Source organism: Perissodus microlepis, chromosome 18 (genome assembly GCF_051167445.1).
Source record: "Perissodus microlepis isolate ML-2025 ecotype Zambia chromosome 18, ASM5116744v1, whole genome shotgun sequence".
In the NCBI taxonomy this organism is placed as follows: Eukaryota; Metazoa; Chordata; class Actinopteri; order Cichliformes; family Cichlidae; genus Perissodus; species Perissodus microlepis.
Window position 1 is genome coordinate 27145256 of NC_140478.1, and position 267921 is coordinate 27413176.

General features: G+C 39.5%; 1 protein-coding gene across 1 annotated transcript; it reads right to left on the bottom strand.

The window, feature by feature from the left end:
* Positions 1-57295: 57295 nt before the first annotated feature.
* On the bottom strand, positions 57296-179352 carry LOC146368057 (contactin-associated protein-like 4). Its single transcript, XM_084911841.1, has 24 exons — positions 179117-179352; positions 139761-139871; positions 124205-124398; positions 119145-119292; positions 117333-117539; positions 111803-111978; positions 111520-111666; positions 106055-106322; positions 104585-104734; positions 104121-104292; positions 92973-93079; positions 90612-90731; positions 88880-89080; positions 87377-87539; positions 85876-86003; positions 85005-85175; positions 81682-81900; positions 76604-76843; positions 74486-74710; positions 72871-73004; positions 68786-68873; positions 62263-62481; positions 61008-61079; positions 57296-59974 (listed from the first exon to the last, which is right to left on the bottom strand). The coding sequence occupies exons 1-24, from the start codon at positions 179199-179201 to the stop codon at positions 59778-59780; spliced, it is 3942 nt and encodes a 1313-aa protein (XP_084767967.1). The 5' UTR covers positions 179202-179352; the 3' UTR covers positions 57296-59777.
* Between the last annotated feature and the right edge of the window lie 88569 nt (positions 179353-267921).

Consider the following 267921-nt stretch of genomic DNA (forward strand, 5'->3'; position numbering starts at 1 on the left):
CATATAAGCAGCTGTTATTAGACAAACCTCCCCCAGTATCCAGGTTATTACGAAAATAAACACTAATAATAGACTTTTACTCCAAGTGTGCACTTTTAGTTATAAATGGAGTTAATCAAGCTTTTATAAATATTCGTGACACAGCCAATTGTTGCTCTTACTGTAGTTCAGTTGCTGTGTGCATCATGAGGGGAGTCAAAACTCAGCAGCAGTTGTTCTATATTCAGAGTCCATTTTTTGTAGGAACTAGTGATTTCACATCAGACATGACATAACAACAGAGAGAGGAGATGCAAGATGGAAGTTGATATGGTGAAGCAACCTTGTGATTAAATCTGATGCTTGCTTTTTGCTTTGTGTTTTTTTGTAAGCTTGTTTGCAAATGGAAACATAATCAGCCTGACATATAGACGAGTTTCCTGGGTTTGGGTTGTTGTCAGGATTTGGAAACACAAACAGTGTATTAATACCTTATTATTACCAAGGATTTCAGCAGTTTAGTGAACCAGAGGTTTGATTTGGTACCCTATACCAGGGGTGTCTAATCCAGGCCTCAAAGGCCAGTGTCCTGCAGGTTTTAGACGTGTCCTCGATCCAACACAGCTGATTTAAATGGCTAAATTACCTCCTCAAAATGTTTTGCAGTTCTTCAGAGGCCTGGTAATGAACTAATTATTTGATTCAGGTGTGTTGACCCAGGGTGATATCTAACACCTGCAGGACACCGGCCCTTGAGGCGGACACCCCTGTCCTATACTGTTGTGTTATAGGCACTGTGTGTTGTCATATTTCTCTTTCTTTGTGCTCATTAATGCCACTTTAATGCATGTCTGATTTAGTTTAATTAATTTTTATTAAGACTTTGCCTTTTTTGTTGTTGTTTCTTCTTCTTCTTCTTTTTCTTTTAAAATCATTTTGTATCTCTGGTTGTTTTTATTCATTTCCAACAGTTAGCATGAAGCATTTCAGATCTCTCTGAAGCCGTTTTTCATCCTTTTGTGGTTATTTTCCTCAGTTTTTTGTTGATTCACACCTTTTCTTTTTTAGGTTGTTTGTGCATTAGCATCACTTTTTTAGCATGTGTGTGTTTCTCTCTTTGGTTAAGTCCATCACTCTTTGTCTTTGTAGTTTTGCATCTTGTTGTGGTTATTTTATGTCACGTTTGGTTGCTTGCTGCAATTTTATAAACATTTTGAAATGTCTTTACAAGCCCAAATTCAGATAAGCTGCACACATCCATCCACCAATAAATCATCAGGTACACAGAAGGCATTTTGTATTTGTCAGAGGTAACAGCTGCCGTTACATTAAATTACAACCAGTGGGTGGCAGTAGAGGACTTGCCTGCCGTGGTTGGTTTATAGTTCTGGTTTGTTAAAAATCAGTGAGGGCAATAGTGGAACAAAAGCTAAAATGTTTTTCATCTTAAGGGAAAATTTCTGCCTTAGAGGTCAATGAGGTAAGCCTGATACTTGTATATGTTTAATCTCATGTCAGACTGAGCCTTTTAGCTCCTATTAGGATAGATGAGTATTAAATCTTGAGGGCTAAAAATTATTTCAATTTTTTTGTGCAACAATCTGCTTCTTCCTCACTCTACTTCCACCAGGCTGTTTATTTTAAAACCAAACAAAATGTTTACTGATATCTTTTTTCATGTGTGCACACTTTTCTTTCTTCAGTGTTGCTTTGTCACATGCAGACAGATATTTTTGTTTTTTTCCAATTTTTATCCACAAGCACTGAAAATAACGAGAATCCTATTTAAAACTCCCGAGTCACTCCTCATTTCTTTGGATTTTGCTCTAAAAACAGACTTTAAGTTATCATGGGCTATAGTTTAATTGAATGATGAATGTTTATTAAGCTGCTTAACAATTTTACTTTTAGCAAACCATAAAAGAGCCACTTAAGAGATGACCCAGTGTTGTGTCCACAGATAATGCAACACTGTTAACATACAACTTAGCAAAAAAAACAAAAAAAACAATTTTAATTGTGTCTTTAGGCGCTGCTACTTGCAGCCTGCCACCAAAACATCCAATATATTCCCATTTCTTTGGCTGAACCTGCAACAAATGCCAAAGATAACACAGTTTGACAGGCATGAAATAATATATTTGCACAAACAAGGTGATTCCCAGCTATTAGCTGAAAATGTGTCATCTCTCAGAATGATGTACAGTGTATTCTTCTAAAAAAAAAAAAGAGGAAACAAAACAAGTGAAGGAAAAAGGAAGAAATGGTGGCTCTAAAAATTCCCTACAACAGATGAAGATTACCTGAGAGTCATGTCCCAAAGTAACAAGACGAAATAAAAGCAAATTCCTGACAAATCCATCTCCAGTTTATCCATCTGCTGTTCACTGAAGCTTCTTCAGAAATGTCTCAGTGGAAGAGTGGCTGTCAAAAAGCCACTCTTCAGGAAGGGAAACTGGGGAGAAAAGGCTGAGATTACACAAGAACTGGACTGATTTTCAGTAATTAATCCAAATTTAAAATGTTTGATCAGATTCTCATCAATGTTTATGTAGGAGATCAGGAGAGAGGTACAACAGTGAGGGTCTACAGTCACTGGTAAAACACAGTAGAGTCTCAAAGTCATGGTTTGGAGCGGTGTTGCCTGTGATGTTGGGGAAAAATTATGTGATTCTGAAAGTAGAAAAGCTTTGTCAGATTTTGATCAACCATGCAATACCATCTGAAAAACGTCTGACTGATAACTGCTTTATTTTTAAGCATGCCGATGATCTCAGACACACTGTGAAAAGGCATAGTTAGATACAAAAACACACAATGGAACACTATCAGTCATGGATTGGCCTCCCCAAAGCCCAGATTTCGACATAATTGAAGCAGTGTGGGATCATCTTGACAGAGAACAGAACAAAAGAAGGCCAACTTCCAAAGAAGAGCTTTGAATATCCTTCAACAAGCCTAATGCACTATTCTTGAAGACTACTTGGATAAATTGCAAAAAGCTTGCCTGAGAGAGCTCAGGCTGAGTTGAAGAATAAAGGCGGTCATACCAAATACTCACTTTCATCCTTTTACAAATTGTTTTTGTCTTATATGTATTGTATTTCCATGAATGTTTCCATATGTTTTAAATAAATTGCTGCACATCTGCACATATTTTCAATTTTCCTAGCAAAATATTAGGTAATTAATGACTTTAGCACAGTATTGTAGCTACATATATATATATGTTACCTTTTGAGATGCGTCTTTGCCATCACCTTCTTACTCAGGAGGTCTGACTTTAGGTCCCGAGTGATTAAATGCCAGCAGTTTTTATGCTGGCTTAATGTTAGAGAATACCAAATGAAGCCAGTTCTGGTTAATATCACATAAAGGTAAAACATTTGGGGTTGTTATTGCGGTATATGTTGTTAGTAGCTTTTATGGTTACCATCAGCATAATGTTTACTTGCATGAAAACATACAACCACTGAACTAAGTATAGACACAGTTTTAGCATTTGTAACAAGCTGCTTGAAAGTCAAATGAAAATTCATAAAGTTTTGATGGTTTTGTGCACAGACCTCTGCTGCCAGAGACATGTTGCCCCTGAGCAATATGGTAGTGATATCATTGCAGTGACGAGCATTGACCAATGTGCTATCTACGTGTTTATCACTGAGGGAAGAAGATCAAAATGCACTCACGGCCCAAAAACTAATGTTCCCTGCTGCACGTCTACACTGCAAATGAAATTTCTGAATGTCTTGACCCTGTAAGGTATTCTGTAAAATTTCAATTTTTATTCATAGAAAATGTAGTTGGCAGGCAAAAAGTAAAAGTTAAGTTTAGAAAAAAAAAAAAAAAGAGTCATGTACAAAAGCTCTGAGCTGAGAGTGCAGTGCTTCGGCACACATGCGCGATCCCTAATAGTTTTTAATTAGCTCTCCTTCAACTTTGTGCTCTTAGAACTGAATTATGCTTGTGTATTGGACGCTGCTGTGCAGGTCCACCACACTGTAATAAATAATCAGATATTTTAATGGGATAATGGTCACTTACTCAGCGCTAGGTTACTCAGCGCTTTAAGCATCGTTGAATATCGATAATCTATGAAGTAAGAGTCATTTGTCTTCGGGCATTTTTTGTGCAGTAAGTAACACATCTCTTCTCACACAGATGTTCAGCAGCAACAACATATTCAGCTCATCTACAAACCAAACGAGTCGGTGGCTGCCGGAGCGCAACAAAGCCCAAACAACGTCAGAGCTGTAATAACCGGTAGTAATTAAAGCTCATTTCACGCCGCTGCAGTTTGTGATGCTGCGCACACCGGGCTATTTGTCAAAATTAGCTCAAAAGCAGAGAAGCACATCACACCTGTCAATCAATGAGCAACCTTTCTGGCTGCCCTGATGCTGGCGAAGGCTGTGGTACTGAAATAAGTTGATGACTGATGGAGCTGTTTTTTAATGACAAACCTGACGCACTCCACTTTAAAAACACTCCACCTTGAGAATTAAATCCACGAAGAATACAGGAACTATTGAAAGATTAAAGGAAAAATACAAGTGCAGGCGCGCTTCCAGCATTTCCAATCTCTTCTTCAGTAACTTTCTCAAAAAAAGATCAGTAGCATGTGCTGAATACAGGAACTTCATTTAGCTGACTGCATGCTCAGTGCTTTCATGATAGAACAGCTGGGAAAGTTTTTTGTTTTTTGTTTGGGGGGGGGGGGTTACTTTAAGCTTAATGTTTTAGTCTTTGAGTTGGTCATGATTGGTACTCTAAACAACTGTTAAATGTGTAAAAATGAATGGGATCAAGCAATTTCCTGCACTGATGCGAATAAAACCATAGCTTATAGCTGTTCTATAGAAATTAAAACTCTTATTTTGTCCTTGAGTTTTCATTTCAATACAAAACCATAATAATTGCTCCAACCAAACCATAAAAATGGAAAATTGGAATTTTAACAGAACGACAGTGAAGCGATCGTGCATTCCAGAGCAGCTGCTTTTCGTTTCTGTCATTCTTTTCATTTAACAAAAAATGAAAAGGAAGATACTATATTTTTGTCACCATCAGAAATCCTGTTATTCAGCTTTTAACTCTTGTTATAATACAAACTGCAATAAAGGCTTGATGGATGATTGATGAAGTGAAATATGACTAATTGCTGCATGGCTTTCAAATGAAAGTCTTTAAATTGGTGAAATTATTCACGGTGATGAATGCAGATGCGGTTTCAGTCTCGGGAGGTGACGGCAGACAGATGGAGGAGAATCCATCAGAAGTAAATGAAAGCTATTCATGTGGCAAGCTCATATGAGTGGGAGATCTGCAACCTTTATGTTTCTTACAATATAATACATAACGGGGGGAGGCGTAAAAAAGGCGAAAGCTTGAAATTCGCACAGTACATACTCTACATCTCATCATTTTGCGTTCATTTATGTTCAGAGCAGTCTCTCACCCACAGCTCAGTGTTGGAAATGTGTCATTTTCTTTTCAGCTTTTGAGGGCGTCATTGGAACTGTGAAGATTTGCAGCCATTTGAATTGGATTAGATTATATGCAGCACAGAATAACAAAAATGTCCTTTTTTGCAGTGTATTGGCGCATCAATGGTGGTAACAGTGGTCATTTGTAGTTTGTTTTAAATTCACAAATAAATAAGTGTACATTGAACAACATTTTGAATATTAATGTCAACCGGTCCATATTCACCCTGTGCTTGCGTGGGTTCTTTAGGTACAGTAGAAAAACCTCCTTGTTAGGTTAACTGGTGAGTCTAACTTGGTAGTAGGCGTGTTAGCCCTGTGACAGACTGGTAACAAATCAAGAACCCACCTCTTGTCCTATTACAGCTTGGATGGGCTCCAGGATGAGTTTAGAATTTTTAAAGAAGCGGTTCTTGTGCCTTCTATCGTACATTTATCAGCGTTAACGTCTAAAAAGGCAAGTTCAAAATGCAGTTTTGATCCAAATTTCCAATAAAACCAGAGATTCATTGCCTTTTAAACCTGCAATCTTTCAGCTTAACCCCACATGCTTCTTTTAACCAGCTGACATACCTGGGGTTTTGAAGCAATATCATCTCTCACCTAGCATAAATCATTAAATCAAGCTCTGGTGGGTTTTTTCAGGCTTATAATTAATTTATTTGAGACTTCTTGACACCACAATAAAAAAAAAGGGACAAAGAGTCTGTATGTGAGAACCCCATGTTATCAGTAGAGCTTGTTACGGATTCAAATATTGGGGATGGATACAAGAGGAAAAACCAAAATAACAACACTGGTCCGGCCGGGTTGAGTCAAACGATGATTTTAATGATCACACGCGTGGGAGATGGACACCGTACGCAGACAGCATCAGATCTCAAAATGGTGGAGCATTGATCAAACTCTTATAGCCTCTAGTGGCCCCCACCTAATCATAAAAGCCTAAACATTCACATTCTTTCTCTCACACGGCGCCTAAGCTACGACCTTGGCTCCCTGTTTATCTGCTCCTGCTGAGATGGGGCAGAAAACCTCTCCAGTATGTTCTGTTCTCTTCTAATCAGACAAATAAGGCGATGACTTTCTGCGAACAGTATTTCTTATAACTCAGCAGTATAATGCATCATAAAACAATATCATTCATTCACAATCAATCAGCAGTCTAATGTAATGCAAATCAGTTTAACAAATGCAAGAGTTATCACCTTCTTCTAATTCAGGAGAATAATGCAAACTAAAACTACATAATAATTCACAATCTTTAATTAAGGGTCTAACATGGCATAAAATAATATTATAATCTCACAGTCCCCCTGTTGAGGTCTTTAGAATAAAGAGCTCACCTACACCCTGTAATCCAGTGTGGCCGGGTTCACTTCTCCTTACCCCTGAGGCCCTTTGTCCCCCTGTTGGGCGAACCATATGTGAGATGACCTCTGAGTTTGCGCAGTCCAGATGCAAGAGAAACTATTATTACAACCGTAGCAGGTACAGATGACACTCCCCAGTTCTCCCACAGCTTTATTTGGTGCTACCTTATACCCTTCAGACGTACTCAGACTAGAACCTCTGTCCGAGGAGCTTTTAGCCTTTATTTTATTGCTGCAGCCACCAGTGTCTTCCAGTTGGGTGATCCTCTGCTCTGCTTTCTTCAACCTCAGGGGTTAGACAACCCTTCAGTCGTTGCACAGATCATTCTGGGGATTATTCTGCCCCGATTTCAAACAACGATCTGTGTATCCTCGGGTCACAACTGTGTCCCCCAGAAAAAGGAACAGGAACGTGTCCCCCTTTTGCCCAAGAGCCTCTCGAACTTCGTTGGTCTGGTGTTCCTGGATTTCCGCCAACCCCTTCATGGTTATTGCTGTGTTTATGGGATCCATCCTTTTGAGGTGACTAGCTGGAGCCCAAAATGCCATGACACTTGAACCCAGTGGGTGTCTCGGCAGTCACTGTGTCTGTCTCTGCTGCGAAGGATCCTCGTATATCTGTGACCTCGTCTGGTGTCTGTTCCTTTCTCTGTAAGAGACAGAAAACCAAAACACCTCTCTTCCTAGCTCTAATAATCTAATGTTGTTATCTACTGACCTTCTAGTGATTCAGAATTGGTTTAGAATATTCAGAATGTCCCAGGGACTTATTCTAATCATATAATCAAACACCCCCTTTTTATCCCGTTTATAAACTTCACACATAAACGTTTATAAATGCCTCTTTTAAATTTTATTTCCCCCTGTTTTTCCCTCACTGACCACAGCAGGGGAAACTATGTTTTGATTCAGCCATGAATGCAGCTCACCTGATTCATCACTGAGCCCCACCGTCACTGCCATCTGACAGGTTGGCGCTGCATATTCTTCCTTTAATGTCACTATTTTCAATCTGTTAATTAGAGTGCTTCAACATGAAGTAGACTACGTCCACAACAAGTCAATACAGCTGTAAATGTGGCCAATTATCAATCTATTACCAATCAATAACAGAAAATAGCTTTTATTTTATGCATGCTTTTAGTCAACCACTCACCCAGAGGATCTTCAATCCCAGGAAATTCCTTCTCCTCATTTAATGAGTCTGTCCTCCTTCCATGCCCTGGTAACTGGTCCATCCAGAGCCATATCATCTTGAAATATACATACAAGCCAAACCACACCTTGGTCACACCAACCCTTTTCCGCCCTGAAGATGTCCAACGCCATCCTAGTCTGGACCAGGGTTTTAATCGTTTTGCAATTTTCATTAGTTTTTATTTAGCTTCGACTTCAGATTTTCAATTTTATATCAGTTGTAATTAGTTTTTACCAATTGTTTGCTAGTTTAGTCTAGTTTTTATTGTTTTTTTTAAAATCCTTAGTTTCAGTTTAGTTTTGGTTGTGTTTGCAATAATTAAGTGTAACAAAATCCCAGTTTCATCATATCAGTCATGCTCTTGTGCTTATCCTTGGGTATTGAGACTATTAACTCTTGCAGCACCAGGTGTTCGTAATTTTGGTTCAAGTGAATTGATAAACTCTTTGAAGGCCATTGACTCACACAGTTATGTAGATATCCCCGTCCTGTTGTCTCGGGATGCATCACGCTGCCTTGCCTGGGGTTAGCTCCTTCTGTTTTCTGGGGATGAGGGTTGAGTGTGCTCCCTTACCTTCTCAAGGTAAGCTAGGTTAGCCTTCTTGTGTGAGCTTTTCAAGTGCACTTTAAGGTTTGTGGGATTTTTCCCTTTAGAAATGTCCCTCATAATTTGTCTCTTTCCACTACAAGACACTTGCTTTATACTAAACACAGTCATATTCAAAGTAATCCCAAATTGGACTCTGGCGCTTTCTCCCGACTTTTCCTGACATGATTCTGCGCGTGGACGGAGCAGCAACACAGACGACTCGACTAACGTACTGCCACCTGCTGGCATAATGAGACACAGCAAGAAAAAATCTGGAAACTAAACTTCATTTTCACCCTTGACTATCGTAGGACACGCACACATCAATGAAAACTAAACACATTTTTGCTATAAATTCAGTTAATTTTAGTTAGTTTTGTGAACACTCATTACAGTTTTAGTTAGTTTTCCTTTTTTTGTCTCTATTTTTATTTCCGTTAACGAAAATGTTTTTTCACTTCTAGTTTTCGTTAACGATAATAACCTTGCTCTGCACACTGGAATAAACATAATCAACATGATCAACATTTTACTGCGTGTTATTTCACCATCTTATCGATTCCAACTCTCCATCCGCATGTGGTCTGGCACATTATATTTATCTAGCACTCCACTCTGTCTCTAAATGTTTGAAGAATTTTTCATCTTTGGGGTCAAATTTTAAGAATTCGACCATAAGTGAAAGTTATGGTGTTATCACCCCCTTCGGGGCTTACCTTTCCCAGTTTTGATAATATTCCTCCCTATTCTTTGCAAGTACCCCCTTTTGGTGGCGAGAAACTGTTGGTGTGGTCAAGTGGGTGCTGTAAAAACAAAAGCTCAGGACAGAACAGCCATCAGTCATGTACTTACATACAAAATTAGCATATATTTGATTTCATATTGATCCTCTGAGTGTAATGGTACATTTTAATTTGAATTTATCAAAGCTAAACACAATAATTTTTCTTCATTTTGCTCTTGTTCTTGTGCAGCACCACCTCCCAGCACATGCCCCTGTCGGTTCTATCTTACTTTTAAATTGCTGACTATTTCCATGAAAGGACCTAAATGACGGGGACCAGTGTTTATTGTTACATATCTCCATTTTGAGTGTGACAAGTCTATCATTCCCCTGTTATCCATAGACCTCAATAGAGGGTTTTTTGGCTTTTTTTTTTTTTTTTTTCCCTCTATAAAAGTTAATTGACTCTTTACAGCGGCCTGCTATGGTTAATAATAACATGTTCAGTCATGAGGGAAATCAAACCTTTTCTTCACTTTAGCATTTAACATTCCCAACAATATAATGTGATACATTAATCGAAACACAGCTACTAAAACACAATTTTCTTAATGCAAACATCAGTAACTCAAAATTAGCAACCAAAGGGTTAAGTCTGCAGTTCACACTCATGTGAAGCTACAGTCTCCCCCTTTAGTCTCTGTCATCCTTCTGTTCCTGTAAAAACAAAACAAAGCAAGACAAAACATCCACCCTTCTTTTACAGGCTGGGTGAATTGTTTGTGGACATTTACTAATCCTAAAGTCGGCACCGTTTTTGTCTCAGTATCAAGTCAGTTAAACTTTTAGTCGTCAGTCCATCACAGTCCAGTCACATGCATACATCCACACACATTCATACTAGATATTGCTGATAATGGAGTCTCACGCGCAACCTATTCGAGCCTCCCTCACCAGCAAGATGACGTCATCATTTTAAAGGAAAACAGTTCCTTGTTTTTTGGACTGGATTGACTCGCTGCAATCCTTTTAGGCTCAGGACTTCTCATGTGATCAATGTCCCATATAAGTGAATTTCTCCCAAGCCCATTATAATCATGGAGAAAAATACTTTGCGACTGTTTTCAGTAAGAATATTTTATAGCGCTTTAAAGTTCAATCTCTCAGGCCTGGATTAAAGAGCTGATTTGTTAAATCAGGAACTCACAAAATACCAAAATATCACCACCGGTGGATCACACCTCTCAGATGTTCTTATTTCAGTGCACTGTAACAAAAGCAAAAACAAACGTAACCAATAAAATACTCATATAATAACAAATACTGGGGCCCATTGCAAACATGTCCAAGCATAAAACCATCTTTCTCTCTCTTAGAGAAAGAAAACAATCCAAACCTTACTGATAAAATCAACCTAGTGTTAAGCAAAACCCAAAAATCAACCAAAACTTCGCCAGAAAGTTTTTCTCCCTCCCGGGACAATATTGTGTAGGAATACTGGTACCGTAACTCCTTTTTGCACTGAAAGAACATGTTGGATTTACTTGATTCAATAGTGGACACTGGTTGCACACAAATGTTTTGCTTTGGCAGAAACTTAAACAACTGAGTTAAATCAACACAACCTTTTCATATTCAGTAAACCTGCATTTTGTGTTCATAAAACACGATTGAAACATGTTCAGATGGAGTAAGTTGAGCTCCTGGAATATTTTAATCCTTCACAATTCTGTCAGTTTATTTCAACACTATTCAATAACTTTTATCCAAATACTACTTGGTCACTTAAATACTACATGTTGTCTTCATATTGCATACGGTTCAACAAAGTCTAGATCCTGGTTACCATAAAAATTGAATGGGTCTACAACAACTACCATCCTCCTATCTTTATCCTGGTTACAGCAGGGCCGGGAAATAACCCTGAAGTGATAGGTTATCAGGCAGGGTACACCCCGGACAGCCGACCAGTCTATCAGATAGAAACAAACAGCCGTTTACACTTACATTCATGGATAATTTAGAATCATCAATTAACCTAGCTCTAATAACTGCATGACTTTTTCTCTCACACTGGAAACCAGAATTTCGTACAGATCTTTAAAGCCTGAGGCAATTGTGTTAAATACACGCGAGATACTTACGTAAATCCAAGGGCTGGCCCCTTTTTTCTTCAGTGTGTTCCTCCTTCAATTAAATCTCACTCACAACAATGTGGCGCTCCGAAATAAAACTCACACCGTTAATTCATCATTTTCACTCTGTACCACTGCTCCTTATCAGGCTGTGTGAAGCACAGTAAACAATTCAGTCGAGGCCTTGAGCCATAAACAGACATCACGCACAGACATTGTTTTCATAACCAAACTGCCTTAGACCCTGTCCCCTAAATCTACACAAATGCCCTCTGGGTGACATGAAATGCATTTAACCAATAAACAATCAATGGCTTCTTGTTGTTGTAACAGATTCTGTATTTGGATGTTTGTGTGCAGCATTTTGCGTATCAGCATAAGCATTTGTTAGTAAAGCATTCTTCATTGCATCAGCGTGTGTGTGTATCACTCTTCATTGCACAAGCGTGTGCATGTGTGTGTGTGTGGATCACTTCTCAGTGAATTGAATCAGCATTTCGATTTGTGTGCGTGTGTCAGTTCTCACTCAATCAACGAGTGCATATGTGTTCATATGTGTGTTTCTCTTCATTCTGAGTCAGTGCATGTAGATGTGTGTGTTTGTGTGTGTTTGTGTTCATCACTTTCCTGTTCTGGTGTTCTGGGTAAACCACGGCCTGAGGCGTGCCCTGGGGTCCTGCCCTCCTCCATTTCAGTCTGTTTGCATCCATTGGTGCTGCTGCTCAAAGTTCTGTCCATACTGGTTCTGGCCCCAATTGAGGCAGTCCTTTTCTCCAGTGTCCTGCATCTTCTCCTTGTCCAGCTCCTCCTTAACTTGACCCTTTTGCTTCTGTAGCTCCTTCAGGGCTTGCTCCTGCTGTTGGAGCTTCTGGTCAGGTTTGGCGACCTCCTGCTCCAGCAAGCTCCGGCCTGATTTCAAGTCCTGTGTCTGGGACTCCAAGCCTGACTGATGGGTTCGATTATCAGCCAGCTCCTCCTGAGCCATGCTCAGTTTCTGCTCTGATGCCTTGAGCTCTTACTGAGGGCAGAAACCTCAGAGTCTTTTCCGTACACGTCAGATTGAAGTTTATTGACGTTTTCCTTGCTTTGCTCCACGGCCTTCTGCAGCTCTGCTGTTCGGCTCTTCTCAGAGGTCAGCTCCTGGCCGAGCCCCGACGCCTGTGCCTTCAGCTTATTTTCTTCTGGTGCTTTTGTCCATTCTGAGGTGCCTCCTGACCTCAGTTACTCCTCCTGCCTCTGGCACGCCCTTTTTGCTGCCCAATCATCCATGTTGGTCCGTCACTGTCCTGCACAGTTTTAATGCAGAGTTGTTAAGGTCAGCATTCTTTTGCTCGCCCTCACTTTTCCTCCGGGCTTAATGGGCATCTCGTCACAGCTCTGTCAGCTGAAGCTGTCTGGAAATCTCCCCCGTGTAGTGAAACGGGCCTTGGATTTAACGCTCTCCGTCTCCGCTGCATGAGATCGTTTTCCTGCAGCAGTGTTGACATTTTCAGGTTGTTGTTGTGGGTCCAGCTGCTGTAGCATTTGGTCAGGGTCACATCAAAGATGGTAGAGGAGAGAGCAAAGATGGTAGAGGGGAGAGCAGGAGTCCAGGTCAGCCTCGGCTTTCCGGGCCGACAAAGCAGCCTGTAATCAAGCATAAAGAGAAAAAACAAAACAAAAACAGACGAACAGGAAAATGATGTTGTGTTGGCTGTGTTATTCAGAAAGGGGAGAAACAACGGGGCCAGGCCCTGTGTCAGCCTTCTCTCCCCCCTTTTTTTGTTTTTTCTCACCATATAATCAACTCATAACCCACCAAGCTGACAGGACAACACAGGTACATGTTAAAATTCTTAAGATCATGCTTAAAAGCCCAAAAAAGGAATTTTCTTTCATTCAGTAATCACTTGTATTAATCAATCAGCAGAAAACATGTCACAATTTGAATCTTCTAACCACTAAATTTGTCGTGTCATCACTGGTTGGTCAGACCAGTGTCTTTTTTTTTTTAAGTTAAGTTGTTGTCCTGCAACCCAGAGAGTTTATTTGTTAGTTGTGGATAAACTTTATCATTCAACAACAGGTGTATGTTAAGTTTCGCTGCTTTAACCTTGCTGAAAAATCTTCACGTGTTCATGAATGTAAGCTGTTTCTTCATTGCGTGCGTGTGCGTTTGTAGGTGGGTTAATTTAACTTTTTTCTCAAACGAGGCATTTCTCTAACACGTGCCTTTCTTATACATTTCTTTGGTTGTGTGTGTGTTTTTATTTTGTTTCCCAAATTTTGATTTCCCACCTTAAATAACAGCATTCCATGTCTTCAGCCAGGAGTCAGAGCTTGCTTGTGAGATTTCAGGGACACATGGTGCCAATAACAATTCAGCCAAAAACTTGCCTGAAAATTTCCAGTGATGGTAACCGATAACTGGAGGAGAAGATGTCCTTTAAGCTTCTTTTCAGGGTGGGGACAAAGTGAGGCCAAGCTGTAAACTTTTGAGCCAAAGCTTGGCCTGTCTGTCGTCCCAATTCTGTTTATGCTTTTGCCGCTGTACTCAGGTTTCCAGGTTGAGAGAAATCCACCTGTATTAACACACTAAAACATTCACTTACTATTTCTTTTCTGACAAGAAAATTCACTGTATTTAGTCATTTATTCGTACTCACTGTGACCACTGCAATTCATGTAAAGAAGATCCCCTATATGTAAAATTTTAATTTGGCACGACCCCAAAATAAGCATGCCTTTTATCTAAGTAAAATGAAATTACTACACCACCTCTAGTGCTGAAATTCGTGCTTGATCACACCCTATATTATGATAAAACTAAAAGTAAATCAAATGTAACTGCCTATATTATTGAGCTGAACCAAGAGTCACTTAAAAGTCTTATAAATCCTGCTTCACACCACAAAATGAAACAAATCACGGCTGTATTTATCACTCAATCTTACTCTGCCGACTGAAGTGCCGGTCTAAATCATGCACGATTTGTCTCTTCTATATCAAAACCCAGCCAAACATCAAACATTCACCCTAGTCATTCAAAAATTTATTTGTAATATTATAATCAGCAAAATCAGCGTTTTAATTACAGGCATGTATCATTGTTTGCAAATCATAATTATAAAACTCAAAAACACGCTAAACAGGAAGTGAACGTCCTCTGTGCGCTTCACAGCAGCCACCTCATTTGCATGTTCACACACCGTCTAAAAATAGCTCGCAGCGCTGCAGCGCGCTGTCGTCACACACAGTCTCATTTCACACACAGCTCTATTATTTTATATTACAAAGACGTCTTATATTTACAATCACTCTCAGGCCTGACAGCTTTAGCGCCTACACAATTTCAACAAATTTAAGTTAACGGGTCCAACCGAAGAAAGTCCAACTTTTTTGTAATCAATTAACCAGTATCAGACTCTAACTGTATCTGGCCTAATCTCTAAAATCCCTAACTCAATTTAACAGTGTCCAAAAAAGCGCAGATACCGTTCCAAACGGTAAAGTGGTGCAACCACTAGTTATTCTGGAGTGCCCCAAGCTCCACAGTGACCAACTGACTATCCCTCAAAGAGGACAAGGCCTAGGCGTTCCCGGCCTTGGCAAGCATTACCTCTGAGCACTGCGCTTCTTAGCAGACTCTAACTGCCGTCCTATAATAATTTATAACACTTTTAAACAACAGTCAACCCCCCAAAACAAGGGTATGACTGAGGCAGGTGCAACCTAGTGGTCAATGGAGACTCTAACTCACAAAATGACCACTCAGGTCCACTCTTATGATCAATTGGGACTTTAACCCACAAAATGACCAATTCCCTACCAAACTACTTGAGACTCTAACTCAATTTCTTAGCAGACTCTAACTGCTTTAGCAGACTCTAACTGCTTTAACTTCTTCTTAGCAGACTCTAACTGCTTTAGCAGACTCTAACTGCTTTAACTTCTTCTTAGCAGACTCTAACTGCTTTAACTTCTTCTTAGCAGACTCTAACTGCTTTAGCAGACTCTAACTGCTTTAACTTTTTCTTAGCAGACTCTAACTGCTTTAGCAGACTCTAACTGCTTTAACTTCTTCTTAGCAGACTCTAACTGCTTTAACTTCTTCTTAGCAGACTCTAACTGCTTTAGCAGACTCTAACTGCTGTAACTTCTTCTTAGCAGACTCTAACTGCTTTAACTCATGAGATTTTTCATCAAAATCAAAACAGGCCATCTACCAGTAATTTCAGTGAGTAGACTTTAATTTTATCATGTCCAATTTGGCACACTTTGGAAATAGATTCAACAGGTAGTGCCTTACCTTTGTATAAGCCGGCTTATGCCCACTCACGTCAGACCACTGGCTTGTGCCTGTCCGTTCGACAACCTTGGACCGTCCAAACCTCCAACTTCCACCCCAATACCACAGGACGAGCCCCCAAACTGTTACGGATTCAAATATTGGGGATGGATACAAGAGGAAAAACCAAAATAACAACACTGGTCCGGCCGGGTTGAGTCAAACGATGATTTTAATGATCACACGCGTGGGAGATGGACACCGTACGCAGACAGCATCAGATCTCAAAATGGTGGAGCATTGATCAAGCTCTTATAGCCTCTAGTGGCCCCCACCTAATCATAAAAGCCTAAACATTCACATTCTTTCTCTCACACGGTGCCTAAGCTACGACCTTGGCTCCCTGTTTATCTGCTCCTGCTGAGATGGGGCAGAAAACCTCTCCAGTATGTTCTGTTCTCTTCTAATCAGACAAATAAGGCGATGACTTTCTGCGAACAGTATTTCTTATAACTCAGCAGTATAATGCATCATAAAACAATATCATTCATTCACAATAAATCAGCAGTCTAATGTAATGCAAATCAGTTTAACAAATGCAATAGTTATCACCTTCTTCTAATTCAGGAGAATGATGCAAACTAAAACTACATAATAATTCACAGTCTTCAATTAGGGGTCTAACATGGCATAAAATAATATTATAAATCCCACAAGCTGACTATCATTCCTGATATGGAACTTTATTTTGATTTGCTGGTCAAAACCATATGCCGTTCAATAAACCATAAAAGCTGAATTTCATCACTGAGTGGGAAAACTGAAACAGCCACAAAGTGGATGGACATTTGGCTTATCTTTATATTCTCCTGTGGATTTGTCTTTTTCTTTATGGGTTTTTATTAAAAACGTTTTCTGCACAAATGAACCACCCTGTGCAGTTTCATTTCTAATAAAGACCCCAGAAGAGTAACAGGTTTTCGAGCAGGGAGCAGTGTTGGTAGTTGTTCGTGCGCGATGGCAGATGCCTGCAGAGCTCTGTCTTGTTGAATGACTTTGTTCCCGGCCATAAAAGCAACCAAGCAAGGAGAATCTGTGTCTGCCACGAGCCCCTTTGCAGCTGCACTGTGTCTAGCTTTTTCCCAGCTTTCTTTCTCTCCAATTGAATCTCTTTGTGCTGCAGACACCACCTCTACTTTTAACTGTAGGTGTCTAATCGATGCCCACGCACTAAGCAACACACTCAGGTGGGACGGTACAACAGAAGATCTTAAATCTTGAAAGCAACAAGCAGACAACGGTGCATGGAGAGCAAACAACAAATAGAAAAATATTATTCTCTATTCTGCAAGAACACAGGGGCAGAGGAAGACTTTGTGGTTTCTGTCTACAGTACAAACAAAATGTACTTCTCAGCAAGATTATAAGCATAAAAAATGTAGAGACTTACAATAAATGTTCCATAAGATTCGTGAAAGTTTGTGACCACAGGTACTTCAGGTTGATTAAAAATAGCTGAGGAAGACTGGATTCATTCAAAACTGTACCACAAATCTGAAATACAAGTACTCACAGGGCTGATATGGGAGACTAGGATCAGTAATCTTCACGGATGAAGACTCCAAAACATTGCACAGAGCTTTGGAAAATCTGAAATTCTAATGTTCTTCTGTTCAAATATGTCGCTCATGAAAATAATCTGACAGGGTGTACCCCGCCTCTCGCCCTATGACAGCTGGGATAGGCTCCAGCGCCCCCCGCAACCCTAAGGATAAGCAGAAGCAAATGGATGGAGATATATATATATATATATATATATATATATATATATATATATATATAGACAAATAGCCTTTCTCTGAGCATCACAGCTTCGGGCATTTCTTTTACACTCTATATGGATCATAGACAGATTCATCTACTTTAAATGTGTTTATTCCAGCCAGCTCTCTGAATAATCTCAGCTTCAGACGTGAATATCGGCTTTTCTTTGGTACATTTTTAAATGAATAAGATTAGATGTTAAAGTCAGTCTACTGAGGTATAAGGAAACCATAAATTTGCAACTAGATTGCATTTTGCCTCTTTTAGTTCACCATGTTGGTTTCGCGTCATATTCTTTAATGGTCTGCTCTGTACTTAGTGTCTCCTCTGTCCCCATGTCTCTCCCCATGTTTCTTTTCAGTATCTTTGTTCTAGCTAATGTCTTGTGTTTGTTGTAGTCACTCCTCGTTTTAATTGGTAATTGTTTTTCCTTATATGTAGTTTGTGTCATTGTATTTTGTCTTTGGGCATTTTTGAATTATCCCTTTTTCCAGAGACTCATTCGTCCACTGTATAGTGTTTGTTACTGTGCCAAGACATAATTTGTGAACGGTCCCTTCATAATTTGTCTGTGTGTAGAACACAATAAACATTACATTATGGTTCAAACATGAAAGCCTTTCTTGAAATGTGAGGGTCTGGCAAAAGATGTTAATTGATTGAGGATTAAAACAACCATGAGCTAATACTACAAATGAATGCTAATTGAAAGATGCATTGTCAAGAATTTAATGTTTTGCATGAAATTCTAGGTCACAAAAAAAAGTTAAGTCAGGAATCTGTCCATATGTAGTTGAAACAGGAAAGAACGATGAGGGGACGAACAGACTTAGCAGATATTTACTGTGACTTTCTGAGTGTCATCCTGTGTGTGATCCTTTGAAAGCAAAAACGCTGCTTTTAGCACCAAGAGGAAAGTGAGCCACCAACTCAAGTCCAGTATCTGATAACGGCACACTTGTCAGCGATCAGAATAGGATTATTGATCCCGTAACATTTGACAACTTTACTTCTGTCAGAGAGAGACAGAAATACAGGCTGATAAAGACTCAGCGGCTTCAACTACGATACATTTAGCCAAATAAAAGGCAGGAGAATGAGACAGAAATCCACATACACCTGAAAGTCAGCTGGATGACCTCCTCAGCCTTTTATTTAATGTGCATTATGCACACACAGTACAACCAAGAACAGAAAAATATAACCACTAAGAGAGACAAGTGTAGAAATCCAATTAAAGACTGCATTTTTCACATAGGCTTTTGTCCAGCTGAAACAGGACTGGGGCAGTTTAACATCTCAGGTCATTACACACAGTTACAGCATGTCCTCGGGGAAGAAGGTGCACACCGCCCTATTTCAGCTTCCTCTCATTCCACGATGGACATAGAACTCAGAGTTTACATTAAATTAAGACAAGCCGAGAACAGGTAATAAACATTGCTTTACGTCTAAAGTATACACAAATTTAAGTGTATAAAGACTATTAAAAAACATCCATAGGGATTCTACTCAGGTACAAAACCCAATTGCAATAAAGCATCTTGTCCTGTCCCTGTTGCTAATTAGCATACGCTAATTATGGTTCATTTCCAAAAATAGCAGTTTTTTAAAATAGTTGTCTTACTGCATTGTGTTTTATTAGCGCTCTCAACACTTAATCAGACACTTCTGAAATTAAATTTTTAATATGCAGTATATGCATGTTCATGTTCAAAGCAAAGTAATACCTCTATCATCAGTTATGACACTGTGCAGCCCCATGCAGCTCCACAGCCAATAACAATATGCAGGGTGTGAGGGCAGGGCTCCATGAAAACCTATCTGCCAGACTGCTTTATTGTCTTCATCCCTTTTCTCTGCTCTGTGTCATGAATGTATGAACAGCTGCAGATCTCTCTACCTCAAACAAACACACACAGTAAACAATATCTCCATTTGCACAAAATCCAATGATGTGGCAACAATCTTTAAGATTCTGGAGGCATGTTTGTCATTTCTGCAAGTAACTGCGGTGAAACAGTCAGAAACAGTGTTTTGCATCTTTATTTTTTTGAATTTGTTCATGCTGAAGCTGATCCTTGTGAACATTAACTGCCTGGTTCATTCAAACATTACTGCTCTGGAAACAAAAAAGAGGTGTCCAGTTTTGTGTTTGGTAACCCCAGTAATTAAAGAGATTTTAATTTTAATTGCTAATGAAAACAGTGTTTAAAAAATCTATTCACCAACCACTTCCCTAGGTTTATATTTTCAGTTGCTCAGATATCTAATGAGCCGACCACATGGCAGCAAATGCTGAAGTTCAAACGGAGCGTCAGAATGAGGAATAAAGGTGATTTTGAACATTGCATGGTTGCTGGTGCCAGGCTGGTCTGAGTATTTCAGAAATTGCTGATCAACTTGGGCCCACACAACCATTTCCGGTTTACAGAGAATGGTCCAAAAAAGAGAAAATATCCAGTGAAAATGCTTTGTTGATGCCAGAGGCCATAGGAGAATGACCAAAATGCTTCAAGCTGATATGAGGCAACAGTAACTGAGGCTAAAATTCATATAATTGGGCAATAAAAGGTTGGAAAAGCCTTGCCTGCTCTGATGAGTCTGCTGTGACATTTCGATGGTCGGGTCAGAATTTGGTGTAAACAACACGAAAACGTGTATCCATCTTACCTTTTGTCATAGTCCTGGACGGGTCAGGTTTTTACTGTTTAGTTCTTTTCTACTGACCTGTTGATTCCTGAAGTGATGGGCAGGTCCTGTTGGGCCCCACACATTAGTCCATTCATCTGTTACTCAATTGCATGTCAGCCTGACAGTGTTTCAGGAGCAGCTCGAGCCATTTCTCTACACTAGATTGTCATCACTGGTTGCAGAGCCAGTCTAGGTTATCTGAAGCTGTTGGTCCCTCCCTTTGGAAACCTTCCTTGTTGTCTCCAAGCTGGTCTGCATTTCTTCTGTTAAATTTACTTTCTTGTCAACTGTGATGGAATCAGCCACACATGAGTAAAATCAGTCTATTCATTCACTTCATTAGTTTGGTTTGCAGTTATTTCAGTAATGTAATTCATTAATGACTTTACTTAAACCTAACAGTGATATTATGAATCACACACATAGTAGCATTGTGTGGTTTTCAAAAAAATGTTTTCTGTTATAGTATTTATGTTTCTCTTTCTTTGAGTTACCTGCAGGTGGATGTTTCCTGTCTGGGCAAAAGACGTGCCCAAGAGCTGAGGACTTTGCAAACACAATGCCGGCTCAGCAGGACCAACCAAGTGTGTTTTATGTTTACTTATGTTATGTTGTGCTTAGTTAGTATTGGTGTTTGTTTTTGTTCCCCCCTATTGTGTGTAAATGGTTTGGCCAAACCACTATAAAGGTTACCCTCCTATGTCTTTGTTTTTAGGTCAGTTTGTGAGTTAAGTTGTGTCTGCTTTGTTTGGTTAAGTTTCTGGAAGTTACTGTTTGAGTAGAGTTATATTTAGTTGACCTCTTTTATGGGCCCGCTAGCTAGATCAATTAAAATATATTTTTAAAACTTTGTCCTTTTGAACTTTTTAGGGGATTAAAATAAAAAAAAAAAGCTAATTTTTGAAGACATTTTTCCTGTGTCCTCTATGCCTTTGCTGCTTGGTCCCTCACATTCACCCTTCAGTTCAGTTTTATGTATATAGTGCCAGATCACACCAACAGTTCCCTCAAGGCACTTTATATTGTAAGGTACAACCTGATTGGTCTCCCTCCCATTCTACTTTTAAATATGGGAAGCACAAGTATGCCTGCAGTGTGACAGTAAAATGCTTTGTTGGGTTGATATGATACAATGAGGTCTTTAAGATAACATGGGTCCTTATTATGCAACACCTTTTGAGGAGAAGAATTTTTAATGTGATTCTGAATTTAAAAGGGTGCCACTAAAGAGAAGCCAGTACAGGAGAAATATGCTCTCTTTTTAGTCCCTGTCAGTACTTTTGTGGCAGGGTTTTGGATCAATTGAAGGCTTTTCAGGGAGTTTTTAGGACATCCTGATAATAATGAATTACAAAAGTCCAACCTAGCAGTATTAAATGCATGAACTAATTTTTGCAGCATCACTCTGACACATGATGTTTCTAATTTTAAATATATTGCTCAAATACAAGAAAGAAATATTTTATTATTATGTGCACTCAAGGCCTTAAATGACTCCAAGATTCCTCACTGTGTTATTGCAGTCCAAGGTGGTTCCATCCAGAGTAAGCATCTGGTTAGATACCATATTTCTAAGATTTTGGGGGCCAAGCACAATAACCTCAGTTTTATCTAAATTTAGAGCTCTCTGCCCAAGGAGCCTTATTGGATCTCAACTGTCTGTCTCAAAGTGGTTTCTTGAATATGACAGTGAGTTCACTGTTCTCAAATGGCCTGCACAGTCATCAGATCTCAGTCCAGTAGAGCACCTTTGGAACGTGGTGGAATGTGGGATTGCCATCATGGATTTGCAGATAACAAATCTGCAGAAGCTGTGTGAGACTATCATACGAATAAGGAACAAAATCTCTGAGGAATCTTTGAATCTATGCCACATATAAAGTTCTGAGGACAGGGAGTCAACCTGGTACTAGCAAGTTTTATCTAAAAGTGTCCAGTGAGTGTATATATCAGAGCTAAACAGCACTTTGCAGTTCTTTCAAACAATCATTAATATGTGTGAGAGTCATTAATGGAAACCTTTTTGGAAGTTGTAGTCTCTAAAACATTTTAGTCTTTAAGTCATTAGAGTAGAATATACAGGTCTTTTCCTGCTGACGCGCCACCTCATTAGTCCTCACTTTTCTCCTTCAGTTCTTTCCTTTAATATTTTCATTTGACCACCAACTCTTTGCTGTCACAGTTCATCTTATACTCGGAGGGAAAGTCCAGTCCTTGGAGGAAGGTGGAGTTAAGTGTTTTGTGTCTCAATCTGTCCTGTAAATGGAGTTAAGGTCAGGACAGGAAGTAATAAATTTCAGTTGTGAAAGTTGAGAGAAATGCTGTCACTCGGGAAAAGTTTGAAATTAAACTGAAATTTACTGAAATCAATCCATAGACTAGTAATGAAGTGAAATGCATTTAAGTGAATAAATGCTTACGTCTGAAAGTCATTAAATAAATTTAACCTTGTGTGATAATGGTTTTTGAGCAGTTTTATCCATTTTTTAGCACAGATTTGGTTTAGATTTTTCTCCTAAGCAGAATTACAAACTGTATTAATAAGTATACTTCATGTTTCCAGCACCCTTTGCACAGTGAGCTACTTATGGATTGGATAAAAAACGGATAAGAGAAGCAGAAAAGTATGACTGAAATTTACCAAATAGACTCATCTTTTACTTTTCTTTTTTTTTTCTGTAGGACCCAGAATGAGTGAATGACAACATAAAATCATGAAAACCTTCTTCCTGTAGACTTTTACAAAACCTTTTTGCAGCCACAGCGATTGTCATCATACAACCTTCTGATAGAATGCAGGTTTAACCCTTTAAAACCTGAACCATGAAATAACTGGCAGAAATCTTTAATATTTTGATAATTCAGTGTTTGTTGAACCTTTAGACAAAATATTTAAAAATATATCAAATTTTAATCTGCATATATGAGTATGAGTCATTAAAAATGTGTCATGCAATTTATATCGTTTTTTGAAGGGTAAAAAAGTCACACTGATGATGTAGAAGTCTCAAAAACTCACAAAATACATGTACGAAATACGATACGCTTATTTTTAAAGGGTTAAAGCACCTTCGCATTATTTCATTTTTCCAACCAAGAGAAGCTACGTCCATCTTTTATACTGATTTATTAATCTCACTGAAACACTAAAGTCTTCAGAGGAGTGGACCACAGCACTAATTTCCCATTCAGTCTACTACCAATACCTTGACTGTGGGTTTGTGCTGATAATGCTGATACCAGCTTTAAATTAATAAGCTTTAATCCTCACTAAGAAGAAGAAAATTTTAATTATTTTCTGTGCAAGAAAACATCAGGCTCACTTTAAACAGCTTTTAGATCCACGATAAATCCAATAAAAATCTGAGTCATTTATGTAATTTATTTGCACTAGTCTCATTTTGGTTAAAAGTAATAAACAGTTACTTTAGTTTTATTGCTTTACAATTTTTCTTCCTCACACACATCATGTTTGGCGGTCCAACAGAGTGTTTGTAATTGTGTTACTAAAAGTATAATAAATCTTCCCAACATTCCTCTAACTTCTGCCTTATGTAACACCTCTGTGTTGAGTGAGGGAGAAGGCGTCTTTTCACTTCTGTCAGTTCACTCTGTCCTTAGTTAAGTTAAAAAAAATGTGAAAAAAAAACTTTTGCAAAACTCTACACAGAAGCTGATGTTGTAACAGACATGAAATATCTCTAAACTATCGCTGCTTTGCTTAGGCTAGCTTCCTCCGTGCTATCTAGGTCTGCTGTTGGCTGCTGCTGTCGCATGGCAAAGTAAACACAGCACAACAGAACTGAATGTATCGGACCGAGGTTCGATTCATATTCCTCGAGGTCCAGCGAACCTCTTTGGGTTCATATCAGGGTGTTATCGAATCCAAACATCGATCTCTAATCCACAGACATCTGCATTTACACACACACAGGATGAAAATAAAGCTTCTTTGTCGCAGCTGCTAATAAGCCACTTCTCATGTAAAGTAATGGGGCTTGTGTGTCTGACCCCCTCTGTACATGTTATCAGCATGTCTGAATCCACCATGCTGCCTTTCTGAGATGCATAAACCCTTCAACCAGTGAGAAGAAATGAGCGAAGGTGCTGAAGCATGAAGTGCCCGCAGAGCTGACAGCACTGCAGACTCCTCTACATTTTAAACAGGAAGATGACAAAGTCCTTACGCAGGCTAAACATGCTGGAAAAGGTAAAGTTCTCGTACCAGCTGAAAGTCATTCTAATATCTTGTTGAGAGTCCCATCAAGTGGAGAGTGTTTCTTAAGGCTCTATCAAACAGCTCTCAACCTTGGGCTATATTTGTCTTCTGACCTTGTCCTCTGCCCAGCTCCAGGCTAGATTCTCTGTCCAGTCCCTCTTCACTGAATGTCATCATCCCAACTTCAGAGAGCAGCTCTCAGTGGGACAGAAAAATCTGTAGTGGAAAATGAAGTTTTAGGATATTCAAAATATCTCAAATTATGAACATGACGTGGCCGTCTCTTTTCAGAGACTTCTCTTCTTTCTCTAAGAGCTCTTGTGTGTGATTTATGAGAGCCTGTGACAGAGACAATATTTTCTTTGCAATATAGGCATGAAAAATGGGAGACTGAGGTTTGTTGCTGCTTTAGGCTGCACATATATCTGTTTTCACCAGACCATTTACTGTGATTTAAAAAAAAACAAAAACAAAGAAATGACCAAAAAGAGAAAAATGAAAATAACTTTGGTAGGGAAAATTGTGCTGTTGGGCCCACAAAATTGTTTTCTATGTTGCCAATTAGTTACATTTAAAATACAACTTTACAACAGCCCATATTAAAAATTAGTCATCTAGGTCCACCAATACTCCTTTTATGAGCTCATACTCACAGCTAATAAAGAGTTCACAACCACTGTTTTCTGATGGGAATGCAGTGATCCTGGTCATCAAACCAACCTTACAGTCATTCCAGGATCCTGCTTCGGTCTCATCACCATCTCTTACCCTGTAAAACTGTCAGTCAGCTTCATCTGCAAGCGTGGATAAAGCTCGTCAGTAGTTACGTTTTCCATCTCAGGGAACAAAACCAATTAGTGTGACAGTTGGGCGCAGAGCTATGCCTCAAGTTTCAAAACTCTTTGTTTTGCGGTCATGTTAAGAAAAATGTAATCTCACCCACTGACCCATGTCAGCTCAGGTCAGACGGAGAGGAATCTTTACAGGACACCACACAGTTGTTCAGATTAATTTCTCCCCAGGCTCTACAAATCAGAACGTGCACCGCCTTGATTGTGTTTCCAGAAGTGATGTTTGCTGGTTTATCTCAGTGCTTAAAGCATGATTTTTTTTAGGTTTTACTGGCAATTGTCAAACAGAAAGAGTAAAAAATCACAGCAGAATGACCGGCAGAGAGACCAGACACAAATGACTCTTGTGAAACTGTTAATTTCCTTTAGCAGCACGTGTCTGCTATTTGAATATGAAATTAGTTGTATTGTTCTCTGATGAGGTATTTAGCTCTGCAGCATTTAGAAAGCACACGTTTCCACTTTTGATTCCATTTGGCAAATACGGGTACCTAGTGTGATTTGTTTTTTTAAACTGGCAAAGCAGTGCAAACACGCAGATCAGAAAACTGAAGTATGGCAGCCACTGTCTTTGAATCATTTCATCAGCGCTTATTGTCAAACAAAAACAAATAATAAAATCTTTCCAATTACAAAATTCCAAGAGCCCTCAAAGGATATCCAGCATTCGAAACAGCGGATGGTTAATGGAGCGTGAAGCCTTTATACGTTTACCGTTTAACACACGGCAACGTTTTTGAGATCAGCAACTTACCTAACTTTAAACTACCTGAGAGATTTTTGCATTTCTGCTGTAGGTGCTATCGTTACATTGTAACATCACTGAATGAAAGGACAAGTGTCATGATTAGGCTGTGTGCAGGCAGGATGAGGACCCAAACTCACGGGAAAACAGGAATAAACTCAAAATACAGCTTTATTGCTGACAGAAGATAAAGGCGATACAAAATAATATGAAACTAAACTGGGAAGTTCCAAAGGAACTGACTCACGAGGAAACACACGGAGGGGCACACAGTCACGAGGGAGAACGCGACACAGAACTGAGGGAGACGCGGACATAAATACACAGAGGGTTAACAAGGGAAGTGGGAGCACACAGGGAACACAGCTGACACAGATAATCGTAACGAGACAGGGCACGACGCATACTGACGAGAGACTGTCAAAGTAAAACAGGAAGTACGCACACAGAGAGAGAGAGAGAGAGAGAGAGAGAGAGAGAGAGAGAGAGATAACGGGGTCTGGGGAAAACATTGAATGAAACACAAGGAGGGGAGACGAGGGCTCACAGAGGGGCACACAGGGGGTAAAAGTCACAAGGGGAAATCAAATAAGGAACAACTTAACAGAGCAACCCAGGAACCATGACCTAAATAAAGAACAAAATACAAAAATACATGGAAACTAAGAATGCTGGGCCAACATGGCCCAGGATCATGACAACAAGAGAACAAAAAAAAAAAAAAAAAAAAAAAAAAAAAAGAAGTGGCCAGATGAAAAAGATAGCAGAACAAAAAGATAAATGCAGACACAAACTTCTGAAGAGATCCTTGGGTATAAAACAAAAGTTCGCCAATTGGAGAAAAATTAAAGAAGAGACATAGCTGGAGAGAAAAAAAAAGATTATTTCACCTTGAGTGCCTTTCAAAGGCTTTCTCAGCACATAATGCTTTCTTCTCCTCATCTCAACATCCAGAAATTTTTCACCCATGTTTTCACTTTACTTTTGTCGCTGTAGAAGTGCCATTAAATGGATGAGATTGCTTCTTGATTTATTGTCTCCATTGCTTACAAAATGACAGCGTTTCAAATTCTTCACTGTAACACTGCCATTTGGAGCACACTTTTGACAAAGCATATTTATTAAACAACAGTAAATTAATATATTGTCTATGCTTTTCAGGGTTAAAATAAATACTCGTTGATCTCATGTATTTATTCACACCATCTTTGTCAGGCTAATTACTTTTATTGTAAAAACATAATGGCTTTATAAATGTCAAGGTTTGGCACAAGCAGGACACAAATGCAGTACTTTATGGACAAGACAGTGCATTTATTTACAGCAAGAATAACAACAAAGATGACAGTAACCCATAGTTCCCTCTTTGGTGTCTATGTACATTTCTGCCCAGCTCTCTCCACATGTTTCCACAATACTCCTGGAAACAAGAGACACTACAGGAAGTACATTCCTAAGACAATCGGCCAACAGAAACACTTTCACTTCAGGAGCAGGGGAACGGAGTGTGTTCATCATATAATGTTCCCACACCAACAACCGCTCAGCTACTCTCTTAAGTAGTGCTCGTTTGATGAGGCTCACTTGATGAGGCTGATCAGCATCAGGTGACTGTGATTACTCCAGGTGTGGCTGGCTCCAAGGTGGGAAAATCTCCAGGCCTGGTGTAGCAGCCTCCCCGCCCACACACACACACACATACCAACATGTACAACCTGTACACAGGGAAACGAGGGACCAGAAGCAGACAACACCAAACAATCAACGCCAGAAAATCCCAAGAATCTAATTGAACTGAGAATATCCTCTAAACCGAAAACACATTCTAAAACCTAAACACCCAGGGCCCTGACAATAAATTAATCTAAGGAAGGTTTCCTCATTGTTCAGATATGAGGTTGCTGAGTTTGTCTGTTAATAATAAATAAATAAATATATCACATGCCTGCTTCGGAGCTCCTTTGACAACATAACATTTGCAGACTGAAATGAAGACTGAACACACATGTGTGTGTAGAGAACAGAAAAGCAGACTAACACTTAAATGCAGCCAGATGAGTGATTAGAGATCTTGGTTACTGAACTTACACATAAGCTTTGTTTTAATAATAAAAAAAGATGTAGGCTTGTTTTCCCATAAAAAACACAACTGTGTTTTAATCTGATCCATTTCTTCTTGGAGGGACTGCCTGCACTTGCCTGTTTGTAACAATCACTGCACAGCCCTGCTGAAAAATTAGTCTGCAGTAGATTAAATAAGGAGGATAAAGTATGGTATGTTTTCAGGGCAGGCCTACCTCCATCCATGGGAGCATACTAAGCATTTTTCATGTTTGAATATCAATTTTTAATATCTGTAATAGCTGTTATCTTTATTGTGTACGCTGCAGTCTGGACAGTGTGAAACTTTATATTGACATGTGTTTTAAATGAGTTGATATTGGGAAACCAAAACAGGGTGTAGACCCCCTCCCCTCCAGTAGCAAAGACACTTTGTCTAACGATCGTGAACCAGCCTCTTCACATACCAGTGACATGGTAGGGATTGTTTTTTTTTAAGCACATAATGCAAAGTCATGTGGCGCGTTGTTTGATGGGAGGATATCCCAGCTTAGGGACACTGCTGCACTGTTAATTATGTTGTCTTATTTGTATGTTAACAGTAGCTGCTCTTACTTTAGCTTCATCAGGGGAGTGGGCTACACCTCTACAGAGCTTTATTTTCTGGTGTTACCATAAAGAACCAAAGCAGGAATATTAGTGTTTACTCTTTATAGAGCATGCTTCATCTTAATTTCCAGGAAGGGAAGGAAATTTGATTTGGCTCAAGAAAAAGGGCTCAAGATGGCTGAGGTCATGTGGTTCTTTGACTGAATGACATCATATTTGTTTATTTTTAAAATGTGCTATATAAATTAATTGAATTAGGATTTGCTTTATACATGCGCAAATTCTTGAAAGACAACCAACAGGCCTCAGGCTACCCGTTACATATCAGAGACTACAAGACTACCAAGTGATTTGATTAGACCCTCAAAAGATTAAATTACAAAGTTGCCAAGCTTTGTTTAAATAGTTTTTTGGGGAAGTTTGATCAGAGAAATAAACACAAAGCAAACTAGTCTGTGAGCCTGATGAAATTTGCAAGTTAATGTTTTCTGAGAAATATAAAGTCAAATATTTATCCTTATCAGATTTGGATGTGGTATGCAGAGCACCTCTGAATGAGAGCAGCTTGATCACTGACAGAGTGCGTTCATAGCTGCATTTACTGCATATGACCATCTCAAATTATTAAGCAATCTAGATTAGGGTCAGGATAGTGTTCTATTATGCTACAGATGGCTTGATCTATGTCACTAGAGGGGAAGATAGCAACATATCTAGGGGATGTTACAAATGAGTTCACCATGACAGTATAACCGTGGATCCCACTCCAGAATCAGGCCTTCCCGGACCACAAGCCCCTGTTTATCCCAGACCCATAATACCCAGTCAGCACAACTCTGATTGTTCTGAAGATAACAGCTGGCTCATGAGGGTGCCACAGGAACACTGATGGTATGGGGAGATGCTTGGGATCCAGCAGTTCAATATTTCATGCACCTCTCTGCGGACATAAGGCTGAGATAACAACGCTACCTCATGGTTGGGCCCGTATGCTGAGAAAGAGGAGAAAATTATAAAACCCAATGCCAACGTGCCCGCAGGAGCCATGCAAATGAGCAGCGTGCCAACCACATCTTGAGGCAGAGTACCGCGTGGGAGCATGGCAAGAGAGTTGGGCAAAATGAAAGCCCTGAATCCCCGTCACTCAGAAATGCTGCTCTACTTTGTGAATTGGCTCAATTGCAAGACCAGGTGAAGGAGATTGACAGTAACAGAGAATTTGTTAGCCGCAAGGTTGCTAAAAACATGTCAACTAAGGGGACAAAAAGCTCAACTAAACGAGGTTCAGAGGCTCACTGCAGAGAATGTCAGGCTTAAAGTCAACGATGAGAATCTTATGGTGAAAAACAGGATTGGTTGAGAAAGTGGAAGCTGCTGCTGAGTGGCACCTGGACAAGCTGTAGTAACATGGTCTGCCTTACACCATTTTTAATTCACTTATATACTGTGTGGTTTTTACACACACACACACACACACACACACACACACACACACACACACACACACACACACAGTCTCATTTTTGATAACTATGAATAATGGAGGTCATGCTAGTGTGTGATTAAAAGGGCTAGTTTTGATGCTCATGAAATTTATGGTTGGTCTAAAATTGCATCTTGCACAGCAACTCCTTGTGAGCTTTATAGGCCATTAAGTGGTGTTCAGAGCTTGTTGAGCATATGTTTGTGAAAAAAACAGCCTACAGATCAACTGAGGTTTTCACCATTTTTATCTATGGTAATTCTATTAATTAGATTTTCTATAACTAGTAAAAAAATTTGCTAAGAATATTCAAAACTACAACACAAAACTCAAAAACCTGTGATCAAGACTGACGATACTAGAAATGACATGTAATCTGTATTTAGTTTGTGGCTAAAAGCATCAAATCTCAATAAATCACTTTAAGGGGAGAGAGGAGAGCTGTTCAAACTGAAGTGATAGTGAGACCATCAATATAGAGCCTGGCAACTGATGTCACCGTGGCCTCACCATGCAATTTGGAGTGGAGGCCTCAAGCTAAAATGTCATTCTTTGCCACTTCATTTGATCGTGTGTGCTACTTGTGTCAGAATTATACTTGTAACTTTGATAATGGCCTGCACAATGATGGACTGCAGGCTGCAGCATCTATCGATATGCATTTCACACAGAAAAACACATTTACTTTAGGAGTGAAAACATTCATTTACCAGTTATCACTGCCTCCAATTTAAAGTTCATTAAGTCTCAGTGGAAGTAATTTGGGAACAAGGTTGTATCCAACGATAGATTAAGGAACATGTTTTAGACTGGTTCAGGATTTATACCTGGGATGGACTCCTGTCCCCCTTGACCATGAAGTGAATGGATGTTTATTTGAATACTGAGTGACAAATTATTTATGAGCTCCTGGGGCCAGGCCAAGGCACACAGACAGCTGTGGGTGGTCACTGAGTGGACACGGTAACAAGCTGTAAGTCAATGGTTTTCTGGGAAGAGGCAGCGATGACCTAACAGCTGAATGCGAAACCAATTGCTTGAACATTTAAAGTCATGATTAATAGCTGCACTAAAAACACCAGTAATCAGGAAATGGTTCTCTATTTCTTATGCTGCCTTCTTGATTCTGATGAATCAAAGACTGTTATACAATAGAAAAACAGAACTATATAAATAAGAGGTACAAAATCATGTGTTGATCCATGTTTTGATATTGGGGCTGCAGACTAATGAGAAGGTCTGGGATTTGGAACAGAAATATACCAACAAACAGCAAACTTGATGTAAGGTTCCTGGGAAATGAGCAAATTATCACCTGAAAACAAACTACTGCTATACAGACTGGTTGTGTTTCATTGGCAAAGGTGGAGCAGATGGGAAAAAAGAAGTGGAAAAACAGAAGTGCCAGTGGTGTTACAGTCTAAATGACTTCATTGCTTGACAGAGCAAACACATTTGGCCATATGTTGGGTGACGCAAAAAGCACAGTGAAGAGAGCAAACTTACAAGTAACATTCAGTGGAGCATGTAAGGGTCTGGCCATACACCGTCAGCAGCACACCGGCTGATCGAGCAGCAAATTGTGCATGCAGTAATATTTAAGGATAAAAAAGTGTTTTAATAGTTGTTTTAAACACAAAAATCAGCTTCCAAAGAATTAAAGTATTGATACTCAAACATTAGCCATTAACCAAAAGCAAAAGACTGAGTCATATGTTTACTTATTCCCAGGATCCTTTAATGATAACTGTATCTGCATTTGATGTGCGTTTTTGTAATGCTGGAGACTGAGATATTTTTGTTTTTTAAATTCAGTTACTCTAACATGGCAGTTAGTGGTCACATGAAGCTAGTTAAATGTGGTTACTTGGTAAATCAGGGTTTCACCAAACCCGCAGCCACATGAAAGAGGGGGCAATGGTAGAATCTGACCAGTCAGACATGGGTAAAGGTCAGCACTGTGTTAAATCACTGCAAACTGCAAAAAATGCTTTAAAAAGCATTGCAGCTACAATCTGTATCTGTATTAGCCATATATGGAAGGAACAATTTATTGATTGCCTCATTTATTGATTGCTAATTGGAACCCACACCTGTAGTTGGTGCTCTGGTCTACAAAGTGTGTCATTTATGTGCCCTTCCAAAGTTAGTTGAAGCTTTAGTGCGGGTTGGCAAACTCATGTAATGAGTAGGTTGTGACAAATCACCGTGTTCAGACTGTTCAGCTGCCTGTACACAAAAAGGCTTGTGCAACAAGTTGTTTCTGTGAACGTATCAAACATTTGCTATTAAAGCACAACAGATACAGGCAGTGAACATTTTATTTTAAGTAAATAATGCAAAGAGGGGCATACAAAGTGTGTGCACTGTTTTACAACTGCTGACCTCATCTAATTGTATCACATGTCTGCAGGGGTGTGCAAATCCAAATATCAGTGGTAATGATGCAAAGTAATTATCAAAACCATTATGGCTAACAGAGCTTTTATTTTCCGGTAACCTAGTACACTGTAAGAAGTCATCTATAGAATTTACCCAATAAATCTGAGGTAACAATTTGCATAGACTTTTTTGTGGTAGATTTAGTTCAATATATTGTGTATAAAATAGCTTCAATAAAAAGCTATGAAATACTTAATTAAATTGGGTAAAATTTACCCCATATTTATGTATACATTCAACAGCTACTTACTCATTGAAATTAGGTAAAATTATCTCTTGTTTGCTCGTTGGTAATACCCGATAATTACTAATAACATTTAATTATTATCAGTTGATAAACATTACCTATTCATATAAGGTAAAATGTACCCCCCCAAAAAAGATATTCAAATGGTTCATCATCTCAATGTTTTTATTCCATAAAAACACAGAATAAAGTGCAACACAGCAGCTAATGCAGACAACACTTTCAAAGGCCACTTAGTCCATTTTAAAAGCCAAAAGCACATACAGAAACTCTACGAGGTTGTTTCTGTGCATGTACGTTATCAAACATATGTATAGATAGTACAGAACACTAACACCAACATTCAATAGTTTCTGTGCTTGCTGTCAGCTCCATCAAGCTATGTCTGGACAAAATATCCTCTGGGAACAAGAGGGGAAATGTGTGTGCATTGCATAAGCTTATTTTTGAGGCCGTGGACCCTTTTCAGTAGTTTCGTACCGTCAAGTTCCAAAAAAAGTTTTTGAAAAGTGTCAGATGTGTTCTTCATCTCCTTCGGATATTCGAGGTTGAGGGCATATATCAGTCCCATCAGCAGTACACATGCCTTTGTTCGGCTTCCACATCCCTCCATCACTTGGTTTCCCTCAATCACAATGAACACATCTGATGGATCCTCCTCAGCCATGATGTTGTGGATCACAATCACCTTCATCATATTGTCTGTGTAATCCTCACATTCCTACATGTTAAAAAGAAAGAAAGAAAAAGCATACACATGTTTTATTTTATTTAAGATGCTTTTTCAATATATTTCAGTTTATCTAAAGAGGGGAGCGGACAGAAGATGAATGGAGAAGGGGAGAACAGGGGATAGGAGAGGACAGGAGAGAAGAACATTAGGATCCCTTGAGTTAATAAGTAATCTGTTATCAATATGACAAACCTGGCAGTCATGAAAAAGATCTTCTTGTCTTTCCCCGAGGTAGCTAATGAGGCAGCAGATAAGTAGATCCCTTTTCTTCTCAATGCTCTGTGTCTGTAGGGAGATACAATTTAGTGAAAAGACTAAGTGGAGTGATTTACATACATTAAGACTGAATTACTTAAAAACAAAAACATGGCTGATGCCTCTCTCCAGCTTTCAACAGGTGAGAGGCTGGGTACACCCTGGACAGTCAATCACAAGGAAACATAGAGACAGACAGGATAAACAACCATGCACGCACACACTCAAACCTAAGGACAATTTGGAGAGACCAATTAACCTAACAGCCATGTTTTCTGACTGTGGGAGGAAGCCGGAGTACCTGGGGGGAACCCACACATGCACAGGGAGAACATGCAAACTCCATGCATAAAGACCCTGGGCCAGGATTTGAACCCAGGACCTTCTTGCTACCCACTGCCCTCCATAATTACATATTTGTGAAAAAAGTCAAATAACATACGTCATTCAAAGTGTCCAGCAGAGGTTTCATCTTGCAACCAGCAGCTCCTCCTTTGGCACGCATAAGCTGCAAAAGATAATCACAATCCTCAAAAACACATGGCACAGTTTCAAACTTTTTTAGATGGCCACCAAGATGTTCAAAAAACTGCCTCTCATTGTCAAAAGAGCATGAATTACAGACAATGGATGTGAACGAAAGGATGTTGCCTGGCTGGGATGACTGTGAATGATGCCTTGACAAATGTGTCCTCAATGCACCCCATGTGCAAGGGCAATCGGCATGAAGGCAGGGTATGGAGTGGACTCGACCAAAATGCCCATGTATTAGCCTGATGTGTTTCAGCAGGTCTAATCTTTTTGTGGTTGTGAAGTTGCACAACTTGCATTTCCAATTCATTTTCACATAACTGAGGACTTTGGTTAAGATTAACCACATTTTCAAGGTCAATGTGATTTATTTCATTTAGAAACTTGCATACCTGTAAAGGATACACCGGGGGTGGGGACGTGGGTGGGTGCGTCAGCCCTAGAACTGGTAACAGAGTCGTCTATCAGTGAGTCTCTGCTTTTAAAGGACACACGTGAGGACCTGAAAAAGAGGGCAAATAGTGAGTGTCCACATACACAGATTCTTCATGCAACAAAAATAAGAAAATACATTACACAAAAGAAATTTTCAGACATGTACCTGGTTACAAGTTATTTATCAACCTGAGTCTCTTTAATGAAGGTAGAAATTAAACATAAGGTGAATATTGTTCTTCAGTTTTTCTTTGCTCCTCTTATCTGAGAAGTCTGTCTGTCTGTTATACTTAACAAGGGTCTGTTATGCAGAAATTACAGATTGTGTACTTACCTCACTAAAATAAAGGCATTGCAATTGCATAGATTAATATTCATGCTTCATAGATCATATTCAGAGATGTAATATGCTTCACAGAACATGCCGTATTTCTCCAAATTATAGCCCAGACATATAATATTCAAAATTAATTTGGACCCCAGGTGTTTAAAAGAACCAGGTTGCTATATGTGGCCCGCTGAATAATTGGGGACGTATGATTATGAAAACAATTATTAAGCACTGACGTTCTAACACTACCCAATATAATATGAAATAAATTTTAAAATATTTTACTTGATCCCAAAATTCCAAAAAAAAAAACTTAGGTGCAGCAACAGTGGGTATTTTCACACATACTAGTGGGATACAGTAGTACTTTGTTTTATTTTTTTAACATCTGCCATTTCAATATTTTAGAAAAAGCTAGCATTGACTAATTTTTAAACTTAAAACAAGCAGTCAGACAGTCATGCACAGGCCTGGACTGGGACAACATTTCAGGCTGGGAGCTTTACCCCCCTGCTTTTATTTTGGTGTGACACCCTGGGGCAACTTCAGCTACTTTCTGTCAGAGACCGTTGGCAACACTGATGGTCTCGTGAGTAGTGATGTGCGGATCGATCCTGAAATATCGATTCCTCCGATACCAGTCATTTATGTTCTAGAATCGATTCTCACATTAAAATATCGATATTTTAGTAATTTAGGGTAAATTTGTAGTTTATCATTAACAGGAACACAGTGGAAAGAAACTATAACATTCGGATTGTCTACATACAAAGGAACTACTTCCTCTTCCGCCTTTCATAGTCATGTGCGAAATACGGCTGTGTAAATGTCTCGCAGCCCCTTGGCTGAGCGTAATTGGAGTCATGTGCGGACTTATTTTACCTCCACAAACAGCTGAGACCTGGTTTGTGGCAAAAAAGTGCTCCAAGAGTGAGGTGTTGTGGCCATACTAGGGAGACATTCAAAAGGGCTGTTGGGGGGAATACATTTTACAGGGTTTATTTATCGGATAAAATACATTAAATGTCACGGTTATTATTGGCCGGCCCGGAAACAGCGGGGGTGTCCAAATTCAGAGGCTGCTTCCACCTGAGGACCCGGCCTTCGCGGTCTAATGAAAGCCGGGTAGTACGTCACAAGCTCCCTCGGTGGAGTGAAACTCTGCTGTCTGCTCCTTGCTATCTAAAATATAACCGGGCGCTGGCGTAAACTCTCGACCGTCTCACACTTTGTTTAGTTAGTTTTCTGTTTGACGTTTATTCAGCTGTGTGAAAACCCCGGAGGAACCCTCCTGAGGGATTAATAAAGTTAAATTTAATTTAATCTTATTTAATAACTTTAATCTCAGCCATGTTGTGGCAACATCACGAACCTTGTCAAACACCTCAAAGTAAATCATATCACAGAATATGATGAGTGTATGTTGAGGCGAACTGAAGAGGAGGACAGGGACAGGTGCTGCTAGGGCGAGACAGACGTCTCTCACAGAGTCCTTTAGTGCTGCAGGCAGGCAACGAGTTCAAATAGGCACAACTTCAGTTTTTTTTATTTCTATATGATGAACTCTGCATTATTAAGTGATAAGAACAAGTAATCTGATGTCGTGTAATCATTATGACGCTATAATTTGAGATACAATAAATAAAATACGTTTTTGTACAAAGTATCGGTATCGGATCAGTATCGTCGATACCACCCTGAATATTACTTGGTATCGGATCGGAAAGGAAATCAGTGGTATCGCACATCACTAGTCAATACCACTGTCAGGGACCAAGCAGTAAAGCATAAAGGACACAGGTGGTTTTAATTCAAAAAAGGGGTTTTATTGACCCAAAAATATAAAAATATATTTAACAAAAGCCAAAACTTAAACAGGCAGACCAATAAAATAGGTCAACTCAATAAACTAAACTTAAGATAATAATTAACAAAACCTCACACAAACATGACAAACTGACCTGCTGAAATGACACACAGGGGAACTTAAATACTGGTTTAGCTAAACCAAATGACACACACGGGGGAAAACAAGATGGCTGCCATATAACCAACTAATACAAAACAATTAAACAAACATGAAACACCCCCCAGGCAATGAAGCATGTGGTGCAATCCAATTAGGCTGTTAGTGGTACTTCAGGTCTCCCAGCCCTCTGCCACACCTTTTGCCAGACAGGAGGAGAAGCCAACCCAGGTAACTCAAACAAAGAAAGATGTATTAATATAACATAAAACAGAACTTTGACCTTGCAAGGTTAATATGTGTGCACGCCATATAAACATTGGAAGGTGTGATGGAAAAATAAATACATTTAATAAAGAAACAATATTGAACAATAAGTAGAATATTTTAAAGTAGTGACTGTGTAGCCGTCGCATTGAAATGTAATTATTATGTGATTGCAATGTTCAAAATTTGGTGTTTAATCTGGATTCATGTTGTGTTGTCGCCACCTACTGGTGGGCCTGAGTGTGGCGCTCTGTGGTGCGCATGCTTTGGGGTGATGCTCAATTAAGCGCACATGTCACCAGAGACTGAAGGCTCGAGCCAGAAAGAGAATGCTGGCTTGTGTAAAAGGTGGAAATATAGAAGATATGGACTACAATTGCTCATGAATGTTCAGTAGAAAGGCGCACACGGTATGTTGGTGCATTTACTTTGTGTGTATGTTTTATTTGAGTTGTAATTTTTCTTCTGCTGATGTAATATCCGTATTTTCATTGATCATTTCACCATAGTTTTTCACGGTGTTTGCTGGTGAAAAGAAGATTAAAATACTGGCTGAACATCAGTTGGAGCATGGCCCTTTATTCTACTTCGAACATGAAAAACCTTCAGGAGCAGTTACAGTGAAAAACGTGGCCTGTTATGGAGCGAGCAGCCAGAGCCCTGCACGCCATTCTTCCAAGACGGCAGCCCACGTGGAAGAGTAGACTGTGAGTTCTTACATCAGCGAAACGTTTGAACTGCATAAAGAGATCTAAGAAAAAGCCAAAAAGAAAATTGTATGGTGTAGATATTGTACATTTGTTCATTTATTGAAAGTTTATTACTGTGCTGTTTGATATTTAAGGTAGTGTACTCTGGGTAAGTTTCCTTTTATTGTTCTAAGTTGTTGGTTCAAAACATTGTAATGGAGCAGAGTACACAAGAAACTCATATCCTTGAGCAAATACTTATAGCCTTAGAAGATGAAAAGGCACAGTTAGAAAAGAAATTAGAAACTGAACTTAAAGATGCAGAAAGAGAAGAAGTTGAAGCACGCATAGGAGAAATTCATGGAGACCTTGAAATACACAAAATAGGGCTGCCTCAGCCATCATCTAAACCTGATGCAGAGGTGAGACGGACAGACCGTCAAAGGCAACTAACAGAAAAAATGCGTGAGTTTAAACAGACAGAGATAACAAGCAAAGAAAGAAAGTTTATGTCAACATATTTAAACTTTAAGGCAGAAATTCAGCTCACTAGGTCCAAACTTAAAGAAGAATGTTCTAAAGCAGAATTAGCTGAAATGATCAAGTCAGTAGAAAAATGTGAGTTAGGCCTACAGCAAGATTATGTGGCTTTACGTGCACTGACTACACCATCTCAAGATATGAGAAGAAAGATGGATAGCTGTACTTCAGTTTCTGCTGAGATGATGATACTTCTGAAAAGACGTTACGCAGATGTTGACAAAGAGTTTGATGCAGGAGCTGTAAAAGAATCACTCCTTCAGTTACTCCAAAGAGAAGGTGCAGAATCAATTTATGGCTCAACTGTGTCTAGAGCTGGAAGAAATAGCCAGCACAGCCATAGTCAGCAAGGAAGTCATGTATCTGCAAGGAAAGCAGAGGCAGCAGCACGACTGGCATCGAAGCAAGCTGAAATAAACAGAGAAATGGAAATATCTGCCCGGAGAAAGGAGATATTAGCTCAACAAGAGCAATTGAAAATGTTGGAAAATCAAAGAGATCTTGAGGTCATTCAGGCAGAATACAATGTATATGCTGAAGAGGAATCAAAAATGAATGCTGAAATAAGAAATTGTGAAGTAAGGAGTACTTTGTCTTTCAGTCAGCTTCCTAAACCACTTAGCAGTCCCCCAGGCACCCAAGTTCCTCAGAGCACTGCACCTCCTCACTCTGAAGGTAAATTCATACGGACCTCACAAAGTGTTCACGCCCCTCACTATGATACTCAAGTGGTGCCAAAAGAAAGTGAGCTCTCTCTGGTGCAGGCATTAAAAGAGTCCTTAGTAATGTCTAGACTTCCAGTACCAGAGCCGTTTACATTTACAGGAGACCCACTGAAATTTGTTGAGTGGAGCACTTGCTTTAAGGCGCTTATCGAGACTAGCTGCGCAGATTCAGCGCATAAGCTGTTCTACTTGAAGAAGTACATTGGTGGAGAAGCTCTCTGTGTTTTAGAAGGGACATTTTATCGAAGTGACGAAGAAGCTTACAAGCAAGCTTGGGATGCTCTGAACAAACGCTATGGACACCCATTTGTAGTTCAAAGAGCCTTTAGGGGAAAACTAAGCAGTTGGCCAAAGATTGGTCCAAAGGAGTCACTTAAATTAAGAGAGTTTAGTGATTTCCTCATTTCTTGTAAGAATGCAATGCCCCACGTCCAAGGCCTCAAGGTTTTAGATGATTGTGAAGAAAATCAAAAAATATTGCTGAAACTTCCTGACTGGGCCACAACCCGCTGGAATCGTTTTGTCACAAAATTACTGGATGAAGAAAGGGCATATCCAGGGTTTGCAGAATTTGCAGACTTTGTGGCTGAAGAGGCGCGTATAGCATGTAATCCAGTTTCTTCTCTGTTTGCCTTAAAAAACACATTTGAAAAACCTGAGAAAGAACAAAAACGTCTGAAGGCCAGTGTCCTGGTGACATCAGCAAATGGGTCTAAAGATGTGAAGAACACAACTACAGTTCAGAGCAACAGAAAATCAAAACCCAACCCTTCCTCAAATCAGAACAAACGGCAACTTCAATGTATCTGCTGCAAGCAAAATCATTTTATCTATAAATGTGCAAAGTTTACAGCAATGCCGCTTGAAGAAAAGAAACAGTTTATTAGGGACAACAATATGTGCTTTGCTTGTCTGCGAGTCGGCCACATTTCCAAAAACTGTCGACAGAGAGCAACATGTAATGTCTGCAGACGAAGCCATCCTTCTCCTCTCCATGAAGATCCTCCACTGGGAGACGAACCTGAACCACCATCAGAAGAGGAGAATGCAGCCACCGTATCGTGCAGTGTGAGAGTAGGCAACAGTGATTGCACTTCAATGATCGTTCCAGTGTGGCTTTCTTCATCAGCGAAGAATCAAGAGACATTGGTTTATGCTCTGCTAGACACCCAAAGCAGCAACACATTTATTGACCAAGATATTTGTGAAAAGATACAGGCAAGCAGGGAACCAGTGAAGCTAAAGCTGACAACAATGACTGACAGGTGTTCGATTGTACCTAGTCAAAGAGTGGATGGACTGAGGGTAAGAGGGTACAACTCAGAAAAGTACATTGACTTGCCACCAACTTACACTCAAGAGTACATTCCATTGGAGAAACACAGTATTCCAACTCGAGAGACAGCAAAAAAGTGGCCCCATCTACTCAGCATTGCAAATGAAATGCCAGATCTCTTGGACTGTCCTATAGCTCTTCTCATTGGTTACGACTGTGCAAGAGCTTTAAAACCAAGGGAAGTCATACCAGGAAACGATTATGATCCCTATGCAATAAAAACAGACTTAGGGTGGAGTATCGTGGGAGCCATTAAGCCATGGAAAAGTTCGATGGAAGCTGCAGGGATCTGTCATCGTGTCACAGTAAAGGAGCTGCCATCTGTCACACCTGCTTCTGTGATTAAAGCACTTGAAAATGACTTTCTGGACACAAACCATAAAGAAGGGAGTGTATCTCAAGAGGACATTCAGTTTCTAGAGATGCTGAATGAGAACATTCACTACAATGAGGAAGGCCATTTAGAAATGCCTCTGCCTTTTAGAGAACGCCCACAGCTTCCAAATAACAAGCAGCTTGCAATGTTTCGCTTGAAACGTTTAAAAGGAAAAATGGATAAGAACCCAAAGTACAAGGAAGACTACATCAAGTTCATGATTAATGTCTTTAAAGATGGTGATGCAGAGGAAGCAGATGGCACATCAGGTAGTAACACATGGTACATTCCGCACCATGGCGTGTATCATCCCAGGAAGCCAGAGAAAATTCGAGTTGTTTTCGACTGCTCTGCTAAACACGAAGGCATCTCTTTAAATGACCACCTACTCACAGGCCCAGACTTGATTAATGCTCTGGCAGGGGTTTTGTGCAGATTTCGAGAGCATCAAATAGCAATTATGTGTGATGTGGAAAAAATGTTTCATCGCTTCCATGTCAACCCAGAGGATCGAGACTTCTTAAGGTTTCTGTGGTGGAAGGACGGGAATACAGATACTGAGCCTAAGGAGTATCGCATGCGAGTGCACATTTTTGGAGCGGCATCATCACCGGGATGTGCTAACTATGGCATGAAGTATCTCGCCAGGGAACAAGAAAAGGACTACCCACTGGCAGCCAGATTCATTCACAAAAACTTTTATGTGGATGACGGGCTAATCAGCATTGATTCAGTCAGGGAAGCCAAGCAGCTGGTCTGTGAAGCACAAGAGGTCTGTGCAAAAGGGAAACTGCGCTTGCACAAATTTGCATGCAACAACAAGGAGGTCATGAGCATTATCCCAGAAACAGAACGAGCCAGCAATACCAAAGATGTAAACCTGAACTACTCTGTAATTCAAATGCAAAGTGTGCTGGGAGTAAAGTGGAACATAGAGGCTGACGTGTTCTCATTCAGTGTAGCCCTCAAAGAAAGGCCAGCCACACGCCGAGGAATTCTAGCAACAGTTGCTAGTGTGTATGATCCGTTAGGATTTCTCTCACCCTACATTTTGACAGGAAAACAAGTACTCCAGGAAATGTGCAAACGCGGAGTGGGATGGGATGAACCTATTCCCCCGGCACTAGAGACCAAATGGAAAGCATGGCTCAGTGACTTGGAGAATCTAAAAAGGATTGAAATACCAAGATGCCTTGTTCCTGAGAACTTCGGCAAGGTCAAGAAAATTGAGCTGCATCATTTTTCGGATGCCAGCAGCAGTGGCTATGGACAATGTTCATACATCAGGATTGTTGCTGATAAGAACGTACATTGTGCACTGGTCATGGGTAAAGCCAGAGTGGCACCCACAAGAATAATCACTATCCCACGCCTTGAGCTCACTGCAGCTGCAGTTTCTGCAGCTGTAAGTAACTTCCTCAGGTCAGAGCTCGAGCAGAAAATTGACGAGGAGTTTTTCTGGACAGATTCTAAAGTGACGCTTGGATACATAAAAAATGATGCTCGTCGCTTTCATGTCTTTGTGGCAAATAGAGTTCAGAAAATAAGAGACTCTACTGATCCGAAGCAATGGTTTTACATTGAATCTGATCAAAATCCAGCTGATCATGCGTCTAGGGGCCTCAAGGTGGCAGATCTGCTAAGCTCGAATTGGCTCACTGGACCTAAATTCCTATGGGAAAGGGAAATTGTCACAAACCAACATTCCCCTGATCTTCTTGTTGGGGACCCAGAAGTAAAGGTCCTGAAGACAAATGCCCTTGAAGAAAACAGGTTTCTTGAGAGGTTCTCAAGATTTTCCAATTGGGATACAGCTCTTAACGTTGTGGCAAGAATTAAAAGACTTGCAAGGAGAGATAACTCAGGACCCATTAGTGTAGAAGAAAGACAAATGGCTGCTTTTGTACTCTTCCAGGCAGCACAGAGGGAAGCCTTTAAAGAAGAGCTCAAATGGTTCAGTCAAAACTCAGCTGGACTACCAAAAACTCATAAAATGTATCAGCTTGATCCTATTTTGGTAGACAACTTGCTTAGGGTTGGAGGAAGGTTGAGAAAGTCCTCAGCATCATTTGCATTGAATCATCCAGTAATCCTTCCAAAGGAAGGCATTGTCACACAACTCATTCTTGACCACTGTCACAAGAAAACGCAACACCAAGGCCGAGGCCAAACTCTAAACAAACTCAGGGAAAGTGGCTATTGGATCATAGGTGGCAGTAGGGTAGTGGCCAAATACATTAAAGGGTGTGTCAATTGTAGAAAAGTGCGTGGGCCAGCTGAAGAACAACGCATGGCTGACTTGCCATTTGACAGAGTGGATCCTTCGCCCCCATTCACCTACACTGGAGTTGATGTTTTCGGCCCCTTCTATACGAAACAAGGTCGAAAGGAATGGAAGAGGTATGGCCTATTGTTTACGTGTTTAAGCTCGAGAGCCGCGCACATTGAGATGTTGGAGGATCTCTCCACTGACGCATTTATAAACGCTTTAAGATGCTTCATAGCAATCAGAGGCACAGTCAGACAGATTCGTTCTGACCAAGGGACAAATTTTGTCGGAGCTAAGAACGAGTTCAAGAAGGGTCTATTGGAATTAGACAAGGAGATGATTTCTACTTACCTAGCTAAAAACCAGTGTGACTTTCAAATGAATGTTCCTGAAGCTAGTCACAGAGGAGGCATTTGGGAACGACAGATCCGCACTGTTAGGAATGTCATGAGTTCTGTCCTAGCCCAAGCCACAGGGAGGTTAGATGACACCTCATTGAGAACTTTCTTCTACGAGGCCATGTCAATTTTGAACCATCGTCCACTCACTACTGATACAATCAACGACCCCAACAGTGCTGAGCCTTTGACGCCTAATCATTTGCTTACAATGAAAGAGTCTGTGCCACTTCCGCCTCCTGGTAGATTTGTAAGAGAAGATTTGTACGCCAGGAAGAGGTGGCGGAGGGTGCAATATTTAACAGAGTTGTTCTGGAGCAGGTGGCGCAAGGAATACCTAACCAGCATTAGTTTAAGACAACGATGGCATACTCCTAAACAAAATGTACAGGTTGGAGATGTAGTGATTTTAAAGGAGGACAATATTCCAAGAAATGAGTGGAAATTGGCAAGGGTGGTTGAAGCCAATGAAGATGATGATGGTTTAGTGCGGAAGGTTAAGATCCAAATAGGGCAAAAGGATCTGGGAAAGAAAGGTGAACGTTTGAAACAAGTCTCTTTTCTTGAGAGACCAGTTCAGAAACTAGTGGTACTAGTTAAAGGGTCTAAACTACAGTGAAGTAGTACAAGGATTAAGAACACAAACATAATATGTGATCTATAAGTTTATTTAAGAAGTGTTTTTTTTGTAACATAAGTTGATGTTTGATTGTCAATTTATTAAAAATTACAGGATTTAATTTTGTTTAACACATGTAAATAGAAATCCTTTGTAATTTTGGTGGCAGTGTAGCCGTCGCATTGAAATGTAATTATTATGTGATTGCAATGTTCAAAATTTGGTGTTTAATCTGGATTCATGTTGTGTTGTCGCCACCTACTGGTGGGCCTGAGTGTGGCGCTCTGTGGTGCGCATGCTTTGGGGTGATGCTCAATTAAGCGCACATGTCACCAGAGACTGAAGGCTCGAGCCAGAAAGAGAATGCTGGCTTGTGTAAAAGGTGGAAATATAGAAGATATGGACTACAATTGCTCATGAATGTTCAGTAGAAAGGCGCACACGGTATGTTGGTGCATTTACTTTGTGTGTATGTTTTATTTGAGTTGTAATTTTTCTTCTGCTGATGTAATATCCGTATTTTCATTGATCATTTCACCATAGTTTTTCACGGTGTTTGCTGGTGAAAAGAAGATTAAAATACTGGCTGAACATCAGTTGGAGCATGGCCCTTTATTCTACTTCGAACATGAAAAACCTTCAGGAGCAGTTACAGACTGTAAATTAAACTAAAGTGAATCAACGGGTGGTGAGGTGTGGAGCTTACCATGTGTGGCATGCCATCACAACCACCCTGAATATTACTTGGTATCGGATCGGAAAGGAAATCAGTGGTATCGCACATCACTAGTGCAGGGGTTTTCTTCTTCTTCTATTCGTTTAATGGCAGTTTACTCCCCAGTGTACGAGGATACCGCCACCTGCTGACCGTGCGAATGAACCCTAATGTAAACTGAATTAGCGTCGTTACAAACGTGTGTTAAATTTGATTTAGTGATAGTCGAGTGTGTTTATGCTTGTCTGTGTGGAGGGGATTGATTGGAATACTGATGATGATGTCCACTCCTCACTGTCAATTGTCAGTAAACACTTAATCTGGATGATGAATCTTCATGTGACATATTACAAAGTCTGTATTATTAACTCTGTAATTAGGCGCCATTCTTCTTATTTTACGGTGCTGTTGTTCAATCGGGGAACGCTCTCTGTTGAGGAGAAAAGCATGAATTTGTTTGTATACAGATTATCCATTGCTTAAATGTCCCGGTAGTCGAAAAGGAGGCAGAGCTGTTGAGAAATGCTAGGAGCTAACTGGGCGCTAACCGTATCATTCAAATATATTGAATGTCGCGATGTTGGCAAAGAGAGGAAGTGACATAAGATTTGCACATGCGGGGTACCAATCGGGTTACCAGGTACGGATCGGGTAGCAACAGATGGGTCGGGTGTGTCCTTCGTGGCCCACCATATCCCAGAATTCATAGCGCGGCCCAGCCAAACTCCAGTTTCCGGCAATGGCGGCCGCTACTAAGTTTTAAAATTACTCTTATTATTCTTTCTGGGTCACATAATAAACTTTTAACATATTTTCAGGCGAGAATGTGGGTGTGTAAACTTCAAATATCTGCTCGGTTTATCAAAATATCGCATATTTGCAAAAGTGCTTCAACGTTTTCGGAGACGTCTGTTACCCACCAGCTCGATAGCTAGCCGAGAGCTCGAGGGTTACTAGAGCCGCCGAGAACGGCACAACTCCCGGCACATCATTTTCAGATCACCGCTGTCTTTCGCTACTCAGGTTAAACGTAGGTTTACATCCGGCCTACCCGACCTTCTGAGGACCCGGCCCACATAGCCCGCGAAGGCCGGGTCCTCAGGAGGATTCGGCCCATGAATTTGGACACGACCTCAGTGTTCCGATTACCAGTCCGGGACTAGTCATGCATGCTGACTGATAAAAAGCGCACCACGAACACATTTCATTGCAACTTACTGGCAGTTGTCTAGACGGTTAACAGACAGCAACAGATTCAAAGTTTCATTTCAAGTAATGGTGCATTACACAGATGTAAGCAATACAAGTAAAGTGTAATAGCTCATCACTTCAAAAATTACCATTTGCATGCGCTATTATATATTATTCACCCTATGTAAATAGCTTACCTTCACTTCTGTGGTTCGATCGGGTTCGATGGAAGCTGAAGAAAGGACCCAGAATTTTCTTGCTGTCCCGCTCAGTCAAAAAGCGCGGTCTGGCGCATGAGCAATTAACCTCTTAAGCCCCAAGCCTAACTGAGCTCCTGCCTTTTGCCCCCGTATCAGGAGGCGTTGGGGCTTAAGAGGTTAAGAACATAAGACTCACGGTTTGGGGGTATATTTTACTGCATTTTTTAATGTAATGTTATTACTCTTAAGAAAAGGGTATAATTATATACCTCTCTCCAAAATAGCTTTTATCAGTGTAATACTCCAATAGTCTGTCAGTCCATGACAGCATTGTAAATACTCTTCAAAAGCCTCCACCCTGCTGCTTATTGCTTCTGCACTTGTTTACCATGGAAACATTGCACAAAGAATCTATGCTAAAATCTTTTTCTTTTTTTTTGGGGGGGGGGGGGAATGCAAGACACCTGATCTGACATGTCATTCACTTAGCTCAACATTTTAATGCATGCAATACTATCCTGCAGATATGGGTGTGTTTTCTAAAAACTAATTTCAACAGTTACCAGTGGGGAAATTAAACTGTAGCCGTCAGCTCATTCTTACCTATGCGGCTTCCTATGTGAGCACACAAATGAGCAGGGAGGGGAGCCCTCAGTTTAAATGGTTCGGTTTGCAAATACATTATTCATGTTCATCCAGCAAACACTAATATATTTTACCTGTCGCTATTTTTAATTCATTATATTGAGACTTTTTTCCCCACTTGCCTTAAACTTGGTGAACGAATTCTGAGATATGTTGTGATATTTCTTAGAGGCAGTTGTCTCCTCACACTACAAGCCCTGAATGGCACTAATGATTCCTCAAGAAATAAAATCATCCTCACTTTAGCAGAGAATATTCCCCGAGGGGTTACCAAACAGGGGAAAATTGCAAATGTCAGTTTGTGGCAAAACTGTTTGACAGGTGAAAAGGCATTCACAGTAATGAGCAGCTTACATCACCCACAGCGCACTTTTTCCCCCCATTCAATTTCTGATGGCCAGTATGGTTGCTCTTATAAAATTTTAAGATGACTGAATTTTATAATTCAAAATGTTACTTGTTCTGAAAGGATTACTGAAGTCTCCAAACTTGCAGAGCTTCTTAACGATGTCTTGGCTGCCAACAAATTGGTGCTGTAACACTCATGAACTGGCATGTGAATTCCATCACTTCAACCAAATAGGTGAGGTGTCAAGATCAGTATCCAGCTTATTGGAAGTGATTAAGAACAACTAAAATTTTTTAAATGGGATGCTGCCAGAAAGCGTAAATTGCTGATGGAAAAGCAGAGGGAATGGGAGGGAGCCTGCTAAGCTGTAAATGGCCTTCTCATTGTGAGGTAACAACAAAATAGGATGTCAGGATGTAGGTGTAAACATCCAACACCTTCTGACATTGGTCCCAATACTTTGTGTCTAAAAAAATGCAATAAAATGTAATAAACTGTGTATTTAACCAAACAGTTTAACTAAAACAGTTTTCATTGTGTATTCTAAGTTGTTGGAGCATCAGATGTTGTTGTGTTTTTGTTGTTTTTTTTTTTTTTGGGGGGGGTCGTCTTGTCTCCAGGTAAGAGGAAGTGATTCACAGTGGATCATTTAAAGGGAGACAAATGTCACTAATGCAAATGATGTGACTCAGCGAGAAAAAAAAAATGGTAAAAGCAACAAGCCCTCATTTTAATGTTCGAAACGTAGATTACGAACAAGGTATTTTACAGGTGTGATGGGGTTAAAAATTGTGGCCCATGTTCTCAAACTGATCTCCCTGTTGGAGCTCAGTCTGGGGGGAGTTATTTTTTTCTCCTTATCTTTCCTCATGTGGTGCATTTTTCCATTGTTATACCTCTCTGACCTGTCTTCCCCATGTGATGTTTTGTGTAATGTATGTATGGTCGGAGGGTAAGATGGCACCGCCATTGCGTGCAATAGGTCGGCAGCCTTATGAAATTTCCCCTTGTGGGACTAATAAAGGTATATCAAATCAAATCAAACTGGGAGAGCTGGCTCCATGGCTGATCATTAAGTGGGAAGCTAGGGTGAACGCTAATAATGTTAATTCTCTACAGCCTGTCAGCACACATATTTACTTTAAACTATAAATAGCCTCTTTGATACTACTGAAAGTTTGAGACTGGGGGATCCATGACAGGGATGGACAAATATGTCTCACACGTCGAAAGGGATTGTTCAATGAAAATTTGTCCAGAGCTTAAATACATGAGCAATATCTTTAAAAAACAAAAAGAAAAAGAAAAAAAAATCTAATCAGTAATAACACTAGCTATTTGGCCAGATGGTCACATGCTAGCTTTGTTTTGCTCTTGCGATCAAATTTTTAACAGACAAGTGCAAATACATTCAGAGCACTGAGTTAGCATAGATGATTAACTAGCTAGCTAATCGACAAACAGGAAGAAAAGAAGCTTTGCTTTCAAAACATCCCTCAAAGTTCAAAGTGAGCTTTCTGCCAATTAGGAAAGTAACAGAAAGACGCCTGAAATCATAAAATACTCATTCTATCAGGGTTTCTAACAATTGGGACACAGACTTGAGGCCACGCCCTCCCTGCTGCTCTCCGGGGAGGGCGTGGCCAGAGAATGCTTCAAATAAATGGCGCCCATTTCTATGAACCACTCTCAATCCTTCCTGTTTGACCCACTCCTGCCGCTTGCCAGAATTTTATTTCTTTTTTTTGGGGGTAGGTACTAGTATCAAATTATATCTTACACCTCACTTTGTAAACTGTCATTCTTTTATTATAATAAACATGCTACCCACAGCTTACCATTGGACCTCTAATGGTTGTGTGAAGTGAATGTAAAATTTCCAGGGGTGAAATGTAACAAATAATCTGGGGATCTGAGTACCACAGAATACAACAACCAGCCTTCTGAGCCTGCCTGGAACTAACAACTGATATGTCCACTCAGTAGAATATAAACATTGAAACTGGGTATCCCAAAGCTGCTTTTTTCGACTAGGACCCAGGAAATAAAGTACTCATTTAAATGCACATACACTAAATTGTCTAAATGATATAGAGCTATTCACACGAGGGTCCAAATTTTACAGATGCTAACAAGGAGGTGTTTGAATGAAATAAAGTTTCCCTTATTTGTTGGGTATGAGAAATCAGAGTGATGCTGCTTCATGCTCTGGGTGGGCTGATAATGAGAAGGACAAACTCTGCCATCTAATTGCTCACCTGATTGAATTCAAACTCCAGAGCGAGGAACTTTCACACAGAGTCTCAGATTATAAACTGTAGGTGGGCTGGATAATTAACTGTAGAGAGGAGCTCCTTTTCCTCCAGCAGAGCATTATGACAAAACACTAGGGGCTCTACTACTTCTGACTACTGTTTAATGAGACAGCCTCCTCTAAGGTAATGGTCCTGAAGTTTCTAGGGGAAACATTTAAGCAAATAACTAACTAGAGGTCCACATACTATCTTTTTATGGAGTTTAAGTGGCTCTTACAGCTTCCATGTGTGGCTATAGTTTGCTCTGAGAAGACTGTAAAAATCAGCTAAGTGGATCATCATTGGAACCTCTATCTTTCTGTCTGAAAACACAAAGAACTAAACTGTCCCAGGCCATCAAAAGGACTAAGTGTGCAAAGAAACTCCACAGACTGAAACCTAAAGCACATGTGGCAAGAAATGCAATGCATTACAGAGTACAAACCAGTACTCCAAGACTGCAGCAGTGATGCCTCATTAGAAGATGTGCTAACCAGCTTCTGCAACTGACAGTGGTGATATTAAGAACATTTTGAAGTTAGCTTAAGAAAACAGCTAGACCAGACAACATGCCTGGCCAGGTGCTCAGATGTTAACTGGCACATGTTTTGACATTTTCAAAACATCCCTTAGCACAACGGTTCGTGTTTGCCTCAAGATCATCCCAGTGTCCGAGAAACCAACTATGTCCTGTCTCAACAACACTGGCACCTGCCCAGGGCTGTGTGCTCGACCCATTGTTCACATCCTTAAGGCGATGAAAATAATTAACTTCAGGAGGAACTCTGCCACCCTACTTTACTCCATATCAACTGTTCTGCTGTCGAGATCGTCAGCAGTGCAAAATTTCTCGGAGTACACCTGGTAGTGACACAGGGGGACATTACATTACATTACAATACGTTACATTACATTACAATACATATGTGGACATAAAATTGAGGATGTAAAGGGGTGTATGAGGCCACTTCACCAACCCCTACCCTCCAACCTCTGGATAACCCACATGCCCCATGGCCCTATGTGTATAGTGATGTATCATGAGCCATTAGGATTGTAGTGATAATAAAAAGGAAGGGTGGGTCACTGCACAGCAAGCAACAACCCTACCCACTGTTGCCTATGTGACCACCTGCTTGGCATACAGAGAGTAAAGAATACAGCCGACCACCTCCACTAAATAATTGAATTGATCACTGGGGAGCAGTGATTGTACTAAGATAAATCTGAGTGCCTGTAATATCCATCATAATGGAGCTGCTAACTAAAAAGTAGTCTAATGTGAGTGGTGTACTGTTGAATAGGTGTGATCCCTGAGAGTAGAGTGATATGAACACCAATTATCACTGAGACAAACAATACAGCAGTACTTTTGAAGAATGTCTAGACTGCCAGTTCCTTTGACTCACTGCTGTACTGAGCCTGTCAATTTCTGGATTAAATACCAGGTTAAAGTCACCTGTTAGAGTGTTAGAGAGATCCCAAAGTGAGGTAGTGAAAGCATGAAAGGAGGGAGGGTCATTTATATATACAAGCAATATATAATTTATCTATTCAAAATATGAATCCAAGTATCATAAATATATCTTCTGTATCTGTTACATTGTTGCTACAGTGAAGTTTATATTTCTGTGAATGTGGCTGCACCTGTTTTGTTTTGAGTTGTAGCAGGCTGAGTAAGAGGGATGTGTGGGGAGTTGAGTGTGCGTGCAAATGTTTTGGACAAACTAAGTTTCCTGTAGAAAGAAAATGTGCCTGTAAGTCATTTAACCCATTAACAAGTGTTAGCCTATTTTCTTGGAACCGGCCCCTCGTACATTCCGTGTGGCAAACCTCAATTCGTTCACTTTTCCTAAATTAACTTGAGTGTGAATGTTCACTAATGGGGTGTGTGTGTCTTGTATAGCTGCGTATGTGTCTGTAAATCACAGCACTGAAGGCAAAGCAAACATAACGCTGAGTGCTGAAAGGTGAAAAGAGATGACAAGTGAAATGAAACCTAGGAACCATTCCAGAGTGACCTAAAATAAAACAAGAAGAGGGAAAAAAACCACACTATACTATTTGAACGGGACTAATTCATCCGTGAGAAAATCAGGAAAAAAGGTACTAGTGTGGATACAGATCACCTGACTTGGGACAGCCATATTGTGTTGATGTAAAGCTTACTGATCGGGGTTACAGCTCAGGAGGCTCCTTGTGAGACAGTTTTGCAGATCAGGAACAGGATCTAACATCTCTAAGATTTCAATGGGAAACTGGTAGTTGGCATTAAAGTCTGTTTCTCTCAGCTTCTTTTTTTTTTTTTTACCAGGTTTTTGTGGCCAAATTTTTAAACATTTTAAACAATCGGTCTGGATCTGTCTTTGCCATGTCAGTTTCTTACCAGACCATGGAAGGTGATGGTTTTTATAAACTGTCTCACTGTTGTTTCCAGGTCTTATGCATTTTCAGCAGTTCCTGAAAACACTCATGTTGCACCCCTCATTCCATTGTCTTAGCAGCTCCTCACACCTGGAATCTCTCCTGCTAGACAGCAGCTACATCCCACAAAGTGAAATTCATCAAAATGCAAATTGCAGATGGAAAAAAATATGAAAAATAATGGTAATATCTGAGTCCTTGATCTTGCAGGGTTTAGATTTCCATTTGTACTATATTGTTGTCAGAATATGGATCATTTTACAATAAATAATACTTATATAAGCAAATGACATAGACAACAATTTTCAGTTCATATTCAGACTAAGAGGGTTTGTTTTTTTTTATTTTTTAATAAAATGTTTAAGCTGTAGCCAGATGTTCCATCTAGTCATGACTAACAATTTAAATTCATCTTATGGAAAGGGGAAAAATGTAACTGTAAGACTTGCAAGACATTTGATAGTTAAAACAATATTACGAAGCAAGGAGGTTCTGTTCTTCAGCGTGCATTTCTGGGCCATTATCACAGGTGTGGATTTGAGCATGTGAAAGATCAAACTTGTCATCCAATCATCTAAATCCACCTCAGCCTTATAGTTGCCTTCTAGCGTTTGAATACATTTATGTGAAGTATAAAAAGATTATTTTCAGTTTCCTTGTGGCAGACTCCTGCTCCTGAACAAATCCTGCTCCGGGCCATGTTCAGTTATAGTCTAGTAAATGTCTTTACTATTCATTTCATCAGACATCTTTTTGGTGTCTGGTTTAGGTTCATTTCCCCCCATTTCCACCATTGGTAACTCCCCAGCTACTTGTCAACTCAGCCCACTTGCCAACCACCAATAATACTTACAAGAAGAAGAAGAAGGAGAACTCAGCCCACTGGATCCTAGTCTTGCACGGTGATTTAGAGGCTTGTATATTAGCTGGCGCTTGTAGAATGTTATCTGACTTTTGTTTAAGGTCCTTGTGTTTGCAACATTCCTGGTTTCTTGTGTTCTGCATCTGTATCTTGTTCAGTTGTGATTTTAGGTTTAGCTTTCCTTAAAGGTTCAGAATTCAGAAAATAAGTGTATTACCTGACGTTCAATACCTGTTTTCCAGTGACCTATTGCTGTTGCAGAGCCAGTCCTGCTTTGATACCTTTTCAAGATACAGACTACAACTCAACCTGTGTCAAAATGTGGCCATTATATATACTGCACCACTAAAGATGAGAGAATATTTATCATTTAAATTCCAATTAGGTTTTTTTTATATACCTGTTGAATTTTATTTTCCTTCACTATATCTTTGATGTCAAAACTAGTGCTAAATATTTCAGTTATTAGCTTCACATCTGGTCTCTTATTACAACCACTGATGGTAAATGGGGATTACTGATCTGAGGCAGCAGAATCATCATGTAACTTCAGATGTCTGAGACCTTTAAACAGGCAGAAAGAAGATATGGCTTCTCACAGAGAATCACTTTGGCATGCTCTGCTCCTCGATGCTTCACAGCTTTACATATTTCCCTAAACTCTGGGCTCTAAAACTGCTCATGTTAACAGGAATCAGCCATCAGAGGGATTCTCAAACTACTGAAAGCTAGCCGACGGTTAAAGGTTAAGTGCAGTTTAAATGTATTCAGTGCTAAAGAATAAAATAATCTCTGGAAACCGTCAAGGACTGTTTTACAATGTAATTTTTAATTAACCTTATTAAATATATGTTAAATAAATTCTAATATCACACTCCTGCAATACTACATAAAATAAGATTTTGTTTTCAGGACTTTGTATTTACTGTATTCCATATATTGCCTAATATAATTTTGGGAAATGCATGCAAAATAAATTTGTAATTCTAATTTACATGCTACATCCTAGGAAAACTAGTGAAAATAATAAAAAAATAACAGGTAAACTTTGGATATGGGTTGCACACTAACACCTTTACTACAACAAACTGACAGATTTGGTGGAGCCATGTTTGCAGTGAGTGTGGACTCTAAACCAATCTTCTGCTCACCTCACTTATGCACCGAGATTTAACCTTCTCCACTTGGGGCAACAACTCGTCACTGACCTGTAGTGAGCACTCCATCATGGTCTCAGACTTCTGACTTTTGCATTCTCATTGTAGCCTCTTCACACTCTGTAAACTGCCTAAGTGCTTGGAGGGCACTGCAGGACCCATATTATCTGCAAAAAGCAGAGATGTGATCCTGAGGCCACACTCCAGTACGCCACAATTTACCATGAACTACAGCACATAAATGTATTTCCTTGTTACACCGAATTCAATAAATCTTAAATTAACATTGTAACACCTTGTGCAACTTTAGGTATAATTAATGACAATAGTAATCATACCTATTGTCCAAAAAAGTGCAAGAAAAAACAGTTTAAACTCAGAGGAAGTGTTAACCATACGATATCTTTTTGGCCAATATTTTGTTTTCATTGAACCAAAGTCCTTCTTTTGTTCTGTGAATTTTTCTTTTAGACTTTGAAAAATTAAAAAAAATAAAAACCTGAAGAAAAATTTAATTCTCATAATATTAAATTTTCCTTTCTGTGTGCAGTTTGCATGTTCTGCCCGTTCTTCGTAGGTTATCTGTGGAAACTCCATCTTCCTTCCAGAGTTTAAAGACATGCAATTGGTGCAGTTAGGTTAATTGATGTTTCTAAATTGCCCATAGGTGTGAATGTGAGTGTGAATTGTTGTATGTCTCCCAGTGTTGGCTCTGCAACAGATTGGCAACCTTTCCAAAGTGATATTGATACATCTCCTGTGTAACCCTGATAAAATTTACAGCAGTAAAGTTTCTTTGAATGCATTGTAGTTTCTCGTCTGGTAGTTTAATTTCTGAGCTTGGCCTGGAGGCATCACCTGCAGCTCGGTTCGCGTGAAGGTGTGGCGCAGAGGAAAAAGGACGGCAAGGAAAAACTCCATGCTGCCAGGAAGCACGGTTTTCCAGTTAAAAGGGGAAAAAGAGTTCCATTAACATTTGTGAGAGAGCACATGTGTGTCGAGTGAGGAACTGGTATCGTGGATCTAAGACGCTGTTGCTGCTGTGGAGGCCTTCTGTGTGTCAGGAGGACGCAGGCCTCAGTGCAGGCCTGTGGTCACCACTCCCTATAGTTTTTCAAACTGGAGGTAAACACAATGGTCTCTTTGATGCGTTCCATCAACCCAAAGTGTTCGGTTTTTGCTGTGTGTTTACTTGTGTAAACATTTGGTTTACTTTTATCAGCTTACACACCAGTTGATTGGAAATGGTCATTTAAGCTGCATCTGCATTAAAATAAAGCTTAGGAGTCACACACCTGTCTGCCTTCCAGGTGTTGGGGGATAATCTAAGCTTGACATCACTTCCACTTTCCCACGCTGTCAAGCTTATTGTGACATCACTGGTGTAGTCCAATTATCTTCTGCCGGGCCTCTTCTGGCCAACCAGCCTTCGCTCCTCTGACTTTAGAACTTACTGCATATCTGTCATTCTTTCTCCACCATCAGCGTCTAGACTCAAGGATTTGTGCAGGACACCCCAATCACTGCTGGGATGGGCTATCGGAGTCTAACCACTTTACTAGACTTTGTTGGCCTGAACACATCTCACTTGTACTCCTATGTGTTAAAAGTGAGTGCAGCAGAAATGATCTGCAGCATGGGGACCACTTATCGACTCCAGCATAAAGTTCATAGTGAGAAGACTGCAATACAGGAGAACGCAGTGTCTGTCATTAGTGTTGACAAAAGTACATTTTAAGACAAAATACACAAGGAGAGTGAGTTTAAAGTTTGAGCAACTTCTGTCATTAAAATCTCATCTGAGGTTTTGGATCTCACAGAGACTGTGGTGTGTATTTGGGAAGCAGCTGCTGTTGAGCTTCCCTCTGTTTCTCATCCTTCTATCAGCAGTCCTCTTTCCACATGAGCTGGATTAACACATGGAAGGATTGGCTTCATTTTCAAGTGTTAATATCAGAATGAGTTTTCATTATAGCCATGGATGCTTGGCAGTGTCTCCCAGATTATCTTTGTCTGATTCTTCTCATCTCCCTCTGCTTTATATCGAATCACAATCCACCTGTCAGCTCAAAGCAGATTAGCATTTCCAAAACACATTAACTGCCTCTGCGTGTACGGAGCGAGGTGACAGACAGACACGCTGTTAGAGAGTCGGTGTCGCTGTCGGTGTTAAAAGCTTCACTGTTCAAAGACATTAAGGAAGCTGAGTGAGGAAGCTCCCAGCAGGCAGTATGCAGCAGGGAGGAGAAAACTTTTAAGTGGAGGCAGCAAAGTGAGGATGCAGCAAAGACTTTTTAAGTAAACTGCACATGTGATAGCAGTCTAGCAATGATCAAGGTTTTTATTTGTGTTTCCTCTTAGTGCTGTCTTTTTATGATTAAAGGGGCCCTATTATACAAATTTGCAGCTCCTTTTTTAAAATTCTTGGACCTACTAAAGCTTTGCATGATTAACAGTTTGAAATAATTTACCTTTATAAAGACATCCTGTCTGAAATGAGGTGTTTTAACTACTTTAAACTGACTTTCTTTTGATTTCCTCAATCCATCTTATACTACTCCTCCAATTCAAGATCCCAGAGCCTATTTCAGCTGCCATAGTGACCTCACCTCATGACTGTGGGAGGAAGCCAGAGTACCTGAAAAGAATATAAAAGCTGCACACAGAAAAGCCCCAGTCGGGACTCAAACCCAGGGCTTGTGAGGACACAGTGCTAACCACTACACCACCATGCTGCCCACATTTTTGGATTTCTGTTGCTCATAAACAAAAAATTTGATGAGCAGGGCATCTATGCTCATCACTACTGTATGTGATGACCATATAAGGGATTTCCCCCATCTTTGTTGTTACACAGAGCACAGAGTAGAAAACTGCCTCAAACCGACTCTTTGCAGAAGTCTTAACTGTGAGTTTTTGTCTCTCAGAGACAGATATTTCAATCTTTGGCAGCCGTGTTTAATATGAGAATCCATCAAAATAACACCATGTATATGATCATATATGTGAAAATAACTATAAGCCTAAAAAGATGTTCTTTAAAGAATAGGCTGAAAGTCTAATTGTGGCTTACATCTGTCACACCTTTACTATAACAGATACAAACATATATAAAGGTTTGTATAAATCAATCCAGAAAATTTACAGGGATGAAGTCATAGTATTATGAAGTATCCAGTGAAGTTAGTAAGGCTTCTATTAATGATTTTTTTTTTTTTCATGAGGAATTTCTTGAGCTACACTGAACAAAAGAACTGATTTCCATCCCATCGTAGAAGGTCAGCTGACTCAGCACATCCGTTTTAAAATTTCTGAATTAAAGTGTCAGACTGAAATTATATAAAAAAAATCATCTGACTTTGATAACTGTTCACATGATATGAACTTACATATCAATTAGAGAATGTATTTTTAGGGTCATAATATTAAGACTTGAAAAAAAACCCCACATTTTGGATACCATTGCGCACAGCCTTTCCCAGAGAAAAATGTACTACTGTACTTTAGCTACTGTATTGAGAGTTCGTCATTCCAGCTCTGGTTATATAACCAACCACATCCCAGGACTGCAGCCCTGACACACGGCTGCTCCCCTATCTGTCTCTCTCTTTCGGTGAACGGACGTTATAAATAAACAAACGAGACAGCCAATAGATGACAGCCATACAAACCATGACTGTTTTGCTGAACAAAAGATTTAAAAAATATAATAAAATAAAAAGAGTGGCTGTGTTTTGGACCTTCATATTTCTCAGAATTAATTAGAACCATATTCTGTACCAAGATGTGGATACTGGAGTGGAAAAAATCAAAGCTACTGATCGTACAGTTGGAAAAACTCAGCAAACTAATCAGACACACTGCCATGTATAACATAGCAAATAGTCAGTGTCACAATGTAATTAAATTAATCTTTAGACTAGCAAACTAGTCAATTTTTATCTCTTGCTTAAATGATAATTGCAAATTGGTGACCAGGCACGTCTGTAGTACACATCCTGTACTGACGGTGTAACAAGTTGGGAAATCTTTTTAGTTCTGGTTTGGTCTCATAAAAATATATTTGGCTCTTTTGCTGCTCAATGCTCCATTACATTACACACTGAGCCTGATGTTTGAGCCGGTGTCCTGGCAAAACACCCTACCTATCAAGCTGTCCTACTTGTTGTTACTGCGCATGCGCACAACTCAAAACGGCCATATTTTAGGTGTTAATACTACACGCCTATTCTTTGATCCTACCCTGATCTCGTGCATGTGAAAAAAGGTTAGTATTATATATTTTACTTCTTTATTACAGTGGATACTTGTTTTCCTTAAGCTGTTGTCAATTTGTTAACTTTTCAAGCTAACATGCGTTTTGTTTTTTTGTGCAAAAATACTCCAATTTGGAGTCTCAATTAAAGTCATATTTCAAGTCTTGATTTAGTACTTCTAAACTTCTGTAAACTGGCGTACAGCTTAAACCTTGTCCTACCTAAACAAATAACAGCAGTGTGATTTGGCCATCAGAACGTCCTACCGTCCTATGTACGATGGAGGTATAAACCACGTAAGATAGCATATTCTGATAAGGTAGCACAGACTGATAGACATGACTATAATTTACGTTACAGTAGGATGTCTTGACAAAGTAGGACGTTTTGTCAGAACACCGGTACCACAGTGGGCCTTTTTTGTGAATACAGCTGTCTACTGACACCAAAGATGATGCTTTGAGTGGTGAGCGTGAACACAAAGCTTTGGGCCTAATGGCTGAACAGCGAGTGAAAAAACCTACAACGGACCATCACCTGAATCACTAAGACAATAACAACCTTTGTGGTAACATTGCTTTCTTATTGTCAGGATACACATTTTCCATCAACAGTGATCAAACTCATAACTTTGGAATGTGTTTGTGTGATGAGGAATAATTTCTACGGATGTAATTCGCATATACTGTATATTTAGACCACTGACCTCACAAACGTTAATGAAAACTCGAGAAGGGGTTAAAAACAGCCAGTTACTGGGAAGAATAGCTGGAAACATGAAAAAGGTAAATATAAAATATCCATGGATGGCTTTTGTTGGATCATTTGAAATGCAGGCAAATGTCTCGCAGGCAGTTTGGAGTTTATCCCCATCTTTCTCCAGGTGAAATCCAAACAGAAGACAGCTTCACACTCTCCCTGCCCATGCACAATAAAAATACTGTTACCTCCATTATTTCCAACATTTCAACATTAGCCAGATTGTTACAAAGACATTATTCAGTGTTTCACATTGCTGAATATTTACAGTTGCTTGAACAAGTATATCAACACCCTTAAAGTCCAACGCTGTTGCATCAGTGTATTCACATTTTACATTAAGCAACAGAAAGACAACACTGTGAAAATTGTTCTTCTTTGCTTTTCACATGCTGCAGAGCCACTTCTGTCATAGAAGTGTCTGAGTGGCTCTCGAGTGCACTGCAAAGTCCCAAGGCGTGTCAAGATGCGTCTGTCTGCAGCTTCGGGTCCAAAAGCCCAGCAGTGCATCAGGTCATCAGGCCTCCAGCTAAATGAAATACTCCTTTGGGTTTTCAGTGGAGAGATTTTGGGAGTCAGCCTGGTTGTTAAAAGGAAAGTCTTGGCTGTCCTCCTGTTTGACTCCCTTCACTTCCTTGTTACGATATGTATCCTTCCTCCGGTAGAGGAATCTGGCCGTTATCGCCAGTGCAGTCACAATCACAAAGATGACAACTGCAATGACACCTGTAAGGTAAAAGGAGTTTGTAGCATATCAGATATCACCTTTCAGATTTCAATGTGGTTGAATGTTCTGACGTTATTGTAGCTGATGTATGGATTGGAAGAAAACTCTTCCCCTCGTAGTACCATCTCTAAATGTTTTGATTATCTTGCTAATCGCACTTTAGAGAACATTAAACACCAGTTTAAATCTTTTGAAGCCATCACGCTCTTCTGCTCTGTTCAGCACATTTGGGAATACGAGAGCAGGTTCCATTTAATTGGCATTCCAGAATCCATCTGAAATCAATTTCATACTACGTTACATTATAAAGTGACCAGAGGTTTTAAGATAAGAGCAGAAAAAGTTTTCCGATCAGCAAATCATCCCTACATTGGTTTAATTAGATGGGCTGCCCTTTGTGTACTGGATGGTTTAATGGACAGTTTTAAATGACTTTTCTCTGAGTCTCACCTTTTCTATCTGCACAATTATAGATTGAACCTTTTCAGTCTTCACTTTGAATCAATCCGTGCTGGCAGAGCAGCAAAGTTTTAAATGAGTTTTAAATGGACTCCTGCCTGGCAGACCACTCTACTCTTTCTTGGAGTTCAACCTCTCCCAACAACTTGATTCGCTTGAACTCATCACTTTTTTAAATAAAAAGGCACCAGAAAAGCACATGAAATATCATTATTTTTAGTCAAGGGCAATACGATTGACATGATAAAACAACTATTTTCCACTGAAGCAGTGCTGGTGTCCAATTTTCCACCACAAATAACACGGACACCGATGTCAGGAGTTCTATCTTTAAGCCAAGCAATTTTGTTGTTGCTTAAAAAAAATCACCAACAAATCACAGATGCAGGCCAGTTTTTGTTTGCTGTCATTCTCCTCACACAAAAATAACCAAACCTCTGCTGAAAATGTTGCAGAAATCTCTTGAAATGTAGGTAACGAGGTGTAACTGCCTGCACACCAGCACTGCACGGGTGGAAAATGGCTATAAGTAAAGTCCAGTGAAGAAGATACAAAGGTAAAGCAGTTTAGTACCTCCAATTAGGGCCGAGTCAATCCTGATGGAATTGACTAAGGGTACACCTGAACCCACTGAACCAGACTCGTCTACAGGAGAGAGAGAGGGAAAGAAAAAGGTGGAGAAAGCTAAGGACAAGAATGTGAAAAACCAAAGGACTCCAAGAATAAAAACAAGGAAGAACAGCCAAAATCATTCACACCAGAAGAAAGAAGCACAACAAGAGGCAAAATTAGAATAAAGAAAGAAGTGAGATCAAATCAGAGTCAAAAATGAAAAGCAGAGACTCAAAAAGCCCCCAACCCATCAGATCAGGGAAGATTACTTCAGCTCTACAAGTGACTGCTGTAAAGCATTGCAAACTGGATTAGAAAGAACCCAAAGGATGGAAATCCCAAACGAATCTCCTGCGTCTCAAACTCATTAAATCATCAGTCATACAGTCGTTAGACTCCCAAAACAAGGAGCATACTTCACGTAATTAACAAGCCGTTTCTGAGCTGGAAGAGCAGCTTTCATTCAGTTTCAGTGCAAAAATGAAAGACAGCAGGAAATATATGCCACCCTAATCACAGAATCAACTCCAAATCCCATTGGCCAGATTGGTTTTTGCATTACGTGGCATCATAGTTTTTGTAATAAATTTGCCTGTGTACTGTTGTAGTGCAATCAATTACACTGGCCTTCAACGTTTGTCCTGAGAAATAAATATTTTGATATTATGATTATGAAATGCATTGTTGACGTAGCTCCTGTGGAGTTGAAGTGCTAGCATAAGCAAAAAAGATGGTACGTTTTCATTTAAAGGCTTTATATTTGACACGCTAACTCAGAGATGCATGAAAGTGTCTCAGTTACGACACTGCACAGTCACTGCTATCAGCTGTACTGGGTGCAGCTTATATTCTGCCAAACTGGCCGGCTCAGTTTAGATGTCTACTTAAGATGCAAACTGGAACAAATCCCTTCTTCTAAAACTGTATCTATTGATAAAATATTAAAATAAATATAAAAATGCACATCAGGAGAAAGGGTGGAGAAAAATAACTGTAAAAAAATGGAATAAAGTACAAGGTGCTACTGTTATTCCAGTGTGTTCCAGTGATTTTCCACACAGTGGTTCTAGTTTTGAAACTAAGATGTGACATTTTTATTTAATTTTTTGCAAGAAAACATGTAGATGTTCAGCCAAAACTTTTAATAAATGTTACATATTTATATTTTCAAAGATTATAACATAATAACAAGTCAGATGTCTCCTCCTTTTCTCACCTGACAGGTGGTGTGTGTTCTCAGCTGAATAGGAATTGGCAGAAGCTGCGGAGCCGCAGTTGGACTGAGCTAAAGGTCCAGTGATGATGACGGGGCTGGAGTTGGGGTGGAGCAGAGCTTCTTTCAGAGGGCTGATGGTGTTAAAGTGGACAACTGACAGGCAGCCTGTAAAACCGAGGGAAGCCAACCTGGATAGGTCTGCATCCAGGTCATCAGACTCTGGAGAGAGAAAATGAGCAAGATAGAAAATGTGTAGTGAGCAGTGAGGATCCAAAGGCAGGGCACAGGAGTTGGCCTCAAAGAGCAAATAACAAAATGGATAAAGTTAAAAAAAGTAAGTAAATAACCCGCTATTTGTGAAGGAAGAAACACTGTCAATATACACAGTGACTGAACAGAGGTTTGTAGATGGGTATGAAAACAGACTAATGACTTGCATGGGAGAAACAGGATGTAAATAAAACATAAACATAATAAATTACTGACAAGACACAAGAGGAGAAAAAAGGGAGGGGTAAAGAGTTCAGATGTAAAACAAAAGAAGAAAAACCGGAAGAAACTGAGACACAATAAAAATGAAGAGAAGGAAATAAGGAAGAAACAATACAACTTATCGAAGGCAAACAAAACGTTATGTACAACAAAACACTGCATATATCAAAACGAACACCAACATTCATGCACAAACTACAGTAGCTGAGTGGGCCATTAGTAATAATTATATTTATAAAGAAAAAGTAACATTCAGGATGCAGATTTTATAATGAAGTACATTATTTGCTGTATAATCTTCCAATTAAATATTATGAATGCATGTACCATTGTTCATTAGTAATAGCGAAGCCAGTTTTCTGAGGGTTAACAGGGACACATTTATTAGTTAAATCCGTGTCTATGGAAACTGCCACACACTGAATAATTTCAGCATGCAGAAGTGCAGATGCAATGTGATCTGATTATACGTCCAGGCTTGGCTTTTCCAGTCTGGGCAATCACAAGGTGACAGGCGGTGTACAACCTGGACAGGTTGCTAGTGTGTTGCTACGATCATCTGATTATCATCCACACACCATTTTAAAGGTACAGAAATCTTCCATTTATATACTGGCAGCATGCAGACAGAAGGGCAGATTGCACTTTTCTCCCTGGTTCATTTTAGCAATATGTTAACTTGAACTCTGTTAAGCGAATCAGTTTTGTTGATTGCATTACTGATTATCTGTTGGTGAATTGTATGCTCACTTGGGTGATGGCACCAGCAAGACACAAATTGCTGCTCAATCCTGAAAGTCCCAATTTCCAGGGCTCAACATAAAGTTCCATTCATGTTATAGTGACCGCCTTGTAAAAATGCTCATATTTACATTAACATCTATTTAAAAGGCATGTCTACAACAACAATTTTGGTTGTTACAGCTAGTTGCTCCCTTAGTCAAACCATAGGATGGATCTTTTTGTTGACCAACACTAGCACTTTTGACAGGTGGATAAGTGGTTGCCTCCTGCATCACTTCCACTTATTCGGGTCACAAAACTGGACTTTAAAAAAAAAAAAACCTTTAGAGCATTTTTAATGCAAGTATCTGATGAATAATATGCTTTGCAATGTGGTTAGCTTAGCTATGGCCTATTTGTAACTTCAACCTCTCTCAGTCTGTTATGGCTCTGACAAAGATGGGGATAGTGTGACATGATCCATTGGATTGATCATGTTAGATTAGATGTTAGATTTTTGTATTAGTGTCTTCTTTCTTGTGTTCCCTTTTGTATCAAGTTTCTAGTGAGTTTCCTTGTCGGTGTTAATTTGGGTTCTTTTGTCATTTCCTGTCTTATTTGGATAATTTTCTTGCATCTTGTTTTGTGTTTCACTATCTCCTCTGACTCGCTGTCTTGACTGTCTTCACCTGTTGCTCGTTACCCTCCTGTATCACATCCTTAGTCAGTTTCCTGTGATTAATTCTGTCTTTGTCATTGTATTTATTGTGCCATTCTGCTTAGTGTAACTTTCTCTGTTACAGTCCTGTCTAATCATTATGGCTTAATGGTTTGCTATCCCTTCCATCTTGCCCTGTTTGATTGGATATTTATTTGCGACTTGTAATTTGTGGACCTGATCATCAGTATTAAAAGCCTGCTTTTTTGTTGTGTACGATGTACACAAACTGCAGTTTATGATGCTGTGAATCTGAAGTTAAAGCACCAAAACTGATTGCGACAAATCAATGGGTGGCATGTCCATCTTTCATATACAATCATATGATCATCAGCATACACTCAGTCACCTCTGTTATAGCAGACAGTCAGTTATTCTGCTTTCAGTCTGCAACCATCACATTATGAGAGACTCTCCAGCATTATCTCTTGATTTTATTGACTTAAATCCCTCCATCATTCACCTCTGCTCCTTCACAGCAGTGTAAACAGCAGCTGTGGAAGCCCACATTAATGCTGGAAGCAGCTGCATCACTATCTGTTCAGATGACTGAGAGGTGACTGTGGTTTTTACCAGCATACATCTGCATGTTGATGAGAGCAGCAGGAGACACTGCCGCAGCCTGTAAGCTCCTCTCAGCTGATACACCCGCCCCCCCCCCTCTACTTCCAGGTCCATTAGTTAGGCTGATGGATGACAGGGTTGAAGGCGAGTGACAGAGAATCTACTTTCCTGATGTTTTCCTGATCTGACTCTCTGCCTCCTCTAGTTCGACTGCAGGGTAACATGCTGACATGACAGTTTGAAAACTTGGTGTGCTGTACTAAGGTCTATTGCAATATACAGTAGTGGTGCTTTACCTCTTGTTCTTATATGTAGTTGCTGTAATTGACCGAGATTTTCCTATACACCAACATTAGCTAGATAAATGAAGAAATGAAGTTCACACTCACTACTTACATCCTACTAAAGTGGTTCCTTTGAAAACCAGTTTATTTATATTTTTAAAATTCATTTTCTTTCATGATATATCTTAAGAGTACTTATGGAAATCTCTGATACATGGAAGGAAAATGTGTATTTTTCTATTTTTGTTCCACTGTTAGTTGTTCTTTTTATGAAAGAGCTGTGACTGCAGCCTGTGGTCTCCCAGACTCTTATTCACAGTTTATATCTTAGTCCATCTTTCATGGAGGCACCGAGGGAAAAAATTACTGGCTTTTTAAAAATTTTAAAAACTGTAATCACACCAACACTGTTTCAAGTGTCTGCCCATGACTGGACTGGAAGTGGAAAAAGCAACACACTACAGAAACAGTTGATTCCCATTTAAAAGTTTAAAACTTATGTGGAAGAAGCACATTCAAGTAGTCAGAATGAGACCTCCAGGGATGAGCAGTGCTGGAGCAGTCCAAAGGTACACAAGATCTGCACTAGATAGAGATGATATAATTATTACATTATATAATAATTACTATTATTTTTATTTTTCAGTTTATCTAGAAAAACAGCTGGCTCATTTGGGAGGGACTCAGAGTAGAGCTGCTACTCCTCCACACTGAAAGAGGCCAGCTCTTGATTAGGAGTCCTCTTGGGGGTGAGGTGTTCCAGGTATGTCCTACAGGAAGGAGGAGGAGGAGGACATGCCAGAGAGATAACTTCTCTCAGCCTGGGAACACTTACGTTGTGTCGTGTGATGCGTATATGTAAGAGACATAAAGACACACAGAGGAAGATGTTACATCTGTTTGAAAACGTGAGTTTGTGTAAAGAAATTTGCAAAAAAAAAGGCTGCTGCCCCGGCAACATAGCCCCAGATACACAGCAGAAAACGGATGGATGGATGGATGGATGGATGGATTTATCAACACTAGGAACTTAAATCTTAAATTAAGGCAGAAATGTGCCAGTTCCATTTATGATACAGTTCAGATCAATCCAGCTCGATTAAATCACAGGAAGCTAAAAACAAAAACTTGCAATTATTTCTTTGTTTCTGCTCTATACATCTGGAAAGACTGTTCCTCTTAGATGATAGCACAGTTTTAAGGAAAATGCATTTATGGGTTGTGCAGCTGAGTTGAGTACGTGGTGATGGCACGGTAAACTTGCCTTTACTGTTGTGAACAGCAAAGAAAGATTTTCATTGCACAGGCAAACGTCTCTTGCAGGGAAACATGTACTGTGTATAATACAACTTTGAAACTTGAAATGTATTGTGCCAAGCTTGTTTTTTGTATACACAGCAGTATATTTGCAGAAAAGTTTCTTTCTTCCTGTTAAAAATGAACTTTAAAGGTTCTACAGGTGGGGTGTCAAACGTACGGCCAATTTCGTATTTCAGTTATTAATGGCTTGTCAGTATGTGGGAGTCGAATCCTCAACCTAGCTGAGAATCCATACAGGCAGGGGTGGGGCTTTATTTTGATGGGCACACCATGCAGCCACTCACACGCAAAGATAGACTGGAACCATAGCGTGGGGGAAAAGGAAGGGGGCAGACGTTCCGAAGACAGCCAGTGTACAGGTCGGATTTAAACACGAGCATGTTGGGAAAAAGTGAAGAAACAAGCGGAAACTTAAAATAAAAAGCATCTGGCTGCATTTCAATGATATTGAGTATCTGAGTGTCTAAATGAGTGTCACAGGCCTGAATGTGTGCTTGAAGTCATTTATAATTCTTGTTTGATGTGCTGCTCACCACAAAGGAACACAACAAAAAAGAAATTCTGGACGTTTAACTGTATTTTCAGTTTTAAGTTTTACAGTTTTTCCCAGTGATAAAAAAAACCTCCCTTTTTCATACTACACAAAGTAATTGAGCAATAAACAGTTAACTTGTTGAAACCCAATGCTCACAGTATTGGGGGACAAGAGGGAGAACATCTGGTTTAATGGGATGTACTGCCAGATCTGTTATTTAAATATAGACATGTGTGGGATCCACAGAAACATCAGAATCTCAGCTAAAAGCTCATGTATAGGAATAATCACATTATTTTATTGTATAATGCATTGGTGCCACTAGATTTAAACATGTTCCACACTCATACATTAAGACAAATGGTGGGGGTGTAGTAAGGAAGTTGGGGGAAGCAGACAACTCCACAGGAAGAATCTTTTGTCTCTTCGAGGACTCTGGGAGGTAGCAAGGGAGTGTGAACCTTAAGGCGTGAAACAGCTGTGTACTGCCTTTTGTTCCTGAAGAAGGTATTTAACTGAGAGTCATGCTAGGCTCAGAGAGACTCTGCTGACCATCTGCCCCGCGGTCATGTAGGCTCTCCACAAGCTTGGTTTTCTGTTCTTTGTGTGTTTGGATTAAAGAATGTTAGCTACCGCTCACCGCTCGTCTGCAGGCTTTATTTAAATGGAAAAACTTCCACAACACTCACAAAATCATTTGAGCGACCACCAAACAGCTAAAATAGCAAATGATTAAAAAGCAGGTAAACAGATTTCCCCCCAGCAAACAAACAAACAAACAAACAAAACCTGGACAATGCAGGCAATGAGTTACCAGAACATTTTCTGCCATTTTACACTTTTCTTTTTCAATTTAAGTCCAAAGAGTCATGCTAACAAGTTTCTTTCTTTGTCACAGCAGCGTTTTCTTTATCATGCACACAAACAGTTAAATATGTAACCTTTTTACACTGACAGAAAGGGGAGCTTCAGACGCGGACTACACCTTTCTTGGCTGCTGCCTCAAAGCACATTCTGTCTATCTTGCGTGCTGCACAATAGCGTTTAATATTTAGTATCTACTGTTATCTACTGCTAGCTAGTTTATTGTGATGGTGCTGTATTTATTATGTTGCTTTTTTTTGTTTGCTTTCTCTTCTGTTTTTTTTTCTCCATACAGGTGATCCAGGTGTTTTGTTTGTTTTTCTTTCTTTCTTCCCCCCTTTCTCGCCGTCTCTTCTCCCCTCTGTTTTTCTTTCTCTCCCTCTCTTTCTTTCTTTCATTCTTTCTCCCTGTCCTATCCCCCCGTCATGTCTGTCCCGTTTGCAACCGAAAATAAAATAAATACATAATTATAATAAAGGTCAATCAAATGGACCAATATGGCAAGGCCATGATGATCCACTTGGTAAAATAAATCCGCTTGGCATCTTTCTTGGCCTTAAGACAACAATTCTGATGGCTAAAGATCCAAACGGGACAAAAAAAAAAAAAAGAAAGGGGAGCTTCACTGGCCTGCTTAAGATCAAAGTGGGCTATATGTGGCCTGTGGTGTAAAATGAGTTTGACACCCCTGCTCTAGAGTAATCTGCAACTCCATCCGAATATCAGAAAAAAGTTGTTGCTAAGGTCCAAGATTGTAGAGTGCCTCCCCAAAACCCAGAAACTACTTAAAATATCTTTTGTTTACTTCTTGACTCAACATTTCTGAGCACTCAGTACTAAGATGAAAATATCCCTTTGTCCAGCTAACAGCTCTGGTTCCATTTATTACAGTCAGTTTTTCTAAGAAAGCTCACAATGAGAGTCAGGCACCAAACTTCTCAGAGCTGTTATCAAATGCATGTGAGTCTGAGTGCTCCCTAACTAAAAGGACGTTCTCTCTTCTTTTACTGTGTCCTCACTCACCGTGCACTCTGCCCAACACCAGCGACTTGATTGCATTAAATTCCCCGTCAGATGTCAGGTTGAAGTCTTCTCTGGCATTTTGGTCAATCTGAAAAAAATAAATAAATAAATTGGCTTTTGTTCAACCTTTAATTTGTAAAGTAGAATACGACACAGGATAATTTCAGACAAATAAAAGCACAGAAAATTAAAAGATCTGAATACAAATTAATGATTAAAAAAACAAAAGGAAAGTTTTTGAAATATTAGAACCATTAAGAAAAATGAAAACTGAAAGCTGAAAGTGCATCAACTAGGACATGAACAGCTGGAAGTGGAATAAGATCAAATTAAAATTTTAAAATGCCCTAGGCATAAAAACGAGCAAAGTATTACATTGTTCTGTGAGCTATTCTAGTTATTAGACGCAGTGAGTTTTACTTTCGTGCCAGTCATTACTTTTCAGTCAGCGGTGACGTGAATCTGGCGCTCCATCCTTTTTAAATTTGATTTTTTTTTTTTTTTTTTTTTTGATGTTCAGCTTTCCCTTTATCTCAACAGCTCAAAGGGAGGAATGAGCAACAGAGTCCAAACTTGCAGTTAAAAACATTCAGTCATCCAGAATGAAATTCACCACTGGAGATTATTTTAATTAGAGCAGCTCCACAGAGAGTATCTTGCCGTGAAGAAGAAAACCTAGTCAAAATCATACCTGAAGTTTCCATCAAAGGGAAAAAAAGAAAAACTTTTGTAAGTCATTATAAATGCTGATTACTTCAACAAGACATCTACTGTTTGAAGTAACATTTACTTGAGGTCATAGTTACACTTCTTTATCGTAAAGCTCCAGAATGGTGTATTTACAAGACCTATTAGGAGAAATGGAAAAAGCATTCATAATGATCTTTGGTTCAGGCCCAGAACAGCTTCATGAGTGAGGGGAGGATTAACAGATGGCTGTTATTATGGAGGAGAGGTGAACGTGAAGCAAATCTGTAAGATTTACCGGTTGATCTACGTTGCTACCCAGACCACGGCCACAAGTTGTCACCAAAAGAATGAGGTCATGGATACAAGTGGTGGAAATTAGCTTTTTCTCATGGGTGACAAGGTTCTTCCTTAGAGATGAGCTAAAGAGCTCAGTTATTGAGAAAGGGCTTAGATTAGAGCTGCTACTCCTGCACATCGACAAAGGAGCCAGCTGAGGTGGACCAGGGATTTCTTACTGGGAGGAGGCTTGAGGACAGACCCAAGACACCTACCCAGATGTTCCCCCAGAGAATGGGACGACAGGGCATCTTTGCTTAAACTGCAGATGACCCAGATGCAGACGTGGATAAGCGACTGAAAATAGAGCGCTGAACAGACCAAAAACAAATAAAATACTAGCTCTGTCCTTTCACATTTTTATATTGAAATTAGGGCACATACAAGGCTAAAGAAGAGGGGTGATTTATTGCAATGAATCACATATCTTATGCATTTACACCATTCTGCTTGCTTCTTTCTGCTGCTCTCTTATCTGTAAGAGGTCACCACAGCAGGATATTATTTATTTATTTGCTTTTACACTCAATGCCCTTCCTAATGCAAACCTCCAAGGTGTTTTTTAAAGGTGTGTGGAAATATGATGAGCTGTAGCTGAAACTGTAATTGGGTACTTATGTTAAAGTGTACATAGAAGGTTTTGCCAATCCATTACACACATTGTATAAAAAAATAAGTTGGTGTGAATGAAAGTGAGTGTACTAGGAATCCAAAATTGCCATTAATAGATTAACTAGAAAAATAAGAACTGCATTTAACCTTGATATTAATCAACTTAATGAATAGATTGAGTAATGAGGATAATTTACAGGGTCTAAAATACAACAGATGTGCAGTTCCCTCAAACCATATTTTTAATTCAGTAGACATTCACACAGAATAAAGAAACATACTACGTCCCTGTAGTCAAATTTTAGTGAAAAATAGACACAAATAAACTTTACACCGACTCAAACACCGTCTCTCCAACCCAACCTGAAAATTGCTTGCAACAATTGCTGACATTAAATTGTGGAGGCAAGTGAAAAAAATGGCTGAAGTTGCTATTAAACATGCTTTGAATTAAATAATGAAAACTCAAAGACAAGCAGGAAGTCAGGGAGTTTGTCCACTTTAACTACCTGCTTTGGATACCTATGCCGGGAGAGGCTGATAAAACAATTACTGGTTAAGAAAGCGCCCCCAATTGGGTTTGCAGTTTGCAGTTTTACTGATATGAAATAAGCTCTAGGTACATTTTTATAGCCTTAAGCTGATATGATATCACTGAAATTACAGTAGGTTTCCACATATTATAACCTAGATTGGTTCTATTGAACAGGAAGTACCTTTTGCAGTTAGGTCCCTTGTGTTTACACACGGCACCCAAGTCCAGAACTTTATCTTGCTGTCTTTGACAAACTTTGATATACTATTTTAAGTATCTAATGGAGTGTGTCAGTAAACCTAAAGGAAACTAAACACTGGGCCATCTGATAAGAGCGCAGAAAGAGAGGGCATGATGTATTAGCAGCCCAGGGTGATTTAGTTTTTCATTTTTCATTCGCTTAGGGGGAGAGGATATGACGGTGTCCAATTGTGAGACCACTTTAGAGAGTCTATGCTGCTGGCCATCAAGATGCAGCTGGGTGACAATCGATGAAGGTCACCTGATGTTCCCGAAGCATGTTGTAACAATATAATGACTCAAGGTGATGGAAACCGGTAAGATGAGATGCAACTCATATTTCACTGGAGTCTTGACAAACTGCATCAAGACGAGGTCACCTTATATTTCATCTCAGGGTGTTGATAATTATAGAGACGTCCAGGCTGTTGGCTCCCAGTTAGATTAAGTTTACCTCATATATCATCTGAGGCTGTTGTTAACAAGATGTTAACGCTGTTCATGAGATTTAGATATTTTGAAGTTGATATTTCACCCAGAGCTGTTTTAATGTGTAGTTTATCCCTGCTATCCTTCCATAGCTCTGCAGTAATAACTGGAGGTTCCTCGAACTAAATTAACACAGGGATTATTGAGCCTTCCTGAAGTGACATGATGCGACTGGATCAAATGGAAAATAATTTCGGTTAAAAAGTAAAAAAACTTTTTAACAAATGGCAACTCGTTTCAGACAAATCATTTTTAAACTGCCAAATCTGCCACATGTTTGTGGGAAACACCTGGGCTATACATTTTATGTCAGTGGTTTCAGGATTATTTTCCATGTTATGACTGATGGTGAAGGAAGTAAAGAAGGAGCCTATGCACAGCTGTGAAGTTATCGTATCTGTGACAAATAGAATCTGTGTGCGTGGCATGTTTGAACAATAATATACAGATAGAAAATATTAAATACAGAAGATGACATTTACATATTTATATTTTTTTATTTTGGGGTCTTTATCTTGAAACTGAATGGAAACGACTTAATTACAGGGGCTGGAAAAGGGAGCACATTAACTTTTCTGTGGAAGTCTATGGACCATAAACGAAACAACATCCACTGCTCTTTAGTGTATAAGTGTCGGGGTTAATAGACTCAGGTTAATAAAAGCAAAAATAAGTCAGCGTTGCCCGATACTGACGGGTAAGTTGTAATAGGACCTATTCACACTGGGCTAATGGAGTTTGTTTTAAAACAGTGAGAGCACAGTGGCATATCTGGGAATAAATGCTCACGCAGGAACTGCAAAACATTCAATCATTCTTTAAAATAATTTGATTGATCAGAGCATAGTGCTTTTTGTCCCCATCTGGTGGTGAAAAAAACATTGTAACCTTTTATTTTAAAGTGGAAGTCTTAAAAAAACAGTTGAAACGGCAGAAATTACACTCTTCTGTCACTTCAAAGCTGTTAAAATTGAACAGTGTTGTTATTTTGTGTGTAAGGTGAGTTGCTCCTCACTGTTTTCTACTCACTCGTGCAGTCCCTGCTTTTGTAGTCTCTTGAAGATTTAAGGAAGCACATATCACCTTGTCGTATACTGTATGCATGTATTGTATAGTGTATATTGCACACAACCTAAGTAAAACCATAAATGTGGTTATACAGTATTTGTGTTCTTTTCCTCACCTGCACAGACACAGAGTCTGTCAGCCTCCTGATGGAGACGGTGTGCAGCTGTCCGTTGGCGAGGCTCCTCACTTTGCTCCTCAGCACTTCGGTGTCTCTGCTGCTGTCCAGCTTGTATCTCACCTCCAGCTTATCTTAATCACACAAACACACATAGTTTTTCCACGTTAAACTTCTTTCTTTCTCTTGACGAAAACATCCGTGTGTTCTATAACCTTTACGAAAAAAACATCCTTAAGAAAAATAACCTTAGATTCGCATCTTTCGGATTCATCACTGAGTTAATAAAGCTTTCCATTTTAAGAGGATTAAGAGGTAAGTCCCTATCAATAACAAAACTCTAAATCTAATTAATTTTCCTAATATACAGAGCATTAGGAGCGGATTTATATAAAGCAACGTTATTTCTTTGGGGCTTTTAAGATTAAAACCAAGGATATGAAATTATACATTGTCCTTCAAATGCATCCATGTTATCAGGATAATATTTTTCAATTATAAATAATCCCATAAGAAACACTTCATAATCATGATTCACTGTGTTCATCTTTTAATTAGGTGTATTTACCAAAAAGGAATAATTACTTGATGTATTAAAGCTCATTCCCGTAGCTGCCTATTCTGATAACGTGGTTTATGCGTAAGTTCTTGAAAGCAAGACTTAAGTGATTAACAATGAATATCTCTCATTTTGGCTGAAGAATGTTTAAGTGCAGCAAAGGAAATAAGCAGAACAAGAGAGAGCTCTTAAGGATTTCACTGGACACGTTTAAGCACATTTACCGGTCAACTCCCCGGTCAGCATGAAGCCTTAATAACTCAGAGAAAGCCGACAGACAACAGGGCATTAACAGCAGAAAAAAAACAAACATTTATAGCTAACCAAGCAACATAGTGCCAATTTTATTGCTGGATGCTGAAAATGCCATTCCAAATTCAAAGTGCCTCTGTTGCAACTTTTATAGGATTCATCACCCAAACTCTTATTCCTGCAGCACTTTTTCAAAGACAAAACAGCTGGGCATGTTAAAAGGCAGTAGAGTAGACAGTAGTAGAGTAGACAGGGATCCAGAGAGAGGATAGATCTGACAGATTCTTATAGATCTTCTGAAGCTGCTAAGTAGAAGAGGAGGAGAAGACAGAGTAGCAGGAGAGGGCAGAGCCTGATATGTGGAAAAGATGACGGGAAAGGGGAAAGACTGAGAGGTGAGGAGAACTTTGATATATATATATATATATATATATATATATATATATATATATAAAAATAAAAAAAACAGGGTGAAAGTCTCTGTTTTTTTTACTTTCCCCCACAAAATATTTTGGCTTAGGTTTGAAAATGTGTTGCGTTTAAAAGAAGTGACATCCATAACGAAGGAAAAGATGGATCATTAACAGGAAAGAATTACAGAAAGATATTTAGAGGGTGAAACAGTTGGTTCATAAATAACAGAAGACATTCAACCTCAAGTCTGAAGGACGAAGAGGAGAGAGACCAAACTGAACATGGAGAAGAAGAAATGCAAACAGAAGCCCTCTTAAATTTGTCATCAGGTATAAAAACTTTTGAAAAATTAAAAGTTTTGTCTTACTGTAAGACAGGTGTTCTCCTCACCATGTTTATTGATGAGCACAGCCAGGTATTCTCTGTAGTAGGAGCTGACGTAGAGCAGCAGAGCTGGACTCTGGTTCATCCTGAAGCTCAGGGAGACGTTTTCTCCTCTGAGCGTCATGTCAGAGTAGATGGAGGATGGCAGAGCGCTGCTGTTCCTGCTCATCTCGTAGGGCTCCTTGAAGGTGTAGCTGACAGATGTTCCTGACTTGAAGCTGGCTGACACCTCTGGAAGAAAGCGGCCACAGAAAGGTTATAGCACCTACCTACCTCTATTATTATTGTTATTATCTTTTTTTTAGCCATGTTATCGCTGATATTTTTCATAGATTCAACTAAAAAAGTGGGAACAAATTTTACAAGATACAATTTAAAATAGGTTCTCTGCTAAGCTGCTATGTTTAGACACAGCACTGATTAAGCTCTTGAGCTAGCTGCCTTTTATTTATGCCTGTATGATTCGTAGGTTAGTGTGAAGTACCTAAAGAAACAAACAAACAAAAAAATCTTTTGAAAATGGTGGGTATAAGGACTGGACTAAAAAAAAGTTAAAAAGCAGCCAATGTCCAAAGAAGAACTTTGAAAGATTTTTAGAAAGTCTGGAGAACCTCTGATCATGACCACTTAAAAAAACTACAAAAATGTCTGGCTCATTGCAAGCGAGAAGTGAGGGATGGCTCAAGACGTTTGCACACATTTGCATGTACATGAGCAGATCATTGGATTAAATAGATCCTGTGTTGTTTTTCCTCTGATAGAAATGACAAAATGTACAATTCACATATCTAAGGTTGCCTCTCAGTTTCAATATTCAGTTGCTACTGGTTATTCAAAAACTCTTTAAGTTAACAATTTCACATAGCCTAAATAGTTTTTAACACCACAAGAATGTTCTGAAAAAATATTGGAGCAGGAAGAAAAACAAATACTAAAGTTTGGCTTCAACTTTAAATACAGTTGTATCTGTTCTCTATTCAACTAATGAATCAAAGCAATTAAACACACTTGTGGTACGTCAGCAGGCTGAAGAGAGTAGGTGCCAGCAGCGGGAATGAAAGAGGGGTGGAGAGTCCTCTTAACCAGCTGAACTCAGTGAAATGTTTGTACCCAGACATAGAGTTCAATGTGAAGATGCATAATTAATGCAATGAATTTACATCAAACCAAAATACTTTTTAACGAGTGTCAACTGCAGAAAAACGATTCTGTGAAACAATATAGATGAATACCTTAACCTTAACATCCACTCTGAATATTCGTATTTATTTTTATTACCATATCCATTTATTTTGAGTTTCATTATTATGATAATTCGTCCTATTATAGTTCACTTTACAAAAATAGAAAACTTTGAATGTCTGTATGTTCTACCTGACTTCATAGGGATGTAAACACAGAGTTGATTCTCGGGCTCGAGGACTCCTCCAGCAGCAACCACAAGCTGACACATAACCACAGCTTTAACCTTGGCTTGTGGGATATAAGAGCTTATGAAATTAAATGTAAAGCCGAGGAAAGATGTCAGACACATTAAGTGGTTCTGTGCAGCATGTTGTAAAGTGTTTATAACAGGTCTCCTATAGAAACGTCAAGACAGGTGGAAACATTAATGTTGCTCAGTTCAGAAGAAAACACGACCTTTTAATGGCTTCAGCTTTTGAGAATTTTGTCAACAGAATGTAAACGCTTCCTGTCACTTCCTGTTGTCTGACTTGTTGATGTTACTTTTATTTATTTATTTATTTTGAAAACTTCCCTGTTGAGTTTTGCTGAGAAGATGAACTTTTTAACAGAACTTCTGTAAAAACTTCCAAGATGTGCCAGTTTTCTAGTTTACACCATGTAACTCAGCAACCAATCGTTGGCAGATCTCCCTACAGTACTGCTTCTTTTGTATTTTTGCATCATCTGTGAGACATACTCGCTCTCTTCCACTCCACTACACTAAGAACTTCAAGGATTTCTACCACGTACTTCTTTATAGGTATTTGACAACGTTGCAAGTGAAATAATTTGAGGATATTTGTTGGCGCCTGTGACAATGAGCTCCTTCAGCTAAACGACATCTTTACAGCATCCAGACATTTTTAAAGTATGACTCTCGCTACACTGTGTGTGTACCTGTTTGGCAGAAGACTCCGGTGTACGCTGACAGGTTACAGTCACAGTGGAAGCCATTAGCTCTCTCCACACAGCGGCCATGGTTCTGGCAGAGCGAGCCGTAGCTGCTGCAGTGACCCGGGCAGCCGGGTTGAACGCCTGGTGTTATCTTCGCCCTCTCCTCCAGGTCCAGAGTGACGCCGTTGAGCTGCAGAGAGCGGATACAGCCGCGGAAGCCCTTCTGCCTGGATGCTGTGCCTCCTGAAATCAAAAAAGTTAAGCGCCATTATCTTTACTTTCCACCCTTCTGTGTAGAGATCTTCCCGAGGGGTTGAAATGGTTATATTGCTGATATCACAAGCAATCAAGGCCAAAACGTGCTCCCCGAGAACAATGATGCAACATCGATTTCTGTGTCTGTCTTCTTTCAGACTCAGGCTTTGTTTTATTCTAAGTGTGCTGACAAGCCTGTATGTTTTTATTTCTCCTCCTCCTGTCATCTGTAGCAGATCCACATGTCGCCTCTGCTTCCCCAGAGGCTTCAAACTGTCAACAATATTTCTATGAAATGACACAATGATGAAAACACAATGAGGCAACAAGCTGTAGGTGGAAGGCTGATTTAAAGGTATAACTTTCATCAGTCTGTCTATATAACATCCTTCCAGCTGCTGACTGTGTGTTTGGCAGCCTTGATGAATTACTGTCTGAACCAGTGTCTGGTTGTATGTCTGAATTTGTAGGGGGGGAGCAGGAAGGCAGATTTTCTTCCCTATACTAGACTTTGCATTGCTCATTCTTTCCACACTTACCTTACTTGCACACAAACAGTGGAGAAAAATCAAAAATGCATGTCCACTTTTGCAAACACGCATCCCATCCTTTCAAATGTGATTGCACAGCCAGAGTTCAAACTCGACAAACTCCCACTTCTGCAAAGATCGGGGCTCAATCGTTATTGTCCTCAGAGCACAGACGAGGCAAAGCTTTGCTCTGCGTGTTCAAAGCTGACAGCTTCCTATTGTTTAGCAGCAGGAGCTTTTCACACCAATAAATCAGAGCTCTGCTAGACTCCTCTCTCTCCTCTGATGTAAGCCAACAAACTGTATATGGTTGAAACAGGCAGTTTAGCCAAAGCAACATGAGTGCAGAGGTAAATATCCCCTAAAAGCTTTTCAAAATGACAGTTACTCTAAATGATTTACTAAAATACTTAATCTCTGTGTTGACAGTGAGACATTATACTGATACTAGTATAACGGGCTGGATATATTTCCTGGCGAACATCAGAGATAAAGCAATGATTTGGAGAGAAAATTTTACAGAATGAGAAAAAACTTTTTTTTTTAATGAGAAATGTAAGAGCATGTAATTAAAATTATGAATGTTGTTTCAAGCATGTTTTGGGTAACTCAAAGGTAACAAGAAACTACACATGATAATGAAAACGCGTGTCTGAAAAGCAAAACCATCAGAATTTGGACACTAACAGAAACTGAAGGCGATGCTTGGTGAGATCATTCCTCAATGATGATTAGTGAATGACTTGTGGAGCTAAAAAAGACAGATGGAGATAAACGCAAGCATCATCAGTGAGAATATAAAATAACGATTGTGCTCTTTTCACAAGATCATAGTGGCGAGTACATGCTGCAGCTGAAGCAAACAGTATGTGACCACTGGGGAGTAAGTGGGAAAGAATTAGTGGGATCAAAGCAATCATCAAAGGTTGTGTAGGTGGCTCAAAATACAAAGATCCCTCAAGCTGCTGGCTCAGGAAATGTAGTGAGGATGAATTCAAACGCTGTAGCACAGTAAGCTCTATGTGAATGATGTCAGGCTTATAAAATAAATACACTGATGCAATACAGACAGGCCAGAGACACACGCCATACATTTGCAAGGCTCTAAATATTTATTACAGTGCACTTTTTTTGGACTTAATCATTGGACTTTGGCTTCATATCACATTAGCAGTGATGCTAAATGAATGTCAGTCTTCTACGCAGTTCAAACACTTAACAAAGCTTTCATTTTTGCATCATATCAACTGGATCCATATAGAATGCATGACTTTTTTTGATTAATGTAATAACTGTAACAATTCATAAATTGAGCATCACGGTAGTGGAATAAAGTACTTGATGGATCTTTATTCCAACCCATATCAGCTGATATGATTCTTCATATTGTACTGGCAAATCTCATACAGTATGAAGCATTTTATTGAAGCTGCTTCAACTTGCATACACGTGTTGCTTTTCCACTGTTTTTGCTTCTGCACAAATTTGTGTTTAAGGGCAGGAAGGTCCCAAATTCATACTGTCAGGTTAACAAATATAAAGATGATTTAATTGTGGGGTAATATTTCAGCAAATCAAACTGAGATACACTCATTTTTCTATTAAGCAAAACAGATATACAGATCCTGGTCACGGCACCACTCGCAGAAAGCAAAACACAAATTTACGGACACAGCGCACCAATAAACTATAGCTTATCTAGTCAAAGCAGGCAATACAACAAGTGATGTGACATGTTCTTTGGAATGAATGGAAAAATCTTTCACTTGAAACTGCTGTGCGCAACTATTTTACACCAACAAACGGCAATAAAGAAAAATGGAAAAGCAATCCTATGGCTGACAGGAGGCAATAACATGGGCTATTAATCGAAACAATGTAATTTGCTGCCTTATAAAGCAGTGCAAGGAATAATTAAGGCTCATAAATACACTGTTCATGGAATTACGGGTTATGAATTTAAAGAAGACAACTCTGTGTCTTATTAAATCATAGCTAAGTAGATGGGCTAATACATCTGTGCGGTGCACCTGATGAGACTTGATTTATTCAAAAGGCACAAAAGCATTCTAAATCCAAACTATAGGGACCTGGCAGGATTATGATTTATTAAAAAGCTGTATACAGGAGTGAGTACAGCATCGTTGTGGCTAATGCTTACACAATTTCTGAGCTGATACGAATAGTTATTATATAGTCGTTTACAGATTTTGAAGAATATGGGTGGAAATTCCTCATGCCTGTTCATCAAATATAAAAAATAAATAAAGAAATAAAATCACCTTGTGAAATGACACCAACACGTTTTCATTCAAACACTCCTTCATACTTAGTGCAGTGTACTTTCCTGATAATTTGGAGGTAAACATACACGGCTTTAGGCTGCCGGTGGCGACCTGCTGGCTATTCAGAGTGGATTATCGGCCAAGCACACTGAGCAAATCAATATTCACCTCAATCTCCCTGCTGCTGCAGCTGCCGCCTTCATCCAATCTCATCAGTGTTTGGTAGTTTGTTTTCCTTCCAGTGTGCGTTTACTGATATGAAGTGACATGCATAATATTTACACAATGATAAAACCCGATAATACACAATGGATTTTCATTTTTTTTGTTGGATTTTTTGTCCCTGCAGAGCTACAAACAGACTCTGAGGTCAAACAAATAATTTCAATGGAATGAAGAGATGAAGTTGAGATAACGAGGGCTGAAGTATTGATAAAGTTTGAAGTTAAAGAATTTTAGTGAGCTGGTTGTTGATTTGCACGCACTTCTCACAAATAACTTCAGATTCATTTGTTTATTAAGAATTTGTGCACCACACTCTTTATTATGCCACTGCTCCCTGATGAATGCATATTCAGTGGTCAAAACCCTCGCCTCAGCAGACTGATACTCGGTAGAGCTGGCACTTAGTCAATAACAGTTTAGCACTTACATAGCTATAGAATATTTCTCTTCCTTTTCCAGCACGTTTCAGGAGACAGGACCTCCTAATTGTATTGTCTTTTAGATGTCACTGGTTTATGCTGTAGCGCTGTGAGTGACGATGTAGTAGAAGACCCAAAGAATAAATGTGCAGATGCTGCACCTTTTATATCCATTACAGCTGAACAAACACAGGGTTCAGCAGCAACAGCAGCAGCAGATTAAGTTACTGCTGCACAATGTTTGACATCCTACATAAAACCACTTTAAGAAAACTGCTTTATACCATCTATAACATCTACACACAAATCAGACTCATGCATTGTGTCTGCAGATGCTGAAAATAAGCACCTGGATTGATTGCTGAGAAAATATTGTTTTTGTTTATTTTTTATTCTGAGACGATACAGCAGTATGACTCCAATCTTTCCAGCAAGATTATCAGTGTCAAATCTAACACTACTCATGTTTCCCGACTTCTGTTAAGACACATGACTTCTCTTTCATACTCAGATTTTTGTTGGTGTTGCTGAACAACTTCCTTCCCACAGTTATGGGTTTCTAGACAAATAATATTTAAAGCTTACTGTCCGGCATATTGATTTTGTTTAATATTGGTTGCTCTGCTCCCCCTTTTTTTTGTTTACCCTTCTCCCAGTTTCTGATCACTAGCAATATGAAGCTTTTTTTAAGGATGGATCCAGCCCAAGCATTATGTGTCTTTAATAAAGACTTTTGCAGTAATGTGCTATGGCAGTGAAGTATAAAACTGCAAGGAAACAATGTTGACTTCAGGTTTTCACAAAAATGTAACACTTTTTGTAATTTCATTCAACATATTCAGGGTTTTCTGTGCATTTGAGTGAGAAATCACAGAAATCACTGCAAACGTAGCAGTTTTTACCTTTTAATTAGGGTGCTCTTTAATTAATTTTCTTTTTCTTTTCTTTGACTCATCTGTGATACGTGGTAAATAAACATGACCTGAGACATCTGATAGCAGTCTACTCCCAAATGACTGAATCCAGATGGCTCCTGAATTTATTAACTGTTCAGTTCCGAAAGCCTCAATAAACAAGCACTGAACTTGTCAATGTTTCATAGAATCCTGTCTAATGGGAACCTTTTTCTTTAACCCCTGAAAGGCACAAAAAAGACTAATTTGACTAAAATTTCTATAATTATGAAGCTGACAGTTACAGAGAACACTGAGATCCTGAAAGAAATGGCCTTGAATCATCCAGAACTAAGACTAATGAGGTGAAAATTTACACAAAGAAAGAGTCATGTTTATACTTCAAACATAAATCTACAAGTTACATGAAATATTCTTACTTCTTGAGGATCTGAATATTGGATCTCTACTCACCTATGAACAGCTGGCTGTTGAGCTGCAGGTGGAAGTGTCCGTCAGCTGGCGCCTCCTGTGTGGCGACAGGAAGTTCATCCAGTCGAAGCGACGCTTCCTTGACGTTCCGCTCGGCTCGGACTCGATGCCACCGGTTGTCATTCAGTGGGAAGCTCGACTCGACACGAACCTCCAACGGGCCGTTACCAACATCAAAGGAGAAAACCACCTGAGTGGAGGCTTGACAAAGGAGAATGGATAGCATGTGAGGCAAAGGGGTAGTATAAAAATTATATTGTTTCATAGGAAATAGTTTAATTAGACATCATATTAAATTATTCTGCTCTCTGGCTAAGCACTGTCAATAAATTGATAATAATCATGACCAAAGTAATCATTAAGATCATGCAGTTTCTTAGCTGTAGCAGTGAAACAATTTCTTATGCTTAAAGTAACCCATTTCTAGTTTGTAATCTTAAAAAAAAAAAAAAGTCTGAAAATAATGAGCTCAACTTTTGTTTGAGGCAATGTCTCTTCATTGCTGTTGCTGCTGTCGAGAAAAGACTGAAGATTTCAGTCATCGCTTCTTGTAAAGACACAACGTGGCAGACCCAACATCAGCATTTAAGTTATGCAAACAATGAACATTCACTGCGACTCAATTAATGGGAATTCTACATCTCTGTTGAAACCTCTATTTATTTTGACAACACAGGTGTTCCCTTGCCAAGTGCAGCTATAATCAATCCTTACACGTAGCTGCATGTTTCCACAGAGCTCCAACAGTCAGTCTAAAACCTGCCAATGGCAAGAGTGGGAATAGAGATGGGAGTTTTAACAAGCAGGTTTGACTCGAGTGTCTGGAGACAAAACAAGAAGACATCAGGGATGCAGAGCTCTACGGAATGAAGTTTAATTACTCCCCCACAACAAAAACAACAAACACCAAAGCCAACAAAGCTCCTAAAGAAGCAAACTGGGAACAGTTCTCACAGGATAACAAACAAGAGAAAGCTAATTCAGGTTGTGTACTGAATACCTGGAAGAAATAGACCACCATCTGATTGTTGAGAGCACCATGAAAAGAAACAAACAGAGTTAAACAACAGGATTGTTACGGCAAGTCAGGCTCTTTCAGATTTCCTGCTGTGCTTCTTAAACTTAAGTTCAGCCAGTGATACTTTTAAATAATGATCTGAACAGGTGTCAAATACCAGGACATGGTGTCCCAGCAGGATGTCGTATTAATCACGCTGATCAGAAGTAATTCACTTCACCTGTCAATGGTTTGTGGCTGATTATGCAAGTAAGCTTTAAAACGTCTTTTACGTATTACGATTTATAGTCCTGCTGTATTTTCCACATCAGGCTCCTCATTATGTGTTACTGCTTTTTTGTTTTGTTTTAGGACTGACCAGAGGTGGGTGTCTTGCTGCAGCACACTCTGGAGTGCTTGTTACGGCAAAAGCACTGAAGCAAAGGACATTTTGGGGGGCAGAAACCTGAGGCACGCTGCAAGAAACTTGAGCTGTACAGCAAGACAACAACAATATTCACTTTGGGATTTTGGGAGCTGCCATGAATAATGAATGAAGCAGTTTAAGGTGTTAAGACCTCCGTGATTATTGCAAATTACCAAAGTAAAAAAAAAAAAAATCCTTCTATAAAATAAGTCCAGTAAATCAGTTTCATTGCATTTTACTGTGAATTACAAAATCCCAAACATAACACAGCACTTACAGCATGCAGAGAGATATTGTTCATTTTAAACCAGAATTAAATGTAGAAAAATGAAACCTTCAAGTGCAAACGTTGTAGCATTTGCAGTGCTTGACCTGTACTAGTAAGGTGTTTTTTTGTGATACTGCTGCTTTTAAGGAGGATCTGAGTTTTCCTCAGAGATCCGGAGTCATGACTCAGGACCAGAGCCAGCACCAGCACCAACACCATGAGGTTCAGCCCTTCTTCAGCACCACAGACAGCGACTCTGTGCTCAACTGGCTGAATACAATTCTGCAGATACTCTGCTCTGTTCTTTTTGTCCTCTCTAACAAAGGGTAATGATTTAGGAGACCACAGATGAAGCAAGCTACCATTCTTCATGTTTTACTGGTGGAAGGTGAGGATGTATCACTATGGGAGCACAAGAGCAAGATGAAGCAGTGTCCCAGCATCCTGCAGTAACCTCATTTAGAAATTGTTCTCTATCTCCAGCTACAGTGTAACCAGGCGATCTGAGGCAGCTGGAAACAGAGCAGCAGTATTCAGAGCTGGAACAACCACACTGACTATGATTTCCCCGAGGAGAGATGCTGTTGGTTAGCTACCCCGTATTAGATTTCTACGTGTGTCTCTTAAATCCCATTTCTTATACAACTTCCTTTAAAATGCATACACAACATGAGGTCGGCAACAAGCTCTACACGTGAGGTTAAAGAAACCCCAAAAGTACCTACAGATTAGTCTAACAGCTGATTCAAGCCTGTCCAAATGACACACGCATTGACTGCCATAATCGTATAAAGAAAAGGAGACCTTGTTGAGTAATACAGCTATTCTAAACTGCACAATCTGTGGTAGGCGGTAAGCATACATCCAACACTAAGGAACAATTCCATGGCACCCATAAACTAAATCATACTGTGCTGGTTATTACTGTCATAATATAAATGGCCAACAGTGGTGACCATAAATGTGTGCATTGCATAAGAGACAAGAATTAATGGAGGGTGAGGGTGAAAATGCCCCCGAGAGTTCATAAAACAACTGTAAAATTAAAAGCAATGGTGCACAAAAAAACAAAAAAGAATTGCAGGGGTAATTATGAGTTCCCTTTTACGGGTTTAGTCTAATTCACATTTATGTTGTGTGGTGAATGCAGTGCCATGGGTCGGCATTTATCATCAGTGTAGGTGTACGACTGTGAAATGCATTCAACTGCGGCCTGTGGGGGAAGAAAATTTGATCATAAAATAACAAATAATGCAGCTTAAAGCATAATAAAATACTGGAAACACAAAAGCAGCACTGAAAGAAAATGCTAAAGAAATCAGTCTTTTGATGAAAAAACTAAACGAGAATGAAGAGTTCAATGTTGTCACCCTCTTGTGTAGGACCCACAGACTATTTCAAACACTTTACTCCTAACACAGAAAAATAACAAGGACACGAGCATTTGGTAAGATCCACAAATAGAAATAAAAGATTTAGAACTATGGCACGCAAATATTTTGATACATAAAAATAAAAACTTGTGCTTTCATACTGTAAAAAAAAAAGAAAACTCCACTCCTTTTATCTGTGTTTGATTTGGACTCTGTGTTTAGCCTCCAGCTCTTACTCACAGCTCAGTTCAATCCGGATGAAGTCTTTGATGCCCAGGTTTTCCAGAAATACACCGGAGGAGGCCATGGTTTTAAACAGGAAGGAGATATCTGCGCTCAGCTCTCCGTGGAAAGTAGGAAAGTGGAGGTATGATGTCTCCTTGTCGAAAAACGCAGCATTCCAAAAATTCCCTAAAACAATATATAGATAAACAAAAGTCACCTTCAGCATTCAAAAGTCACATCAAAAGAAACAAACCAACCTGTTAAACTATCTTAAGCTAATTGTAAATCTCACATTTGAACTGGAACATGTAATTTAAGAACACCAGAGAATATTTTAATAGTGCAAAGAGAGAATGAGGTTCAATTTCACTGCACTGTTATTGAAACAATACTTAAATTGAGTTTGACATCATATAAAGGTAAAAGAATGTGAGTTAACACAATTATCACTAAGCTTTTCGGTAACATGCTCCAGCTTAATCCTAAACCATGGACAGTATCTCCCATCTAGACTAGCTTTGCATGATTCATGATTAAAAATAAGCTCTGTAGAATGCAGCCCCTCAGTACATCCTCCTTATTTACCCGAAACAGGCTGATTAGCTCCCTACCTTTAAGCCATCTTTCTTCAGACTGGCTGGCCCTCATAAAAAGACCTTATCTTTTGAAATGTTGGCCATGTTTAATTTAAGTATCCGCCAAGTAAGCGGTGCTTAACAAATTTATCAGATCACCTGATAAGGTTTATGGCACAGCTGCCCTAAATTAAACAATCTCTTCAATCGAAATGATTGATGATAAAATGAGAGAATAAAGACAAAGTAATACGAGTTTTCATAAATTAAATGTAGGTAAATGGGTAACCGAAACCCATAGGGGGTCTTACGATCGCCGTGACACTGCAGTGGTCCCACCCTGTACACAGCCTCTGATCCTGGCCTCTGTATGTCACCCAACACCAGAGACCTGACAGGTAGGCTCTCCTTATGGGTGAGCAGGCCTGAGTCTTCAGTCCTGGAGAAAAAAAATGCATATGAACAAAACATGAGGGGCAAAGTAGAAAAATCAGGATTAATGTAATAGAAAAGGTGTGAAGACAATAAACAAATACAGGATGACAAACCGTAATCTACATTCACTTAGTATTTATTTATAGATTTACTGGTTTGTGTGTTTTAATGTTACATCTCTCTTGCAATAAGATTACATGATGTGACGGTCTGACGCAAACATTGCAGAGTGTAGGTGCAATCTCTTGGGGACCTATTTATTTCAAAAGCAATTTATAGCCCTCCTGCCAGTCAAAACTTTATCCTTGGCAGTTATCCTAACAGCTAGCCCCAAATGAAGAAATCCCCTGTCCATTTATGCTCACAGTTTGCTTCCTGCACTTTGGATAATCTGCTGGTTATCCTGCTTCCTCTAGAAATTTGAGTAAAGAAATACATCTGGGACTCAGAGTGAAGAGCAAAGACAGCACTTTGGGAATCTGATGAAATATTGAGGGGCAGAAGTAACAGCTCCAGTCGGTAAAAATAGAGTTAGATTTGCACAAACAGCTTGGACTGGGAAATGATGGAAGGAAGTGAAGCATGGCAGGATTGGTTACAACAGGAGGAAAGGTTAGAGCTGTTTTTGTTTCTTCCTCTGCTCCATTTATCCCAGCTGATTTAGTGTTTGCTAAACCACCAAAGTTACAAGTCAGGCGGGGCAAGTCAATCATGTTTCATATCCTGAATAAGAGGTTAAAGTTGGAGAGATGCACTGTGTGTGTATTTCCTGTAATTACTTACTTCAGCCAAGCTGACTTTGACTTTTTTCATTTTCACCACTCATCTTGTTGCAGACAGAATGCTTTCTGGCTGCTTTTCAGTTGTCAATGGACCTTTTTTTCCTCCACTAATTTTTAACCACATATATTCACCAGGAGCAGAAACAGATGTTTCTTTTTGGCGAATAAAGAGTTGTTACTTTTTTAAATCAGTTTTCTATTTTCTAATAAAATAATTTCTGTAAATTTTTTACTGTCATTTAAAATAAATGAACAATTTTTGCTGCATTTGACAGATCTAAGCACACTCAACTGCTTTACCCATTAAAAAGGAAGTAGACTGATATGAGCTATTATTTGATGTAGAAGAGCACTCTAAGGGAAGAGGGTGACCTCTGTATTTTTTGTAAACAAATGCATATACAGTATCATGGTCTTTTGTTATTCTCTTGGATTTATTTGTGTTTTTCATTTTTCCTGTGTAATTATTACACAGTGCTTACTGGACCGTGGAATAAGGCCTGGCATTACTGATATTCACTTCACATTAGCTAAAAATGACGGCTCATAGCAGATGCATATGTAGAGAAAAATGTGTATTCATTAAGGTCAGTACCACTCCATGCGGTCAGCATCACAGTTGCAGTAGTGTTGTAGATCGACACAGTCGCCCTGCAGACCGCAGGCACACTGCTGGCTGCCCGGTTGAGCTCCACCCCAATAAGTCTGAACTCGACCTGTACCGGATCCGCCGAACCACCAGCTGAGTGGAGAGCCCTCTGAAACACAAATGTACACCAAAACCAACGTGAACAACTTCTGATAAGTCAGCTTCATAAATCCGAGTTTTATCTTGAGGGGATATTGTGCTATGAAAAGCTGAAGCTGAAAATATTTAAATTTCCTAAATGTGTGCAACCTAAATTACAGTCAGACGTGCAGTAACCTATACATTAGTAGTAGAAACCTGCCAAGTAAAGTCTAAAATGAGCAAAAAATACAGCAAAAGTGAAACCACCTAATCTAAATTGTGTGTTTTCTGTGTGCTTAAGGTCATTAAAATTGTCTAATATGCGTGTAATACAAACAAACTGTATTCATTTCTTTTTTAAAAATACATCTTATTAAGACTTCTCTCCACTATACCGTGTACATAAATACTAGCTAGATAAGCTTGCTCACTGTCGCTCTCACATCACGTACTGCTCTTATCTTGCGATGCTGATGTAGAGAGTGACCTTTTTATTGTAAGTCACTTACAACAAAACTTTTAACTAAATGCCAGAGGGACATAACACAACACTGCCACTCACTTAATTCTTGCAGTTCTCTTTCCTCATTTCATGCCCCGTTTTTCCTGAACAGTGTTTTCTAGCTAGATGTCTTCCCTGCCCCCAGACAGGCGATGGACAGAGGATTATAAATGCATAATGAGTACCAAAGGAGCTAATACTAAGCACGCAGTGCTCCGCTGCACTTTTTCTCTGTATGCTGCTTGGTTACCAAAAGGATTAAAGATAAATGTTGGCTGACAAACATGAATGGTTTCCAGTTAGATATAAAGGCTGTTCTTTGTAGTTTAGCTCAGTCTAACTGGCTGTGTTTGGGTCAATTAAAGAGTTGCGGGACCGTGAAAAAACATCGAAAAGAAAAACGCAGACAAAATAATTGGGCTTAATTCTCGAATGTAAAAGAAGGAGACATGTAAACACAATCCATTAGTCTGACTCACTGGTAAACAGGAAGAAAATCCTGATGCTGATTAAGTTTGCAGCAATGAGCATAGCAATCATTTTGTTTTCTCTAGTGGAGCGGGGAAGACGTGTGGAGCCGCGGGGTGTTTGATTGCTTTCTTGAGAGCTTTGTTTTTGTACAAAATGATATATGCCTCTTATAACTCTTAAAAAATTTGATTCAGTGAGTCACTGCTTGAATATTTTACTATCCTAAAGATGATTATTTGCTTTGCTGTCATTTTCTGTGAGTAAATCATTTTTTGCTCTTGGTGGTAAACAAATCTAAAAAGGCAAAGTCAGCACACGTTCACATTTTTGTACTTCTTGTTTCATCAGCTGAGCAGTTGCATTGCTTTTGTTTTTTTTTTAAACAGGGGTCTCACCTGGGGTGTTGAGGAGACGGGACATTTTGCAGTGATAAGACAGTTCCTGTTCACAGTGCTCCGATTGCTTAATAACGGCCAACAGCTGCTCTTCCTCAGACGAGTAGTCAAAGTGGATTGAATACTGGTTTACGCCTGTAAATGGTCGGAGTCTGGTCAGTTCTGTGTTGTTGTGCTGGATCACCATCCATGTGTTCTCCTCTGCAGACAGAGATATACAGGCATGATTGATGCCAATTACACCACAAGGTGAAAGAGAATTAAAATAAAGGAAACTTTTTCCTCCATTTCTTCTCCTCTTTTAGGTTCAAAGAGTGGCTTTTTTAAAACAAGCTTTATTTAACCAAGGTAATCCAAACGACATAAACAACAGGGACACAGTATGAATCAAAAAAGAACAAGCTGAGGTCGGGCACAGTGGAAACACCAGGTTAACAAGGCGTAGCTTAAAATAATTAAGTTGATAACAAATAAATGTAAAACTAGCAGCAAGGCACCAGAAACAGGAGACTAAGAAAAAATAAGGAAGTAACTAAATGGAGAATCACAGAGACGAGATGAAAAAAGGCACTAGACTAAAGCACAAAGAAACTTTCTCACAGAAAAAGTAACAAAAGTCTAGAAACAGTACAAAAACCAAAACCATCCTTCTTCCGCTTTATCCGGGGCCAGGTCGTGGGGGCAGCAGCCTAAGCAGAGAAGCCCAGACCTCCCTCTCCCCAGCCACCTCCTCCAGCTTATCCGGGGGAACACCAAGGCGTTCCCAGGCCAGCCAAGAGATATAATCTCTCCAGCGTGTCCTGGGTCTGCCCCGGGGCCTCCTCCCGGTGGGACATGCCCGGAACACCTCACCCAATAGGCGCCCAGGAGGCATCCTTGTCAGATGCCCGAACCACCTCAGCTGGCTCCTTTTGATGTGGAGGAGCAGCGGCTCTACTCTGAGCCCCTCCCGGATGGCTAAACTTCTCACCCTATCTCTAAGGGAGAGGCCAGCCACCATTCGGAGGAAGCTCATTTCCGCCGCTTGTATCCGCGATCTCGTTCTTTCGGTCACTGCCCACAGCTCGTGGCCATAGGTGAGGGTAGGGACGTAGATTGACCGGTAAATTAAGAGCTTCGCTTTTACACTCAGCTCTCTCTTCACCATATATGTATATATCTATCTATATATATATATATATATATATATATATATATATATATATATATATATATCTCACACTAGGAACTGCAGTCAGTGTCTGTTACGAGGAATCCCAGCCCCACTGAAAGCCAAAGCCCCACTCATGGCACTTGAGTCTGACTCAAATGCTAGTATAGATGAATGTGAACATCTATTCTAGCTTGGCTGTTTGCCGTATATGTTTGTAATGTTCAGTTTCCACCTTCTTCTACACTAAAAATCACTAATTAAGTTTTTCTGTAGTTAAATAAAAAGCATGGAATTGAAAAAGTTATTTAAACCATATCAATAGATGGATAGAGACTAGGAGTCTAGACAGAAAAAGTGCTGATAGAGACTGACTGGAATATCTATATAATAATGAACAAGAAAAACAAGTTCTGTAGTATCATAACAGAAATAATACAAACATCAGAAAAAAGGCAAGGTGTATAAGGTGCATTAAAAACAGTTGAGTGTCATTATTTATGTGCAATTATGTAAATGTTAATACAAGCAAATGTTGAATGATGATGGTAGTAAAGGGGGCTGTAAGTGTGGTTGTGTCACCTGTCATGTTGCAGTAGACCAGCTGCGGTTTGATTGGTCCGCTGCCGTCCACGTCGATATAAAAATGTCCCGATGTGTTGCCATTGTGTTTGTATGCCTCACAGGACTGTTCGTACACAGCTGGAAGGAAAATAATGAGATCAACAACGTCAACATGCTGGCCCATGGGAGCTGCCAGGGGATGGAGATCAAATCTATGGAGGATTAGGGTTCTGCTTCGTACGTACGTATCGCCACTGAATCAATGTCATATGATCAGAGTGAAGAAAATAATCAGAGGTTCTCATGAACTAAAGTTATATCCAGCCGGAGACGATGGTAATGACTAGTGGGAAAACACAGTGAATAAATAAACTTCTGCTCCGTCTCCTTCTTTTTATGCTTGAGCCCATAAAGTGGCACCCATATCCAAACACTTCACCTGTTTATCTCTTTTCCTCAACTCAAAGAAAATACTTTTATTTATCAGGATTAAAAAAGGCTTACACAAAAATCTCTTTACAAGTCTAGAGGATCTAACTTGAGATAACTGGCACAGAACTAGAAGCAGGGATCACCTTATGTACATAAATGTATGTATTGATTCAGTATTTGGCAGTGTAGCATCATCGCCCTCTTTCCTTTTAATCATGCACCATCAAAAAGTGAGAAGTTTCCTGGACAGGCATCCCAGGAAGCTCTTAAATCTAAAACGCCACTTAGTTGTCCAAAGAAAAACTCTTTGTTCTGTCACAAGTACCAATTTGCATCACCACCACCAACAAAGGGAAAAATCCATGTCACTGTAATTGTAGCGGCCTCAGAATCACGAGTTTTGTAAACACTGGAGCTGGAGCTTCCAGCTCGACAGGTCATTTGATGCTGCTTTAAAACCCCTCATGTGAACGATGGGGAGCAAGATGAGACTATTATGTAGATGAAAGCAGCACAACACACTATTAAGGGTGATCTGTCTTTTAATAAATAATAATGTCATAAAACAATAAAAAGGGAAGAAAAATGAACTGTCTGCAAGTTTTCAGTTATTATACTGTAAGTCATCCCGTTACATTATGTACAAGGTAATTAATTATCGGAATTAAATGTTCTTTTTCTCTTACAATTTTTCTTCCAGTTTAATTTAATTAAAGCAAAGTTTCATCTGTCAAAACTATCGCACTGTCTTTTCATTAATATGAAAAATGCTTTTGGTTTTGACGAAATGGGAGACTAATTATGCCACATCAAGGCGGCGTTAACGGGGTTGTCACATTTGTGATTTGTGACAACTTGACTTTTTTTTACTTTGTCTTCTGTTTGTTGTTTTTTTGTTTTATTTCAAACATGTAAATATATAATAATAAATCACCTGCCATATTTTACACAATCAAAGAGTCCAAAACATTAGGACATTTTGCTTAATAACTAGTTTAACACTAGGCTAAAAGGATGTGCTTCACGTCTCAGACTGAAAGTTTGGACCTTGTTTTTCACCTTTGGCCAAGACTCCCACAAATTGTATTACATGATAAGGTATAGGTAATGCAACAAGATGAAAGGAAACTAAAACAGTGTCGGATTAGGAACAGGTAAAAAAAAAAGTGGTTATGATGGATAAAAGCATTAATCACATTTGTTCAACCTCAAGGATGCACACACTCACGTCTTCTGATGAGTAACATGTATTTTTGAATAACTCTATTTAGAAAAGCAAAAGATTCTCATTTTAGAAGGTGAAAACTATGCATCAAGTCAGAAGTTCACAGTGCGATTAAAAACTAAAAGGATATGTACAGTAGGGAAGCATAAATATGATGACTAAATCCTGAAGCCAGGTTTATTGGTTTCTTACGGTTATTATCTGTTGAGGTGAATTAAACACAAAGAAAGCAGGGGAGCTAGTTAAATTCCTCAGCAGGGGAGTACTGGATGGCACCGGGTAGAGTGGTTACTATTGTCAAAGGTCCCACGTGTCCTTTTTCTTGTGTGTCCATGTTCTCCTTGTGCCTGTGAGTTCTCTGATTGTATTCCTTCCACAGCATACAAAACATGCTCATTAGGTTAACTGGTGAGTCTAAGTTGACTGCAGGCATGAATGTATGCATTTTTATGTATTTTTCATGCAACAGACTAGCAGCCTGTTGCTGGGACAGGATCCTGGATGGGTTTTCCCAATCCATCTATACATGGATGACATACTGGAGTATGGTTTTCAGGACGAGCTATAAGTGAGACCTTTGTATCATACATAGATTTACCTGAGATACAGTTTTGAATCAAAAATGAATGCTGTAAAATAAAGATTTATACAGCTATTCTTTTAAACTTTACAAATTCTATTTGTGGCTGTTATGACTTAAATCTGCTTGAAAGGTGACTCACAGCTGTGGCAGGTCGCTCCACTGTAGCCACTGTCAGAGCAGTTGCAGTGAAAGACAGTCCAGGACTGACTGCAGGGACCGCCGTGTTCACAAGGACTGGGAGAACACCTGAAACACACCGAGGGAGAGAAAAGTCGAGAAGATTATGAAATGGCACCCTGCTGGATGTTTGTGTGGGAGACAGTTGAACGTCTCAAAGGTCACAAAGCAAAAAGAAAAATGTACACATTGTTATATATACATACATACTGTGACAGCAGATTTGAAAACATCCATTTGTTTTTTGGCAGCTTGAACACTAGGAACCAATTTTAACTGCTAAAAACCTTTCAAATGGGACAAAAGCAGTTGATGCCAAAACATACCTTTCATCTGTTATTGTCAAGAGCATCCAACTTTGTTTTGTTTGAAACAGCTGCTGAAGCATCTTTTATGTTTTAGCCGAGTCACTTATCGTACAATGAGCGAGCAGACTCGAGCTATTTATGAACACTTTGACGGGAAAACCGACTGCCAGGATCAACTCTTTGACTTTTTGGAATTACTTAATGGTGCAGATGATACTAGATAATTATGATTGGCCGAAATGCTTTCAAACTCTCAGTATACTCAGTGCACTCTCAAAGCACTTGAAATTATTTTCACAATGACTCTGTTATATAAAGCTCTTTTGTTAAATGGACAGAAAGCATTTCAAATGTTTACTCAAGCATGTCACTCACTTCATGGTCAAATGTGTGTAGGAGGGTCAGGAAAAAAAATGCAGAAAATATTTCACTTCGAATATTTGCAGGAGGTTCTATTTTCCATTTGGGTAACTTATTGTGGGAGGCTGATGAAGTGGGGGAAAAATAATCCGGTGTACAACATCTTTTGTAACATTGCGAAACAATTCAGCTGAAAGCTCATTTAGTAAAAGACAAAATATCATTTCTTTGCTTTTCACATACTTTCCTTCTGAGAGAAAGCATCCGCAACTGAGTTTTATATTTCTTTCCAAAGGTTACAACTGGTTTTATATGAACTGACAGTTATGTAGACCTTTTCTAGTAACATATAACATTCAAAGCACTTTACCCTTCAAGCTATATTCACTAATTAACACACCCTTGTATGCATCAGTGCAATTTGGGGTGCAGTGTTTTGACTGAGGATAGTATGCATGCAGGATGGATGAGCCAGGAGTCAACTCTCTGACCTTCCAATTAGAAGAAAACAAGCTCTATCTCTTGAGCCATAACTGCCAAAAATCCTTTAATTCAATCTGCATCCTTAATTTTGCAAAAATAAGTCAAGGCTGGGAAAACATTTCCTCCCAAAAAGTCGAAAAGCAGATACTTTTCTTTCAGACAGATTTTTGTGATTTGGTTACTAAACATGTGTTGACAAGACTATAGTAAGTCCAGCGATGCAGACACTATACTGCTATACTGTGGTAAAGAGGTAATCATTAAGGCATAGCTGGTCCATACACATTCCTTCCCTTACCTACAGTATGGCCACAACTTTGGGTGGAACAAATAAGCTCACAGTGTCAGGGGTTCATGTAGTCGGATCCTTAGGATCCGAATACATGCTGCATTACATTAAATGGAGCCAAATGAGGTGGTTTGAGCATTTAACTAGGATCCCTTTTGGATGCATCTTTGATGAATAGTTTCACAGCTGGCTTGAGAAACACCTTAGTGTTCTTCTGGAGGAAATGTAGGTGGTAGCTGGAGAGAGGTGAGTGCTGCCCACAGAAATGACTTTGGACAGAGGGTGATTGTACAAGTGTGTGCATACATACATGCACACACTTGCTATTTTTTTTTTTTTACAGAAATAATAAAAATAAATATTGTAACTATATAAAGTCTCAATTGTCCCAAGGGATTCAACTCCACCATCTTGAACTGCAGCTGTTAATGTGCATATGTGAGCTCAGCACCATGTGAGGCAGCTTCTGGTTGGAGGGGCCCTCCAGGTTGCAGCAGATCTACAGAGCAGAGCAAGCATTACTGTCGCCAGCTGCAGTTCAAGACAATGGATTTAAGATTTGGAATAGCTGAAAAACATGAAGAACTGCCAAAGCAGCATATTTGTCACACTTACATATTTCAGATCATCAAAGAAATTTTAATTTTAGACAACGATAACCCAAGTAAATAAAAAATCCTATTTTTAATGAATATTTCATTGATTAAAGGAGAAAAGCCTACCTGGTACTGTGTGAAAAAGTAATTGTCCCTGTTGTGAAATCATGAATTATATGTGAATAACCACATTTTTTGGAAAGCTGAGTTCAGTTTCACTTAACACACTCAGGCCTGATTATTGGCAGACCTGTTGAATCAAGAAATCATTTGAATAAAACCGGTCTGACAAAGTGAAGCAGGCTAAAACAGCTCAAAAAGCAACACATCATGCTACAATCTGAAGGAGCTGTTGGGAAACAAAGTCACTGACATCTATCAGTCTGGAAAGGGTTACAGAGCCATTTCTAAGGTTTTGGGACTCCAGTGAACCAGGGTGAGAGCCATTATCCACAATTTAATTTTGGTAGGCCAATCACTCCTGGGAAGGTTTATCACTGTTCCAAGAGTACATCGCCAACTCATCAAGGAGGTCACAAAAGACTCTAGAACAACATTCAAGAACCACAGGCTTCGCATGTGTCAGTTGAGGTCTGAGTTCATGACTCAGCAATAAGAAAGAGACTGGGAAAAAATGGCATCCACAGGAGAGTTCAGGGAGAAAACCACTGCTGACCAAAAAGGCTTGTGGAGGCTCGTGGCTACTGACTGACGATAAAAAAGTTTAACTTTTTGGAAGGTGCGTTTCCCATTACATCAGATGTAAAAGTAGCACGGCATTTCAGAAAAGGAACATCGTACAGGAATATAAGAGTAAAATATGGTGATGGTAGTGTAATGGTCTGGGGCTGCTTTGCTGCCTCAGGACCAGGAAGACTTGCTGTAGTAAATGAAACTATGAATTGTGCTATCTACCAAAATATCCTGAAGGAGAATGTCCGGCCATCTATTCGTGACCTCAAGCTGAAGCACACTTGGGTTCTGCTGCAGAACAATGATCCAAAACACACCAGCAAGTCCACCTCGGAAGGCTTAAGAAAAACCAAATGAGGACCTAGTCAAAGACCTTACCTGAATCCTATTGAGATGCTGTGGCACGAACTTAAAAAGGCCGTTCATACTCGAAAACCCTCCGATGTGGCTGAATTACAACAAATCTGCAAAGCGCTGTAAAAGACTCATTGCCAGTTATCACAAACACTGGATTGCAGTTGTTGCTGCTAAGGATGGTCCAACCAGTTATTAGGTCAAGGGGGCAGTCACTTTTTCACACAGAACCATCCAGGTTTGGATTTTTTCCCCCCTTAATAACAAGCACCATGATAAGGTGGGGCCAGGTTTCACAATGAACACACCCGAAACTCTGGCTGATTGGGACCCACACCCAGTTTCACACCTTGGCTCAGGCGATTAGAGGATCATCAGGGGGTCCTTTTGTCCCTCTGTGGGGGGATACTCCCACTAGGTTTATATCTGGGACTCTCCACCATTTGACCTTAGAACTGAAGAAGCTTCTCGGATGAGAGGTGAAACGTCTTCAAGTAAACTTAAAGAAGTCCAGACGCTTTTCTTTGCAAGCTCCTTTGACTACGATGACCTGGATGACTGAGAACCTTCACAGACAACAAGCACCTTCATTTAGAAACTGCATATTGTGTTTACTTGTGTTATCTTTGTCTAATATTTATGTTTCTGATTATCTGAAACATTTAAGTATGATAAATACAAAAAATGGTAAATCAAGAAGGTGGAAAACACTTTTTCATGCCACTGTATATGCCCCCATAGGGAAACACCAGATGACAAGGGCCAGACCGAGCTGGTTATTAGCAACTGAACTTTCAAATGAGAGTAAGTTTAAAAATACATATATATGGGTGGCAGTCAATATACCTGTGTGAGGTGGGTGTGAGAAATGCTAACAAATTTTGTTTAAAAAAAATGTAAGCATAAAAACAACAAAATGAAAAAGAAAAAAATTAGGTGTTCAGCCTTTAAAAGAAAGATAAATAACCAGGCCTGGTCAGGTCTTTACTGTTTTGCTTTATCGTGCTTTTGCTGTAGCTGCTCCAAAGTTGTGGAATGATCTGCGCTTGCACGTTAGACAGGCCTCTTCTCTTTCTGAGTTTAAAACTCTTCTTAAAACATATTTATTCACTGAAGCCTTTGTTTGAGGGGGTTGACTCAATTTTGTTTTAACATGTTTTATTTTATTTTAGTTTTTTATTTTATTTTATCTTATTTTTACTTTGCTTATGCTATTTGCATATGTACAGCACTTGTGAACTCTGGTTTTATGTTAAAGTGCTTTATAAATAACGATGGTATGGTATGGTGTGGTATGGTATGTGGATTTGCACAATTATAATAATTGCACAAATCACTCAAAAGGAAAAATATTCTCTCAGTTGTGTTAGTTTTTTCTTTTTTTTCTAATAAACACTCAGCTCCACTCTGACTGGGATAATAAATAAAGACATCACATGCACAACTTTAGGTAGAACAAATAAGCTCTCAGGGGTCAGGGGTCCATGTATGCAACAATATAGATAGAATGACAGAAATGTTGGAACAAGGGGCGGATTTTTCATATAACTAAAGACATCTAGATGCAGATTGCTGCATACTGCCATTTTGTCTTGGAGGTGGTGACAGAGATGAAGACTTAGATGAAATGGAAAAAGTACAGGAAGAAAGAAAGCACAATTTAACTTCTACCCTTCCTAACTGAAATATCCCAAGCATCATTTGGCACTCTTCAAAGAACAGAAAAAGAATGCAGACACAAAACATCCTCTACTCCCCCAGTGCACACAGGCACATGCCTGCCCTGCACATATATTATGACATAACAGCCTCTGGCAAACACTTTCTACTGGGGAAATGCACTGTCACAGACAGATAATTGCAGATAGATGACCAACAAAGTTGTCTACAGACTGCAAACAACCTCATATAAAACACTTCCATCCTCTGCATTCATACTTAGCCCTAAGGCATTCAGGGATTGTCTTTACTCAGTAAATCAGGGTCCAGGAGCCCACTACCTCACAGAGCCTCGTGAGCCACATGACCATTTTAACATACCAAAACCAAACTCCACAGAGATTCCCATCTTTTCTCAGACTGTGTTTTTATTGGCGGTCAATAAAAACTTTAAAATGTGTTTCAACCAATTCTTGTTTTTAGTCTGGCCCAAAATATGTTTTGCCAGTACTCAGTAAAATGCCTATTTACTAAAGACAGGGATTATTTTTCACTCAATCCAAGTATTTTCAATTATAATGAGAAAAAGAAGAATTTACTGAAAACCCTTTGTCTTTTGTGGCCTCAGAATCTCATCTCTGCTTTTTGTGGATGATGTGATTCTGTTGGTTTCATCAGTTGGTGACCTCTAGTATGCACTGAAGCAGATCACAGCTGAGTGTGAAGCGGCAGGTATAAGAGGTATCTCCAAGTATCTCTGAGTCTGAGGCCATGGTTCTCAGCCAGAAAAGGGTGGAGTGCCCACTCTGGGACAGGGATGAGTTGCCCTCATTGAAGAAAGATATTGGGAGCAGGACATTTACAGACAGATTGGGCTGCATGTCCAGTGATGCCAATGCTGTACTGGTCTGTTGTGGTGAACAGAAGGCTGAGCATAAAAGCAAAGCTGTCATTTTACCAGTCCATCTATGTCCTTACCCTCACCTCACCTGGTCATGACGTCTGTGTAGTGACTGAAAAAATAAGACTGTGGAAACAAGAAATTAGTTTTCTCTAAAGGCCTCTCCCTTAGAGATTGGGTGAGAAGTTCAGTCACACATGAGGGACTTGGAGTAGAGCCACTACTCCTCCACATTCAAACGGAGCCAGCTGAGCTGATTCTGGCACCTGGCTAGAATGCCTCCTGGATGCCTCCTGGGTGAGGTGCTCCAGGCATGTCCCACCGGGAGGAGGCCCCAGGGTAGACCCAGGACACATGGCAGAGATTACTTCTTCTGGCTGGCCTGAGAACGCTTTGGTGTTCTCCCGGATGAGCTAGAGTGGGAGGTTTGGGCTGCTGCCACCATGTAAGAAAACGATTAAATGTATACACAGCAAATCACTCCAATATACAATATTTTCCACAATATTAAAAATACTTAGAGGAGAAGTTTACAGTATATTGATCATTTCATTGCAGTGCTAACACTCCCTGGTTTCACTATAACTATCATCACTATGATAATGAAACACACAAGTGCCCTGAAGAAGCACACCATATCCCCTTTCTTATGTGTTAAGCTGAAATTAGCTGGCAGGTCTTCAGTTGATGTTGAGCTCTTTATGGGCTTTCGTTCCTTTGTACTATTAATAAAGCACTTCCTCACACCTTCCTTAAAATAGTAGCAAACAGCTTTGCTGCTGGCAGAGCTGTTTGCTTTTGACACCAAAACACACACACATACAATAACACATAGAGTATACAGTAATAACCTGCTCTGAAGTATGACCACCACATTAAAGCCGTGTTGCTGAGTCCATTTTCCCCCTGACTTTACAGTACGATATATCCCACGAGGCCAAAATTCAATCAGCAGGATTACAGTGAGGGAACATATGGTTGATTATTTTTTCCTGTCTTTATTGGAAAACAGATTTTGTTTATAGTTTTGTTCCAGTGAGCAGTCAGATCTGTGGAAGAACTGTATTCTACTGAATAATAATAATAATAATAATAACAATAATACAGGAACAGCACAACATTTAATTAAAATCATCCAAGCAGATGCTCCTTATCTGGCAAGGGTGTGTGGTTTGTACAATATTTGTGGGTATGCTTTACATTCAGTTCACTGTATTTGCAGGAGGAGTGTTTGTGCTACTGTGTGTGTGAGCGTGTGTGTGTTTGTTCCTGTTCCCTAGAGGCTTTTATAATTGTTGTAATTGTCTCATTAATTGTACTGCTATTTGGTGTGCCAACAAAACAATAAATGAGTGGTTCTGCTTTCCCTCCTTCCCTCCCTCATCTGTGTCTCTCCTCCTCCGAGGCCCCAACTCTGAATCTAAACTGTCACTGATGACATAAAGCACATGCTTGCACGTAATTGTATCATCTTTCCATCAATTATTGAAAATATGTATCATGAGGTGCAAAATAGCTCTCGGTTCAGTTCTTTTCAGTTTAACTCAAAGTTGCATTAGCCTCGTAATAGGTAATAAATATTCTGATTCTGGTAGTTCATCTCAGCGCTGCAGAAATTTATGGCATCTTTTAGCTCATTATTCTTCCTTAATGTTAGTTCATTCTCAGTGTTCTCATCAGCATTGTTTTAATTACAAGCAGCTTAAACTGAATGGAAATGATCTGTTTTTATTGCTCCCATTCATATTGAACTCAAAGGAAAATTTCAACATATTGATATTAGGAAATCAAAGGATATCTTATTGTGGTGTACCCACAATCAGATATCCTAGATAGCATGTGAAACTGGTTGACTGGTAATGTTAACATGCAAATTATTTGCTAATTTCAATTTTGGGGCCATTTGCTTGGAGTCAGTGTCAGTGGGAGAAGCTTTCACATCTTCCCTGAGATGATGCAAATGACATGTAGTTCATGTAACTCGACATTTTTACCCGCGCTGCATTAATTGCATGGCTCAAGCAAGGATCAAAAAACTAAAAGTGGGAAGAAAGCCAGAAACAACCTATTCTGGACAGAAGAACAATAATGCATTCCATTACCGATGGCGTTAACAGCATCCTAACTTCAAATGTAAAAATTCACTTATAGGTACACTACTGAATTTTAATCTCTAAACAGTTTTATATGTAATATAGTTCACTAAAAAAAAAAACACCTTTAGGAGTGACCTTGATTAAAAAAGAACATTTTCACACGAGGAGTTTCTGTAAAGTAGATATTATCACTGGGGTGTTGTAATTGACTGGTTAGATTGATCTAATAATGGATGTGTACTGGATGTGCTATCAGCAAGCTGTTGGTCATATATTGAACTTGATTGGTCCACTGCCTAAATTAGTTTAAAGCTCAAGAAAAAAACTATATTGGCAAGGAAAAAAATGTCACAGCACCTATTTTACATCACTGGTTTCCACCGATCATTTCCTCTTAATAACTGTGTGAGTGTGAGTGCTTGCTTGGGATTGCTTGTATAACTCCTGAATGGAGAAATGTCTCCTTCTAAGCAATAAAAAAAACAATAAAAGTATTAAAAATATATCTAAAAAACAGTCTTCCACACCATTGTGTTTCTTATTTGACACAACATGACTGGAAGCTTTTTTTTTTTAGCTTTCTGTCTACGTAATCTATATAAATCTATAATTATAATATAAATATATGATTTCAGCAAGCCCCCTTTTTTTAATAAGAAATTGCTTATTATATTTCTTGACAACAGCTGCAACCCTGCTAAATGCCATCACATTCTTATTATGCTGTATGAGGTAAATGCCTTAAATTTTCTTTTATATACTGCATTACTTGCACTAAACTATTATAACTGTTTGCTTTTTCAGCAGATAACACCTGTTGTCACTAGGATGGCCAAGTGATTTAGGTATCGCACTGTTATTAGCGCTTCTTCTTGTGGCTCTCGGTCTCACGCCTGGTACAGTAAAGGCCATAAACTAAAGTTCCACTTGATAAATGGTCCTGTCACGTTACTGTAATACAGAGTTCTGCTTGACAAAGCATGTATGAAGTTCAGTGGGGGCTTTTTTTCAATTAAATTATAAAGAGATGAAACAAGTGGTCTTACAACCTCTGGCAAAATTACAGAATCACCACATGTGGAAGATGTTCATTTAGATTTTTTACTTTGAAGCAAATAAACTAATGACATAGCTGATCAGCTATGTATGTATGTATGTATGTATGTATGTATGTATGTATGTATGTATGTACGTATGTATGTATGTATGTGTGTGTAGATGCATGCAAGGCACCTCAGTTTACTCATTTGACCACATTTTACCTATTTACCTATTGTGCGAAAAATGAAATTTGCAGATGGTGTGAAACAAATGTTTCTTATCTAATTCAGGGTCACTGGAGTCTGTCCCAGCTGTCATGGAGATAGCCCCAATACCCAGATATAGAGAGACCCATATAGACTTTAGGGGCCTGGCCATACAGTGGATTCAAACCCAGGACCTTACTGTGAGACAACAGTGCTATCCATTCTACCACCATGCTGCTTTTTACCAATTGCAAACATGAAAAGGTCTACAAGAAGAAGAATGAACAAATAATCTGGGACATAATCACATAATCACATAATCTGCAAAACAGCAGTGTCTATGTTGATGTGCCTTGTGCGATGTACTGTGCTTTGTCTGGTCAGGAACAAACAAAAGACACTATAGACTGTAAATGCAGTCTCTAAACAGTCGGGTTTGACTTTCTTGACTTAATTGAAATTAAAGTGTTGTTAAGACAGGCGGATTTAATGATTAGCGGATTTAATTCTTAAATTCTCATAAAGATATGCCCTAAAAGCTACGAGGACACCCGAGTGGTTAAGGTCTTAGACTTAAGATCCAATAGACACCAACCCTCGTGGGTTCACACACAACTTCTGGTAAGCAAGTCTCTTTGGCCAATCTAATAGATACTTACATAGCTGACGCTAGTAATTGCACATATTTTAATTCAATAATGGAAAACAAGTAATTCTTGTTCTGACTCAGAACAAAAAGTGGTTAGAATAAAAACAAGTGGTGGGAATAAATGAAAGAATGAACGATCTTTTTTCATATATTAATCTTTATATAATGTCAGTTCTGATAAGACAAGCGTGGTACCCTCATTAAGTTTGGCATTTAAAATGAGAGACCTGAGTGATTAAGGTGCAATAGCCTCGTGGGTTCAAACCCCAGTTCTGTGTGTTCTCATTATCAAATGTACCGTGTGATGCATAGTCCTCATGGGTTTAAATGCTATATTGGCATAGATGCTTTTTGGGGGCAGATATAAATCAAATCAACATGCAGTCAATTAGGCCTTGTTTACATAGCACTTCTCAGACAAATCAGATGCTATTGAAAGAGCTTTTCAAGTGATTAGGATGCCCTCCTACAACAGTCATGTTTCTGATTCATGTTTTAGATTACATCAGGCTTATAACTGTCCACTTTTCTTCTTAGTGAAGTGAACATATCATGCATTAACAAAACACACAATTCTTTGTGCAATCTGTCTTGGCATATTTAATCTCAGTGTTGCTCAGTTGCTCCTAAATTCCAACCAAACACTGGCCCAGTCCCATCTCCACCTAAAGTCTAATCATTAAGGCCTAATCACTTAATCCTCACAGACTTAACTGACTCAAGAAGCAATTGACATAAGACCTTGAGGGTTCAAATCACACCTCTGGTATAAGTACAAAATCTCATGCAGTTATACTTATATGTGGTATAGAAAACATAATGTGTTCCTAAGATTTAAATAGGCCAGTGGTACCCATATTATAGTAATACAGATTCCAATTCTTTGAGCCTATCTCAGCTAAACAAACTGCTAAGGAAAAGGTTTGAGTCAAACATGCAGTCTTGGTATTTTTTCTTCTAATCATGCAAGTATGTAAGTACATAATACCTTGAAGTGGAATTTAAAGAACAATGTGTCATGCCACATTGGTTGTAAAAAAAAAAAAAAAAGAGACAGTATTATGTTTTTAAAATACATTTTTACCAAACTACTAAAACTTTCCATGGTTGGCTTTTACCTGATATTCTTGCCAGGAAAGTGGTTATGAAGGCAACACAGTTAAGATGCAATGGACAACAATCTTTGTGGGGTAAAATCAGACAGAATTATTTTGAAATAGAACATTTTGGTCCATATTCCTACCAGAAAATGTCACTGTCAGCACTGCAATTTTGGACAGCTTGTAATTTGTACACCAAAGCTTCACGATGATTTATTCTATGAATAACTGCTGTACTTGTAACAGACTGCATTCTGACAGAAATATTTCCAGATTATCATTTTTCATAACTCTACTAAATATCAGAGGGCTGCGTCAGAGCTAAGAGAAAACACTAATGTGCCTTAACAAACAGCAGAGTTTTTGAAAACTGACCTGTCAATGATTCCACAAATGTCAATCTGCAGGTTGCTGTAGTTTCCAAGTTGCTTTTCCTGCACCTTAATCAGGTCCAGGTTTTGATTGTCCACAGTAAACAAACGCATGCAGCCCTGGAAGACACTAAACAGGTTTCTGCACTTCTGACTGCCATCTTCAACAGGACAACCTGAACAGAAGAGAATCACAGCAGATGGCAAGAGTTAATAAAATAAAAGTGCACCAAAAATCAAAAACAACAGATTTGTAGAGATGAACTGAGATGTGTATTGTATGTGGAAAACCCCCCTAAAACATTGATGTATTGTGACGCAAACTGTGACTGTAACTGACTAACTAATGCACTGTGGACAGATAATTCCATATATTTTTTGGTTTATTACAAAGTTTCTACATTTTATGCTCACTGATGCTTGAGTGGGTATAATTGCATGGAATGACACAGCTGAGCTGTGTCTTACCCCCGAAGAAGAGGTGACTTTCTATAGTGACAGGAAACGATGGGCTGGCTTGAGAGCTGTCTCTTTCCTCTTTATCCACTGTGATGGTTAGACGACCTCGTCTGGAATTCAGCTCCACTGAATGCCACTGACCGTCATTCAGAGAAGCACCTGGAAAGCAAACATCCATTAACACACCGCTGAAAATAAAATCTTTCCCGTGTGCCATGGTTGCACATCGAGCCATTAAAACCTGCGACAGATGTTGGGAACACTTTTTTTCCCCACATGGAAACCAAGCATGGGTAGCAATGACCAAATTATATATCCTATCATACACTGTCTACTACACAAATACACCTAATTTACTTATATACCACTTTTCTTCTTCGAAACAGCTTGTAAATAATTTCTTTTTATAAAACATAATGTTATAAACTGATTGTTTCCTCGCTCATCACTTCACATGTGCCACAGAGGGGAAGGGTCGTATCTAACACATTGATTGCAGCAAGTGAGCTTCCCACTTCCTACATCCTCTGAGTGATCGACTTGTATCAAGTACAGACGGCACTGTGCCAGCCCTGTGGATCTGTATGTTATTAGGAGTTAAGGGAATAAATCAATATCTCATTATCTCCACTGTTTTCCTTACTTGCACTTCTTTGCTCAAGAAGACATCCTAATCATCCTACAATGCCATTTGCTGTTTGTAACATTGCTGAGTGACCAGAGGTTTAAAAATTAGGACAATGCAGAGCATAAATATTACATCTAAACATTTCAAAGCATGAAATGCAAAAATATTTGCCAGAAAAAGATTGGCTTATGTTTCTACATGAACTGAGATGATCTTTTTTCTCCATGTGCCATTAATAGGTCAGGCTGTTGAAGGATACTTTTGTCTGTCTTAATTGCTTTTCCAAAACCTAAATTAAAACAGCAAACATTTGTATATCAACACTGACGTCTGATCAATGCGACTCACCTTCTGTTCACATTGTTTCCTTTTTCCCTGTAACTTGTTTTGTGTGACTAGTAATGAACAAGATAAATACAGCTAAGTAGTGTCTGGAGACGTTCTGCTACAGTTGTGTCCTTGTGTTGGTCACACTGCACATTTGTCACTGTAACCCTAGAAACTACATGCCAGCCATGCATCGCCCACTGATCACAATTACCTACCATTATTACAGGATATAACAAAATAAATAAATAAATCAGTGTGAAAAACAATGATTGTTAAATTTATTGTGCTAGAACTGGGTAGGGATTATTATTGTTCAAGGTATCTGGTCATTTCATGTCTTTTTACTGATATGAAGTTTAAGTCTAAATACTTGAAATTAGATGGACAGAAGTCATAGCTCACTGCTCTTCAAAGTGCAGTGAGTGTGGAAAAATAATGATTTGACATTCGTGTGAGCTGTTCTAGTAACTTTACTGTTGATCTGTGGATCTGAAGGTGCTTGGGATTTGCTTTAGACTGACCTGCACTGAGCTCCAGCAGCGCCCTGCCGCTTTTATGGATCTGTAGTTGGAGTCTGGCCTCACTCAGGTACAACCAGGCCACGCCTCCTTGTTGAGGGAGTTCAAAACTAAGCAGAAGCCCCTTCTTATTCCAAGTCCTGAACTGAAAGCCTATAGATACGCCCCCTGATGAAGACATTGTAGTCCCCGGTAACTGAAGGAAGCTCTCAGGCCCAGTGAACGTCACCGCAACAGAAACTGGCTCAGCACACGAAAAGGTGACATTGCCCTGAGAGGAAAACATGCAGAGTGGAGAGAAAGAGGAGGTGTGACAGAAAAAAAGATATTATAGAGATAAAACAACATAAAACATGAATATTAATCAGCTACAGAGGGCGTGCTGATCTGACCTCATGTCTCCGTGATCTCATCAGCAAGTCTCCTTAAAGAGGACATTGGTATTACCATAATGATAACAGCAGAGCTTAGGATAAGATTAGAAAAGCAAACTCTAAAATGCCAAAGTCACCTAGTGTGGAGGTAAAAGAGATAAAAAAATGGAAATAAAATGAAGAGAGCATAGAGCATGGCCAGTACTGCAATATCTGACATCTCTGTTACAGTCCATTGTTTTGAGTAGTGGTAATGACGCGGGGTTCACCGCTAAAGCTGCGGCAGTAATTTATTATAGTCCCGACTCTCTGCTGGGAATTTCAGTCTGCTATCTTTACAATGCTCTGGAAACACAGATGACATCTAAAAGCCCTTTGTGGTGCAGTTAAAGTGATGTACAATTATTCATGTTGGAGTGGGCTTTGCTGCTGCACAACACAAAGTAAAGTTACCTTAAAAACCCTCAAAAGCCTTCAGCATCGGCACACCATTCTTCCTCCATTTACACTCTTATTTTCTTCTTATTATTGTCTCCTCAAAGAGCTGTAAGCAGACCCATTTAGTGCCTATAGCAGATTAGACCACAGCTTTGCAGTTAGTACCTTAAGAGCTGCAGGACCACTCAAATCTTCAGCCATGCGTGTAAATCTTTGAACCTGTTTACCAAGAATTCATGTTTCTTTCTGCTGTTTGGCCCTATACTGTAATGAGAGAGCACATATTACTTCATCACAAGCGCTTCACAGCTCCCAGATGAGCTTGATCCACTCATTGCAAATGCAAAAAACTCTAAAGGCCATAACTCCCACAATGACAAGGCATAAGTGAGTCTAACCACACAACACTGCTTTGTCTTGGCTTCATTAACCAGCTCAGTAGGTCCTTAAGAGCTGCACAAGCATGTAGTTCAACCAGCACAGCTTACAAAGCTTGAAAATTTAAGGATAACCTATATTTACAGTTATGGAAAAAAAAAAAGTAAACCCTTTTTAATTCTAAAGGTTTACATATCAGGACATAATTTTAAAAATCTGCTAAACTACTAATCCTTTGTAAGTCTCAAAATCACGTGAAGACAACCTCAGATGAACAGTGCCCCGCATATTGCAACATGTCAGTATTTATTTAACAAAAATTCAAAATGCAGGAATATGTCGTTAGAAGTTCCATAACCATAGATTGCAGCCAGGTCCTAATCAAATTAATGAATTAATTAATCATCATCAAAGGGGACCAAAGGGGAGATGTGTGGCCATAATGCACATTTTGCAAAGACACAACAAAGCATATCAGCACAAACACTTCATACCACCTGTCAAGCATGGTGGTGGAAGGTGATGATTTGGGCTTGTTGGATCATAAAGTCAACCATGAACTCTGCTTTCTGGTCATGCACCAAGAAAATGAACCTGAGAACACAATGACCTCAACCTGACTAAAATGTTGTGGTACGACCTTAAGAGAGCTGTGTATAAAGCCTTTCATCATTTTAACAGCAGAAATGAATCTGCTGAACACACTCCTCCTATTAACGACCTCCTATCATCCATTATTAAATTAGAGAAGGTGGTAATGTTGGGAGATTTTAACCTTCATATTGATGATGCATCCTGTAATATGGCTGCTGACTTCATGACTATCACAGAGTCTTTTAATTTTATGCAGCATGTTTCTGGCCCTACACATGTAAAGGGTCACACATTGGACCTTGTTTTCTCCTTGGGTTTAAATATAAATGACATTCGTGTGGAAAATGTCCATGTGAGTGACCATAGCTGCATATATTTTAACTTGTCGTTTTATTTGGATCCCCTGGCTCCCAAAATAACGATTGAAAGGCGAATCATAAACCAGAACGCCGGCAAAAGGTTCTCTGCCATGTTCGACGCTGAAATGACTTACAATGATTTGGACTCTCTTGTCTCATCCTTTAATAACCAGTGTAATTCTATTTTAGACATAGTGGCACCTCTGAAAAAAAGTACTGTCCTACGTTTGAAATCTCATCCTTGGTTAAATGAAAACATTCGTAATTTCAGGAGATACTGTCGCAAGCTAGAACGTTTGTGGAAGGCTTCCAAGCTTGAGGTTTATAAGTTACACCTTAAAGAATCTATCCTCTTGCTAAATGACATGTGGAAAAATGCCAGAACAGAGTATTTTTCACACCTCATAGCTTCAAAAAAGAAAGATCCTAAATTCTTGTTTAAAACAATTAAGAGTATTGTTTCTCCTGATGCTCCTTGTGCACCAGTTCACTCAACATCCGAATGCAATGAGTTTATGAACTATTTCAGAAATAAGGTCATTGCCATCAGGTCTAATATCTCTCCATCATCTTCTCAATATCAAACTTTTAACTTGCTCTCCTCTGATACTTGGTCCTCTTTTACTCCTGTTACATTACAAGACATCAGAGGCCTGCTTTGTCATATAAAACAGACTTCAAGCCCCCTTGATGTCCTTCCATCTTCATTTTTCACTAGTGTGTTTGATTCAATTGGCCCCTGTATTGTGGAAATGATAAATACTTCTCTTCATACTGGCTCAGTCCCCAGCTTCTTTAAACAAGCTATTGTTGAGCCAATATTAAAGAAACCCCAGCTGGATCCATCTCTTCCTAACAGTTATAGGCCAATATCCAAATTGCCTTTTATATCGAAAATTTTAGAAAAAGTAGTACTAGAACAACTTAACTATTTCCTGGATAAAAATGCTGTTATGGACACTTTCCAGTCTGGTTTTCGTAAATTGCATTCCACTGAAACGGCCTTACTTAGAGTATCTAGTGATATCTTGATGGCAGCAGACTCTGGAGAATATACAGTGCTGGTCCTGTTGGATCTCAGCTCTTCTTTTGACACTGTAGATCACAGTATCATGATAAACAGACTCGAGAACTTGTTTGGGATTACTGGCGTTGTTTTAAAATGGTTTATATCATATCTGTCTGAGAGATCTTTTACTGTTTGCATGAATCATGTCACATCAGAATCAACAGTTTTGCCGTGTGGGGTACCTCAGGGATCTGTCCTAGGTCCAATTCTCTTTTTACTTTATGTATTTCCCCTAGGCCAAATTATTAAGCGCTATAAATATATCTCCTATCATCTCTATGCTGACGACATCCAACTATACTGTTCCTTCAAAATGTCTGAGTTTTATAAATTGTCTAATTTAAGTAATTGCCTGACAGAAATCAACAAATGGTTATATGACAATTTTCTCCAACTAAACTCTGATAAAACAGAAACTCTAATTATTGCTCCAGACCACATGGTCCCAGAAATTAGACAGCATATCAGCTTCTTAGACCCTTATGTAAAATCAAGCCTTAGAAATCTCGGTGTCATATTTGACAGCTCGATGTCGCTCGAGCAGCATTCTAAGCAGCTGGTCCGAAACTGTTTTTATCATTTACGGAATATTTCTAAACTCAGACTAATGGTATCAAAGCTTGAACTTGAGATGATTATTCATGCTTTTATTTCTTCTCGTTTAGACTATTGTAATGGCCTTTTTACTTGTTTTAACAAATCAGCCTTAAATCGTCTTCAGACTGTGCAGAATGCTGCAGCACGTCTCTTAACAGGCACCAAGAGAAGATCGCATATCACTCCAGTCTTGGCCTCCCTTCACTGGTTGCCTGTAAATTTTAGGTTTCATTTTAAAATTTTAGTTCTAACCTTTAGGGCCCTACATGGTCAGGCTCCTCAATATTTATCTGACCTGCTGAAACCACATACATCTTCTCGGGCTTTAAGGTCATTAGATCAGAGACTGCTGGTGGTACCGCGCACTCGTTTTAAAACTCGTGGTGATCGGGCCTTTCAGACTGTGGCACCACGGTTGTGGAATTCTCTCCCACTGTCTCTTCGCTGCACGGACTCCATTGATTCTTTTAAGAAACAGCTGAAGACATTTTTATTTAGAAAAGCATTTGATTAATTTCTTCTTATGCTGTTTTTATAGTTTTATAGTTTTACATTGTTTTATTTACTGTTATATTGTTTTTATATTCCCATTTCCTGTGTTGTAAAGCACTTTGTGATTTTTATCTGTGAAAAGCGCTATATAAATAAATTTTACTTACTTACTTACTTTTTTGAGGTGTAGTTTGAAAATAAACAGTAAAATGGTATTTGGATGGTCATAATGACATGATAGCAGACACATCGCAACTGACACTTTTCACCTTAGTTTCAATGAAATGTGATTATATCAATGTATTAAAAAGATAATAAAACAATTCTATTTCTTTAAACATTTCAGCAGGTTTAAATTATTCATAGTTTAAAGAAAGACAAAATTAGGTCAAGGGTAGCTTTTTTCAGGTGTGCTCTGATTCTTACTTGGCTGGCAGAAGCAACACTAGTGGGCTGAACCTATGTGAAAGCCACAGCTGCTGGGAAGGGAGCTGTCATGCAGGGTCCATAGTTCTATGCATAGCTCACTGTTAAAGACTTGGACTAACGTCAGCTGGTTATGGTGCAGACTGATGCAAATGCTCTTAACACTAAGTCTTCAGTTTGAAGCCCTGTTGGTTGGTAGAACTGTTGACGTAATGTCCTTACTTTTATCTTTGATATTTGTCTCTACAGTTGAATAAAGCCACTAAAATGGCCCCAAAAACAGAAACCTGGTGTTCACCACATGATGTATAAACACAAACACTGCAGTGCCTTAAAGGATCATTTAACATACATGCAAATTTTGCAGGCCCCAGTCTGCAGTGTGCCTGTATGAAATTGGTGAAAAACAACAGCCCGAAATGTTTTTTGGGGGACAACATTTTTTACATTTCCTTTTCTTTCATTACAGTTTTTCTGCAGGTGAGCACCTTTTTTGATTTACTACACACTCTACCATGGGCTCTTCAAATGTTTTTATTGTAAAAACCTATTCCTTGCTTTTATGGGGAGAAGCCAACATGCATGTTTTCAGTTTTTTCCCCCTTTCTTAAAGTCCTTTTCTTAAAAACAAAATACAGTTTTCACTGAACCATCTACTGTAATGAAGGAGAAAAAGCCCCCCAAATCATTAAAAAAGTCAGGTTGTGTTTAAATTGTGTTACACAGGTTAAAATTACTTACCGAAATAGTAACTTGTTGTTTTTTGTTTTTAGCTAGTTCTATCAGGTTGTGGCCATTATACAGCAGATTTTCCAGGCACCCGTTGAAGTTCTTCTTGGAGGTTACTGGTTTCTGAGAGACTTCACTCTGAACTGCCCCCAAACTCAGCTGTATGAAAACAATGATACACAAATAAACTGATTATTTTAAAAGAAGGAAACATAATATCTGCAACTCATCTTCTGCACTTTTGTTTGCACAAAAGGTAAAAGCTAAATTTATCCCTTTCTGTATTTGAAAATACCTGTTCAATGCTCCAGTGGCTGAAGTCTGCAGGGATTTGAACCCTCTCTGTGTGTTTGTCCACAGTGAGGTTTAGGTGAGAGCCACGCCGCTCCACTGCTACATGATGCCAGTGCTGATCATCCAACAGGCTGCCAAGGGAAACAAGGCGCTGGGGTTCAGTGGATGAAGTCCTGCCTGTAAAAGGGGTCAAGGAAAACAAAACAGCACTTAGGAGGACAAGGGTTATTTCTGATTTGACCGTTTTACTCAGGATCCCACTGAGAGGTTCATACAAAGGTCTGTATGAACCTCTATTCTCCATGATGTCTACTGAATATATCTGCATACTAGCATCTAATGCCAAACTCATAATAATGCCTAATCTGAAAAACCACAGTGGAAACATGGTGAGAAATAAATTAATCATAGAAGAGCACCACCAGGTCTTAATTAGTGGATAGATTTTTGCATCCCCCAAAGAACTGCGAGAGAAACTTTCTGCTGAGAGGAGAAACGTTAGAAAGAGCTGAACACGGTCAGTCATTAAAAATGTATAAGAAACCGTTTAGAGACAGACAATTCCAACTTCAGAGAGAGAAACACAAAGTTTGGAGAATGACGGACAAACGTGTCTTTGAGCCAACAGAAAAAAAGAAGACAAGCTCTGATGCTTTGTCTGTCCTGTTAATGCAACTATTGGAATGAGTCTTTTTATTACAGTCTGGACAAATAGAAAGAGACAGCTCAATCAATATAAGAGGAAGGATGGCACGGCTTAAAGACAAATAGGTTCTGTTTATAGGCATTGATTAATGCAGCCCTTATTATGTTGTGAGCAGCAGGAAAGAGAGGAAGAGGACCTTATGATAGAGTGTAAACAGATGATTTGATTGAAGCTTGAATAACAAGAGAAAACTGGCATCGCTATGAAAGACGAAAGGGCAAACAAAGAGAAAATAAAGGAATTTTAATAAATACAGTCTTGCCCTCTCTTCCATTATTTGTTACCTTTTCTTCCCTTTTCACTGTGACTCCCACCCCATCCTTATCTCCTCTCCCTTTTTTAGCAGTACAGAGCTCATGAGGGGGAACAAAATAAGATATATTTTTTCTAAAGCAGCAAAAAGAATGCACAAGTAGATGATGACTACCAATGCGTTGAATTTTTGAAGAAAGTAAGAAAAATCATGCTGCAAAATTCTATGCTATTCTTAAATGTTTTGAGCTCCATTTTTATTTAAATTGTGATGCAGGGGTCATCAGAAATCAATAGGTTACTTCCTCATGGGAGCAAGAATGCACACAGCAAATATTAACAAGGACCAGGTCACCAGATATAAAAAATTCAAAGGGTAGGGTGATGAGGCAAAGAAGAAAGGTCATGGAGTCTTAAAAAAAAGTAAACGTCACTATACGCATTATTTTTTATTGTGTGACATATCAACATGAAGCCCAGAAAATCAGGCTGTGGTGATGAATAAGAGCAAGGAAAATCTTTGGATAAATAACTGAAAAAAATGACAATGACTATGGCATATTTTATTAATGACTAAGAGGGTCAGACAGGATGTGTTTACCTCTTTTTCACAGCATTTGCTGAACACTTGCTGCAGACTAAGTCTATATGATGTGTTGTTGACTGTACCTTATTATGCAGGAAGATGTTTTTCTTCAGGAGCAGCTGTCAATGTATTCGACTCGAAACATATTTTGCAAACTTTGGGATACCAAATAGTTATCAGCCTGGTAAGGTATTAGGAAACTCTCATGGGGTTTAAAAGTGAGTCGAGAGGACTTGGCCAGTCATTACAGGGTGCAAATGGTCCATACATATTCTAACGTCACCTGCTGGCAGTATTTTGGAGTTTCTGCGAATCTGTCCTTCTGCGTTAAAGGGGTAAACAAGTATCCAAACATGTTAAAAAGATGTCTTACGGCTCACATCGTGTACTGGAGCTTGAAAAAAGAACAATCACTATGTTTGTTTTCCTAAACTGACAAAAGTAAGAGACAAAGACTGAACTGAGTTCAGTCAAAGACACACCTTTATATGGTATTTACAGGTTTATAGTAGATAAATATAAAGCAGCAGTAATAATAAATCTAAATGTTAAAATAATCTTTCAAATGCCTGTAAACTGACTACTAGACTGAATTTATAACTAGAGGCTGATAACATCTCCGTATATCGCTATGGTATTTATAGATGAAAATTAAAACTGTGAAGAAGAGACAAGGGAAACACCGTTCAACCTTGTTATCAGTGTTGCAGTTGCATCGCTGGCCTGCCAGAGAGTACTTCCCATTTGGCAAATGTTTGGACTGTCACAAACACAACAACAAGCTGATCTGAGTAAAGTGGGAAAGAATCTGGGGAAATCTGTTTCTTTAGTATTTTTTAGGTAAATATGGCCTAATATCTAGAATAATAGTAGTATTTTGATTAAATGTTTTTAAGTCTGTTTAAGAGATACAAAGTCTGTTTTTTAAAAACAAACTTTTTCATTAATTCAATTTGATATCATATCATATCATTTTAAATCATGAAAAAAATAGCATGAGGTGAAGGATCTATTGCTTTATTAAGTATTCAGGTTGTGTATCATGTTTTTAAAAAGTAACTAAGTCAAAGTAATTACTTTTGAAAATAAGTAATCAGTAAAGTAACAGGATTACTTTCTTGGAGAAGTAATCAGTAATTAGTAACTAATTACTATTTTCAAGTAACTGACCAACACTGGTTATGACACAAATTTCCCTTCTGTTTTCCAGAACAGTGTTGCCGTTTGCCTCATAAAGTAAAACTGCCTCTGCTCCAGGAGGGGGTCCTGGACTAACAGACCTGGATGTGTTAGTCATAGTATACTAAAGCAGACCGTGTGTGAGCTCAGGGTCAGTGCACACAGCAGATGAACTAAATTACACAATATGTAACCCAAAAAGCACATGTAGGGCTAAACTGGGCAAGGACGAGGAAGAAAAACAAAAAAATGATGGGCGAGACAGATATAATGAGACAGAAAGATGAAGGGCACTCAACCAAAAAAAAAAAAAAAAAACATTATATATTGTATACACAGTATTGTTGTGAGGGGAAAACAGAATATATGAGACACAAAGATAACAGTTTTTAGAGGCAGATAGCCTCTTGTGATGTCGGAAATGTAAGGAGCAGGAGATCTAGGGAGATAAACAGTAATCAAAAAGAAAACAGAAAATATTTAGAAACTGGCAAAAGCAGAAAAAAGAAAGAATAAAGACAAATTGGCTTTGATTTCATTCAGCTCTCATCTCTCTTTATGATAAAAGTCTTTTTTTTTCCTTTTTGAAAAGGACAGTTACTGATATAACTTCTGAAGTTACAGTGAAGCTGCTGTTTGAGCATGTTTAACATAGCGTGAAAAATCTTATTTTCACCATGGACGCCCACATACATCTGTGATTACTGGCAATTAATGGTTGATTACAGTCTATGAAGTCCCACTTAGGTATTTGATAAATTTTGGAGTCTGTGATTAGAGATGAGAGATCTTTGTGCTGCCTCTAAATTCCAGCGCACAGACTTGAACCTGAACTCCCATAACAATTTACAGCGCTCTTTACTGGGAGAAACTCTCACTCATGACGCAGTGGAACCCGTTTCACCTGAATCCCCAGCTCTACTCAGAATACACCCATAACACCTATGACAGTGTAGTCACTGTGGGGCGATCGTGGCTCAAGAGTTGGCCATTCGTCTTGTAATCGGAAGGTTGCCGGTTCGAGCCCCAGCTCTGACAGTCTTGGTCGTTGTGTCCTTGGGCAAGACACTTCACCCGTTGCCTACTGGTGGTGGTCAGAGGGCCCAGTGGCGCCAGTGTCCGGAAGCCTCGCCTCTGTCAGTGTGCCCCAGGGTGGCTGTGGCTACAATGTAGCTTGCCATCACCAGTGTGCGAGTGTGTGTGAATGGGTGGATGACTGAATATGTAAAGCACTTTGGGGTCCTTAGGGACTAGTAAAGCGCTATACAAATATAGACCATTTACCTCATAGTCCAATATCACAGCCAAGTATGCTGACAGCACAGTGGTAGTGGGCCTGATCTCCAGTAATGATGAATCTGCCTAGTGGGATGAGATCAACCACCTGCCTTTCTGGTGTAAGAAGAACAATCTTGAGCTGAACACCTGTAGGCCAAGGCGATCATTGTGAGAAATATCAGGAAACAGGAGAAACGCTTCCATTGTCATAGCAAAAATGGAGCCCAGGTGGAGGGGCTGGATAACTTTATATAGCTTGGTGTTCTCCCAGGACCTGCCATTAACACCCCAGTGAGGAAAGTCCATCACACGTCTACTTTATTACCTTAGATAATTAAAGGACTCCAAACACCCACCAGGGCAGCATGGTGGTGCAGTGGTTAAAACTCTTGCCTCACAGCAAGTTTGAATCCACCTGGCTGGGGTCTCTCTGTGTTTGTGTGGTTTCTCTCTGAGTACTCTTGTGTTTTTTTTTAACTCATAGTCCAAAGACATGCACTTAGTAGGGTTAGGTTAACTGATGATTCTAAATTGCCAATAGGTGAGAGTGAGAATTACTGTCCTATCACTATGGATTACACTTGTGTATGCAAGAAATTTGAGTACACGGTTTTGAAATTATGCTAGTTTTTAATTTAATTGGCTGCAAGGTTATTCCTTTTGTCTGTTAAAAAAGCACTGACATATTTAAGGATAAGCTCATGGACACAAAGGTGTATTTAGCTGCTAATGGAAAAGGGAAAGATGTTCAGAGGTTCGTGAAATGGAGCAAGAGACAGAAGACTGATAGATGTAAACGTACTTCAGCAACCAGATGGGCTTCCCGATGAGAGATGTGCCATATGGTGATGATTCAGCATGGCAGCCAGACAAACTCTGCTTTAACCCCATTTACACACACACACACACACACCTGCCGTGCATCAACTCTCCGCACAGTCCAGCCCTAACACATGCTACACTGAACGGGAGCCATCCATCATGGCTGTAACTAGACAGAGACGCAAAAGCAGAATTTGGAGCCAAGATTTAAACCAATCAGGTGCCAGTATACATGCCATCGATCTGATCCACCGAAAGCCAATCTTAGTAATTTTAGTGGTTTTTATATTGTCCTCAACCTTTAAACAGATGTTCTGCACTAACACAAACAAGTGACTTACAAATACAAAAATACTTTCTATCTTATTAAATTGTTGTTTAGACATAACAAGTACAATAAGCTGTCAGATTGGAACATATTTTAAATTTAAAGAAATTTAAATGTGAGACATAACAATATAAGGCAGTAAACTTTTCATATAATAAAGGTGTTCTTGGTTTTGATACTTCCAATTCAGTTATATTTCTGTAGATCTGGTTAACAACTCATCTCAACGTGCTTCTTATTTTAAAGACTTTACAGTATTATTTTCTATCAACTTTTCAGCTGATGAAAATAGCATTCATACTGAAATCTCAGCCATACCCAAGTATATTATTAACGGATGTAAATGTTCTTGATATCAGTTAATAGATCTGTGTGTTTACCTTTTCTCAGCAGCAGTAGTAGCTTTCCTCTCTCTAACTCCAGACTGAGGCTGAGTCCTTCCTGTCCCTCTGCCTGCAGCAGTGTCCCAGAATTCCTCAGGGCTTTAAACTTCAGAGTGACAACATCTCTGGATGTCCGCTTAAGCCCAGAAGTCAACCAGTACAACAGACCGCTGCTGCCACCATCAAAGCTAACCACATCAGAGGCTGAAAATGAAAGAAAACATCAGTAGAGAACTCAGGACTTTATGTTCAGAAGTCTGTGCTGTAAAGGAAGGGAGCAATCAGATCGAGACATAAGCTCAAATATAATCATGCACCTGACTTGACCAGCTCAAACTGTGATTGTTCTTTCACTGTTAAGGAATATAGCCCTCACATTTTACTAGCCAATAAGAAATTATGTGTTTTAAATGTATGCATTACACACAATCTTACGAGGGTAACACAAAAATGCAAGTGTATCACTGCTTGCTGACATGTAAAAAAGGCTGAATGCAACTACTTTGTAATAAGATAACTTACAAGAAAATTCACCACCTTGTATTTTTTTTTTTTTAAACAGATGTATAAAACAGCCTTTTCCCCAAAAGGTTTGTATACGCTACACATTTAACTGTCAGCATGACGAAAGTAGTTAAGCTGTGAAAGCAGAAGTGACATGTGGTAATTTTTGTTTTCAATGCAAACAGTGGATATATCCACTAAAGAAACTGTGAGACACTTGATGTTTATTCAGAGGGAAAAAATCTGTGTTTTGAAATGTGAAGCTGCAAAAGTTGACACGCATGGCTGAAGACTAAGTTTTGTGATGTGGGCTTGCTATCACTTTAATTAATTCAGTTAACCTGTGAAATCTGCAAAACGAAAAGTAGAGCCAACTAAATTGTTATCACAGTATGTTTTCTGGCTTACGTGATGAATGTGTGAAACGGATGGTTGTCGAGGTTGATTACAGAGGTGAAAATTGAAAATGTGAGCGAGGGAAACAATAGCTGGCAGGCTTTAGGCGTCATGGTGTATTTAAAAAACACACACACACACAACAAAATGTTACAATATCAAGAAGGGTGATAATTGATGTGATAACATCTTGGTTGTAAAAACAATAAAAACCAAGAACACGACGCAACATAATGAAGTGTGAAACTTGGAAAACAAGAAAAGTTGAAGTATTCAGAGGATACAGAACAACACATACTTAGAGTAATGGTGAAAAAACTTTTTCGAAGCCAAATATATATTTTCTTCTGTAAACACAGAATTTCTTTTAATTCAAGATACATTCTTAAAAATGACACAATATTTCTTGTTAAGAGGCTAGAAAAAACTTTGCATTTCATTTCTTTTGAAAACCTTCACTTCAGCCTTTTCAGTCATTCCACTAATTTATCTTTGTTACTTTTACTTAAGTTTCTTTTAATAACTGTGATAAATTTATAGCCCTTGGATATGATTAAACATATCTTTAACACAGTGAATAAATAACAGAATATATCAATAATCTAATAATGCTAAGTGGCTCTGCTAGTGTTTTATAAATGATCCCTATTCTTACAATTCTAATTACATTAGTTTTATATTTCTGCTTTGTACACTTACTCATTTCACTTACTTGGTTATTTGAGTTAAATACTTTGGACCTGTGTAGTTTTGTTATGTCGTCTTAGAAAGCTTCAATTCTTTAATACAATTAAGAAAGAAAGTATTAAAATGAATGAATAAAGTTATTTGATCTGAATCTGATTTGATTCGATCTCCTTACAAATCTGTAAAGATTTCCATTTGTCTAGTAAAGAATATACGACTTACTGTAAGGACATCCATAGGTCTCCAGCCGGAGTCCAATCCGACCGTTTGGATTCCAGTCCAGAGGAATGAGACGGATAAAGCGGGCGATCGCCGGCTGCTGCAGCTTGTAGTGGACCACACTGTCTGCGTTACTGTTGCCTGGAAAAGACTAAAATCACAGACAAAAGATCATGTGCTGCACTATCCTTACACGAAAAAGCTGTAATTTACTTTTCAGCATATAGATTGATTGGTCTCTGTGGTTTCTGTTTACATCCCCTTCAGTTTGGCTTATCCTTTTTGTTCATTTTCACAGCAGATTTTTGTAGCATTAACTATTAACTTTCTGCACATATATATACATATATAAAAATTATACATATACATATTACTCAACTCCTAACTCTGAGTTACGTCTTTTATTGCATAGTTTTGGCTTTTGCTTTTCCATGCTTTAATGAAAGTTTCTTTTTGGAATTCTAGACTGCATCTTTGCTGCTTGGTTTGCCACAGGGACTCTCTTCTCTCTTCCTGTGTATCAGTCTGCTGTGTAAACACTCTTACAATGGTTTGGATTTTGAATTGCTTTGTGTGATTGGGAGTCAGCTCCCACTTTTACTTTGTTATATAGACCAGCGGTCCCCAACCTTTTTTGCGCCACGGACCGGTTTATGCCCGACATTATTTTCACGGACCGGCCTTTAACGTGTCGCGGATAAATACAACAAAATAAAAGTAGTACCGGTACCGAAAAAAAGAAGATTTATTCATAACACACGTGAAAAGACCCAGGAAAACCGAGTTAACGATAAAAACGATAACAAAATAACGCTGAAAACCGATAAAAACCCTGAAAACCATACATTTCACACCTGAGCCTCAACTCTCGCGGCCCGGTACCAAACGACTCACGGACCGGTACCGGTCCGAGGCCCAGGGGTTGGGGACCGCTGATATAGACCACTAGGTGACTACTTTTACTGTTTTAAATCTGGTATGCAACATTTGCAGTGCATCTCTGGGTATATCTGCATCCATCATCACCAAAGAGCATTAGCATATAATAATACAGGTCTGCAAATACAGTGGATATCAATCATTTTAACAAGACTAAGTCAACAGCCTCCTCTGCTGACACAATTGTGACCATGAACAAAAGGCTAACATCAGCATGCTAACATGCTTACAGTGACAAATGACATAATATCTATCATAATGACAAAACTTCTAGGTGCAACAGATGCATTGAACAAAGTAAGATTCAAACGAAGTATTTCTTTAAGATATGTTTTTGGCCTGAAGTTTTAATAGGTATAGTTAGAAATCAAGACACAAATCACCCACACAGTATGAATCCTAACCTCCAGTCCACCTGACAGCTCAGGCAAGATCACATTTGGTGGAATTTAGGGGGAATTTAAATCCAGGGTCTCTTCCCTGTACCCTGTCTCCCATTGACTTCAGAGCATTTCACCGAGTATAAAGGTTATAAAGCTGGGCTGTATGTAACTAAAAGACACACCGCATTAAGCATCGGGTATCTGATTTAAGTACAAAAATGCATAGTGTTGAAGAGATCCTTAGAACTGCAGTGAAAATATAACCTGTAAAAACTGTATCTGTTTTGTGTTTTTTGGTGCCAAGACCCAATAAATGGTTCTGGAACTTACATCTGAGTCTGAGAACTTGCATCGTCTTTGTGCAATGATGACACTTGTCTCGTCAAAATTTCCATAACAGTTCATCACTTCCATAACCAAAACTGTCTGTATAAAATTTCATTTCAATCACTCAGATGATGATTGGATTTTTCACACAAAACTGAGGAAATGAACAAATAAAAAAAGTTAATGGTATTTTGCTCTGATGTTGCTTTGGATTAACAATAAACAGCCTGCCTTTAAAAATGTGAACAGAAAATTGTTTCCTTCTTACTCCGGGCTGGGTGACAAATGGCTTAATTTGGTTTATTTTATTTATTTTATTTTTTTACAGCCATTCTATCTGGCAATCTATCATAATTACATGCATCCTGTGAAGTTGACACGCAGGTTAACTGGCTCCCGCACTACTGAAAAAAAAGCTTATACACATAATTAACTCATTAACTTAGGAGAGTTGGATCTGCTTATATGGTGAAAAGAAGAATGATGTGTAACTTTAATAGTGTACATATCTGTATGTTTGTGCCTGGATACTGCTCATGTTTTTAAAATAAAAGCTTCCTCTGTTGTTTCCGCTAAAAGGAACAAATTGGCTGCAGTGCTGCGCACACACACACACACACACACACACACACACACACACACACACACACACAGTGATACAAGATTCCAGCAAGCACACCAACATATTATGGTATATAAAATTAGCAGCATATGTGAACTGACAGTACTGTACCGTGGACCCTAGGAGCTGTGCATGCTTGGGTTATGAGGAGGCCTTATTTTTAGACCAGGCAGCTGAACAGTTTTTCATCTCAGCTGATGAACCAGAAGAGCATTCAGCCCAGCAAAGCCCAGACTTCGTGGATAGAGCAGCATCTCATTTACTTTAACAGTCAGAGAAGAGAAAGCCCTGGAAGAGTCCTTGAACACAAACACTCAGTTTTCTGTCTTGCATTGTTCATTCACTTGACATGGACAGGTGCACTAAGACTGCCCCTATGTTAAGCAACTGTAAATATCTGTTAGGTGTACAATTATATATTATTATTAATTATTATTATTATTAACTTATATGAATGGGCTTTCTATCATTTACTCAAGACAGCTTAAAACTCTTGATTCATATAATTTTATTTATACAAAAGAGCCAAGACAAGAGAAAAAGCTGCCAAAGGAAGGTGATTGTCATTGTCTCTCGAGTATCTAACACGTTCTCATCCCAACAGGTAAAATACAGAGGACTTGCCACAGTCGTCTGTATTTTACCTGTTGGGAATGAGAGCGAGTTGGAATGAATCTATAAATGTGTTTTACTTGTGAAATGAAAATAATAAACCTAACAAAGCATTATGTACGTTAAATCTGTTCACTTTCAGATCCTGAATCAGTTTGGAAAACACTACGTGATGGCCCCAACACGAAGCTATTTTATTGTTGAATTATCAGAAATACTTTGATGCGTTTGTGTTGGAATGGACAGCTGGATCCTGTGCTCTAAGCATCTCTTACCGCCGCGAGCGGGTTTATATTGGAGTCAATTGAGAACCCAGAATGTTTCAAACAGACGAGGAAGGGTACCTTTTGCGTCACTATGAGACGCCTAGGGGTGTGACAATGATACGCGTTGGGAATGATAATGGGCTGTTTAGTTCTCATTTGGGTCCAAGTCTAATTTCTTCCCTTTGTCTTCTGGATTTTCTTCTGCTTTTTTCCTTGTCTCTCTTTTTGAGTACCCACTGTCTTACTTTGTAGAGTTACTTGCCGTGCTTACCCTATGTGCCTCCGGGAACAATGATACAATTTTAATATCTTCCCCTTAGTTTCCCTTTCTCATGGAAAGAAAGATACAACCCTGCCAGAAAAAGCAGCACCAAAAAGTGGTGTGGTTGATCCGGCTGCTTTGTCATCAACTTTTTCTCTGACAAGCTCTCTAAGCCCGGCTGACTAACTCACAAAAGTTCAGAAACACTTTGAAATGTGACTGGGATTGTGCAGAGTTTATGTAGAGCATCAGATCAACATGTTTTTAAGCTGTGAAGAGCTGTCCTCTGCTCTCTCTCACAGATCCTCAGCGCCGAGATTAACTCAATTCTTTTCACAGGAGGAAATTGCCACGACTCGACTCCTAATCGAAAGCTTCTCTCTGCAGCACTGTAACAAATGCGGCTTCACCCCGGATAAATGGTCATGCTCACAGTGGAGCAGTATACCATATTTTGCATGTGTACTAGACTACTGGATTTGACATTAAAGCCACTGGAGACATATTTACAATGGGCTCACTGTTCTTACAGGATTTTTTCCTGTGTTTTTATAGATCACAAAAACTAAAAACTACCGAGTATCCCTCTGATACTGACCCATATTTTCATAGTGGGCCAAGTGCAAGTCTGACAAGACACCTGCAAAGGAAAAACATCGAAGCAATGTGCTATGAGGGAATGCCTCACTGCTTCTTCAGTCCTAAAGAAGCAACTGACTCGTTGACAGTCAAGATTTAAACTAACACACAATGTGTGATTTATGTAGCATTACCATTCCTATAGCTGGGATTTATTTATCCCAAAGACTGCAGTATTTTATTTAATATTCAAAGCAGTCAGGCAAGAGACGCAGCTTCTGAACCTTGTAGAAAGAAGTTAAAGAGTAAAGTATAAAACTATAGCCAGTAGCTGTGTTACTTAGCTTATAATGGAGACTGAAGGAAGCTAAAAAGCGTGTGATGTTTGTAGTGTGCAAGTATCACAAAAATGTAATTTCTATTCAAAAATCGAATACAGAAAACAATCCATAGTTATTAAAAAAAATAAAATTACATTATCAAAACTATTATAACATCCTTTGACGTTTTTAAAGTCACCCTCATGTCCATACCGTACATCAAGTGAAAGGACAGGTGAGACTGAATATGTGCATATGTAAAGACGTCCTTGAATTGAATTTAAAACAAAGTTGTAGTTTTCTTCAGTTTAGCATTCAGAAAGCCTTTAGATTAAATTGCACAGCCTCGGTCTCCTTGTCTCACTTGTGTCCGTCAACAGCAGCTTAAGTGTTTTGGCAACAGGTCAGCATAGTCAGCAGAGCCCTTTCATTGGTTCATCCATTATTAATGAAGAGTCAAAGGGCTTCTGATGACTGTGATTATCTCAGCAGGACTGACTGATTCGTGCAAATCAGCTCTACAAAACACCAAATCGTCTCTAAATATGACTGTAGTGGTCCAGGAAAATTAACTGCAATCAATATGGTTATTTTTTCAGTGTAATGACGCTTGTACATTTCTACTTGTGTAGTTTTAAAGGTATTTTTGCCATATAAGCTTTCGTTATACCTGTTTAAATTATTAAAATCATTAAAAACACTTCTATAGTCTTCAGTTTCTTGTTTGGGACTACTATTGTTCTGTAGACTCACCCCAATACTGTCCTCCTGTCTGTACTGCCTCCAGTTGTGCCCCGTGTCACTGAACATCAGCAGGTAAGACGTTAGCCAATCAGAGCTGCCATACCGGCCCTGTGTGGCGACAGCTGTGATCTTGGTCCGCTCACCCAAGTCAACCTCGAGCCACTGATATCGGTCTGAAATAATAGGTGACCAACCTCCAGCTCCTGCAGAGACACAAAAATGATAAAAACAAAAGATTGAAAGAAATTTATTACATTTCAACCTTTGAGGTGTAGAAAGTAATAAACTTTCTTCTGTGTGTGTGTGTGTGTATACATCTGTGTTTGTGTGTCAGTGTGTGAGAACATGACAGATTAAAGAATAGCTTGACCTTTAAGTCATGTTTAGTTGTTCCAGACGCACAAATGCATTGTAAAAAATACTGTCAGCAGTTTAAAACTAATTTCTGTCCAGTGGCTGAACACACTGTTTCTAGGTTGTTCTTAACTTATTTTACTCAAACAGATAACTTGTTATTTTCAGTGCAGAAAATGTCATTTAAATGGGTCAAGGACCTCAGACTGCTGCTCCTTTATTACAGAGAATGTTTCCTAATAGCCATTTAAACTCAATACATGTTGGAATTTCATCACAAGTCTCTTTGGTCTTCATAAATCAAAAGAAGAGTAAAAACAAAGCCTAAACAATTTTAGTTACAAACTTTCACTTTCAGACTTTAAAGTTTTTCATTTGCGTCTCTCGTTTGTCCTTGGTTGAGTTGTTTTGCAGATATCCTTACCTTCACACTTACTTTCTAACCGTACACACACACACACACATGCAAGTAAACCATAAATCACGACTCCCCATTTCTAATATTGTACGATAACAGATGGAGTGCAATGTGGTACTTTATTGTCATACACACAGTATAACTGTACCGGATATCAAATCTGAATAGATATAGAATGTTATGTTATAAAAAACCCATTAAATGTAATTACAATTAGGTTACTTTATTGTCTCCCATAGGAGGAAATTGTGATTGTGTCGTCTTGAACTGAAAAACTTCTTCAAACTAAACCAAAAATTAAAAAAACAAACAAAGAAACACTTTAATGAATGCAAACCTGCAGGAGCTATGTTAGAAGCTTATATTAACCTTTGCAAATGTAAATGTAACACTAATTATTACTTCTCATACCTTTACACATAGAAAATGACAACTAACGCAGCTGCTGTCATTGCTCCACCCTGACTTAATAAGAAAGGCATTAAGATTTGGGCAATAAACAATTCACAAAAAGCATTATGCAAATAACATAGTTTCAAATAATACTTGCAATTTAGTGCACCAGCTAAAAGGCCAGCATCCAAATCTACTTAAATAATTTAAGCTGATTACCTAATAATAACATTATCAGGCTACTCAACAACCACCCTTAAATTTATATAAGTCATTATGCGTGTAAACAAAATATAATGATAACATTTTTTTAAACTATGCCATGATTTCCAAATGAAGGTGTTTATCTTTAAATATTGTGATATTTATTTTGTTTGTTTAAATTGAGTGTCTGTCTAATCTGTCTAATTATGCTACTATTACCGTAGTTATTATCATTATTATTATTACAAAATTTTGTGACTGTGACGTCCCCACGAAGGAGGTCTAGGGGTGTGAGTGTGGGGACCGGTAACAAATGGGAATGGAATGAAAAGGAAACCAGACAGAGGTGTTCAGAACATAATATGGCTTTATTACAAATAATCTTAACCTAAAGAGCTGGCAAAGCCGTTTTACCAATAATGCCAAAGAAGCAAAGGAAGCAGTCGCAGCAACGAAGGAAAAAACTACCAAACAAATAAAGGAGGCACTTCCCACTTAACTCCTCACCACTGGGAGACACTTCCGGGGCCCACAGGCCCGTCTACTCACTCAACATAAAACCACGGGCAGGACAAATATGCAGTGGGACCTTTCCAACACCTAGAAAGACAGTGTCGAGCCACAAGGGAAAACCACCCCACACACAGTTCATCCCCAGCCCATATTATCTCCGAGAGGTGATTGCTGGCTGGGTCCAGGTGCCAAACGAGGGTAATGAACAGCAGGTGTGTTGTGGAGAGAGGGCAGAGTGATAGAGGGACAGAGGGGTGGGAGGAGCAAGAGAGGCGGAGACAGAGAGAGAACACCACACCCACGCAAGGCCAATTTCAAGAGGAGGCCCTGCTAGGGCTGTAACAGTGATATTATCACTAAAGTTAATGCAGTTCATCTTGAGAGGCATGTGCATGTCTTAACAAAATCCAGTGGTAACCCATGCAGAGGTTGAGATATTTTGTCTGAATCAAATCAATCAAATCCAACAGGCTTATCATCCATTGCACTACTCTTTGTGTAGCACTGTCTTTAAATGGCTTCTCGGCAGCTGCACACGCAATAGGGGGTACAATCCAAGCTTCAAAATGTCTTGCGTCTTTTTTAACCTCACTGCTACGATATTTTGCCCTTTACAAACAACCGCACATTGCTGTGAAGTCTCTATTATCATTTCTCAGAAAAAGCATCACCAATAAGAGGATGCAGTTCTATACACTGATGAGTTGCCAGACCATTTGTATCCTGTCCCCAAATATTGCAGTGCTAAGAAGCTGTGGTGTGAGCTATTGATTAGTTTTTAAGTTTGCCTGCAAGACTGCATTCGTTGCTATATAAAATATCATCAATAAAGGGTTGTGGTGCCAAGCATTGATTAGTTTTACAGCAGCTGTGCAGGTTCCTTTTCCGTATTACACATCACCAAGAAAGAGCGGTGTGGTAGCATATTGATTAGATGTTTTCTAGATCAATAGGTTGAAAAAGGAAAAGCAAACCAAACAAAAGGCAGAGCTTTGAAAAAGTTATTTTATTCAAACATTATATTATATATACATTTAGTTTTGTTCTTCATTTGGCTAGCAGCACTGTGTCTCACTCCAAAACACTGTCACTATAAGTGGTGGTGGTGTAAGCTATTGATTGGAAATACACCAGCTTATTGTAATTAAATGTATCTGTGTTTTCTGATGCAGTGACAACAGTTAGAAGAGAAAGAAGAAGCCAGAATCTGTGTTTGTGTGCGAGTGTGCAAAAGTGCTGTGTCAGGCCAAAGAGATGCCTCAGAGCTCAAACACCAGATGGTCAATTCTGAAAGTGGAGAGTGCTGACCCGAGCCCCACTGAGCACACACACGCACGCACTTTTCATCACTTCAGAGGTCTTTGTCAGGATGCACATTTATTTCCTATGGAATTATTGTAACACTAATCACAGTTACCATAAACAGTATCTCACTTTAAATCTAATTGTTTCATTATTTATTTATTTGATTGTGTGGACCAAATTTTTGCAGCCAAGCAGAAAAAATCCGCACAATGTGAGCAGGTAAACAGGTGTCCCACATGACGAGACGCTTTAAATGTACACAACCACTAATACTATAAAGAAAATCGAGGAGGAAATACTGCACATTTGATGGTGTAGAGGTAGTAATCACAGTTGGATGCCATGTGTAACTCTAAACACCAGAAAGCTTTTCTCTGTCATGGACCCCGAGTTATTTTGCCCGAGTTTTGAGTTCTTATATTAATACTTGGACTTTGTTTTGTTTTTTTGCTGTTTTGACTTCTTTTTGAGTTTTGTTTTCTTTTTATGTAGCTGGTATTCCCTGGCTAGTTTCCTCATGATTACATTCTCTGTTTAGTCTTTAAATTGTAATTTTTGTCATTAAATTTCTGTTTATAGTCAGATTTATAGTTTATATTTAATTCCTTGAGTTTCACTGTTTCTTGTTAAATTTGCATCTCTGTGTCAGATGTTGTCCTGTTAAGTTACTTCCTGTTTTACTGGTACACAGTAGCTGTTATTTTCTGTGTCTTTTTCCTGTTTTTTTTTTTTTTTTGTCATCCTTGATTAGTTTTAGTGGAGTCTAATTATCCGTCTGCGTCCCATCTTCCTGATTACCTATTTTGTATTTAAGCCCTCAGTTTGCATCTATTCTTTGCTGTGTTGCATTGTGTAGTCTGCGCATTTGTTTCTTGTTTGTTCCTGTAGTGCATTCCTTGGACTCCTCTGGCTTCTAGTGACCCTTGTAATCTTTGTGTACTTTTTTTTGTTTCCCTTAGAATTTAATCATCCTTGATAAATGTCTTTATTTGTATTCTGAACTCTGACCTTCTGCATTTGGGTGCACATTTACACCCACTTACACTTGTGTACAAAGGCAGCTGGCAGAAATCAATTAGAGAAACTGTCTTGTCCAAATAACATAAAGACCTGGATGACCTCCTTCTAAAATCAGACAAAACAGAGATTATTGTAATTGACCCTAAACATTTTTGGAAACATGTTTAACCATAGTTACTCATTACTTTGCATTACTTGAGCTCAAGACACAGACAACTTCTTTATTTTTAAGATGATTGTGCGATTAAAAAATTTGATTCTATTGACTGATGATAATTATGTGTAATTATGCATTTGGTACTCCAAATTGTCACGTTACTGTACTGAGCTAAACTGTTCCGTGTACAAGCTGTTTCCATCGAACTGCTAGGCAGAGTCAGTGAGTTGGGATTTACAGTCTGGGCCGCCCAAATTCCCATAGTACCAGCAACAAGATGGTCATAAGCCATCTTGACAGTCTACAAAGGATAGTTAGCTTGGGTGTGCAGGCTTTCATGGCCCAACAGTTTGACTGAATTGTCAAGAATTTTCCCAGAACTGAGACAGAATTTGCATTCATCAGTCAACTGAAGCCTTTCTTCCAGCATGCAGGCATCGCTAAGCTTTTCCAGGACACTGAGCAGTGTCATTTCTAAATAAATGTGCTTTATAGACTCACCATACTTCCAGATCTCCACAAGACACGTCACATGTGATTCAAGCCCATGCCATTTTCAAAAGTAAATTAAAAATATACTAAATGTAAGAAAATAAATAAATACATGATAAATGAATAGTCAAGGGGGGAAACCTACAAGTGTACAACTGTAGACATGTGGCAGTTGTAAACATTAGTGCCACCATTCATCATTTTGGTTTTAATATGTTCTTTTGGTTGAACATACCTGTGCATATCTTTGGTTTGAGTGTTTTTCTCAGAAACAGGGAAAACTGAAATGTTTTAGTATTTACTCAACAATCAAAAAGAACCAAATGTGTGTGGCACCAGGCCCAGCAGAAATCTAAAAGAACTAGTATTGTGGTTGCTGGAAGCTGATCTTAAAAGAGCTAAAGACCAAAGCTAATAAGCACTTGACTCAGACATGTCCAGTGACAGCAGAACTGTGAGGGGCAGACACTCCTGACCTTTACTCGTGTTGATAATGCTGTGGAGGCAAAGAGAAAGACATCAGAGACAAAACTGAGACAAAGAGACGCTGCAAAGATTTACTATGTCCTGTCAGATAAAACAACCCTGTCTCCATAAAAGATGGAGCACTGTAAACTGTACAAACAGAATACAAACCATTGGTAAAACTAGCATAACAACACCAGGATATGTTTTTTAAATATGTACTTATTTTCAACTTGATTCAAACCAACAGAGATTCAAAGCACTGAAATGTTCTTCACTTCTATCGATGTATTCATGTAGTCATGAATTATAAATCAGTTCCAACACCTAAAGAAACAATGATACAAAGATACAGTTTGACCTAAAGTGTAAAACCAGCTGTAGCACAACAGTTGCTGTCCTAGAAAATCAACACATTGAATTGAATTTTACATTTTTCCGTTTTGCACATTTATACACTTCACAAGTACTTGTTAGGAATACTTATTTAATCAAATGGACACCAGAGAACTTGCACTTTCCACTTCCCCACAAAACAACAGCTCTGCCACAAGTTGATGGTCAGAAGATGCTATAATTGTAGACCTAAATCAGAAGACAAGAGTCTCAGTCATATTTTTTACTCTTTGGTTAAGTTTAGGTGAAAAAAACACAGTTTACTACCCATTCAAACTGAAAAATCTTACTTTTTATTATTATTTTATTATGTTTTAATAGACAAAAGGTACAGCTATTAAGTGATGTGTCTGTGGCTGTCCTGCTTAATTGCTACATGCTTTGGTCTTCAATGTGTACACTGAGGTGTTTCCAGGCTGTCCTGGGTGCATATACTCAAAACTCCTCACCTAAATGATGTCCAAACCGAAACCGCTCCTTTTGACATGGAAGAGTAGCCACTCTATTTTGACCTCTTCTTAAATGACTAAGCTCTCCTAATAAATGCCACCACAAGCGTCTGGCACAGTCTTCCACAAGCATCCTTTAGTCACTACCCACAGGTTGTCACCATAAGTTGTGATAGGAATGCAGATCAACTGGTAAATCAACAGCTACAGCTCACCAACATTAGTGCAGGTGCTACACTAGTCCATTTGTTAATAACCCTCTCCTAGCTTCGCACCTCATAAACAATACCCCTAGACATGTAAAATTCTCCACATGGGGCTGTAACTCATTCCCAATGGGCACTCCAGCCTCTCCCTACCTGAGGCCTCAGAGGCTGAGGCTTCACTCTTCTGGACAGAGATTTCTGATGCTGTGCCAAAAATGCCAATTACAGCTGGATAGTGTTGTGACAACAACACTGCCTTAGGAAGAAGACAATGAATGTTACCCAAGCCTACATTGGAACCTAAGCGAGAGATATATTGTCATCCATCGCCAGTTTCCGCTCATCCACAGGATGAAAGACTTGCATGAAAGGCAGATGATTAAATTGTGCAGCTGTCAAAAGTCATTTACATGTTACGAACAACACCAGCTGAATATTTTTGCCCCCATTTCAGACGGTGAGAGACTCCTACTGAATAGAGTGCATTATAACAGTGAAAAGAAATACAAACCACCACCCACTGCAAACTCGATTATAGAATTATCAGCTTTTGGACAATGTCAAAAAAGCCAAATATACAGGCTCCATTTATAGGTAGAATTCCTGGCACTGTTGTAAGGGATTGTATTATACTGCACAGACAATTCCAATTAAATGCTTGGTGAATTAACTCATCTTTTGTGCTTTCTGTTAGCGTAATGTATACTGACTAAAAACTTTCTGGGGTATGCTACCAGTTAATTGGGGTTCATTACAAGCAGCTGAACTAACTGACCATTATCTTTATTCTCCCTAATTGGCTGCAAATTAAATTGAAAATTGGTTTCCAGAAAACTTTATTCTAATTTTCCCCAGAAAGTCCCCAAATAATCATACATAGTATAAGTTGTACTTTGGGTTTTTTTTGGAAAATTCTTCTCCACAAAGACTTAATACAAACTAATGTGAGACAGGTTTGTCCTCTCACTTAATCCCTGATACTAAAGTGATCCAGTTAACCTGTAAGGACTGACACCTGAAACCAACTCAATTTGTCCCGTTACTAGAGCATTAAGGAGTGTATGTAATAGGTGAAGAGAAAAGCTGCTCAGGCTGCACAGTTGCCCTTCTGCTTTACTGCTGAAGGGAGACCAAGCTTGACATGAAGCCACTGCGGACAGAAGCACAGCTATAAGAAGCAGATAGATGGATAAGCAAAGAAAGGACCACTGAATCATTAATAATGCACCGAAATTCCACCTGACAGGTACAGAAGACAGACAGGAACATACAGAGATAGACATGAGCAAAATGAAAAGTCAAAAGTTGAAAGGAGAGACAGGCAGAGGAAGAGGCAAGCTGTTACCTTAAGAGACAGGCAACACAGTGAACAGACAACACTACAGACAGACAGGGAGCTGAATGGGAAAGACAGGCCTGGAATGAAGGTTAATCATTTCCATGAGAATAGCAAGCCTGGATGGTAATTTCAGCAGCCTGATGACATGTCAGACGAACAGAAGGGCTAATGGGCTCGATGTAGCAGCAGCAGGCTGGGAAACATTGGATATCTCCTGCAGGGAAACTCCAGCCTATTTCCCCTCAAGCTTCAAGTGTAATACTGGAACTTTGAACAGTGAACACACAAACACTTACACACAGAGACAGGCGTAAATCAGTACTTGATTAGTTGGCAATTCGTAAACACAACAGGTTTCCAATTAAAGTAAAATTCGCATTTTAAATCAAATTCACTGAGAAAGTGATTACAGTGGCACAATAAGTCTTAACGTCTATTCCAGCATAATTGCAGCAGCTTTACTGATAATTGTCAGCACTGCCCGAGAAAAGAACACGAACACTGCTATTAACATTTGGCAAGAAGATGTGGCTGACGAAATTAGTTTTTACTGATGAAAATGTGGCTGCAGACGGAGTGAAACTAATGACTACACCAGAAAACAGACTGCAAAGAAAAGGAGACAACTTCTAAGAAGCTCATTTAAAACACGGAAAGCAGATGGATGGGAAAGGGGGGAAAAAATTCTACAAGGATAAAAAAGAGGCTTGTGTGAGAAATGAGCGATAAACTGTAAGAACAGGAAATCAAAATGAAGGAAGATCTAAACAGAGAGGTGGGGAGCCCAGAATAGTGAGTGATTCATCCCACAGGTTTTGGTAAGACAGACATTTATCTTCAACGAGCCTCTTGCAAGAGCTTTTCAGGCTTTTCTGCACCCAGATGTAAAAATACAGTGACTGCAAAAAATATTGAGTGTGTCACCTTTCAAAAGAATCTGCCATCTATATAAAAACAAGAATGTGTATATCGCTCTGAAGCGATACACAACATATAAACACATTTATCACTGCTTAGCTGAGCTTTTTGTGTGATAAAACTATGTGGCAAACAATAACATCGTCATTTCAGACGTGGTTTTTATTTGTTCAGCAAGTCTGCCAAGCACACTTCACGTCTCAACCGAGTCCCACAAAGTTGCAAAAATGGCCGTCTGAATCCAGTAACGCATATGCTCGTCCTGCATTTGCACATTGATTTCATCATGAACTCAAACCTGCGCAGAGAGCGAGCATGTGCAAGAAGCCAAGAGTGCTTGAACACTACGTGTTTCACAAAGAGACAAAGGGGACGTCATTTAAATTTATATCAGCTATTTTTTCAGTTGTTTTTTTTAATGAGCAGAGACAGAAATTTTAAATGTACCTATGTGTTCCCGTGTATTTCATATATCATATATTTCTGCCCGTTTGAACACAAAGGCCTGACGTTGTTTGAAAATGGAAAGTTCGTGTAATAAGTTATACATTAGATTTTTATTCTCTGAAGAAACAGAAAAATGTAACAGTGCACTGAAATAGTTTCATAAACCACTGGCCACAAATAACTCTACACAGTACATTTTGGATATATGCTCAAGACTATCACCACCAGCAACAATGTCTCCAAGCTGTTTTACAATTTATGGCTAGGTTTTAAAGTTACGCATTAGCAACCACTGTTGTCATTGCTGGAGTCAAGCAAGCCAAGCAAATCAATGATGTAGTCAAGCAGTAGAGCACCTGCTCTATACCTGCTGAGCTACAGCCATCTCTAATAACAAAAAGTCTTTGAAGTTAAAGCCCAAATTTAATAATACATGCATTTATATGTAAAAGGTATTTCAGGGCTTTGATAATCTCTGTTCATTTAGTGAGTAAATGAACTGAAAGGGAAGCTGCTCCTCTGAGAACAGCTACAGCAGCCAGAGTTTTTGCAGCATCAGCAGCCGCAGAAGCAGCAGCAGGAGTTGAAAATGAGACGGAGGCGTTCATTAATTCATCGATTTCCTCAGCAAACAGCCGGGATCGTGTGGGCTTTGCACCGTTAATACAGCTGGGAAGGAAATGTGACACGCACGGCTCTCCTGATCTGCCACTACAACTCGATTTGAAAAATGCAGTAGTGGAATGACAGCTGAACCTGATTTATGATGCCATCAGCAGCACAGTGGCCATTCATTACACTCCTACTCCTAATGTCTACATTTTTGCAGCTTGACGTGGTTTTTACTGATTTTTTTTTACAGTTATGATCCACGAGTATTGTGTATGACCTGACGTTCATGGCACTGAATTTTTCATTAATTATCATTTTCAATTAATCAAGAATCTGGCCGCTTGAAGGAGCAATACTGATAAATTATTAGCATGTAGAGTGGCTTTTCCTTGGCTAAATTTTAAGCCGTGCTCAAAACAAATTGTTAAGTTAGTCTGTCTGCATTTTGGCACTGAACGAGTAGAACACACTCATGTCCTGAAAGTACTTTAGCTTTGAATTCAAAAGTGAAGTTTTAAACAGTAAGACTAAGTGTAAATATTAAATATATGTCTATTATAGATTAAAATTGATGACGTGGCGTTATTGGCATAATTAACAAGGCTGTGACCCTGGAGAAGGCGCCACATTGAATGAAACAGGACAAATATGTAGAGTTCTTATTTGGTTAGGTTTGTGCAAAAAAACTACTTGGTTACATTAAGGCACAGATCATATCAACTCTAATGTGTTTTGCAGCATCATGGGCCACAGGTTCTAACTATGAATGATGCAGTGAATGACAGTGGGATTATGGTGGATTTTTCCCCCACACAGAAATGTGGGTACTTCTCTCTATTGGCTCATTACAGCTGCTGCTTCATCACTTGCAAAGCCAACAAACCATGTCCTTAACACTTCTTCAGAGATGCCCTTCATAAAAAGCATGATGTTGCAAACAGCACCCTCACTGCTGTTAAATTGCACTGCAATTTAACAAGTTGAAATAAAAGGCGGTAGGGAAGCTGATGTAGTCTATATAATCAAATATGTGGTTGGTTCTCGGTAGTCATTCAAGTTTTTATTTTGTGTTTTGGATTTTTTTTGTGAGTCTGTTGTAAAATCTTATATAAAAAATTCTTTAAGTTTTTCTTTTATTTATTTAGTGGTAGTTTTCACATTGAAACAGCAGTGGTATAATGGTGGCATAATCAAAGATGAATGGAATAGGAAACAGATCATCCCCCCCAACAGTGTCCTGTTTGCAGTCACAGGATCACAAGTTCTGAAAGTGAAAGTCAATGTCTTTGTACTGCAGACTGTTTCAGGATGTTAAAATCAGAGGGGGATACAATTTTATCCCCACCGGGCTTTAAAAAATTCTTTAGAAGAAGCAGGGACATGTAGACCCGGTCAAATTACACCCTGGTTTCATCCCAGAATAAACTCACAAATAGCTCCAGCCACAAAAACTGAAAAAAAGTCCTTTGATTGCTGTTTACCTCCTGCAGTCTTTTTTCACAAATCAGTCAAAAGTCAATGACATCACTTCCACTACCACCAATAAGAACAACATAGTGGGGAAAAAAGGCCTTTTTCAGAACATGCCAATAACAGGAAAAGCACAGGCACTTAATTAACCAAAATTATGCTCTATGTAAGGATGCCAGTAAGTCGTAGCAGTGTGACAGTGTGCCAAAAAGCACAACAGCAGACTCAGGAAACTGAAGCAAGTAAATGGTATCCATTACTAATTTAAGTTTGGTCTTTTTATGGTAATGGTAAACTGATATACTTAATCACATTGAGGAAAATAAAAAAAATATAAGGTGGTAGATCTTTTTTTCCATTCTAGATTGTCTTTCATCTTGAGAGTCACTGTTTCTAGTTCCTATTTTACTTTTTCTGCCTGTGATCTTGAACACTGCAGTGTATACCCTGGACATTTCGCCAATCCGACGCAGGGCTAATACGGAGAGATAGACCATTCACACTCACATTCACACCTATCGCCAGTTTAGATCCAACAGTTACTGAGTGGATGTCTTTGGACTGAGGGGACCTGGACAGAACCCACACAAAGACGGGGAGAACATGCAAACTCAGAACACAGAAAGGAGTGGTGGTGGTGTCAAACTTAGGACCTTCTTGCTGTGAGGCAACAGTGCTAACCGTACTAATTTTTATTAGGAATTTTATTTTGAAAGTAATTCACACCTGTGATATCCTAATTGCTTCCATCCTTCCTTTTTTTTTCTCAGTCAGCCCTACATCATCTTGTCTCCCTCCCCCTGTCTCTCTCAGCCTTGCTGTCCACCTGCTCACCCATCCTTGGTTGCCTTCATGTTTCTTCTTTTGAGTTGTGTTAACATTTGGATTTGATTTTAAACCCGTTAAGTTTTTCACTTTGTTCTCCAGTAAATGTTATTAACACTATCTCCAGCTGATTTTCCAAACTGTCGGGGTGTCTGCATTTGTTACCTCATTTTAACTTCTTGTCACCTTTGCTCTATGACATGCCAAAATCTCTACACTTTTCAAACCATCATTTATGCAATACAATGAAAAGAGAACTTGATTTGTCATTAACCTAAAGTTAAGCAACATTTCAGAGCAAAGTTGCTGACTTGTAAGACAGGAAAACAAATTGGCAACAGCCTCGGCTGTAGCACAATTTTTCCATGCTCGGATTCTTTGTTTCCCAGGTGGTGGAAATCATTCAGATCCAGATTAAACCCATCTCACCCTCCCAGCTGATTTAGAGCTTTGATGTCAGGATAAAACACTGAAGCCTGCTCCCTGCAGAACGCTCCACAACAAACCACAATCTTCATTTTGTCAAAGCTTCACATCAGCATCCAACACAAGATTCCCTGCTGGGTTTTCATGCTGGACAAACAAACACCACACAGCTATCCTTCTAGTATCAGCATCCAATACAAATGGCATCAACAGAGAATAAAGGCAAAGCAACTGGTGCGTATTCTTCTGTTTTGTCTCGTCTTATAAATTATTCTGATCCTCTGTCTACCTCTAAACTAGTCACAAGTGAGCTGTCTGTTTGTCTGAGTAAATCAAGTAAGGAAAAAAAATCCTGTTTGGTGTTTTGAGGCCAGAGCTTCACAAAAGTATTTCTTCAGCTGATCTCCACAGCTGCAGAGCAACGCCTCTGTTTTAAAATGCTATTCCCCACTCAAGAAGCATCATACCAACAAACAGATCCACAAGATCATTTGCATCATTGCATTTACATTTAAGAAATGTTGTGTTTTTAAAGCACATTTAACTCTCTGTCTCTCAAGCAAGTTTCTACTACTGTGGGTATATAAAAATATTGTTGTACACACTATATTTAAACATGCTTGAATAAAATAAATAATAAGGATTAGAAAAACCTGGCCAGTATTCATCTGTAGTGAGATTATCAGTAAATTATCAGTAGGGCTGGGTATCATTTCTACAACTGATTCAATACTGATTCACAAGGTCCTGATTTGATTCAATTCAATTTAATTTTGACTCAGAAATATTATAATTATGATCATTTGTCTTGGATATGTAGTGTCAAAATAAGCCTTCACACCTTGTATATTAAAAATATTTAATTCAAACGTATTCAAATGAATATTTCTCTGCAATTACATACTCAGTGTAAACTTGGTATAAAACCAAAGCTGACACTTGTGAGACTTCATCAGAGGTGCAAGCGTCACAGCAGATGCCTTTGTGTCAGTGTGACTGAGGATAAAACACTGAAAAATATGAAGGAGATTTTCCTGGCCAGGAAATTTGCTTTCTTGTTGGAGGTCATTAAAAAAACAACAAACAAAAACAGCACCCAACAACACTGTACAAACATTTGACTGGTGCACAATAAGCAAGCAAATAATGCAGAATAGGGATTTTTGATGGGAAACTGTTCTTGAAGTACACAGAGAAAGCTGTGCAGGAAGTGTGATTTTATTGTGTTGGGAGCAAAATAGCCAAAGTAACAGGAAATTCATGACAATGTTTTTCAAACGTGAAGCGTAGTTTTGATCTTCTTATGTTGCTGGTTCAGTGAATTTTGGTCGGAGAGTAACGAAACCTGCAGTTTTAGAATCTGTGAGATGTCGGCTTTCAGTACCCGGCGGCATGTAGGTGTTATCGTGTGAATCTGTTTACCTGCTCTTTAATCCTTTGCTGTTTTAACTGTTTGGTTGTTGTGGTCGAAATGAGCCCCAACAAATTCAGCATCCTGGATGAACAGGACTCCACTCACCATCGCACCATTCCAGGAAATTCTACTGAGCCAGGCTCCCAAAAGAAACCTGCATCTCCACTGGCCGGTCCCCCAACTTTACAAAGAAACCAAACTTCTTGAGCTTCTCCATGGCCTCCTGCACTGCCTTGCACTACACAGCCGATCCTGCCTTTCTCAGTTCAGGTATATTAACTATAGTGGGGGCGATTTAAACAGACATGTAGATGTTGAAAAGAACAATTTCAGTGTATTTACTTTATTTATTAATAGACTCGATTAGCTTTTCTCAGAATGTAAATGAGCCCTTTCATCATTTTCATGCTCTCTCCATCTCCTGACTGCATAGAAGATTTAACAGATTTAATCTCTAATCTGACCACTCTCCCCCAACACAAAATCTTGAATAATCGGGCCCCATCATATCTTCAAGACAGCAAAGAAAAACATCATGGTTCATTTACCATTTATCTATAGGTAAGGAAACGTTTTTGACAAAGCATGTGAAATACAAGAATTAGGTCATGAAACACAATTATTTTGAACCTCCAGCACTTTAAACACTGCATTCAAATCCACAGCCAAAGTCCTACTCATTAAACACAACAGGTATCTGTGAACAGAGATGGGCAGTAACACGTTACTGTAATCTGATTACTTTTTTCAAGTAACGAGTAAAGTAAGGGATTACTATTGCAAAAACGGTAATTAGATTACCGTTACTTTCCCGTAGGAACGCTGCGTTACTGCGTTACTAAAACCGTGATTTTTTTTGCGAGAATGTCTCATGACAGTGACGTAAGCGAGTGCGACGTTAGTGACAACAGCTGTGTGCAGATCAACAATGGATCATATATCGCGTGCGGAGAGAGTATGAGCGTGCAGCGTTTAAAGCGTGGAAGTACTGACCTTACCTTGAGTTTGATTCCATAAAAAGTGACAAAAACATTAGTGTCCGCTGTGCGTGGGAAGAAAACTTCTTTTTACGCTGAAAAAAACCCTAAACAAGCTCCGAGTGCGCAACGACGTAATGGGAAATTCACAGAGAAACTCGCGGATTCTTCCACTGACGGCTGCGGCACACCTGCACCAGAGCACACCTCCGCCTACCCAACTCCTGCTTTACAGGTGAAAATAGAGCAACAGGACCGCTAGTCTTTGATTTTATTTATTTTCTGCTGTGTTTTACTTGCATCTATTTGAAAGACTGAGTGTAAACACAAAAAATATTTTATTTTATGTGCTGGAATGTGCAGAAAATAGGTTTAAATGTTAAACTAATTTCTTCAAGTCAGAGAATGGTGCATATAATTAAATTTTTGCTTGATGCATAAAGTTAAAAGATTAAAACGGATAAAACAAGTTTAAAAAAAGAGACTTTTCCATTTGATTACATTTTGTATGATGGATTATGCAGAAAAAGTAGAGTTGGGCTGAAAGATCTATTGCTTTATCACCTATTCAGGTTGTAAATCGTGTTTTTAAAAAGTAACTAAGTAACTAAGTAATTAATTACTTTTGAAAATAAGTAATCAGTAAAGTAACGGGATTACTTTTTTGGGGAAGTAATCAGTAATTAGTTACTGATTACTTTTTTCAAGTAACTTGACCAACACTGTCTGTGAATGACCCACTCCCCAACAACAGTAAAACCTCACCGTCTCTTCTGTTGAGTTTGGCAAAGCCTGGCGCATGGCTGGTGGACAGCTGTGAAGAGCTCCTGAAGGATGATGGAGGCAGGCTGGAGACCAGTGGGCTGTCACACACCTCTGTCACCAATAAAAAAAATAGCAGAAAAAACATGCAAGGTTAGAACTTCATACAAAATATTGTGAAGTTTGATGTTCAAAATAGTCAAAAAGATTCAGAAGAGGTTGTATGTTTGTGCTTTCAAAATCTTCTGCACTACAGACGAAATGGAAATGAAGGAAACTATGAAGAGGTGTGCATCATGACTGATATGTGACCTATCACGTATCTTTAAATCGTATTTCTAAATCATGTAGCAAATGAATGATTACTTGGCATTTGCGTTGTTAGTCCTAGATGAAATAAATATTAACTTAAAATTAATGTTTGTATTCCTTTACATTTACGTGTTTCCTCAAAATAATCTAATACTGTGTAGCTGTTGTAATCATCTTTGTAACACATGAGGAAAATCCACTGATTGGGTAATGCAAACAGGTCTGATTCTGGACCAACTGAAGAACGTGGAGTATCATCGGCTTTTCTAAATACACTGATGGGTGATGAAATGCTTCTCCCACTAAAAACGTTAGTTCCAGATGAACAGAATCAACTTTTTGGGACTGACACTAATGATATGCTCTTCTTTTCAGCCTCTTGGGAGTTTTTCTGGTTTCCTAAGGTTTAAATTTGCCTTGAGAGAATCTCGCATTAACTACTGATTATTTTTCTGATTTAACTTCTGATAATTGGACATCAAAATGGATTTTGACCAGTCTCTCAGAAACTCTAAATCCTTTGGGTTTCTTGGCTGCTGCTTGGCAACTTGAAGCTCCAGCTCACTCTGCAGATTTTCTATAGGATTGTGAGCTAGAGAGGTGCTAGGCCACTTCATGAGCTTAATGTGCGTCTTCTTTAGCCACTCCTTCATTGACTTGGAAGTATTTTTTTGGATCATGATTATGCTGGAAGTCCTATTAAAGACACATCTTAAGTGATCTGGCTGCGGGAATATTTTACGATGCAAGTTGTCCCCTCAATGCAGTGAAGTCATTCTGTACACTTGGAAACATTATGCTTTCTGTTTTCTGGTGTGCTTGCATGTAAGAATAGCAATTTTTAGGTCATACTCAGCATTTCTCTTCCTCCAAATACAGTGGGTTGAGTTGATGCCAAAGGGCTAAATTTTAGTTTCATCAGAGCACATCACTTTCTTACAAGACTTTCCTGAGTCATTTAGACGTTCATCTGTAGGAATCTGTAGGTCAGAATTCAGACTCAGTTGCAGGAGATCAAATATTTATTTATGCAGGTCAATGTATAACTTTTTGCTGGATTTTTAGTTGATATTCTGTCTCTCTCGGTTAAAATTAAACTACCATAAATACTGCTGACTCTTCATTTTTCTGTAAGAGAGCAAACTCACAAACAGGGGATAAACTAATAATCATTTCCCCCACTGAATTATAAACTAACATACTATACAATAAAAGACAATGTGTGTAATGAATGTTTGTTTTGAGATTGCCTTTAGTCTGAACAGTGCATCATGCCGCCCAGACATGAGCTCCACAAATTTTGTAACTATTCGCTAAAGCAAACTTTTTTTTTTTCTTTGTCTCATTAAGATACCACAGAGTGCTTGGAGGTGTTATCAGTTGTAAGTTTAATGTCAGAACATGTCTATCACATTCATCTCCAGTCTCTCACTGAACCAATCAAAATCTTAAAAGAGTTTGGATTACAGTCTCTAAGCTCATCTTCGGAGTCGAAGACGCGTCGGAGTGATTCATATAACAGAGATAAACAACAGAAACCATGCTGAGGATATCACAGTATCAGGTGCAATTGGAGATGAATCAGCCTACATCTCTTAGCATGTGTAAAAACCACTGAATTGTTATAAACAGCAGGAGAGGAGCTTCAAATGATCGCCTTTTCAGGATCAAATACATGCTGTGTTGCTCTCAACTTGATCGCTGTGCATTTTGATTTATCCAGTATGGCTGAGGGGCTTTTAATACCTTCAGACAACACTTGGAGAAGCAAACAGTCCTTAAAATTGAAAAGCTAAAATCTAATGAGTGTTTCATACGACAGCTATTCATCAATCCTATCGACTCTGAGTATAACAACATGAGTGGCAGAGTGGAGTCTAATCATTGAGAAGCAGGTTTAATGTTCCCTGGGTTGAAACAGGTCTTTCAGCTGTAATGGCCTCATATTAGATGAATGAACAGTCTAATAATGTCCAGTTGGATGAGTAAATGGTGTAATTCTGCCTCGATAGATAAATGAATGTTGCAATCATGTCGCCTTGTGGAGATGAATGGCATCCTGAGTGACTCATTACAGGCTGGATACTGATGTGGATGAATCGGTGTTGTCAAAAGAAACCTTGGTTTACAGATGATGTCCTGCAATCAAAACATCACATCATTAATGATGAAGAAGATCATTTGATTGTTTGCTTGTTTATGCATATATTATTTCATCTCATTATTTGTAGATAATGATTTTTTACAGACTTAATTCTGACAGTTAATTGAAGCTGAGGTGAGCAGAAAAAAACAAAACAAACAAACAAACAAACAAACAAACAAAAAAGCCAGAATTTGGAAAACAGACAGCTTTCCATCTCCTGCAGCTCTCCTTCTGCTCTCAGCCTCTCCCACCAGACAAGTAGGAGGCTTTGTGCTAAAATTAAGCTAGTCCCGATGTTGGTTTCACCCTGAATTTAAACTCTGCTGGCCCAAGTAAAATCTTCTACTTAACCCTTTGCAACACCCAATACTTTCGTACTCTTTATGCTGGTCATCTCATCTGGTCTGGAGAAAACAGTGGAAACCAGTGTGTCTAAAGCCTGAAAACAGCCCAGAGCCTACCCCAGATTAAAGGCAGTAAAACTGAATATATGGAGTAACAATTTACTAACCAAGAAATCAACACACAATACAAATTAAATTTTAGTTTTACGAGATTGTCGTTGGTCTGCACGGCGTAATCGTATCTCACAGATATACACACAGATTCAGCCCCATAAATATTCATCGTTTTCCTCTCAAGCTGCAAACATAAGCTAAAGCCAAACTAACACCTCCTCCCTCTAAATCCTCTCTGTTAATGGATGTTGTTCTCCACCACTGAGACAAGAGCCAATTACTATGATTCACGTAGCAGTCCAATCTGGGCCCACAACTCTGACAACAAGGCTTTAGTTTCGATTACTCTGTCAACATCAGCGCACTTCATCTCAACAACACAAGGTCTTCATCCGCCCTCCCAATATTCACCAAGGCCCAGTGCTTTTACTTGTTGATGAGAAATACCACACCATTTACATGAGTGAGTGACACAGATTTCATAATATTCATATTCAACCGACTCTCTATGGACAAAAAAATGGGTACGTAAAGTATGCGTTTACAAATATTCGTGAAAGAATGGGCTATTCGAAAGAGCTCACCGAGTTCAAGTATGGTACTGTGATAGGATCCCATCGTTACAACTACTCAACCTGTAAAATTTCTTCCCCCCTAGATATTCCATGATTAACCGTACGAGACATTATTGCAAACTGGTGTGTTTAGGAACCACCACTAAACAGCAGAAAGTTGTGCTGTCTGCCGACTCAGTAACTGAAGAGGTCCAAGCCTGCTCTGGCATTAACATCAAAACAACAAGTGTCCATACAATATATGTCAGGGTCCTGGGTCTCCTGACCCAGCATGTTTAGTTCTTTGTGATTTTTGTATTATTGTACTTGTGTGAGTTATTCTATGGTTTCTAGTTTCGATCCCTTGCCCTTCATGTTTCGCTGTGTCCCCTCTGTTCTGTGTAAGTATGTGTCTGCATGTTTGAGTTTCCCTCTGTGTCTTTTGGTTCTTAGAGTCCTCTGCCTTATGGTTTATGTCTCTGTGTTTCTTAGTTGCTGTCTCCACCGTGTCAAGTTTGCGTCTCTGTGTGATACTTCCTGTTTTACTTTGATGGGCCGTGTCTTATGTGAATGCGTCCTGCTTTGCTTGTCTCGTCAGTCCTGATTTCTCCCAGCTCTGCCCTCCTGTGTCTCATTCCCCTCGTTACTTCCCAGTGTATTTAAACCCTGTGTTTCTCAGAGTCAGTGTCGCGTCATCCCTCTTGCTGTGTGGATCGCCCTGTGAGTTTTAGTTTGTTGTTTCCCAGTTTAGTTTACTTTGTATGCCCATTTTTCTGTGACCAGCAAATAAAGCTGTGGTTTTGAGTTCATCCCTTGAGTCTGTGAGTCCTGCACTTTGAGTCCTCATCTCCTGCCTGCCACACGGCGTTTCATGACAATATATTTCACTTTGTAGGTAGCAATGTCAATTTAATAAACCAGTTAATTTTTATCATAGTTTTCATCAGCGGCCTTTTCTAAAGAAAACAAGTTGATAATTGAATGAAAACTAAAAAAGAAGGACAAAGACTATGACAAAATGTATTGAGATTTTTGTCACGAATAAAAAGGAAAATGAAGTTTATTCTGCAAGTTTAAATCAGAACTAGTTAGGTTATGTAGAAAGGTGGGACGAGTTTGGAAATTAGCCAATTACAAGTAATTTCCTTGTGCAGTAAGGTTAGACACACACATCTGATCTGCTGCAGACAAACAGGGTGGGACGGGGAGTACAGCTAACTCCCATGCTCCCTGTTTCTCAGGAAAATGTGACAGAAGGGAAATGCATTTCATTTGATGTCAATGAAAATAAGATACCCCAAAAGTTGATTCTGTTCATCTGGACGTAGCGATTTCAGTGGGAGAAACGTTTCATCACTCATCCAAGTGACTTCTTCAGTCTCAGCTGACTGCAGGTTTCCCCAGTCTTATAAATAGTACATTTGCATAATGACTGAAACCAGCCCACTGAAGGGACAATGGGCTGGGAGGTCAGTTTCTTAATCTTAATTATGCAAAGTCTCATGACCATTGATCAACAGCCACTGACCAAAACCCACTGATCATTGGCCATGAGTACCATTCACAGAGAGTTGGGGAATGGCTGCAATCACAGCATTGTAAGATGGCGAAAGATGTATCCTTAGGCCCCCTCCTCGATTCAGAGATGGTCTTTCCCTTTTCACGTGTTCATAAGATTGGGGAAACCTGGACTCAGCTGAGACTGAAGAAGTCACTTGGATGAGTGACGAAACATTTCTCCCACAAAACGCTACGTCCAGATGAACAGAATCAACTTTTGGAGATTTTCTTACCTGGATGATTGAGCATGCATCAAGACGAAAATAAGATACCTTGTAAACCATGTTGAACGGATAAAAACGTTATTAAAAAAAAACTTCTAAACTTCTACACTTCATATATTAGTCAACTGAATCAACTTTAGATTTAGTCTTCTACAATCTTGGGATTTAGTTGACTAAAACTAGAATAAAAGCCTATGACTCAAACTAAATCAATATTTGCCGTCAAAATGAACACTGGCAGGTAGATTTAGTAAATGACATATCGTAGAAAAATAAAGAAAAAATGAGACACTAAGCAAACTCAGTTCTTAAAAAGGCACATGTTTTAACTTATTGAATGGCTGTTTTGAAAGTAAGAGGTTCTTTTTCTTTTCATAATGATCCATTACAATAAGTGGACCAAATTAATAACAAAATATAGGACTTTGGTGCTTGAAACATAATATGGCTGATAGTACTTTTAACAACACTCAATTATCTGGAGGTAGCTTTTAAAATTAATGTGTCATTTAACCCTGACTGCTCCTGTAGCCGGTGTCTGAGTGAACTGTTTTTCTCAGTGAAATTTTGGTTTGAGAAAAACTTCACAAACAAGCTCTTTTGCCAAATTAGCAGGGATCTGCTTTCATTGTAGAAACGAGTCTAAGTATGCCTGAAGCCAGTTGGCCTGACATTTTCTGAATGTTTTCTGCTGCTTTCTCAATCAGTCATAGTAACGAGTATAATAATAATTACAGTGCTGTGAAAAAACGATATTCTGCTCATTTCGAATTCTATATTTTTATCTTTGAACTATATTAGGCCAGCTTTGTAAAATGTTTTTTTATCTTAGTCTTGGGTTCATCTACTGTTTGACAAAGATCCCCTCGTTTTAAAAGCCAGCTTTTTCCTTAATGGCTGCCACTCATAAACAGAAGGTCTGAGCAGCTTGTTGGGCTGCTGAGCTCACAGACGGATATCACCTGAGATGACCAGAATAAGCACATCACCTCTCTTTGTCGACATACAGATCAAAGATTTAATAAAAAAATGAATAACAACTGGGTTTAACATGCAGCCTTGAGCTCATAAGACATGAATTGCAAAGTACTGACCTCAGAGTTTGCAATTTCCTGTTTTACACACAGTTATTTTCATAATTCTGTGGACAGTATCTGATTTGATTGAACATTCATACATATTTATACCACCCAGCTATTCAACAATCATTAGAAGATGTCTCTTTTGTCCTCTGAAGTTTTCCCTTTTTGTCTCACTCATCCAGATTTGGCACTGGCACACACTTGTGGGTGTTGGGAGAGCTCTCAGTATGAAAAGCAGGTGAATTACAGTAGTCTGAAGAGGTGAGATGAGAGGGACGGCTCTACAACGCGGAGTGCTGCGATCCCTGAGGAGATAATGTGTGGTGAGAGCACAGCCTCGCTGAAGTAACACTCAAGAGGGAGACTCACAAGAGGGAGTTTAAAAACACTTGGCCAGTTTTCTTCAGCGGCGCTGTGGCATTTAAGAGCCGACATCCTTGACAGTGTGACCAGTAGAGCACAAACAAAGACAGCTCAGAGGAAAATGGAGCTAAATGTTGAATACCTGCTGGCCTCTGCAGCCAACGAACCTCAACACTGACCCTGGCTGTGTTGGACAGAGAGCCTTTCTGAATATTAAACTGCTGCACCTTCCTGAAAACAAGCACACCTCCTGTCTTGGCGTTAGCCTCAACATTTAATTGAGGGTAGATTTGCATAATAACACATCTCCCCTGACATTTACATTTTAGACTTCCAGGAGTGTGGAGTTAAAGGTGTGTGAGCCATAAAACACTCAACAGCAAATAGCTGAACACATTTTTATGACATTAGATGGCCTATTATGGCGGACGACACCAGGAAACAAATAAGAATACGTCACAGAGAGTAGAATAGGATGTTGAAAAGAAAGTGATCCAGGTTGCAGATATTTGCCTTTTTAGCCTGTAAAAATATATAGGAATTATAGGAGAACATATCAAGGTGGAAAATAACAGAATTCACTTATCTAACACAGATGAGAAAAGCAGCTCTTTTTGCCTGAGGTGACAATAATAAAAGAAGGAAAGCTCCCACTGTAATGCAGAACTCCACTGACAAAAAAAACTATTATGTTGACACTTGAGTGATGGGACAATACGTTTCATCTCAATAAAATATCCTTCCATCATCCAAAAGTTTAATCATTTCTGGTACCTGAGTTAGATGTAGGAGTATGAGAGTTAAACTTCGCCTGTCCATTCATCCACAGTGTCAGTTTTATTATTCAGGGTGAATAAACTGTGAATCTGACAGCAGTAAAAAGTCTCAAAAGATTAAAAAAATTCTCTGGAGTGCCAAGGCCTCGGCGTTGCCAAGTACAATTAATCACCACTGACTGACAGGCACACTAATACTTGGCACTGAAGAGACAAGGAGGGAGATCACGGCTCATTCACCTGCATTGTCCACTTCTTTACTGTTTTACTGAATAGAAAGTGCCCACAGAGTGCGTGACAAAGCTGAGGACCTTGAATACCGATGAGCTCCATCCATCACCTCAGCAAACAGAAGGTGCTGCACTTCAGAGCTCTATAAGCCCCACAAACCCAAAGTTCAGTGCCTGTCAGTATGAGCGGAGCCAACTTATTTAGCCGTTCAAAGCACGTAGCAGTAAGCAGGATAATGAGGCTCCAGCGATGGCTGTTTTTGCTCCAGAGCGCTAACAATCATCCTCAAACGTCAGTGTTTATTTTACTAATCTGCACTACTTCTGCCTCGAGCTTGACCCAAAGAGGCTGAACCTGGGTGTAGCGGTGAAATAAAAAATGATGCGTATTCAAGTTTACCTTTTTCCTTTTGACTCAACACTACTTTATAGGAAACTAATAAAACAAGAAGAGACAATAAAATCACAGAACTGACCTGAGAAAAGAGCAAAAACACTACTAGAAGGGTCAGAGTAAACTGCATTCCAGTTTAGCTGCACTATTCTTCACAGCAGAACACATCCATGCATTCGCTTTCGTTGCCCAATAAACAGTTAACATCCCAAAGACAAACCATTTACTACAATGTAACAGAAATCAGCCCCAAATTTGCTTTCTTGAGAAATCACTACCTCTGATTATGTATTGACAAATTCATTGACTATACTACTGGCACCACCTTTGACTAATTGCTATCGTTTCTGCTATTTTACCCCTTCCCTTCTGTCTCTTGTTGTTGCTCTCCTGTTTTCCCTGCCAGCCTCACCAGCTCCATGCCATCCCTCCCTCTGTTCAGTTCACCCAGTCTGCCATAGCCTGCCAGCCTTTTCTCCAGCCTCTCCAGCTCTTCTTCCTCAATCTTTAACAAAGCCTCGCTCAACTCTTTGCCTGTCTGGTTCCCAGTTCACCCTGTGGGTCCACAAAGTTGTTTCTTAACCAGTTATTTTTACAGCTAGCTTTACAGCTTTTTGCATCACTGAAATAAAATGTATGAATATGCATGTATTCGAAATAACAGAGTATTTGGAATCATCACTGAATGTATTTCATGTCTGTGCACTTGTGAGTTAGGCTGCACATGAGCTTTTATGATTTTTTTTTCTCACCAAAACAGCTGTAGGACATTGTTTTGTTGGGGTTATACATTTCTTCACAGATCTTGGCCAGAGCATCACTGAGCTCCTGGACAGTTTGAGGTGCAACCTGGAAGTTTTGAAAAACATGAGGTGTCAGGACCAGTCTGTAGTATCACTTCCTTAATCCTCCAGGATCTGCCTGCATACTCTTGCCACATGAGGCTGGGCACTGTGCTGTACCAGGAGGAACCCAGGACCCACTGCACCAGCATAAAATCTGACAATGGGTCCAAGGACTTCATTGTGATGCGTAACGGCCGTCAGGGTGCCATTGTCTGTAGTCTGTAGATGTGTATATGTTCCTCCATGGATATGCCTCCAAATAGCATGACTGACCTCACCACCAAAACAGTTGCTTGAAGTTCCAGGCACCAAAACATTCTTCATGGCATCTCTAGAACTTTTCCTATCTGTCCTGTGGGCTCAGGGTGAACCTGCTCTCATCTGTGAAAAAGTGGTGGACCTGCCACTTCTGGTATTCTATGGCAAATGTCACTCAGGTTCCAAGGTGCAGGGCAGTGAGCACAGGACCCAGTAGACATCGGGCCCTGAGGCCACCCTCATAAAGTCTGATTCTGATTGCGTGGTCAGAGATATTCATACCAGTGGCCTGCTGGAGATCATTTTGTAGGACTTCAACATTGGTCATCCTGTCTGTCTTTGCACAAAGGACCAGACACTGGTCCTTTTGATGGGTCAAGGATCTTCTGCAGCCCTGTCCAGACCTTCGAGAGTAACCACCTGCCACTTGGAATCTCCTCCATGCTCTTGAGACTGTGCTGAGAGACTCAACAAACATTCCTCATTGTTGTCTCTCTAGTCCACCTATTGTTAATGTTAACAAATAAAAACTACAACTCAAAAATCCAAGTAAAATGAAAGTGAATCCAAATTAAAATGAAGTAAAAACTCAAATGTCCGTTTGATAGTTTAGAATTATGTTATGTTTAGATTCAAACAGTTTCCGATTTAAATGTATAAATTCAGGTCTCTTCACACTGTTCTCAGTCTCCTCAGTATACACTTTATTGTTTCCCTGTCACTCGCCAGGCTGTCTTGATACTTTCCACAGTTAAGTGTTCCAGCTGTTCAAAGTTGTATTTCCCATTTCATCTTCCTAGCTAAGGTTGCTCATTTTCTTATCTCTGCCTCAGTTTCTTCTCTCGCTTGTATTCCTACTTCCTAGTCTAGTTCTTGTTGTGTATTGCATTGCTTTTTTGCACCATTTCCCTCATTTGTTTGCCTTGCTGAGTGACCTCCCAACACGATAAATAAGGGCCTTTTAATGAGCTAATAGAATGACATTTGAAGCAGGCAAATGATACTTCTCTAAAAAAACAATTTAAAAAAATTCCAAATGCAAATTTAATCATGTTAAATAGGAGCATCTCTTTTTTTTTTTTTTTTTGTTTCAATTGATTCCATATTCTTAAAATAAAGAGATAATGTTCACTTAAATAAATGAAAGGCAGACGTGGCTACTGTAGCAAGTAGACTGGAAAATGGAGAAAAACAAAATAATGATCTCATTAAAAAAAATCGGTGACAGCTTACATATGCCCTAAAGATGAACAGTAAACGAAAAATACACTAACAGTTCTTTTCTTTTTTTTTCATTTACACATTATGTAAGATTTATATTCCGGCCTTGATAGACAGAACAAGCTGATTAAAACTGTTGAATTATTCAACAGCAGCCAATATCTGTTCTAAAGCTGCCTGTGGCCCGACTTGTTAATTGATTAATTGAAATGCAGAGCAGTGTAGTGTGCAAACTAATACCCTGAAGGTAAGGACATGGCAGGAGCGCTCCTCTCCTGGTTTAATTAGCATTGCTTTGACACATAATTAATAGCACAAGATGAGAGAAGCTGATCAGGCTCTAGAACAGCATATGGCACCTACCGTGCCACCTACAGTACAGCCGCACTGTAGCTACAAATGCCCAAAATAAGTAATTCAATGCAGTTTTGTACAAGTGTTCTGTAGGATTTTACATAATTTGGGGTACTGCATTCTACCATAGCCTTCTACAAATTACAGTATTACATTTATGCTGGCAGACACACCAGGAACCAGGGAGACTATTTCCCCAGAATTTTTATGCAGATTATAATAAAAATAAAAAAAAACATGACAGTACAGCACAGTGGATAGGAAAGCAGACTTTGATAACCTGCCCTGCACCACAAGGGAACCAGACGCAGTCTTTTTTTACTTATTCTGCAATTTGAGCAGGAAAGACAAAGAAATAACACAAAATACTGATAAGATGGAAATGGGGGGGGGAATGGACTCTATTCTCTGCAGCAAGAATGAAGCAGAATCAGTAGAAATGCTGAACACACTCATTCACAACACAAAGCTCTCTTTCATGGTATGGTTCTCATTTTTGTCCAGCTACTTAAAATGTCCATCCCACGATGTCCACAGTTTGAATTACAGACGTAAATATTAAAAATAATTGACAACAAATTTTAACGATGACAGGAAGTTGGTAGTTGTATCATATGACCGAAAATAAAACCTATTAGGTCAAAAACGTTTCGTATAGCATTGCATAATCTAGAGGCAGTTCTTGTAAACAAGATTGCTTTTGGCTAAGAGAAGATCAATACCATCTCTGTACTGTATATGAGGCTGGCAGCGGATTAGTGGTGTACTCACAATGGCTTCTGTTGCCTTGTACTACTCCTGAGCATGAATGACCTCCTCCCCACTCCTCGGCTGGTCCACTCTCACACTGTGCTTAATGATTTGGGCCAAAGTGTGCTTCAGTTTGTCTCAGAGTTTCAGCTCCTCACTCTGGTGCTTTCTCTCTCTATTGTTCACCTTTTAAAAGTGCTCTTATTTGCAGAGCTGAATGAGTTTATAATATGTATTTTGTTGCTTAACTGTGGTAATTTTTGAAAATGGTGATGCACTGTATTAATTTATTAACTGACACAGTGATGGAGAGTCATGCTTAGGCACCATTACCAATCATTCGGGATGGGAATCGAGAATCGAGTAGTCCCATTCCTTGGAATCGTTAGTCTGCCTGCCTATCGATCCCGATTATCGGTTCTTGCACTCTCGCTATGATCAGCTGATTTCAGTTCATGTGTCAGAGTAGGGAAATAGTGGCGCAGTTTACAGCATGGATATGGGCATTACTTTTATTTTTATTGCACAAAAGGATGAGGGCGGGATGGCAAAATGGAGATTGATCCAGGACAAAAACAACTGAATCATACTGTTAACACAACTTCGGCTCTTCGCAAGCACCTGCAGAGACAGCATGCTAACGCTGAGCCAGCCATAAAACACAGAGTAATGTTAAGCCTGAGTGAATGCTGATCCCAGCCCACCACTGTGATAAAGTGAGCCGCCATTTGTGGATGAAGCTAGCTGCTGCTAAACTTCAACAGGTAATAAACTGATAAGCAGTCAGGCAGTCAGCAGTCTACCTGTTAAAAAGTAGAATCACTGTGGCAATTGCTTTAAAGTGTCTTTGTGCTGGTTTTCATCTTTGATTTGTGCTCTCGGCTTTGTGTTCATACTTAAATGCTAAGAGAAAGATCACGTGTGTCATCATCAGTGTTGGTCAAGTTACTTGAAAAAAGTAATCAGTAACTAATTACCGATTATTTCCCCAAAAAAGTAATCCCGTTACTTTACTGATTACTTATTTTCAAAAGTAATTAATTACTTAGTTACTTAGTTACTTTTTAAAAACACGATTTACAACCTGAATAGGTGATAAAGCGATAGATCTTTCAGTCCAATTCTACTTTTTCTGCATAATCCATCATACAAAATGTAATCAAATGGAAAAGTCCCTTTTTAAAACTTGTTTTATTAATTTTAATCTTTTAACTTTATGCAGCAAGCAAAAATTTAATTATATGCAACATTCTCCGACTGGGAGAAATTTGTTTAACATTTAAACTTATTTTCTGCACATTCCAGCACATAAAATATTTTTTTTTGTGTGTGTGTTTACACTCACTCTTTCAAATACATGCAAGTAAAACACAGCAGAAAATAAATAACATCAAAGACCAGCGGTCCTGTTGCTCTATTTTCACCTGTAAAGCAGGAGTGGCGTAGGCGGAGGTTTGCCGTGGTGCAGGTGTGCCGCAGCGGTCAGTTGAAGAATCCACGAGTTTCTCTGTGAATTTCCCATTACGTGGTAGCGCACTCCCGGTGCTTGCTTGGAAGTTTAGGGGGTTTTTTTTCGCTGTAAAAAGAAGTTTTCTTCCCACACACAACGGACGCTAATGTTTTTGTCACTTTTTATGGAATCAAACGTAAAGTAAGGTCAGTACTTCCACGCTTTAAACGCTGCACGCTCATACTCTCTCCTGCACTCGATATGTTATCCATTGTTGATCTGCACACAGCTGTTGTGACGAACGTCGCACTCGCTTACATCACTGTCATGAGACATTCTCGCAAAAAAAAAAAATCACGGTTTTAGTAACGCAGTAACGCAGCGTTCCTACGGGAAAGTAACGGTAATCTAATTACCATTTTTGCAATAGTAATCCCTTACTTTACTCGTTACCTGAAAAAAGTAATCAGATTACAGTAACGCGTTACTTGTATGTCTTTATTCTGGATGTAATTAAGTAATGTACTGCGTTACTACTAAGAAAAGTGAAAACTTTTTTACATTACTTTTTTGAGTAATAACCCCAACACTGATCACAACAAAGACGTTAAATACCTCCAAACATTCAACCATGCAGCATGTAATTAATTTGCATGAATGTAATGTCTTTGATACGCTGCTTAGAGATGGTGGTGGTGACTCTCAAAGTGGAGCCAATGGGAATCACTAAGGAATCGAAACGATAAGCGATATGACAGTATCGATAATGGAATCGGAATCACTTATTTCTTATCAATTCCCATCCCTAACCCATCACACTACAGTTACGGCACGCAGTAAATATAGTAACATTTTATTTATGTAGCACTTTTCAAGACAAAGATCACAAAGTGCTTCACAACAAAATGCCAGATCGCAGCAGTCAAAAAAGGTAGCTTTGGGGGTCAAACGTGCTTTCGTACAGTAGAGGCTACCCAGTATAAGGATGCACTAGCTTAGCTTAGCATGAAGACTTCAAGGAAATGGCTAGGCTAGCTCTGTCCAAGAGCAACAAAATATACCTGCGAACAACTCTAGAGTGAGTTTTACAGGTGTTTTGCAGGCTTTGTTGGCCAGTTCTGGATAAAGCTGGTAGCTGATTTCAGTCAAATCATATTCCCAGATGACATACCATTCCTTTGCATAACAACATGGACACCAGTCAACAAGCCCTCCATATAAACAACCACTTCAGCCATCCCTCTGTACTATCTGAAACAACATATGGAAGCCTTATTGAAACTTTACATATTGAATATTTTTCTTGTTTTGGATACAGTTGAAATTCCACCCTTCGGACTTCCTTAAAAGTACCAGGTAACATCACGGTGAACACTCCAGAGTCTTGTTAAAGTAGTGGTTAGATACTGAAAAGTGGCATGAGGTGATAATTTGTCTTTGAATGTATTTATTCATATGCATGCAAGGGGTGCATTCAGGCTAAAACTGCTAAGCTTCTCATTAACCAATAAACACTCTATGCTAATTTTAGATCTTTTTCCTGGTCTGATCAGCTTAAATCATAAGTATAATCAGCCCCGTAATGGCCTTCTCCTTTGGTGTCAACAGACGTGTCAACATCATAATACAGCCCACACAAACTCCATCCTAATGCACAGGCAGTCTGCATTATAACATATCACTGCCTTTCAAAGAAGAGAACATTCGTCCTCCTTTTTGAGACATGCCACAATGAATAATGACATGAGAGTCATTGCGGGATACAGGATTCAACCAAATGAAGCGGCCACAATGACAAAGCAACATTTAAAATCTATTCATCTTTAAATAGCAGGGTTTATCGTACTTGAACTACTGCACAGAAGAGTTGAAAGACACTGCTGAGAAACAGGATTTTCTCGAGGGTTCAGATCAACCGCAGCTGAAACCCAAAGCATTCACTCACTGTGAATCATAATGCCAGAATTATGCAGATTTAGAGGGAATGCTGCAGGCAAAATCACTCGTACTGATGGCTCCGGGGGGAAATGTGTATAATAAAAAAATCTACTAATCCGTCAGCTGCAGTAAGTAAATGATTTGAATATATTTGACTCTTAATTGAAAACATCAACACATCTTCAGAGAAAGAAAAATTTAATTTGTCTCTAGCATTCAGGCAAAAGGATCCCAGATATTTGTATCACCTGAATGACACACTCTGGATTTAAAAAGGAAAAATGAAAAAGCAATTGTCTCATTAGAGTTAATGATGCTTAAAGAACATACTCAGCACAGGCCACTGTGTTGTCCATTATGCTAAAACTCTAACCACATAAAGCCCAAGTATACTTAAGAAACAGTTAATCCACCAACTGTACTCAAGATTAAAACAACCTGATGACAGACAGGATGCAAACTCCTGGACTGTACTAGGAACTGAGGTAAATGACCTTTAGGATTCACTTTTATACAATAGATATAATTTCCCTTTTAACCCTTACCACAAAGGGTGTAGTTTCACTCAATATTGTAAAAAGTATTTCTGCTGTATCACTCAACTAAACTCTCTAAACAGGTCAACAAGTACTGACAGTTAGTTTTCCACAAATTGCATCACCAGTGTTCCACATATCTAAGAGGAGAAAAAAATCGATTTGCCAGTTTAAACTTTTCTCTCAAATTTTGAAAGTTCAGCATCTCAAGTTTCCCTCCCTGCAGGCCTACTAGGCTGTTGTTGTGGCTGTCCTCTAGGTCATTCAGTGGTCTCTTCTGTGGACACACTAACATCGACTTGGACTGCAGCTTGGATGACATTCCTTTTCCTGCATTGGACTTCGATAGGACGGGCAGTTTAACAAAATAACGACCAGAATGGGGATTACAGTCTTCAGCTACAATCCAAGACAGTGAAGTAGTCCATCAGCACTTCAGCAGGAAACTCACTGTAAAGGCAGTTGATTACTGTATATGTTGGAAAGTACTTGGCCATGTACCGAAGCTCCTCAGCCATGGAGTCAATGCCACGAAACTTCCTGCATACAGATTTTGTTATTAGGTGGTATGCCACTTCAAGGCTGAGTTACGTTTTAAAAATAACCCACAATAGGTGAAATCCGCGAAGTACCCAGATTTATAGAATGAAACCAAAGATCAAACCTTGTTTTCAGGTCCATAATATGGGAATAGAGCAGATGCAAGACAATTTAACATTAATGAATCAATGGTACTGAAGTACAGGAAGCAAGAAGAATGAGTTCAGTAACGTTTGACTGTATCTGACTGTTTTGTTTCGCCTAATGCGTCTTATAATCCGGTGTGCCTTATGGTCCGAAAAATACAATAACTTCTACCTTCCTTTAGCATGTCCAGAAGTCCAACTTTTTGTGCGATGGTTAGCATCTTCTTTTGCCCTTTGGGTGCTACCGCAGGTGTCTTTGAGGGTGCAAAACGTTTCGTCGACAGTGTTGTGTTTGTTGGGGAGAAAACTTACAAACATACAGTCACACTGCTAGCAGAGTCACACTGCTAGCGATCGAAGATTTATGTAAATTTGACAAGCTGAACGCATTCTGTACTGTACAGGAGACACGGCACGAGATTGACTGACAGTGGTCTGCAGCCGATCAGGACGCAGAACAAAATGTGCTGTAAAAAAAAAAAAAAAAAAAAAAAAAAGCATACATAATTGCGCACACACACAAAAAAAAAAAATCTGCAAAACAGCGAGGCCGCGAAAGGTGAACTGCGTTATAGCAAGGGACCACTGTATTTATGTTTAGCACCAACACCTGTACAGTGTCTTAAAAGCACTGATATTGGGATTTGGTGCTATATAAATAAAAACTGAATTGTGTTTTGTGTGTCAATGATACACATGCATCATCATTATGTTCCTCGAACCTGTTTCTGGGTTCCACTCTTACCTACTGTCACTCCCGTAAAGTTCACTGTCCTCACTGAGGGGATGACCCTAACTGTACAAGAGTACACATACATATATATACACACACACACACACACAGCACTTTTCTACTCTACTGAAGCACTCAAAGCACTTTATACAACATGCGTCATTCTCCAATTCATACAATTACTTTTTTCTATTTTCTAAATCATACTCATTTTCTTATCTATTTTCTAGCACACACATTTCCTAGTTATTTGCACATGCTAGTGCTTTCTATTTAACATTCACACTCCAGTGCAATTAGTATCTTGCCCCTAGGATAAGTAACATACAGACTGGAGCAGCCAGGACTTGAACTACCACAATTACAATTAGTAGGTGACCTGCTCTACCTCCTACACAACAGCCACCCCCAAACACAGAGGTTGTCCTGAAGATCCTGATCCCTGCTCAAATGCACCTGATTCAAAAGATCAACTGGGTAGTAAATCTCCCAGCTTCTTGATAACAAGATGATCATTTGAATAAGTGTCCTTTTGCGGGGAAGCACCTAAAAGCCTAAAACAAATGGTCTCAAGGACCTGAGTTTAGAAGCACTGCTTTAGCATTATTGCCCCAAGAAATGATCCCCACTCGGGGTCGGAGATGAGTTCCTGCCCCAAGTGGAGGAGTTCAAGTCTCAGGGTCTTGTTTGCGAGTGATGGGAGAAGGGAGCCGGAGATCGACAGACGGATTGGTGCTGCAGTGATGCGGATGCTGCACCGGTCCGTCGTGGTGAAGAGAGAGCTGAGTGTAAAAGCGAAGCTCTCAATTTACCGGTCGATCTACGTCCCTTCCCTCACCTATGGCCACGAGCTGTGGGTAGTGACCGAAAGAATGAGATCACGGTTGCCCTGAGGTAGCATGTACATGCACATTTTTAATATAAACTTCTAGTTTATATAAACTTAAACCTATAAACTTCAACCAAAGACAAATTTCTGCACTTTATTTTTTTTTATTTAAATTAAGCACGTATAAAAATCTTTCTAATCTTCATTTTACTGAACTCCGATGCATCTTAGATCATCACATTTTTAAAAAAGTGATATAAAATAAACATTTTAAGTGACAGTGTAATAACAAAAATTGTGGTTTGTTGGAGAGGAATATCACTTAGAGTCTTATCCTATTACATTACTTTGCTTGAATTCAGTGAATTCTTTAGAATGACTTGTTTTTTCCCCACAAATGTTTGTAAAGTCGCACTACATGGTTACGTGCATTATTTTTACCACTGCAGCACAGTCAGGGGCTGGGTCTGTGATCCAGCATTTTGAGTTCATTCTGTATTTTTGTTTTCCTATATTATATTGAAAATATGTTAAGTTCTGATGTTGCTATTATCATTTAGGATTTTTGTGAGTTTTATTCTAGTTTAGTTTTTCATCCATGTCCCCTTGTGTGAGTCTGCTCTTGTCTTCTGTGTTAGTTTGTCCTGTATCGTCTGTGTGTTCCATGTTGTCAAGCCAGTGTTGTCATGTCTACTTCTGTTTCTATGTTCATTGTGTTAGTGTTACTTTTCCCTGTTGGGTCATGATGTTAATTTGTGTCAGCTGTTTCCCCATGTGTTTCCACTTCCCCTGATTGCCACCTGTGTGTATTTAGTCTTTGTGTTTCATTCAGCCTTTGTCAGGTCGTCCGTTTTCCTACCCTCCACGTCACTCCAGATTTCTAAGGTTTTCATGATTCTGTTCACGGCATGTCCATGTTTTTAATTCATGTTTGTATTCTGTAGTTTCTTTCATGCTTGTGATGGACCGAGTTGAAAAACAGGAGGAGTCCCAGGAATTATTAGAAAAATATGGTTTTCATTTATTTAACCCCCAAAAATTATATTTACAAAAGTAATAAATGTTGAGCTCATAAAAGAGGTCAAAGAAACAAAACTGAACTGAACTCAGGCAAAGACTGCAAACTTAACAAACCAAATGACTGCCCAAACAAACATAACTGACCTCCACGAAATGACATACAAGGGTTTATATAATGGCTGATCAGACCATTGTGACACACGAGGGGTAACTAAACAAAACACAATCATAAATCACAGAACAATGCAGCACAACTAGTTTGTTAATAAACTAAACACTAAAGAAGAAACTCAAAACCCATTAAACCCTAAACTTAATTTAATTAAATACTTTGTTTTTAAATTAAAGAAAACACACATTCTCCCCTTCAAATGTCCTCTGCCTCTCGAGCACTCAGCTTTTTCAAGGGCTTGGGGAAAAAGAGAATACTTTGATTTCTTTGACTAGCGAAGAGATTTGGTCCAAAGTTGTGACCAGTGTGGCAGAGCTTTCAGACTTAGCCTTTATAGGACAATGTAAGTGTGGGCAGCAGAGGATCCAAATGCAGACAGACTCAAGTTCACCACTGCTCAGAAATAATAAATAACTGAGAGACCACGGTTGCTTTTTGAATCTATAGCAAGCTGAAAAATCCAAAATTCAGAGAAGCACACACATAAAATGTTAAACCACCCATTTGACACCAAATAAGCACTCCAGCTCCTCCTCAGAAAAATGCTCATCCAGGTGATGATGATTGTAATTACGGAGCAGAGGGCTGTAGATGACATCACTCAAGAGCAGGACTGCGCACATTTGTTCTGTGCCTGCCTTAGATTTAATCTTTCACTCCAGCTTGAAGTATTTTATCTTTGTGTTGATAATGTATTTCACCGAAATTGAATTTTTTGTTTCCTGGTATGTCTGAATGAAATTTATCACACAGCTGCAATATGAGCGATCAAGACTTGAAAACTTCCTGCAGCTACTCTCAACTCCCTGATGACTGAGAGAAATAACAGACTCCGCTGTCAGTCCAAAAATCTGCTCGTATAAAAGTTCTAATTCTTTTCAGGAAACCATAAAATCCTGCAGAAATACTGAGGCACAAAATGTAACTGTTATGTTTAGTGACACAATGGTTGTCCACTCTAAATAATGACGTCTAATCACTTATTGCTCACTTATGGCTTTGTCACGTTAGAGTAAAAATAAGACTGAAAACCGCATGGTGATTGCACTGAATAGGCAACCTCCAAACAATCATGGCCTGACTTGAACAAACTGCAGTCAGTCTTAGACAGATTGGCGAAGGTTTGAAAAGAATTCCCATTTAAATTATAAATGCAGACAGATTGCCAACACATTGTAATCAGTCTGCACGAATGAGTACAACTCATCTGTGATGTGCTTCTTTGCAGCAACAGACTTGACTCAGCTGGTTGCCAACTAGTTGTAGTGTCTTAATGCACCAATGTTACAGCAGACATCATCTCCATCTTCAAAGCAAACATTTCAAAGGCAACAAGACTGCAAGTTCATTGCACATGTTTGCAGTAATTTTGTTAATGTCACAGGCTCTAACCACTGTTTTCTCTTGTGTGACTATCACATTTGTGAATGTTATGGCTATAGTCAAAAAACATCTGTCAGTGAGTCTGGCTTAATCGTGGGCAGCGTATAGGCAGTTTTGTAAGTCACGAGGAAGCCTAGCTGATATCTGACGTCAATGTGGCCAAGCTACTTTTAAAATTGGCTTAACATGCTGCAAGTTTGAGGCATTTCAGTGTTTCAAAATGTTACAACGCGCTACTTCTACTGCGACTTTTACTGTATTACTGCAGCAAGATAATAGATTCCAATCATATCAACGTAATAAGTGGAGAATAATACAATTATTTTAGTACCTGTACGTGAAATATTTCTCATGTGATATATTATAATACAAAATATAAATCTTACCATTTGTATATTTTATTACGTTTTGTATAATAGTTGCTTAATAGCATATACATGCCATGTCTTTACCAGCTCAAGTATCTGCAGCAGCTGCTCAACCAAAACCGAGATGGATATGACTTCTCCTCCTTAAATTAAAATGGCAGAATTTCTTACGTTAAAAAAGTGATTTCATTTTTTTCCAAATAACAGATCTGTCTACCTATTAAATAGTGTAAATGGTAAATGGACTGGTTCTTATATAGTGCTATTTTAATTTGGGCTCAAATGGTTAACAGGTAAAGTATACTCCACACACTGAGGCAGATGCAGAGACAAATCGTCTGCATCTGGCAGTTAGCTGTGACAAGTACTAGATAGACTTTAGCCAGCTAAAAAATTCTGAGGTTGTCTACAGACCTACTTCACAAGGCTGTGTTAATAGAAAACAACCCTCATTAGCAGCCTGGTGGTCCTAGGGTTTGTAATACACTTGCAGAAACTCTAGATTCATCCATCATTCACCTCTTCTGTTGGTTATATTTAGAAATAAATTGTATTATAAATATTATATTCTATTAAAGTTATATTTATTAAGATCAGGTAAGCTGTCCAGAAGCACTTGAAGGTGGTCGCCCCAAAAGTGTTACTTGACATGTGTTGAATAGGTTGCTAACGCTAAGCTTGGGGTATTATAATACTTTGAGTAGACTAGCCCAGAATGTGAAGCTAACTAGATCCCGAAGAGGCGGTGAAGGGAGAAACCATTAACTACCTTCTACTGAAGCACAACCTGGTCTTTACTTGAAATGCAGTATTCTTTGGTGACTTAATTAGAAAGAAGATACAGAAAGAAACAGTAATATTCTCAGTCTGAAAGAGGTTCAGTCTTCAGATTTCTTATATGGCTGGATCTACTTTTTTATGTCCAGGCATTAATATTTATACCAGTGCAGTCTTGGCAAACACACACAAAGTTGCAGGGGTCTGCAAAAACAGAGCTGAACATGAAAACCCAGGCACACTCTACTAAAAGCCAGCAGGGGATTAAATTATAGAGCCATTTGACAATATGACTACAGAGAGACAGGAATGTACTAAGGTCTGAACAAAGCTATCCTCTCATTCTACCAATGTCTTCTTTTTCACCTCTGTGTTCTTTACTTCACCTCTCTTGACCCTCCTACTTCCCACCTGACTTTATACTTATTTTTTCCTTTCTTTTTCCTTGCTCTTCTCCCCTTTTCTACATATCTTGACCCTCCTTCCTTAGTTTCTGTCATAACTGCTGCTATCCTCCCTGTCATTGTCCTCCTCCTTCGTCTCCTGAAGTCAAGTCAGCTCATCTTATTGAAGTGAGGGGGTGCATCCAGAGAGCAGATGGTGACACATACACACATACAGCAAAATCAGTGAGGGATAAAATGGGAAAGGCAGAGGAAAATGTCACTGCAGTTGTGAGAAACACAGAGGGAATACTCCATCCAGACAGCCTGCAGACTCTGACCCCTAAAGTTTATCCTTCCACACTTTATAAGCTCTCCCCACTTCTCATTCCTCCTCTTTCTCACTACCCATCTCTTCATTTTGTCCTCTTCTGTTTCACCTCAAAGTGCTTAGTTCTAATTTACCGCTGTCTTATTGTGTTGAAATTCAGCCTCACCCTTCTGTCTTTAATGGCCACTGACTCAGCTCTGTCCTCCTCTCTAATACAAACTGACTGGCCGTGCTTCTTCTCATCAGCAGTCGCTGCAGAATATCAGAGGAGCAGGCTGCAGAGCTGTGGTCATGCAGTACTGACTTCATAAAAAATACACAGCAGTGGCAGCATTAAGCTGTGATCAGCATCTATTTTTGTAACGAGGGCGAATTAGGAGCGTGAGGCATGAAGTTACTATATGTAATGACGCTGAACACACATTCGCTAATTAGCCTTGCAAAAGTGGAGAATAATGCAGAAGTCATAAGTACCATTTTAACGGACCAACACGCTGGAATTCAAGGTGAAACCTGTTCTGCAAAGGGAAAGACATATGAAAATGTGACATTAAAAATTCTCATAGCGGTCCTGTGTCTCCAGTGCTCAGTGACACCACCTGTCTCCTTCTGCGACTCAATGTTGAGCCAGTTTTTCATCATTTTTTTACTGGGCTCAAGTAAGGGTAAAGGCAATGACACAACTGTCACAGAGTAGTTGTTCATTTTCCAGCTTGCTAGTAGTGGAGGCTTAACATAAATGATGACAATAACTAATCAGAAAACAATACTTCTGTATATGTTGTTACTCTAGTACACTAGACAAATTTATTTTATGCATTCTTATTATTGGGTCCATAAGGACATTTATAGTTTTCAAGTTTTGTAAGTATTAATTTCTAGGAATATAACAATAATTAATTCACACTGAGTCACATTTGGCCTTAAAAGCCTTTTCACACTGTTTCCATTCCTTGGCTTTTTAATAGCAAACCTTCCACCGAGACCATTTTTATTGAGGCTTTGGCAAATAGTAGATGGATCGACTGAAGGACCACGTACATCTAAGGTCCTGTGTCCGGTCTTTGCTGACACAGGACCTGAGCTGGGTTCAGCTGCTGTTCATCTGCTGTAGGTAGTTTTGTAGGCCGGCTACTTCTTCTTTTGTTCTCATCTTGTCCAGTTTCCCCAAATGTTTCAAGGACACACTGCACACAGTGCTGACATATGCAAAAGCTCTTTGGGAATCGCCTTTTTTGTGCAAAAATACAAATATTGTGCTCTTGCAACAGACTCCTAGTAACAAAGTTCCTAAAGATATTTAAAACCGGTTCTTTGCCAAGATGTCTGTTTTGTGTATACACTGGTTCTCTGCTTCATCCCTGGCCTTTCTGATTCTTGAATGTTTCATAGGTCAGTGTTAAGTGGCTTAACAAGAAAAACAAATCCTCTGAAAACAATAAAAAATAAAAATAACAATTAGTGTAAAAGCACAAAAAAAAAATTCCCGGATAATGTGGGAGAAGTATTGCTTAAGACCACTTAATAAAATGACGAGAAAGTCTGGCTCCTTGGGAGCAAAATATAAAAAAATGAAGAGTGGCACAAGATTTTGGAAATAACTGTAGATGTAAGCTATTATTTAATAGTATGGTTGTATTGTTGTTGCTCTAAGCATCACCAACGCACGTTGGTTATACTGTTGGTCATGCTTGCATTTAGGTCTCTGTGTTTTTACATGCATAAATACATGTATTTTTAAACGTATGCAAACATTTTCAAAACTTTATGAAAAGTTACCTGACAGCGAAAACCAAAGCGAAAGAATGAAGGGAAAACGTCTGCACCACCGTGGCAGAAGGACAGACCTCAGTAGAAGTAGCACTTCCAGAAGACTATTAAAGTGACAAGTTCTCTGGGATGATGATTACCTCACAAGATAAATGGTTTCATTGTTTTTGGGAGCCAGGTTTCTTCTTATGGGTGGCCTTGGAATAAAAAATAAACCCATCCACCATGTCCTAATGTCAAATGACTGCACTTTAATCCTCTGTCAGGTCCTCACTTACTGGTTCTTATGATATTAAATCCAGATTCATGGCTGGTGGTTTCTCGCTTCCTCTGTAACCTTGACTCCATCATACCCCATTCATGACTCTATATTGCACAAATTTCCATAAATGACCATTAAGAATCCATGACAAGGTTTTATTCTCAGCCACTTTTTCAATATTTATATGTTTATGTTCTTCTCTGTGCAAACAAGCAGCTCCTTGAGAAGCAGTAAATTCCCTTGAGACAAGACTGCGACACACCTGAAATATGCTGCTGAGTCTACACCATCCTCTGCATTTTCATTATAGTATTAATACTGAAAGAGATACGGTATACTTTTACATTTACAACTCCCTAATATTCCCCTAGAGCCTCCACAGTCTAAATGACCCTTTTTTTTGAAAATCTTTCATTAATTTAATCTACCAATCAGCATTCAATATCTGAGTATTTATCTGCATAAATTACCACACCATGCTGTCTTTAATTTGATGTAATTAGCAAAAACACTAGTGCCAAGATAACTAAAGCATAATAGACTCTTTTTTGGTGTCTACCTCAGTTTAGCATGATCAATGCACAGAATGGCAGCAGGTGGTGAAAAAAAAAATTCACGACCAGATTGAATATGAATGAACATTACCTCCACTTTCCCAGGAGTCTGCTTCACATGACAAAACGTCTGACTCCCAAATAGCTTTTCAAACTGACTTTGAAGCTACGACAGGATAGGACACCTTTCCTTCTCTCAGCAGGCAGAAAGTAAACTGACAACTAATAACAGCTTCAGGTTGAAAACTTCTCTTCTTGAGGACACAGAGAAACCAGTGAGTCACCATCACTGAAACGCCAAGGAAAAATGCAAATGAGCACGCACACACACACACGTAAAGTAGGAGTGTGGTGGTATTATCTGTCATTAGGCTAGGATTAAAGTCATTTAGTGTTCTTGAGATTATCTGTCATTAGGCTATGATTATAGCACACACTCCAGTGGCTCTAAATCAGCTCTGCGGGGAGATAAATACCTCAAGAAAGACTGATGAGACTGAGAAGTAGAAGGCAAGCACAAGACTGGGAACATACCTGAAGATGATAGCTGGGAAAGTGAGAGCAATCATCAGTCTTTCATGTGTGGATGATGAGTAATATGATTAATGACTGACTAGATAAGAAAAAACTATTTCAGAGGCGGCTAAGAAAGATAGTGTCACGTTAATAAATAATAGGGTGTGTGTTATCATAGCTGACCCATCTATTGATCGAAAGCTGACTCCATATTTCTTCCCACTGTTCCCACACCACCTACATGATCCAGAGCTGAAAGTCCAGAGATGAGGAAGAGTGCAATTGTGTTTACAACTCCCAGCTGTGACTACAAGCTACAATATGTTTCCATTCATAATGTTACACTGCCTAAAATGATAAGACCCACAGTCAAATGGGACCAACTTGTCCATGAGTATTTGGACAGTGACCCGACTTTCATTATTTTGCCTCTACACACCACCACAGCAAATTAATACACACCACCACAGTGGTGTGTAGAATCCAACAGCCAGAATGTGACTAAATGAAGACCTTTGGATTTAATTCAAGTGTTTTAACAAAAGTATCATGTTGAATGTTTTGGAGTTACAGTTACATTTTAGTTCCCTATTTATAAAGAAATTAATTCAGCACGGAAATGCACCCTTCATTTTTTTTTTTTTTGCCTGAGTAGATACTTTGTTTCATCCAACTCATTTTTCGAAAGTTTCTACAATGTTATGTCCTCAGTCACCATTTTCAAGCCTTATTTAATACAATGTGACCAAACGTGACACATTTACCCCACATGTCTTTTGTCCTGCTGTCCTTCTCTCACCCCAACGGTCGGGATCCCTGAGCCTGGTTCTGCTGGAGGTTTCTTACTGTAAAAAAGGAGTTTTTCTTTCCCACTGTTGCCAAAGTGCTTGCTCATAGGGGGTCATATGATTGTTGGGATTTTCTCTGTATGTATTATTGTGGGGTCTACCTTATAATATAAAGCGCCTTGAGGTGACTGTTGTTGTGATTTGGCACTGTGTAAATAAAATTGAATTGAATTACAAGTGACCAATCTGCAGCAAGTCTAAGATGTAGTACCAGATAAATTATCTAACGCTCAGTAAATAAGCACATATTAAGATTTTGTTTATTATCAATAATCACGCTATTTTTTTTAAAAAATTTACATTAACTGAAAGATGGTAGCTATAGTGAAGAAAGAACAAAACATCAGAAACTCTCAGTAAATACGATATTGCCTTTCAATTTACTGTGATAAACAGATTCAGCCAGACCTTGCCCGTGGCACTGAAACGAATGACTTGTGGAGTGAAGTCATGGACAATTATTAGATGAATGATGAACAATAGTGGAGACTCTAGGGAATAAAAGGCTGAAGGACAACTTGGGCTACTGGACTGAGAAAGCCATGGGCTGTTTTTTCCCCTCTGGTTGTGGCTCTTAGATGGCAGTCCAAATCCATTTACAGGGAATCAACTTTGACAGTAGATTTAGATAGCCTTTAAAATCATTACTTATATTTTTAGCTGTTCTCTTCCTTCTTGGAAAGCTGTTTGCTTTCTTTCATTTGTTCACCTTGCTCATTCAACCATTTTGTACGAGTTTGAGTCTGTTGTATAATATTCCAAACAGCCCAGCTCGTATCTACATATTAACCCTCTAATCCGGTTGTATAAATACATATTGAAGAATTTTAAGGTTTATTATATCCTCTGCTTTCTAACTAATTCTGCACTTAAGCAGCACTTTAGCAAGCATTTAGACCGTGAATACACCGTAATCTTAAGCCTCAGCTCGAGGAAGCAAAGGCAGGGAGTGTCCTCTTATCCTAGGAGAAACATTAGTGCATTTAGCAGAAGGTCAGAAGTGTCTCCTTCACTTCAGGCAGCTACATCTTCATATTAATGTGCTTACATAAACCTTAACCTCATGTTTGCTTAAAACACCTCGGGCCAATATAATTAATTTAAACCTACCCTGAGAAGAGAAACATGCATAAATTATTATATGCACCTACTCACTGAAACACTCATCAACCAGATGGACTACACCATGGTCATCACAGGAAATAGCAGATTGAAACTGTCTTTAAAGGGTACACCAGCGACTTTACTCAAGATGTTTAGTTTGGTTGCCATTCTGTGGAAGGTAAACTTTATGTGGTCTATAGTTGTATAATTTCTGAAATGAGCCAAAGCAAGAATTAAAATCTGAATATCTTGGTTGCTTTATTTCAGTCATAGTTTGGATAAAGAAGAATTTCCAGGAAGTGCAACAGATAAATTGATCTCTTTTTCAGAATGGAAACATGCAAAAGTGTTACAATACCTGGGTGTTTTGAGTTTTGTTTAAATTTTGCATTTCTAAGGCTACGTTCACACTGCAGGCGAAAGCGTATCAAATCAAATCAAAATTTTTTTGACCCTATGCGACCCATATCCGATCATGGAATGACAGTGTGAGCGGCACAAATCCGATATTTTCAAATCCGATCTGGGTCACTTTCGTATGTGGTACTGAATCCGATACATATCCGATGTTTTAGAAAGCGACTGCTGTTTGAACGGTCATGTCGCATTAAATCCGTCTTTTACGTCACTGACACAAGACAGACGCCAATTATCAGCGCCGGAGAAGACATCGCGAACGCTTCCTGGCCATCCAGTGTAGATGTTAGTGAAACTGTTGGGAAGACAGCGTTGGAGAAACGTGAACATTTTATTTGTACTGTATAATCTGCAGATTCTGACAGAAATCTGCAACTATCCTTTGAAGCACCGCTCCTCTAAAACAGCAGTAAGGATCATTATTAGGTTATTTACATTGTTATTTAAATAACAAAATAACTTAAAGCAAAAATTGAGAAACGTAAAGTCCGAAGTCTTTATATTAAGGGCCATCAGTCAAACAATACTGTTTGGGTCTAAACAGAGCGCGTTGTGTGTGACGTCTTCTTTTGCGCATGCGGGCCGCTTTGAGCGTTCACACTAGAGCGCGTTTGCTGTCGCATTTTATTTGTAGTGTGAACAAGCAGACAAAAAGATCGGATTTGATCAAAAAAATCGGAATTGAGCATTAAGACCTGCAGTGTGAACGTAGCCTTAGTTTCTCTGTTTATTGATAGTCTAAAGGTTTGTTTCACACCTAGTTTACTTCTGGGCTTTAGTTTATTTTGTGTTCCTTGAATTCCTTTTGTTCCCATGTCTGGTCTAGCACCATTTGTGTTTTTGTCTTGTAATCCCTTGTGCTGAGTTAGGTGTTATTCCTCAGTGTCTTGTTCTTTGTTCTTGTTTTCTCTATGTTGCTTAGTTTTCTCATTTGTGTTCTTTTTTATCAGTTAAGGTTGTTTCGTATTCCTTCTTTGACCTGTTATTCTTCCCTTGTGTTCCCATGCCTTGTCTAGTTTTCGCCTATCTTTGATTCTGTGTTTAGTAATTTCCTGATTAATTTTGATGGTCTTGTGCTTGGTATTGAGAGTTTTGCATCCCTGTCTCATCTTTGTCCTATTGTCTTTCCATGTTCCCCTATCTAGTCTTCCTGTTCTGCTCTATGTTAGCTCATGTTTCCTGTTCAGTTGTGTCTTCCAGCTTTCCTGTGCTTAACCAGTGCTTCCTATGACTCATGTCATTTACTTCCTCGCCTCATCATCTTTATAATTTCCAGTTGTGTTCCCCACCTGTTTATCCACCTAGTGGTCCCTTTAATTTATGTTATGTGTTTTTGAAGCTCCAGCATTAAAGCTATTATGTGAGTTCACACCTGGCTTCTCAAACTCTCCATTTGGGTCTGCAACCTGTTCAGCGCACAGCACTAGATGATAAAAAGGTTGTTGAGTGTGTTCGTGTAGAAATGTCTCTGACTCTAAAATTATGCTTTTGTAATGGATATTTATTAGCAGCAGCAAAGCAGTTTGCAAACTGATCAAAACTTTAATATAATGAGTCATGCTTATTGAACTGGGTTATAGTTCTTCCATTTGGCTGTTTGTTAGATTTAGGTAACACGGCACTTCATTAGGTATAAGACAAAAAGTCAAGTTGTATAGATGTCTAAAGGGAAAACGCCCTTCAGCCCCCTTAGTCTTACACATCACTTTCCAGGTAAGTTAAATATCACAAATTTCATGCTTCTACATTATAGTTCTGTTACAGTGCTATGCAGTCAAACAGTGTCAGACACATTCATGCTACAGCTAATTTAGAATCACCCATTAATCCAACACCAGCCATGTCTGTGGGGTAGATGGAAACCAGAGTACCCAGGGAGAACACCACACAGAACCACCAAGCTCCTTGTTAAGGTTAAATATCTGTGCTTGAATTGAAATATGTTTACCAGATGTTTGAAAACCAACTTTTTTTTAGATTTTATGAGTAATGAATCCCATCAGAAAATAAACTACTTAAGTAGTTTGCCTGGGTTTGCCGAGCAACATGGACATAAACATCGGGGGGGGGAGTAAACACAGACAGAAGAGGGGAAATTAATTTTGAACCTGATCCTTATAATAACTGCTTTTGGTTGACTGGACATTAGACACTGAACAGTGTCCAGTGGAATTTATTTACTAATTAGAGATGGCTTGTACTGAAACCACACCCAGCTTTGAATAATACAGGCTTTTGTGTTTCATTATTAGTACACAACAGCCATGGGGAAATCAAGGCCAGCGGATCAATAACAGAGTTTAATACAGTTGTATACATTCCTCAGTTGGTTTGTCCTTTGGCAAGCTGCTAATAAATCTTTGGATATGGGTACAACACTGTTTAGTTGTGTCGTTCACAGCTGCTAACAGTAACAGACGCACCATGTAATTAAATAACCAAATCGGATATATCTCACATGTACCAAAGCTTTGCTCTGATAAAAAACTGTGTTATCCACAAAAAGCAATAGTCCAGGAAAGCTGAGGGTTTTTTCAAACACTGGCAAGTTATTATGTCCCAATAAAACATCAAAATTAATTAAACAAGCCTCTAATTAATCTAGAAATATATTCAGGGCTGTGCCATACTTCCTACATTGTGCTTAAGGACACACAAAATAAAACTGAATAAAGTGAAACATGAAAACTTTCTAAGGGTACAATTAGATCAAAGAGATAAAGAGAGCGGTCTGTGCCAGAGTGCCTACTCTGTTATCGATAATGTTATTCAAGGACATGTATAATTGTGGGATTGGGAATCTCTTTTTTACAGTGTTTTTCAGCCACTTTGGTCAAAATAGCTGACAGTAGTTTGCAGCAAATTCAAGGGCCACTCTAACTCCAACCTGCAGGAGGTGGAGTTCGTTCATGGGCCACTACAGTATGTTGACCCAAACAAGGCTGCAAAATAGAGCACGGGCAATTGTGCCAACTGCAGTTCAAGTTCACTCACAGAATGAGAAACTCTCTTGATAACAAACTCACATTATTGCTTGGCTCGATATTTGTTATAAATAAAATATTTGCAAGGAAAGACGAAAACTAGTCAACGTTGAGATGGATCAGACAAAAGACGGATAGTGGATGTACTGAACAAAAGATGGTGCTTTCAGGCAGGAGGAAAGGAGGAAGACCAAGAAAAGATTTATAAAATTAATGAAGGTGGAGATTGTATAGGAATTTCTTTTACTTATGTATTAATCACATTATTTTATTGTATGATGCCTTGGTGCCACTGGATTTAAACAAGTCTCACACTCATACATTAAGACAAATGGTGGGGGTGTAGTAAGGAAGTTGGGGGAAGCAGACAACTCCACAGGAAGAATCTTTTGTCTCTTCGAGGACTCTGGGAGGTAGCAAGGGAGTGTGAACCTTAAGGTGTGAAACAGCTGTGTACTGCCTTTTGTTCCTGAAGAAGGTATTTAACTGAGAGCCATGCTAGGCTCAGAGAGACTCTGCTGACCGTCTGTCCTGCGGTCATGTAGGCTCTCCACAAGCTTGGTTTTCTGTTCTTTGTGTGTTTGGATTAAAGAATGTTAGCTACTGCTCACCGCTCGTCTGCAGGCTTTATTTAAATGGAAAAACTTCCACAACAAAATGGCGTCACGAACAGGATGGTTTGTGTGGTCGCTGAACAACGGTTCCGTGGACGGGCTGATCACCCCTGAGGAAAAAGGTACCTTTGTCCTACCAGCTGTTGAAGCGAAGGAAATTGAGGAGTCACGGAGCCGTGTGTTTCAGCCACCACCGAGACCATTGATTTTGAGGGGACTCCTGCAGATGGGTGAGTTGTAGCTAACTTGTATACAGTCATGGAGAGTTTTTGTCTGGCCGAGGGAGGGAACGCCTGCCGACCCGGAGTTCGAGTCTTTGGAGGGAAAAATCCTGGCGGTTTGAGGCCCCAGGCTTGTGTTGGGTACGGTCCATCACAAGGACATTGGCTCGAGCGCGCTGTTGGGGAGAAGCCGGCCCAGACCTGTGTTCGGTCCAAGTACGTCACAGGGACAGCGATTCGGGTACATTGTCGGAGTCCATTTCTGTGTACTACAGTGCACAGAGTGGCGGTGTTCGTTCCTTGGTCCGTAGAAGGCAAGGACCTCATGGGGGACGCCTCGTGTAGTAAAATGGGATCTAGATCCAGTAAAGCAGCCAGCGGAGCCGGATTAGCGGCTCGAGAGGCGGCTGCGGCAAGCGCTCCACCGGGCGGCCAGAGACAAAACTCAATATTTGACTGTATGGTAAGAAATGTGAGTACAAGTATTTTGTGAGATGAAAGAGAATGGTTGTGTGGGAAAAGCTGATGTGTGTGTAAAAACAATGAAAAATGGGGTTAAAAAATGTTGAAAATGGGGAACAAAAACAAGAAAAGAAAAAAAAGAGAGGAGTGTAGAAATGTGTGTAAAAGTAATTGTCTCCAACTAACAGAAGGTGGTGGTACTGCAGGCCACCAGCTCCCCTAGGGTGGACACACAAAAATTTCTTTTTTAGCAGACTTGTTGATGAAAATAAAAAAAAATAGGAAGAGGGTTTGGTGTTTTTCAACGTAGGGCAACTACAGTCTCACTTTCTGGGTTTTAAGAAAGGGGAATTTAGAACCAGAGAGAGGAGATGTGTTGTTTTAAGCAGTGAGAACAATGATCATAATGTCTCAGTGTGACACTTGCAGGTGAAGAGCAGACCCGGATCAATTTTCCACGTGCAGCAGTCGGACGAAAATTATAGGTTAACACCATTAGAAACACTCAAGCCAAGTTTTGGCTGAATTACTTTACAGCTTAACTTCCATGTGTTTGTCACCCTGAGAACACAAGCTCCAAAAATCTCTCCCTGAAGACAAGAAATGCAGTTCCAGAACAACGAGATGGATATCAAGAGCTCACAGCAGCATCCTGAGCAGTGAAGAAAAGGTCCAGCAGCAGCAGCTGTGCAAGACAGCGGCAGCAAGGAGAAAAATTGCATCATCATGACTGGATGGATGGATGTGCATTTCCAACGAGCTGCAACTTCACTGTGTGTAAATGGACCTTTGAAAAGACTGCCTGAGTTGGACATTTGCCACTTTTGGAGCAAAATGGCAAAATGAGAAGGTGGAAAACACAGGACAAAGCTGAAACACAACTGACTCTCACTGGACTGCTGCAAGGGGGAGAGATGAGATGAGACCACAGTGGAAGGAACAGGGGAGGACATGGAGGAAGGCTGTTTTAGTGTGGGAATGAAATTTGGGTTTAGGAAACTGGGAAGAAAAAACAACTGCTTTGCGTGGAGAATTGAAAAGTGTCTGGAGCACCGCAAAGAGGAGAGGTACACAAAAATTACACAAACAGAAAAATGCATTAATCCTACTAACACATACACACATGCAATGAAGCTCATGAAGATCAAACAGTATTTTAAGCATGCATTTCTGTTACCATCATCTTGTCCGGTTCACTTAGTAGGTTAAGAAGTGATACATAGACTAGTGAACTAGTATTATTTTTGGGGAAGGATGATTGAATCATTGCAGGGGTGAACAGAATGATGCAGGAGGGTCAGATGAGTGGAGACTAATAGATTATTGAGTTTCTTGTTTCTGATGTGTGTGGGAGGTCTTATCATGACACACATCTGGGTACATGGGGGAAAACAAAACTCATTATCTAATAGAATATTGCTGTTGTGTGAGGTGTGACTGGTGGATGAAAGTTTTGGGGATTTACTGATGCATTTTCTTTTGGTACCACTTTGAACCTGCCAGTTTTGATCTATCATTCTAAGACAGTATGCTTAGACAACTTCTAAAAAGAGACCTTCATATTTTTTGATTTTTAACAGTGCACTGAGATTTTTTGTTTGGCAATTTTCTCTTTTTCAAGCAGGCCTGCAAGATCGGAATCGAAAGCGCTACACAACATGTTGATCAATCACAAGTGAGCTTCTCCAAAATTAAAATGGGCTCGGGAGAAAGCCACTTATTTGGGACAATCAGAAAACAAGTCCCCGTCAAAAAGGATTCAGCGAGATAATCTAGTCTAAATTCTTTTTTTTTCTTTTTTGAAATGACGTCATTGCTGGCAGTAGAAACTTATTGCGTCACGAGAGGTTCTACTGTCAGCAAATAAAAAATGGGGACTGACTGGACTGACAAAAGCTTGACTGACTTGACACCAGTATGCAAGATTGCACCTCCACCCCGAGTGACAAAAGGGTGGATGTATGTATATTTCTTTTTACAGGAGCAGAAAGGTGACAGCAACATCCTGGGTTGCACGGGCTTTTGGGCTGTGCTGACTTAACCTTTTAATTGCCACTTTCTGTGTCTTTGTGAATTTACCAGCAGTGTGTTATTCATGACCTTGTATTGTTTACAGTGCAGAGGTCACTGTGAGAAAGTGTGCATACAGATGCGCTGCGCTAACATCTACATCACTTTTTCCACAGCAGAGGGTTAATCGTGGGCTCTAATCACATGATTTACAGCAGGACACACCACTGGCTAATGTTTTTTCTTACGACAGGGCCTGGAGTGAAACTACTCCAGGGGAGAAGCCCTGGGAATTTTTAAGAGACAGTGCACAACTTTATTGTTCATGTCTAATTGTGCTAAGCTGACAGAGGGCAAAAGAGGGCTTTCCGGGGAAGCTTTCATATTTAAATTGCAGAGACTGTGACATGAGGGATATGGAAGGATTGGCTGAGGTGCAAATGCAGACCATGACCAGGAGAGAAGGCTTCAAGAGGACCAGTGAGAAGCAGGGACCATCTCCAGGACAGCTGACAAACGACAGTGGGCTGCACCACTGGGCTTCCAAAGGATTGTCACAAGGAGATTTTGAACAGCAAAATCTTAAAATAAGATGAAAGAGTTTTGACGTTGACGTTGAGGAAGACAACTAAGGTGTACGACGTGCTCTGCCTTAAATCGTCCGCGGCGTTGGAACAGAAACTGTGGGATGAAGAGAGTGTGCCAAGCTCCAAGTGACAGCGCAGAGGGAGATTAGCGTTGGAATTATGACTCTGTAAACGGCACAGACACCAGGAGCCATGACCGTGACTGAGAATGACCACCTAATGCTGTTTCACTTTGCCATGCAAAGTACTTTGACACTCTGGAGAAGACCTTTCCTCTGTATCATTGTTGTTGCCATTTGCATGTGAGAGCTTAGATTGTGGGGATGATTAAAGATGAACAAAGGGTGGTGGGAGAACAGTGAAGTGAGGATACACAGTGTGAAACTCCTTTAAGTGTACAATAATGTTGATGTGACATACAGAATGTCAGGAAAGAAATTCTGGTATTAATGTGATTCTTGATTTAAGAGTCAAAGGGTGGGATTGTATAGGAATTTCTTTTACTTATGTATTAATCACATTATTTTATTGTATGATGCCTTGGTGCCACTGGATTTAAACAAGTCTCACACTCATACATTAAGACAAATGGTGGGGGTGTAGTAAGGAAGTTGGGGGAAGCAGACAACTCCACAGGAAGAGTCTTTTGTCTCTTCGAGGACTCTGGGAGGTAGCAAGGGAGTGTGAACCTTAAGGTGTGAAACAGCTGTGTACTGCCTTTTGTTCCTGAAGAAGGTATTTAACTGAGAGCCATGCTAGGCTCAGAGAGACTCTGCTGACCGTCTGTCCTGCGGTCATGTAGGCTCTCCACAAGCTTGGTTTTCTGTTCTTTGTGTGTTTGGATTAAAGAATGTTAGCTACCGCTCACCACTCGTCTGCAGGCTTTATTTAAATGGAAAACTTCCACAACAATATGCAGAAGGCAGATGTGACAGAGAAAAATGCAATGAACCGGGTGAGATGATCTGCTGTGGCAAGTCCTAAAGGAAGAAGCTAAAAGAAGAATCAATTTAATCTAATTTTATTTATATAGCATCAAATAACAACAGTCACCTCAAGGCACTTAATATTGTAAGCTCAAGACCCTACAACAATACAGAGAACCCCCAACAATCAGACGACCCCATTTGAGCAAGCACTATGGCGATAGTGAGAAGGAAAAACTCTCTTTTAACAGGAAGAAACTTCTGACAGAACAGGGCTCAGAGAGCGGCGGCCATCTGCCGTGACTGGCTGGGGGTGAGGGGAAGGAGACAGGACAAAAGACATGCTGCGGTAGAGAGCCAGAGATTAATAATTACTCATAATTAAGTGCAGAGCGATGTATAAACACATGGTGAGTGAAAAGAGGTCAGAAAAGGAGAAATGCTCAGTGCACCATGGGAAGCCCCCAGCAGCATAGGTCTATTGCAGCATAACTTAGGGTAGATTCAGGGTCACCTGATCCAGCCATAACTATAAGCTTTGTCGCAAAGGAACGTTTGAAGCCTAATCTTAAAAGTAGAGAGGGTGCCTGTCTTCCGAATCTAAGCTGGGAGCTGGTTCCACAGAAGAGGCCTGGAAGCTGACTCCCATGCTACTTTTAAATATCCTGGGAAGCACAAGTAACCCTGCAGTCTGAGAGCGAAGTGCTCTGTTGGGATGATATGGTAGTATGTGTTATGTGACGGCTGTGTGCAGACAGGAATAGGACCCAAGGTGCAGACTCCGGAGACAAACGTGAACTCAAAACAGCTTTAATGTTAAACTCAAATATAACATAACTGGAAAAAATCAAAATAAACTTAAACCGGAGGACTGACAGAACACACAGCTAGGTAAACGGTAGATCGCGACCCAGACACAAAGAAACACAGGGCTTAAATACACAGAGGGAGCAATCAGGGAATGGGTAACAGGAGGGAAACACAGCTGGGGCAAATCAGAACTGACGAGACAAGGAAGCGTAAACTGAACACACTGAGATGAGACAGAGACCTTCAAAGTAAAACAGGAAACACAAAACAGACTGAACAAAAGACACAGACTCACATGCAGGCACTACAGAGGGAACAGAGACGTGGGACCAGGGCAAACACAGACACTGACTGGACACGGGGATATAGCAACTAAGGATACACAGAGACACGAACTAGACAAGGGGATATAACTGACAGGGGAGACAGAGCGACTAGAGAAGACAGAGACATAAACCAAAAGACAGAACTCTAACAAAGAAACCAAAGACTAGAATTTATAAATAATAATAAACTCAAAAACCCTGGGTCAACGACCCAGGCATCCTAACAGTATGAGTTCTTTAAGATAAGATGGGGCCTGATTATTCGAGACCTAAAATGTAAGGAGCAGAATTCTCAATTCAATTCTAGATTTGACAACAAGCGAATGAAGAGAAGCCAATATAGGGAAAATATAAAAAATATTTTTAAAAACAATTTTGGTACCAAGAATCAATTTATTGGTTTGGAATCATAAGAAATCAAAAGTAATGAACAAGTTTCAGCGCCTGATGTTGTTATGCGAGACAGATTTTGTGGTTTGAATGAAACCTTTTAGTAATACGCTTGGTCTCTGCTGAGACTGCACCGACCTGCCCTTCACTGCTCTACTTTCACAAACGAGGTTTTTCAAAATACACAGAACTCTGTCACGCTGTTGATATCAAAAGGTGATTAAATGCGCAGTGACTTTGCGGCCCTGCTGTTTCACACACTCACTTTCTTGAATCTCATCACACAAAACCCAGCGCTCCACTCCTCCGGCTAACAAGTCATTGGAGCACCATCTGTGGCTGTTAAAATATGTATTTCTACTTTGTTGTCATTTAGTACCTCAGCCATAATGAACAGTGAACCGCGTCCAGGGGTGGTGGAGATGTAGATATAAGGCTAAGTCTAAAACCTGCAGCTGGTGTTCTCTCTCCCCCCTCCACCCCTGCAGTCTTAACTTATTACGCTGCTGTGGTTTATGGTCCATGCATGATGAGTGTGCTGCTGGGTCAGGCTGTGCGACACAAACACAGAGAGACAGGCAGAGAAAGAGAAAGTGGGGCCAAAACAATTTAAAGCTGGACCAACAGAAAATTGATATATTTCTATCTACTGATAAGTGAAATGCTGTAAAAAGGATTTTTTTTTTACAACATGAGAGAAATGGTAGTGGGAGGAACAAAAGCGCACGGAATGAGTTTTCAGAAATGACCCAAAAAAGGAGTGTGTCAGGAGAAAGAGTACAAATAGTGAGCAAAATAAAGTGATGTGGCCATGACGCTGACAAAATAAGCAGGTGGGGAAATCAAAAGAGGAAGGAAGTGACACGATACAAGCTGCCGTTCTATTCAGATGCAGCTGCAGAGCAAAGACCCAGGTAATGGGGAGCACAACGAGATGCCATTATAGAGAGAAGCGGAACGAGAAGACGAAAAAAGGAAATCTGCTGTATAGAGACGAAGCTGACAGCAAACAGGAGGACAAAGAGAGAGAGAGAACAGAAATGAGCAGAGACATGAGTGCATTTAAGCAAGAGAAGAGAGGCGCAGCGGGAGGAAAAGGAGCAGAAAGGATATGATACGGCGGAACAGCTGAGGAAATTAAGCTATTTTAGTGAAGCTGTAGTGTATAGTGGATCTGATAACTTGACATCACCTGCGCCTCCTCATCCATCCAGCTACAGAAGAAAGAAAGAATCTGTCTGCAACTCACTCTCTTTACTGTCTTTCAGCTGACAATCTTTCCATCAAACTGCAGCAGAACCACAAATAATGGTGCAGATTGCTTCCTTTGTCACTTTTATGGTAATGTGCCACATTATCATAAAGATGTGTCACAAAGTGTCACAGAGAGGGCTACAAGGATGCAGACTGCAAGAATGAAATACTGAAAATGGACAAAGACGATGGTGTTGGTTCTTCAGCTAAGAAAAGTCAAGGAAGAGAATGAAGAAGAAGAAATGAAAAGAATGAACAAATAGAGCATCTGGTCTCATATCAGGGAGGTGTGGAAAAGGAGAATAAAACCACGGAGAGAACTTTTACATCTGTTTCAGTTAAAAATTGCAATGTCTTATTATACATAAAGAGTCACATCAATTCGTCTCCATTTTCCTTTTTTCGTTAACTCCAGCGAAATGTGGACGATCTCAGACCTGCCTCCACGTTTACAGATGACCTGAGCTATAAAATAACTGCTCAGTTAGATAAAGAAGTTGCGGAATCAAATTGTCTCTCCGATCTGCGTTCCACAGTTTTCTCTCTCCCACACCTGGCTCCTGTCAGATGTGCGTGTGTGTACGAACAGACATGGCTCAGTTCCAGGATGATCGTCACGGTGTACTGAACACCAAATTAACTATGAAGTAAAAATGTGCTTTTACAGCATGCACAAAGCAAATTAACTGCCGTCTTCAGCTTAGATTAAAATACATATGTTGATACCCCTCCAGAGCAGCACCGTCCCTGTTTACGTGGCCAAGCTCCCTCAGAGGAAATATTTTACCATGAATAAAATGTGAGGATTAAATATTTAATATCGGAAAGGTGAAAATCTGCATTGTAAACAAGGTCGACTTCACTTTATGTGTGTAATATTGATGCTGATAGAGTTTCAGGAAACAAGAGGAGATCTGATCACTCTTACTACAGCGAACCACTTCGGTACAGTGTTGCGCAACAGAGGCGCGCCAATTCTCAGAGCAGCACCACATTTTCCTCATCATCACAACAAGTTCACCAAACAACAGACTCAACACATTTGCACACAGTACAGAGACAAGAAACTTTGATTTTCCAAAAATAAATTAAACACTGCTCTGTGCGGTCTGCGCTGCCCGCACTCCCCGCATATCCTCCGGGAAAAGTAAGACGTACACAGCCGGCTCACCTTCTCCGGTTGTCCCGTAAGAGATGGAGAGAAGCAGGGCGACCTGAGCGATAATCCAAGCGACACTTTTAGTCCCCAGATCCATGATGAAGCGGCAGGAGGCTGCAGAGAAGGCCGGCGGCTGCTGGAGGAGAGACGGTCGACCTCTCCTCTCCAGCTACAAGAGAGATCTCCTCAAGCGCGAGGCAAGCGAGGAGGAGGAGGACGGGGCAGAGAGAAAATAAGAGAGGGAGAGAGGTGGCTGAAGTGTGTTGTGCAGTCCCGTCCAATTTATCAGAACTTAAATATTTCTGGATGTTTCAGTCAAAGATAATTGTTCTCAGGTTTTAGGCATAGCCTATAAACAAACAGGTCACAGATGCAGACCTGGCTATTCGGAACCTTTAGCCCCCACAGAGGGAGAAATTAGGCTTACTTGTGTTACACCATGAATAATAATGGACTAACAAAATAAATAAATGAATAAAAACATTTACAGGGGTAGCTACAAGATGAAAAATGAGCAAGGAATTCGTGTGGGACCTTGTTTAAAGAGTGGTATTTTTTTTTTTTTTAGCTATATGCTAATATCACCATGCTAAAATAGTCATTGTCATTTATGTTTTGCTACCCACTGTAAGAGTGATTTTTCTTGACTATGGCTCAGGAGGTAGAGCAGATTGTTAACCAATCAGATCTTTGGTGGTCAGCTTCTCCAGTCTGCATGTTTAAGTATCCTTTATCAACACAATGAACTTCTGTATCCCGAGTCCAATTTGAATCCACACACACACACACACACAAAAAAAAAAAAAAAACAACACACTCCTGTGGTTTCTGAAGACATTTAGAAAATCTGGAGAACTATTGCACAGCACCAATTTTAAAGATTACAAGAAAATCTGGCCCCTTAAATCCAAAATATAAAGAAATGAGAGATGGCTAAACCCTTTTGAATGTTACTGTATATGAACCAGTTAGCCCAAAACAGCTAAAATGAATTATATAAAGAACACATGTTCATACAGAGTTGTGTAGCAGTTTGGTGTCATATGAAAGTGAATAATATCCACAAGCAATAACAGATGATGCATTTAGTGCAAACTAGATACAATGGGAGCAGCAGTGACACTGAGGACTGTGTTTTGGAAGAGATAACAGAGGAAGTACATGACTGTATAACCCCAGGGTGAGTGTAACATATACAGCATGTACAGCATTGTGAAAGACAATAGCAGGCAGTGAGCATGACAGTGAGTGGGAGGCTGATCATACCGACTTCTCAGGAAATAACCAACCTAGAATCGAAATGAGAAGATTTGTATTGTCATATTCACGTCGTGAGAGATTCCAGTTCTCTGATCAGAAACAGTAGAAACAAAGGAAGATGGGTTCAATATAAAACCAACTGTGCTAAATAAATCGAGCAGTTATATGTCATTCCTGAAGGGAAGGGTTGGATTTTGCTGGCGGATGAAATCAAGTGTATCATTTGTCACGGCCTGATAGCGGCAACTTTATGCAGATATTATTCTCTTCTACAAGAATCAGATTCCTTACAGATTAAGAACATAAATGAAACGAATGCCAATGAAGACTTTTGACCTTATTGTGGTCATAATTATTCACCATTGCCTGCTGAGTAACAATGAAAGAGTGAAGTGGTTTTGCTCAATTTAAATTCAGTTGGGTTCTGTATATTTAAAGATTGGTCATCACAAAAGAACCACAGAAACCTTTCACACCACTTGATTCCAAACCGTGAGGGCTGAATATGCAGACATATTAGGATAATTTATGGATCATTGCAGATTCATTTTTTTAATGTTTTTGGACAATAAGAACTTTGGATGATTAACATCCCCAGCCCCAGAGTTCACCTGCAATCTGAAACAAGATCATTGAACTCCTCTTCCATTAAGTTCCCTTTAAGAAAATGTTCATTTGCCTGGCTGCATGTTGTAAACAGAAAGTTTTAACAGCAGGTGGGTGGTGCTGCTGTGCTGTCAGCCAGAGCCGAGTGCCTGAGATGACAAAATTATCAATAGCTGCTCCCAGTGACATCATACACAGCCAAGATTTTTAAAAAAATGATTGAAACTAAATGTTTAGAACAATCTAAAGCCTGCGCTTATGGATCACAGCCTTTGGCTCACTATTGAAAACTTAGGCTATGTTTATTGTGAGGACATTATTGACAATAAGCATAGAAAATGTGGATTAGATACTCTCTGCAAAGGCTGAAGTCAGCAAGTAGTCTGCAAATTACTAGCTTTATCCAGCCTGCAGGAGATGGGAGATGACTGTTGAATTGTTGGTAGCAACATAGCCACAATTGTACTGCAAGCTTAAAAATAGTTGCAGCTCAAACTCCAGAATACATTGTATATAACTCTAAAGGCTTCTGTTATGATATATAACAACTGGCCAGGGGGCGGGGGGGGGGGACACTATTCTTCTTTACTCCTCTGAGCCTATTATTTTCTTCATGTCATTTTGAAAGTAATTATGTTAAAATTGTATGTATCTGGACCAACATCTCACAGAATTGCACATGTATTCCAGCAAAATAAGAGCAGCATGTAGCAGCATTAGGAATAATGCAAATGGAGTGATAGTCCTGTGTAAAAAAAAAAAAAAAAAAAAGACTAAATGCACCCCAATTTTCATGCAGCTCACGGAGTTGGCCGTGAAAACCTTGAATAAAACAGCTCTGTGTTAGCTCAGATGCACACCCCTTTCAGTGGACAAGAGGGGTAACTGAGAACCTTCATGGGAGAAGAGCTCTTGGTTGCATTCACTGGGATTTGTACATTAAAAGAAAGAGCCCTGAAAACAAAGACGAGAGGGGAAGGCGTGCAGAGATTGTCGGCAGGGGAATCTGATAATGAAAACCTACTGAGAGCGTAGACAGCAGGGGAGTCAGATGATAAAAAACCTGTTGAGAGAAAACAGCAAGACATCAGGGGAATCAAATAACACTGAAGTCAGTTTCTGAGGGAGGGAGAAAGAGACAGAGAGAGAGGACCACACCTTGCATGTGGACAACACTCAACATGAGTGTCTGACCCCTGGTTGGCCTGTGGACACGTCTCATACGGAGAAACCATCTGGCTTTTTAATACTCACATCAGGCGAATAAGAGATTTTTAAATGATTTGAATGTGAGATATGCCACAAGCTATTTAATGGTTCTGTCACTTTTATTGTCTGAAGCTGATGTCTGTAGCGGAACAAGGCGATGTCAGTTTTTGTTTACTTCTTCTCGTCTTTTAGTGTTGAAAAATCATTTCACAATCTTTAGCTTAGAAAAAAACCCCAGAATGAGCCATTTCTGTTTTGTTAGGGAAAGATTAGTTGTTGCTGTATCTCAAAGGTTTGATAAAAATCATTTGGCGGTCCTGTGTGTGACTGAGCCACAATGGGGAATGTGGGAAAAGCAATTTGTTTCATTTCAAAGAGAAACGTCCTTTACATCGTAGCCGCCTGAGCTGTGGTTTCATGGAAACGCGTGCAAAATGACATCAGGACCAAAAGACTTTAGGATTTTTGTCACCATTAAGCCTTGGGTAATGACTTTGTTAATGGATTCTCAGAAATTTGTCGTTCGAGGAGAAGTTTATTTGCAACTCCAAAACTGTGAGCTTATGACTCTCTGCAGAAAAAAAGGGGTTGGATTAGTAAGTTAAGGAGTTTAATTTTCTTGCAAGCCTATTCACAAAGTAGAAGCTTGATAGATGGATCAAGAATGTCAGTCTTGTTGGTGCACTAAGGTCGATAGGGAGCAAAGCCTGATTTACAAAGTGCCAGTTAAGGTTTTGAATATCCTAACAGATAAGGGCTCCAGAAGATGTAAGAGCCTGGTGAAGTCAAGCATTGAGCCGGTTGCCTCGCGAACACCAAACCTACTTTTTATTTTATGTGATAAATGCTTTGAGGCAAGTTCACTTGTGCCTCGGGATTTTATGCCACACATACATCATTACTGGAATATATACAACTGCAGAAAAAATAATAAAAATAATCCTACACTTGTATGTTGTTGACGCTCAGTTAGAAAACAGAAGCAAATTGCAGAAAATTGGTTTAAAAACCTTTTATAAAAAAGATATTTGTCTTATTGCCACATGATGAGAGTTACTACAGCATGACATGTCATAGACCCTGATCGTTATGAAAGAGGATGTCTATATATCCGTGTGGTGGAACCTCTGTTTTTAGTAAACCGTAAACCACAGCTAAATACAAGTATGACCCAAAACCTAAAGAACAGAAAAAAATCAGTAGAAACTATTGTGAAGAGCTGCCAATCTTCCTAGACACCATCTGTGCCTAATCTGGGAATATTTACAATTTATGACTCAGTTGCAGGGCTGGCCAAAAGATTGGCCATGACTAAATATCATAACACACTTGACATTGTATGTTAGACCTTTGGCTGACTTGTAGCAGCCACATTCAGACTGTTAGCAGAATCAGTCAAAGCTGAATGAGGCCAAATGGGCCACAGAATGACAATGAAGATTGTAAGTTTCTTCACAGGTATCTAATGAAGGAACTGTGTATATTTGTGGAACTTGTAGAAAACCAAAAAAAGTAGCAGTTGCCACTCTAGGTCTAGATGATTAAAAGTGCCTTCGTCTGACAACACACTCAAAAGAGCTGACAGCCTTTCCATAGATGCTGTTTTGCACAGATATGAATGCAGGTGTGCTTTGGTTGGTTTGTCTTGGGAACACAATGATTGAAAAACCATTGGTGGATCCTAGAATAGCATTTTGGTGGTCTGGGTTTCGATCACTGAATATAGTGCATGTTATGAGAGTAGTACGGGATTTTTACCTCAGAGTACAACTGCTATGTTATGTCCAGTGTTACACTAGTAGTTAGTTACGTTGTATTCTATGTCTCTTTCCCATTTTCACATATAATAGGTTGTCTTTGGAGCTTATGGTTCCAGTCTGACAGCCACAGGTCAGAGGCCAACATCCTCCAGTTCCTGTGGATTCCTTTCACTCAACTATCATTTACTAAAGTCAGCGTGCACTTTTTGTGTAACGCTTTAAATAGACTAAAACAAGTAGACTCCAGGTGAAGATTCTTTATTTCTCTTTATTACCAGCTGGTTGTGTTTTCATCAGAATCATCTGAATCTCTTTATCTCTCTCTTTGTCTGTCTCTGTCTTGTGCGCGTACATGCGTGCGTGTGCGCATGTGCGTGTGTTTTCCACTTACTGGAACAGCAACTACCACAAAGGTGGTTTTGTGTGCTTTGGAAGAAATTTATATGTCTGAAGATGGATGTGACTCATGAGTACTTCACACAGTAAATGGGACTGAAATCAGAGGGACAAGAGACTATTAGCCCCATGCTTCATGCCCCTACCCAACTTTCTTTTGAACTTTTACTGCAACTCTCCGTATGCAGAAGTAATCGCAGTAGCATCAAAATAATTGTTATCACCATCTGAGTGCATGCACATTTATTTTTTCTGCCATCATGGCAAAATATGGTCATGGAGACACATAATGTGATTGGAACAAGCACAAAGGCAGTTTTGACTATTTTGGCAGGTGTTTATGTGTGTGTAGACAGATTTTGTCACATCCTTGCAACCTGCAGTTACAAAACTTGACAGCTGACATCAAAATGAAGGCTCATCAGCTTCACAGCTGGTGTCATCCCCTCGCAAGATGGTTTCTGGCTCATTTAGTTTTAGTTTGTTATTTTTCTGTTAGCACAGCCTAAAAGCCAAATTGCAGAAATGAATGCTTTGAGGACTCAAATCACTCTCGTTGGGAGTTTCTTTTTTGACTTGAAGGAGGAAATCACATTTTCATGTTGAAGCTATGTTTGTCAGGAAACAGCTGGATAATATAAAATATTTTAGTGACAAATGTGGGCATAACATTGCATTATCTTTCCTTTGCTAAAGTGATAAGCTAGTTATATCATATATACTGATATGCTTGTAATATGAATGAATTTAACAGGACATATCAGCAAGAATAATTTAAGACAGTTGTTTTAAAACGGTGAAAAATGTAAAGTGTGACTAAGGTGAATAATACAAAAGTTTACATGTTCACATGCACCACGTCAATGTGGTGCCTTTTTTTCTTTTAATAAATGATTTAAAAAAAAAACATTAAATTGAAGGAAAACATTTGTTTAACAACTATGATTTTTATCAAGTTCGCCATCTTAATTTATCTTGTCACCATGACTGAGTAAATGTGTGAATTTAATGGGTAAGTTTAGAGTTTCTGTTGGTTATATGACCTGTTCTTGATGTTCTTTTTTCTCTCAGTCACATCAGTTCTCCCTGTCAAAATAACACCACTCTTGTCTACATATGCTTATTGATTACAATATTACTTACTGTTCTTTATATTTATTGTAGTCTTTGCTGGAACTTTCAGACCATCTATTGTCCCTCCGCCATCTCATTTGGCTCATCCTTAGTTTCCATCATTCTTCTTATTCTGCATCACCACCGCAACATCTGAGCTCCAGGGTTCCAGTCTCTGTCGCTTACTTTGATTTGTAACTCAAATCTATGATGTTGCTTCATTTACGAGCTTAGCTGCTTAAAGTTCATTTCCTCATGCTTTTGCGATAAAGTTTTATTACGCATAACTAATAAAATCTGTATTAAACTAGTACAGCTGAAAATGGCTTTAAAGACCTGAACTGAATTGAACTGAAGGACTGCAGCAAAACCTAGTATAAGATAAATAAGAATTATTTTGAATTATTTTGAATTTAAAACTCAAATAAAAAATCCTAAATAATCAGAATGTATCCTAACATTATGTTACATGCATGTGTGTGCCAAATGTTATGGTTACATTAAGCTGCTTGGTTGACATGCTGGACATTGTTTGTGGGAGCTGTGATGTCAACACAACCTCAAAACTATTAATGTTGACACTTAAGGCTTGCTGCAGTCTTTGTTTAATTGAAAAAAAAGACAGCGTTAGCATCAATGCTAGTATATGAAGAAAATGAAATCGATGAAATGGCAGTGATTCCAGAGTTTCAGAGTTTATTGTAGAACATCTCATCCTGTTAGGATGCCTGGGTCGTTGACCCAGGGTTTTTGAGTTTATTATTATTTATAAATTCTAGTCTTTGGTTTCTTTGTTAGAGTTCTGTCTTTTGGTTTATGTCTCTGTCTTCTCTAGTCGCTCTGTCTCCCCTGTCAGCTGTATTCCCTTGTCTAGTTCGCGTCTCTGTGTATCCTTAGTTGCTATATCCCCGTGTCCAGTCAGTGTTTGTGTCTGCCCTGGTCCCACGTCTCTGTTCCCTCTGTAGTGCCTGCATGTGAGTCTGTGTCTTTTGTTCAGTCTGTGTTTTGTGTTTCCTGTTTTACTTTGAAGGTCTCTGTCTCATCTCAGTGTGTTCAGTTTACGCTTCCTTGTCTCGTCATTTCTGATTTGCCCCAGCTGTGTTTCCCTCCTGTTACCCATTCCCTGATTGCTCCCTCTGTGTATTTAAGCCTTGTGTTTCTTTGTGTCTGTGTTGCGATCTACCGTTTACTTAGCTGTGTGTTCTGTCAGTCCTCCGGTTTAAGTTGATTTTGAGTTCTATATTAAAGCTGTTTTGAGTTCACGACTGTCTCCGGAGTCTGCACCTTGGGTCCTATTCCTGTCTGCACACAGCCACACATAACAGAAGATCGCGACCAGAACATGGACCCTGCAGACTCTTTTTCCTCGGAGTTCAACGGCGAGATGATGCGGATGGTGAGTCTGCTCGACCGCATTGCCCAGTCACAGGATTTACGAACTATGGCAGTCGGGCTAAGTGCGGTAGATGCCATCATTCGCCATAACCCTCAGCTTTCTCAGTTTGCTAAGGACACTAAGTTGGACGGCACCATTACTGCCTGGAGAGAGCAAGTCAAGGCTGGTGAGCTTGCTCTCTCACTCACTACATCTTCCCCACCGCTGCCCCAGGACAATACACACTCTCCTCCTGTCTCAACATTGCCACGGACTTCCTCTCCCTCCCCACACCAGCCGGGTTCTCGTTCGCCTGCGTTTTTCCTGGCAGCTATGTGGTCGGATGATGAAGAGGTCTCCGTTTCTCCGCCAGTTTCAGTTCCCTCATTCAGAAGGAAACGACGCCACCGTCGCTCCTCTCCTCAATTTTCTGTCCTGCCACCTGTTGTTCCCGCTGGGGGTTCTGGAGAACCGCTTCAGCCGTCTGTTCCCGCTGGGGGTTCTGGAGAACCGCTTCAGCCGTCTGTTCCCGCTGGGGGGTCCGAGGAACCGCTTCAGCCGTCTGTTCCCGCTGGGGGGTCCGAGGAACCGCTTCAGCCGTCTGTTCCCGCTGGGGGGTCCGAGGAACCGCTTCAGCCGTCTGTTCCCGCTGGAGGGTCCGAGGAGCCCGTCCAGCCTCCTGCCTCGTCAGCTGGGGGGCCCGTGCAGCCACCTGTCTCCGCTGGAGGGTCCGAGGGGCCCGTGCAGCCTCCTGCCTCGTCAGCGGGAGGGCCCGAGGAGCCCGTTCAGCCTCCTGCCTCGTCAGCGGGAGGGCCCGAGGAGCCCGTTCAGCCTCCTGCCTCGTCAGCGGGAGGGCCCGAGGAGCCCGTTCAGCCTCCTGCCTCGTCAGCGGGAGGGCCCGAGGAGCCCGTTCAGCCTCCTGCCTCGTCAGCGGGAGGGCCCGAGGAGCCCGTTCAGCCTCCTGCCTCGTCAGCGGGAGGGCCCGAGGAGCCCGTTCAGCCTCCTGTCTTCGCTGGAGGGTCTGAGGGGCCCGTTCAGCCTCTTGCCTCATCAGCTGGGGGTCCGGGAGGACCCAGCCAGCACATCCTAGTGTCTGCTGACGGTTCTGGCGAGACCATTCAGCCACCACCGGCTCCACCGCCTGCAACCTCAACATCCACGCCGCCTGCAGCATCTGCTTCCGCCTCGCCTGGTCCAGCCTCTGAGTGTTCAGCTGCGCCTGGTCCAGCCTCCGGGTCTTCAGCTGCGCCTGGTCCAGCCTCCGGGTCTTCAGCTGCGCCTGGTCCTGCCTCGCTCCGTCTAGCTTTGTTTGCGCCTGAGGTCCCCATGCTGTCTGGTCCTGCACGTCCCGTCAGGCCTGTCCGGCCTGCTCGTCCTGTCCGGCCTGCTCGTCCTGTTCGGCCGCTTTCCAGGCAGATGACTGGACGTCATTGCTGTCATGGACGGCCTCCTGACCTGCTCGGTCGCCGCCGGTGCCTCCCGCCCGGCCGGCCTCCTGACCTGCTCGGTCGCCGCCGGTGCCTCCCGCCCGGCCGGCCTCCTGACCTGCTCGGTCGCCGCCGGTGCCTCCCGCCCGGCCGGCCTCCTGATCTGCTCCGTCGTCGCCGGTGCCTCCCGCCTGCCCGGCCCCCTGAACTGTTTTCTGGGCTCTTGGGCCGTCAGCCTCTGGGCCGGCCCCCTGACCTTTGTGTGAACTGTTTTTCCTGGCCGCCTGCGCCTGTCGTTAGCCTGTGTTTTGTTATGTTGCTTTCCGGGCTCCGGTGTTTGCATTATTTTTTTATTTTTTTATTTTTTGGCTCCTTGTTTGGTTTGTTTCGAGCCCTCCATCCTGTTTCCCCCACCGCCCACCCTGGTTGGGTTGGTTTTTTTTTTTTTTTTTTTTGTTTTGGTGTTTCGGTTTGGGCTGTCTGGGAGCCAGCCCTTTGGGGGGGGGTACTGTTAGGATGCCTGGGTCGTTGACCCAGGGTTTTTGAGTTTATTATTATTTATAAATTCTAGTCTTTGGTTTCTTTGTTAGAGTTCTGTCTTTTGGTTTATGTCTCTGTCTTCTCTAGTCGCTCTGTCTCCCCTGTCAGTTATATCCCCTTGTCTAGTTCGCGTCTCTGTGTATCCTTAGTTGCTATATCCCCGTGTCCAGTCAGTGTCTGTGTCTGCCCTGGTCCCACGTCTCTGTTCCCTCTGTAGTGCCTGCATGTGAGTCTGTGTTTTGTGTTTCCTGTTTTACTTTGAAGGTCTCTGTCTCATCTCAGTGTGTTCAGTTTACGCTTCCTTGTCTCGTCAGTTCTGATTTGCCCCAGCTGTGTTTCCCTCCTGTTACCCATTCCCTGATTGCTCCCTCTGTGTATTTAAGCCCTGTGTTTAGTTCTCATGTTTGTCAAACTACACAGCAATTCTCTTAAAAGAAGAAATTAAATTGAATTTGCAGGTGTATCTGTTAATTGCTGCCCCTGCAGTAAAACGACTTCACTCTCACTTTGCCAAATGAACCAAATTAAACGAGTAAAAGACTCCTAGATTAAATAAAGTATTCCCACCATTTATCTCATTTAACACTTAATCAGCAACTGACCCAGCAAACATGTCCATGCAGGCCCACAGCAGATAGGTGTGGGTGAACTGTGGGGCTGTATGAGGCGGGCAATCTATCCCATATATGCTCAAGTAGATGTGCCTCCACAGGGGCCGCATCAGTTTTATTCTTTGGGACTCCTATATAGAAAACCCACAAAGGATGGGTATCTGTTGTAAAAAAAAAATAATAATAAAAAATAGCTAAATCAAATAGGTGGTGGTACCTACTATGGTAACCCCTTGCAAGTAAGGGAGCAGCTAAAAGTACTTCTTTTTTCTTTTCTACCATGGGCTCACTGAGGGCTATCTGCTTCTACCCACAGTGTCCCCGTGCAGACCCCAAGGGGGCATGTTAGCTTGGGACTTCTTAGAGCTCAAAACATGCTGAACTGAGCAGAGTGGCAAATGGAAATATGGGGAGCAACAAAGTTTGACTGAGTGATATAATGATGGTTTTGATCTGTGTGATTTGGGAATACTTTTGATTGATAGTGAGAAAGCTGACTATTCATGAAGTGTAAATGCTTGAGAAAATCCTTACTTAGAATTTATTAGGCTATTAGAAATTCCTTGTAATTCGCTGAATTAATATGAATAACAAACAGGTTTTAATTTTGCTACGGTATCCTGATTGATCTCAGATATGTCAGTAATCATATCTATAATCACATTTCCACCCAATGAAGAGTATTTCTTTTTTTCATAGATTTAACTGTTTCGCATTTTTCCATCTGGGTTTGCAAAAGTACTTTTAAAACCTCCAACTTAGAAAGCCACCAGAATGAACTGTTGGCAGTCCAAATCCACTGTAAGCTCAGAGAAAAGCTATTAGTTTTAGACTCAAAAGTCACTCTGACATGAGTCAGTTTACTGCTGAATGATGTAAGTCATTGCTGAACTCCTGCTTCATTGTTCTTCCCACACTTGTATTTATGTTGAGAACCAGATGGAACAAGCTGGTGATCAATGCACTCTGACTTTTCTTTATATTCACAGCAGCAGCTGCAGCCTGTTGGAGGCCTGCTGCCTGACCGGCTGGCCAGTTGGCTGGAACAACAACAACAAAAAGAGACACTCAGAGTTTCTTTCAGACTGAGGCTAAGATCGAGCTACTGTGCACTAGAAAAGAGGAGCAAGCTTCAGAGAAAATTCAAGTCTTTACTGTAAACTTTTGCATTTTATGAATGGATATTTGCCTTATCTCCAAAGTCCACTTAGAAGTAAGTCTTGTCACTAAGTAAATGAATGGATCTCCCAGGGTGAGACTGTAAATGGATGATTCTGATGAAATTTTCCAAAGAGAATATTTGGTGGAAATGGCTTGTGCTGTATTTGAGTATTTTTACACAAACAGTAAATGTATTTCTGATTTGATGGGTCACTGTTTTGACATATTGGAGGAAAGTGTAAGGGAACAGAATGGGACTTCTACAGACCTCAAAATATTAACCATGCAAATGTTTGAGAGTGGCATAAGATGATGATCCTGAATTGTTGATCATCTTTAGAAGATCTTCATAAGCCAATCCCATTCCTGCAATCCTTTGATCACATTTTGTGAAGTAGTCAGCTGTCTCATATTCAAATATTGGGTATTTTGTGTTATAGTATGCAAATCACTGCATTCTGTTTGTATTTACATTTTAACATCCCAACACTTGTATGAATAAATACGCCATGTCCCATATTGTTATAGAATACTTAAATCCACAACAACTCAAGCCACAGTTATTGTGACCAGTGTTCCTTTGTACACTGACACCCTTTAAGGCTTTTCTACTTGTGTTGGAAGCTTAGACCTGTAATTACGCAATGGCCTGCCAGAGTCGATTTCATGACAGATTTCCTAAATGCAGGAGGTACAAAGTGATGCTAACTGCAGGCTATCAAACATATAGCAGTGTCAGGGCAGCAGTGACATGTTAAACCTCCTAGGAAAACAATACAAGGCTGCCTTAAAAGTACCAGATAGATGCATGTCAGGCACTGGGAGGTGGTTTTAGCCATGACAGTGAAGTGACAAATACAGCCAAACACACTTTGAATTGTTGGCGATACAAAAGCACAGTCAGATGTAAAACAGGTTTGGTCATTTTCCAAACAACTGAGTACATGTGCATGGGGTCATTAAAGCAAGTCCAGAAATCCCTGTCATTTGTATCCGACACAAACACAACATAACAACAGAGGACGTTGAGTTATGGCGTTGTGGTATACCTGCTGTTCGGTGTGTTCGGCAACTGACTGGCCAATCGGTAGCATGCAGTCTGTTCACATCACATTTTTCGATCTCTACAGATCACTTGAAACCAGACCAAGTAGTCCCAAAAAGTTGATTTTGGTCATCTGGATGTAGCCTTACTATGTCATTACTAAGTAAACCGTAAAAACTGAGTCGAGCTGAGCCGAGCCATAAAAGGTACTAGCGGAAAGGGGCTGAAAATTTCCTTCAAGTTTTCCGTCACACGAAGGTCACGTCATAGAACTGCTGCCTCACCAATAATGCATATGCTACATAATGCTGGAAATTTATGCTTCACTCTTTTGTGTTGGTTCTTTCTTTTTGTCTAGTTCCATCGAGGCAACCTATAATTTTAAGGTTTTAATTAGTCTATTTCCCACTGTCTCCTTGCAGTAAGAACATAGTTCTTTGTTTGAGCCTGCAATACACTCCCAGCTATATGTTTAAATATACTATATATATTCACAGAGGGTTAATAGGGATTAGACACAGCAAGGAGGAAACAAGACACAGGTGCACATAATCAACATAATCACAGAGGAGGAAGACACGGACAACAAACTGGCAGCAAAGTAAAACAGGAAGTAAGTAACAATAACTTCACAGGGAAACTCACAGACAAAAGGAAACTTAACATGGGGAAAAGGCATAGACTTAACTCCAATACAAACCATAAGTGAAACTAAGAACTAGAAACTAGAAAATGCTAAGGGACATGAAGATGTAAATAAACATGGAGTCAAATAAAGAATACTAAAAAAAAAAAAAAATTAAAAATCCACAAACTCCAAATCGAGGACCATGAGAAAAAAATTCTAAATAAAATGTATAGGACATGGAAAAAACACTTCTATATATTTTTTGGCTTTTTTTTTTTTCTTTAATTTTATTTCTCTCATGTGAAATACTGTATAAAGCCGATGTTTGAACTGCTCACAACATGCAACTAAATCTGTGATTACTTTCTACAATTAGACCCCACAAGTATAGTGGTGTGACTGTTTTGTCACTGAGCAAAAACAGAAGAATTGTGCAACAGGGAGGGTCCAGAGGAACAAAGACGACAACTCTGGGAGAGAAGAGAGTCGGTCCTCACTGAATCTAGAGATGAGGCACTTATAAAAGGTTCCAGCTCGTGTTTATGAGTACTAGTGATGTTGCTTACTTGGGTAGAGGGAGGAGAAGGTGGTGCAGAGAGCCACTGGTCAAATCTCTGTGGGTTGCTGGAATCGTTGGTGGGTGGACAGGCAAGTAAGCTGGTGATGTGTGTCTTTAGCCAAGGACTTCCAGAAGGTATGGACTAGCTCAGCGGGGACAGGTGAGTAGGAGTTGCAGGTAATTTGTCCTTTGGCTGCACAATTGTACAAGAACTATGAAAGAGCCCAATTACCAGTCTGCTGTGGAGTACTGTCTCTGGCAGAGAGTGGGTGGTGAAGCTTTTCCTTAAATATCGGCAGATGATGAGACCAATGAGACACAGGTGTGACAGCTGACAAACGGGAGACCAAGATTCCACCTGAAACAGAGCTGAAAACAACTCCAAACCGTCCTAGACTTAAAAAGAGATAAAGACATGACCTACACATGACATAAAAGTCATCTCAACATTGATTTTGTGTGTAATTTAGTTTTAAGTGAAGCCTGATTCATCATTTTGTTCTCAACAAATTGTGTAGTTTATGTTAGTGAAGAACTTGAATATTTCATTCACAAAAGTCCAACGTGTGATTTAAATGCCCCCCCCCCCTTTTTTTTAATTATTATTATTATTTTCACAAGTCATTCGGTTTCCATGCATTACAGTGCATTTGTGAATCCTCAGGCAGCCTTGTTCCAGTTTTACCAAGAGATAATTAATTTATTCATGTTACAGATTTTACTTTGGCAGAACAGTACAAAAAGTTTCCAACTGGCATTCAATTGCCCAAGAGTCACAGTGTTGGCTGCCAACACACTTTGATGTAATAATTTCTGTCTTTTTTTTTCCTGGCTAGAAATTCAGTACTATGCAAAACTTTTAGTTATTGAAAGCAAACTAAGGATTCTTTCAGAAATATATTCCATGAATGGTGAATTATATACAAAGTGCAGTAAATCAAAATAATGATTAAATTAAAAAAGCACTTGTCTGTAAAACTGTACTTTACGCAGCAGGGGGCCTTAAAGTAGATTAGTTTAACCGGTTCATAGATCAGAAACTTGACCTCCCAGTACAGGTTGCAAGCTCGTTAATGTGAACTCAATAAGTTCCCACAATTTAATGAAGCAGAATTCAGGCACAGGGGGGTAAAATGTCATGTGGGTCATATTTTTTTTTAAAAATGGTGTGAAAGGCAACATATGGCAGGCCTTATTAACACTTACTTCTTAATGATAACTTGTGATTTGTAGTGCTTCAAAGCACTTTATAACCTGTGATTAGCTTCAGTGTCATGATTGAACACGCTTGTGTTTGTTAGGTAGCAGAAGAAGCTAGGGGAATTGTGACAGATAAAATCATGTTCATTTTGCTGTTTCACACAGTGTAGGATGAACAACTGTTTCTTGCCTCTGCACACTGCTAACACAATGAACCTTCCTATAGGAAAACAAGAAAAGTAGATTCTGACAGAAAAATCCACATTTTATTGAATTTTTTGGTGTGGACAATGTTTTTTAGTGGTTGATGTAGAAATGTAATGTGGACACTACAGCAATGGCTATTTGGACACTGTTTAAGTGTGTATGCATTGTTACTTCTGCAGTGGCAGCCTAACATTTACTTTTCATACTGTGTGTTTATACAGTATAGTCTGGCATACTGGTTGATAATGCCCCAGCAAATCTGCAGCTAATCCAATCACCAAAAGATTTCACCGCACCTATGACTTTTGGGGCACCTGGCTGCCTCGAGCTTGAATGGGAGGTTGAATGTGATGCCCAGTCACTTTAAAAAATGAAGGTGAACTAGGAAGGAGTCTGGGGAAAATCTAATCTCTTTAGAAGGTCATATTGGAACTCTTTGCAAGCCTGCAGAGTGAACACCGTCTTTAAGGGGATGTATTACTAACCCAAACAACAAGCCAGCAATCATTATTCCAGTTTGTCTGGGGAACTTGATGCTTCATCTACAGACACAAACAAAACAATTGTGATTTTTTTTTTATTTCTATTCTGCTCACATCTTTTTATGTGATAGTGTAGGGGTAGTTAGAGAGCACCAGGAGCACATACTGAGTTTAATACTTTATAACAAATATATTAATAATGTTTCAAATGAAAGATTTTTAATGTTTACATTTTTAACAACTTTCTAAAATGTATTATTTAATTATAATGCCAAGGAAATGTGGTTTCTGAGTTTTTTAGTGGCATATAAGGATATAAGAGGGGTATAACTGTAACTCCTGGTATTATGCACACCCCTAATCTTATGATAACAATTATTATTACAATAATTGTAAAGATGATACTTTATTTTTGCCTTTTAAGTTCTCCCAAACCTCCCACATAACAATGAAACCATTTTTCTTTTCTTGGTACCAACAATATTTTCCTATAAATAGTGCATCTGGATTTGATGGTCTTTTAACACTATATTCCAAAATACAAAGAGGCATATCAACAATGTATGATGAAAAGTGGCTCCCTGTCTCCAACCAATTTCTGAAAGAAAATATGGTGCAAAGCTCCGGTCTGCTCCAGACTTTGCTTTTAAATGTCAGATGCTTGCTGAGCATGAAATTTGAGTTTATTTACTTTGCAGAGTAAATAGCAGAGCAATGATGACAAGGATCCTGACACATGATATTACTCATTTATGCTCACCAAACAAGAAGATTAAGTTCAATACATCCAACCTAAATGTCAGCAGTGAACAGCTTTAATACGGGTGTTCAAAGAATAATCATCTTCCAGTTTGTGCCTTTCATGTCTTTTGTGAATTTTATCATAAATAAGAACCTAAAGCTTTGTTAAAGACCCAAACAGCTTTAAATACTTGCCATGGAATGATTTTATGGATGTTTTCAGGATGGATTCTTTCTTAGACCCACCATGAGACTGAAGTTTGTGATTTTAAAGGAATTAGGTCAACAACAATTTGGCAAATTATTGTGAAATTTAGCAGATACACTTTACTATGAATTGTATTGAACTTTATTATCAGTTAACCCTACTACTATCACTGGGGCTCCATTGTTGATGAAAACATATGTAAATAATGAATAAAATTCCCATCTTTTGCACTTTTTGCATTGCGCTAGCACGTTATGGTTATGGAAAATCTGGACCCAAGAAATGCAGACTCCAAGATAGGTATTAATGAACAAAACTGACTTTTATTTAAGTGAGACAGCAACTCCAGGTGGCTGAAGAAATTCAACGCATGTAATACACGGCGAAAACACTCAGGCAAACAAACAGGATGATGCAACAAATAACTAAGGAAAACTGAGCAAGAGGGGAGCTGAGCAATTAATGAGTAAGAAGGGAAGCAAAATTGATAATAATAGACGAGGCGAGAGACTATCAAAATAAAAGAGGAAGCTTAAACACTGGGACACTACGGCACAAACTCGACAGACTGAACTGACAAAAACGTGGGAGACCTAATAGACACGCAGACTAGGAAAAACACAACCTAAGCAAAGGTAATACTCAACTGAAAAAAAAAACAACCAATAAATATTTTACAAGCAAAATGTTTCCTCATATATGAAACTGAAGTAGCTCTGTGATTGTTGGAGGTGAGGCTGACTATATCACTAAACATGACTGCATTATCTTCCCTGACCTTCCCTCACCTTGTACAACTACTCCTGGCTGCTGCTATAAATATGTATATTGCTTTAACATGATATTCTTAAAAACAGCCTGAAGGTGTTTTGTAAGCCCGGACTTACGAAACCAGGCCACAAAAGACAGGAGATCCAAAAGGCTTTAGAAGTGATCTTGGTATAACTTTCCTCTGTTTTATCCTCGAAACACTGATATTAGCCAGCTGCAGACGGCAGCTTCGCTAATCCTGTTGGTTTGTCTTTCCGAGCGTTTGAGGTGGATTTTGTTGTTTTCGAACAAAGCTGATGTGATTGGCAGCAACCTCAGAGAAACATCTGACAGTTGAGGTTTTGATTGGTTCACCGCAGTTCATCTCTTCCAGGAATTAACATTGCTTACTGATGGATTACACAGCAACAGACAGCAGCTCTTACACATCACAGAGTAAAAACTTCTCACATTGTAATAAAGCCAACATGTCACAGTCTAATCCATGCATTTGTAATCCTAAACAAACAAATATCAAAATTACAAAGCAGAAAGACTGAGCAAAGCAGAATTAATTCTTTGTGATGCTGGAATTTAATAGAATAATTTGTTGATAGTTTTCTCTTAGTTAATACAATAATGTTAATCCAGTTGGTTTGTTTATTTATTGTTTCCATAAATAAATAAATACAAAATGTCATCCTTTGTTTCTGACAGTGACAAAAGGGAGCTAAATCATAAAAAGTATGATTTAACGTCAGAATATTGTGTGTTTTTTCTCTCTGTCTCCCACACAAACATTTTATCATTGTGTGTCTTTGCTTGTATTTTCTGCTCCTACAGTTCTTTCTACCCCAGCTTTTCCAGCCACTTTTTGCCAGACTCTTATGTTACCCATAGTGGTTGTCTATTGCTCTCAGGCCATCTTCAGTATTTTCTATTTCTTCTGTGTATTCTAGCACCTGCCTGTGCTTTTTATTGTGTGTAGCTCATTCCCACAAGCAATTCTGATATACATTTACGTCTTTGCTCATCCTTTTCTCCACTAAACTCTCTGGTGTGCTCACTCACCCTGTATGCATTGTCAGCTGGCTTGCTATGTTGTATATAAAAACATATATATGTACTTGAATATTACTTAAAATTAAGGTTATTTTTACAAATATGTGTTGCCATCAACATTGAAGGAAAAATACATGGCATTTGAAGAATCCTCAACTGAAATATGAGAGATGGTGACGGAAGTATAACTTAAGTTAGTAAAATTTAAAAAAGGTTTTGTTCAGTTTGATGATGGTTTCTGTTCTCTTCAGCAGCATGAACTGGGTGACTAGTCAGGGTCAAGGGAAAGATGAATGCAACAATATACAAAGACATCCTTGATGATAACCTGCTCCAGAGGACTCCAGAGGACCTGGAAATGGGTGAAGGTTCATTTACCAACCGGACAACAGCCCCTGACAACACAATCAGGATAACAAAGGAGTGGCTTTTAAGCCACCCTGTGAATTTCCTGGAGCGATCCAACCACAGCCCAGACTTGAACCCGACTAAACCTCTCTGGAGAGATTTGAACATGTCTATGACACCAACACTCTCTGCCCAACCTGGAGTTTAAAGATTGGGAGGAACTTCTCAAAAATAAGTGTGCCAAGCTTGTAGATTGTACTCAAAAAGACTTGAATCTGTAATTACCACCAAAGGAGTTGAACACCTTATTGAGCAGAGGCAGAGAATACTTATGTACATGTTATATTTTATTGCATGTTTTAATACATTTGCAAGAATTTCAAGCAAACATGTTTGACTTTGGAATTGTGGGGTATTGTTTATATTTTTAAAGGGGGAAAATGTATTTAATTTATTTTAGAATAAGGCTGTGACATGACAAAATGTGAAAGACTGAATACCTTGCCAATGCACTGTATGAACACAAAGTGACACAGTTTCTCTTCAGGAGAATTACATAAAAAATATAACTGTTATCATCTTATGATTTTTCAGGAAGCTCTGCATTATTATAAATATTGAATATTACAATTTCTCATAACCTGATATACGTACTTTTCTCCTTTCCTATAAATACCTTCACAGCAACATGCAGTTAATGTAATATACTCTAATACTGGAGATATAAATCATTAGGTTGTAGCCTACTTTGATTTCACCTGCGTCTCGCTATTTTTATTCATTAATGACCTCATTTGAGAAAAGGAGGGAAATAGGTTTTCACTAACCCCAAAATAGCATTTCAATTTACCATCTTCATTAAAAATCTGAGAACAAATCATCCATTATTGAGAGCAACAGCTTAACATTGGTAAGGAATTACCCATGCAGATCCACCTGAATGTTGGCTGTAATCTCCCTCTCTGTGTCTCAACATTCAATGCAGAGAAAGAAGTGAGTGTGTCTAATGTTGCATACATTAAATATGGATTAACTTTTAATTGCACGATGCTTTTTAAACTGTTGATGTTGTTCCTCGTTACAGTCACTGCTGCTACTTTACAGTTCCCCCTCACTATCAGTACAGCTATGCCATATTGCAGAGAAGAAAAAACATTTATCCAAAATAGCTCAATTACCCAGAATATTGGCTGGTTAACATGGGGAGCAGACATGCAGGAGGACTGAAAAGAAGCCAGATAGACTGAGAGCTGTATGGGTGGGCAGCCAGCAGAGCCGGGAATGGATGAAATTATTCTGGAGGAATTCAATTCATTTCTGCCACAATCTTATCATCAGTCGACATGTACAGTGGATTATTGCAAGGAAAAAAATACTGTTACCAGACAGAATAGGAGACAGAAGCACAGCAAACCAGACACACAGTATGCTAACACACGCATGCATGGGCTTAGGAATTCATGCGTGTTTGTCCCACAGTTGCTGAATCTATGTAGAGCCTGATGTACCCATCTGAAGTAACTGAGGCCGTTACCAACATTCATATTTGTTTGTTGCTCTGAAATTTTGTTTTGTTATTTTTTTGTTTTGTTTTGTTTTTTTGTTGCACTCAATTCGAAAAATGATTGCAGAAGAAGAAGTAACCGGAAATACAGGGAAAGAAAGGTACTGAAGGGGCCACAGTCATTGTAATTTCAGTATTTCTAGGGAAGTTCACCTCAGGTTACCCACAAAGGTAAGGCGTAGATTTCAGAAGAATTTGTGGTTAAGTTATACCTATGGTGTAAGTTTAACACAGCAGCATAAATCCCGCTTTAATCACTTTAACCTCTTAAGCCTCAACGCCCCCTGATACGGGGGCAAAAGGCAGGAGGAGATCAGTTAGGCTTGGGGCTTAAGAGGTTAAAGTCAAGTCAATCCCTGCTTTTTACAGCCCCAGTGAACATAACACTGCTTCTTATTAGCCCAAGTCAACAAAATTTTAAAGATTTATTTGTGGTAGTTTGCTTAAGCTAGCCATATAGCGCTTACCTTTGCTTTAATCATGAACAATTTGTTGTTCTTCACCTATTACACGGCAGCATTATTTACCCATCCAAATAGGAAATACATGTAGCTGTCTGTACTTTGAAAGCTTTCCTTTTGGATGCAGTATAAGAAGAGAGATTCTCTACAAGATGAAAATACATAGTAACTACTGAACTGGGAGAGATGTAACCACTTTAAGGGATTTAAATAAAGCTTTTGTGGCAGAATATAGAGCATAACTCCACAAAATTTGTAGTTTCTGTTCATGTATTTGTTTTTCCTCCACGGATAGATGATTCAAGTAGTCTCGGCTCCACAGGTGAGAAGAACAGTACTACCAAATGTCCACAACTGGCCATCATGATGGAGTAATGATTTGCCCGCCAAGGTAGTGAGTCGCTATGTGACTGAAAATTGTGCATTGCATGTAGTTATTTAATTTGTATCTCAACCCTTTAAATTGTCCTAAAGCATTAAGTTATTAGTTTTTAAGGCTGTTGCTGCCTAAAGGATTCAGTAGAGTAGTTTTTAAGTATGTCTGTAGCTCTTTAAAATTAGCATCCCTGCTAATATCTGAATGAATTACCAATGCAGCTTGCAAACCATTCATTAGCTTATTACCCAAACAGGATGTAATCCAGCTGACTCAGGGAAGGTGAAAAGGACTATTTAAGTATTTCTAATTTTTTTTTTTTTTTTGCCGCTGAGATGACCTCTGTTATATCGATACCAGACATGTGTTTTCCTGTTTGTCTAAAAAGTTATCATTCCTTTTGTATACTATTAAAAACTATTTTCTGAAGACTATTAGTATGTATTGAATTTATTCAAACAGTCTAAACAGGGAAATGTCTAAAATTGGCTGCAGGTCTACAAACGTATCTGATTTAATCTGAAAGGCTTCAGACATGGAAATGCTCTTTTATTTGTTAAAGCTGTGGTTCAGATCTTCAATCATATCAGATTTAATCATCCACTGTCCAGAGGTGCAAAAATATACATGAGAATGGTGCGCATTGACTTCACTTACAGTAAGAAGCAGCGTTTGGTTTATCTTGCATGACACACTAACAGCTCTTTCAAGATAAGAGACAGCAAAGCTCTCTAAGCTTTCTCAACTATATGAAGGATATACAATTACTTTTCTTGTTGTCTGAGATCAGGTAATGTGACAGAGTTTCTGGTGCTTGGCTGAAATGTCATGTTGATTCAAAGCTTATCTCACAGTGTGCAAAATACTTTCATTTCTCTTGATGTAAAGGGGACTGGCATCCTGAATTGAGGTTTAAAGGAGTCAGCATTAACATGTGTATCTGCAGCCACAACAGTGTCATCTATTTTTTCCATTTTTATTATCCATGTACTTTTATATTTAGCTGTTTGGATTAAACTCTCTTTTAAGCTGAATGCTTTTTGCCTGAGACATTCAGGGCAGAAAAAGATAAAAACGGATATGGCGTTGGTAAGGTGCATTTTGATGTTTTCCACAGAGAAAATAAGATGTTGCAATAGTTTTACAGAATTTCTCATGAGTGTGTTGGTGGTGGGAGAGTGAGTGGTAGAGATTTAACCGCTGATAAACTGTTTCTAGCTAGGCAGAAAAGAGGCATGATGATCAGCATGAAATCTTCTATCGGCCACTTCCTTTATGGGCACCACAGTAGATCATATTCCTCCATCTTACCTTTCCTTTTCACTCCATCTTTGCCCAACATCTCAAGCTCTGCCAACTCCACCTCCTGTCTTTTTGTTAGTGCTATTGTCTTTAAACCAGGTATTATTGCAGGTCTCACTACCTTCTAGCAAATTTCCCCTTTCACTCTTGCTGCTTTTCATCACAAATCACCCCTGACAACCATCTCCATCCACTCCACCCTGACTGAACGCTCTCTACTTCTTGCATCTTCACTGTGATGCCTTCATCTCATTCACACACACATTATTTTTTTTCTTTCTTTTCTTATACTTCAGCATACCTCAACCTCTCCAGGCTCTCCCCCATCTGATCCCTACTCACACTTTCAATACACGGAGACTCCTGCCTGACCTTATCTGTCAGCCTGTCCATCAACTCTTCAAACACGGGGCTCAGAGCTGATCCCGGATTTAAGCCCACCCCCACCTTGAACCCATCTTTCACTCCTACCGCACACCTCACCACTGTCTCACTCTCCTCATACAGTACATGTCCTGCACCACCTTCACATACTTCTCTGCCACGCTTCACTTCTTCATACAGTACCACAGCAAACTATCATATGCTTTCCATGAGCATCATGAGATAGTAAACAAAAGTACATCACTGCTGTTAAGTTTCAGTATGCGTTCTCTTTGAATAACTAAGCTGCATGAACAAGTCAGGTTAAGCTTGTTTGTGCAAGTGTGCTTGAAATACTAAACACATTCTTTACCTTCTTAAGCATTCAGGAATTGATTACAAGCAGGGGCACATGGGCATATAGGTGCTTTTTTTTTTTTTTTTTACATGCAGATTTAGTCTGAATCTATTAGGACTAAAAATTTATTTTCATAAACAGCAAGTCCTGCAAAGACTAATTGTTGCTTGAAAAACTAACTGATCTATATTCAGCGGGCGGATGGTCTGTTATAGCTCAAGGTTGGAGGTTCGATCGCGAGTTCCTTTCATCCACTTGTCAAAGTGTCCTTGGGCAAGACACTGCACCATAGACTGCACCCAATAGTCATTTAAGCATATTGAGCTGTGTGAGTGTGAGTGAATACGGAGCAAATTGTAAAGCATTTTGGATAAAAGCACTAGATAAATCAAATCATTTACCATTAACTAGGCCTGTTTATTTAAAGAGCTTGTGGGGGACAATGAGATCAGATAAATTAAAATGTCTATTGAGGACAGACAAATGTATTTCCACTTATCTTTTCTCTGGAATGAAGCCAAAGTTTTCTGAATTTATACTCTCACTAGCCATTTGGTTAGGCACAGCTTGATAGTCCTGGCTTGGACCCCATTTAGCCTTCAGAACTGGCTTATTTATGTCGTTGTTGCAGTTTCTGCAGATTTGTCGGCTGAATCTCTGATTCCCCCACACCCCGAATGTGCTCTATTGAACTCAGATCTGGTAACGGTGGAGGCCATTTGAGTACAGTGAACTCATTGTCATTGTCAGAAACCAGTTTCAGATTATTTGAGCTTTGTGACATGGCGTCTTATCCATCACAAGATTGGTAGACTGTTGTCATAAAGGGTTGAACAGCAATAATAATCAGTAAAGATGTGGCATTTAAATAATGCTCCTTTGGACTAAGGGGTCCTGAGTGTGCTAAGACACCAGTACACCACCACCACTAGCCAAAACTGGTAATACAAGCAGGATGGGTCCTACTTTCATGTTTTATGCCAAATTCGGATCAGATCATCCAAATGTTACAACAGAAATAGAGACTTAGACCAGGCAATGGTTTCAGTCTTATTCTTATTTTTTGATGAGCCTATGTGAGTTATAGCCTCTGTTTCCCATTCTTATCTGTCCAGACTGGCATCCGTATGGTCTTTTGATGGTGTAACCCATCTGCTACAAGGCTCTACCACATTTCTTAGTTGTAATGAGAGGTTATTAGAGTTATTGTTGCCTTTCTATTAGCTCAAAGAACTCTGACCTCTCACAACAAGGCAATTTCACCCAAAGAACTGCTGCTCACTGGACATTTTCTCTTTTTTTTTGAGAAAGTTGTGGGAAAACCACAGTAGATCAGCAGTTTCTAAAAGATTCAGAGCAGCCTATGTGGTACCAACAAACATTTCACATTTAAAACAGGTCTTCTTGACCTCAAATTGTAGTTAAGATGGATTCATGCTGAGATGGATTCGTGGAGCAGTAGGTAAGAAAATAAGTGTAGTTTAGAAACTCTTTCATGTGTTGAAAGATCTCTATCTGTGAAATATATATACAATTATAAACTATCCTATATACAGAAGTTATTTTATCTTTATCTTCTATGAAAATAAATGGTCTTTTCCCTGTGTAAATTACAGTCCATATTTTGCTTTTTGAATTGGGAAAAGCTGTTTTCAGTGCTTTAGGATGATAGTTCACCAGCTTGACTTAATATCATTGTTTTACTGACTGATGAATGAAATAACTGGCTATTTTCATGGCAGCGGGATGCTGAGAGTGTTGTGGAGCATGACATTAGCCCTGAGCTTCACTGCAGGGCTGAGTGAATGACTGAGCGGGTGACTGCCTGTTTGACTGACTGATTTTTGAGGTTTGTATCCAGCTGGGGCGCCTGTTGAGTGTTGTGAAGCGTGATATTAGACCCTGAGGTTCGCAGCAGGAGGCTTCAGAGTCCTAACAACCTCTGAGCATCTCCAGCCTGTCAGCTGTGACTGGCGGTTGCTCTCATCTGAAACAAAACTCTGCAAAAAGAGAGAAGCTGCCCAGAAAGTGTGAAAGGACAAGAAGTTGGTGAGTGGACCAAACCTGCTATTAGGAAAGTGATTGTCCACAGGTTACTGAGCACCCTGAAAAGACTGGTGGATTTGGACAAGACCAGTCTATAAACCCGCTAAGAGGACAGTGTCCACAGAACGACAGAAGTGGAAGTGGAACAGTGGTTTTTGATGTAGCGAATACTTTCAAGTCAAGTTATGGCTACAAAAAGATTTGCTCCCACAAGCTGATAAGAGAGAAAACTTCAGTTGTCACTGGATGGGGGTAAGGACAAGAAACTGGCTTGTGGGACACAACTAATGTCACAGGTTTCTTCAACACAGGCCTTACTGTTTTTTTCTGAATGGTTGAAAGGGTGTGTAACTGCCTTTAAGCAACAGCTGAAGCAATATTGTGACAGCATTCATCATTTATAGAGCAATAAAATCTGTATTTGGAGACTGAAGGTCTGTTGGTGGAGTAAATCTCAAGGTTGTCTCTCAGGAGGCCATGGTTAGTTTTCCATTTGGGAAATAATTTGAATTTATTATCCTTTGCTTTCCTATTTTATTCGGATATATAAACACAAGGTACATATGCACTAAGTTAGAAATATATTACTAACCTTGTGTCTTTGTTCTTGCTCCCTCCTTTTGTCTTGTTTCCTACCTTTTTAACTGTCTGCCCCACTGTAATTTTTTCCACCTGGTTCCAGTCAGCCCCCATAGGTATAAATAGCCCCGGCTTTCCAATTATCTTTTCCATGTTATTGACCACCAGTTCTTTTTTGCTCTTTCGTTGGTCTCCTCTTTGCCTTGGTAGATTTTGTTTCCCTCTTTCCTGAAACCTTCCTATAGTGCTCTTTACTGAATCTTTACTGTGTCCATGGTGTCCTACTTCTGCATCCTTTTTTTTCTTCCTTTTCTATAGTAAAAAGCACATGAAAGTAGCTATTTTTACATTACTACTTTCATTAAGTTTAGGGCACCAAAATCTACTTAGTTAGGCTTAGGAAAAACTTGTGGCTTAGGTCAAAATATGCCTTAACAACATTAATCCTGCACATGAATAAATAACGCACGTCCTGTCTTGCTATTTATCTAAACCACCTGAAATGTCAACACTGGACCACTGTACTAAGGTTCTTTGTCTGTGCAAAGTAAATTGCTGGCTCCACTCAAATTAAGTAAGTGGCATTCAAACCTCTAGTTTCTAGTAGTCAGATAGAAATTCTCCCAGCTCTGCCAGGTGAGCAAGAAAAAATCCCCATATCACTTGGCTTATTTAGTGCAGCAATAGGTCTGTAGAGTCTCAGCCTTAGCCTCTGTTCACCAACAAAACTTATGCACTTAATATAACAGAGGGGAAGGGAATCATTTCATTCTGAAGGTATGGATTGATGATTGTCAATGTATTATTGTAGTAACTGCATATATTGCTGCTGGGCCATTAGTGACAGCAAGGGTGAGGTGAAGAGTTATAGTATTTGATTAAAATATGGTTGAACGTGTGAAGAAGACTACAGATAAACAGAATAGTGCTTGATTCATTGAAATGGTCTCACTGATGTGTTAAAAATAGCTAAAAGAGAATAAACACAAGCACGGCACCTAAAGGTTTTCTATCACTGACTTCTATAGAGGTTCATTGTAATAGTGTTCACCTAAGGCATGCGTGCCACCTCTGCCAAGAGGGCTATATGATTGGTTTGGTTTGTCACTTACCTAGCAGTGTTACTTAGATTATTGTGGATTCGCAGACCAGATCCCGTCACTTTCCATTCATGATGTGAAGTCACAAACTGCTCTTGACTGCTGTTGTAGTTTAACCATGCTACAAATTATAATTAGAAAAGCTGTTTCGAATGTTAAGTGTTGGCTGGAAGAGTCCTGTAGTCAAACTGTTCAGGAGGTGTTGCATGACAGGGTGGTTGGAGTTATTTTATAAAGCTGGAGTACTGGCAGACTGGTTTCAGGCCTCAAACCTATGAAAGGGAAATTGCCCACATACACACTTTGACAGCTACTCATTCTAATAACCTGCTTCAGACTCCTTGTTATTAACATGATGTCCAGCTCTTCACTAACTCTTAATGCATTTTGCACTGCCTTAGGCTACATTATCCATTCAGATTAAATTTCTGCTTTGCATATGTAATTTCCTCTTGTGCCTCTCCTCCTGTTACACCATCTACACTGTCTCTTTACCGTCTTTCTGTCTCTCTCACATCAGCTCATTTTTCTTCTTTCCCCTCACTCCTCCTTTTCCTGTCTTCCTGTCTGTCATTTTTCTCGGTCGGGCTTCTTGCTGTCACAGCAGACACTTGTCTCACCTTCACCAATCTTCTCTACTGACAGTAATAGAGATGATCTGAGCAAACCATTCCTTCTCCCGTGTAAACATCCATTACTGACCACCGAGAAGGGGGGGGGGGTGAACTGGGGGATGTACGATGTCAAAAGGTGTCCATGCACTGCTGATGTGATTTCAGGTGTACTCCACAAAACGCATCTCATGAAATCTTGAAAGCTTTGACCTCAATTCCACAGCAGGTGAGAAGGTTTCTGCTTCCATTATCAAAATTCTTAGCATTAGTCATTCCCTACAGAGGCAACACACACAGCAGCAGCAAAAGAAAAGGCAAGAGATGACAAGATAACTAGAAAATACTGTATAACAACTGAAACAATAAAGTTATTAGAGCAACAGAGACACATCTGCTGGTCTGTCATTTATATTAGGATAGATTGAGTATTATGCGTGGTGTATCCTGGGGCAGGATGTTGATGTGGTGGTGGAGTACAAGTACCTGGTTGTCTGTGTTATGCAGGACATGAAAACCAACAGCGAGGGAAGAGATGAGCAGGCTCTATTTCCTAAAGATTTCCCATCTCTGCATACAAACTGAAATCAGCTGATTCTCCTGATGGCATGAAGAAAAAGGGACACTTGATGTTTTTGTTCTTCCATCTGGCCATCATGCAGATAATTTTACATTACTACATTTAAAAACAAATAAACAAAGAAATCTGTACACTAGGGCTGCCACAATTCGTCGACTAGTCACAATTACGTTGACTATCAAAATCGTCAACGACAAATTTAATAGCGACATGTCGTTTGAAGCTTTGTAAGATCCCGAAAGACACAGGAATAAGTAGTAGGATTTAGGAGTGTAATAGCGGACTGAAACAGAAGATGGCAGCACTGCATGTACAAGGATGCCAGCTGGCGTTAAACCCCGCAGAAGAAGCAGCAGTCTCCGGTATCGTAGCTGTGTCCAAATTCAGGGGCCGCATCCTTCGGAGACTGCATTTGTAGGCCGATTACGTTACAGCGACGGGACAAAGGCTGTCCAAATTCGAAGACGCCTCCAAATGCGGTCGACAAATGCGTCCTTCATTTCCCCAGCGTGGCCCAACCTATCCCAGGATTCATAGCGCAGCCCAGCCAATTTCCAGTTTCCAACAATGGCGGCCGCTACTAAGTTTTAATATTATTCTTATTACTCTTTCTGGGTCACTAAATAAACTTTTAACAGATTTTCAGGCGAGAATGTAGCTGTGTAAACTTCAAATATCTGCTTGGTTTATCAAGACATCACATATTTGCAAAAGTGCGCCGACGTTATTTGTTCTTGAGTAAATCGGTTTGGCTGAGATTAAAGTTATAGTTTTACACAGCTGAATAAACGTCAAATAGAAAACTGATTATACAGAGATGTGAGATGGTAGAGATTTTACTCCAATGTCCTGTTAAATGTTAGGGAGCAAAGAGCAGACGGCTGAGTTTATTAAACTCTACCGAGACAATCTGCAAATTTCATTAAAAGTTTAACACAGATCTTGTCTTTATTTTTAGTTAGCACGTACCTTAAACACTTCAAGCTGTAAGCTAATGATAGTTATATAAGAGCAGATGCATGCTGGTGCAATAAGCTGTACGTTTTACGTCCAATGGATGCATGATCTGATCGACTAATCGCAAAAATAATCAGTGACTAGTCGACTATCAAAATAATCGTTTGTGGCAGCCCTACTGTAGACTGAACCACAGCTGGTCAGCTGTAGTGAGCACAATGCACTTTGCTGTGGTATCCTGGAAGAACAGCATGGGAGCTGGTGACACCAGAAGACTGAACTGAGGTAAGTTGTGTATTTGGCTACAAACTGGATGTTTTGGAAACTACTTAGACATTACAGTTACCCAGTGCAATTAAATATATATTACAGGGGGTCTTTTACAAGAATCACATGTAAAGAGACAGGAGTGAGAGAAACCCACTTCACCGTTGCCGTAAACGGAGAAGCACACCTTATGAGTATCTATGAGAAGTCAGTGTGTATTGAACGTAATGGTATTATTTGCTGCTTTCCAGTTAAATAGTGCGATGATAAATGCTAAAATAATCCATAGATGTGTTGTTTCACTATGAAATTAACAAGTAACACAATTGACATGGGAAACTTAACTCTTTTTGAATATCAAATATTGATTAGAGTAACTTTAAAAGTACTTTGATGCCAAACTACACGTGTTTTTACAGCCAAAAGACTCAAGTTTGCTGCTAGAAATAAGATTAAGACTGTGAGAAAAATATCTGTTGCTTTACTGATGGCATCAAACTCTGAAAACTGTTGTGATTATCTGCTCCTCCTTATTCTATGCTGTCATTGCCAGTTCATCTAAAACATTTACATCTTTGTTGTACGTAGGATCTCACTAAGCCCAAGTTTTTACTGAAGCCTTGGGTAATGACACCTTGCACTGCAGTTTCTTTGAAGAAGAATGTGATGCTTTTAAAATGATAACACTGTAAAACTGTCAGGTCTCTGTCATTTTGCAGCTCAGGCCCGCCAAAGGTCAGACTCAATCTATGCTGACACTAATGTTCAGACTGACAGAGAATAAGTTAAACACCTCATTTTCCATCAGCACTTTCCCACAAAAGGTCAAACAATCATAGAGAAATTCAGCAGTTTTATGGGCAATCTGCACCGTTTCTCAGCCCTCTGATCTGTCCCAGGCCACAGCATCAAAATGTCACCATTCCTCTGTTGATTCAGCATCATGATATTTTACCTGCACTGCTGTATTTGAATTGTGACTTTCCTTCCAAGCCCAACGTTAGGAAGAAGTAAATTATTTTTGCTGTAATGATCCTTGGCAGTAACTGCCGACCTGCTTGTTTAGTCCACGGGTCGTATGAATTGTAGTCTGCAGCAACTGAACTAATTAATGCTGAATTAATAGAGACACTAAGGACTATATTGAATTAGAGCGAAGCTGTTAGTGCTTCAGTAGCTACAGGTTCAGTGTTAAAAGATTGTTTCTTCTATGGATCCAGGGAGGAAAATCATGTGCTGAAGACCAAGGAAATGAGAGAGTTCACAGACAAACCATGAGAAAGTCTTATATCTTGTCTACATCTTCTCTTTAAAATATTATCTTAAGTTTCCTCCGTCTCAGTCTCCTCTAAGGTGTTGAATAACATCTGAGATTCAGCAAGTCATTCAATTACAGCTACACTCATTTATGCCCTGCAAAGACTAATAAGCTGCTTAATATTCACTTTTTGTCACGGTAGAATTAATTGCTGCCCTGACCCAACCGAAGAGGAAAAAAATCCTTCACCACATCATCTGTTTCTTTCGGTAATGAATAAATATTGAAATGAAAGCTGGGACCATTATGTTGACATTGAGCAGATCAGAATCTAATTGTGATTGAATGACTGCTGTGTTCAACAATTAAGAACTCATTTAAGTGATTTTGGAATGAACTCTTGCGAGCCCAAGGCTTTATGGAGCAAGCTTAAAGAAATATTAAAGGGTCAGTTCACCCAGACTACAGTCCTTAAACCCTAAAATACATGTACAATGTACAGCACTGCTAGGTGGAGCTAAGTGAAGGAAACTCAGGATCTCATCACTGCTTTTCGTGGAGGACATTGCTCTGGTGGCTTCATTGGAGTTGTTTTCTGCCAAGTACAAACCAGCAGTAACTCAGCACCTCCTAGGCTGAGGCCATATTTCTCATCCAGAAAAGGATGGAGTGCTCAATCCGGTTGAGGAAGTTGCTGCCCAAAGTGGAGGAGTTTAGGAATCTTGTTCACGAGTGAGGGGTGAGCGGAGAAGGAGACTGACAGATGGATTGGTGCTGAATCTGCAAGTGAAGCTGTACAATTTTCCCTCCCTCTTAGAGATGAGAAGAGGTGAGAAGTTCAGTCGTTCAGAGGGCCTCAGAGTAGAGCCGCTGCTCCTTTACATCTAAAGAAGCTGTTTGAAGTTGTTCTGATCTCATTATGATGCCTCTTAGGTGAGACTAATAGACATGTCCACAAGGAGGAGGCCTGGGGTAGCCCCAAGAGATGCTGGAGGGACCATGCTAGCCTTGAGACACCTTGTTGTTCTCCTGAATGAGCTGGAGGAGGTGGCTGGGGAAAGGACCTTTTGCTTATGCTACTGCCTAGTAACACAGCTCCAGAAAATTGAAAATATTTCCCAATGTGACTCCGGTCTCTGTGTTAAAAGTGAGAAACTTTTCTATCTCAAACCCCAACCTGCCTCCTAATGTAGATTTTATTAGTGCTTTTTAACTGAAAATGTTTGAAAAGTTGTTTACAGAAAAGCTTGGGCACGTACATGTTGTTGTTGTCTAGTTTAGGCAACAAAAACACTAGTACTGCCACATAGATACTTCTAGTTTTATCAGAGCTCTTTCTTCTACAGTAAATCAGCTTACTACCTTAACCTCAGAGAATATACAGGTTTTTCCCTGTTGCAGATGTGGCAATGACTTATGCTGCAGTGCTGCAGTGTGTTTTTTGGGTTTTTTTTAAGTGTTACACCATTGTATGCCCCACTCCAAGACTTTATCATCCCAGAACCTTGCATGATAGTACTACGTACAGATGTATGTTGAATTTAAGGGACTGCTAGCAGCTGCATGAATGATAATAATTGGAAGCTGCACTGATGTTATCACTTGTAAATTGAGTGGAAAGATCATGGTATTCATGGTATGGTAATTCAAATACATTATGGAGATTTTGAAGTTTATTTAAAAGTACACAGGGGTGCCATTTATTTAACTATTTTCTTTAATTTTCTGCATCTTTTTTACCTCACCTTTTTTGGCTTTGTTGACCTGGAGTGCTGTGATGTGGTGCGTCCAGCCTTAATTAAAAGATTACAATGTTTAAATTAATGATGCAAAACACACTATATTTGCGGGAACTAGAAAAAAGTTGTTGCATTTTTGAACATCATGCATTAAACTCCCATTTTCTATGAGTATTTCTAAAATAACATGACTCAAATATAACTCAGCAGCTCTTTGAAGTTCAGTGGTAAGCTTTTGGCATATTTGAACTCATTACTTTGCTTTTTCTACTCACAAATGTACCGTTTTGGTTTACTCTGACCTCGCTCATCAGGGTCAATTCCAGCTTTGAGCAAAACAGGTTCAGATAAATCCTCCACCTCATCAGTACCAAAAGGCAGACAGACACAGTTGAAGACAGGTTAGCTGAGCATTTAACAGCCAAAGAGCAAAATGTTTTGCCCAGGAATTAATGGAGTCCACACACTTGGGTAAAAGGAAAAGAGTTTCAGTACAAGCATCATAAACAAGTACTACCAGTAGATCCCACTGCTGTGCTGGATGTGCAAATCGCAGACCTTTTTCAAAATAACTAACTGTGGCATTTGCCTTGCTTACAGAAATATATTTTTCTTTGCTGCTACCAGTAGTGCAAAAATAAATTGCTGCCAGTTTATACTGAACTTTAGACCAGAACTGAGCTCATACTGTAATTAAAAGCTATTGTTTTTTCCCCCACAATCAGTAGCTTTTGACTGGCTGTGTATTTTTTATAAATGTTAAGCTACACAGAAAATATCACAAAACATGAGTCTCAGCTTCATCTGAAATCACCCAATGGCAGTCTGTTATTGCAATGAAACATAGCTATGGTTTGCATACTGTTGGTATTCTACTACTCCTCCCATCCTTAGTGCTGGACAGGGCTCAGTCACATCACATCGGCTGTGGGACTCTCTCCGCTCTGTGCAATTATTACCCATTTGACACAGTCTGAGCATCTCGTCTGGAATGTGAATGAGGAAGATAAAAATACAGAGATCACAGTGAACTGGAGCCTTATACCTGAAAGAATTATCAACGCCTCGACTCCCATCATTGTCCTCACCGAGCGTTCTCTAACACACAACAATTATCTCATTTGTGGCCACTTTGCTTCCGTCCATCTTCAAGCTGGTCATTTACTTCCTTTGAGAGTTGAATCCCTGCTGTAAATCCTAAATATCAGCCAGTCTTGCAGGTTTGGAGAGGCTGTATGGCACAAAGCCCAGACCTGCTATTGATGTGAAAAGCTTTTAGTGATGCAGCTAATAAGAGCTTAATGATTTGTGTGTGTTGTGTCTCACGGGAATCTGTTTCCCACATATCAGAGGTCAGCTACAAGCACTTTGTCATCACATGCTGACCTTTGACAAGCCAAAGTAGAAATCAGGCCTTTCAAACATCCTCTTTAGCCTTGACCTTCGTAAAATATGCTAATCCAAAACCCACAAAGACAGCCTTGTAAAAGAAATCCTTTGGTTTCAGCTTCTTCTAAATGCTCATACCAGACAAAAGAAACCAAATCGCTTTTGAAGTAGCTGAAGGGAAGCGTGTTAATTGCTGAGGCTGTTTTAGCGGTAAAGGTTGAAAGATGTATCAGAATAATGTGTACCACTGGTATTTTCAGAAAGATGAATAACCATTGCCGTCTAAAACCGTGTCCTAAATTAGTCTTTTTTATTTTTTATTTGTCAGCTCTGACTGTAGTTTTAAGAAATAATGTATTTCCAAGATCAGCTGACTCTGACAAGCATCATTAGGCCCTGCAGTGAAAAACAGCGGAAGGCCCCCGCTGCCTCGTTAAGGCCGGACTGGCAGGCTAATGGCCCTGCTGGCTAATTGGACCTCAGAAGCTTCTATTTCAGAGAATGAAAATTAGAAGGATGCCATGTCTCAAGTTCATTTGGCCGGCAATCAAAAAAACACAGAAAAAAAGCACACGCATGGTGGAAGAATCAACATGCTGCTGTGTGCTGTGGTTTGTGTAATGAAGAGTAACCACTCCTAACAAAGAAAACAAAACAAAAAAACTTGTATTGGGAACCTGCTGAAAAACAAAGATTTATTTGCTTTGATTAAGCAGATGCTGAATGATAGATTCCAGTAACAAATTTCATATGCAAGTTTTCTTATTAGTTAATGACACATGCATCACTACAAAAACTCCCAATGTAATGACTGTTATGTAACATAATAACTGCAACACTAGCAAAATCCAGGACATCATTCCTCACTAGCCTCCCACCCACCAACAGGACCAGCTGCGTTATTATAATGCCAAGCTGGGCCACATGGCACTTCGGTTTTAGGTTACAGACTCATGGCTGTGGATTTGTTTTTGCTGTGGTAAAAACAGTCAAAGCTGTTTCACACAAACTTTATCTATCACGCTTAGAAAGTAGTTTCTCATTCCTGACTGATGATTAGTAAGAATAGCTGAGAATTATAAAACAGTTTATTATTATAGCAGAAAATCAAAAAACTGAAATTGCTGGGAAGTACAAACTCTCAGAGATTGCAGAGGACACACACGGCTATGAGGGATAACACAACAATAAAGAATGGGAGAGTGAAACAAATAATGAACGGATGAGGAAATGGGTGGGATGGGACATAAACAGGGAGAACAACCAAAGTTAGTAAAACTACCCACAACAAGAACTGAAGTGCACAAAGTAAATATAGGAACTAACTAAAGATAGCAAACACAGACAAGACCAAATACTAAACATGACACCAGAATACGATGCATGAAGACTACACATGATGACAGACACAAGGAAAAGCTGAAAAATAACCAGAGAGAAGACAGAAAGTGAAACAAGATCGAAACACAAAAAGCAACAAACTAAATTCCAGCCTAAAGTCAAGGGTAACAGAAGACTTCAATAACAAAGCAAGGCAGCAAACCACAAGGAACCCATACAAAGCACAATATAGATAGATCTTATAAACAGAAGGGAATAAAACAACAACCACCTAAATAATAGGAAGCTGAGTACTAAACACACAAACCCATAGAACTTAAATAACAAGCAAAGCAAAGCTGCACTAGCAGGCCAGAAAAACTGATGGGCCGACTCCACAAAAAGACCATTTTCTCAATCTGTCAGCACTTAAGAATCGTAGACAGTCTTCTATAGATTTGCATTTAAGGTTCGCAGGTCGACGACTCTCTACCCAGGCAACCCAGAGCAAACTGTAAAATATAATGTTCAGTATCACAGGGCTGCCAGGAAGCCTGCCATGACTGCCCTTCACCATCAGTCCTGTTTGCACTTGAGTCAGCAATATGTGCCCTGGAATCTGAACATCTGGAGGAACATTATCAGTGATGAGTCCAAATTCTATCCTTGGCAGTTGGATTGTAGGATCAAAGTGTGCTGATTGCTTCACTAATATGGTAACAGCCTTTGGTGGAGACAGTGTGATGGTGTGGGTGGGCATCTCCCTAATTGGAAAAACAAGGCTTGTCATCATTAGCCTGGGCTCAAACTAAGAGTCTACCTCCATAATTTGTGAATGGAGAGGATAAAATGGCCTGCATCCATTCCTGACCTCGACCCAACATAACACTTGTGGGATCAGCTTGAGTGTGCTGTTTGTGCCAGAGTCACCAACACAACCACAATGGCTGACTGATGACAAATGCTGTTTGAAGAATGGGATGCCATTCAATAATGGTGTGTGACCAAGCTGGCGACCAGCATGAGGACTTGGTGCCATGCATATGGTTCTTCCACATGCCACCGAGGCCCCTGTTTGTTAAATAAATAAACTGCTAAATGTCTTGTTTCTTTTTATTCTAAACATCCAATCCAATAAACAACACCGAACAAGAGTCAGTAGTAGAATAAGCTGTTTGGCTTAGGTTTTATTTGAACTGTTATGATTAGGGATGGGTACCGTTCTGACATAAACGGTAGTAACCAGACCGAAAAGCAGCGCACATTTCGGTGCTTTATTTCGGTGCTTTATTTTTTCCTGAGATGTCATACACTTTGGATTCTAGCCAATCATTTTACCTTTGCAAGCATAGTAGGCGGGCCCAGGTACGTACGGTCTTTTAGAGCAGAGCTACAGATTAAAAATGCCCAAGGCGAAGCGGTCAAAGTCTGGCTGTACTTCACAGCAAAAGATGCAAACTCAGCAGCCTGCAACAAGTGCTTTAAGGTGATACTGTGCAAAGGAGGTAACCCCTCGAATCTGATGAAACACCTGGCGACGCATAGCATTTTTTTAAAAGCCGAGAAATGCACCGTATTTGATAGCTTGCTGCAAGACCTCACACCGAGCACATCTACTGCGGGTGTGGTGCCTGTTATCGGACAACATCCCCCAAGAACCCGAAGAGGAGAGTCCTGGCCCCTAGCCCTGCCAGTGTAGCAGAAATGATGATGGCAGCAGCAGCCGTTCTTCTCTGCGTGAGTAGCTTAATGTTGTTCGTGTGTAATTTACGTCGAGTAGGCTAACCACGTTATTAAATTAATGCACGTAAGGTGAACTAGCAAACAGCGTCGTAGTTACATGCGGCTGTCTTCTTGTTTGATGGCAGATACTCCCTTCATCCTGGCCAAAAAAGCTAAAATGACCAAAGAAAAAGTGGAAAACAGCTAAATATGAGAGGTTTTTGGACAAAGTTTGTGTTTTCCCATTGTTTAAGCACTGCTTCCTGCCAAGAGTGATACCATATATGCCCCATAGCTGCAGAAAAGGCTAACATTGTTATCTTTTTACAAAAAAAACAGCTGAACATGAGAGGTTTTTGGACAAAGTGTGTGTTCTTCAGTCTTTAAGCACCGGTTCGAGCACCGTTTAAGCACTGGCACCATTTCAAAAGTACCGGTTTGGTACTGGTATCGGATAAAACCTAAACGATACCGATCCCTAGTTATGATGCCAGGACATGCCTGGGAACCACTGAACAATAGATGAAAATGACATTTTTATGGCATTAAAGGGGAACCAACAAGATGGCCTAATTCTTATACAATTACTCTAATATTTATCTTCTATCTTATTAATGTAAACAAGGTTTACCAACAGTAATATTTTACTTTTCTCATTGTGAATAAGTATATCAATACCAAACAGAACAAACATGCCAATCAATACTGTAGCATGAACATGTACTAGTGAGAAAATGTCCCCTTTAATCATGACTGTAAACTAGATATTTAAAAAAAAAAAAAACTGCACTAACACACATCAAACTGTGAAACTAGCTGCTACTATCAGCTGTCTGAGCTGCATTGGCACAGAAGGCAAGCCGGAAACTTTTTAATGCTAACAAGCAGCTTGTCGCAATACTTCATACAATACTTAAAGTATCATATCTTGTTATTATATGTTATACAGCTGTAGTATAGAACCATTCACATCATTTCTAAATTTAAAATGAGTGAGATAATTTAATTTTAGTAGTATTATTAATGCTTTCAGCACTTCAGTTATCAGTTAAATGCCTCAGGAGGGTAGAAAGTTTATTAGGTTATTCCTGTCTCTAATATCAGATATTACTCCTGAGAAGAAAAGACATATTTCAAGTTTCACAACTAATTACTTTCATGATTCATTTTGTAACATATGAAAAAAAATGCCATAGGTGGGAATTGGGGGAGCTGATAAGACGAACCAGATGCACAGACGGGAGGTGTACTCCTTAAAACTTGCTGACACCAAAATCAATGAACAATAATTATGCATAGCTGCAGAGAACAGTCCATGAAAGCAGCCAGCAAGCCATTAGCATGCTGTACATGTACTAATCAATCATGTTATAGGCATCATCGACTGCAGATAAAGTCATGCACTGACTGAGACAGAGCCACATCAAAAGTCAAGCAGCAGGCCCCAAAGCTTATGAGTGACAAAAACTACAGTTCCCAGAGTGGGCGCGTGAGGTTGGCTCCAAAAGTCACTCAATCCCAATAAATTCTGTTTTAAAAACTCAACTTTACTGCAGAAATTAACATGCTTGAAGCCTAACACAAAAAAGGAGGATGGAAAAAATGAGCTAAAGTTACATATGGTTAAGGTGTATCCACTTTCACTGAGATAGGTGTTGTTTCACCTTGTTTAGCATTCATTTGTACTAAAAATGCTAAGGACGTGATTCATAAACTCATGGGCCTTGAAGGTACTTCAGCTGGACCACCACATTTTGTTTGCAATAACGCAGAAAAAAAATCAGAGATTGTTAAATTTTGTACCTTAGCGTAAATTTGCTATCAAATATTTAAAAACAAAAGAATTAGAACTAGACTAAAGGTTTTAAACCATAGGGATACTGTTGTTATTGTCCTTCATTTTCTGACCTGTTTTTGATACTGAGCTGGTCCCACATCTATTCATTAGTTGGAAAAAATAGGACTGTCTATTATGTGGTAAATGTAAACTTGTTACTGAAGAGAAAACCTGTTCCAACAGGTTTAAAGAGACAAGCACAACAGGTCAATATTTTACAATATATTTTCAGCGAATGAATTGATCAGTGAGGTTGTTGTTTGTTTCTTTTTTCTTCATTTTGATTCCACAGACCCAAAGGTGGGCAAATTTCCTAAATCACTACACAGATTTGTTTCCAGCAAGTGTGCTCTTCGGCAGGGAGCAAAGTTAAGTCGGGCAAGGCAGAAGGCAGAACGGCAGACAGGCAGACTGGTGTGGCATGTAGGTTTCCAATGGCACGCTAAGAAGCAAAGGTAAGAAATGGTAACAAAGCAAGGTGAAGTTTACATAGCAAGTCAAGATGGTGTGAGTAACTCTACCACATTGAGCAGGATAACAATCTGGAAATGCATGCAGAGGTGAGCCAAATTTATAAACTCCAGATAAGCACTTAATGTGACACAGGTGTTGCAGAAGGAGTCTGAGGAGGTAAGCGCATCATGCGCACATGATAACGAGAACGATGTCATGCTTAATGATGAATGAGAACCCCAAAGCAGACTCTTGAGCAATGAAGGATCAAAATAAAGAAGAACCTTTATTGTAAGTGTAGCAGCCAACTAAATAATAAGTCCATGGTTAATCAGAGGAAACACTAGGGAAAATACTAGAAACTCTATGAAGCTACAACAAGCAGAGGCAAACGAAGGGTACTATACATCCAGAGACACTCAGAGAAGGTGATGCAGGAAACACAAGTGTAAATAATTGGGCAAACAAGATTAGAGGAAAGTAACTGAATACTAACACCTGAGACAAAAACATAACACCTAACACAGGGATGAGGCCAGACAAGGCACACGGGTAACTGTAACAGGGGATAAATGCAAAGGAAATACACAAATGTGGAAAAACTAAACAGTAGGCAAACTAAGAATTGAATTACACATAATGATAAAAAGAACTTAGGAGTCCAAACAGGAGGAATGCTGACCCACATCCACCCATCTACATTAAGGGGACTGCTGTGGAGCATGTGAGCAGCTTCAAGTTCCTGGGAGTCCACATCTCCGAGGATCTCATCTGGACGACCAACTGCTCCAAGCTGGTCAAGAAGGCTCACCAGCGCCTCTTCTTCTTGAGGACTCTGAGGAAGAACCACCTGTCCTCAGACATCCTGGTGAACTTCTATCGCTGCACCATCGAGAGCATCCTGACCAACTGTATAACAGTCTGGTACGGGAACTGCTCTGCCTCGGACCGGAAGGCGTTGCAGAGGGTTGTGAAAACTGCCCAACGCATCGCCGGAGCACCACTTCCTGCCATAAATGACATCTACAGGAAGCGGTGTCTGAAAAGGGCTGGGAAAATCATCAAAGACCCCAGTCACCCACCACACGGACTCTTCACCCTCCTGCCCTCTGGGAGGCGCTACAGGAGCCTCTGGACTAAGACCACCGGAACAGCTTCTTCCCCACAGCTGTCAGACTCCTGAACTCTGCCTCCTGACATCTGACCCACGTTAACACATGGACTGGACATACACACACCCACAACCACCTACACACACAATGGACAACTGTACCCTCATACACACAATAATAAAATGGACTGAACCACCACTCACAACCACCAGCACTTTATATAGCCTCTGTAGAAATTATCCACATATCTCACTTATCTTAACTGCACTACTGTATAATTCTGTGTAAATAATCATTCTGTACAATACGATAATTTTTAATTCTACAACTGTTTATAACCTGCATAGTTCACATTTCTGTATAGCTGTATATCTCATATTCTGTATAGTATTTCATATTTATATCCTGTACATAGCTTGTACACTACAGCCTGTACACACTTATAGTTATAGCATATTCATAACATACTTCATACCGTGTACATTATAACATACCATAATAGACGCATTTCTAATATACTCACATATCTATATTATTGCTAATATATATTGTAATATATCTATATCATGGCTAAAGCACTTCTGGATGGATGCAAACTGCATTTCGTTGCCTTGTACCTGTGACATGTGCAATGACAATAAAGTTGAATTCTATTCTATTCTATTCTAAAAGTACACAAAACGCTGGGTCAAGGATCCAGCAAAACGAGGACAGAGTGATGGCAGGCAAGCACCAGGAGGTGGAGGAACCATGACAAAACCCCCAACAAGAAACAGAATAAATGAAAACACAGAGAAGGAAACTGTTCATCCTGGATGTGATGGTAAGAGTTGTGATTTTCATTTCACTATGGTAGTCTTAAGTGTAGGAGTGGCTATGCCATTCACACAGGGACCAAAAAGGGCTTTCTAGGGGAGCTCAAGTCTATATTTCCTGTCATATAATTCAAACACTTTTGAGGCTGGAAACACAGACTTCTTGTTTCACACACAGCCCACACTGTTTATTATGCTTTAATGTTTATGGAAAATAAATGACATTCATCCCGGGCCATATTGGCAGAGCTGTTAGAGTTGCTGACACTTTGGCTGCTTATTGTTGTTTACACTGTCAGTTGTGTGGTTTCAGACTGATCTGTGCTCAGAACAGCCTCACAGTGTTAAGTGTGCGCTGATATAAATTCTACAGGATTCAGTATACAGTAAGCACATCCAACCGATGGACATAAATACACCCCAGTTTTGACATAAACACATTCACCTGTCTTGCACATCAGCACGCTGCACTGAGCTGAACAAACAAGCGATTACGCAACACTTCAGATGCTGAGGGACTAAACTTAAAGGGGAAAAAAACAAATTAATTTTAGTAAAGTCCAAAAACCTAACTGCCAAATTAAATTTAATGCAAACAGATGATGTAGACACACACACTGAAGCACAATTAAAATTATAAGAAGAGATTATGCCAGGATTGAACAGACTTTAAGCCAGACAAATGTCTGTCTCTTTCCAATTAAAGCGCAGAAGAGTTTGCAGCAGTGCTGAAAAGACAGACAACTAATACTGTGTGAGGAATTAAAATAAATCCCAGACAAGCAGAATGTGGTACAGAAGCAAAACAAAATCATTACATCTTCATCTCAACCATGACCTTTATCCACCAAGCTCCAGCCTACACAGCACTGTCTCTCTGTCCAACCATCTGTCTGAAGGCAGAAGCGATTAAATCTGACACCAGAAGTTTTCCACATGTGAAGAGGGGCAGGAAACAGACCGGGCAAAGAGTGGAGAATCAAATTGAAGCCATTGTAAAGGTGGCTTCCTTTCTTTTTCTGTCTCCTGTGCAGAGTTTAATAGTTGTGGATAAGTACAGGATAAGGGAATGTACATTTGATGCTGGTGCTTTTGCTGTACTTTCTTACAAAACTCAGCCCCTTCTTTGACAGCAAAACACAGAGTGTTTATGATTTTTTACTTGCAAATTGAGATTTAGCTTCTTAAAGTGGACCTATTGTGCTCATTGTAGAGCCATATATTTATTTTGGAACTCTACTGGATTAGCTTTGCATCATACACTGCTTCATATTTATCTTAAGAGTGTTTTCACACCTGTAGTGTTTAGTCCGTTTAAATCGAATTCTGGTTTGTTTTCCCCCTTTGTGGGCTTTTGTTGCTCCCACCAAAGACTCATCTGGCCAATAAGCGAACTGAATATTCTTTGAATTTTCTCTGTGTGAAAAGAAACCAAATGAGAGGGAAAAACAACAAGATTAAAAACTCATCATCTGATTTGGACCAGAGTAGAAAAACTCCTATTGCAAACGCCATTACACTAGGCGTTGGTGTAGCCCCTCAGATCATCTTAAATGAGCGATTGTAGCACTTCTTCCTTTACAGCCACCCTTAAAACAACTTTCATCTGACTGGCTACCCCTCGAAACTTAAGTTTTAAAACAGAAGCCATCAAATCTGGAAGTAGTGCACAACATTTCACTACATTTTTCTGTGTAGAACGTTGGAGCATTGTCCAGCAGTTTGGGCCATAAAAAAGGAGAACAAAACAAAACACGACACTGAGCCCATGGCAGATATCTTTTCTCAGTGACATCACACACATCTAAGAGTAGACAAACAAGCTGCAGACAGAGCATTTAGAGCAGCTTCGATCCCAAGCTTTTAGTACATAAAAAAGATCTCAGTGTTTGAAACACTGGGCCATGCTGAATATATGTATAACAGAAACTTGGAAAAATGGAAATACACTTTAAATGACATTATTTGGTTGTTTTTGTTAAGACTGAGCTTAACTCTAGAGTGAAACAGTTCTGGCGTAAGAACATATGGAGCTTATTGTAAATTGCTTTGGTAAAAAACCATAATATACTGCATAAACAACAATACTAGATTTTTTTCCCCCTAAAACACCAACATCATTTTCAAAATTGAATCATCTTACAATTGTATTATTTCTAAGGTGAAGTAAGGGATGTTTGATCTTAAATGTAAATAAACAGCTATAAAAATATATTTACCCACAAATGCAACATCAGAGGGTCAAAACAGATGATTTTCAATTAAGAATGAATGCACGAGCAAGGCTATAAAAGAACTTAATGTTGCCTTTAAAGGAGCGTAATTCATCATGTTAAGGAACTTCCTGAACAAGATTTAAACCACTTGATAAAGATGGGACAGGCTGTCTGGGAATGACAGGGCTTTCAAACATAAGCTAAAACAGAGCTGCAGCAGTGGTTCTGCAAGAAGAGCCATATCTCCAAGATTAGAATTTAGATTTACCACTCTGAAAACATTGTGCATTGTGCCGTCTATGAACCTTCGGGATTTAAAAAACCCGTAAGTGCTCTTTGTTGCCACAAATACTGTCAGTGGAAACTTGGGTTTTATTGGTTGGTCATTGTGAATGACAAGCTACAAGGACAAGGTCTGTAGATAATGTCAAAGAAGAAAAACACTGGTCACAAAAGTGCAATATGAACTGGAAAACATGAAAAGAAGCCTGATGAATACTGACAGCACTATGTTTGGACAGAGGAAACAAAAATCTAGCATGAAATGGGGTTCAGTGATGGCACGGACCCGGCTGTGACCACCGCAGTGGCATCATCTTGAAACGGGAGTGTGTGCACATGCGAGCCTGTCTGAGTAAATGGGATGTTGGTGAGATGACATTAATAAATACATAGTACTGTGAATACAAGTTTGTTTACCCAAATACTGAAAGAACAGGCTTCCAGTCTGAAGACGCTTGGCATGTCATCCCAAACACACTGCAACAATCACAGAAAAGCAGTGATGCTGTTTTAAAATCTACACTTACTTCTTCATCGCATAGATCAGCGGTCCCCAACCTTTTTTGCACATTTTTTCATGTCCATTTTCACGGACCAGCCATCAAGGTGTCGCGGATAAATACAACGAAATAAAATGATACGACCAAGACAAAAACTGTGGCATTTTGTAAATATAATAATAAACACGAATTCACTGTGTAATTGTGTAACTTTATTAGCAGCGTCTTCCTGAAATGCGCCAACAACATCCTTCTCTCCGGCCCTTAATGCTCTCTGGTTGCTATGGTAACCTGTGAATATTTCTTTCAAAATAAGACAAACAACTACAACACGAGAGAAGATAGATAGATAGATAGATAGATAGATAAGGGAAACAGAGTTAACGATAAAATCCCTAAAAACCCAGCCTCAACTCTCCCGGCCCGGTACCAAACAACTCACGGACCAGTACCAGTCCGTGGCCCGGGGGTTGGGGACTGCTGGCATAGATTCAACAAAGTGATGGAAATATTCCTCTTTACACAGTTGCTGCAGATTTGTCGGCTGCACATTCATCATATAAATCTCCCGCTCCACCACATCACAGAGGGGCCTTTAGATCTGCTGACTGTGGAGGCCATTTGATTTGAGATGATTTGAGCTTTGAGCGTTATTCTGCTGGAAGCAGCCATCAGAAGGTGACCACAGTGTGGTCACAAAAGGATGGACATGGTCAGCAACAATACTCAGTTCCAACTGAGCATCATTTAAATGCCACAACCTACCTACGGGGTCAGAAATATCCCTCACAGCATTACACCAGCAGCAGCATGAACAGCTGATACAGTGAGAGGGATCAATGCTCTCTTGTTCTTTACACCAAAATGCTGAACCTGCCCTCCGAATGCAACACAAACTGAAACTCATCAGACCAGGCAATGTTTTATTCTTTAATTTTAGTGAGCCTGTTCTTACCGGTCCAGATTGGCATCTTCTGTATGTCTCCATTGGAGTAAGTAGTTATTTGAGTTATTGTTATCTTCCTATCAGCTTTAGATAGTCTGGAAGTTATTCCTCTGATCTTTGGCATCAACAACTTATTCTCTCTCACAAAAATGCTGCTCAGTGGATATTTTCTCGTTTTTAGGACCGTTCTCTGTAAACCCTAGAGGTGGATTAGAGTTAACAGAGAAACTGCTCATCAGCAGTTATGAAATACTCAGATCAACCTTTGTGGCACCAACAACCAGGCCACTCTCAAAGTTTCTAAAATCAACTTTCTTTACCAGCCTGTTTCCTGGTTTCAGCTTCAGCAGGTTGCCTTGAGCATGTCTACAGCCATGAATGCACCGAGCTGCTGCAATACATCTGATTAGCTGCTTAGAATTTTGTGTTAACAAATAGCTAATAACAGGTGTCCCATGAGCGTACTTAGGTGTTTTTGTTGAGGCTGTATTTTGGAGCCGGTATTTATTTGGCATTTTATCAAACAACTTTGTTCTTTCACTGGAAAGAAGATCAACTGTACCCTACACTTCTGGTCATTATATTATTCAGTCACTGCAGTGTGATATCATTTTAAATAACTTAATACTGGTGTCAAATTATGATGTAGTACTCCATGTTGCAGTATATATGTGTCATTTTCCTTTTCATTGTACAAGAATACAAAAGAAGTTAATTCATCATTAAAAATAAAATAAAATAAAATCTGCTGTTAAGTGGCTAATTTGAGTGGGACATGTAACATTGTTGCCAAACTCTAAGAGGTATACTTTAAGACATTTTAGCAGATTCACAATATGTTTTTTTTAACATGTGTGTCTAATGTGGGTTATAACAGCCATGGCCCCACAACTCTATCACACTCCTACTGCTTTCAGGTATAATAATGGATTTCCAACCGGAGGAAATGATAAAGGTAAAGAAAGAAAGAGATGAAGCACAGATTTCAGGTAATAAGAGAAAGAAATAGACACCAAAAGGACAACATTCAGCCAACTTTCCTTTAATATATTACAACATGAACAGGATGAAAGAGTCACAGAAACAGAGAAGAGACAGAAGGAGAGGAATAAAGGTTGTTTTTGTGCGACACATCAGCCTTCAAGGTGCCTGTTTGGAAATAAAAGACTGAGCAGATTTCATCTGTTGGCAGGAGGTCAATGAAGTGAGACAGGACACTGGAGCTGTGTGTTCAGCTGGTGAATGGAGTTCCACGGGGAGATCACACACACATTTATTCTCTTTCTCTCTCACGTTTATCAAGGTCACATCTCAGTCATCTAATCCTCTGATGAGCTCCCCGTGAACCCAGAAGCAAGGCAGTGATTGTGTTGGAGTGAAAAGACCTGAGATCTCACCGAGTCTAGACAGTCTGCTGCTATAAACACTTTTACTGTAAACACATTACCGACTGCAGTTACATGAGATAGCCTTTCAGTGAAATCTGACTCACCATTAACACGAAATAATCTACAAGAGCTTTAAAAAAGAGGATCGGATGATGTGTCTGCTGCACATTTATGTAAATAAATCAATGTCCATCTTTCAGTTTTGTTAATTGCTTATCCATTTAAAGGTCCCGGTGAGGCTGGAGTCTATCTTAGCAAGAGACGGGGGATGCTCTGGACAGGTAAGCAGGCTATCCCCGAGCTAGCACGTAGAGACAGACTGTGTGTAAGAATGACAAGGACAGTGACAACTCGCAACCAACATCGTCTGATACCTGACAACTTCCATAGTCCTATTTGTTTTAATCAAATGCCTTCTCTGGGACACATAATAGCTTCAAAATTCAAGATTGCTCCTTAATGAAATGCAAATAAATTGAATAAAATAAGCATGCTCTATTGAGATACAGAATCCAAGTAAAAGCTTGTCGGGATTAGACTCAAGGGAACCATCACAGAAGGGCTCACTCCAACAATAACAGGAATTTAGACAGGACCCCCCGGAGTCTAGATGCTGGTGATTGTGAAGATAAAGATGGAGACTTAGATTGAGGCTCTGAGAGAGCAAGGTGTGGTGGAAATGGGTAGGAGGTGGGCTGAAAGGCAGAATGGTAGAAGAGCACTGAGAGTTAAAGAACACGAAAGAGAGGATGAGTAGCTCATAGAAGGCAAGCAAAAAAAAAGAAGATTGGACTAGACTAATCATGTGACTACTAAGTCTGACAGTGTGGCAAACTAAAAGTCATGTTGTGGTGGACCACTAGAGGGCTCCACTCACACCCAGTGTATAGGAAGTGTGTTCCTGTGTTTTGTGGCGCGATATGCTCAGTTGATGTTGGAGACGAATAAAGAAGGAGTGAGAACTGAGAGCTCTGTGTCGTTGATGCTTACCTCCACAATGTAAAGAATAAACCAGCAGCCTGAACGCTCAAGAAAGCAACGAAATGAGTAAATACAGATCTTTGTTATTGAACTTGCTTCTTCATTATTATGAATAATTAATTTTACAACAAAATGTGAGAACTTCAAAAGCTCATATACAGCACAAACATCTTACTTAAAAACTGATTCTAAGGAACTGAAAAAAAAACCCAAAATGCTAAGTCTGGGGTTTAGAGTCATACAGCAGTGTTTTTTGGCACTGGGTGTCTGGGCCAACTGGCTCTGTGGCGTAATGGATGTCGCATTGGCCTTCTAGTTGACAACCTGAGATGTCACTTAAAGGTTGTGGGATCAAGCCCCACCAGTGTCTAATTTTATAGAGGAAAGCCTCTTTCAAGGGCTCTCTGTTGACTAGGAATCCTTATGATGGCTTCATTCAGGGTGAACCTGGAGAAACACGCAAATGCTTTCTACACTTTTCACTCTTCATTCACTGTGAAATGGCCAAAGCTTACACAAAAAGCTCCCACTGGACCATTTGTGTCCATTTCCTCACTTTAGGATGTGATGACAGAGTCCTAACAGATTTTCTCGGATCTTGTTTAATGCATAAAAATATTTTCAGATGCAAAAAAATCTTTTTCCACCTGTTCCTGAGATCATTCCCTTCTTTGTCCTTGCCCCTTTGTGTTGAATGGTTGCTGGCATCCTTTTGTTTGGCAGTTTAACATTCAGTTTCTGTCCTCTGAGACAGAAGAGGCTCTGTGTCAGTTTAGAGGTTTGGCTCAATCAAAGAGCTCTGATTACATTTTAGAAAAAAAAATCTGCAGTGTGTGCTACATAAAAAGAAGCTGCTCTGAGTTGTGTTTGTGATTTTATTGTAGATTTAAGTATTTTTAGATTCTCTGATTGCTAAAACTTTCTTTCATCATCTTCGTCATCTCTTGTTAGATTCTTAGGACCCTCCCCGGATTATAGACAAGCAGTTTGGTTAACCCGTGATTGGGATCGCCACTCAGCCTGAAAAATAACCTTGATGTTATCATCAAGATTCTCTCAGGTTTAATTTTAAAGTCTACAAATCTTTGCAAATTGAGTTTTAATGGCATGGGTATTCACCATCCAGGCAAAGTTTCAGAAATGCTGATTTGCATTATTGGAAAGCAAAGATAATCAGCATAATCCCAAGCTTGATGGGAACTTTTAGTCAGTCTGGTCTTATTTCGTTCAAAGCAAAACCTTTTGAGCTTTCCTTCTTTAAGGCAGAGTGTTATCATCTTGCTGCGTATCAACAGTAAAATGTGTCACTTTGATATGTAGATGGTAGTAATATTGAAAGAAGGGTTTCACTGCCCTCTTGGGCTGAAGGTTTAAATTGTTACACAACTAACACCATTAATTATTAATGGAAACAGGTCCACCACAGTCGACCATTCTTACACTTTTACAATAAATGTGCATGCAAGGCTGTGGTAATGTGGTCACTATAGTTATGGTTGAGAAAAGGGATATCGTGATGGGATCAAATATTAAACTACAAGACCAGTTCAGATAGATTTTACATTAACAAGTTATAACTAAGCCAACTTGGGTTTGATTCTTAATTAAATGTTTTTGAAAGATAAAAATAGCTTAAATCTAATATGTATTTAACTGTTCTGCAAATTATTATTATCCAATGAAACGACCACCACAATTTTGCATGTGGTTCAAAGACAGATTTATCTGCACCATATAAAAATTTTGAATTCTAGTGTTAAATTCTGACACCTGCACCAGCTTTACCACCCTGTTTGACATTAAGCCTTCCCCACACACATAGATTTTACTTACTGTTACATGCAAAATACATGATATTACAGGTTATACAGTATACACGGCTGTTTTCACTTCGAGCTACTGCATCACTTTACTTTATAATGAAGGCATCTTGTGTCCTTAAGTTAAACTGAAAGAGTTTACTTGCAAAAAAGTGTAAAAATGAAATGGATTTTACTGAAAAAAAAACCAATATCATACAAAAAATAAGTTCAGCCTCCTTTATTTTAATAAAACATGGCGAATCTGAGGGCAATCTGCAGGATATGACAGGTCTTTTAGTGTCTGTGAATTTCGTATACCGAGCACGATATTTGTTTAAGTCAGGAAAAAAAAAAGCCTGGAAAGGATTTTTTAAAGTAAAAGCATCCTTTTTTTTTAATACTGAGTAAAGTGACAGCTAGTGAGACAAGCTCACTGCAAATAATCTTCATGCTGTGGCAAGCTGACACATTCAGGGTTTTAATAAAAACAAAAAAACTTGTACTTGCTTTTGTGTAACCTCCGTTAGCTCATAGCTAAAGCCAACATGTATTTTTCTTTTTAATCTCTTTAACTCTTTGACCCTGATAGCTGCTTGTTAGGGTTACTATTTATCCCCAAACTCACCTGATTATCTCTTAAACTACTGTGATGTAGGAGTCAGGGGGAAAAGAATCACATCAATTGCAACCACAAACAAACAATGGTGTAAAAACTGCATATGATTTACCCTCTCTATATACCCTCTATTACATAAATGTTGTTGCACAGGAATGGAGGACATAAGCAGCTGGAGATTATATATATCCATCATTACACCAAAGCTCATAATTATCTTCCACTTTAGCATCTTACTACATCCAGTCAGATGACAGTGATTCAGGCTAAAAGTGAATCAGAGTGAGTTTGTTTATTGCCATGTTGACAGATGTTTTCAGTTTGAGCACTGCTTACCAGCATGTTGACAGAATGTCTGTGTGGTCTGTTGAAGCATGACACTTTCTGTGTGCAGCATCTGTGAGGCAGCAAGGAGAAACACATTTCCTGCTGAAACAGCTCTCTTACAGAGCTGTAATCTGAAATGGTCCGAATACTGTTGCTCTTTACTTTCCAATTAATTATTATGCTGACAGATGAATGTTTGTGGTTTGGGGGAATATGGTTCTTTTTCAGTTAATCCCCTTAAGTTTGAATGAATCACTGACTTAACAACAAGGTGGCAAAACCTTAATCAAAGCAATTGGAAGTGGGGTTTTTTTATAATAATTTCCATGATTTTTTACCGAGACAAGTTTCTTTAAATCTGCAGAGTTAATGACTACATCTCAATGCTTCATAGTGCTGAACTCACAATACAAAATACAAAGGTAATAGAGCTGCATCATGTTAAGATAAATAGTCCAAAACAAATGTTTTGGATGTTTCATGGCAGATAACCCTTAGACACTGAGGATACATTCACACTGCAGGCGAAAGTGCATCAAATCCGATATTTTTGACCCTATGCGACCCATATCCGATCATGGTGTGACAGTGTGAACGGCACAAATCCAATATTTTCAAATCCGATCTGGGTCACTTTCGTATGTGGTACTGAATCCGATACATATCCGATGTTTTAGAAAGCGACTGCTGTTTGAACGGTCATGTCGCATTAAATCCGTCTTTTACGTCACCGACACAAGACAGACGCCAATTATCAGCGCCGGAAAAACGCCCGAGAAGACATCGCGAACACTTCCTGGCCATCCAGTGTAGATGTTAGTGAAACTGTTGGGAAGACAACGTTGGAGAAACGTGAACATTTTATTTGTACTGTATAATCTGCAGATTTTGACACTGCTCCTATTATTAATTATTAGGTTATTTACATTATTATGTAAATAACAAAATAACTTAAAGCAAAATTGGGAAACGTAAAGTCCGAAGTCTTTATATTAAGGGCCATCAGTCAAACAATACTGTTTGGTCTGGGTCTAAAGAGAGCGCGTTGTGTGTGACGTCTTCTTTTGCGCATGCGGGCCACTTTGAGGGTTCACACTAGAGCGCGTTTGCTGTCGCATTTTATTTGTAGTGTGAACAAGCAGACATAAAAAATCGGATTTGATTAAAAAAATGGAATTGAGCATTAAGACCCGCTAATCATCTGGCCCAAAAGCAGTTGGGCTGGTGTGAAAATAATGAATATCTATACAAAATACGTAATAAATGGTTTAATACTTTCCACAACTGCATTCATATCTGCACAAATTTGCTGTACTTATAATCTGATGTATCATAAAATGTTTGATTGATGTTTTTGTTTTGTTGTTTTTTACCATTTGTGGGATCTAGACCAAGCACAACGCACTTTTTTTTGTTTTTGTTTTTTTAAAGCACCAGCTTTCTGCTATTGACTCATTAGACACTTCCCACACAGTCCAACAAACTGTCTCCCTACCGCTGATCCAGATTCAGCACTCTGTTAGAGGTAGATTTGGTTTCCAAGTGTCTCTTTAGCTTGTGGTGTCATGTTAGCCAATTTCTCTGACAGATGACCTATTTGGATTGAAGCCTGGTCTGGTTTAAGCCAAAAAAGGCCAACATAAATCTACAAGGAGTCTAGTGATTCGTCTGAACATGAAGCAGCATTGAAGGTAAGGTCATATTTTGCCATCATAAAGGTCTGTTTGATCTCCTACTGCTTGTCAGTACAAAGAAGTGATTTATGTGTTTGTTGTCATTTAGTCAGAAACGGCTCCTTGTCATGTTTAATTCAGCTCATAGTATAAAACAATTTAATTGCATTTCCCCCTCAGAGGAGTCAAGCTTTGTGTCAATGAGCTTTGAACACCAGACCTCAACATGGAGAACTTTCTGTATGTTCACAGCTGCAGGGCCAAGCACACAGCCACAAATGAGAACACATGAGTCCGTACACACAAGCACTCACACACAGCCTGGGCTCTGTGGGAGTCGATTTGATGCAGGCTTAATTAATGATTTCATAACTGTTGAGGCGTTAAACGGTATGCGGGGAAAGGCGAGATGAGGAGTGAAAGCAGAGCCAAACTCGCTGCTAATATGATGTGTTGAATATGAAGCGTTTCACTGCACCTGCTCCAACACATGCTGTTTCTCTTTTTTCTTCAATTCCACATCAAGTCAGGCTTTTTTTGTGATCCCATTAAGCACTTTTAAGCTTTTCACGGCTTTCAAACTCTAAGAACACATGCTCAGCTCCAAAAATAAGTGAATGAATAAATAAATGAAATAACTTAGGAGAAACAAGATAGAGAAGAAAAATCAGAAGGAATTGAGTTTCACTACACTACACCTTACTGATTGGCAACTAAACAAAGGACATGTCCTTTACTATAACCCAACTGTTTTTATGCTGAACAACATAAGGAAAAAAGCTGAACCACTCGACCCCCTAATGTTGGCTGTACACTAACAGTTTTGCTTTAACTTCGATGAGATATGACTAAATAACTGTAGCAATCTGGCAATCAACATGGTGGTTCTACATCACACAGTGAGAGAGGATTAAAGTCGGTTGTTGTAACTGTCTTGCAACATGCTCAGTAAATTAAGGCTGGGTACCTCACAATGTCGCTACTGCTTTGGCACTGCTGTGAATGCAACATTAAAATGGTGTGCTCATCAAGTCGTTTGGAGTTCTAACTGAGAAAAAACTCTAGGTGAGGTGTGGCACCAAAAGCTTGTTTGTAATAAATGTGTCAAGATCCGCCTGAAATACTCAAATGTAGTTTTAATACACATCTTTGATGAACAGTGGCAAGGAAAATTATCAGGTAGCACAACAACAGGGATTCAGATCAGGTAAGTATTGTTTACAGTTAGCCTCCAGTTCAGAAATTGTTGGGATCCGGACCTGGTTTCACAGATACGTGGATAAGTAATTTTCCAGGTAAGGGGGTTAACTTGGATGCAGTTACAGTTTTCCTCTGTTTCCTAGGGTCTTTAGTTTGTGAGCAGATAAGTTATTCAGCAGTCAAGCAGGTATGCAGGTAACCATGAGACTATCCAGAAGAAGGAGGAGTAAGTACAAGTCTCATGAAGATTCAAAGAAGCAGGTAAGTAAAGCAAAACAGGCCCAGAGGCCTGAGGGCACCCCACCCCCCGGAAGGGGCCCAGCTGGGCCACAGGCGCCAGGCCCCGCCAATCGGCCACCAGGAATGAGTCGGTACATACATGAGCGCCCAGCCCCAGACACCAAGAACCACCAACACACCAACGTCTGAGGGCATCAGCCACCGGCAGGGAGTGTGATGAGGGGAGATAGGCCTCTATACCTCGGAGAGCCTGAGATGTTCCCAGAGAGGTGGAGTCTAAGACCCAAGCTGACATATAGACACAGACGAACAGGTGCACGCAGACACAAACGTGCATTCCCACCCCCATATACTACCCGACCCCACCGCAGAGAAAACTGCACCCACCCCATCATCCAATCATCTCCCAGACTACACAAGACAATAGACACCCGGGTTAAGTTCATTCTCCACCTCTCCTATGTCTCCCCCACCTGCAGAGTGAGCTCCTGTAGAGAGGAGACCCGCAAAGATGTAACAGCCTCCCCACCAGTTAGCGAGCCCTCCAGTTGGGCCGATGCACCAGAGGTCCCCCGCACCGGGGCTGAGCCCTCATGCACCCACCTGCCCACAACCCCAGTGACACAACAACCAGGGCCCAAGGCCCCAGGGCCCAGGGCCCAGCCAGGGCCCCAGCCTGGGGGCGGAGCACCCCCAGACCCCCAAGCCTCCACGCCCGTCCCGTCCCACTGTTGTTATTGTTAAGCACACATACACACACACAAAACCACGTATTACGCTGTATTGCTACCGATAGATAAATGACTCTAACTAGCTTAAAAACCAAAACAAATCCTGTTTTCCTTACTTTTTCTGGAATGTACTAATTCAAACATCTTTGTTGTGAAGTTTCTGGATTGCGGGTGAATAGATTACCAATCTGGCAGGAGACTGTGGATGATGAAGTGTGCAGGCTTGAGGGTTTTTCAAGACCACGCTAACCACCAAAAGAGACTGGTTAGTTTCCAGTCACGCCCACACTCACAGACAGGAGAGAGAAACAGCAGGTAGGTAGGTGCTGCACCTGGAGGTCAGGAGGGACCATGACAATATGTCCACGAGGACACGAGGAAGTGGCATGAAAACAAATGGCAAAGAAAGAACAGTTGTGCGTCTTGGTTTTCACTGGGTATTATCATCAAACAGTGTACATACATCAATAAAAATAAATGTCATAGTTTGATTTGTCATGAACTTGAAAGATGAAATCACACAGTGTGGTAAAATATTGTGCATTTATTAATCACACTGAAAAAAAACTGGAATGCATTTTTACCCTACCGCCTACTGGTGGTGGCCAGAGGGGCCGATGGTGCGATATGGCAGCCTCGCTTCTGTCAGTCTGCCCCAGGGCAGCTGTGGCTACAACTGTAGCTTGCCTCCACCAGTGTGTGAATGTGAGAGTGAATGAATAGTGGTATTGTAAAGCGCTATATAAATCCAATCCATTATTATTATTATCACCTAGAAAGTTTTCTTGAATCTTGTGTCAGAAATGCCACATTTCTTTTTTCTACAAAGAATTGCTCTAATGTGTAAAAGCTTTGGTTGAAGCAGAAGAGGATATTGGGAATAAAGGTTCATGCATTGAGGAGTGCAGCATGAAAAAGCGTGCTGAAACATCTGGATCTATTATGGCTGATTACATCAGTGCGCTAGCTAACAGCAGTTTATCAGCGAGCCTACTGAACCTTCAGTCGTGTGGCTCTTCTCTGCTGTCATTAACAACTCCACCGCAGCTCCGTTCTGCTCTCTGAGCTGCAGGAAAAATCAGTCAATAAAGAAACAGGACAATTACACACATAATGAACGCTGCCAAGAGGAGAAATTAAAATTTAAAGTGAGGCAGGTGAACTGCTGAATGAGGGAAAGAGTCAAATGTGTTGCCAAGTTTATGAAATTAGACAGAAAGCATGACCAAGAGGTGGGACTGAATAAATAATCACACTGAAGAGAGGTGGGAATTGGCCTGACACTTTATGAATTTCAATTTCTCTTCATCAATGGCTGGTTCCAGATCAGACAGCAGAGGTGATGGATACAAAGAGATGAGAACACAAAAGAAAATTTCTCTTTATGTTTAGTGCAGTTAAGAGCAGTTGGCTGCTTTCTAATTCAAACATTTGTACAATTGTTTTTCATTTTAAGTGTCTGGGTTTTACAAAGGCTCCAACTGATTAAACACAGTCCATAGTTTTGTAATTATGTAGCTTCAGACATTTGGAAATCTGACTGTTTGAAGATAAAAGCTTTTTTTAAAATTCAAGAGTAGAAAGCTATGCTCACTGCAGGGAAAGAACTGCCTCATAACTCTCTGCTCTCTGATGACCTTATTTTCTCTAAACTATAATTCAGAGGTTTTCAGTTAAGCAGCCTTTAGATCTAAATTATGTTATAAATCACCACCCGGAGCAGTGGAACCACTAATGACCTTTATAATGAGAGGGTTGGAGTCAACATGCTGCTTCTACTCTCCTCATCACCTCCCACTGTGCACTCGTCCTACTCAGTCGTTGCAGTTTTGTTCTTTCTTCTCCTATCTCTTCTTTTATTTTCAGCCTAACTCCGTCCGTCCCCCCCACCTTTTTTCTTTTCTCATTTTGTTATTGTGTACAGAGACACCTTCATAACTTAAAAATTAGCACCACCGCTCTGCTGATACCTTCATGCCAACTTGTTTCTGCCACTTTCCTGCAAACAAGCCGTTTATATTGAACAAGAAACTCTGTTTGTCCATTTCTTCTAGAATGACACAATTTCAAATCTGACACTTCAATCATCAGGACATGTTGGCAGACAAAATCTGCTTTTCATCTCGCAGTAGTATAATTTTGTTTTGTCTTTTTTGGCCAAATTTATGACTTAAGTAGGAGATGATCAGATTTGAGATTGGAAGAACTACCCTGTTATCAAGCCACTACTACCTTTGCTATTGTAGTTGGAAATAAAATCCATTCCTTTGATCGTCATAGCTTTCTTACTTCAGCGGAGGTGTTACTGTGTAGTATCCAGTGCTTTTTTTGTATGAGAACAGTGTAGTGAAGCCACTTCAATGTGACCTAATGAGATTGACTCCAGCTATATGCAAACCATGACATTTCCTTTCTGTGCAAAAGTCAAAAAAAAGGTTTCATATAGTTCACTTGTAAGCCCGTGTTAACCGAGTGGTGGGCACGAATTACGAAATGACACACATCGAAAAACTTTTTAATGACCTACAAAACTGAAGAGCATTAAGATGAGAAGGTGTGAAGGACATTTTTAGCCTATGTCCTGGTCATTTATGCTGCAGGATCGAGAATGAAAACTCCCTTTGATCACTGAGATGTGAGACAAATAATGACATGCTGCTGTGCGTCTGTTTCTACCATTGTTTCCAGTGTTAGGGTAGATGAAATATACTACAGGCACTGCAGGTTATAATAAAGATTTTAATTACATGTGGTGAAGCGTCATCGTCCTGCTCAACAAAGGTTGTGCACATGGATGCTGAAATAAAAAGCATGAAGCCTGAATGTCACTCATATACGAGGTAAGCAGTGTATCTCAGGCCTAATGGTTATTTGCCAATGGTGGAAACAGATATGGTTGAATATATGTGCGACACAGCTTTTGTTCTGGGCATATAGTTGGGGTGGAAAACAGAGGTGACTAATGTGGTATATTTGAGTCCATTCATACCCTTTTCTTGGTGAAATCTTTGTGCCTAACTAACTAAAAAGTTACTGAATACCAAGCAGAGGTGACAAACGAAGTCAATGTAAAAGGCGGGTTACAGGTTTTCCAACATAGTCTGCTGATTAGTACCTGCTGGGCCATACTGTCAGTTGTTTTTGAGGTGCAGACCATCCAAGAAGTTTATGCTTTTCAGTTAATTAGCTAATTAGCCGGTGTGTTTCTCTGTGCATTGCCCCACACAGTTTATGGATGTAACTTGCTAACCAAGCTCCATAGCTTTAGCTGAGCACTCCACCACTCGTGCAGCCGAACCACTAAGGTTGGTTCAAAATGCTGAGACCAAAACCAGTGGGTGACTTCAGTGGGTGTTACATCAAGGTTTTATGCACGCTATGCAGAAATCAAAAACAAATCTAAGAAATTATAAAAATTTCCCACACTTTTTGCCTCAATTACTCATCATGTGAAATCTGTTGCTCACTTTCTTTTTGCAACAAAAGAAAAAAACAAACAAACTTCGGAGTCATGTAGCTCTTACATTTGGATACAAGACTGTGTTGGCGGCACACGCATTGCTGGCCACGTTCCCTCTGCTTGATCTTGTTTGCTGGCGTACATTTTGTGTTGCTGTTTTTCTTTCTTCTTTCACCTCTTACATCTCCTTTGGAATAATAATAACTCTCAAGGTGCCAAAGACATTTGTGCTCTTATCAGTCACTGTCCCCTGCATCCTGCTTTTCTGTAAGTAATTCCAGTGACAATAAAATTCTTATCCTGGAAGTGTATACCTCTTGCTTGACCCTACATGTACAGAAAACATTTATCTACAACGCTTCTGAAACATCTTTAACAGCAGTTTTTCTTTTTTTCTTTTCTTTTTTTTCAAATTTTCCTGTTTGCAATGAAAAGGTCATAGTGTTATCCATAACAGCAGCTTTGGTATTTGCAACACCCAACACCAAGAATACTTCACCAGCATGTTTAAAACTGACTGATCAAATCTCCAAAACCTCTCACGTGCAGCGCATAATCATTTAACATCAACTGTTTTACTCCTCTAAGCAACTGTCTAATAGTTGTGAGACCTGAAATAAACTGCTTTAATCACAGGCAGCGTTTCAGCTCTTTCCTGCCGGCTCTCAGCTGATTCATCATATTAAACATGAAGCAGATGCGGGACTAAAATGTGTAAAACAAGGAAACAAGACTTGTTTTTGTCATGTTCAACATCACAAAGGGGAAATAAAAGACAGAAGATTGTACCACTGATTCTATCACTTAGCTGGTCAAACTTATTTTCAAATGCTAAATTACTAAGTACTGAATATGAATTTTTTGGATTGCCCGTGGTGATTTGCTGCATGCTGCACATGTGTCACCTTCCCGCTTATGTTGATGGCAGATGAAAGAGATCTGCAGCCCCAGTGGGAAAACGTGGTTAAAGAAAATGTGGGTGGAAACTCAGGCTGTAGGCTAAATGGGGGCATATCTAATTCACGTAGTATGTGGTCGCTTGTCTTGGCTTTAAACTTCAAAGCACGAGAAAAAGGATGATACAGAGGGAAGAAGTGCAATGTTCAACACAGGGATGAAATATAAACGATGATTTATTTATTAGTTGATGAGATTGCCGAACCCATAACGTGATAAAAATAATCTGCCACCACAAAAGAAAGGAGGAGAAGAAGGAAAGGTCCTCTGGCCATGCTCCTGTCCATTCATGGTTGCCATGGAAACAGAGCGAGCCAATAACTGAGGTTTAGCAGCGAACATGGTAAATCAGACAAGAGTGACCCACCCAAAATCCCAGAATAAGAAACATTTGATAAGATAAAACCTCACAGAATGCAGTGGGAAAAGTGAAGTTAGAAATTTCTGGGGTGAAATGTTCATACCTCCAACACATAATGATAGCATCTCCCTGTCAGGTGGAAGGTTTAGTAACACTGCCAAATATTCAGCAGGGAACTAGTGAAACAAGCAGATATGAGCCTGCTGGTACACACACCAGACGCACTGCATTCAAGTTAAGGTTCAGTTTGTAACCCGCAAAGCCGTCAGGACGTATCACTCAAAGCTTCAAACCTTAACGTACTAGACAAGCTAGAGGAAAACTGAGACATTTACATCTAGCATTCAATGAAATTTTTCAATACTGTGCAAAAGTCTTGAGCCACCTCTTTTCTCTGTTTTCTGGGAAAATTTGAAATTATTTTTTGAAACATGTGCAAACATACATGGAAATACAGTATATACACTGTAAAAAAAATCCGTAAAAATACAGTACAATCTACTGTATAAACGTGAAGGAATTTTCCGTATTAGTCATTTACAGGTATTTTTCTGTATTTCTCAACTACTGCAATGCATTGTGGGAAAAAGAACCTGAAAAGGAGGGAAAAGTAAGCGCAAGAGCAGCCATTAGGCTTCTTTCAGGCTTCGTCTGGATTTTGGACTCTGAACTTGGAGAAACTGCATTCAAATTAAAACTCATGTTTTCTTTTATTAAAATAATGTTTTTCAAAAGACTCCGCATTTTTATTTAGAAAGAATTGTTAATTTATTTGTTAACTGGTTTCGGCTGTCTCCAGACAAGTCAGGAATATTTTGCTGACTCAGTTTTTAAAATAATCGTTATTTAGGTTTAACATGACTTAAGCTTTCCATTTTAGTTAATGTTAAAATAATTTTTACTGTGATACCACCAGTTTTGCCCTTCAGTGGCTGAACCAGTTTTCATAAATATTATAGTTAGCTGTCTGTGTCTCTCTGTGTATTACAGAGCTGTGACTGCTAACTAGCTAATTAGCGAAAGTCAGCGATGTGGATAACTGGGAAAAGTGAGAACTTCATGGTTCTAGAAATTATTCTAGGACTATAATAAGTACTGTATCAATACCTGTGTTTTACAGTTGGCTCTACTGTACACTTTAAAGGGTTTCAGGAAAAGTTACACTAACCCTAGTTTAAGCCTCAGACCTTCCTGGCTGATGCTAGCAAATGCTAATGTTAGCCTCTGATTTGGGCTGCTAAAGTAAAGACTTTTAGCTAGCTGACCAGCATAGATTATTTCGGTGGTTAACAGACTGTAGTGGTAATATTACTGAAAGTATAGTTTCACCTCAGCACATTTACAATTATGTCTATTTTGTAGCACATAGAAATGTTTAGTTAATATTTACAGACAGACACATTTTCCCTGTAACTGTGTTTTTACTCCAACAATTGTTGAAAATGTAATTTATGAAATGCTGAGCAGCATTTCTAATATGTGGAATATTTTTGTCACCCCACTGTGCTAATGTGATTAAATACTAATAATTATTACTAAAAAAATTCAATAATAAATCAATACTAACTATTTCTTGATTGAACTATAATGTAAGCACAGTGCTGGTGTGCAGGGGATTTATATGCCTTGTGGGGGATGCTGACATATAAACTGTTGTGTCTATATCAAGCTTTTAGCCAAATATAAGCAGAGATATTTGTATCTTTCTTAAAAATCCAGAACCTTACAGATTATTTAAGAAATGGATCAACAGCTATCACTACTTGAAGCACTCTAAGTCCTGCAGTGGAAAAATATCCCTTATTGATCACACACTTTGGTTTTCCAGTGCAGAGCAATGGCCAAGAAAAGGAAAGACTTCCCCGAGTGAAAAAAAAAGATGAAGATACAAACTGGTGATGATCCAGAGCAGCTGGTCTCAGGAAATGAAGAAAAAACCCTGATCACCTTCTCTACAGAAACAAGGTGATTTTAATGTTGTGGTTGATTTAGTTTTTCAAGGTATGTATGTCACTTTGATTATAAACTGCTTTTGTTGCAACAGAATGCTGCTATGTGTATGCAACTCTACGTGAATTATAATCCTTTGTAGGGCTGTGTGATATGACCAAAATCTCACATCCCAATATAAGACATATCTCTCCTGATAACGATATATATCACAAAATAGTGCATTTTCTGTAAATTTTGTGATTCTCGGGCAACCCAACTTATGTGAAGTGTTTTCAGTTGGCCGTCGTGTACCTGGAGTCGAGTGTTTTGACCGATGCGTGAAACTATACATTTCTAGACATGAGTTTAAACGGTGCCATTTTCTTTGTGAGTATTTATTACACGGCGTGCTGCGAGGAAAAGCCTGTTCTAACGTTTGAGTCTAAGGATTATTTTGAGCACCTGACGACTCTTTTTTGCTTTTCATTCGTAAACTCTCTCGAAACTCTTTCATGTGATTCTTGTGTAGGTGGTTAAAGAGGTTTGTCGTGTTTGAGTGGTGGTGGGGACCAGTTTGTGGCATAATTTGCATAGTACAGTTTTCTGGGGCGTGTCAGACTTTTCATAACCAAACCATGTCCATGCTACAGAGGTAGCCCCTCGTTTAGCAATAAGGTCCTCGATTTGTTTTGGCTGGTCCTTCTATTTGGAGCTAGCTGGTTCTGCCTCATCCTGGCTGGCCATGCTGGTATTCTCTGTGCCTTCATCTGCGTGGTGACTGTAAGCGCCATTTACTTGATGTTTTTATTTGAGGTCATTTGTTTGATGCATATTCTGAAATTTTATGTTTGAGAATAATGTATATCATTTCAGTTTATTTTGAAAAGTCTCAACAGAAACTTGAGCTTTATTGTGAAAGGTTTATGTGGAAAATAAACAAGCGGACGGCGGAGCCACACAATGGTTTTACCGTCATTGTTGGTAACGAAAGTACGCGTAAAAACAGTCACTTGTCCGTCCATAGTGTGGTTATTGTAAGTATAAGAGAAAGAGAGAACTTTAAGAAATAATATAGCAATTACAGTGACCATCAAAATCATGAAAAAAATATTGCCGTAAACAGTTTCTTTTGCAACACCACAAAACAAACAATAGTGTATAATATGAAACGATAGACAGTTTTATATCGTCATCTGATATATATCGTCATATCGCACAGCCCTAATCCTTTTTTTGTTTATGTTGTTTATGTTCTAGGTAAAAAAAAAAATGTAAAAATACAAACTTTTTAAAAATGTCTTGTTGTTTCTCTTTTTTTCCTCAGAATAAAATGCGACTAGTCTCAATGGCTGACATGGAGGAGCAACACAGCGACACGTTAACCCCGACTGCTGCAGTTCCTGTATGAACTGAGCAACTCTGAAAATCCAAGGAAAAGCTGAGTGTAGTTTATTTAAAGCTCAGATGGACCTTGATGTACTAACATGCAGGCTGCATTCAGGACTTTGTCACACTGGTATATGAAGAGTGGGAACAAGACTTTGTAGTAATTTGTCTTACTATTGTCTTATTTGTTGTGATTTAGGGTCTGTGAATGTAAATAAACACATTTACATGAGGGCAACCTGATTTCAAGGAAATAAAAATGCTCAAATTTGAAAGCTTGTGAGTTATTTTGTTCATGTATCAGCTGTTTAGTCGTTTTATGACAAGATGGATGCTGTCGTTATATTTTAGTATAGTGTTTGAGTTAAGGAGAATAAAAGAATATTTAACATTAATTGTACCAATGTTGTTGTGTACGAAGCACAAATTAATTTAAAAAGTTTTAATTTATGAATTTTTGAGTACATGGTGTACTAGGTTGTACTTGCATAGAAATGTACATTTAAGGATATAAAGAACTATATTTAATGAGTTACAGTGAAAAGAAGTGCTTGGAAATAGTAATATAAACAGAAATTTCAATTTTTCTATTAACGGAAAATATCAGTTAATGATACAGAAAATATACTGTGAATAAACGGAATTTTCCGTTTTATAGCTGAAGGAAATGTCCGTAAATAGTACAGAGAGTATACTGTAAATCTACAGAATTTTCCGTTTTATCATTTACAGAAAAGTCCGTCAAACTTCCGTAAAAAAACAGAAAATGTACTGGCAGAAAATTACCAGGACATTTTCTGTTTTTCTACAGAATATTTTTTTACAGTGTAAGGCAACAAACACTTTGCACAACTCTACTAAGCTTGAAATTCATTATTTAACATGACCACATTTATTCTTCAACAAACTTTCTTGAAATTACCCTACCGTTGGCTAGTAGTAGAAAGGAAGAGTTCTCCAGGCTTGCAGGACATTCAAAGCTCTTCTTTGGATGTAGGCTGCCTTTTGATCCATTTTTTGTCACGATGACCCAACATTGCTTCAACAATGTCAGGGTCTAGACCAGGGGTGGGCAATTCCAGGCCTCGAGGGCCGGTGTCCTGCAGGTTTTAGATCCCACCCTGGGTTAACACACCTGAATCAAATGATTAGTTCATTACCAGACCTCTGGAGAACTTCAAGAAATGCTGAAGAGTCATTTAGCCCTTTAAATCAGCTGTGATGGATCATGGACACATCTAAAACCTCCAGGACAACGGCACTCGAGGCCTGGAGTTGCCTACCCCTGGTCTAGACTCTAGGGATGCTTACACTGATATGGTTAAACATTAAGACATTATAGTATGAGAAGTATTTTTTCATAGTACTGTATGCATGGATTATAATTCTTTGGGAATTATCTTGTTGGTGCAAAAATATTATTTTATATGTGTCAACCTGTGTTAACTAATAGCTCTAGGTTAACTAAAAAAAATCACGTGTTTTTCAGACAGGCTGCCTAAAGATACAGTTTAAAAGTGATTTTTGCCAAGTTGTCTACTTTCTGTAGACAACACTGGTTTATCCCTTGACTCAGGCAGTTTTCATGCTTGAAAAGATTCATGTGTCAGCATTAAGTGGCTTAACAAACAAAAACCTGAAGATATTCAGGTATAAGGACTGGGAAGAAAAATGTGTGATATCTCCAGAATACCTCCTGAAAGCCTGGAGAACTGTTGTTCAAGACCACCATAAAAGTTACAAGAAAGTCTGACTTCTTGGAAGCAAAAAATAAAGAATGAGGATCGGCTCAGGACTTTTGCACAATGCTGTAATTTCAACAGATTGAATGAAACCCCTCACGTTATAAACTCAACTGATTCTGAGATGTCACAGTATTTAAAAAAAAATCCCAGGTGAGCTTTAATCCAATCAAAGTCAGAATCTTTTTCCTCTTTAATTATCCACTGTCTAAAATCAAAGTCTCAGTTACTTAGAGATTAAAGCGGCAACAAAGAACTGCATTTAACTCACATCAGCTCAGCAGCGCACTTAGCTCTTCATCAGCAGCTCCACCATCAATGTTAATCTTCCTCCTCATCCTGAGTGTTTGTTTCCTGTGTGTCTGGCTAGCTGATTCAGTCCTTATCAGTCAACATCAGAAGGCTTAGCGCTGATTTATTTATTTATCTATTTATTTTCAGAGAGGTATAAAGAGGTATAAAATAGGCCCGAAATTCGGGTCCCAGCACTTATATTGAACCAGTTACATTTAATGTTTTTCCACGACTGCTGTGTTAATATGACAAGAGCATGTATCGCTCATTTTCCTGTGAATGACCATTTAGCTGTTTTCTGTGACTCTTTTTGAAGTGATGTTTGAACAGGCCAAAATAACATGGGACAAAAAATATAGCAGGAGTGCTATCACTTGGCTAAACCAGGATAAATAAACATCACCAGCAGCTCACTCAGTGAAAAATCAGTGAGTGCCTTTGTCTACCTTTTATAGTGCTCACTTACTCAGTATTTTGGGGACTTTTGTTCTTTAAGTAAATAGAATCTCATATTTAACAAATTGGCAAGCGTTAAAATATGACTATGTTAGAAAATGACTCATGTCTAGAAAATGAGCCGAGGTCTCAGATGGCCTTTGCTACACTGATGGATCAGAGATCTAATGCAGTTCGTACACTTGGAGATAAAGAGATCAACTTTGAAAGGATCATCTGACAAGTTTTATAGTCTGGCAGTGAAGAGTATTCATTCCTATTTGTTTTAGTTATTATTTATGTTACTTGTTTATTCAGATAACTTGATCATTTATTAATTTAAGTTTTCTCTTACTGTCTTCTTCTAGAGTTGGGGTTTTAGAATGTTTTTTCTTATTGACACTCTTGTCAAATTATCCATCTTCTTCCGCTTTATCCAGGGCCGGGTCGCGGGGGCAGCAGCCTAAGCAGAGAAGCCCAGACCTCCCTCTCCCCAGCCACCTCCTCCAGCTTATCCGGGGGAACACCAAGGCGTTCCCAGGCCAGTCGAGAGATATAATCTCTCCAGCGTGTCCTGGGTCTGCCCCGGGGCCTCCTCCCAGTGGGACATGCCCAGAACACCAACCCCAGGAGGCGCCCAGGAGGCATCCTTGTCAGATGCCCGAACCACCTCAGCTGGCTCCTTTCGATGTGGAGGAGCAGCGACTCTACTCTGAGCCCCTCCCGGATGGCCGAACCTCTCACCCTATCTCTAAGGGAGAGGCCAGCCACCCTTCGGAGGAAGCTCATTTCCGCCGCTTGTATCCGCAATCTCGTTCTTTCGGTCACTACCCACAGCTCGTGGCCATAGGTGAGGGTAGGGACGTAGATCGACCAGTAAATTGAGAGCTTCGCTTTTACACTCAGCTCCCTCTTCACCACGACGGACCGGTGCAGTGTCCGCATCACTGCAGCCGCCGCACCAATCCGGTTAAAAAGAGACCTTATCTATGATATAGCTTATTTGATCAGCCACCTTTCCCACAGGTGATGTGACCATAAGGGTCCAAACAGAATGTGGTTGAATTGAAAGTTTTCTCCAGTGATTCCTTTTATGGAAAATAGATAAAACACAGATAAAAGATTTCATGGTTTTGTTTTGTTTTGCGTTTTGCTGTTTTGTTGTTTAACTTTACGTCATAGACATTAAGTTTGTGGAGTTTTGTTATTAAAGGTATTATATATCCTTTAATAGTGATGTTCAAAGTTTCTTAGAGAAAAAGTTGTCCTGAACAAAAACTTGGAATGATTGTAAATTGATTTGGTTGCAGCTTTTAATGGACCCTGAATGTGATTTTCAGTCTTGAAAATTCCATCTTCTCCTGCACTAATGAATTTATCAGAGTTAAAGAAAATGCTAGAAAACATACAGATTAAAAAGTGTGAGGGTCTGTAATTCAGAACATTTTAACAGTATTACAGTAAGGTACAATTTTGCATGACTTCATTATATACACTGAGCCATATTAACAGCTGAAAGTATTTTACAAACAAATAAAAGGAATGTTTAGCATGACCCTTCTCTAATGCAGTTGTTTATGCAGTAATGTGAGTATGTACAGTAACTGCAAGCCTGAAAAGGCCACCACGAACTCTAAAACACCTGTGAGTCAAGGCACTGGAGACAGCACTGCAGTTTAAAAGCATACAATTAAGCATTCAGCACTTCACCTCCTTCTAGCACTGCACGCAGCAATGCAACAACCTAACTACACCTGTGTGAGTGACTCACTCTAACCCAGTGGCTTTGTTGTCAGAAGTGGGTCTGACCAGGTGTGAGAGAAAAGCTACAGCAACAACAAAAAGATGAAAGTTGTAGTGGTAGTCAGCTGAGGCTGAGCTGTGACCAAAGGAGTTACTGGAAGCAAAAAGAGGCCATAGCTGTCCAGTCACTGGATTGTTTCGGATATCTTCTTCTTCTGACTGCTCCCTTCAGCAGTCTCCACAGTGGATCATCGAAGTCTGTGGAGCTCGGAAAGAAAAGCGTCTGGACTTCTTTAAGTTTCTCGAAGATGTTTCACCTCTCATCCGAGAAGCTTCTTCAGTTCTAAGAGCATTTGGTGGAGAGTCCCAGATTTTTAAGCATTATTGGGAGTGTCCCTAAGAGGGTCATGAACCCCCTATTGATCCTCTGCCTCATCACACGAGCCAAGGTGTGAAAACTTGTGTGGGTCACAATCAGCCATTTTTACCCATTGTGAAAACTTGCCCCACACTATCATGTGACTTACTGAGATCAAATGACCCAAGATGTGAGTGGCCGTTAAGGCACCTGGGAAGGGATCTCAAAACTGGTTAACAGATGGCTCTTACACATGGACCTCCATCTCACCATATTCTCAGCATCCTCTTCTTTTCATGTCACGAACATAAACCTCCTCTCAGGTCTTCCCTTTTTCTTCCTGCCTGCCAGCTCCATATTCAGCATCCTTTGGCCAACATTTGCCCACTTCTCCATGTCCAAACCATATCGGCCATGATTCACGAAATTTGTCTTCAAACTTGTCAACCTGTTACAGCTGGCTCATAAGGTCGCAACACAAGGAGGAATATAAGAGCTGTTTACTCTCTGATAAATGTCATTTATTAACAAAAGAAAGAAAACATGCAACCACAAAAGAATAGAGACCAAGCACAAAGGCTGGGCAGCAAAAGTGAGGCCAACGGAGAGGGGCAGGGGTATGGAGGAGGCCACACCCCCTATACTTCACACATGTCCTGCGTCTATCATCAGAGGGTGACCCCTGTGAACTCAGGAACAGATCACAACCAACTAGAGAGTCATCCGTAACAGTGAGCTGTGCCTCTGATTGTCTTCACCTTTGCCACCTCCAGCTCACCTCCTGTCTGTTTATCAGTGCCGCCGTCTCCAAACCATACATCACTGTGATTCACACTACCATTTTGTAGACCTTGACACGTGTCTCCACCCACTCACCCTGCCTGCAATCTCTTCCTCACTTCTCTTGTGTGCTGTCCATTGCCTTGGATTGTTGACCCCGGGTATTTAAACTCTTCTACCTTCACTACTTCTGCTACTGCAAACATCATAGTCCACGGAGACTCCCACCTAACCTCATCTGTCAGCCGTCCATCACCATCAGAAACAAGAAGGGGTTCAGAGCTGATCCCTGATGTAATCCTACCCCCACCTTGAACCCATCTGTCACTCCTACAACACACACCTCACCACAATCTCGTTGTGTTTCTGAGATTTCTGTTTACGGAATGCAAAATAAAAATCTTTTCTTAATGCTGTTATAAAAAAACCAAACTAAAGGCCAAAATTTCAAGATTGCAAGTACATGTGCAGCTGGAGATTGCAGATATACTTCTTTAACTTCAGGGGATGCAGACATGTTGAACAGATAGAGAGTAAGAGAAAAACAATGTCACTCCTTCAACAGAAACCTATCATAGATCAATCAAAGTTAGCAGAAATGTAATTCATATTCAAGGTAAGCTGACTTCAAAGAGTGTTCAGACTGTTTTAATTTGTGTACACGTAATATTGTTCATTTCGCAATAAAAACACATTTTTCCCCTTCGTTCACATTAGTTTATACAAATGCTGCGAAGGTATTAAAAATAAAAAAGTATTTGCGTCACTCCGAGCTGAGAAAGTTGCACAGGAAAGACCTCGACTGAAGTGGCTTCAAGGAAAGTCAGATTGTCCTTGAGTGTACCTGCCAAAGTCCAGACTTAAACCTTCAAGAAGAAATGTGGAGAGACCAGAAGATGTCAGTTCACAGATGGTTCCTATGTAATCTGACAAAGCTTGAAAGGATCTGCCAGGAAAAATGGGACAAAGTGCCAGAATCCAGTTATGCAAAGCTTTAAGAGACAAAGAAGACTCAAATTTGTAATTGTTGCCAAATTGCAAATCACCAAAATAAGGTGAAGAATACTTTTGTGGATGTTTTAAATTTCTGTAGTCAGTTCATTTTAAATCAATTACAAAAGTTTGATAAAGCACGTCTGATTGTGGTATTACGGTTTATTGGCTGTAATAATCAAAATGTTACTTTTAAAAATTTCATCTATAACTTGATACAGCTTACAAAAAGTGCATCTAATTAGAAGTCAGCTATTGCTTTCACTTGCAGCTCAGAAGCCTGAGCTTTTGGCTGATAGTGATTATTTGTACATATGCTGACTTTATTATTTGCAGCTTTGTTTTGCTTGTATTCTGTCACATTTTGTTTATATGTTGAACATGCATGACTGCTTATATTAACTACGGCACTAGAGAAAAGTCATAATATCACCAAAGTCAGTGAGGATTCTTCCTCTGAGACTACAAATGTCTGCTAAGACAACTTGTTCAGAAGTTTTTGAGATATTCTGAGTTTAACTAGACCTGCATAATCTAAATTCACCATTGCTCAGCACACTGCTACTGCTGCAGCTTCCTCTCAACCCTACAATAACCTCCTCATCTTTCCTTTGAGCACTCCCTCCAAAAGCTGAACCCTTTCCACCCACTCTCCAATCTAAGTGATGTTTAATTCAAACCTGAAATTGCAGCACTTCGTGGTTTTTAATTTCACATGGTTAGCCTTTTCTGTAAGTCTTTTTTTCTTCATCTTTATTGTAGATCACAGCAGCGGTCGACACATTTTTACACATTAAGTAATTATGAAATAATGACTTTGCCCTGCAGTGAACAGAAACATGCCTCTGGCTTCCTCTAGGCAGACAGCAGGTCTGGGATATGTTACCATCCTCCGTCTGTTCTCCGGGGCTGCAGAATCAGTTTCACTTTGCAGCAAAGTGAAACTGATTCTGAGCAAAAAAAGACTTTGGTCTGCAACTAAAGTTCTAAAAATGCACTGAATAAAGATTAAAGTGATCTTGTGTTCAGAATACTTTTTTCTTGGTGCACATATGAACGTTAACTGACTTTTAAATTCAGCCAGCTTGTCTTTTATCAGAGTGCATCCTGTTTGCTCAGACAGTGAAGCTGGAGTTTAACCAAGGACATCCGTCCGCTCCAACAAGCTCCAGTCGCAGTACAAGTCTAACTCCCACAGGACAAAAACAACCCCTGTTGTTCTTATTGCTCCAAGTGTGAAATGACCTTGGACTTTCAGTGCACGGAGAATTGGAAACAAAGCTTTTTAATGCTTGCTGTCAACATTCAGGTGTCGCAAAGACTCCTCAGAGAGCCCGACATCCACCGTCTTTTTCAGCTTTAACTTTTGAGCTGCAGGTGTGGTGTTTAGTACTTGGGTGAAACAGCTGCTCCATTAGCTGCCAATCATGCTCCCTAACGACATCATTATCAGCTTAACAGATAATGGGAGGCAGGTGATAGTTAATAATGGTGTCAGCTCTGTCTCTGTCCATGGTGCTGAAGCGTCTCAGAAATCTGCTTAGACTCACAACCCCCAGAGTATGTGAAAGTGACAATGGCGCAGTTAAACTATATTAAACTATATGCCGTTTCATTCTGGGAATTTACATAGAGTTTGGAATGAAATCGAAAAAGGAAAGCATACAAAAACATACACAGAAGACCACAGAATCTCTTTAGTGTCCTGTCCACTCTACTGTTGTACAGTTTTAATTATTAGCAATGCCCATATGTAGCATCACTTTAAGCAAAGCTTTGTACAATACAGCGCCCCAAGTCACCACGTGCTGGACACAAATATTTGAATGCTCAAAAAGATGATAAACTAATACTGCTAAATTTTCCAATTTATTCAAAACGATTTGGCCCGGGTAAGTCAACAGATTAATCTTCTAACCCACCACTTTCCATGACATAACCTTTCGACACCATGTTTTATCACATCCCTTTACGGCCAGGGCCTTTGGAATTATTTCATCCTGGCTTCACCTTCATCCATTTGCTTTGCATAACTGCCACCTATTACTGCCTGCATCCTAGACTCATACTTTTTGTGCTACAAAAATCACAACTTTTATTATATCACTATTACATGAATGTATTACCATTGTATTTGATGTCACCCACAGATTAATAATACCACAGCCTGGGATCGAACCACCAACCTTCCAGTTAGTGCTCTACCATGTTTCCAGAAGTCTCCTGAGTTAGCCATACATGCACTGTAGTTGACCTTTGACCTTAATACAGTTAGAAACAGCATTCTAAGAGCTGCTGGCGGGAAATGAAATGCTTTCTGGTCTTCTTTTTTTATTTGTTTGGTGTCTTTGTGTCCAGCTGACATATGTAAGCCCTAAACCTTTAAACCCTCCCTTTTAACACTTTGTTTGGTCTCTACCCATGTGAGAAATGTGTCTCTATAATGGCTTTTATTCGCCAGTTGGCCCCTGATAGTGTCTGTCTGACATTTGATACTGAGCAGGTTGTATTTTAGGGCTTTTACTCTAAAAGCAGCTGCCTGCTGGGGCAGCAATACGACATGAGCAAAAACTGCTGCGTTTCCACACAGCTGAAACGTGGGGAGGAGCGGATTTAGGTAATAATTACGCCTGTAGGTGACTTCACACAACATCGTTACACTGTCATTTTATAGGGAATTGTAAAAAATATTTATTAAAGCCACTTTGAAAGGCCACCATCTCAAGAATCCTTACAGGTTCAACCCTCAAAAGCTGCGAACCTGAAATCACAAATACTTGTCAAAAAATACCTGCTGAGCTTGTTCAGCACGCTCTCACTTTGATTGCCCAGAGTGACTGTGACTGTAGAGTGAGATAAAAACTGTAAAACTGATTTACTTGAGGATCAGAGAGAGTTTATTAGTTGCCATTAATTATCCTAAATTACACTCTTAATGAGCTCATATTATTTTAGCCTCTACACTGCGGGAGTGGCAGCTTTGATCCAATCAGCCTTTACTCACACCCAACTGGGTGGGTTGCTAATAGTCTCTCTGTGTTGGATAATAAGAACCTTCTGTCTGTCCTCTGAAGTGATTCACTGACTTTCCCCGGCTGAGAAGTTTCTAAGCTTCTCCACGTGGGGTCTGAAATCTGCACATTTATGTTTCTGTGGATGTATTCCTGCAGAAAATGAGGAGTGGCTCTGCAACACATGGAGCATATCTTTATTCAGATTAGTATTATACATGGATGCCTTTTGAGTTTCTTGAGAGTTTTGGAGGAAACATCAAATTGATACACTATGACTGTAAAGACACAAAATGGCAAAAAGAAAAGAAAATCTCATTAAACATCGAGCCTTCTCCTTTAGAGCCTGAGGCAACTTTTAGGCATCTACCTCTACCTCATTTTGGATCTCATTTCTTCTTCCTAAATCTGAATGTTGTTTTTAGTTTAATTTGTATTTTAAATGCTTGCTTATACATTATGTAGACCACATAAAACTGCCTTTGGGTAAGTAATGTGTGATTCATTCTTTCCATGTATTTGTGTATAGACTAATTCTCTGTTTTGTCTCATTGAGCTGCATCAACTTTAAATACCGTGAGCAAATCCTCTTAGATCATATTTCTGAAAACTTTATTTCATTGTGTAATTAGGAGCCTTTGAAATCTCTTTGGTCCTTTGGAGTAATTATAAGTATTCATCTGGAAATGGCTTAACGCCACCAAGTCATCAAAGTACATGGTCCTCTGCACAATGCCTGAGTAAACCGGACTTATTTGGTCAGGAGGATTTTCTTTTAAAACCACTGATTAAAGCATGTTGGATTAAAGAAATGACTGAAGAGGAGACTCTGAGGATGCTGTGGTTCACTGTTCAGTGTGAATTAAATACAGGTTAATTAACTTTCTTTCATTAACGTTTTCAATTTGTTTGAGCTAGGTTTATTATGCACATTAGAGCATGCAAGTCCCTCAATGTGAACATTTGGCCTTGCTTCCATATATACTACATATGTACATGTAAAAAGAACAAAAGAAACACCTTCTACATTAGTGAAAGCAACGATGGCAGAACGCAGCCTGAAGCACTTAACTGGAGCTGGGCTTTCTGATTTTCCCTCAACCATAGAAACCAAATTCTTTAGTTATAAAGACCTTTGACAAAGACATGTACCAGCGACGGGAGCATTTCCAAGTCAACTCTGGTTATGGCATTGTGTGTTTTGGTCAGGTTGTCAATGTTCTCCAGTAGTTCAGAATGCTTTCAATAGCCAACCTGTTCTTATCTTGGGGCACTTCTCTTTCATAAGACGCACTGGCTGTGGTTAAACGGTTGGAGGTTGCAGGTTTGTTATCTTGGAGACCACAGTCTCTATCCTGTCGAGACCTTTGTGTTTTTTTACTTTGTTTTGCTTTTTTACCACTTGCTCATGTTACGGGTCCCAAAACTGGTTGTATCACAGTAAAATTTCCTCTTATTACAAAGACTCATAAAAACTAAATGAATGCACAAATATTCCCTTTCCCTGTGTTTTCACTTGCTGTACGTCAATGACAGGTTTTACTCGTCTTCAGTTTCAAACTGTATGAATTAAATGATCATTGACATCAATTCAGGTGTGTCAAAACTTCAAGATATCATGGCTTCAGTCACACAAAACAATTCAGCCAGTTAGAAATTATTTATCTCACTTAAAGGCATAAATCACACTCTCGCAAACTGGAGATATTTTGGTAACCTATTACTTTTCTAATCAGAGATTATTAACCACATCACAAAAAGACTGTTTTTGAATATAGACATTACAAAGATCTGAATCACATGTTAAACCTTGGGCCTCAGTACTGGCACATTTCAAAGCCTAGAAAAACAAAATGCATTGTTCATAACACAGTGTTTCCCATAATGATGCCAAAACTAAAATAAAATAAACAATCATGTCCATAAAAGTGAAACTGAAATAGTGGTGCTAAAAGTTTGGCATACACTGATGGGTTTTTGTGTAGTTTCATAGTGTACTAACCTGAAATCACAGATGAAACAGAAGACATGAACCACTTATGTTGCTTCCCAAATTTCATCTGAGGGGAGGGCGGGGTCCTTCACCTTAAGAAGTCCAGGTGCAACACTTTAGAGTACTTTGGTTCCACTTGGTTGGCTCCACTCAAGATTTGCATCATGAATTACAAGACTTACCTTCTGTTATCACTACAGGTATAATTGGCACTTCCCTTTAATAACTTCAAAAATACAGTTTTTCACTACATGCATGTTTTACTAATGTTAAACAACCTATACAACATAATTATTTGTCCACATTTTGGCACATTTGGGAGCCAAACGTTAGGTAGCTTTATTAGCAGATTATGGTTATGGTTGTTATGGTCTCAGTCCATAAACATACTGCCCATGGTTGACACTGGGATAAGAAACCATCAACGTTGCATCCACCTGAGATTTCAACCATGTGAACTTTAAGAATTTTTTGTTTTGTTTATATATTTCATTTATCGTATCATCTAAAATGTTCCAGAACGACACTGTAAGAATAAATAAGGATTCATAAGCATTTCTAAATATATATATTTGTAACATTTACATTTTGTAAACACAATGACGGCAGGTCACTTTTTAGAAGACCAGATGGCCAAACTTTGAGGACTCTGCATGGACTGAAACTGCCTCAGTAGTCCACTTTAAATGTCACATTGTTCTTCGTTGTATATGATAAATTCTCTAATTAGGTCATAATGATGTAAGGCTCACCTTCACCTATGATCACTGCTTGGGGGAAAAAGGGACCACTTAAACTAAAATCATAACCGGTGACAAGGCAGCAGTCATCATTTTGTCTCTCTCTTGGCAAATTTCAGGCGTGATTGTCGAGTTTAATGACACTTAAAAAAATAATGTTCGTTGGCAGACAAATAAATGTGTTTTCATTGCCATGCCTCCTTAGATTCCAAAAACACATACTTACTTACATAAATATACTGGAAATAAGGCTACTGTATTTAAATAAAATATTGCAGAAGTATCGATAGTGCTGGAAAACATCCATGCACAGAACATGATGATGCAATATGCAAATACTCATTTTAAATTAAAACAGGAAAATTATTTAAAACTGCAGTTCTGACAGATAAATTTAATTTTTTATTAAAAAAAGAAAAAAGAAAAAGAAAAAAGCAGATAAACAAAGGATATCAAGGAGATGGGAAAACAACTAACTGAAAGCTTTGTTCAAGGTCAAGATGGTGAGAGTTTCTCCCAAACTCCCGACCGCTGAGTGGACAAAGATTGTATCCACATAATGGGCATAAAGAAGCTGCTATTTGTCAATTCTTGTACAGATACTGTTCGTGCTGTATTGATCCCATTTCAAAGGTTTCTTTCAATAAATCTCAGAAAATCTGTTTGGTTTCGATGCTTGGTTTATTTTTCCACAACGATCGTGGGGACAAGGATGGGTTTTATCAAGTTATTTCTTCTCTGCTTTCATGTTGGTTCAGGGAAACCTGCAGGTAGACCCATCGAGTCTGAAAGAGTGCTTACCTACAAGCAAATTATTGAAGAGACAAGTGCCTGACAACTGAGAGCAGATAGATTCACAGCTGAAATCCAGATTAATAAAGAGCCCTGAATGGAGAGCAGCTAAGACCAATGTGAATTTCTAATTGTATTGTATATTTTTAGGGACACGTTATTTTATTTTAGGAATTTGAAATAATTCTGTTTTCACCATTCTCAGAAAAATTCTGTGAGCACAGTTGGTTTGGACTGACAGCCAGAAGGCAGACGAAAATCAGCACTGTTAACTGGAGCTGATCGCCACCGGCAGACACAAATTAAGACAGTTCGTTTAGACTGAACGCCACAGGCAGACACAGGTTATTGTGGGTTACATAAGTGATGACTTACTGAGTCTGAATTCACAAATACACATTGGTTGTCAGTGAGAATATTAGAAATTGGGTCTCTGAGATTAAATGTCATTACCAGCAGGAACTAATATGAGGAGGTCAAGTCCAAAACAGAAAGCCATTTAAAATTAATGATCTAAAAAAGTCAAAATGTCCAGTTTATTTCAAAAACATAGCAGCCTTAAAATCTGTGAATAAATGAACTTATATTTCCAAAAAAGTGTGTATTTCTGTATTTATAAGAGAAATTAATGTGAAAAGAAAAAGAAAGTGTTGACAGGCAGGGATGAAAAGTGATACTAATCAAATTTCTCAGTGTGTCAAAAGCAGGTAGAACAACAGCCTCCATGAGCACAGAGGCCAGAGCAAAGTGCCTAACACTATCAAAATCATCAGCCCTATATCCAGGGCCAGTATTGGCTAAATATTACAAAGCTTCACTTTCACCCTACTCTGACCCTGAAAAAAATGCTTCATCAAGCAACCTCCTCCAGCCTGCACAAGACGCTTCCAGAGAAACTGCCTTGACATTAATATCCCAGACTGGGACCGTGTCTACCTGTGTGGAATAGGAAAATGAGACAGACATGGACTATTTAAACTGTCTGATAGAAAATAGAGTCAAAGCATGGATGAGGAGATGCCTCTCAAATCACCAAACTTGGAAGTTCAACTTCAAGAAAGGGCAGTGAAAGGGCTTCCACGCTGGGAAAATAACAGACAAAACTGAAGCAAAACTCCCCATGGCACAGCTGACAATGTACATGTCACAAACATTAACTACTGCAGGATGTGAGAGAGGAAGACAGCAGGACAGGTGGAGGGAGAAGTGAACATGGAGGGACAATGAATGAAGGCTGTTTTTAGTTTAGGACACAGAACACTGAGTAATAATTGTCCTGAAAAAGCAGAAAACTGAGGCTGCCTGACTCAGGGCAGAGGTTGAGAAGAGGTAAAAAGGTAAAAGAACAAGACACACAGACAGAGAGGGGATTAACCAGCCTACTAACACACACACACACACACACACAAACAGGCAATGAAGGCCATTTTGACAAAACACACACACACCAGCCTGGCTGATGTCTGCGTTTTATCTTTGATTCCTCATGGGTGACACAGAGCCTCACTCTGCCGTCACTTAGTCGAGGCTTGGCACGCTCTTGTTGGAGGAGGGTGCTTTTTCACCCTCACTCTTCCGTTCCAACGCAGCTGTAGGTTGAAAGGACAGAGCACGCCGTACACCTTTGTTGTCTCCCTCAGTGTCAACTTTTTTTTCCTCTTGTAATGGCTGGCATGAATCTAAGTGATGTGACCTTTGATCTTAACCTCTGACTTAGTTGTTAGTAGTAGCTGGCATTGTCACTCACTAGTTGCATTACATCGAATATAGCATACAACTCTTGAGCAATGTGCGCATGATGTTGCATAAAAAACCTTAATAGTTCCAATAAGATTTGTTTTGTTTTTTCCTACAGGGAATAATGCAGCAAGTTTTAATTATAAAACTGGCAAATTTTACAAATTTGATGGCAAAACATTCTAGAAAATGCTTGTAAGACATCAAATGGATATAGAGCAACATCAGAATTCACATCTCTCCAGGTAATCTGCCTTTCTCACGTAGTCCAAAGACACATCGGATTAATTTAATTGATTTAAAGGTGTGAATGTGAGTTTGAATGGTCATCTGTCACTTTGTGTTATGCCATTGCTGAAGGAAATATCCAGCTTATATGCATGAAATAGCTAATAATGAGAAGAATTTCAATGAATTGTTAGTTATTATAGTTTCATATATAATAAATACATTTAAATTTTGTCCCAACTTTGCCTCTTCTATCTCCTCAGTGTTGATGAGTGACTGCTGGGCAAACTGTCAAAAAAGTTTTTGACGTGGCTACGGACAGCAGAGAAACACAAACAGAAGTCCTGCGAAGTTCATCGAGTGGACAAGCTGCTCCACAGTCAGTGGTTTTATTTCCACTGGGACCATTCAAAGTGAGAGGCTGTGCACTCTCAGCACTGCCAGCTGCAGCAGATAAGAGCGTCCAGCGAGCTGCATGCGCATATGATGACACGGAGGTGTCGATGTTCGTCTCCGTCTGCTGCTTCTGTCTTCTCTTTACATGCTGCATCATTTTCCTGTTGCTGAGACAAAGAGTAAAAGCTACTGCTACCCAAAACAAACGCCCTGTGCTGCCTGGTGCAGCCAGCACTTTCTGTCTGACAGCCCTCGATAGAATCCAGTGGAGACTGGACTCTTCCAAAGGTTTATCAGCAGTAAACAGCAGCACAGTTACACCACAATCTACAATGGAAACGATTACTGGAAACAACTTCTGGAAATTCATATAACTCAGAGTGAAAGCCTGTCTCTCTCTTTCTACATCTCGGCTTTTTATTTTTCTCTCTTGGAATCCTGCAGCTGTTCCCAGCTTCAGTGAAACCTGTTAACTTGCATTATTGTTCCTGTTACTTTTATCGCGGTAACTCACACTGAAGTGATTTCCAGGTCTCTTGATTTTTTTTGTTGCAGGTTTGAGTCAAGCAATAATTATTGGCGCAAACATGACGACACATTTTTCTCTCCTTCCAAAGAAGCTCAACACAAACATTTCCTGTCCCTGCCAGCACACCTCCTCTCTCCTCACAGGCAACAGGTTTCACACTGGATTTCTCATTACCATATTTTTCGGACCATAAGGTGCACTGTCGATGAACGGGTCTGTTTTCATACATGAGGTGCATTAAGCGAAACAAAACAGGTAAAGTTTGACTAACTCATTCTTCTTGCTTCCTGCACTTCCGTACCATTAATTCATTTATGTTGAATTCTCTTGCAGCTGCTTTATTCCCATATTGTTGTAGTATATTAATGACTAACCTCGTATTGTGGATGGATTATCTCAGTTGTTCTCCTGACTGAAGTTTGGTCCGCGTACAGCATCCTGCCATGCGATTGCATTTGTCCCTAACCATCAGGAGCCCTCAGGTTAACTTTTATCCAGTGGAAAAAAGTTAGCGTTCATCCTCCAGCTTCACTGCGTTTATGTTATGCTAACATAGCTGTGTCGCGATTACGTAGCACATCATTATATACCTGCTAGTCCAATTTCAGTAACCCTACAAAAGTCACTGCTGTTTAGTTTTCTGTCTTCATTTATGTTGGAAGTGATAGCAGAGCTGTACATTTTAATTTTTTCAGAAATCTCTCAGTCAGAACGTGGTATATCATGTTTAGGTGGAAACTAGCGAGCTAACTTCCTGCTAACTTCTAACTCTCTTAAATTTAATAAATCTGTTTTCATGGATGCCTGGATGTTAAACTTAATTGTTACACCTGGTAAAGCAGCAACACTGATCATTTTATTAAAGATTAAAGAATTTAGACAGTTTTTAACTCTCAGTGATGCCGCAGTTTTCGTTTGACTTTGGGACCTGAAGCGGACGGAGTTTTGGACCCAGATTACTCCGCGAGGCTCCTGACTACAGTAGCCGTAATGCTCCAACAATCCATCAAGCGGTGCGGCTTCGTAGCTTACCAAAGTCGTACTAAAACATTTTTTGACAGATTTTTGAGTGCCGTGTAGCACAGAAAATCAGTTCAAGGTCAGTAAGCACAACCAGAATTCACACATACGGCACACTGCTGATTTTTGAGAAAATTGAAAAGGATTTTAAGTGCGCCTTATAGTGCAGAAAAAAATGGTAGTTAAATTTATCAAATGTCCTTTCTTCTATTTCACTAAGTCTGAGGGCCTCAGAAATTACAGTAAAGAGAAAAGTGACAGAGAGGGCAGCTATTATGCAAATCAATCGAGAAATCAAAGCATGTGATGTTTTCCACTGGAACTTGTCAACATCAAATGACTGGAAAAGTGGAACTTGTTGAAAGTAATCAGGCATAGCAGAAAAGCTCAAAGCTGACACGGTGGACAAACCTAACTGAGCATGTAAAATTGCAACACGGCATTCGTCCTGCTTTTGTGCAACAGTGTCCCTGTGGAGCAGGAAGCTCACAGATCTAAACAAACATGCTGTGTTCACAGATGTTGCCACAATCCACAGGTTTTAGTAACGAATAAATTCAGATGGAGGGTTATCTGCTCCCAGTGTCTTAAAAAATAACAACAAAAAGAAAAAAGCACATTCAACCTTGAAGCAAGTTTCAGGATGTGTTTTTCCTTGCGCTATTTTATGCACAGAATATCTAAATTTACTGCAAAGAGTGTGCAGGAGTTGTGTGGCAACAAATCCCTGAGCTCAGCCTGACACTTTATACAAATTTTGCTCCATTATTTGCCTCCATTCGTCCTTGATGGAGACAGCTGCACCCTCAGGCAAGCTGAAGAAATGCTAGCACTGATCTGATATTGTGCCTTCTATTACTGATCTGTGTTTCAACGCTACATTTATGAGCTCTGTCATCCAAAACTACAAAATAGTTTGGTACTAGAGATGGTCTCATTGATAGTTTCTGGGGTTTCTGTCAGTGTTTAAACTGTAGCTTGATTTTTTTTCCCTTTTACGTCAAGTTATTGCACAAAAGGTGCAGAATACCACAGAGTGTCAACAGTGAACGTCTTTTAACACAGGGGTTGACCTAGGATGTCTCAGTGACTTCCATCTGTCCTTTATCCAGTGACAGGCACTGACTTTTACAGAGCAACTGTTTGTGAAGCGACAAAAAGAAGTCAGATCCTACAGCTTTCAATGGAATCGGAGTCAAGCAGAGTCAAACCTGCTTTCAGAGACAATAGCCAAGTGTGACCACAAGATGGCACTAATTTACAGAATTCTGTTTGAGATCCAAATAGAGGGAACACTTTAACTTTTGTAATGTTGAGTTGATGTTTTAATTGCTTAAATTTTAGATTTCACTGGACAAGCACTGCTTGCCTCAATGGAATGCCGCTACCTGAACGTGATATTGTTCAGATAGTGGCTCCAGTAAGAGCATTTTATGCTCATACTGGACCTCAGAGCCTTCAGGCTCTCAGGCTCCTCTCCTGTGAACCAACTCTTAGTTTTGTTTTCAGCACACATTACTTCAGATTAGGCTTCAAGTTTTCCTTCTTTAATAATCCTTGCAGTAAGCTCTATAACATTTATATACCACTATTGCATCATGTCATATTGAAGTCATGTTTTGCAAAGCAGTTTTAGCCATTAGCCATTATTTAACAGCATAACATTGGGATTGTGACTATTTTTCTTTTTGGCTTGGTTTTTGATTGTGATTTTGATTGGGTGACGACGTGTGTAAAGTATTCATATTTTTGCTGGTTGATTGAACTGTACAAACACACAGTGGTAATTCTAGTTAATCTGTTGGCCCCAACCAGGTCCAGGATCACTAAAGACCTTTCTCTGTTTTTGGTCTGTCGAACAAAATATCTTTCTTTGTCATAACCAAATTTTCTGCTGTGTTTACCAGTTCATTACTGACTGTCAGTCTGCTGTTTGGAGATAAGCAGGGCATGTGCAATTTCTTATTCTTTTTTTATTTGGCTTGTTTTTGTTCATTTTTTGAAGTGAAAAATTAACTGGACATCAATCCACAAAACCTCAAGTGCAGTGTGGTGCATATAAAGCTGCAGTATCTATATAAGACACCTAGGTTAGATGATAGGTGATTATTTATAATAAAACACAAACTCTGTTTTTATTTCTATGATTTATTCATCTGTCATCTGTCATTCTGAATAATGAAAGGCAGGAGTATCAGTGTGTATCATGAAACGAGAGAACAGGTGGTGTGCTTGTGGATTTAAGCATCAGGTGTAAAAACTTGAGACTGATGTCTCTTTATTTTCTGTGTATTAGATTACTGAACAGAACCAAGCCAGGGAAAGACAAAGGCAATACAAACAAATAAATGTATAAATAAGATCAGGCAACTTAATAACTAGGCCATCACTCTCTGTCATTTTGTCAAAGCCAGTGATGCTGCAAATTTATACACACAATCTGGCATCTGTGCCAGGTTAGTGAGATGGATCTGTCACTTTCCAGTCTTCTTGTTTTTTGCAAGGGTTACTGATGCAAAAGAATGTTTGTTTGTTTGTTTAAATCAAATGCCAGTGAAGGCAAAAGTAAAAAGCAAGTGGGGGAAAAAGCAAAACACAAAGATATCATGGTGCTGGTCACATCTAGCCTACCTCCTCCTACCTTACCTCTTTCTCCTCCTCATTGGTGCAAACAAGACAAGTGATTAAAGGTACAGTAAGTATTTTTTGTAATAGATAAACAAATATACTAATAAATATATACTGATTAGTATCCAATGATTTTTTCCAACAAACTGATACATTCTCAAAAACATTGAATTAATTCATTAAAAGCATTTCCAGTTTGTGGAAACTGTCATATTGCCCCGCCATCTTGAATATAGTGGCCAAGATGGACATCGTCATTTCACCTAGTCCCATTTTATATATGTGACTAGAGACCGGCCATATATGTAGTACGACTAGTACTCCTCCTCCACCAGAGCACGTTCTCTTCCCCCTTTCCTATGTCATCATCACCTTAAGCCTCATCTCCTGCACAGAAGTCAGGGCTCTAACACAAAAAAGTGCATAAACATGCTTTTATATTTATTTATTTATTGTTGTAATTACGACTCCCCTCAGGATCAATATCACTGGACAGAAGTGAGTTTCACTGACTCTTACACTGGTATCAGGCTCATTTTACAAAGCTCTACTGTCTCCTCCAGAATAAATAGAGATGGACATCAACTGAGATAAATGGCAGGCTGACAGCCTACACTCACAGGATTCTTTGAATTGGGAGAGGTGAAAAAAAAACCATAATATAGTTGAATCCAATCTGCAATCTACTGACAGAGGTGATATTTTCTGTTCTGTAGCTTTAATACTGCAGAAAATCATTAATCTTGCAATTTAACACACGAGGCTATAAAATAAACATTGTAATTAATGTTAATTATTATAATGCCGAGCACACACTCTTGGTGCTGTATTTCTAAGGTGAGAGCTGCACATTGGAGCTCTGAAACTTTAAATTGAATACATTTAAACATTAAATGGTAGTTTCCGTAGCCTATTCAAGGAGACGTGGAAATCACTTTAGTTTACTGCAGATTGAAGTGAAATCAATTCATTTACTGATGGAAAAGGTATTCCTGGTGTCGGTTCAGTGTCCAGTAGCTACAAAAAGAGACTTAGCAGCAGATTGTAATCATTGTAACAACATTTCTATATTTTCTGCATCACCACATGAACAGATTAGATGCACGTTCCAGTGATAATACTTGCACTGCTATAACTTTACAAGTTTGTCACACTGAAAGCTCTTACTCTAAGCTCAACGTAGTTCACTAACCCATTAATCTTGCTTCAAAGTACACCACTCAGGTGCGAGACCTGCCTGGAATAGTCCCCGATTGACATCCTGGCCAATTTGCCCATTCTCGCCCACCATACTTGCCTGTCTGCCCACTCTCTACCATTCCCCTGCTGGTCTCTCTTCTTTCAGCTTTCACCTTTCACTTTTGTTTTAAATAAATACCTTAAATGTGTGTCTGCCTCTGACTCTACTACATACAGTATACAGGATAAGAAGCACAGTCTTGACTGCCCCCCACAAACATCCAATTTTGGATTGGATTGTTCTCTCTCTCAGCACTGTGCGTCAAGGAACCCAAACCTGAGGGGAAATGTGTGTGTGACGGGGAGATGCACAAGGCATTTTACAAAACTGCATTATATTACACTCAAGGAGGTAAAGGTTTTACTCTAATATTGAGAATACTGCTGAGAAAAACTCTCTCTCAATTGCTACATGTGAGAACTTTTCCTAACGTTTTCCAGAGCTCGTGTGTGTTAACAGTTCACAGCTGGATCCTGTTAAATTCATGCCACTCTACTGAAGGGTCATGTTGTGTAGCTGATCATTTAATTCAAAGAATCAGTGTAAATGCATCTAAAGGTGGTTAAATGTCACAAAAGGGAAAATGTTTTCTTAGTTTTAAAAGGAATTAAAATGAAAGATTTAAGGTGAAGGAGTTAATAGACTTTCCTGACTTTTTTTCTGCGATTAGCCCTCTATTCCTGGAAGCAAGTCCTTCTGAAAACAAAAGTTACTACCAAGAGCATTGACACACACACAAATGGTAATTCCGCTAATGAATCAGAGGTCACCGGATTTCACGGTGAAGTAAGTTCAGTTAGGGAGAGCGGAGCTACACTGAGCATTAAATTTCCATTCATTAACGGGTGAATTGAGACCATGAATTTCAAACACTCTGGGTCACTTTAGTCAGGGTCAATTTAGTTTTCATTAATCCCTTCAGAAAATGAATATTCAAACAGGCAAACTGCATTTAAGTTAAATACCTCTAATACCAAGTTCTTTGTGAGAATAATCGAAGCACAGCAGACCTGTCAACCTGGCCCAGCTTCCCTGAGAAACATTTAGCATATTAGACTTTATAGTATTCAACAGAATTGCAGTTCTTGTATGTATTTTCTGCAGACAGTGGGCCAACCCATTCCTGTGATTCTTCAAAATCTTCTTTACTTCCAAAAATGCCCATCTTACTTTAAAACATAAAAGCATCATACTCTTCTGGTAAGAAAACTACACCTGTCATCAGCTATAAACATTTGCAGGACATTAAGGGATACTTAAGTAAATTTTGAGCTTGTTAGACAAATGAAAAGTAGAGTAATTTGAGGCTTTGTTGGATGTGAAATGCTCCTGAATCATCAGAACTGGTTGAGGAGTCAACCAACTCCTTTTGAAATTGGCTCGTAGCTAATAAAATGTGAAATGTGTAGGCAGGAAGTCAACTGAGACTTCCAAGGAACATTTATTTATTAAACATCCAACGCACATGTACAATGACCCAGTTAGAGTGAGCTGAAACCCAGCAATCAATCAGAAGGTTACATTTCCTTCAGCTTTCAGTCAGTTTATCGTGGTTTTGAGTTCCTATTTAAAATCATTTCTTGTTTATTTTGTACTTTCAAGTCACTTAGCACTACTGTGAATTTGACTTCCTGTTGTCACCAATTTTCCTCCTTTTTCATTTTCGGTCCCACCCTCATTTGTTCCACCAGTGTTGAATTTGTCTTGCACGTGTTCAATTATCCAGGCGCTGTTCCGGCTCCTATCTTTCTGTCACCTGCTAGATTGTCTTGTTACCTAATGCAGTCAAGCCTTGCAGCCATCCTCCTCGTTTACTTTCCCTGGTTATAGTACATGTATACTTCATGTATAGTTTGTGATCCTTTCTGTGAATAGTAACACAGTTTCGGATTAATTAACTGAATGGCTGCGCAGTTAGTTGAGCAACAAACTGGCAGAAGAAATTAAAATTTATCTTCAATCAGTCTGAGAGAGAGAGTGAGTAGAGATTTCTGTGATTTTATTAACGGATACTTTCTCTTTCATTTTGAGTCAATCATAAATATTCAGTCCCTGTAATATTCTGGATATTCATAATTGAGCTATTTGTATCTATTAGAGTTATTTCTTATATTTTGTAACTTTGTAATATATTGTATTATTGAATATAGTTCAGCCTGTTACTGTTCTTATTGTCTTGGAGCAACTGTAACCACATAATTTCCTTAGGGATTAATGGGAAAAGTGCCTTCCCCTTTTACCACTCTGTTACAAGAGAAAGGGTATAAAGTATAAGCAACAATCAATCAATAATCTTCAGTAAACTTTGCATTAAAAGAGTTGCAAAGGTACCTACCTAAACTCTAAAAGATTATATGTAAAAGTGTGCTACACTGAAGTGTTTTCCTCTTGGAGAAAAGGACCACAGAGCTGTCAATAAACTGCAATCACCAGAAGATTTAAAAATAAAAGCCATGCTGATGCTTGGTCTTAAGCACAGCTTGGTATTCAGAGCCTTAATAAGTAACACCAGTTCCCCTATCGAGACATAAGCCTTCTTCTTCAAACCGGCACAGATTTCATGAGAAAGAAGTCAGTTCAATTCAGTTTTATTTTTACAGCACCAGTTCACAAAATCTAGGTAATTTCTGAATAGCTTGTGGCCATGTATTAAGTTGTTAAATGGGAGGGACTGAAAGAAATCAGCTCAACATGTCAGACAGCAGGGAGCTTATTGAAATTTAGCAACATCTTTTTAAACTTAGAAAAGAGCTGTCCCAACACTGGCACTTTGTGTCGGCTTATAAGCAGCTAGGTCAGCTCACCCCATCCACATTTTTTGGGAAGGTCACTTTGTTCTTTATATATAGTTAAAGAACTATATATATATATACATACATATATATACATATACATACATATATATATACATATATACATATATATACATATACATACACACATGTATATACATATATATATATATACATATATATATATATATATATATACATATATATATATATATATATATATATATATATATATATACATATACATATATATATATATATATATATATACATATACATATATATATATATATATATATATATATATATATATATATATATACACATATATACATACATACATACATACATATATATATATATATATATATATATAACGTGTTAACACGTTAGCGCCGTCCAGCCCCATGATCTGCGATAACTCGCTAACGGAGATTTGCCGCGTTAATGCGGTTGTGGCGTTAACGTCATTCTAATGAGATTAACGCTGACAGGACTAACAGATAGATAGATAGATAGATAGATAGATAGATAGATAGATAGATAGATAGATAGATAGATAGATAGATAGAGTTGGGATTATTATACATAATTCCAGTGGCCTTTTTGAGGTTAGCTCAACTGTTTTGTTTTGTTTTTCTTAGTGTTTTTTTCTTAGTGTTCAGAATATCTTTGTTGGTAATTAAAAATTATAATTACCACTTATACACTGCAAACATTTGAATTTGACATTTGAAGTTGCTGGCTGGCATTAACATATGAAGTTTTAACTCTGATATCTTATTCATCATTAGCTTACCTCACAGATGTAAATGCCACAAAAGAGCTCCATAAACACAGAAAAGAGCACACATGACAGATTTATGCTGCGCAGCCTCCTCCCACCCCCCACAGTGCAGTGGAAGTAGTTAAAGCCACCCTGTGCAGACAGATCTAAGCATCAGATTCTCAGTTTTTCATTTGATGTGGTTTCTGGATGAGTGAGCCACACGACGACATGCAGAGAGTTGATATGCAGCTCACTCTGAGGAGGATAATCGTCATGCAGATCTGGCTGCAGAAATCCGCAAAGAAGCCTGTTGGGCTCTAAGAGTGTGTGATTACCATGCAGACCTAGTAACCAGAGTCAGAGAAGAGGTCGTGTGGCTGTGGGGCAGCTCCTGAGTGGGTGAGAACATATCCACAGCCCTGAGAAGTCTGTGTTTCCTGTCCACTATTAAAATTATATGTGCACTCCTCTGTTTGAAGATTTCTGCACTCAGCCGCTTAATGAAAACCAAACAAATGCGGAAATATTTCTATTAAAGTTGAGCAGACTGACAGACGGCCAACTTCATTAGAAGAAACTATTAGCATTCATAGAAGAGGAGATGTTAATAATGACTTTGTGCGAGTCAGTGGAGCTGGAGACTGAACCTTCATGGTTGGAGGAATCAGAGGTAATGACATGAAGGAAATATATGCCAGAGATCTACCAATTATGACCCTTTTTTAGCTGTAAACAAATCGTTGGGGGACTCTTTAATTTCTCATATTTAAATCTAATCAAGTGTGTGATTCCAAAAATTTATTTTTTCTTTATTTAATTTCAAAGTGCAACTAGTGGGACAAAGAAACGTGTGTTATTCACACTGCAGGGTTTTTCATCCCTTAAATGTAGTTTAAAGTTGACCTATAGTATGTGTGTTTTTCTTTTTTTTTATGTCATATGCTGTCAAAGTGCTGAAAGCTCGTTGTTGTCATGAATCGCTGTGCGGCAGGCAGGAGTTGGACCCAAAATGCAGGCACTCAGGCACGAGGTTTAAACACAAAGAACTCAGCTTTATTCGCTGGCAGGAGAAAGTCATACAAAGCAAACTAAACTGGAAACTCACAAACTAAACTCACAGGGAGATCCACACAGCATGAGGGACGACACGACACTGACTCAGAGAAACACAGGGTTTAAATACACTGGGAAATAACGAGGGGAATGAGACACAGAAGGAGGGCACAGCTGGGAGAAATCAGGACCGATGAGACAAGCAAAGCAGGACACATTCCCATAAGACACGGACCTTCAAAGTAAAACAGGATGGATCACACACAAGTACAATAATACAAAAATCACAAAGAACTAAAAACGCTGGGTCAGGAGACCCAGGACCGTGACAGTTGTAGACATGGCTGGTGCTCCAAATAATAAGGTTGGCCAATGTAATTATTTCCAGTGAGCTTCAGACTCTTCAAACATTGAAATTCAAACACTAAATTTAAACACGTGTCACTGGAATCCTTAAAATTTAAAACCTACTCAATAGAAACTTACATGTCAGTTCAAAAATTAGCTTCTAATTGTAACACTGATTTTAAGGGATTTAGTCCTACAATAACAACATTGTTTTGTTTGTTATTTTTTAGATTCAGTAAGTAAATTATTTACTAATGTGAGGTTTATTTCTGTTTATTTCTGTTTCTGTTCATAAATACATACTCTACATATCTTCCACCAATTTGTGTTTTTACAGTGATGTGGAAAAAGTATTTGGCCCTGTCTTGAATTTTCTATTTGTTATGCTTATATGTTTCAAACGAATTAGAATATTATGCAAAGATAACATGCAGTTTTTTAAATGATGATTTCATTTATTAAAGGCACAATGCTATCCAGACCTACCTGACCCTGTGTGAAAGAGTCACTGCCCTCTAAACCTTATAATTGGTTGTGTTACTCTTCTCGTACTTCTCTTTCGCTTACTCTTGTCAATCTTCTTTGTAGTGTTGTTTTACTTCAGTCACACTGGAGGGCATTCAAGCATGAACAGCCTGTATAAGTTCATGCCACAGCATCTCAGATGGATTTTAATCCAGACTTCGGTTACAGGAAACACTTAGAAACACTAAGTTTCAGGGTGTGAACTGATGGCCAGAAGCAGACTTCACAGTTCCATCAATTATGGCAAGTCGTCCAGGTCCTGAAGCAGCAAAGGAGTCCCAGACCATCACACTACCACCACCATGTTTGACTGTTGGTAAGATATCCTTTTAATTAAATGCTGTGTAAGATTTATGCTAGATGTAAAAGGACTTCATCAAGCTGTATATGTAATAATCCGGTCGTTAAGTGATGACGTGACGAATCCTACTTCCGGGCCTAAAGTAGTCTGCGTTTAATATGGCTTTTGTGTTGTTAACATGTTTAATGTTTTGTATTTTCTTCTATTTAATCTCAAAAAGCTCCTAAAACAGTCAGTGATCACTGTTGACCTCCCTCGGCTTTTATTACCGCTAATCATTTATTTAAGCTCAGTTTTTAAAACCTTAGGATGTAACTACAGCCCAGCCCATGCAGCAGTATATGAATGACTAACCTCGTATTGTGGATGGATTATCTCAGTTGTTCTCCTGGCTGAAGTTTGGTCCGTTTACAGCATCCTGCCATGCGATTACATTTGTTCCTGACCACCGAGAACACTCACGTTAACTTTTATC

Bases quoted from the DNA above. Each gene is read 5' to 3' on its own strand.
- LOC146368057 (XM_084911841.1), bottom strand. From the start codon at position 179,201: ATGGATCTGGGGACTAAAAGTGTCGCTTGGATTATCGCTCAGGTCGCC. The intron at 119,293-124,204 runs GTGAGTCTACAG...CTGTGATTTTAG, and splicing joins GACAGGAGGACAGTATTGGG to TCTTTTCCAGGCAACAGTAA. The intron at 62,482-68,785 runs GTGAGTGAGGAC...TTCTCTCTCCAG, and splicing joins GGTGTTGGGCAGAGTGCACG to AGTCTGATGACCTGGATGCA.